The following is a 262,320-nucleotide window of genomic DNA, read 5'->3' on the forward strand; positions in this document are numbered from 1 at the left end:
TTGTGCAGCTCCTGAGGAGAGCGGCTTATCAGGAGTCACAGCTGTTCCTCACTCTAAACCAGTTTCCTGCGATTTTAGCAATGATTTTCAAGATATGGTGGGGTGACGAATTTAACATGCAGCCAGCATGTTGGGCAGAGCTGCCTTTTTTTTTTTTTTTCTTCCCCAAGATGACTCTTTGCAACTCCCTCATTTGTGGTATCTTCACTTACAGTGCCCACAGTTTGTGTTCTTCTTCTTCTGGCCTACAGGTGCCATTTAACATGGTCCTCCCATCAGTAATGTTACTCGGACCACAGTTCTGCGATCTCTGGTGACATCAAGGAGTAGCAAGGTTATTCGATACCCCCATAAGTAGGCAAAACAATTGCTGCCCGACCCAGCAGAGCTCCCAGCTTGAAAGAACTTCCCCACAGCAACTACTTGTGCATTCATTTCAAGCAAAAAGGAAGCAGTCAATGCTGCTATTCAGGAAAGTAAACAGGCATGTGACAATTTTGAAGAAAGTTCCCAGACCTTTGCATTCATACTCGGTATTATACGCTGTGAAATCCAGGATGAGAACACCATTTACCCCAGCAGGCTGCCACAAAAGCTGTTATCACTCTTTATCTCCATACTAGGCAGCAGACTTTTAAAAAATTATTTATGCATATTGAGTACAGAAAGTCGGCATTTAAGTGAGATCTTCCAGCACCCATGGGAGATGACGTGCGGTCATGTAAAATGAAAATCTCTGTCCCACCTCTTTGCCCAGCCAGTTGCAAATATTGCCAGTCAAAATCTCCCCTCCCCAGTACCTCATCTAAATTGTTTCACTCTTCCAGGTCAGATTGAGCAGAGTGCCTCTTTCCGTGTTCATCGTCACCCAACCTCATTCCCCATCCCTTTTGCTCCTACCCAGACACATCCATTTCCTTGCACCCCCCCCCAGTCTGTCAGCCCTTCTCCCTCCCCATCCCATCCCTTTGCCCACCCCGATGTATTCCCCTAGCTCAGCCCGCAGCTCCCTCCACCTCCCAGCGACTCCCCAGCATGCTGAATCACAGTTTCTGCCGTCTCTAAATTCAGTTTGAGCTTTGTCTCTCGTATGGTTCAACTTCCTTCCTGCTTTCAAATCAAGCAGTTTCCTTCTCCCCACTCCCTGCACCCAGGAAAACAGACCCACCAAGCTCCTCTCCATTTAGGTGCCCGCGTCTGGCCCCAGCTCACGCTCTGAAACACCCAGCAGCTTTTTGGTGAAATGGTGGGGAAATCCTGCTCCCATTTCGGACAGAAAACCTCCGCAAAGGGCTCAAACCTGCAGAAATTTAACTGCTGTGTATATAAAAATTTTCAGGCTTTTACGACTGGGCCTGACTGCCACAAGAAAGCACCCGGCACCTCTCTGACGTATGTGAACAACAGCAGGGACATGCAGCGCGGTAATTCTGCTCGGTTAGTTTGCATGCAGGGCTTGCTGGGCGGCCAGAAGCAGGCAGATGCTTTGAGGGGATCCAGAGGTGATTCTGAGAGAGAGCACCCCACGCCTGGGCAGCACAGCCCCGCTCGCTGCAGCCTACCCACACAAGATGTGGCCACTTCTAAAAAATTCCCTGCGAGATTTGCATCTGCTTCTCTTACAAAAAAGTTTCTGGGTCTCAAATTGAGAACGGGGCCCCCTCGTTCTGTGAATACCCCGGGAGAAAGAAGCAGAAGTCATATTTTAAAATAGGGTTTCTAAGACCATTTCATCAGCTTGGAACGAAGTCCGAAACACCGTGGGTCCCAGGGTGGTTTTTATCAGCAGACCTGAAGGTGATTAATCCCACAGCCGGGCTCCTGGATGAATTCTGTTCCTTTAACAAATCACGCACTCATTCCTAGTCCTTTCTTCCCTCATCTCTGCCATATTTTTTTCTGACAGCAGAGTTCAAGGGGGAACTAGACAATCTCCTTGTTTTGATTTTCACGCGTTCCTCTTTCTGGGCGCTATCTCATGACCCTGGTTAGCAACAGCGGCGGTGGCGCAAACAGAGGCTGCAATCGCAATGTCATCCTGACTCTGCTTTAGGAAAAAGTAAAAAATCCTAGGCTGGGGATTAAGTCATTGCCCCTGGTTCTTCCTCAGCAGGCCAACTTTCATGCTTTCCGCATTGAAGTCCGAGCTTATTGCTCGGGGAGATGCTCGCAGGTGCACGCAGCTGGCGTTGGGGCGCACCGCTGCCGCCGGGCAGGGACACGCTGACCAGGAGGAAACTGAGCTTCCCTTCACACAAAAGCTGTGTTCTCCTAAGCTATCGTGACTAAGAACTGCCACCTTGAGAAAAATAAATCCGAAACGGAGAACGAGGGCTGGCAGCGATGTACATGTGATCAACTCCCCCTGAGCACCACAGGGTTCTTCGCCCAGAGGGAAATAATTTGGGGATTTCTTCTTGAAGACCACTGCAGGAGGGCACACAAACACCCTGGGCTTTGGCCGGCTCTGGGAGAGGAACAGCCACAGCTCTGGACCCTGACAGCTCTCTGACACAGCCACAGATAATGGGAACAAGCCTTTAAAACTCAGTAAGTCAAAGGAATAAAGTCTGTGAGGGCAACCTGATTTGGCTAGCGCAGCATTACAAACCCGGTTAATTAAACCAGTGCAAAGGCCACAGCAGCTGTAGATAAACCAGGTTAAACTCTCACTTACACTGATTTCATGTAATTTGGTACTGTATCAGAGCTAGTTAAACTGATCACAGAGTGAAATGGTTTCAGTAAGTTTGCCCCAAGTACTGTCGCTGGTTCAACTACACTGCTTCAAAACTGGGAAAGAGCTGTGCGTCCTGCCAAATTTTCCCTGTTGTACTTAAACCAGCACAACTTGTAGGGACGTGTGAGGAGCTGCTTTCAACGAGGAGCAAAGTGCATCGAGAAAAGAGGACTTGGCCCAGCAATGCTGGTCTCAGGCGCCTTATTCTTAGCTCTCCTGAGAAGCTGTCACCTTAACGTCAACAACACTTCGGTCTAAATTTGTTCCTGAAAATCCTATTATAAAAGGTGAGGCCAAAATCACAAATCACAGCCCATTTTTATTTTTTTTTTTTCAAAATACACATAATGTCATCAATTAGGGGAAGGTGTTTGCTTTATTTCCCCACTGCCCAATAACAGTTTTGAATGGAAAAGCACTTTTTTTTTTTTTTTCCAGTGAGAACTTTCTACAGCTTTCTATTTTGATACAGTCCCATGAATGCTTCCCATGCTTCATCTGTCTTTTGAGAGGGATTTCATTACAAGTGCTATTTGTAGAAAATATCTTTTATATATATATTTTAAGAGTTCAACATTATACATTAGAATATGAACATTTGCAGTTAGTAGTCCCAACAAGCTCAAATACCAAGACCCCAATATTTCTGATTTACATCAGGCTTTTATACACACCCCATAAAACACAAACCCTCCCAAAATATCCTGGGATTTTCATTCCCCCACCTGAAGTCAGAATCCCTTTGATTTTATTGTTATTTATCTTCTGTCTGTCTATCACAATCTTTTTCTGTGTTGTCACCTAAAGAGTTTGTCTTCAAACCAAAACTAAGCAGTGAGAGAAGCAGAAATCCTAAGAAAAAAAAAAAAAAGTCTTCAGTATATAAAGCCTGCTGGGGCTTGTGGGCTTTTTAAAGCAGATGAATTAAAGGATAAGGGCCAATATGCTGAATCTTTGGGTTACCTTTCACACTTCTGAACGTGCAAAATGGATGCCCTCGGACAGCAAAGCAGCCTGGTATTTTAACTCCAAACTATAAGGAGATAATTGGTACCATAAAGGGCCCAAACCACGTAGAGCTGAGATCAAAACCACCCGTACAAAAAGAAAAGATTCCCCAAACTCTTCTCGAGTGATCATTAAGTGCGTTACTCATAATGTGCGTCTACTTCAGAAACCCGTTGGGGATTTAATACTTTTTTCCCCCTCTTTTCTCTCAGCGGGTTGCCATTTGATCTGACAAGAGGCAATGCAAGGCTGTGCCATTGCCTCCATCTACCTGAAATGGGTAATTTGCAGAGGGATTTTTTTTTTCCTTAAAAGCAAGAGGCTTTGTTAAACAACAAAACAAAACACAGGAAGAAAACAGAATAGAGGAACAGACGCGTGGCTTAACCTTCCCCACCCTGCTAGCCGATGTGCTGCATGAGAACTGGGTATCCAGGCTGCTTCAGATGGCCCCAATTATTTGGCACAGCAGCTTTCCTGGAGATGGCTAAAGCAAGTTGTCTTCTCTCCAAGGAGCTAGGCAATAAGAAAGCCAGACCTGGAGCTCCTGCTGTCTGCTTTCCCAGAAGTTCATGCCATTACTATGGCAAAATGGAATAAAAAGCACACTCCGTGCTGTTGTGGGAGACTGGAGAAAATACCCTCTAGTGATTTCCTTAAAAATGTCATAGCACAGCAGGCCTGAGCACAAAATTCCTTGCAACACACAAAAAGCCCTTGCTCAGCAGCCTGCTAAGCCTACTGGGCAGGCGTCAGTGCAGAGGGGCCTTGAGCTGCCGGCCCTCGCTCACCTGGGCTGTCCCCGACAGGAAGGGACGGCTGCCCGTGGCTTGGAGCCCCGTCTGCACACAGAGCTGAGCAGGGCAGTGCAGCTGCTGCTCCCTTGGCCCAGAGCTACACAAGAGTGTCAAGAAGCCCAGCACTTGCCTCACAACTGATCGGTTCCGCTGTGGTCGTTGCCACATCTCCGTTAAGTCTTTTACATTTCCATCAAGGCACGTAGGCTGCATGCTGTGTCCTACAGAGGTGTTCAGAAACATGCCAGCGGGAGTTCCTGCATCAGTTACACCCGATCCTAAGCATGCGAGAGCTATTTCTGAAGCTGGGTGATCCATCTGGAGCTGATAAAGCCCATCTCGTTTTATTTTTCCTGCCAGTGGCCAGGGTTTACAGGAAGCAGAGAGGTACTTGGGGCTGTAGGTGCTGTGGGAGCAGAGACTGAGCTGCATGGAAAGCCTGAAGAAGGTGCTGCCTGAGCTGAGGAACCCAAGCCTTGCTCTTTATAAAGGGCACAATTCCCTCCATGGAAAATCATCTTCCTCCCCGTGTAACAGGGTTACTAACCAGGTGCCACGTTCCTCATTCATTGAAAAACCAAAAGGGGCTGCCCCAGGCCGCTGTGGTGCCCTGTGCCTTACTGAGGTACAGCCAGAGGGTGGCCGAGCTCCCTGCAGTGCCCAGGAGCATCCCCAGCAGCATCTCTGAAGGTGTCAGGACTGCTGGGTGCCCCCTCAAAAGGCCCTGGGCTGTCTCAGAACATAAAACTGCATTATTTATAATTTCTGCATGTTTCAGCCGAAGCAGCAAAAGGTGCAGCCTCTGTCACTTGCCTGGATCCTAAGCGCTCAGAAAGCTTTCCTTGATGTTAGCAAGTCTATTAATAAAGAGCTGCCAGCAAGCAGAGCTGCACCACCAGCCTGGGAGGGGGAGTGTTGGTGACATCGTGTTCCAGCTGAAAGTCACGCAAAAGCCTCTACACCTTCTTCTGAAAGGCATCGGCATCATCAGCAAATGTAAATGTGCAATCGCAGCGCCTCGTCGTAATTATTGGGAAGTTGTGAGCCCCGTTAGCACTGCGGAGGCAAGAAAATGGGGATCTTGTCCCACTGGGGCACCGTCAGGGCAATTCGGCAGCACATCCAAAGGCGCAGAGGGCTCAGCCATACCCCACCGATCTTTACAGGTGTGCTGCGTGCCTCCGGGCTTCAGCTGCGTGGCGGAGCATGCATTAAGCACTTTCCTGCCTGGCAGCCACGGCAGGCATCGACCGCCTTGGCGAGTGGAGCGGGTTTTGCCGTGGGTTGCAGCAGGAGGACTTTGCCTCTGCCGACTCACATGCATTTGAAACCCACACCAGCACTCCGGGGAGATGCTGTCTGAGCTCACTGCAGCGTGCTAATGCTGGAAGGATCTTGTAGGCCTCATTAAGACATAGTTTTGTTCTTCAGTGTTTGCCTTGTTGTGTTTTTTAAAGCACTCAGGAGATGACAAAATCACATTTCCTCTTTACACTCAGTTTTCTGACCGGGGGCCTGAAGTGTTCGCTGCCAGCTGTTGCCCCGTGGTCACACAATCCTTGTGACAGGCACCGATGCCAGCAGCTGTGATGCTCTGTGATGTCAGCACCCAGAGCAGCCAGAAAAGTGTCCCACGTGTAGCTAAGGGGCGAATACGCGAGCTCGTATCGTTTAGATCTGAGATTTCAGTGGGATTTCCAACCATCACATGTTGCACGCCTGAAACCGCCAAACATCGAGCTGCTCCTGCCCGGCACCACACCACCCCCATGCCTGCTCCTTATCATCCTTCTTGCACATCCATCGTGGTATTAATGACACTCAGATATATTAGTTTAAGCGTGGGAAAAACAAACAACCACTTCTTTTATCCAAATTCTGGCCTGGGTTTCTAGCAGATTGTGTTATTATGGTGAACAGAGAAGCACATTAACGCCACACCAGTGCATATATTTACAGTTCACACTCAGCACTAAGACACAATTCACCACAAGTAATGGCATTCTGCTCCCATTCTCGTGTCACCCACTTCCTCAGATCCCCAGACAGCTGCAGCAGACACCAGAGAAATCAGATCAGGTGCCAGCAGGCACGGAAAGGCATGAGGAGAGCTGAGGTCTCTGCCCTCCAATGGCTCGCCACCAACTGTCCCCTACCAGCACTGCTCACCTAGCTGATTTTCCCTTTGCTGCTTAATTAATACCAAATGAAAAACCTCCCTGAATAACACTCAGCCCAGCAGCACTGCCAGCTGCTCTCAGCTCTATCGAAGGCTTGATGGGAGCTCTCCAGTGCAAAACCAGAGCAGACCAGCTGAAGAAATAAATATGAGGAGTTTTGAAAGGCCCTCATCAGGGAAACAAAAGGGCACCCTGGTGTGCTGTAAATGGATCAAAGATGCTAAGCGTGGAGCTGGTCCTGGGACCTCACTGTGGATGTTCCTCGGTCAGAGAAAGCTCTGGACCTGTTCTCTGGTGGAAAAGGGACATGAAGAATGAGAAAACAGCAGAGGGGAATTCCAGAGAACTGAGATGGGGAGCAGAGGGGAAAAAAAGAAAGAGAAAAAAAAAGTGTTTATTGCATGTCTGGCACATACCTGACTGACATTTCACTTTTAAAAGTGCTCCCAGTAGATAAATTCAGATAAAGGGGTGGAAGTCATCTGATTCAAACACGTGTTGAATAAGAAACCACATAAATGAAAATATCAAGGATACACTGACTGATGAGGCAATGAGCTCTAGGCTGTAAACATTCTTTCAGAGGAAAATCATGTGCCTTGTATAAAAAAAGTTGCTTTGTTTTGGCAAAACTCTTAAAATCCAATAAGCCACAACCAGTTACTCATAGTGGGATCTGAAGCTTGCATTGGGCTGCTTTGTAGCCTAAGGTCCTATTTCTTCTAACAATGCTGTCATATTCCGCCCATTAAGTGTCACCTTTGTGTACACCAGCAGGGCTCCAGGAAGGAGGCACAGGGCCACCAAACGCGCCCCCAGCAGCCAGCGAGCCCTGGAGGTGCTGGACATGGGCTGGGGTTCCTGCTGGCTCCCAGAGCCACTTGGAAAGTCAGGCAGGAAAGTCCTACCAAGTGGTTGCTCGCTCACCAAAATTAGGTCATTACGAAGTGTCCCAGCAGGCTGTAATGGTGAGAAACTTCCTACGCGAATTACGTGGGACTGGCGGCCTCCACAAATGCCACTCAAAGCACTCTCCCACCTCCAGACTCCTTTGGAGAAGACACAGGCAATGGGATTTTTCCATTCTCTCAACGAGGTTTTTCCTTTCGCCATTCCCATGTTCTCTGGAGCAACTCAGAGGGGTTTGTTGGAGTACCTTTGAAGTGGCTGCTGGAGAAGCCCAAAATCTGGGCTGGGGGTTTATGCCTGCATTTGAGAATTGTCATAGGCCTCCGCCCAGCCTCTCTGCCCTGGAGCCCTGTGGGGCACATGAGGCTTTCTGCTGAACAGGCCCACGGTGCCAAGCAGCTCTCCTGCAATAACTTTTACTACACCAGAAAGCCGCAAGTATACTCATTAGAATCATTCCCAAGGTGGCAAAACTAATTATACCAACATGCTTGATAATTTTTCCAGTCTTCATGCACTGCAGGTAAATCTCTTGCTTAATACTACTTTGGCTTTAATTTCTCCCATCGAATAACTTTGCATTTTTGTTTGTTTGATTGTTTTCCCTGTTACTTTAAAGATATCTGCACAACTGTCAATGGGACCTTTCCTTTGGCCATCTCGAAGACAGCTCCTAATGCTGTCATGGAACAGCAGCTCCAGTCTTTGTCACCAACTACACAACCAGGACCCATTTTGTCTCAATACCGAATCTGCAGAACAGCTAAGGCTGAGATGAGCTCTACCCAGTGTCATCAAAGCATTGTTGCAAAGCCTACATCAGATCTGTGACCTCAGACCAGCATAAAGCCAACTCCATGTTACTGAGGTGCTGCTTGCCATGCTTAGAGCTCACTTGTAAATATAGTTACTTCCTAACATGAACTCAGATACCATGAGGTCTCTTTTTTGCATACGTAGTTGCTTCCACTCCTAACTTTTTAAGCGCAGCCAGCACAACCCAGACAACAGCAGGAAGGAAATTACTTAAAAACAGAGGGAAATAAATCTTTCCAACTTCAGTTACTAAGATGTCTTCATTTTTAGCTCTGCAGAAATTTCAACACAACCTTGAGGACATTTGTCTGGAATTTGACACAAGCATTTGTGTATCCTAGCATGGCCCATGGACTTGCACTCCACAGGACTCTGAACAACTTCGTATGCTCCATCACACACGTATAGCTGTTTACTCATGTTGAATTTTCGTGCCTACCATGAGTAGTCCTACTGAAACCAGTGGGACTGTTTCCACAGAGAGGTACTACTCAACATGAGTAAGAACATTACAGTCTGAGAGAGGGTGAAGATCCGCAATGAAACCTAACCCCAGCATCTCTCCAAAAGGACACATCACTGCTTCTCCAATACTTGAAATCTGGTTGACATCACCGTCAGCAGCTCTCCCTCTGGGTGTAGGGCTGGGTAGGATGCCCCAGTCATTCTTGGGGCACAATTTTATTCTTTTTCAAGAAGTCCCTTGAAGGGACGTTGCCAGAAACCTCCCTTCCACCACTCAAAGGGCCTCGTACAGAAGGCTCTTACCAAAAAACAATGGAAGGCTTCCTGCAGCAAGGCACTGGCCTGGATCTAAAGTCACTTTAAGCCTCTCTTCCCTACAGGTGTAGTTCCAAACACCCAGTCCAAAACACAGAGGCACCAAAGCACAGCAGCTGACTGAAATCAGAAGTGATATCTCAACCATCTGTTTAAAAATGTGAGGCCATTGACTCATTAGTTTCATCTAACTCTACCAGCACAATAAAAAACACACGCCTTCTGGAGAACAATATCAACACGTGTGGGAGGGTAATATCTCTGCAAGATGTGGTGGGATGCAGCAGTGAAAAGCATCTCTCTCGAGTTGCACTGAGCTGTCAGGACGGAGCCTTTGCAGATTGGCATTCGCCACACTTGTGTTGGGCTCCCTCTGCAGAGGCTCTGGGCTCTTCCAGAGGGAGGCAGTTTTGTTTGGGTCCTCTCCTTTGGGGGTTTGGTGATGTAAAGCGGGCTGTGAGTTTGCCCACTTTTATCACTTTATTTTAGAGCACTTTTTAAGCGATTGGTTTTTGAGCTGTTGTACAAAATGATCAAACCTCCCACCCTCTGCTTTTGGCTGTCTCAGCCTCATCTGGCCAGTCCCGGTTAGCTGGGATGGTCGTAATTCTGTGGAATTACTCACAGGCCGATCAGAGCCGCTCACAGCAACTTTTCCAGACAATGAGTGAAAGCTGCTGGAGATTAGTTTAACAGCGTGCCTCAGTTCATGGAAGCTGCTGAAGAAAACATAAATAAAGAGGGAAATCAGATCTCGGCCGAGTTCAACATCTGAAAGTTCAAGTCTCCTTATGAGCTCACCATGCTCTGCTGAGCAAGTGGAAGGAAAAAATTTTCTCTCTACAGCGTGACTTTGAGAAAGGAAGTTGTGTGGGCAGAAGCGCTGGGGTGAGTCTAAGTACAGTGATGTCTCCTTCCATGGCACGCCAGCCGGAGAGCGTTACTTTCTTCCAGGTGGGGTAATTTCAATGGCAAGATGTAGGGAGGAAAATATTCAATAAGTTTTAGAGAAATTTATTTCCAAAGCCAATTATGACTCCAGCCATAAACTTTTTATTGGTGTGTCTCATGCAGTTTATTTATTGTAACTTCCTTTTTTGAGTGGGCTGTTTATTTTTAAGCAAGTGTTGTTACATTTTTCACTAGATTACTAATAGCCACGTGCTCTGGCTGCTGAAGCTGAATAAGCTGATGTAACTGTAGGTCAGGATCTTAGCTCCTTCTTTAGCCTGTCCAGAAAGTAAATATAGAGAAGGTGAACTTAGGCTTTTCTCTGAAAGCCCGATGCACTTGTAATTGGAGGAGAAGGCAGAGTCTCACTCCTAGCACAGCCACCAGGCCTCCAGGGTACTACAGGTGAGAATGAGACTTATGTAAAATTTCTTCCTGCCTTCAATAGCACTTCACAAAGCGCAGGGGTCAGGCAGAATTTTGCTGTTAAAAATCGTTTTTTTCAGCAGCCCCTTACTTCTGCTACAGCTCTTGCAGTTACCAAATAATCATGAAGTTCTTGTCCCAACAGCTTTGAGATTCCTTTCCAAAGCCCCAGCAGAGGTTCACTGTGCTGCCTGCCTCAGCTAGCTGTATATTGCAGAATACACCCAATACACCCACAAGCTCCCCTGGCATTGTCATTTAGGGTGCTGGGGGGCTTCCCTGGCCCAGCAAGCTCTTGGCTGTGTGGCTTGGGCCATCTCAAAGCCCAGCCTCACCTACCTCCCCAAATCCTTTACCCACCAGGTGTTTTATCCACCTGAGTGTTCATGACAAACTAAAAAGGCTTTTTTATTATTATTATTATTATTTTTTGTCTGTATGGAAAGAAGGAAATAAAATTACTCTGGGTTTTCTAAACATGCTTTCCTCTCATGAGAGGAGTTTACTGGAAGCACATGTTCCTGGATAGGCCAAACAGCCCTGGGCTGCCCTTGCTGGATGCAGAGTGAGCCTTGTTGAAAAACAGTTGCGACAAGTGGGCTGTGTTGGGTGTCTCCTCACATTCGTCTGCTCTCTGCTTTCAGGCATTGTGCAAGACCGAGTAGGGCCAAGGTCCTCCGAGCATCGCCAGCATTGGGGAGGGCAGGGAAGTGCACCAAGAGCGCTTTGTCTGCTCAATAGCCTGCCAGGGGTCACGGATACTGAACACCTCCACTTATCTCAGAAAAAAAAAAAAAAAAAAAAAAAAGAACTTTAAGGAGATACAATAGATATCTTTACGGAGATAATATATACCTGTTAGTAACTTTTAGGCGATGTGCGTTTCTAGGCCTCACTGAGGTGAAGTGTCCCTGTCCTATCAGTAACACTATTTCCATGATATGTTCAGTTGCTGAGAATACTATTATTTTATTGCAAATAATCACTATTCTGTGATTGTGTGATAGCCCAAGACAGGGTATCCAAATTTTCAGGTCATTGGTGCATCTGTCTGGCACCATCCTGTATGCTTTACTGAAAATTTATTTTGTTTCCTATTGTTCAAAATGAAGATTATTGGGATGAGTATATTCCAAATTCCTTTGAAGCCGAAGTTCTGGGATGGGCTTTGAAGCCAATATGCTTTGGATCAAGCCTTCAGCACATTGCTCAATTTTCCATTCTTTTGCATGAAAACAGTTTACCAGTTCCACGGTGGAAAAGGGCAGCAGAGTTTTCCAGACAGCTCTCAGCACAGCACAGCAGCACCAGTCCTCTCATTTAAGGACTTTCTAAGGAACATCACCACCCCGAAACGGGCCTGCCCCACAGCTTTTAGATGCGGAGGTGCCATATGAACTTCCTCCCTTTGTAAAATCAAACGGGAGGCTTTGACCAACGTCTGTAAATAGGGCAGACTATTTAGATTATTTCCTTTTCCCACTTTCCACTAGAAATGCCTTTTCTAGAAGTAACTTCTTTACTGAAAGGGTTGTGAGGCATCGGAACGGGCTGCCCAGGGAAGTGGTGGAGTCACCATCCCTAGAGGTCTTTAAAAGACGTTTAGATGTAGAGCTTAGGGATATGGTTTAGTGGAGGACTGGTAGTGTTAGGTCAGAGGTTGGACTCGATGATCTTTAGGTCTCTTCCAACCTAGAAATTCTGTGATTCTGTTCCACAGAAGACCCCGTGGAAACTTGAAAAGCTCCTATTTTTGTGAGACGGGCGTTCACGGTTGTGTTTAACTCTGAGCACCAGCTTAGCCCTTTGTTTGGGGCTGACTGCTTTGGGGCCTGGGCCGCGGGGCCCGGGCCTGGGCTGTGGGGCCCGGCGGCTGCCGTTCTGGCGGCCCGCAGCAGGTGGTGCTGCCGCCTCGCTGCTCGCCGGGGCCGCAGGGCGGGGACGGCCCCAGCTCTGTCACAGCGCTGAAGGCGGCTGAATTGTCTCGACCTATGTTGCTGAATCAAATTCACCTCTCCCTCCCCGATGGGATTCCAAGCGCCAACGCAGTAGCAGGGAGCACAAAGCAGAGGACGTGGCACTGTCGCCCCTCTGTGACATTCCTCTGACAGAGAAGCGTTGGCTTCAGATTTATGGCCGTGCCCTCTCCTTCCCTAAACAAGCAGCAGTGGGTTTGCTACCCTCATCCAAATATGCCCGTGTTCTCCTGCATAATTCTGGGCTAATAATTAAGGGCTGAGGGCAAACCCTTAGCTCTGCCTGTCACCGAGACATGCCATCACTCATTTCACATCAGCACCGTCTTTATTCTGCAAGTAGGCAGGTGACGGCAGGGAAAGGGAGATATGCACCAGGGATGGAGTTCAGGCTTTGAACTATGCTGGATTTGGGGCCAGGCAGACAAAACCAGCCCTGGCAAGGAGCGCACGGGCTCTGCCAGCACAGCGGGGGAAGCTTTGACTCCCCAGCAGCTGCTAGCTGGCTGTGTTTGGGCACATCCCTTCTGAAAGCATTTGCTTCCCTGTGTGTGGCTTTAATCTCTATGCCAGTGCTCTTTGAGAACAGCAACTTTAATATTTAAAGCATTGCTGGCTGCAGGTGCAGCACACTGAAGTTATCAACATTTTATACAGGATACAGAGGGCTGATGTCGACCCGAAGGCTTAATTTAGTAACAAGATTACTCAGAGAAAAATAATGTACCGAAAACCTTTACGCGACAAGGAAATATGCCAAAAGTAAACTTGGCCAGTGTGCTTAATAGATAAAAAACCATTTGTTTCTTTTTGAGAACTTAATTAAATTTCCCATGAATTCATTTGTAATAACAGTAATAGGCACCATATTTGGAAATCTTCAATGAGCTGTTAGCAAGGTAATTTCCTGAATTTGGCTTACATCTTAATAATGTCCAAATCCAGCTAGATTTTAAAATACAGCTGGTATGTGTTATTCCATTCCAAGTTTGAGGGTGTGTATGGACTTATTTGCTGGCCTGGGTGTGTAAAATAAATGACTTGGGTGCTGCTGACACCAAGTTTTATTGCCTGTAGAACAACGCCTGGCCACATTCTGAACTGCAGTGAGGAGAGAGTTAACCATTTTTTCTGTTTAACAAAGAAGCCCTCAATGAGCAAGCAGTACCTTGCTCCAGCCGTCCTCACAGCGAAAGGCAAAGGGAAGGAAGTTTGAGGGCAAGCCGCCACCACCTCTTCTCATCAATAAAAGAGTATGCACCCAATGTGCAGCCCTACCCATCTCTCAGACTTTGTGCTTCGCATGCGTAAACATGGTGAAAGTGCTTTGCTAAATGGTGGAGAAGAAATGTTCATTGCTGCCTAAAGCTGATGACTGCATGGAGGAAGATGACTGCGCTCAGAAGACGAGATCCATCAGTGGATGGAAGGAGCTTTCTTCAGCAGCTGCAGGAATTCAGCATGTTCCATGCAATCAAACACTCAGAGCCCAAGTGTTAATACGGGAGCTGCAATTAAAGCATCATGCCCAGGACTTCCAAAACCCTAACCTCCCTGCCGTTAATTTTGGACAGTATTAAATAAGAATTCCAGTCTTGACAGAGGCAGGGTAAGTCACAATGCAAACAGGCAGAATAAATTAAAGCCCACGTAAATCACCAGACTCATAGATTTCAGTGAGAGCCAGACCCGATGGGAAGGGCATTAAGACATCCAAAGCAGGATTAACTTTGTGTTCAGCTCTACCAATGAGGTTGCATATCTCAGAAAGCAGCAAGCAATATTGTCTTTCATTATGAATATGATAACAAGCCTACACGCTGGGAAGCTACCTATGCTCAGACAGTGACTAGGTTCAGAAGCTAAAGGCCTGGAAGCACAACCACTTCATTCATAATCCCCTTTCACAGTTAAGCCAATGCTCCTAATGTGATGCAACTGCCTCACAGGCTGGCCTACAGGTCGGTGCCTCCTCAGAAGTAAAGGTGGGGATCCCAGCTGGATCTTCTCCTGACACAGTGCCTCTAGCCGATGCTATCTGTGCTACAGAAAGCTGTTACTCTGCAGAGGTGATGGAGCAGCACCACTCCAGGTGCTTCCAGCACCAGACTTTGCTAGGCAGTCTGCCAGCAGGTCTGCCCTGCTCCTGGCTGCTAAAACACCCTGCCCTCAGCACTAGCCAGCAAGGCACAGCTTGTTCTCATTAACTGCATGATTGCTCCATCAGATTTGACATCTCTCCAGGTTTTCAGGGATGCCATGCCCTTGATTACCCCACCTGCCCAAGCAGCATTGATCTGCCATGATGGGCCCAGAGAGAATCTCTCTGAGGTGGGGATGGATCTGTTACACCCCAATTTCTCTCTCACCTCTATGGGGGTTTTGTTCTTGGTGTGAGATTTGTTATTGCTTTACAAGCCCTCTTAGTACCTGCTCCATCCTCCACAAGCATCATCTCAAAGCCTCCTTGCTGAAGTATTATCCTGTATTTCTTGTTTCTCAGATAATTTGCTGAAACCAAGAGAGCTTTTCCACCCTAGGAAGCTGTCCTCTGCAAAGGTTTCCTTTGGCTGTCCCCTCCCTGCCCTGTTCTCCAGGAGCAGCATCTGCAGTGGGGTGGTCCTGGGAGAGCTGCCCCCACTCCAGGGGCAATAAACTGTTATGCCGAATAGATCCAGGCTCTGAACAGAAATAATTTGTGCATTATTGCTTTGATTTGAGCAAGAAACGACTGAAAAACCTATGGTATTTAACGGGCAAGGAAACAACCTAAACAAAATTGCCATAGGATGTCATGAAAGCCCAACCTGTTCCTGTTATGTTTTTAGAAAGCAGCACACGTAACTGATACAACCACAAAATGAACAGGAGCTTAGCAAGATTTGTGCAAAGGGGACCCTTTGCATTTGACATGCTCTGTCACATTGAATTTTAATTACAGCTCCCCTTTGGAGCTGGAGCAGGAGGAGAATGCTAATGACGTGCGAGAGGCAGCACCGGGCAGGGAGCAGCAGAGGCAATCTCCAGCCCCGTGCTCACAAAAGGCAAATTCCTCAACCTGATGGCACAGAGCAACTAACATAGCTGTGGTGAAAGTACACATCTTGCCAGTTTGGTTCTCCCTTCAGCTCCTATTATTTTACCCCCAAACAGGGGGCTATTGATTGGATTAAAATGCATATAAGTGAACTTCGTGTAATGGGAAAAAAAAAAAAAAAAAAGCCAAGGTGCAGCCCATTGGTGAAGGAAACCCACTGGAGGAAATCACCCTTTTTATCTTATTTGAACAAATATTACCACAGATCACTTTTCTAATGATTAGCAAGCAGCGGCTTTGAAGTATTGCAATAAAATGATGCTGTGTTTTATGTCCATTGGGATTCTGTTTGTCCAGTTTTAGAAAAATGCCATTGGGAAGCACCTCTCAAAAGCCACTATGGCTATTTCACCAAGGTGGATCCATGGCTCTGGTAATTCTGGCAGTGGTCACGAGCAGGCGCTTTGCGTGGAGCAAATGTTGCACACATGCCTAATTCCCTAAAACAATTACAGAGAGCACAAATAACATCCCTGCTGTTCTACCTTGGAAAGAAAATGTCTTAATCAGGTGGTTGACATTAAATATGTGCCAAGTATTACTACAGCCTAACTTCCAGATGTTGACATGTATCTCCACAAAAGGTGATTGGGACATTAAGGGTCCATGTAAAGATTCAAGACAGGAGAGAGTGCATCTAAAATGCAAAATCTACTTCCAAAATCTGTACAGATATTTAGAGGCTTCGCTGAATATTACATCTCCTTCGGTCTAGCTGAAGTCAGTCAGAGAGGTTCACAGCCTTCAGCTGGGCTTCCTGGACATTGGTGGGATTTTTCAGACCTCTTTGCTTCTCAGAAAAATATATATATTTATATATATATTTATATATATATATAAAGTAGTATATACATATTACTCAAAATTATAAAAAACACCTCTTAATTTTATTATTTTTTTTTATTACGCTGTTCAAACATCAGCTAGCTTTCACAGAAATGCAGTCTGCTTATCAGAAAGAATGGCTGATCTACATAGATTGTGCGACAATTCATAAAATCCTCAGGGATCAGAACAAAGACTTTCACGGCGCTTTTGTTGTAAGACTGCGATCTATTCCTAAGGGGAAATTCCGTGTTATATTGCTGTCTGCTTGCACAATAGAAAGATGTTTTTCCTCCATTATTGGGGTTAGTAATGCAGTGTTTGCTATTTCATCACTGTATAATCCTGCCAAAAGTATTTGTATTACTTCACGCACTATTGATAAAATGGAGTTGCTTGGAAAAAAAAAAAAAAGACCCAGTGAAATAAATCAGACAGGAGTTTTACAAAATGAAAATACCATTTAAGGCTATAAATTACCTATAAACAGCAATATGTGTTGCTGTGCTCCTTTCATGATTTCTATAGTTTATTCTCACCGTCTTTTTCTCGTTCTGTCTTTCCATTCTCCTATTCTCTACGTAACAATTAGATCATTAAAAATTTCCCAGTGGATAAATGCAGTTGGTTTATGCCACTTAATGATAGCATGAGAGGTAAGGTGACATCTGACCGTATCTTTTATATTGCAGCAATGCTTTTTCTAGCCACAGAAAGAGCTTCCTTCACTTTAGCATTGGAAGTGCGTGCTCATTTTCCTCAGCAGCATTTCTTTCTGCCTTTGGCCAGAACAGCATACTGTCAATAAAAAAGCAACACCACAGAAAATGAGCAGGCTTGTTCATGAAGGACTTAGAAATCCAGGGTGGACAACTAAATTATTTATTCACTGAAAAATGTTATAATCTTTGCATTTCTTTCTTGGGATATAAAACATGCCCAGTCATTTTAAGCATTACAAGATTTGTGGCTTCATCTTTGCACACACAAAAAAAAAATGTTTAATGGAATCTGGAGGATTGATAAAGTCCTTAAAAAGGGCTGACAGATTTCACATACCAGGAAGAAGCTAAACTTAAAAAAAAAAAAATCATAAATCATTTATTTCTTCTTCACATAAACTTGTGAAGGTGGTTTTCAGTGCTCTGATATGAGAGCAGAAGAGCTCCTGGCGTAGTTCAAAGTGTGATTGGATTGATGTAAGGGTGTAGAGGTCAGCTGGGAATGTCTCTTGATTATAGAAATATGTTTCAAAGAGATTTTAAGTCAAAAATACTCATCCTATTATACACACACATGTATTTATCTGCTATATGAATGTGTATTTACTCTCCCTCAGCAGCACGGCCAGACTGGGGCAGCCCATATGGCTCCAGGCGGGCTGAGATGCGCTGGCTCGCAGGCATAGCTTTCATCTGAAACGTTTCACTCCGATGTTACACAAGGAGTGAGAAAATCGAGCCCTAATGAATGGGAGCCTCTGCCCCTCGGTACAGCAAAGTCGGAAATGCCTAATTGCACAGCTACGTTTGATGCTATTTTCTCTTCCAGTATTTCACAGGTTTTGTGCTTGTAGCCTAACCGAGCAGGACAGGCTCTGGGCATCCGCCATCCATCAGGGCATGAGGAAAATTGAACCTTTAAGTTAGCACCAATTCCCATCAGGCCAACCTCTAATTCCTCCCCAATTAAGCTGGCAGATGAAGCTGAATGAAAACCATGTTGTATCCATCCAGCGTTTTAAGGGGTCTTTGCTAAATCAGGAATAAGTACTTTAATCTGTGCAAGGAGATATTTTAAGCACAAAACTGTCTGGGAAGTCAAATCCTTTATGCATCCCTCAGGAATACAAAAAGTGCTACAGATCCTCTGGCACAGGGGAGTACACCAAAGCCTCCTATAGCAATTGGCCACTGGCAACGATAACAAACAATCTGTTGTCTGATTACTTTAACTTTCTGAATTATTCCGTGACAGGCAGAGAGAGACAGAGGCTGACTGCGTGCTGGGTTCACATTTTGCTCCCTGAAAGCCTCAAGCCTTTGTTTGGCCAGAGACAGGGCAGATCATGGGCTTGATGCCTCCGGGCCTGCTTCCCATGCCTAAAAGAGAAATAACCTGTGGCATTTCCACTCCTGCACAGTCTGGGGAGATAACCTCATGTCTTTGCCCAGGCCCTGCTCTTGGCTGGGATCTCACAGTGATGCTGCGGTGCCAGGCCCTGCCCTCGGCTTCTCGCTGGCCTTCACCTCGCTGGGCCTCAGCGGAGGAGCCGAAGGCCCCACATGAGAGAAAATGATTCCTTGTACATGTCTGTGGTGCATTTGCAAGGAATCCCATTGGCTTAATCGGAAATAAAAAGTTGGACAGATATTTCCTGGCATCTTTAGTGAACGTATTTAATACTTCAGTTGTTTTTATGTCTCAAAATAAATGGAAAAAAAAAAAAAAAAAAAAAAAAAAAAAAAAAAGCAAGGTTCCTGCAATTGAAAGAGAGGCCCATAAAGCTTGGCAGGTCCACAGTATGAGATTTGGAGGCCACTGCATTAATGATAACAGAGTTTATGCCTATGCTTTTCCTATGCAATCCCCACATCAAAATGAGCACTTACACAGCTACAGTTGTCTAGTTCTCCTTAGTCCAAGCCTGTCAGAGAAATACGAAATTGGGGTGAAATTCAGCTTTCTTCTATGAAAGAGAAAACTCCTACCACCCTCAGACGTACTGGTACTCTTCCTCATATACTGCATTTCTTCTACCTGCCTGGGTTCCCCCAGTCCTGTGTGCTGCTGCCTAAAAGCAGAGAGGAGCCTTCTCCAGTGCTTCCCTGGCCAAGGGGAGGTTTTCCCAGCCTCAGTGTGGTGGGTCGAAAATCCCCACAAAGTGCTTAAGGATCTGCTTTTGTGCCGTAAAAAGATTACAGTCAAAGCAGATAACCTTTTTACTGGATACCTATGATGTGCATTACATACTGCCTCTGGCAACATCATGAGCTGCTGCTTGTAATGGAGGCTTACTCTTAAAAAAAATAATGGATTTTCTCTTCTCTGATGTCCAGAGCAGAAAGAAATGTACACATTCATAGAAATCAGATCTATATGGCCCTGGAAACACCTGGCTTGGTTTAGCCTCAAATGCCACCAAAATATTCACATTCAATCGGGAAACTGTCAACACAAATGTCAAAATGCCTTACTGTGTGAAACAAGGGCAATTTATTTTAAAATTAACTACTCAATTGGTTTACGTATACAAAGCAATGCACTGACTCCATCATGACAAGCTTGCTCATTTTTCATCTGTGTTGTCTTATTATGCAGGATCCCTTCAAATGATACTGTTTTCTCTTCACACAGCAGAGCCCAGGAAAAAAATATATATATATATTCTTCTATGCTAGCATTTTACATGTAGAACTCACCCAAAAGCCAGAATGCTAGAATAATGTAATAGTGATGAATAATACATAGCCAAAATGGATTGCTCGTACATAATCTGTTGGGTTATGAATCTCCGTTTTACAGCTCTTCTTTATAATCCTTTCTATTTTGCTGGTTTCATCTGACAAGGTTGAAAATAATCTCGCAACCCCCAAATGGCATTTTCTTGCCATCAGCTACTCTGCTCTCAGCAGGTGCTGAGCGGCACCGCTGGCTCACATTGTGAAGCGGGATTTGCTGAGTATGTGAGTGCTGTTGCTGTGTTTCTCAACAAAATGCAGAGCTGACAAACTCCAGGTCAGCTGAAAGCTGTGCAGGTGGAAGACGCACAGCCAGGTTATTTTCATTCACCCGCTTTCTTTCTCAAGCCAATGTGATGGGTTTGATCTTGCATCCAACGTGCCCCAAATCCAGCACTGCCGTGTACACACAGCTCACAGTTTGGCCCCAGGATGGACTTTACAAACCAAAGAATAAAATATCCTGCTAAAAGCATCCTTTTGAGGCCACAGCACATCGTGATGTGATGTCTGGATATCTGGATTAATGGTATCCCACTGTCAAGAAAGAGCAAGCTGTTTTGTAATCAAATACTTTGACTTTTGTGGTGAATACTGGGGGAGGAGGGAGGGTCTGCTTTTATTTTAAAAAACCTTAATTTTCTGCAAAATAAAGAAATCTTAAGAGCCTATTTTGGTGATAAAACATCCAGTTTTGACAGAACACTTTTACCAGCTTGGTCCCAGCTCCTGAGGCAGGTTGTTTTGAGAAGGGAAAGCTGTTCCCTGCCAAACACCCAGCTGCCAAAGTCTCCCGTCACCACCAGCGCAGCATCTGCACCATCTGATGCTGGGCGAGGGCTGAGTGGTCGTGGTGAGGGAGCCCGAGGCAATAGGCTAACACAAGCCGCTTCCTGCTGTGCTTACAGCATTAGATGGGGAGTAGACACAAAAGGAGGCAGAAGCAGTCTCCTGTCAAAAGCAGAGCACCAAATATACCAACAGCACTCCTCCCACCCCAGGAGCCTGGTCGGCCTCATAAAACAATTTAGGCACACGACAGCAGGGTCGGTGCCTTCTGAGATGGGCAACATCTTGCTACATGTAATATGTCGGAGCAGAAAACAATTATAAAACGGCACATGCCATCGCAGTTGGAGGTCACCTGTGTAACACATGCTGGGGTTATTGCTAAGCTTTCATTACCATCTGATACGTTAAAACCTGTAACATATAGCCAAAAAAAATGCCACTGCTCTCTGTTGGCCTCTTCCTTTAGGCTGAAAGGAAAAATGCTTTAAGTGCAGAAGAAAATCGCTTAAAGCAAGTGAGCTATCTCGGAAGAATTCAGTTGCTTGTGCTCTCCATCACCTTTAAAAACACAAAAAATCTGATAATAAGAAGAACGGGATTGTTGTAATTTGATGGTAGCTTGACAGCTGGCCCCAGCCCATCTCTTTTGAAGTCAATGGGAAGATGGCAATTTCATTAAGTCAGTGACACTTTCATGAAGTCCTAGTGAAAGCCTAATATGCATTGCTTATTTGCCCCCGTTTTAAAAGGTAGGATAGATCACAGCCCTGCAAGTGATTCACGGTGTGTCGAAGGATGTGTTGCTGGAGACAGGTACGGAGGTACCGCATAACTCATGGTGACATATAACTTCCGTGACGAGGTGCTACTTTGACTTTTTTTCGCTATTAAATCACTCTATCAGCATATGGCTTTTATGGGTATATATAATCTAAACGAGCCATTATCCCAGCGCAGGTGGCTCTGAAAGTGAAGGGACCTTTCTGCTGGCTGTGGAAGGGAGCGCTCAGTTTACCCAGCACTGAGCAATGTTTTTACTTCACTAAAGTAAATATCTAGCTTTTCATCCAATTCATACAAGGTAAAATGCTCCCGATGGGTGCAGTTGTATACATATCTCAACCCATTTTCATCTGTAAAAAGGACATGGGGCAGCAAACCCTGTGTAATTGCAGACAAGATTGGACAGTCTCAAAATAAAGAAACCAAAAAATAGTGACCGAGCTGGGAAATGCTGACTCGACTCCTGTCTCAGCTCTGTTTACCTGCTTTGAGAAACAGCTGTAATGCTCACCTGGACCTCAGCGGTGCTCCGAGAACTTATGTCTGGAAAAGATATGAGAGATCATTTGAAGTTCAGTGTCTTGTACAAACTGAAGCCAGGCAATGTAGATAAATTGTAAGGCAAATAACGAGGTTCTTTCATAAGGATTTCTATCCCTTGGTTGTTGATTTAATTATTTGCCTGATTCCAGAATACTACCCAGCAACCACTTCTGATGCAAGCTGTTCACTAAGTAGAAGGAATTGTGCATGATTTTGATATATTGATTAAGCTGCCACTAAATGATTTGAGATGAAGATCGAATACACTAAAAGTAATAAAATATGCTTGAAGCCGAGACCTTCTATGAATTATAATGGATGGCTTTTTCTGCTGCACTGCTATCATTTATCAGAACACTAATAATGTTTATTTCTCTAAGACTTACAGCTCATTGGTTACATTTAGAAAAGCAGCCGAAACTAAACCATTACAATTTAAAATGCCTTTTGCTGTACCACAGTGGCTGGGGAAGACCGGATAGTTTTTAGATCTTGTATTCCCTGCACAGGGCCAGGCAGAGGTGAAGGTACTTGTCCTTGGAGCATCTGACAGCTAAAATCCACAGGAAGAGTTATGGACTGCAACCATCCCAGACTCATTTTTTATCTGAAGATATTCTGCGTCTTAATTTTCTGTGTGCTTTCCCTTCCTCTGATGGAGTTTTACTGATGACTTTCCCCATCTGATTTTAGCAGACCCCAACAACCCCAGTTCCGGGAGCTCTTTGAACTAATTACAGAGCTCCTCTCTCAATAATAGAATCTCCGTTGATAATTTATTAAATATGTTTGAGCCATCAGACCAAAAAGGTCATCCAAAGATAGTGACTATGAAATGGAAATGTGTTGGTTGGCTTCCTTAACGAATTGCAGATGCACGCTCATAACTTGGAAAAACTGGAGCACATCACATTTTGGGGGACAATAAAGTGCATTGTGGATTTATGGCCACAAGCAAAAGCACAGCATAAAAAAAAGTCATTACCTAAACACGCAGATATTCCAAATATTCACTATGCAAGGAAAAAGCATATCTATTTGTCTGGTCTTATAAGCTATTTGCAAACTAATGAAAATTAACTTTTCTCCATTATATGATCACGGAGCGTGCAAAGAGTGATTTGTACTTCAATAGCATTACCATGTAGTTAAGATTTAGGAGTGTTATTTATCACCCTGCTGGCTGTGACAGGGCTCAGCAGCCCGGGTTGTATGTTCTGTAGTTTGCACCTCTAGTCACATCTGAAGCCAGGGGAGTCCCCAGGTATTAGATGAATGAATATATGGCAGATAGGGAGAGGTAAAATGCTTCAAGCATTTGAGCCCGGATGAAAGCTGTGCTGCTTTGTACTGGAAGAAGATGATCGGGCAGCAAAGTCAGCTTCATCGCAGTCCTGTTCTGCTTACTGAAGTGAAGGGAAAAAAAATCCCCCTTCCCTGCACGGATCCCAGCCAATTTGAGGATAAATAGTTTAATGGAGTGCTGAATCCACATCGCCGACCTTTCGTGTCTGCTGCGTGCCCTCCCAGTGACAGGGTGTGTACCCGTTTTGATTAATAAAGCTTTAAGGACATAACTTCACGTTATCTAACATCAAAACTAAACATTCTCTGCCTTACAAGGCTGTAATTTATTTAAATTTCTCAGTGCAGCATTACCCCATAAAAGCCGTACACACCAAGGGCCTGGCTGCCAAGGCCGCCAGGTGTGCTGAAGGCAGAGGCCAGCACTATGCCATGGTGGCCACCAATGGCCCACGCCTGGCTTTTGGGGGGCAAACCCGGGTTTCCCCTGGGTACTCTTCAACATGAGCAACCCCCCTGGCCACAGGGAAGGAATTTTGCCCCCCGAGATCATGCTGTGGCCTTAACACGTGTTGGCATTGTGGCGGTATCCCTGTGTAGGGGTGGCGAGGCCTTGCTTGTGAGGCAAACACTCGGCAGATCTTTAATCCCCTCCATGGGAAGGAGGGGTTGGGACAGGCGTAAACACAGCCACAGCGCGCCTTTCAAACCGGGTCTTTTGTCACAATTAATAATAGAAAGAAACAAAGAGGGCAGCACTGCTTTCCGCCATCCAAACAACACCAGTGTCTATGTCATTTCTAAATTTCTTCCTAAAAATCACACTGGCGTTTGCTGGTGAAAGAGATACCTGTGCCCATCACTAGTGCCCCAGTAGCAGTAGCTCTGCCCTCCGTGGCACTTTGGCTGTTGGAAACCAGCATTCGTCACGCAGCCGCCGGCTGCACCACTCCTTAGAGGTCCTGAGGCAAAGCTGTCTGGCTTCACAGATGTTAATTATTTGCGTCTACTGTTAATTAGCTGTCTGTGTCCATCACGGTGGAGCGGTGACAGCCTGGGAGCCAGGAGCAGCCCGCGGGCTTTGTCCCCGTCCCTGCCGTCCCCTCTGCTCCTTTCCGACCAGAACATTTCATTTCAGTCACGGTGCCAGAGGCCAGGCCCCGGAGGACCTTTGAAATTAAACACGTATCAAGTCCAGTGGGGAGAGGAGGGGGAGAAAGGGGCAATTCCAGCTCCTCAAGCATGCAGGCTGAGAGCTTTCAATGTATTTATTCAGCCAGCCACAAATCATGTCCCGGCCGGCCAAGGGAACCTGTCTCTCTGATGGAAATTTCCACACTTGCGTCGGTTGGTGTTCTGCTCTTTGTTATTGCTTTGCCGCCTTCAAGACATTGTAAATAATTGAATTTTTACAGTAAGAAGGTTTTGTTGTTGCTGTTGCAGAGAAGGAAATTGATCCCTGGATTGCTGGCTCAGAAATGCGACATCCAGGGTGAATTCCCTGCCTGGTGTTTGCAGTACCAGGGAAGCAAAAGTTCTTAATTCGCCAAAGACTCCGTAATTGAAGGCACATCGCAGAATTTTCAATAGAAGAGATTTATCACTGCAGACAATTCCGAGCTGCATTAAGTCTGAATCATATTTCTTTTGTTAGGATGCTAAACAGAAAGAATTGGCTTGGTGTTTCAGCTAAATGGTTGTGAAACAGAAAATAAAAAAAAAATAGGGAATTATTCATTCATTCCTTTCCACCTGCAAGTGGCCTGAGAACAGGTTGAGCTCTTACCCAAATGTTGCACAGTGATTGTTAAAACGCCATCAAATGATTTTCACAAATGTTTCTTGCTTTGTAATTTCCTGGTGACCGAGTCACTGTGGATACTTGACATTGGAAATTCACATTTCAAACCCTTCTGACTGGACACGCAGATTGCAGGAACAGACCTGCTGCCTGGGCAGACCTCCGATTCCTGTTGCAAGGGCTCTGATGACACAGCACCAGCCATTACCTCTCATTCAGCATCCTCCCCAGCTGGTCCTGGAGGCAGCCTTCACCACCCACTTTGTTTCTCCAGCCAGCATCTCTCTGCTTTCTCCCAGCTTGCCTGGCCACCCACCCGATGCCAAAACCCAGAGCGACCAGTTGAGCATATGGTGACCCTGCCAATCACGCTGACCACCGTCGTCACCACAAAAGCTGCTCTTTTCCCTGAGGTTCCCCATCTGCTTCTTGTCTCTTGCATTAGCATGTGAGCTCCTTGGGGCAGAGGCTGTGCCCATTCTGCATGCGCAGCACCAGCTCTGCCGGCTCATGCATGTAACATCCAGATGCACGGGCAGTAAATAATAACAACAAAGCTGAAGTTCCCATCAGAGGGTACTCTTTCTCCTATATTCACCAGAAACTCATTTACTGGTGCATTCAACCAGAAACAAATTCAAAGGACACAGAAACACACACCATGCATGCTTAAGGATTCACATGAATATTCATGGCAGTGGGATTTTTGCATTTCTCAGCCCTGTCTCCAATCACTGATACAGAAGCACCACCGGGAGTGGGGGCATTTGCTGCCTGGACCACCAGCAGATGCTCTGATGCTTGTGGGTGATGGACAAGTGAACAGTGTGTGGCTGAAGAGGACTGGCATTGCACCCAACTGCCACCACAGATCCTGTGCCTCTGCTACCTGCTGCACTCTCCAGCTCGGTGCACATTCAGCCCATTTACAGTTGGGTCATTGCATTTCAGAAGGAAAAAAACTCAAATGAGATATGCAAAAGAATTTGCAGGACTTAAAATAAGTGTTTTACATGAAAGCACCTAAGATTTGGTCTCTAACTGGCGTGCTTGCTGAAAAAAACCCTGACAAATACCACTGGGTAGCACTGCTTGGGGTAGGAAATTGGTGTGATGCTGTAGTTGTGTGCACTTCTCCAAGTTAGGCAGTTCTGGTCTTAAATGGTTCTTTTCTTGTGAATAAGATTTCTGTTTCTGCTAGGTCTAAAATGTCTCCTTTCACAGGCCTGTCTCCTGACCTCCCCCCAGAATCCCAGCTCTGCTTTACAAGGCAGCTATGCAGTACTTTTACCGTGATGCTCCCCACAGACGAGAGCAGTTTAGGAGCTCAGTGATCCACGCTCTTAATGTTTGGAGCATTGGAAATCACACTGGAAATCCTTGCTCAGTGGGAAGTGACACAGGGGGGCTTTTCAGGGCTCCCTGGGATGCGAAGTGTCAGAGCACCTTGGAGCTACAACCCAGTCACCCACTTCTTGCAGCACAGGGGGCAGAAGTGCTTCTACTCAGCTCCTAAATCCCTGCTTTTGAGACCACCCAAATTATGACAATTTACCCCAAAGTGCTGTGTTATAAGCTATAGCCACTCAGGAGCAGAAGCAGCCTGTGCGTGCAGCAGGGCAACCCCAGGAAGAAACCTGGCAATGAAGCAGAAATGTTTGCTGGCAGTAAATGTGAGGACATAAAAACCTCTTTACTATCAGTGGCTGAGGGTGGTGAGCAGGGAGCCACCTCGCTGCTGCTTTAGCCTGAATGAATTATAAAAGGACAGATTGAAGGAATAACATCGGAATTAAAAAGTCTTTAAGATAGGATGGACAAAGGCAGTTGAACCAGGAAAGCAGGCTGCAAGTGGAAGGATGTATAAATTACCCAGACAAAGCTTGAGGGGCGTTGAGACAGGCAGAGCTGGAGCAGATGGGAACAAAGGGAGAAACAAACCACAAGGAGAGCTCCTAAATCACCTGAAAAAATTGCTGTGTGGAGGAGAGGAAGGAGGACAGCACAGCTGTGACCATTCCTGGCATTCCTACAGGCACGTTTTTTCAGTGGATGTGGAGGAACGGGGAGATGCTCCTCTGCTATAAGCAAGCATATTGCCAGTGCCTTCAGCAGAGTGTCTGGGGGATATCACCCACTGCCACCAGCCCCTCTGCTGTCAGCACTGGTGCAGGGCAGTGGGCTGGGAGATGCTGCAGCTCAGGGACAGCAGGTTCCCGTCACTCCTGCGAGTCCCCGAGTAAGCTGGCTGTAAGACGGCACATGGAGCTCACAGCCCCTGGGGACAGACATGCCCAGACCAGGTTCACTGCCAGAAAATCTTAGCACAGCTGAGAAGACAGTCTGGATGGCACAACTGCCTTGGCATTTGTCCTGGCAGGCACTGATGGTGTCTGGCCAGCCCACCATCAGTATCAGAGATGCTTTAAATAAGTTAATGGGTTGGACTGAATTGTGCTGATCCCTTTATATCATCTTTGTGGATCATCAGCCGTCACCAACAAAGGAAAATGTAACTGAACAACATATTTGAGGTGGTTTGATTTTGTGGATAAAGCTGTCAACAGAAATGGAGAAAGAAAAAAAAAAAAAAAAAAAAGAAAAGAAAAAAAGAAAAAAGCTTTTGTCACAAAATTAGAAAATTATGCCCCAGGAAACAAAATGTTCAAAGGCCATAATAACCATTAAAAACTTTCTACTTTGGGCTCAGTGCTTACTCATTTCAGAAAGGAGGGGAGACAAAGGCGGGCAAATGAGGAAAGGCTACTGAGTGTGTTTATCTTGCATGCCATGGCAAGCAGATGGCAGAAGAGATGCCCAGTCCTGGAAGGAGTTGGGGACCCAAAGGGTTAAGCTCATGTGGGCGCAGGTGCAGGGGATGTATGTGTGACATCTGAACGCAAAGTGAAAAATCACCTCTTTCAGAATCCAGTAAGCGGCTGGGGAAGCTCGACCATGCAAGCCTATTTAAGCTCTGTAAGTCAGTAAGAAATGGAGAGAGGGACTAGTGCAATAAAATACAATGTGCTGAAACTGGGTGGCTGTTGTGGCACTCGATAGTTTTGCACACTGGGTTCTGCTGGCACTTTTGGAGCCAGGGAGGATGTGCAATTTGAGGATCTGTGAAGAGTGTTTTCCCAGGCATGAAAACTGCTGAATGACCAGTTGGCTATGTCCCACATTAAAATTCTCCATATTGCCTTGGATGAGGTGATCTTCTCCCCATGTGGAATTATTTACGGCACCATTGTGCTATGTGATTGCACCGTTTTTACAGTGCTGACCCTTATCAGAATGGCCCAGGAGCATCCAAAATAGAACAACAAGGAGCACCCTCACTTTCTAGCAAACACATTGCTGATCTATAGCAGGACAGCAAATTTAAAAAAATAAATCACTTGTCATCTTCCAAGTATGACATGACCTCTGCATCACAGGAAGAAATCCACCCCATAAGGTTAAGTCACTACTTATCTGCTTAATGTCTGATTGACATTAAGCAGATTGACTGGGAGATTCAATTTATTTGTTTTTAAATAGGAACCCAAACAACTTAATATTCCTTCTTGGCTTAATCTGCTGGCAGGCTGGGTGTCCAATTCATTGTGTTTATGTATGTACGTATTTATTTTTTTTTTTATGCCTCTTTTAGCATCTCATAGTCTGTGGGTTCCTATGGGAGTGGATGCTGTGTAACTGCACTATTGTAGCAATGGATGAAACCCACACAGAGATTATCCTTCATGTATAGCCATCTGCATTGGCTGCACTGACTTTAACAGCAATTTTTAAAGCATAGGCTCTTGTGGATTATCTGCTTGCTTCAGTGAATACAAATCAACTTGCTGGTAGATTAAGATACAAAAATTTCCATATCTGGAAAGTGTCAAATTAGTAATGGTAAAAAAAAATAATTAAAAAATAATAATAATATTAAAGCGTCATAGAGGTTGCAATGTTTGGTCAGCAATTTAAGTAAATGGCTGCTTGTGAAGAACACTGGAACTGGGAATCCTTTACAGGTTAAGAAAATGGAAAATTTAGATCTGTCATTCATGAAACATGACCCAAACTACTTTAATCCTCTCCCATGAAATCACCATCTTCTGAACTGTAACATGTTAAGTATACCTAAGAAATAAAGCTGATTTAGTACCCTTTTGTACAGCTGTACCCCTGAAACAAAGGGCAGTGAGTTCCTCACTTCTGTGAGCACCTCACTTTTGTTCTTTTGATCTAGTTTGGTACCAAGAGAGAAGGGTAGAGGCGAACTATCAAGGAGCTGATTACAATTTAATCACTGTGGTGATTACCATGTGCTAATTAAAGGCCTGCTGCTGAGAGATGCTGTATCCTTTCAGTGCCTTTACGGACCAGTTTTTCTACTGATGTTGACTACTCCTTTCCAAATGAGCAGGGTGGGATTTTCAGCAGCGCATGCAGGAGCCCAGGTTACTTGGGTTTACATGAGGCAGCTGCTTGTGGATAGCTTCTGGAAGCCCCGTCTAACAGTGGTCTAACGAGAGATTTTGTTTGTTTGTTTACACAGTACAAACAGATGTAAACGCTGGCTCTCTTCTAGACATAAAAATTTAATGAACTCGGCCTTCTGTGCTAACCTCCGTGGGCCAGAAACCCCCCTTTCCATTTGTTTTAGACTCAGTCACAAGAAGAGAAGAAAACCAGGCGTACTGGCTTCCAAGCTGTCTGATTATAAAGCCCTCAGTCTCTGTGAGACAGTTACACTGCCCTGAAGTCAGATGTTTAAAACACGCAGCAGGCTTTGTGGCCTAGCGCCCCTCTCCATTTCTCATACACAGACACCTTCAGTACCATCTAAATCCTCACTGCCTTTTTTGGCTTTTTTTTAAAACCTTCTAGAAGTTAAGATCCCTGCACTACCACACTGTGGAGATTAACATTTGTAGGATGTGCAGATGAAGACTTAATGGCCCTGACCAGCCTCATCTGGGGCCTCACCTGCCCCTATTTAAGCTCAGGTCAGGGGTTTGGCCCTTTCCTGAGCTGGTTTGGGTGAGTGCTGATCTTCAGCTTGGTTATGTCCCTGCCTGGCTGCCCACAGCCTGAGCTCTCTGCCTGGCCATGGGGTTGCCTGGTGGTGTGCGCCCCTGGCTGAAGGTGGCAGCTGCCTCAGGGCCTGCTCTGCTCAGGTACTGCAGGGCTGAGCCCTGCCCGGTGAGGTCCCTGTCCTGCGGAGTGCATGGGTGCTCTGACAAAGGTAAGATCAGCTCTATGCTGTTCTTTGACAAAAAACAAATTTCTTAATGTGTTCTTTAAATTCTATGGAGTGTTTTTGCTACTATTACACTGGGGAAGTGAGATTTTGTGCCCGTGTTGTGGATGTTGAGCAGTGTTTGGAGATGTTACGGTGCTCAGTTTAACTTCTGAGCAGCAATAGCTTTGGTGAACTTCCTATTGATGCATTTTCTTTGAGGTATTTTTTCCATGTAGAGGATTTGAAGCATAAGGGAAAATATGTTGCTGAAATATGGCTTGGGTGGTAACCTTTGTCATGGTCATTCTTGCTGTTCCTTTTTTGAGAACATTGAACATGTGGCTTTAACTTCACGGATCTGTATGACAGTCTTGTTTGATTCCCGGAAGGGTCTTGTGATGGACATGCTTGTAGGCTCTCTTCCTGATACAGGAAGAGGTCAAGACTCTCCATGAGTGTAATTGCATGGTTCACTTACTCACCCAAAGTCATTTTGGAGTACTCCGGAGGCTGAGAGCTCTAATGGAAGGTCAGCAACTTCATTTTAGATGGCTCAAGGTCAGAGTCTGATCTAGGCTGCATTAGTGAGGAAGCACAGCAAATCTTGTAAGTTAAGTGTTTTTATTCCTTCTTGACACCAGCATAACAGAACTGGAATGTACCCTTCAGAGTAGTTTAATTTATTATGATCAAATGAACAGGATTTAACAAACAGGACCCTGTTTTTTGGAATTCAGTCTATTGACTGTCCCATGGTATTTTTAGTTGGTTAAATGCCTCTAGTATTATGCTATTTTCTGTCTTAATGTGTCTCCATAGTCTGGCTGGCCAAACGGGAAAACAAAAAGCCCTCACATCAAACCCACATGTAGCCATTGAGATCTGCCTGACAGCAAGAAGAATAGTTGTGCCAATGGTTTATGGCTGTCAAATATGCCTGGAGTTAGAAGCAAAGTAGCCTAAAGCTCTCCTCCTGACATTGGAGGACAGAAATAAGTCTAAGTGTAAAGTAATCCTTTTCCTGATGCATCAGAAAAACCTTGACAGCCTTTGCCTACTAAGCAAACACATCTCAGGAAAACATGGTGGTGGAGAATTGGATTGGGCACATTGCAGAGTTCTCTGTAGAAAGAAACTAATGGATAAAGTGCTGAGAGTGTTTAGCTTACATTTGGATGAATTTGAATTTACCTAGCATCTGCAAGCAGATTTTCTCCCCTGCCTCCTAGAAGTGATGTAGTTGTGGCCACTGGCTCTGGGTATGTGCACAGTGGCTGTTTTTTCATCTTGCCTGCACATGCATACGTGTTGAGTCTCCTGCAAATTAGTGCTTCAGGGTTAATGAAAGAGCACTTCTAGAGCCCGTCTTTATGGACTGCTCTAATATATGAAGCTAATAAATACCAAAGTGCATGTGATTGACATTTGGGTCTCCACTAGAGTCCAAAATGTAGTTCAGCAAAAACCACCTGAAAAGAAAAGGAGGAAGTCCTAGAGGAATTTTGGGCAGAAAAAGCCTAAGGATGGATTTGTGTGGAGGACAGGCTCAGGAATGTGGCTTTCCTGCTGGTAAGCCTGTTGACCTTTGTTATCCTCAGCTATCTCCATTTATAAAAATGAGGGACACTGCTAATATTAATCTTCGTAATGTGCTTTTGTCTCTCCTGGTGAGACTCTGGGTATTGTTTTCATTAATGCATGACAAGGCCCATAGGTCTCCTTGATACTAGAAGGCCAGATTTTAACATGTTTGGATAACATTTTGAAATATGGGAGATTCAGCTTTTTGAATCTATAAGGGGCTACTATGACTCCAGAAACAACTGGGGAAAACGAGTGAATTGTTTGCTGTCAAAAATTAATAAATATTCCAAATCAGTCTGGAAGTACAAATGTAATGATCAGGAATATGAATGTAAAACCTCTTTCTGATTAGATCTAAATATATAGGGATATGAAAAGAAACATGCAGAGCAGGATCTCTTCCATTATTAATGATGTTGCAGACATAATGTGTTTCTGGAAAGACACGCTCCTGATCAACAGCAGTTAGGAAACCATGAACTTCTACAGTCACAGGTGAAATGCTGCGGCCTGTGGAGTGTGGGGTGGTTGGACCAAGTGGTTATAAAGAGCTACTCTGCACTTAGTAACTTGCCTTTGATTCTGTGGAAACAGTAGATAGAGCTCATAGTGAAGCAGGGCATGAAATGCAAGAAAAGCCCAGTAGATTGTGCTATCAGCCATCAAAATTGCCATCATTCTTGAGAGAACTGAGTTTCAGTGATAAAAGGGAAAACATCTATGCCTTCAGCTTATTTTCTCTTTTCATTGAGTATAATAAGTCTTGGAGAAGGTGTATAGCACCTGGGTGTGTATTTCTTGTCCTACTGTTAGGCTGTGGAAGTGCCTCGTGTTTAGGAACACTGGGGCGATTAAGGGCCTGGAAACCAAATGTGAAAAATTCAACTCCTGCTGCAGGCTTCATCCACAGTCTGAGCTCATCTGTTGTGTTAACCTGCGTGTAGGAGACCTCACCTACATTATAAATGAACAATATGAGGAGGTGGAATAGATAATTGCGAGCTCAGAGTGGAGGTGCAGGGGGATGACCTGAGTTAAGCTCCAGTTCACTCATCGAGTTTCAGGCTCTTGAGCTCGGGCACCAAGTTAGCCTGGGTGGAGAAAATGAGAGGAGGGGAGGTTATCACTGTCTCCCTCTCACATGGAATAAAACATGCAGCTTATAACGGTTTCTCTTGCTTGAAATATAACAAAATCTGTCCTTTGGGGGAGATGGAAATCAGATCTGGTGAAATGCCTTTGAAGATGAGAAATGTCTCTCTGCATAAAGAGCCTGGCCTAGCTGGGCCCAGCCCTAGTGGGCCTTCAGGTAACCCTGTAAGCAGCCAGCCAGACTGCCTCCAGCCCCAGCAGCACTCCCTTGGTAGCTGCTTTTGGGGTAATTGCTTGGTTAGGTTTTGTGGGTGGACTAAAACTGGTCTGTATAAGCAGACTTGTAGAAAAGAACAAATTGTCAACACTAATGGATTTTATAATCATTACCATTTCTAATTGCATTTATAGTGTTTTAGGAGAATACCAGCTAACAGAGCCACATTTGAGATGTTTGAATGAAAGCTGAAGATTGTACAGTAATGTTTGAGATCATTCATTGTTAGGCATCACTAGGAACCCTATTTTTTGTTCATGTTTAATGCTACTGATTTAGCATTCAGCAGAGTCCCTTAGAATTGCATCAGTGTGTCTAAATTTCAGGCATAGGTTTCCTCAAAATTTGAAGAGTTTGAGCTCTTTAAAACTTATGCATTGTCAAGACAACTTATGAAAGCATATAGTGTAACACAAGGTAAGAATGATGTTTGTTTTACATCTGCTTAGTGAGGCTAAGGAGAGCCCAAGAAGCCAAATGGGGGGACCAGTGCTCTGAAGATGTCAATTTTTAGTTAATTCTATGCTAGGGTAAGACTGAATAGTGCTATTTTCCCTATTTCCCAGGTTTTGTACCTGTAAAATGGGGACAGCAACAAGTGTCCTTTGTAAAACAGCTCAGGTCCCTCTGAGCACAGCAAGCCATGAACAGGGGTTGTGTAGTGGTGCAGAGGTGGAGGAAGGCACTTCAGCACAGCCAAGCCTTTTAAACTGAGCTGGCACAGGTAGGCTGCTCACATCTGGAGTTGCTGGTGCCCCAGCGATACCCCAGGAGCCCTACTGAAAGCTGAAGCTAAGCATGTATAAATGTAGTTGCTGAATTTGGACCTTGTACTTGAATTCTGGTGTCTAGAGGTTGCTTTTCAGAGTTTCTCAGGGCTCAGGCCTGCTGTTGTATTTTTATAACAATAGCTTGTGTGTTTTGGCAGTTAAGGTAAATTACATCACTTTACTCTTTCCACATTTTATTTACCTCATTTCCTTTTCTAAAAATACACAAAAGATGACTATTCAGTGTATAAGGCACACTTGATACAAGTCAGAAATCAGATGTAGAAAAGCCAGCAGCCCCTTGTCCTCCGCTTCGTTTAAAACACATCACCCACATCACGCCCCACAAATAGATGCTGCTTGTGAAAGGCCGAGGTAGGAACAGCCCCAGGCTGCTCTGGAGAAGCAAAGGAAGGAGGAGGGAAAGCAGGAAAGGAGAGGGGGCCTTCAGCTTCCTCTCTGGGAGGAAGGCTGTGCTGGTGGGAGGAACCAGGCTCTCAGTCCCACTGTGCTCTGTGCAGCTGCCCCAAGAGCAGCTCTCTGCTGTCTTCTGCAGTTGACTCTTGGATGGTTTCTAACATTGTGTGTGCCCATACTGTAAGGGTTTATGTGCATGTTTGAGCCTCTGCCACCTGCTTGCAGAGGGAATATGGATCCCTTCTGAGCTGGTTTCCATCCTCTTCTGGAGGTTTGTGCTCTGCCACGGGCATGGAGCTCCAGCACGTGGCTGCTTATCTCTGCTCTAGCACAGATCAGCAACAACAGTGTTTTGAGCTAAGCTGGCTGACTTTGCCTGAGAGTTGGGGAGGAATTATGTTTTTCCCACCCCAGAAGAATCTGGAAAAGGTTTTTTTGGTCTCAGCCTAAACTTCAAGCCTTCCCCAGAACCCCAAAACCTGGATAGCTGCAGCTAGCATGCCTGGGTGTGGAGTCATTGTGCAGAGAGCATGAAATACAGCCTGACGTCTGCCATGCCATCACTCCAGTGATGCTCGTTTTAGGATCTGTATATAAAGTCATGGCTGAACTCCATAAACAGCCCGTGTCTTTAGTAGGGTCTCCCAGCAGAATGCTGCAATGGGCTAGACCAGAAGCCCATTTAGCCTGGCATCGTACTGCTCATCCTAAATAATAAATGTTACCCACTCCGGCGGTTTGTACAGATTAAAATCAATGACAGATCTCAGCAGAGAGGCAAAGTACCTCTTAAAACATTAATATTCCTCCTTTGCTATAAAGGGATTTTGCAGAACGCTATGGTCAATGCTGTAGTCTACCTTCCAAGTGAGGAAAAAAATACAAATTCAGTGATTATTCTCAAGAGATCTTTAACCCAATCTGTTTTAGATATTTATCCCCTAAGCTTTAGATATTTGCTTAACAAGAAGCTGATATCCAAAAAGTGTTTTGGGGCTAGGAATGTGGGGTTATATTACAGACTGCCAAACCTCCAGGAAATGCACTGATGGACTGTGCTGCGATGCATTTCACTTCCAGTTCTGAATTGTGCCAACAGCTCTTGGCCAAGGAAGGTGAAAGGACTTCATGAAGTCCTGCTTCAAGTTCTGCTCCAAGCCATGGACTAAAGTGGGTTTTCTCCCCAACCCTGACACCTGAAAGGCAGCCCTGCAGCCTCCCTCTCTGTGCTCAAGGTTCGTGTTCCAGGGATAACACCGTGGCCCTGCACGTGAGTATTAGGGAAGCACCCAAAAGGGCCTCTGCAGCCGGGGCAGTGCTGCTTTGCTGGCAGGTAGGACATGCAATCATTTGATATTGGTCTGGATCTGTCCTGAGCTTAGTTCTGTGTTTGTGCTGCCACCTTGGCTGAAGGCTGTGGGTTCCTTTATGGCTTGCTGCGAGTCTCCAGGCACACCCCAACTGCAGGTTCCTCCCTCTGTGCTTTGTTTGATCTCCCTGCTGCTGAGGGCAAGAGACCGCTTCAGTTTGTGGGACACCTGCCCCATGGGGTCCTGGTCCAGGCTGGTGTCTTGGGGTCACATACAAGCCAGAAGGGGCTGCATAGCTTAAGGACTTCTCCATGTTGCCTTCATCACATCAGGTCTTCTACCATCACTTGTTCTCTGTGCACACTTGGTTCAGTTGCACCATTTTCTACAAGCCTTTGATTTCATTATAATGCAGCTATAAAACAGATGAAGAGTATTTATTCCAGCTACTATAAATATCGGCTGACCTTCTTTCTTCAAAGGAAGCTCACTCCTGTCTCTAGACTTTGATTTAGGATTACTTATGGAAGGCAAATAGATGCATACATCACATCATTAGGGGAAATTACATTGATATTTTGAAGTACTGCATGCAGGAAGGTTGGGATAGTGAACTTCAGTGGCTGAAATAAGTAGTGGTGGAATTTCTTGTGATACACAGCAATCTCTGGGGGAGGCTGTGTGCATATTCTGCAGGACAGAGCCCACTGGGGATGGGGACTGGTAGCTGGAAGTTGGGCAGGGATGAGACTGGTGTAGTGATAAATGTAGCAGTAGCTAAGATCGGGGCTTGGTGTTTCTGTGGATAAATACCAGGGGATTGTGCAGAAAGTGCTGTGAGTGCAGGATTGTGCTGTGAGTGATGCAGGTGCAACGAATCTGCAAGGTGTATGGCAGAGAGCTTTGGAGGGTGATGTACAAAAAAGAGACAAAGCTGCTGGGGTATGAGCCCCAAGTCTGGGCTGCTCGGAGCAGGAGGGATGATGTTGCCACAGTCATGGCAAGAGGAAATGCACCTGGGAGCATCTTCACATCTTCTGAGTCCAGACCAGAACCCCAGAGGAAGAGAAGGAAGAAGACCCCCAGGAAGTCTCTGCTAGCCTGGGAAGGATGCTGTAAAGCTGAGTTCTGTGAGTGCAGATGGGGATACAGGCAAAACATGTAAGCAAGCTGAGTTGTTTGGTCCTCTGTTTTAGGCAGGCACCGGGTAGTTGGGTGCTGTACCCTGAAAATGTGGCACAAGGGAAGGTGTGGCCCTGCTGGGGTGATCCCTTGTTCCTTACCAAAGGATTCCGAGGCAAATGGATCACGTTTACCTGGGAGGATTTCAATCTTGTGAATTATTAAATGCACCACCAAGGATTTGTGAAACTTTGGGAAGGACCCCAGTCTGCTCCTTGGTGACGATCGGAGCTTTTGGGTGCGTTTCCTCACCCTGAAAGCCGCAATGGCTTGGTTGGGGGAACAGATGGGACTTGCCATGGTGCTGCTGGCTCCCGGGGGCCCCCCGCCCGGTGGTGCATCCACCCGCACCCCCTCTTTCTGTGCCAGCCCCGAGGCTGCTGCTCCCCGCTCGGCTCCGGGCACCGAGGCAGCGACAAAGCAGGGATCGTGGCAGCCCAGCGCGGCTGTTCCCGAGCTCAGCCCATTGTTCCCCGCCGCAGCCGGGTGACAAAGGGGCTGCCACAGCCCCCGGAGCTCAGCGCCCCCATCCCGGGGATGCTGCGCCCGGCCGGGGGCGCGCAGGGCGGGGGGGACCGCGGCCGGCCCCGGAGCCCCCCCGGGGCTCTCCGGGAGGGGAGAAGGGGCCGAGGGGGCCGGGAAGCGGCTCTGCCCCCACCCCCGGGCCGGGGGGGCCGGCGTTAAGCCCAGCCCAGCCCAGGCGCCGCAGGGAGGGCGGCCCGGGCGGGGATGCGGGGCCGGGCTGGGCTCCGCCGGCCGCCCCCCGTGTGGTGCTGAGCCCCGCCGGAGCCAAGGTAAGGGGGGACGAGGGGCGAGGGGACACGGGGGGAGGGTGAAAGGGGGGGGGTCTCGGCGCTCCCGCAGCCCCCCCCGAGCTCGGGATCGGGGTCCCCGCGGTGCGGGGGGCGCTGCTGGATGCTCCCTGCCTGCCGCAGGGTGCGCGGAGCCGGGGACCCGCTGCTGCCCTCGCCGTGGCGGTGCCGAGCCGGGCAGCCGGGGCTGGCCCCGCACATGGCTGGGGACAGACGGACAGCCAGCCAGCCGGACAGACAGCGGGGCGCTGGTGCCGGCCCCAGGCCGAGCAGAGGAAACCCACAGCGCTTCCTCCCGCTTTTGTTGCCGGGGTTCGCCTTCCCGGCTTCGCCTGGCTTCCTCCCGGCTCCCAGAATAGCAGGCGGCATCGCTGCCTTCCCCGCATTGTTCTCGGGGTGCTTCCTCTCGCCTCGCTCTTCCTCCGGCTCCGGCCAGGGGCAGGTTCGCAGCGCCCGGAGCTGCCGGGTCCTGCCCTGCCTCCTGGGGCAGCTTCTCCTCGCCCCTCGGTGTGAAGCCTGGCTGCCGTGCCCCCATTCCGTCCCCATTGCCCGGAGGAGGTTTAAACTGCACCCAAATCAACTTTTTTAGCAGCTGCTGTGTGCTCAGGGTGTGATTGCTGGTGGCCTCTGCGGCGCTTTGCATGGGCTGGGGTGATGCTAGGCACTGCGCCCCTAAGCCAGGCTTTCCAACCCAGCTGTAATGGTGGGAAATAACCTAATGCTTCAATTTTGACCATGGTGTGCCCTTTTTTCTTATGTGGGACTAGGTGGCCCACAGCTGTGTTGGGTGTAGCTGGGGACTTGCATTGAACATCTTGATCCTCGGCAGGGGAGGTGAGCGTGCCCGTGGTGGCTGCAGGAGGAGGTCCAGGGAGGAGCTGGGTCAGGAGCTTGGGTCTGAAGCTCCCCATCCCCACCTCCTGCAGTGTCCTGGTGTTACCCAGACCCGTTTGGAGATGTTCCTGTGCCTGTGCTGGGCCAGAGGGCGGCCGGTAGCTGCTGGCTGCAGGACCGGGCTGCTTACGGGGCTTTGTTCCGTAAGCTCTTACTTAGGGTTTTACCTAATGGGAAGCAAAGAGCAGCTGAGCTCATTCTCATAACTTTCACAGGATTCCCAGCAGTGAAGTGGCCTTTAATCAGGTCTTATGTGGCTGCAGCTTGGGAGGTCTTTGAGCAGCAGGAGGGCACTGGCTGGAGAGCTGCTCTGCGGGCTGGGGACACTGCAGGGCTTCCCATAGGGCTGCTTCATGCAGAGGTGGGGATGTGTCTAGGAACAGCTACCTGCTTTCATTTGTGGTCTCGCTTTCTTGAATGATTCCTTGAAGATCTTAAGAGCTGCTTCTGCAGGAGTTAGCAGTGCTTGCCTTAAAGATTTATATTCCCTGCAACTGTGTGTTTCCAGGTTTGGTCTGGTTTATCCCAAGATTTATCGTGCTGATTTCCTTGAACATCTATGGGTGCAGCTGTGTCAGACTTGATCTTTTCAGTTTGATTCTAATGTATTGAACATGTCAAAAAAAAAAAAAAAACCTCAGTATGAACATGCACTTCAGTCCATTAGAAATGTCATCTTTGTCAGAAGGCAGCGGTTGTACAGAAACCTTTCAATCCGTTCAGTGCCGGAATGCCGTGGCTTTGGGCACACGAATTCCTGAGGTCTGTCACGCAGGTGACTGTTTTCCTGTGGTTTGCCATGGTGATGCTCTGCTCACTTCGTAGGTGCTGAAGCTGGGGTGTTTTTGGGCTACTGAGACAAAATGCTCTCTGCCCAGTGGGGCTGTGGATAGGCACCCTGGGCACAGGCCAGCCTGCTCTGAGCTGCTGGTAATTAAAGCAGCAGAGGGGAAGGGAGGCTCACTGCAGGGCTTACGCAATTTTCAAAGATCTCTTGCACCTCATCCTCTTTTCTTCCTCCAGTGCTCCTTAGTGTGTGCTGAATGGCAGAGGAGGGAAGGGGATGCAAGGAGTGGGGCAAATGGCATCCCCGGCATCAGAGGCCTGTGCCTGTTGCACCTCCAGTGGAGATGGTGGCTCAGTGTCAGGCGCTTTTGTGAGCGGTAGTATAAATTAAAGCTCGGGGATGAGCAGGTTAGGAGGTTAATGAGATGTCTGAACTGAATTGATTTTCCATACAAACTGGCTATAATGTTTTCTTCACTTTCTCCCTGTCCCTGGGATGCTGTGTTTCAGCAGTCGAAGGATGTAAGGAGCAGCAAAAGGGCTGGAGGCATGGGGAGTTGTGGCAAGTTGGAGAATGTGGCTGGAAAACCTCTGTCCTTCTCCCTAGGTGTGCTGACACAACTTTGGCCAGAGTAAGGGAGCTCAGGGCCCAGCTGGTGGTGTGCCAAGGGGCAGACCCCGAGTTCAGGCTACGTGGGAGCAAGGTGCAGCTCGTCCTGAGCTCCTTTGATATGAGACCTGCTTAAATCACGATTCAGACTTCACTCTTGGATTAAATACCAAAAAATCTTAATTTTTAGTTAAGGAAAAAACAGTTCTGCAAGAGGCTAGTACCAGGCTTCAACTTGCTGTTTTTCTAACTGTAGTACAAGTGAAACGGTTTCCGTGCTTAAAGGGGAAGCTGGAGTGAATGTAAGGGCCGCCTGCGGACAGCAGCTTTCACACAGCAGCGCAATTCTTGCGTAAGGTCTCTGAGCAGCTGAGGACAGCTGCGGAGCACATGAACCCACATGGCAGGTGAGGAGGATGGAGCTGCTCAGATCACCTCACCACTGCAGGAAGGGCTGGTGGGAGGGAGGTGTAGGCTTGGCACCTCTGCATTTGTGATCAGAGCTCAGATAAACCAACGTGTGCCATTGCCACGGGGCTGGTCGATGCTTCAAACTCTGAGGTTGTGGTTAAGTCTAGGGCTGAGTGCACTGAGTAGGTCACTACCGGGCATTACTGATAAATGAGCTGTCCCCTTATCTCATGGGCCTGGCCATCAGCGTTGTATGGCAGCAGTTAGTTACGGGAACAGTTCCTCGGCTGGCTTAGAGCATGTATATCTATATTTTAACAGGCTAAGCAGTTTGCATCCAGTATAATGATGAAAAGCCACAAGGAAAGCTGCTATCGTTTGGCTGCAGCCGTTTCGAAGCATTAAGCCTTCCTCTTGCCCCCAACCATAATGCATCAGTGCTCTCAGCAACTGTTAACAATTCTGTGGTTAAATGGTGTAGCTTATGGAAAGCTGGCATTTTTTGTCTCATGCTTTTTAAAGCAACACAACAAACCACCGAAACGTGGCTCCTTCAGGATTGTAATTTTTGGAAAGCGTAGATTGCACATTGGATACATGCAAACTGTAATTTCAGCTAGCCCTTTGTTTTTGCTTAGCCTGCTTACAGGGTTCTTCCCCAAAATCTTCCCCCAAAGTTGGGGAAGGATATGTTATGGTGATGCCTTCTCGGCTTAGAGCCTGACCTGGTTGGTGGTTGCAGTACGTAGAGCAGGCAAGTTTCAGGTTTTCTGCAGCTGTCACAACTTCAGTGCCAAGGAAGGGGACTTCCTTGTACAAAAGAAGGATGCTGAAGAGAAATGCACTTCTACCATGGTCATTTTGTTAGCTCTTGGCTGCTTTAACAAACCACTATAAAAGCCGTTGTCCAGGACCTTATAAAGTTCCCTCAGACCTTCAGATGTCCAAAGCCCTGACACCGAGGTCCTTCCATTCCTCTGCCAGTGCAAGAGAGGTCCCTGCTCCGTGCCTCTGGCTCACAGCTGTAATTTTTCCAAATCTGGTGAGTACTGGGTGTGACCAGAGCTGCTATGGTCTAGTTATGGTGCCAAATGAATTAAGCCACTGCTTTGTTGGTCTTAAGGGCATGCGTGTGATCAGTTACTGCTGGTACTGATCAGCACTGACCAGCTGAAATCACCACAGCCTGCTTGGCCGTGTTCTGCTGTGTGCCCGTGGCTTTGCAGTGGGAGGTGGGTACCCCAAACCCTCTCTAATATGTGCAAGATGTGTACCCTGCAGTTTTTCTAATGCTAATGTCTGAGCTATGCTTAGTTTCTTTGAAAGAGAATTCCACAGTCTGGTTAATCTCTGTGTATATCAATCTCTTACAATTAATCCTCTATTTTTTCAGATCCTCGTGCGTGAGGCATTTTAGAACCCAATCCATTTACCTTGTGTTGCGTTACAAACAACCTCCCTTTTCCTGAAAGCAGAGACAAAGCGAAAATGGACACTTGTGCATATTCTGCAGAGCAGTGGTTATTATTCCTCTGTGCTGTTTACATAAAATATTTCAGAGAATTATCTTTTCTCCCTGCAAACATTCCAAGGAAGATTACTTTCAGGGCTCATCAGTCCTGAAAATAAAAATTATAGGAAATCCAGTGATGAGAGAAAATCCAATGGTGAAATCTTGATCCTCTTGAAATTGACTGGAATCGTGAGGCCAAAATTTTGCCTGGAGTTTTACTTAAGAATTTCCTTGGAATACCATTTGTGTGCTTCAGAGCTGTGGAATTGCACAGTTTTACTGAAATACCACTTCCCATGTGTTCCAGCTTTATTCATAAATGACCCAGCTGATTTTTTCCCCCCCTTGAAATGAGGCCTAATATGATTAGGAAACTCCTGGAGTATTTTGATTGTTATTAAATCTACCATTTAAAAACATCAGCAAATAGTTGGGCACCCTTTCTCCTTATTTCCCAAGAAGTCCTAGAAGGACTTGAGCTCATTACGAGCATCTTGGGGCAGAGACTGTTTTCTGTTGTTTAGAAACAAGCCTGAAAGCAATAACAATCACTGGAGATTTTGGAGAACACTTGACTCAGCCTGCCCTGGCCCACGGAGCACAGCAGAGGCTGTGGCTGTGGTCAGAGCATGCTGAGTATTTTCATATGGCAGCGCTTAATGTGCTCATCCCTTTGGTTTAAGGCTCGAGTAAGAGGTGGAGGACGATGATGTGGTGGGAAGATGTAGGGCTGCATAGAGTGGGAGGCAAACTTGGGTTTTTGGGGGGTGAAGGAGTCCCCAAAGCCAGGAGGAGGAGAACAGCTCGGTGGGGCTGTTCTAGACCTGGCTGGGCACAGCACAAAAGGCAGCTGCCATCCGTATTCTAGCCTCAGGCTGAGATCATAGCATATTGATGTATTTTATCTGACATAATACCTCCAGAGACACTGCAGTGCTAAATGCATGGGCTACAGGAACGCGGCTGCTGCATCAGTCCCAAGAATCTCGCTTGGCTCTTATGGGAAGCAGATGGACACATGCTCAGGAGCTGTTGTGCAAGAAAGCTTGGTCTGAAGCAACACTATAAAGAAAGCAATAATTAAAGGTAAAATGCCTTAAATATCAAAAGACAAAAAGATTAGACCTCGATGTGGTCTGTGACATTTGTCTCTGAAAGCAGTAGGGGTGGAAATGTGTACCCAGAGCGTGGCAAGCATCTCCAAAACGCTGGTCCCCAACTCATGGGGGTAGCTACCAGTTGTTTCATGAAAAGGAGGTTTTCTCCTTACTTTCATTTAGTTGTAAGACAATCTCTTATTACTCTTTCTGTTTTAATTTAGACTTATGTTCCTGGTTTAGAAAGCAAACTAATAACCCCTCCAGAATGCAGACCCAGCAATTTAAGCGTATTTAATTCTGACACCGATTATCCTCTTGTGCATAATGTGAAGGAAATATCTTTATTTGCAGGAATGATGCCTGGGAGCAGAATCTAGCTGAAAGCAAACTTTAAATGACCAAAACTTTAATAATACTCTTTCAGTAAAATGACAGCACCACATATGAAAGCTGTGTATGGAGCAAAAGGGTGAAACATGGGAACTTGAAAAGGATGTGCTGCAGTGGGAGTCTTTCCAACCTCTACCATGTTACTTGCATAGCTTTGCAGTAAAATACAACAGTTTTTAAACACTTGTTCCTCCCCCAGTACCAAAGAAGCTTAGCGTAGGGTTGGTGAATTCTAATGCTTTAGTTATTAAAATACAGTTGGAGTATACTGAAAGCGAGCTTGTCAGTGTAATGTAGGAGAGATGTGAACCTGTTGTGTAGATAATGTACTGGAGTTTCTGGATACCTGGACTCAGTTTTCTTTCATCTTTCAAAATGAATGTTTAGGTAATGAACTGAACTCTTATAACACTTGTCTTCACACTGAAAATTAATCTCATCTCTTGATTTAGCAGTCTCTGCTTTTTTTGCACAGGAAAAAGCTTGGAGAAGTGATGTTTCCTAATCATTTCTACGGCATGACCTGGTCCTGCCTGCATGGGAGTCAGAAATGGGAAGCTCCAGGAGGTGTCTGTTTGGCAGCCTTGCTGCTGATGCATTATCTGGCACGGAGCGAACGTTTATGTGCTTATCTGTCAGTATTTCCTAATGCTGACCATGTGAGTCTGCTGCTCTTGGCAAAGCGTAGCTCACTTTCCATGTTTTAGCCTTCATTGCACTTACAAGTAAATCGCCATAAGGGTTGGATTTGAGTCTCTGCTGGAAACAGAGGAGCCATCTAATAAGCTTTCTGTGGAACAGGAGGTGAATTGGAATTGAAGTCTTATAAGTGAACGGGTCCCAGTTAACCTGAGACATCCGGGGGTGTTGGCAGGCTTGGCTTGACAGCTCTTTTATAGGCAGTAGTGTGAGGCAGGTAAGGAACGTGCCAAAGCTGAAGCTTCCCAAGTTTGTCCCTTTGGATTGATTATTGCTGGGGGAGGAGAATAAAGCAGTGTGCTGTTCAGAGAGCAGATGCAGGGGGGAGCCAGGGGTGTATGTGTCTGGGCTGGGGTTACTGCTATCATCAAAGCTCCTGCCTTTCCCTTGCAAACCTTGCTTGTCCCTAAAAATCATGGGGCAGGTGAGTTCAGTGACTTTAACCAATTGTTTGCAGCCTAAACCTCATTTTTAACCCTGTGCTAGTGGCTGTGATTGCTGGTGCAGTGCATTAACATCTCCTCCTTCACCAGCTGCACCCTATCAGGGCGTAATGTGCCTGTTAAGGCGCGCTGCACCTCTTCTCCTTCCTGTAGGGGAAATCCTGTCCCCTTTTCCCATCTCTTCCACATGACTTGGCTGTAGCCCGGGGTGTGCAGCAGCAGAGATGCGGGATGTGCATTCAGATCCGTTCGAGTGCCATCGCTGCTGCGTGGGATCTGGGTGGCAGCAGGAGCGAGGCTCCCTGCTTGCTCCAACACTTGTCTCCAGCTTCGTTGCTTCAGTGCAGGGTGTCTGCCTGTGCTTTGTGGTAGACTGCCTGTCTGGCACTTCCTCTGCAGAGTTGTAATTGCTGTTTTTACATGCTAGTGCTGTTCTGTAGCCCTGTCCTCCGAAAATAAAATGTGGAGGAAAAAAAAAAGTCAAGAAAAGCTGACCCTGGGTGGGGCAGGGCTGGGAGCAGCAGCCAGAGGAAAAACAAAGGGAACTTGTGCGAAGTGACACGGGGTGGCAAGTGTGGGGCTGCTGCAGGCAGGCAGCTGGCCAGCCCTTCTCATTAAAAGCTTCGCCCAGTGATTCCAGGTAAGTGGAAAAACAATCGGACGTGCTCTTCCACACCATTGCTGGGCTGTCTGTGGAGCTGCTGAATGCAGCATGGGAGCAGATTTCCTGCTCTTGTGGCTGTTTGAAAGGACGTCGTGTTGTTCCCTTACCTTGCAGCCACTGCAGAAGCATGAGGGCAGGCCTGGGAGGTGCCAGAAGTTATTTCATGTTTTCTCCTTTATTTTTGGTGTGCTGCTGACTTCTATAGTTGCAATCCTGCCTCTTCAGTGCTCCTGCAAGCTGAAAGCTTTGCAGGGTGCTTGGATATTCCCGGCTCTGGTGGTGGCAGGGGCAGCGCTGCAGCTCCGAGTGCTGCCCGGGGAGGCAGGTCCCTGCCTGCTGCCGTCTCCAGCTGCTCCTCCAGGCCCCTCCTGGTCCCGCTCGCTGTGCTCTGCAGCCCCTGGGCCTCTCCCAGCCCCGGGGGAGGCTTTGGGGCGGCCGTGCCTCCCGGGGCAGGAGTGGGAGCTCCTGTTGTGCAGGAAGCGATGGCTGATAAGGCTCCTCGGGGTGCTGCGCTTCCCAGCCTGGTATCCAGCGCTTCTGGAAGGGAATGAAAGGCTTTGGAGGGGGGTTGTTTGGTGGGGAAGTTTGTAGCAGATGAACCAACACCTGGGCGTAGCTTGCTTTCTTCTCCTGGGGCTCCTGCAGATGTGGGAGCAGCCTCTAGCAGTGGTGCCCATCACCTCAGGCTGGAGGCACTTGGATCCTTAGGTTGCACGTCACATTCAGTCCCTGATATCGCTGGCTCTTGTGCAAGCCTTGTCTGGGGCTGTGTGGTTTGTGCCATACCCCCTCTAAGCCTGCAAGACCCCTGGTTCCAGCCTGCTGCTGGCTACCAGGTAGGTTTAGCAGAGCCTTCCCAGCCATGAGGATCTCCTGGAGCTTGCCCATCATTACTGTTCCTTGTCCTGGGCAGCGCTGTGTGGGTTTGCAGAGCAGCTCTTTGCTGATGGAGCCCAAGAGGCTGAACCTGAGGCTCCTGCCATCAGCTGCAGGGGTTGGTTGTGTGGGGGAGACTCAAGGAAGGGAAAGGTGTTTGTGCATGGGAAGAAAAATAGCGGAGAAGTTAAAGCAGTTTTTGGTGAATTGGGAAGATCTGCTTGAAGTACTTTGTTGTGAATGGTCTCTTCTGTGCGTGGCACATGGAAGTGGTGTGGTGACTCCCGGAGTCAATGAGGTGATGCTGTAAGGCTGCTCACAGCACAGACCAGGTGTGCAAATAACCACCAAAGCACAAGGAGGTGTTCGGGCAGTGCAAAGAAACCCGCTGGCAGGTATTTGATGGGCGCAGGAGGCCCATTCAGTGCCGTGTCATGAGGTGGTAGTGCAGGAGGCTGAGGAAACAGGTAGGAACCTGGTTTGGATTTGCTCCATTTTAGCGAATTCTTCAGATAAGCCCGTGCCAGGCACCAGCACATTGGCCTGAACAACAAGCAGGAGGCTTCGAGGCAGAGCTGTGACTGCAACAGGGTAAGTTTTGGGACCAGACATAACAGATGTAGGACGAAGCACGGCACGTCTCTGGGGGAGGAAGGATTCGGAGGCGTTCAGTGATGGTGCTTTGGGCCCTGCTCAAGCACAAAAGGCTTTGAAAGTTTTGGTTTGTCCCTTTGGTGCGCAATTATTTCAAGCAAACAATTTCTCTGAAGCTGTGCTGTGTGCCTGAGGGGAGGATGGGGCAAGACGGGAGCAGGGATTAAATTGCAGCCTCCCCCCATGCCTTCGGTGAGCTGTTATTACAGGCTGGCAATATCAGCTACTGGAGTCATTCCTCCGAAAATGAGGTGGTTCTCCGAAGCACTGCGCTCCTGACAGGTGCACATTCAATTAAAGCGCATTTAACTTCATTCAGAAAAAATCAAGATGCAGGTATTGATTAAAACAGCTCAGCCGTGGGCACGCAGCCCTGCCCTGTCCCTCAAGCTCTGCTCTGAGGCCACAATCACAGCTGCTTGTGAGCTGGGCAGGGATGTGCTGCATCTCCCCACATTTTGAAGACGACCCTTAACAGAGGGATGTATTTTGCATGCTCATCATTCTTAGGAAATTAGCCATGAATGTAAAGTAAACCTCCAGCAAATATTGTGAGGAATGGCACATCCCCCAAGTTTTGGGAGAGCAATTCATCCTGCCGTAGTCGATTGCCTTGTCCTGGAGCTCCATCTCAACGAGCGCTGCATGGGTGGCTACAGTAAACCTCCCTCCTTCCTTTTAATATGTGTCTCTACTACCTGATATTCAAAATGGGATTAGGAGAGGTGAATTGCTGCTGAAATAGGTAATAACAGAAAGCAAACCTGTCTGACAGCATCTGCTGCCTTCTGATCTGCTGGGAGCAGGCAAAAGAATCCTTAATTAACTTTTTTGCAAGGGTGGGGTGCTGTTTCTGTGCAGGATTCATTTAGGAAGGGCACAGCTGGAGTTGCTGTTGCCCGAGTTCCAGGAGCCTAATGAATTGCCCCAAATTAGCTCCTAGCCTGAAGTGGCTGCTGGGTTTGAGGGGAAAAGCTGAAATGGTTGCAGGGCGGGGAGCTGACATGGGAGACTTGTGAAAGCTGGGGTAATAACGTGTCAGCTCTGACCTGCTGTTGTCAGAACCACCCCAAAAGCTGGTTACCAAAAGCTCTGTGCAGTTCCTGCCTTGTTTCTCTGCCTCCTGTCTGCGTGAGGCTGCTCAGCCTGGTGCAGGGGTTGCACCCAACCTGCAGCAGAAGAAAACCTCTTTGTGCATGGCCTTAACAAAAAGGGTCTGGGGTTGGGGGCTGAGGTGGCCCTGGGTGCACCCGAGGGCACAACGCTGTGCTGTGAGCTGTGGCTGAGCGCTGGCACTGCCCTGCCCTGGGCCTGGGTGCAGCAGCATTCACGAATGCCTCGAATTCTGGCCTCCCTACCCACTTGCTGTGTGTCTCCAGCTGCTCCTGCGTGGTTTCCGTGCATGCACGCAGCAGTCGGATGGTTGGGAGCTGCCTCAGCTGTTGGAGGCAGCGGTGCGGGGCTTATCTGCGTGGTGCTGAGGGCTTGCTGCTGCTTGTAGTAGCAGAAACGTCCCTTCCTCCAGCATTGCTCAGCGGTGTTACATGGAGGATGAATTCTGAAGGCTTTCCAGTGCTGCTGTGCGGGGATGGGATGTGTGCTGAGGTGCTCTCAGCAGAGATGCTCGGTGAAATGTGGAGCTGCGTGGAGCATCTGGCTTTCGGGGCTGCTCTGAACCAGCAGAGCTGGGCTGCTGCTCTCATTAAGAGCTTGCTGAATCCAAAGCCCACATTGAACTGATGGGTTCTGTTGGAGTTCAGGCTCAAATTTTCAGAGCTGGGGATTTTAAAGTTTTAAATGCTGTGCAGCTGTAGCCACGTTTCTGTCTGTTGCTGTTTTAATGGCTCTGAGGTGACTTCTAAACCTGCTCTACATATCCTGTGTGCGGAGCAGTGCCAAGCAGCCCCTTCTTGTGAATTCTGTTAGAAAACCCAACTCAGCTCCAAAACAACAATGAACAACAGCTGAGAAGTGGTGTGCTGCTGCTCCGAGGGAGAAACCTGATAGAGCAGGCTCCATGTCTTTGCTAAATTACACTGGGAGCTGTTGCAGTGAGCAGGAGCACTGCCATGTGCCCGTGTGCCGGTGAGTTACGAGCACATTATCCTGCTGCTGCTCGGGGTGCTGCTGGGCACGGAGAGCCTGTGCTGGAACACAGCTTATCCAGCAGCTCTGCTCGCTCAAAATATTTGTCACGTCATCTTTTCTCTCCTTGTTCCAGGCTCTCAGTTTCAGAAGCTCTCACAAGGCATGAGCAGATCGATCCTTCCCTTCTCACCCCCAGCCCTCTGCCCATCACCGTGTGGTCTCTGGGGCTTCTCGTGGTGGTTTTGCTTCCCGTGCTGCTGAGGTGTGAGCAAACCATCTGGGGGGGGGCTGGCTTCAGCCTAGTGCTCCTGATTTAAAACCAGTGCAGGCACTTGCAGAACAGGATCACCAAATCTGTTTGAATTACCGCTGCACTGCCTGGCTGCAGAGGAAAGAGCCAAACCATGCACAAGAATAGTTGATACTTCTATGCCCAGCTGTGCATTTCCATAGAGGGGATGTTTATAGCAGTGCAATGGGAATGCATGGCACATAAGTACAACATATTCCCGGGGAGGTCTCTGCCAGGGAAAGGAATGAGATAAATCCTTCTTGGGCTGCTGGCAGGGCAGGGCAGCAAGCTCACCAGTTTCCCAGATGGATCTCATTTTGAGGACACCTGTGCCACCTTCTCCCCCCATCAGTGGGTGTGAAGAGCAGGTCAGCTGCGAACATCCCTGAGCAGCAGGGAGATCTTGGAGCAATTTTTCTATTAAGGAGTCGAATCCCTCTTGGAGAGGAAACCTGGCTGTTGATGAGCAGGGGCCTCTGCCCTGGCAGGGAAGTGGCTCGCTGGTAGCAAACAAGCTGCAGGGAAGGTGCTCTACCTGTTCCACTGCCTTCTGGACATCTGTGGCACTGCATGGAAAGGCCCTTGTCTGGTTTCAGAGCTGAGCTGCTGGTCTGGATGGAGGAGCAGCTTGAAGCTGGCCGCTCCTGCTTGTGCAGGAGCCCTTGGGGACAGCTGGCACCTGCCCTGCTTTGGGAGAGGAGCTGCACCTCGGCTTCAGTTCCTTGCCAGGTGGCAGCTGTACCTTCTTCGCAGGGCGTGCAGAGGGTGCAGCCTTCTTCCACGCCCTGCAGTGTCCTTGTACCCCCGGGAGCCCCTCGGGGCGGTGCTGGCTGGCTCTGTGCAGGGATCTGGCTCCGTGCGTGCCTCGGCAGGAGGGGAGGCGAGCGCACGCTGCCTCGGGCTCCTTGTTCTGCGTTGCTGGACCTGTCTGACAGCAGGGCTGGGGTTTGCTCTGCCACTTTCTTCATTCTACTTAATAGATGCTTGTGGGCAGCCAGTAATCAACCCCAAAATGAAATGCAGAAGACGGGAAGGTTGCAAATGCGAGATGGATGAGCTTTCAGCTGCGTGCGTGGGACTTTGCATCTCCGGGGATGTACGTTCGTGAAGGCTGCGTTTGGGGATGGCACAATGGAGACCTAATTACAGGCCTGCTCTGTCACAGCTGTGCTACCCTCTTGTGCAGACCAGGCATACATTTTGGTTTCTCAGGGGAAAATATTGTGTGTAATTATGTATTTTAATTTTATCCATATAAGCTAAAATGAAGAATTTCCCATCCTTTTATTCTCTACCAGTCACGCCTGTCCTTTCCCCCCTACTCCTTTGCCGGTGACTCTGGATTTTTACCTTTTTTCCCCTCTTCTGTCGATTGTCTGTTTTCATAGACATTAGGGGGTGCCTTTCTCTGGGTCACAGCTGGAGACATCACCAGGATTTGGGCTTCTTGCTCACTGCATCTGCGTGTCTTGGGAGCCACGAAGTCATCTGGCTTTTTCCCAAAGCTGTGTTTAAGACGTGGTGTAACAGAATTCCCTGCAGGAGAGGTGGTTTGAAATAGAAGCCCCCTTGAGCCTCGATGCTGAATGCCACCCAGGACTCTGAAATAAGGAGGGTGGCGAACTCTGCATGAAATAACCATAAAGCTGAAGCAAAGTCCCTTGAGCATCTCTAACACGCTGTGATGGATGGGAACCTCACAAAATAGGCGTTTGGATGCTTTTTTAAGAAGTCTGTCACAGCACCATTGCTGACACAAAAAAAAGAAAATCAGTACAGTGAACGAGCTTTTCTTACTTCCTTCTCCCTGGTAGAAAAATAGGATTTATTTTGGATTCAGCTGCTGTTTTTCTTACTGGGGAAGCGTTTAAAACATTTGTCAGCAGGTGTAGAGCCTGACTGCAGTTTTTTATTGTGTGTGTGCAGAGGAACTGGTTTGCTTTCCATGGAGCTGGGAGCTCAGCACATCGCCTCCCAAAGACTGCTTGGGGGAGTGTAACATTGCAGGGCAGGCTTGTTGCGTTAGCCTTACGTGGCACACAATTAAAAACAGTAAGTGAAAGCTGCTTTAATTTCTACTTTCACCTCTTTTCCCTTTTTTTCTCCCATGCTGACCCTTTGCAAAGGCATCCCGGAGCTGTGAGGTGCAGCAGCACCAGGCTGGGCCCCACAGGGAGCAGCTCCTGGCTCCCCAGCACAGCCCGTGCCCTGACGTGCAGCCACTTGCAGCTTCTTGGCTTTGTTGCAGGAGCCAAGAAATCAGCAGGAAAAGCATTTTTGGGCAAGTGGTACGAAGTCTTACAAACTCAACCCCCTGTGTTTCTGGCTTGTACACACTGACAGCAGTGGGAGGTGTCCCTGCCTGTGGCAGGGGGGCTGGAATTAGGGGATCTCTAAGGTCCCTTCCAACCCAAACCGTTCTGTGAGATTTTTTAGCATGGAAGCAGTCCTGTGAGCAGATGGCATTTGCATAACACTGTATCAGGACCTCTCTAAAACCCAAAGTGGCTTTCTCAGCTGCAGAGATTATTTATTTTTTGCTACAAATAATAAACATTTTTTTCAGCAGTAGTCCCTGCAGGGAATACTGATCAAGGCAGTTCCTAAGATCTTGGAGCATTGTCTCATAAAGCTGATGTGCAATCGGGTTGTGGTGTCTTGGGCTACGTACCTGGGCAGCTTCCCACCCATGGCTAGGTGGGGAAGTGTGCGGTGATACTAAGATCTGCCCTTGCTTCGCTTTGCCGGGTGTTTTACCAATACAGGCTCCTGAAAGGTTCATTATTTGGCGCTTGAAGCGTGGTCTGTGAGGATTCATTGATCTTTGTAAAGCAATTTGATCTTTTGCTAAAACGCAATCACGTCTCATGTTCTGTTATTACTGTGAAATGGAACCGGTGGTGGCTCTGAATGCGGGGCTCCTGCCAGGGAAGGGTTTCTTGACTCGGTTCTGATGATAAATTGTTTTTTAGGAGTACTCGGTTATGTGGGGTCGTGTGGGGGGAAGGACTCGCTTCTCTTGCTGCCATGGCATCAGGTTGGGGAACTGGAGGTGTTTGGAGGTGCGGCGATTTTAAACCCTGGTCTTACAGGGGTGAAAATGGTGTTAGCTGGGGGCTCTGGCGTAGGGGCAGCTCACTGGGGTTTAGGTTGCATACAGGTGTAAGGCTTCGTGTGAGATGGTAACAAGCCTGAAAATTGGGACAACTTTGCTTTCATGGATATTGCTGAAGACTAAAGAGCATAGCTCGAGTGCCTAGATGCTAGTGAGCAGAGGCTTGAATGAGGGAGAGCTGCTTCTCTGTGTTGTGGACAGCCTCAGACAGTAAATAAATCACTTTCTGGGGTCTGATTCAAGCCTGCAGAAGGCGAGCTACCTGCTTGTGAGTTCAGCATCAGCTACCAGGCAGTGCTGGAGCAGCCCCGTGCCCATATTCTTGCTCTCCTGTGCTTGCTCTGTTCCCAAAAGTTTAGGCAGCTGCCTGGATTTAGCAAAAATAGTTTGCTGGGCAGCACCTTCAGCGTGGCACCTGCTTTGAAGGGTAAAACTGGGCCTTGCTGATGCTTCAGCAGGTCAGGCCTGGTGTAAGGGAGAAGCTCTGGTGCCTGTGTGCTGTCCTAGTGATAAACATCCACCAAGGACCTGGCTGGTGGTTCCCTAAGCAACCAGGAGGTCCTGGAGCCAGGAGAAGGGCTGCGGTTCCAGCTAGGACAGCCTGTGCCACGCCACTAGCTCAGATACCCCACGGAGGGGCCAGCAGGTAACACTTCCTTGGGACCCCACCTTGCAGAGCTGCTCTGTGCCTCCAGGCAGGAATCTTAATGCCCAGGGTGAGCAGAGCCTGCGGCCGCAGCCTGCTGGGTGCTATTCTACTTTGGGTCTGGGCTTTAAAGGCTTGCAGGTGGGCTGGGCTGGATTTCTGTCTGCAATGAGCACAGTACAGCTCTTGGGAATGGGACCACGGGATGTGTGCTCCCACCAATGCTAGGTGGACTTGCACAAGTGAGGGGGTGGATAAAAGTGGAGTTGGTGCTTAAAAAAAAAAGTCTTGAATGCCCTTCAGGGCTATAAATCTGCTCATCAAATTCACAAGTGCTTTAATTACAGAAGAGGTCCATAAGCTATTGAAAGGCAGGCGCTCCGCTACTGCCTTGAAATCAAAGCGAAGCCAAAAATCACAGCACCAAATTAATCATCTTTGAGTTAAATCTTGCAAGTAATACTGTATAAACACTTCAGATCCAAAGGGGATTATAGGCAAATACTGAGCTGATGGAGGAGTTTAAGGCTCGTCTGAATTGCAAAGCGGGTGTGCAGCAAGCCTCGCTGGAGCCATGTGGGCTGTAGAGCAGGCAGTGCTGAGGAAATCGGACTTGAGTGAGAGCAGGTGGCTGTGGGGAGAGGGAAGGTGAAGCTGCAGATCCAGGAGTGGCCGAAGGTCCGTGTGTTGGTGGTGCTTTGCCCTCTGTCTGCTCCCAGGAGCTGGGGGGGCGAGCAGTGCTGCCTGGTCCTGGGTGAATCTCTGCCCTCTGGGTCTGCTGATCCATCTGGAAAACAGGCGTTGGCCTTGGTAGGAAGCTCAAGTCAACAGATTGCTAAATATTTGGGATGGTGTTTCACTTCAGATCACTCTGCAGCGCAGCCAGGTGGGAAATCCTGTGTAACTGTGCTGTGATGGATCTGCTCGGTCATTGCAGAGGAGGAGGCAGTGTAGCACGGATCTTCTGTGATGAAGAAAGCTGATTGCTGCCTTGCATGGTCCTTAGGGCTGTATCAGGAGGGGTGTTTCCAGAAAGCAGTCCCAGACACTCCCTCACAAAGACAACTCCAGGTTTTCATGCTTTGTGTCTCCAGCAGAATACCCATGATTAATTGATGGCTTCATTTCCCTGAAGCTGCGTGCTTGAAGCCAGCCTCCATTATCCTCCCTGCACCTACTCAGACTGTAGAGGAATGACTCAAAGTACACATCACATTGTTTTTCTAGTATTCCAGAGATTTTCCTCTTTTTTGAAATGCTTTGACTTCTCTTATCACTTCTACCTGCAGTGACTTGCAGTGCGAGCTCTGCACAGCTCATGTTCTCAGATGATTTATTTACCAGTGACACAGTGGAGCCCTCAACACAGTAATTGCAATGACGTGATCATCAAAGCATCAAAGGCAGGAGCCCCTCATTTCTCATCTGCCTTGTGCTGCTGCAGTCCTCCCACCTCTCCCTTTGTGCTCTTTGTTGCCTTCATCCTCTTGGGGAAGGGGAAAAAAATCCCATAACCAGAGTGCATAACCAGAGTGCGTGAGTGCAGCTGTAGGTCGTGGCTTCCTTTAGCCAAAGAGCACCAAAATGCTGTCACATTGCTTGGGGGTTTGCTGTCCCTGTCCCCCTCCATGACCCAGTGCTTTTTTAGTGCCCCAGCCCTGCTCGGCTCCATCTTCTCCTGGTGAGAAGCTGCTGGGGTTGTGCTCCTGGGGACCCACCAGGACCATCATTGCCTGGCCTGGGGAGGGCTGGGAAGGTCCCTGGGAAGTGTCTTGGAAAATATGGGTCTTGTGTGGCTTGTGCTGAGAGCTGCACATCACACAGAGCTATCAACAAGAAGTGAGGACTGCTTTTATCCTGTCTGGGAGATGTTCCATGCAGCTGGAGAACTTGGCATTGAATTGGAAGATTCTGGCCACTGGGACTAAACGTCTGCCCGGGGCACAGGTGAGCAGCTGGCAGGACTCTGCTCTGTGCCTGGGGAGCAGCCTCAGGGCTGGGTGGGAGCAGAAAGCTCACCTCTTCCCTGCTCTTCTCCTCATCCCTGTGCTGGTTCCTGCTCTGCAGCCCGCACAGGTGCTCCAGCTCAAAGGGGAGATTTGGGGCTCTTCTGTCTTGAGAGCATAATCCTCCCACAGCCTGGAATCTGGAAGCGGCTCCTCAGTGGGGAGCTGAGCGCTGGCGTGGGGATTAAGAAGCGCTGGGAAGGAGGAGGTCTGGTGGCACAGTGTGGAGCTGCCTCCTCTCTTGCCAGGCACCCCGCAGCGAGCTGCAGCTCCATGACACGCTAACAGCCTGAGAAATGACACGGGCTTGTTAGGCAGCTCGCTAAATGGACCTAGAGCCTGCAGCAGGAACCTTTCCAGCAGCCTTGGGAGCATCTAGGAACAAAACAAGCCGCAAACGCAGGGTTACTGCGGGCTTTCCTTCTGGGATGCTGCTGCTGCGGACCTTGGGGGTGTGGGTGCCTCTTGGGATGGGGCCCGGGGCTCTGCTCCCAGTGCTGGGACCTGCTTTTTATAGGGCTGGGCTGTGCTGCAGCTCCTCTGAGGGGTGGAGGGGGCCTGTGGGAAGGTTTTCCAAGTGATGGAGGAGCTCTTAGAGTCTAGCTTTGAAACAAATGCTTTCAGGTTCGGCTTGGTGTGTTGCTTTGAAAACGCACTCCTGCTCTCATACACTGGAGCTGAGCATGCTTGTCTCTGCAGAAGGGGCTAAAACTGCCTCTAGGGCTTGCTGTAGATCAAATGCTGCTGAGTTTGCTGCAGGAGGAACAGCAGATGGATCATCCACACCAGCTGAAGGACTCTGCTCCTGAGCACTGGGGCACCGGGAGCAGCTGTGCTCGGTACAGGTGGCCGTGTCCCTCTGCTACCCTGCTCCGTTTAGGCAGGGCAGCCTGTGATCAGCCTGTGATGCTTCTGGTAAATGAAGGAGGGAAGTGCTGTTTTAAAATACTGTATTAAAAGAAGCAGCTGTTGAATACGTTGCTTCCTGTCACTGTGACAACTCCGTTGCAGTGTGAACTGCTCCAGGGGCGTGGGGAGAAGGGAGGTCTGCTGTGTTGCATCCTGATCAGAGCTTGGGCTCGTCCACCCTCAGAGGAAGTGTTTGTCCTGACCCCTGCCATTTAGTGGGTCATCTGTGCCCTAAAAATGTTTTCATATCCTCTTGCTGTCCGTGCACAGGTTTTTTAGATGCTGAAGCTGCTGCCCTCCCTGGTAGTGATGGGGAATGAGATCTGCAGCGTTTGCGGCTCTCACCAGCAGTAACCCTCGGGCTTTCTCTTGTAAGCCCCAGACCCTGGGAGGCTTGATGTCGCTGTAGGTGTTCTCCTGTTCGGTGGATTTGCAGCTTTCAGGGTAACTGAGGAAATCTTGGGCATAGGAACCTCAAAGGATAAATAGAAAGAAGCCCAAATAAGAACTTGTAAAGGATTTCTCCCTTCTTTGTCGTCTTATCCCAGACAAAGCTTTTATCCCAGAACTGTGAGTCCCCGTGGGCAACTTAACCAAAGCAAGTTTTTGAAGGAGTTGGCTTTATCTGCTAGGTGCTGTGTGATCTCCCAGAGCAGATATTGGCCCAACTGGAGGAAAGCTTTGAGGGCAAATTCCTGCAGTTTCAGGGAGCTGCTCAGGAGACGGGCTCTGACCCTGTTCAGCAGGATCGTCTGCATTTGCATCCCTAAGCAATGTGGTCGGGTGATGTGCTGCTCTATGCGGTAGCCTTCCCTTTTCCCTCTTCCCCTTCTGTTTAAGCTGTGAGGATCATTTCTGAGACTGTTCTTTTGCCACTTGTGGAAAGTGCAGAATTTTTCTTACACATCCAAGAAAATGAGTAAAACCTGTGGTTGAAATCTCTGTCCTGGAACTCATGTTCTGTACTCTGTATCTCGTATCTTATAATGTGTTGTCTTATTTTTGGCTGCCTTCTCTCAGGTTGTGCTGCGTGCCGTGGCTCCTGCTGGAGGACAACAAGCAGCAGCAGTGCAGGGAAGGCAAAATGTGCTTCTGCGGGCTGAGTGCAGTGGCCAACGCTTGCAGAGAGCAGCTCAGAAATGTGATCCAGGGCTCAGATCAGTGGACTGACTGCTAGGGAACCACCTCCAGACTTCAGGTTGTGCCATGCATCACCACAGCCTCTCTAGAAGTTGCGCTCTGCGACTTCAGCCAAGAGTTGCAGCTTTGCAGGGCGCTGCCAAGTAACACTAATGCAAGATGGGGCTCTCACTGCAGCTTCAACCCTTTAATTAAAGTAACATGGAACAAAAAGGGAGAATTAGTTAAAAATAACTCTCAGAAGCCCGGCTTGTCTTTTTATTAGACTTGTCCTCGCTTTCTCAGCTGCTCTGATAAGGATATTCTCCCTCTGGGATGGAGAGAATAAACTGGGATGTAACTCATTTGTTTGGGCATCGTGTTAATTAATTTCTAACACTAATCCCTTCCCTGTGCTCTCTCTGCTGGTTTGTCTGTAACAGTCCTGTTCCAAGGAGGGGATCGGCAGCTCTTCCTGCTGGAAGTGAGGTGTTGGCACTGTGCACCCAGGGCTGGGGGGCTTGGTGTAGCCCTATGGGGCGGTGCAGTTGGGGGAACCCCCCCAAAGCCCATCCAGAGCACGTGAAACTTCAGAGGAGGCTACCTGAAATGTAGCTTTGCTTTTTTGTGAGACCAAATGTGTGCTGGGCACCATTCCCTAAAATAAACTGAAGTAATCCTCAAGCCTCTGGATAACACGGGCTGTTTTTTCTGATATCTTGACTTTTCTTGACTTCCTATGGAAGAAATTGTTGAAGTTCTCTTTAAACTGATGGGAACTTTGCCATTCAGGTGGGGGAAGACACGGGCTCTCTCTGATCTTCCAGGAACGTGGTGGGTTTTTGTGCAGCCCTTCCTCTCTCTCAGCAGTTATTCCTGGCTGCCCCCGCATCCTGCTTGCTTAGCTCTGTCCGTTCTTTCAAAATCAATAAAATTGCAGCTAAATCATTGGAGATGGAGAACAAAAACAAAATCCCAGCTGAGGTTTTGGCACGTGAGCGTTGCTTATACACCGATGTGATGGTCTTGAATTCAGGCCAGCTTGTTTCTCAGCTCTCATCTATATACGTCTGAGCAGAAATCCCTGTTTCAGGCAAGTAAAGCCCTAGGCAGGCCTGGCAGAGGCCACTTTTTCCACTCTGTCCTAGCACCTAAGCTACTGCAGGTGTCCCAGCCCATGACCTCATGTGCTGCCCTGCCTGCCGAGCGCTTTCCCAGTGACTGCTCGGGGCTGACTTTCTAGCAACGGAGCAGAGCATGACCTCTGTCTGCCGTCTTGCTGTCTTTTCAGGAGTTAAGGAACTTTTCAGGAGTTAAGGAACAGATGGAAAAAGTGCCTGTGAGACAAATCCTGGCTTCCGAACACTAAAAATCTGCTGGGGTGGAGGTGGACAGGCCAGGCAGGCTTTTAAAACACACGGAGCAGGAAAGCACTAATTATGTAGTGGCTGCGGACTGTGGAAAGGACTGATCCTCCTAGGGAACCTCTCCAATCATGCTTCAGCTGCAAAGAGACATTTGGGATCTGTTTGGGGTCTAAATGCAGGACTGGGACCCGGGCGGCCTCGAGCTGAGAGCAGCTTGTAAAATATGAAGGGTAATCATCCCCTTAATGGTCCTTTCTGTGGTGTCTGTTAACTTGTGTTCCTTTCTAGCCCAAGAACAATTTTATTCTATTAGATACCAGTTCTTGGAGTCTTTGGCTACAACAGACCTGAATTATTTTTTTTTTTGGAGAACACCATCACCTGGGGAAATTCAGCTGGGCAGTTCCTGTGAACAGAAAGCAGCTTTGCCCTGGGCAGGATGGGTATGGCTTCACTTTTCTGTGTGCAAAATGGGTGTTTGGCATACATATTTTGGTTCTGCTGGCAAAAATGGGCAAGCAAAATCTGTGTTTTGCTGAGGCTGGAGGTGATGGGAGCCTGGCCCAGCACCGGCTGCCCTCTAGTGTGCTGCTGCCCTCAGCCAGTGCTGCGCGGCCCCAGGGTGCCCTCCACTGATGCTGAACCCTGTGACTGGTGCAGGCCTTTTAATCTCTACTTAAACTGACGCTCTGCTTTCCTGCCAGGAACCTGAGCAATGGATAATTGCTTCACATCGAGCAGAGGGGAGTTTAATCCTCATCTGAGGAGCACGGCCACTTTGGGAAGGCTGCTGCTGCGATGTGCCGGCCCTTCCCTCTGCCCCTGAGTTCTGGGGGGACCTGCTCCTGGGCAGGATCTGCTGGCACAGGTGAAGGGCAAGTTTCTGTGCTGGGTTTCTCAGTATTGAAGCTGTAGGGTGGCTTCTAGCAGCTGCTGGAGTGAATCAGTGCCACCATCCCTCCCTGCCAGCCTCGCCATCTGTGTGCGGGGAGAGGTTTTGCTGTGTTGCTGTAGGTGAGAGGTGCTGCACGGTGGGTTTTACATCCCTTATTTCTCTGGCTGCTTGTGTGTGGGGAGGGTTGAGCCAGTGGAAGTCCTGTCCGACAGCTGCTGCCCTCCCAGAGAGCCTTAACACACTGTTAGAGCTGTGGCTGGCAGCACTGAAATCCCCCGGGGGCTGAGGACAGCTGCCCCAGACAATGAACTGAGCTCCAAAAAACGAGTTAACTCGAGGGATGCTCGCATAGCCCTGGAGAGAAGTGGAGCCCCTGCTTTTACCAAGGGTCTCAGAAAGCTGCACTGTGAGCTCTGAGCCACGCTGTGCAGCCTGGGCCGCAGCAGGGAGCGCAGATCCCAGCCCCACCGCCTGCCCTCGGTGCTGGAGCTCATCCCCTCGATGAGCAGGGGTGCAGGTGCTGGGGGAGCACTGCAGCACCCTGCGGGAGGGAAGGCAAGGTGGAAAAGCTTTTCCTGCAGAAAACAGCCCTGAAGCAGCCCCATGCAGCTTGCAGAGGGTCCCGCAGTGGGAAGCGGTGCTGCTCCTCGTCGGGGATAGCTGGGGGCAGGCGGGATGGAGCCCAGGACCTGAGTGTTGGGAGGATCTGCTTCAGCCTGACTGTAATTAGGCAGCGTGTTTGTATCTGCAGCTTGGAAGCACTTCATTCGTGAGCCTAATGGGGGAGGAATTATGCAGAGGTGAACCCAGAAGATGTTGAGCATGCCTCGGTTTGTTACAGACGCAAACCCAGCCTTGGAGCAGTTGTTCCCCTGGAAAGGGGAGCACAGAAACAGTTTTTGCAATACGCCAGGCTTAATCAGCAGCCTGGTCCCTGCTGTTATGGGCTTGGACAGGGAGGTGCTGTGCCACTATGGGTAAAAAATGGAGAAATATCATCCTTTGAGGATGCGGGGGGGTTGTAAGGGGGAATTGATATTGCTATAGCGTCCAATGAAGGATCTGGACACAGGTCAGAAGTTCAGAAGGATGCAATCTGGGGTAGTGGATGGTGAGGGTTAAGCAGAGGCAGGAGGCTGCACCAGAGCTGCAGGCGGGTTGGTGTCACAAAGCAGCCCAGTGGCATGCCCGAGGTGTGACCAGCTGGGGGTGTTTTCAGATATCTTAAATTCTGCGTGTCAAATTCTCCATGCGGAGCACTCTGTGCCTGAGCCATCTGCTCCTTTGGGCATGCTGGTGTTAAACCCGTCCCTGGGCATGCAGGGGAAGTGGATGAACGTCTTCCTGAGCAGCAGCAGCCCTTAGTGCTAAGGCAGGGGGAGCTGAGGTGCACAAACAGCAGCAGGGCTGTGACAGCGACCGCCAAGAGCTTGGTTTGTCCCTGGGAACCCCTCGTACTGCTGGGAGGCTCCCGAGGTCTGAGCTGCTTGAGCTGGACCCCGCTGGAGGGGAGAAGTGGAACCAAGAGCCCTAATTCCTGGCTGAGCAGTAAAACTAGGGGTGGAGAAGAGGGGCACATAATTATTATATTAAAAAAATATTATATTTTTAAAAAATCTAGGAGAAGAGGAAAGGTTGTGTTTTTCATCGAAGCTCTGACTCTTGCCTTGTTTTTAATCCAGTCACCAGCCATCCCCTTTGAAAACGGTTGGGGGAAAGTCTGCAATCTCTGAACCGCCTTTGTTTTCCCCCTTCCCAGCCGGGGCAGGAGCAAACACATTACTCAGACACCTCCTGCACCGCTCGGCCTTCAGCGTGGCAGCAACAGGCTGAACCAGTCTGCTCGCTGCTCCCCGGGAGGTGCCGAGCAGGAACCCCGGGCACCCGCGGCAGGAGGAGCTCTGTGGGAGGCAGGAGCTGGGCTGCGGGCACCGGGTGCGGATCCAGCGCCGCGGAGGCTTTCATGGAGCGTGGCAGAGAGTGACCAGGGCAGGCAGCGTGTGGCTCCCTGAGGGACTCACCTCCCGAGTCGCAGGTGAGAGGGGTTTGATTGTGGGGAGCCTGGGAGACCGGTGGGGTGTGTGTGTGTGGTTGTGTTTGTGGGGTTGGAGGTGTCCCTGGGAGCTCGGGTCAGGTGTCTTAGCCCAAAAGGCCTTTAGAAAAAGGAATTTAGAAGCTGCTTTGGAGTACGTGTTGCTTGAAGTGTGGAAGCAGCGTGTGCCATGAGGAGTGTTGTGCTGCCCTGCTGTTTGCAGGAGCTTCTTGAGGACCCAGAGGGCTGGAGGCTCACAGTACTGGGCTGGGGGGGCTTCGCTGTCCCTGCTCCAGCCCCCTGCCCACAGAGCAGCTGCTGAGCCGCAGCTCAGAGCCAGCCAGGAGCTGGAGCTTTGCTCCATGGCCTCTCAGAGCCGTGCTTTAGGAGTAGCTCTGCGTGCAGCAGAGGGAGCAGCAGGGCAGCGCAGCCAGCAGGGCTCAGCCCTGGGCTCTGCACCCCACAGCCCCGCTGGGCTCAGTGCTCCCACCTGCACCCCGCTGGGCACCACGACCCCTAGGGCTGGTGCTGTGCCGAGCTCCTCCTCGCTTTGGGTGCTCCGAGGTCTGCTCGGACCCAGGCTGGAAGCTCCCAGCTGATGGCTGAGGCTGTATTTGTGCAAGTCCCGTATATCCCGATCTCAGGCTGTGGAAATGCTGGCTGCTGTTCTTGTCATAACAGACAACTTGCTGCAACCCTGCAAATAGATAGGAATTGCTGATATAAACATGGTCTGGCATTGCAAGACAAACAGCTGGAAAATGTGCTTTCTCTGGTATATTGGAGGATGCGTGGCATCATCAGGGGCTATTCGTTAGGGCTGGCACCATCCCGTGTCAGAAAATCACCTGTCCCTGTCTTGATGTTTGCTCCCTCCCAGCTGTGCAGCAGGCAGGTGTCAGTCCCTTTCTCCCGTGACAGATGTCCTGCCCGTCACCTCAGCAGCACCTCGATGGGATACGCGAGTAAATCCCTGCTGTGGTAGCTGGCAGCAGGCGTGCGGAGGAGCAGATGGTGCCGTGCTGCAGCCGTACCTGCTGGAAGGCTGCTGCATAATTCAGCCCTGCAGAGCCTCGAGTTGTCTTCCAGTGGCTGCTGTGTTCTTGGGGTGGTTTGTCTGATTTACCCCTTCCTCTTGCTGATGGTTAAAGGATATTATACATAACTTCTACTCCCAGAGGATTGGGAAATGCAATATCAAGTAGATTTGCGCTGGAATCCCTGAATTTATTCTCCCCTTGCTGTTTCTGTGCGAGGCATACCGATGTGTGCCATGTGTGCTGCAGGAGCTCGCTGCCTCTGGAGCAGGCAGGGGCCCTGTGTCCCACCACGGCCAGGTAATGCGCTTGGATTTAAAGGTGGGTTTGATCTTACAACTGCAGAAAGGGCCCAATATGAGCTCTCAAACTCAGTAACTCAATTTCCAAGCATCCTCTTCCTGCTCCAAATGGCTTCCTTTCCCTGGCTAAAGCTCACATCACGTCCTCTCCAAGGAGGATGGGAGAAATGCTCTTTAATTTCTCACTCTTGGCAGCTGAGGACTCACGCCCATGAAAACAAATACCTGTTAATTATGACCATGAAACACTGATTGAATCACAGCTCTGATAATGGTAAGGGCAGTTTGCAAGCCTGCTTTATATCCCAAAGGGGAGAAAAAGAAATGAAATTCTCATTTAGGAAGCTTTGAGCCCCTCCTGTCCCTCTATGGAGGAGTTCCTCTGCCAGCAGGTACTGCTCAGTTATGGCGCCGTTTCCACTTGGAGCGTGAGGGGGAGACTGAAATTGCTGCCTGGGATAATGGCTGACAAATGGGGGATGCTCACTTGTGCTCATTAGGGGAGGAGGAACACCACCAGGTGTGGGAATGGGCTTGGGTCGATTCCTGTTGGGGACCTGGTGCTGTTGTAGGGTGGCCAGGCTGAGCCCAGTGGTGTGGCTGGGGGAAGTCAAAGCGATTAAAGACTGAGTAAAACACAAGATCCAAACTGCTTAAAAGGATTTTGGCTCCAGGTAAGCTTGTACCATCTACAGCCTTTTGTTAAAAGCCACTCTTCCTTGTACCTCTCTTCTCATATCCCCCATGACCCCATAAAACACAGAGCTCTGCTTGGTTCAGCCCTGTGGTTGCTCTCTGCCACGTGGGCTGGGCTTTTCTCAGCCTCTACACCCCTGTCCTCACCCTATACCAAGGGAAGGGCGAGATGTGGGGAAGCTCCCCGGTGGCAGGGCAGGGCTCCGTGCCCGACACCTGCGTGGGTCTCGCCCTGCCACCACAGATCCCCCGCAGGGCCGAGGTCCTGCCCGGAGGGGCTGACCCAGCTGCGCAGCTCCCCTCGGCGCTGCCCTCGTGGCTTCCTCTGGTGTTGTCCCTTGGATGTTTCCTGGGGTCACTGCTCCCACCCCGGGGGCATCTGATAAAACTGCTGCTGCCGTCAGTCCCTTCTCTCAGTGCTTTTTTTTAAAAGGGAGGGAGGTTTGGACTTGGGGCTCCTCGTGAAGCCAGAAGCAGAGCCGTGATTCAGCCTTTCTGTGCCAAGAGCAGTCCTGTGGGCACCACCCACTGGGATCTGGATTCCTGACCGATCTGTCTGTTTTCACAGGCATTGGGTAGAAAGCCTTAATACTTCAAAACAAGTTTTATTTTTGACTAATTTTAGCCGGCGTGAGGAGCTAACACTTACAAAATGTCCAAGACCAGAGAAGGGAAGGGGGAGAAGCCCCACGCTGCAGCCGGAGGAGGTGCTGGTGAGCTCACGTCGTGTGGCCAGCCTCGCTGCCAGCCTGCTGAAGACAGCTGGAGCCTTTCCAGCCATTTCAACGGGCTTTGGATCAAGCCCGTGGCGTGCTGGTTGTTTGTTTTGGAGGCCTTGGGAGGATGAAAGCAGCCTTTCAATGGCTGCTCTTTTGCCTTTGGCTCGGCTCTCCGCGCGGGGCCATGCGCGTTGGATGTGCGCCTCTGCTCTGTGTTGGAAGGCTCGTGTTGGTCTTATTCGTAGCGATGTTCAGTGCCCCGTAAAAGTGCTGTGGTTACTCCGTGGGGAAATGCCACGTGCTGCTCGACTCCTTTCCTTTTCCATCGTCAAATGCTCTGATAGCACCGAGGCTCGCCTTCAAGAAATGCGTTGCGTGTGCCAGAGCCAGCTTGGTCTAACAATCAAACACAGATTTGCTTCCTTCCAAATTCTGTGTGGTTATTCCCCTTTTATTTGTACAGAACTGACAAATGCACAATGCACAGCTCTGTTGGTGAAATGAGGCACTAATTGCTCTAGCAGCAGATGATACAGCTTGAAATTTATTTTGCTTTTACCTTGAGGAGCAGAGTGGCAGTGGACCCGTGTTCTCAGAAAGCATTGCTCAACAGCACAGAGCTGGCACCTTACTACAAAGATTTGATCTGCCAATTTTTCTCCTGTTTGCCAGTGCTGTCTCTTTCCACCAGTTTGTGATTCTCCCTCTGCAAAAACCAGCTCTGAAGCTGCACGGCCATCTCTGCGAAGGGGTAGAAGCCTCTGGGCTTCTAAGTCCAAGGTACGGCAATCTAAAATGTGACCTTTGAGCGTGTACATGGGGAAGGACAAGTCCTCTCCTGGGTGTATGGCTTTCCTGGGCTGGGTGTGACCCATGAAGTCTGATCAAGGGCAGAGCATTGCTCTGAGTCATGATTTTTCTGGAGGCCACAGCATCCCGGGTTACTCATCCTGAGAGAATGAATGCACTGAGGATATAATTATCATAGTTAGACATCATTTATTCTCACTCTCTTACAGATTCTTGTCAGGAGACTGATAGGTTTGGGTTGTTATTTTTGCCTTCCTGGCCATATATATCAAGCAAAATGCTGAAACTTTACTACCTCATTTACGCTCGCTCTTACAGCGCTGTAGATCTCTGCCTGGTATTTAGGTTAGGCAGTAATTCTACCCCATTTGTTGTAGATTAATGAGGCTATAAAATAATCATAAAGCTGGGGCAGCCCTGCATTTTCACACTCCTCACGTATTTATATCTACTACGAAATGCTTCATCCCAACACAATTACCTGACTTTTCCAGGCTTCCTCTAATTCCCTGCCGACTCAAGGTGCTGGAGCCACCCCCTCGTTTTGGGCCGTGCTCGGAGCAGGGCGATGCCAACATCCATCAGGGGTCAGTGCTGTGGGGCATGAGGGGAGCCCAGCAGGTCTGGGACCTGTGGACATCGGGGTGACCTGCTGGGGGGACAGGTGGAGAAACTGCCCCATGGTGGCTGTGGGGAAGGGCTGAAGTTTTCACAGAGGAAGGTGGTGGTGATGCTTCTCAGGGTGCCCCAGGGCTCTCCTCTCCTGGTGAAGCCTTCTCCGAGAAGGAATTCTTCCCACAAATCACCCTGCATCCTGCTGACCTCTTCCTCGTGCTTTCCCTGGTGCAGCCGGTATGGGTGTGAGCGTCGCTGAGGCTCTTCAGCATTTTTCAGGTGCGGGGTGTCTCTGGGCGCTGCACCAGGAAGCTGATGCCCAAGTCCTGCAATGTCCTCACCCATCCACTGCATGTCTGTGCCCCCAGCCACCCGTGCCCACCTCCCAGGGGCTGTGTTAAGTCCTGCTGACACCTCGACCTGCCGTACAGCACCTCTGGAGCTGTCTCCTCACCCAGGTAGCTGCAGGCTGGTGGCTCGGTGGGTGGCAGCCTCCCTGCGAGGCACCCACTGAGTCCATCCCCACCCTGCTAGGGGGGCTGCTGTGAAAGTGCATGAAGATGCTGTTTGAAAGCATCTGCAGGCCCCTTAGATGTGCAAGAGAAACAAATCTTCCTTGAGTTAGAAATAAGGTTTCCCCTCTCCCCGTGTTTTTTATCCTCCCTTCCCCAGAAGCCCAGGAAGTCTCTGTGCAGACTGACTTTTGGTGGAGGGCTGCAGATTTCTGACTTAAATTTCTGTACATGAAAATTCAAATCCGATTTATGCATGCTGCTATGTAAAATATATGAGAAGCTGTGCTCTCTAAGCTGCGTGCAGACTTCCTGAAACAACTCCTCACCTGATGGATGCATATGGATGTGCCAGGTTTCAGCGAAACCGTGCTGAGTACACCTTGACCCGGCCGTAAGAGAAGCCTGACCAGAGAAGTTGGTTTCCAGAAGCCGGCTGATGGATGTGTTCTTATGCTGGTAGGGCTGTAGTGAGTAATGATAAACCCCGGTTTGTGAAACTGGAGCAGAAACTGCTCGTTTTGAGGCTGACCTGATTCTGTACTGCCAGGTACTGCGGGTGTGTTTGCTGCTCGAGGAGCCAGGCTGTGAGTGCTTTCATCATTTATCGAGTTAAAAGGCAGAGGCGCTTCGCTTCTGACATGAAATGATAATTAGTGTACTGTGGGGTGCAGACTGCACGAAATTTGTGTTTCTGGCACAGTGTCTTGAAAAATGTGTTTGTCAGTGCATTTGTTTATGTTGTGTGTGTGTAGAACAGCGTGTGTACACCCTGAGCTACCTGCGAGGAGGAGGAAAGCAGCACCTCATCCCCGGCTTGGAAGGCTGTTATTAAACAGCATCATGCTGTGCCTCGCTGAGGAGGGTGCCAGCTACTGAAAAAGCCTCCTGAGCAGCGTGGAGGAGAGGCTCCTTCCTGCAGAGGTGAATCATTTGGGGTGTAGCCGGCTCTCAGCTTCCTCAGCCCTTGGCTTGAGGCAGCTCAGCAGGCTGGGAGCCCCGTGGGGCCCTTGGAGGTGTCCCCAGAGGATGTGCTTCTCCACCAGGCCTCACCTGCATGTTTCAAATGCCTCCATCACGTGCTGCTTCCAGCCTGAAAGGAGGACTGCGTGGCCCTTCCGTACAAGTCGTATTTGCTTTCTAAATTAAGGTTTGGTAACAAAACGCAGCAGATGAATCGTTGCGGAACAGCGGGCCTGCTTCTGAGAGGTGCCCAAATTCATGCTGGTACACAGGATTAAGTACATTAGGAGGACCTTGGGATTTTTTCAGTAATCTTGGAGAATGAAATTGCTTCGCAAACACCTTTTGCAGGAAGTAGACTCCTGCTTCAGAAACTCTTCATCAGGGAGGGCTGCATGACACGTTTATCCCATACACCGCTGCTGTTGCTTCAGCATCTTATGTACTGAGAGGTTATGACATCAAAGAGGGTGACTGTTTTTCACTTTATTAAGTTGTTAATTAAGGGCAACAGTGTAGCAAATATGATTTTTGAGAAGTCACTTCAGGGGGTCAGGTGGATGCTTCTGGGGCCCCACAGCCTTTGGGTCCCAGAAGGGCTGCAGCTGGGCTCAGCATTGCCCTGAGACCATCCCAGGACATGAGAGTTCAAACCCTTGAGCCCTGAGCAGTGGGGCAGAAGCAGATCCCAAGCAGTGACACCACAAACCAGAACTGCTTCTCGTAACCTGGCAAGGGCTGTCTGGGTTTCCTGGCCTTTGCTTCACTTTGCTGCATGCTATACAGAGAGCTGCATGTTGGTTCCAATCACATTCAATCAATATAAGGGAAAAGTTGTGGTCTGAAGTGTGTTTTAAAGCAGTGGTGAAGACAGACATCTGCTAGCCCGTATTATTAGCGTTCGGTGCATCTGCACAATAACTCACTTCTTGCTGCAGAAAATTCCGACCAGAAATGATCAAAGCCTTAATGCCATTACCCAGGGACTGGGCGTGCATCCTTTCCCTACATCTAATCACGGGTCTGTACCTGGGGACAATACCACTTTGTAGATGTAAGGGGAAATGGATGTTCCTGTCCTGTGGTCTCAGATGTAGTACGTGCATTATGTACCCATGTGAACTTCATATGGGGCACTTCGTAAAGAGAAGCAGCAATTGGGGTACCCTCATTCCCTGCATCATGGCACAGAGTGTAACATGCCAAGAGGCCAGAGAATCCCCTTGAGATCTCTTCCTATTATGCTGGTGGTGAACCTTTGTTCTCTTTCAGTATTTATTATTCCAGGAATACAATCAATAATACAAAGAGAAGCATGAATCTGCTGCACATCCAATTTGCAATCCTTTTAGTGATGCTGTCCTTAGATCCCTGTTGTGTAGGCTGACTCCAGAGCAGAAATGAATTCCCCGTTGTTCGTACAGCTGTAGATCAGATAGATCTGTAGTAGCTGTCTCTTCTGTTCCTTGAAAGCGGTACATCTACAAAGCCTTTTCCTGGGATAGAAGTGCTATTTTTCCCTCACAGAATAGAGATCTGGTTGCTGCAACCTTTGAAAACCATTTGCACATGCTGCTGCCTTTCCCATGATGAATTTTCTGTGATCTTTATTCTGCCTTTAAGGAGCGTGGATATTATTTAGGTATTTCAAATTAACCCACTTGCAATCAAGTTCTCAACGTGGAAGCCAACAGAAGACAGTTTGATCTGAATGGCCGCTTCCACCCCATATTAAAACATCAACATTATTCCAACCTGCATTCACCTCTCTGTATTATAAACTTTGCTCCTTTTTATTCTGGGGGTGTTCAATGCAATGCCTGAGGTTCAGAGGCTCTCACTTTGGTCCCAGTTGCAGCGTGCTTTGAACATGTTCTGATGTGATGCTTTGTGGTAGAACAACGCTTTTGGGTTTTATGCTGCCAGCTGCATTCCCCGGCCCGATCAGCTGGGTTTTAGCCTTTAATGTTCCCCCTCGCTCAGCGCGGCTTGTTTCTCACCGTACCTAATGGAGTTCAGAAAACAATCCAGAAGCACAGCAATAAGAATTGAGATGCCTTGATCTTCCTTCCAGCTCTGTGACAGAGCTGGAGATGTCACCTTGTCTTGCTCAAATGTCTAGTATGGGTTGAGACCGATCCCTCAGTTTTCCAAGCATGCAGTGACTTGTGGGCACTGCTGTTGGGGAGGAAGCTGCAGAGGTGCACGAGGTGCTCTTGTGAAGGAAAGGTCACTGCAGTCAGCAGTGTCCCTCTGAGCAGCGTGTGGGGACAAGGAGGGCTGCTCAGGGGCACGGTGCCTCTGGTGCTGGGCCAGGAGGGGAAGAGACTGAACATCATCTGGAGAAGGAAGGCCAGAAGGAAGCTCTTCTGTGTTCATGGTCCTTCAGCAAGGGTGAGGAGAAGGTTCTTGCCCTGCTCTAGCACACCCAGAGCTATTGCTTTTTTTTTGTGGGGACACAGTGTGCGCAAGGGAACCAAGTGTGGGTGGGCAGGACGGCTGGCAGCGCCATCTGAGGCAGTCTCAGGGATGCGGTCGGATGGCAGCATAAGGAATAACTGCAAACCTCACCAGTTCAACTTCCAAACACCATGGATCATAGCCCTGCTCGAAATAAAGATCCCTTCCTCTGTATTGGAGGAGAAAATCCCCATCTTTAATTTTTTCCTTAATGAGGTGATAAGGAAAACAAAGGCACTGAAGGCAACAGAGCAGAACAGAAACATTTAAACTTCTCAGAGTGGCTTGGCTGGATTTTCCTGGCTTAGGCTGGGGCCGTTCCCTGCGCTGTTTCTTTAACTACAAAGCTCCTTTCTTCTAGAAATGGAACTTGAAAGTGATTGAAACTGGATTTTCTTTTTTTTTTTCTGCGTTTAAATTTGGAGATGACTTGACTGCAGCACACAGATGCCATGGGAGGTTTTCCTGGCGATCCGAGGCAATGGCATTACCACGGCCGAGCCTCTCACTGCAGTAATTGTCTGCAGATAGTTGTCACTGCTCTCCCAGTGGGAAACCAACTCCTTTGTACGTTCATACTGGTATTCATATCCCCTAAGCACAGGAGCGATGAGTAACCTGGAGGGAGAGGAGGCTTTCCTTGTCTGCTCTGGTGCCAAGCACGAGCCTTTTGGTTTGTGCTGGTAGAGTGGGGACAGGCACTGGGGTTTGGCTGCTCACCCAACACCGCCACGGTTCCCACTGTCTTTGTGATCTGAGTGCCCTCACATGGGGGTAGCTTGTGCCAGCCAAAGCCTTCTGTGAAAACAAGAGGCTTGTGCTTCTGTGTTCTTGTTGCCAAAGCCATGTCCCCAAGTTTTCCATGAAGTGAAGTTGACCGTCACTGGAGTGAACAGGAAGAAAACTGCATGGATATTTGCTAAGACAGCTTCAATGATCCAAATAGGGGAGGTTCAGCTCCCGTGCAGCCTTTACTACAACCATTTCTGCTCTTTTCTCACTCATTTCATTTCACAAACATGCTCCTTTCACACAGGGGTCTGTCTTGTTGATGCTTTTAACCAAAAAGCTGCTCTTTGAATAGTTTCTTTAGCGAGGTGCTGATGGTGGCAGGTTGGATCCCTCCCCGCCCCAGTCCCACGAGACTCAGGAAGCCTCAGGTCCCCTGAGGGACTGTGAGAAGGTCGCTGCCCTTTGACTTTCCTCCTGGAGCTGCTCCCTAGGAAGGAGCTCCCAAACACAGGGTGCGGCTTGCTGGCATTCGCAGTTTCTGCCCCAGAAGGGCAGAGCGCTGCTGAATTCCCTACCAACCACCGAGGCGAGGCTGGGTGCTCTCGTGGGCTGTTATTTCAGTGTTTATTCACTGTGCTCTGCTTGTGAAGCGCGCTGCTAGCGTAAGGAGCTTTATTTCTCTTGTGTGCTAATGGAGCTGTCTAACAGGAGAGCGAAATGCTCAACAGCAGGTGCTGAGCACTGAATCGGTGCGGGATGCAGAAAGCAGGCGTGGAGCTCTGCACCCTCCGCACCTCCTGCCATCCCAGCTGAGGACGTCGGTGCCTCTGTTCCTCTATTTCTGCAGGAGCTGCACTGCTCTTATCTCCCCCTCCGCTTGCTGCTCCCGAAGGTGCTTTTTGAGACAGGATTTCAGCATCTAATTCGAGCGCAGGATCAGGCAGGAGAAAGCGATGACAGCTCCGCTCCCCGGGTGGCAGATAACGAGGTGTCGGTGGCCGTGGCACCCGCCTGGTGCGTTACGGGGAGCCGTGCGGTGCCTGCCCTGCTGCTGGGAGCCTGGTGGAGCTCCGAGCCTTACCACCCTCACCGCGGCACAGAAACGGGCTGTTGCTGTCGGGGCATATGGCAGAAGGGTTAAAATTTAATTAGACGACAGAGCGGCAGCTACCGGAGCTTAGCGGAGATTTGCGTAAGCGGCTCAGGAGGACAAGGCTGCTGTGTGAGCTGCTGGTGGGGCTGAGCTACTGCAGCCGCTGGCTCCCCGCCGCCGGGGCATGCCTGGAGCCTGCCCAGGAAGCGCCGTGAAAGAGGAGTTTTGTTGCGAGGCCGGAGCTGGCTCCCCGCACGCCCTATAAAGCCCGCCGGCCGGCGTGCCAGCACCCTGAGCGCCTGGGCAGCCGGGTGGAGGAGCCGCGTTCATCACCCAGCGGAGCAGCCCATGGCCTCGGTGCTGATGTGCGGGGTGGAGGACCTGCTGCTCGGAGGCAGCCGCTTCGTCTGGACCGTGACGGTGGCGGCGCTGAGGCGGTGGTACGCGGGCCGGCTGCGGGCATGCCGCCAAGCCCTGCGGGCATGGTGCGGCCTCGGGGACGTCTACCAGGTACGGGGGGAAACGGTGCGGCACCTGCTGCGGGGTCCCGGCAGCAGCACGGGGCCGTGGTGGGGGACGCCGGCTGCGTGGTGTCTCCTGTTTGAGAGCAGGAGGCTGTAATGCCACCGTGGCTGGGGTCGTGGGGTGGGTGCTGTCTGCGGGGGGCTGCGAGGAGTTTTGAGTTCACTTCTTCTGGGGGCTTCCTCCCGCGGGCAGAAAATGCAGCACAGTCACATCCAGCGGCACTTAGTGCCAGGTAACTTTCTTTGGAGCCTGCTTTTGCCAGCAGTTATTTTTATCTATCTGTATTTATTGTCTCGCATGTAGGCACACGCTGCGTGTCCCATCATGCTGTCAGTGCGAGTGTTTGCTTGGCTGTGGTGAATATTTCCAAGCTGTTTCTCCCCGCTCTCTCCCTGCTGTGTTGTGATAAAGGGAGCTGCGCAGCTCCCAGCACACCAGCTCTTCGTAGCCACCAAGGTGTAATTTCCACGTGGGAATTGTGCTAAAGGGACCTCTCTGTACCTATCTAATCCCAGAGGGATCCGTTGTGTTTAGCTGTAAGGTATGCCAGGAGTCAGAGAACAGCTTTAAGGTGATAAAGTTCTTCCAAGTGCTCAAATGCAGCTGTGCATCTCACGGCTGACAGCAGCTGTGTTCTTCAGCTGCTTCTCTTCAGAGCCTGGCTCAAAGTGAAAAGAGTTTTAGGAAACGAAGCCTGACTGCACCTCTGTCTGCAGTTAGCATCCTGGTGGCTGTTGGTGAATTAACCTGTCCTCTACGGACAGCATCACTGCCTGGTGTGGTGGAGAGTCCTAAAGTGATGTGGAAAAGGGCAAAATGAGGGAATGGGTAATGCTAAACGGGGTCTGGGGGTGCTTTGCCCATGCTGAGAGCACAGCCAGGTGCTGGGCACACACAGCCCGGTGCCTGTGCTCCCCGTGCTGAGGATCTGCTGCAGTCTGTGCCGTGTCCCAGAGAGAGGGAATGGGCAGGAACAAAGCTGCTCTCACATCTTAATGTCAGGAATTTCCTAATGGTAATTTCGGGGTGTATTAAACAGATGGCTGAAAAAATGCCCTGCAGCTCTTCCTTGGGTTGCGTAACACATTGCTTTTTGTGCTGAAGCCTTGGCTTTTTGCTGTGAAAAATGTTGGCAGTGTCCCGGCTGATTCCAGTGGAAGCAGGACCGAGCCCATTGCTCTCCATGTCACCAGCCTGGCTGGGTGTCGCAACCCCGAAAAAGTTAGTAAAAAAGTGAAAAAGTCCTGTAGTTAGTGCAGCTACGTGAAAGCACCTTTTCTTCCTTGTGTTTTCATTAATAGCAGCACCTGGACAGGTGTTAACAAAATCCTTTTTCACCTTGGCTTCATCAGAAAGCTCCTCTCTGGGTTCCTTTACAGTCACATTCCACGTATGAAGAAGATCCCAGGTGGTATCTAAAGGAGCTTATGCCTAAACATCTGCCCTCTATGATGACTCCAGGGAACGTGCATGGTTTGATTAAACCGGGGATAAATTCAGAGCTTTGTCCCTGAGCTGTGTGCTCGGGGCGTGCAGGGGGAGGTGAGAGGTCCTCGTGCTGTTCAGCCCCAGGGGCTGCAGGTCGCTTTGGTCCCTGCTTGGGGCTCAGGTTGCTCTGGGGATCAGTGGCTGTTGTCAGGTGAGTTGGATGCTGTTAATGGGGAGCTCTGCCTGTTCTTGTAATCGCCTCCAAGTTATTGTGGTGGAAGGACAGCCAGCAGAAGGCTCCCTGGGCTGGTGAGTTGTACTTCAGTGAAGCACTGGCTGGCCTCACGGCAGTCCTGAGCTCTCCTGGAGCCCCAGCAGGGACAAGACACCGCCACCTCCCTGCTCCTGCACCCGCTCTCCCCTGTGCCTTCCGAAGCAGGCAGGTGCAGGGGCTCTCACGTGGGACAGCCCTCTGGCCGGGCTCAAATCCTCTGCCAGCATAAAGCCCTTACCTGCCTGAGCAGCTTTATGTGCAGGAAACCCAGCACAAAGCAGCCTTTCAGTCACCTCTTTAGCCCTGTTTCGAGCACGGTGTGGGGAAGCGCTGAGCTTGGGCACTTCCCCAGGCTGGGCTCTGTCTCAGGCTGCTTTGCTTGCCCTCTCCATGCCAACTACAAGGAGATGTGTTACAGGGAGACACGATTCACATCTCCTGGGCGTGAGGCTGGGTGTGGAGGCACCCCCAGGTCAGGCCCTGTCCCACTGCTGATTTGGCTGCCGGTTTCGCCTGTGAAAGTAACTCCGATTCACGTGGCTCGTGGGACAAAAGCGCTTTTCCACCTCGGGAAGGTCACTTCCTCAGGGCTAAGGGCGAAACCTGCTGACGAGGCACAGTCACTGGGCCTTGTGCGTGTCTGTCCCGTGCCTACCTGGGGCGGAGGAGAGGAAGCGGCTGACTGCTGCTTCCTATGGGGCGGCGCAGAGGGCTGGGGCAGCAGGACCACGCTTCCTCTCCTACCACACCTCAACTTCTCTTTACAGAAGTGCTGACAATGAACTTGGAGGTTCTTTTTAATTAATTTATTTATTTTTAAATTAACTCTGGCTGCTTTCCTAGGCCAGTTTTTATTTCAGAGGGGTGTGAGGCAGTGCTGTGATGCCTCTCATGCCTTGGGGCCGGCTGCAGCCCCCTGCAGCAGGGACGTGACACACGGTGGGTGACCCTGCAGGGACTCAGCCTTACTTTTACATCTTTGATCTTCCCAAAGCAGCCCTCTGAGTGTTTCTGCCAGGCGTGTTTCCATCTGAGCTCACGATGTAGCGTTTTCAGTTTGAGTTTGTTCAAACAAAAATAAGGCTCCGTGCCGCTCCGCCCTCTTCCCCAGCAGCCAAACTTCATCACCAGACTGTGAATTTCACCTCATTTCCTCCCCGGTGTCCCGGTGCCAGGTTCAGACAGTGCCTTCCATTCACTGCCCCCTCCAGCCTGTGTGTGTATGTTTTTATGACCTGATGCAGCTCTCAGACTTTGTTGGATTTCAAATGTCGCTGGCGCCACTTCTCAAAACCCAGCTCTTGTACGACAGTGCTGCTACACGAATGTTTTTGTATAAATCTCCAGCTCAGTTCTCTGCAGTCTGGCCAGCTTGGACAAGAGCGTCATGAAAAAGCAACTTGAAAGTAGTTCAGGCACACACTGCTTTTTCCATGCTTCGTTTCTGAGTGTTTAGCTTGCTGTCGCTCCTTTTCTAGCGTTGCCACTGCTGCTCTTTGCCATCTTGGATGGACTGTCCGTGTGCTTAAAATAACACCGTGCTATCTTTGTCTCCTCATTTTCTGAAAATCAGGCCATCCTTGCACAGTCTGCATCGCTCTCAAAACCTCTGGGTCATAATTAGTGATTAGCAATTCTTCTAATCTTCTGTACAGATGGAGACCGGTTCATTCGCAGAGACTGCAAAGAGGATAAAGCTATCAGCACTGGAAAATATTAGCTTAAATACCCTCCCACACACACTCACGTACACTTTTCCCTGCTAATGCTCTGCCCTCCATTTAAACGTGCATCAACTCTGCATGCTGGGGAGGAGAGGTGGGGAGACAGAGGGTCATCAAAATGCTGAGAATAGCCCCAATGTGCTGTTGTTTAGCCAGTGGAAGCCATCCCTGACAACCCAAGCAATGTTAATTTTAAGACTGTGGCTTCCTGGCTTGGTTTTCCAGCTGATGTGGGAGGTGGGCTGCGTGGAGGGTACGTGGTGGGCTTGAGAGCACCGTGTGGGTGGGTGGCTCCTGGGAGAGAGGAAGGCAAAGGGCTCGAAGGTGGGAGGGGAGAGATGGGGAGAGCAGGGAAGGGCAGCACGAGAAGTGCACGGCATGAGATGTGCAGGCTGGGCAAGCAGGGAAAGAGGAGAGACAAGAATAAAACCAAGCGGCTCCATTGAGATGTCAAAACCGCTCCTACTCCAAGCTGAGCACAGCTTGTGAGGAAGTGTGGGAAAACAGGTAGAGAAAAAGAGCAGAAGTGCACGAGGAGGGGACGGAGGTTGTAAAGAGACAGCAACACAAGGGGAGCGATCTCCAGCAAGGTGGCAGCCCTGGGCACAGGGGTTCCTGCTGTGCCCACGTGGAGCTGCCTGCCTGGTGCTGGACTGGCTGCGTCTGGTTGCCACGGTTGTTTTGGGAGAGAAAGTGTGGAGAAAGCCCTCTGGGAATCTGGCTGGGCACACGCACTCAGCAGCCCTGCAGGTCGGTGTGTTTGCTAAGCTGTAGTGAAAGTGGGTAATTCCTCCCCGACAGCGAGCGAGCTGCAGCTGCTCACCAACGGAGCTGGGCTGTGCTGTGCCCTGGGATGCTCGCGTCCTCCGGCTGCTGCAACCTCCTCCTGGCACTCTATTTCTTCTCCAGATGAGAAGGGAATTTAGTTTAAAAAATATCTGTGGCCCACAGCTGAATTACACACCCAGATGTGCGTTTGTATAAGCTCCCTGATCCTCCAAGGAGCTCTGCCCTTCCCCTCTGTCAACTATTCTTGTCCCTGGTGGTGCTCCAGTAGGGCAGAAGCTGGCACCACCCAGGTAACCTTCACGTCATTTCTCTAAGGGAAAATGACTCACTCTCTATTTTCCGTCTTATTTTGTGGCTTTGGATTCTGTGTTTTGGAGATAAACACAAGCCTGTTGCTCTGAAATACTTTTCCCAAACTGTCTCAGTTGCCACCCCGTAGTTTGCCGGTGCTGTTTGGAGCAGCCAGCTGGACCTGGACTGGCACCCTTGGTCCTGTGGGGCCAGCTCATGATTTTTTCATGAAACTTGTGAAATTGAGAGCTCTTGGAGTCATGAAACAGCATGAGAATACTACACAAAGTAACCATGAAGGAAAAAAGAAGTCCTTGTTTGTAGAAGTGGGTATTGATAAAAGCTGGTTGTTCTGTTAAGGAGGACGAGACACCTCCAGACGTCAAACTTAATTTCCTGTTATAATTCAAATTATTAATCTCTAGATTATAAAAAAATTGGGTGGAGAAGTCCTCATACTTTGTCCTTTCTGTGCAAAGTGGTTGCTCAGTTGTTGGGAGCGCAGATCTTTGAAGGAGAGCATCCAGTTAAGTTGCGGTGCCCGCCCAGAGCTCCTGCCTGCTCTGTGCTGAAATGCTGATCAATACTGCTGAACTGTGTTTCTGAAGGAGGAACAGCCTCTTGTTTTCTATTTTGAAGTAAATGCATGTGTAAATTTAAGATCTGATGTCTCTGGTGTGCCTGGCTGGGGGTAACGGACTGCGTGCTGCAGAGGAGCTGCATCCTGGAGTTCTTTGTGTGTGTTTCTTTGGGGTTTCTATTTCATGGTTGTTTTTTTTTTTTGGGGGGGGGTTGTTTTCAATGAAAGCAGTCTTAGAAAGCAGCCTGAGTTGGTTCTGCAATACCTGTGCTCTTTGACTCGCTCGTTGCTGTGTCAGACGCCCAGAGGTGTGGGAGGTCTCAGAGGCTGAAGTGCCAGAGCGGCGCTGGCCGTGCTCCAAGCTCAGCCCCATGTGCTCCATGCAGAAAGCGGCCCCGCAGAGAGGTGGATAAACTGTTCTGGGCCTCCACCAGCACAAACTGCACCCCTGGAGACCAACCCTGGCAGCAGAACAAATTCAGATGGACTGCCAAAAGTGTCAGCTCGGGTTTGCGCTCCTCCCCAGGGGCGCCCTGGAAGGGAACCTGGAAAATGCCGTGCGATGTGTGCCTGGGTGCCTGCAGTGAGGGTTGAGGAAGCAATGAGAGCCCCGAGTTTGTTGCCCCTGCTGCGTGTTACTTTACCCGGGCTCGGGAACACAATCTGCTGAAACTTGTGGAGCTGGAGAGCTGGTCCTGAAAGCCCAGCTCTGATTGTGAGCAACTTCTGGTGGACGGGGCTGAGCTCCTCTGCCCTGAGGTGGGCACTGTGTCATGCCCGTGGTCAATAGCTGCTTTTTGGGTTTCCTTTCATGATAAAGGGGTTAATATTACAAAGGAAAAAAAATAATTGTAATGCTTTCCCTGCTCACCCCCACCCCCTGGTTTTAACAATTGCATTTCAACCTCTTGTGTCCCCTGACTCACGCTGGTAGGGCTTTTGTTTCTGAATCTGTAATCAAAGCAACAAATGCTAAGGTCACTTCCTTGAGATTATATGGCAACGGAAGAAGTCCGGGATCGTGTCTCCCTTCTTCCTCAGCTTGAATGTACAGAAAATACAAAGGCTGAGTGCACGCTTGTTGTTGGGGACTTCTCAGGTTTCTCCAGTCCTTTTAAATCCAGCAGGGTGTGTGGCTTGGAGGTAAGAGGCTGTATTTTAATTTCTGATGCTTGGCAAAGGCAAATAACTTCTTTTTTATTGTTGTCGCATTGTCTGCTGACTTAAAGATAATGCAGAGCTCGGGAGCTGCGCTTGCAGGAGAGAAGGCAGCCAGAAAACAGCAGAGAGCAAAGTGAGTTTGCTTTCAGCAACCTTTTTGCTTGCTCTTTTTGATTCTGACAGATGAGTCCCCAACAATTTCGGTGCCTTTCCCTGCACTCCGCTGGGGAGGTGAGGGGCTGGTTGTTTATTCTCGGCATTTACAGCTGCTTTTTCCTGCTTTTGTTGTTCGCGTTGTCCCGGCTGCTTTAGGAAAGGGCTAAATCCAGGCTTTATTCGGGTAGCTCTGCAGCACTGGAAAAGCAGGTCTGTAATTTCTGCTTACAGAAAAAAAACATGTTTTCAGATATTACCCTTACAGGCTGCTCCGAGATACCATTTACACTGAACAAAGCACAAATTCATAAGTCACCAGAAAAAGGCAGTCAGCGCCTGGCACAGTGGCTCCTTTCAGCTGCTAATTATTAAATGTCTCATCAGGAGGGCTCCCACCCTTGCCCCCAAAAAAACCTGCCGAGGTTGGCGGTGGGGTTGCAGAAGTGCACATGGAGCTCGTCAGTGGCTGTCGAGGAAGAGGCTCTGATGAGAAGAGCTCGCTCTGCTTTAGCACTGAGCCTGGAGCAGTCCCAGGCTGCCCAAAATCTCGGGGTGCTTGGTGGTGTGCTTGGCACGGAGCTGGCCCTGCCCAGCTCCTCTCCACCACACAGCCGATGCTTAGGGTTTTGGGTTAATCCAAACAACTGAGACGTTCAGGCTTTTCTTGCTTTATCTGCTTGCTCTTTGCATTTTTATTAAGCTCGCAGAAGTTACAGGTGGCTCGGAGGTTCGGATGGACGTGCGATAGAGCCCTTAGTGATATTTTTCTTTGCCTCCTGCTTACCTCACGTCTGGCGGCCGGGTTTCCTGAGGGGCCCCTGCCAAGCACGGGAGCAGCTGGAAAAGTCCAGGGAGAGGAAGGGGGAGGAAAGGGCTGGGCTGGAGGATGAACAGGGTGCGAGGACCCTGATGGGGAAGGGATGCAGGTGCCCTATGGGTGGTGGTGGAGAAGCAAGGAGTGCAGCCCGGCACCGTGCTGGCTCTGGGAGCCTCCCACAGGTGCTGCCAGGAAAGCTCTGCTCACTCGGGATCTTTTTTTCCCCTCGCTTCCCAGGAGAGTGCCCGGGAACAAAACATCTCCACGGGCTCCGTGCGTGGTAATGACCCGAGCACAGCGGCACAGAGCGAGATAAGCACAGCCCTAACAGACACCGGTTCGTTAGCAGAGTTCTGCCAAGGAAAGCAGATGTTGGATGAAGTATTTCATTGACTTGATGTTTATGGCAGATTTGTGCTGATTGCTTCCTATTAATTTTCCTGATTTTTTAGGACTAGCCGTAGAGTTTTAAGGCCTGCGCGTAAGTTTCCTGTTTGCTCTTTTCTTGTTTTTATTTTGAATCCTGTGCAAATCGGCAAATGATCGGTAAAATACAGACAAGTGGAAGAGTCCTTTACATCAGCTGTGCCCTGCAAGAAGAAATAAATGGGAAAAGGAGGCTCAGAGGGAAAGCGTGTTGGCGCTTGGCCCCGAAAGCTGCAGTCGCCTGCGGTGGGGGAGAGCGCTTGGGCTGTTGCTCTGCCAGACTCCGTCAGCCCCCCCAGCTGAGCCAGAACATGAAAGTCAGTTGATGCTCTGCAGGAGCCAATTTTGTCTTCATATCTTCAGTTCATGGTGCTATTTTAGGAAGGTGCCATGCAACCCAGAGAGCCTTTAGGCTCCGGTTCCAGGCAGTGTGTTTTATCTCTTACTCTTTGCCAAACTTCACGTAGAGCCAACATTTCCTTGGAGAGCATCATCAAAGGGGCATTTGTACCAGCTTGCACTCAAGTGAGTAACCTCCAGCCTGTCTTGTCTTAAAACACAATTCCTGTGCACAGTGTGATCCAAGGCCAGCCTTCAGCAGGTCCCCATCCCTGCCCGGCTCCTGCTGGGACGAGGAGCAGAGGGAGGTCTGCAGCCCTTGGAGAGGAAGGAGGCAGCACTGGAGCCATGCTGGCAGCATGGGATGGGTCCTGAGGTGTCTTGCTTGTAGCACGAAGGGTGAAAGATGTAGCCAGCCACCTCAGTGCATTGCCAGCTATTTAACGTAAAGCAGATCCTGGCTTCTGTTGAGGTTAATGGCAAGATAGCAAATGATTTAAGGCAAAATGCTGGCCCTGTTGAAGCTAACACCAAAGTTTGACTCCCTGGGGCCAGGACTTCAGCCAAAGGCTTTGTAACAGCCTGGAGATGGGACAGGGGAGGCGGCGTGTCTGGAGCCGCGTGCTGCTCCCTGCACGGCTGCAGAAACTGTGCCCTTCAAAGGGATCAGGCTGGGAGGAGACCGGTGTATTCAGCCCCAAACCCTGCCTGCTTAGAGGGGCAGCATCGAGGCAGGGTGTGTGGTGCTTCCCGGACCTACCCCTCGGTGCTTTTCCACCCCTGCCCATCTCCCACCCACGGGCTCCTACCCACAGCCACGGCCTGCAGAAAGGCTGGCGAGAGGCACTTTTCAGGCATTTTTTGGATCCTTTACAAAGTTTTCATAGGAATGCTGGTATAAAACCAAATCCTTGTTTGTTATTATTATTATTTTTTTTTTTTTTTTTTTTTCCTGAAGGCTTCATGTGACCCTGAGCGCTGGACCATGGTGAGATTTTGCTCTCCCAGTAAACACCCTAGGAAACTCTGAGGTCATTTATAAAGCGTTACAACTTACAACTTCTTCCCTGCTTACCCCCTCAGCAGCACACAGGCCCCTTCCTTCCAGAGGGACAGCCCTTTGCTTGTATTTTCCTGGGATGTGCCTGGTTAGGGCAGCTCTATAGGGCAACACATTCTTGCATCTTATTTCCTCCTTTTCCCAGGCCGTGTCTGCAGCCCAGACATAAGCCGGCTGTGTCCGAGTCAGAGAAGCAGTGCTGATTTAAGGCAGCTGAGGATCTGCTCGAGAATGCCTTCATGGCTGAAGGAGGGGAAAAAAAGCACAAAAAAAGCCACCTAAATCCTGATGAAAATCTGAGGTCAGCGTAGGGGCTTCAATAGCAAGCTTTGAAATCTGGTACAGCCTTATGAGTTACAGAAGAAAGGTTTGGCAAAAATACCCTTACAGGAAATTACTGGCGTGGCTTTATAGCCGGTCAACTGCAGCTCAGGTAGGGATTTGGGGACGAAATCCTCTAAGTGCGGGGCTTGTTCTTGTCTGGGCTCGTGCACCTGCAAAGCAGTGCTGCTGCCTCTTGGGCACCAGTCAAAAAAAGAAAGTGGTGAGGATTTGGGGGGCCCCCATGTCCCCGACCTCAGGGAGGTTGTGTCTGTGTGCTGAAGGGCCGGCATCTCATAAATTGGGGGGAAATAGTTCTTGCTTTTTACAATCCCATAAGATTTCCTTTAGTTCCTGGACTGCTCGAGCTGCTCTGAGGGCCGTGCCTGTTTCACGAACGAGGGATCCGGTTTTTGCAAGCTGTGCTCTAACACACTGGTGTGGTTTCTTGGAGAACTGATGCTGAAAGCTTTGTGTGCAGGACGGTTGTTGGGTGAAAATGGTCCCCTCTTCTCATCTGTGGATCAGCAGTGGGGTTTTCCTTACCTAAACATTCATAGCATTTATCTACTTGCTTGGGCAGTGAAGTTTAATTCCATGTGGCTGCCCTGCGAGGAGCTTACAGCTCTGTGCTGCGGGGAGCAAAGCCCTGCTGTCTGTCACACCCGGGTATTTTCCAGGTGCTCACTGACAGCCGTGCACAAGCACAGGGATTTATCACGAGGAAGGGAAGAGGGGTTTAAATCCTGCTGCAGGAGCTGGTATTCTGTCAGCTGTTTGTTTTTTTTTTTTTGACCTAAGTTTTTTTTTGGAGATTTCCTGTTTACACCCTCATTACTTTTTTCTTATTTTTGTTTCTGAGTGTGATGACACAGATGAATGTCTAAAAATGTTGGAAGTAACAACTGGCTTCAGCTACGGAGGATGTTACTGCTGAAGAGAAGTAGCGTAAATATCCTGTGTGTTTTTTTCCCCAAATAAACATTCAGGCTCAGGATATTACAGTGAATTGGTTTAAGCAGCCAAGACATAAGCTTTTTCTCTCTGCCTTACTTTTTTTTTTTTTTTTTTTCCCTTTTTAAAGGACTGACATCTCGGAAAATCTTGCTTCCATGACTTTACATGGAGAATTTGTCTTAGTTTTTGTCTCAAGTGAAGTGGAGGAAAAAATGTGTTTTTCTTTTACTGACTGCTGTTAAGTGAACAGTATTAAAGTAATATAAACCTAAAAATGCAGAACAAAACTTCTTCCTCTCACTTTGTAAGAACTCCTGGCTAGACTAAATCTTTCTGGATATTTTAACCCATTGTTCCTGAGACCCTTAGACCTGGAATAACCCCATAGATCCTGAGAATTATTTCTCCTTCATTATATTCATTTAAATAAATCAGCTTTTTGGTGGAAGCCCAATGCTACTATCTGCCTCTATGTTAGGGGGGGCTGCAGAATTGCAGTAATACTGCATCAGATGGGATTTTTATTCTCTTTCCTTTTCCTTCCCTTTTTTTTTGAGTTTTATATTGCTTCTTGGGTGATTTTGGGAAACAATAAGAATCCAGCAGCCCTGAATCTCAGGATGGCTTTGCCATTACATTGGCAAAAACAATGTTTGCGTTGCATCGCTCTGCTAATTTCCTATTGAGGATGAGATGATACGGGGATACTTAATGAATGTTATGCTGCTGCTTTCTGTGCTAAATAATAGCCTAAATATTAGCAGCCTTTTAAAAATAACTTCTAAAAAGACTGACTTGGGTGCATGTTGCAAAAATATAACCAAATTGTTCATTTGCACAGACAATGCAAAATCAATGAGAATAAGCTGAAAACACAGATGTGAGCCTATATATATCTCAAGGGTGCTTGTGCTGCCCCTTAACTGAGCCAGACAGCTGTGCTCAGCTCATGATTGATTGGTCCAGCTAAATAGAAAATCAATTATATTGTTCAGATTAGCGAGGCGTTCTGAATTAAAGATGAAAACGTGTCTGTGAGGGGCTTCCAGGGCACTGGGTCTTGGGCAAGGAGGAGCCCTGCACCCGCAGAGCTGGGGACCAGGTCCAGGCTCCTCCAGAGCCCAAGGAAGCTGGCCAGGCAGATGGACGTGCTGCAGAGAAATAATCACACCCATGTCACTGGGGGAGTTAAAAACAAGTCCTTCAGCTCCAGGAGCTCAGGGTGTCTGGTTGCTGAGCTGAAGACGCTCTTCCAGAGCCAAAATCCTTTATATCCTGTGATACTGTGGTAGCGTGATGCTTCTTATGAAGCTCCCCAGCTTTTCTTCAGGCATCAGGAGAGGAGCAGACCACTGATACCTGGTTTGTGCTGTGCTTCTGAGCTGGTCTCTCAGCTCTGATAGCCCCTGAAGCTTTCTGTTCTGCCCCCCTTATGAACAAAGCTTGGAAAATGCGAGGAGGGAGCTGCTGCTTGGAAATGACCGCTCACGTGGGTGAGGTTCCTGATGCAGGATGGGTTTGTGTTGCTCCCTGATGGTGGCTGGGAGTGATTTGCTTCCAGTTGTATCTGTAAATACAGGGTAAGCAGGAGAAGTGCACTTTGCCCCATCGGGAATGGGGTGGGGATTTTTGGAGCAAGCTCTTGCACATCTGCAGGAAACACGGTGCTGGTTGCTAAAGCCTTGGGTCTGCAAGAGGCGCCTGAGGGTTGATGTTTGGGCTTCCCTAGTTAACCCTGCTGAAGATTTGAAGCCTGCAAGCAAAGCTGGCAGTCACCCCAGCAGATCTGTGCTCCTTGACGGGGCTCTGGTGCAACGTGGGGAGTGCAGACTGGTGGAGAAGACACCTTAGCAGGCACCCAGCCACCAGGCGTGCCCACGTAGACAAATAAAACCATTTCAGAGCATCCAAAGGAGGGCTATGAAGATGGTGAGGGGTCTGGAGGGCAAGGCATGTGGGAGTGCTGAGATCCCTGGGTTTGTTCAGCCCTGAGCAGAGCAGGCCGAGGGGAGGCCTCATGGCGGCCTGCAGCTCCCTCACAGGGAGCGGAGGGGCAGGCGCTGAGCTCTGCTCTCTGGGGACAGCGCCAGGACCCGAGGGGATGGCATGGAGCTGGGACAGGGGAGGGTCAGGCTGGGGGTTAGGGACAGGGTCTGCACCCAGAGGTGGTCGGGCACTGGGACAGGCTGCCCAGGGACATGGTCACAGCCCCGAGCCCTGAGTTCACGAGGCGTTAGGGCACGGCTCCCAGACACGGGGTCTGGTTTTTGGGTGGTCCTGTGCAGAGCCAGGAGCTGTGCTCGATGGTCCGTGCGTGTCCCTTCCAACTCAGGATGTTCCTTGATTCTGTGATTTAGCTTTCCAGTATTCTGGGAAGCAGCTGTGTGTGAGTTGTTTTAAGATGAGATTGCCGGAGTCCCAGGTATTAAACGTTAGTCACTGATTCAGGAGGAGATTTCAGGAGTTGGATTAGTTGGAGGTTTTTCATGTTTTTTTAATTGGCTGCTGGAAGAAAATTAGGGCTTGTTTTTACATGCAGACTACCACGATGACTTTGAATACTACATACTATTTTGTTTTAAAACCAGTCCCATGGTAAGCGTGTAATTTTGCATTATGTATACGATGTGGGCCACTGCTAAGAGGGGCTTCGCTTTCCTCTTGAGCTCCCTGCTCTCTCCTCTCCTTTGCCTTGGACCTAGCAGCAATGTGGGTTGGTTCAGCTTGCTGGCCCACTGGGAAGCTGATTTAGGTGGTGGTTTTTTCCAAGCAGAGTTGTGAATATTCAGCCCTTCTGAAAATCAGACTCTTAAGCTGTGTCCTTACATTTACTCATCGATAAAACCAGGGATAATTATATCTTGCCTATCATCAGGGGCGTTGTGAGGTTTAATTACTTTTAAGGTACATTGTGATCACCTTGGGTGGCTGAATAGGAGGAGCACAGGTTGTGGCTGGTATTTCTTTTATGTTTTAATCTTGCAGGCAACCTTCCTCTCTCCTCAGCACAAGGCTTTGTGTATGTGTTTGCTATAACAGAAACCCTTTTTTCCTTAACAATAGACAACTGAGGCAATTAAAACAGTCAGAAGTGATTAATGTGATTTCACTGGGTAAAAAGCTAAAGCAGCTCGCAGTTAAATAATGGCAACCCTTTTGCTATCTCAGAGCAACAGATGGGGAATGATTTAAAAACACTATTGGATCTGACACTTCACAACAGGGGCAGATTGGTAACAGTATGTCAGAGCCAGAAACGTGCAGCACCTTGAAGGGTGTGCTGATGAGATGATTAACTGACGGCAGCGTGCAGCTCCTTTATGCACGTGCAGTGTCAAACCTGCAGCTCTCGGTAACAAATGGACCCGTGATGGGATCGTAATGGATTGAAAGACATCAGACAGTGTGTGCAGCAGGCGGATAAATCGTGTGGAGCTCACTGGGAGCCAGCATGGGGATGCTGCAGTTTTGTTTCCAAACCCCGGAGGAGGAAGCTGGGAGTGTTTCCTTGCAGGGGTGCAGCTGTGGTTCGTATAGGACTGTCGCTGGTGTCTCTGTGGTGGTGCAGCCTCAGGTCTGCACCCCTGCATGCACAAGCTGCTTGAGGTCACCCTTCATCTGGGCCTTCTGTGTGAATTCACACTGACAGCAGAACAAGAAAGTCAAAGAGAAGTATTTTCTCCAATTAGACTTTCTCTGTTAGTGGTCCTTTTATGAGTATTGCTGTTTTGGTGAACAATGCGGTGCTATCTATAAATATCCCTATTTTTTAGTAATGTCTGTTGGGGGATATGTCTATAGGGATATGTCTATCCATATTTTTTAGTAATTTTTTAGTAAGGAGCACCTGTGGCACTGATACCAGTAAGCTCGCTCCATCTTCCCACACAAGACAGAGCTGTGCCTGCAGACATTCATCTCCAATCTTTTTGTAATGCTGCTTGGGAAGAGGCTCCCTCATGGGTTTTGCTCAAAATGAGCTCAATTAGTTCAAACAATAAACCTTTGTTAATTCAGCCTCTTACGGCTGAGAGGGGCTGGCTGGTTACAGCAGAGGCAGTGTGCTGCAGCCCTTGCTGCATGCAGCAGCGCACTGAAATGGGCCAGTGCTGGGGAGAGGGGAAATCTCTTCAATTGTACTGGAATTGGGTGAGGGAAGGCTTTATTTTCATTATTTATTTATTTTTAAGTCTTTACAAGTTTTGGGTTTGCAGCAGTCCGGGGCTGGCTCCTGCAGCAGAGCCCCGTCCTTGTCGCCATCACAGGGCAGGAACCGCTGCGTCTTGCTGCCTAATCCCATGGGGAGCCCCCATCTGAGCAATCCTCAGCCTCTGCTCAGAGCTCAGGATTTACAGTCTGTGAGGAGCTGGTGCTGTCAGGAACACGAGTCACTAAGGCTGTGAGAAGAAATACAAAAGCCAGGTTTCCTTTAGCAGCTCTCACCCCCAGAGCCGTGCAGCTGGTCCTCTGCCTGCGCTGGCCGGAGCCCGTAATTAGAACAGAGTTTGAATAATGTAAAAGCCTTTGTGGAAATGTATTATATTTCAAAGGGCAGATATTAAAAGGGCAGAATAATGTGCAGCTATTTCTGAATTCTTCTCCTGTGAAGAGGAGAGAGATGTTGATTGCAAGGGATAAATGTGACACGAAGTGGGAACCAAAGCAGTCCAGGCATAGCAGCAGAGGCTGCACGCCTTGTCCTGTGCTTAATGCAGTTCAGGCATCTCTCTTGACCTGTACATGCATCCTGGGGAAGCAGCAGCTTCTACTTCTCATGAGAAGTTATTTATGGGAGAGCAATAATGTGCTCTTGGAGACTCCTTCCAATTTGGAGACCAGGTCCCGGTCAGCAGACCAAATTGAGGCTGATCCATCTGCAGGGTTGGATGGATGGAGGTTTCTTCAGTCCTTGGTCATCTCCACTTGTCACTGGAGCAGAAAGTCCTCATAGAAGGTCGCTGAGCTCCAGCACAGTGTTGGTTTCCTGATCAGTGCTGGTTACAGGCTTGTTGTATGCTGTCCTAGCCTCACGTGGCCCTGTGCAAAGCAGCAAGGTCACAGATCCTCCTGTTCCTGACGGTGCTGTGTTGCTGTCTTTGCAGATGACAGAGGGCCGGCACTGCCAGGTGCATCTCCTCGATGACAGGAACTTGGAGCTGCTGGTTCAGGTAAAGATCCCTCTGCTTTGGGCACTGGTGGTGTGGCCAGGCCCGGGGCAAAATGATTTTTATTCTGCTCTGATAGTGCTCATGTAACCCTGCCACTGCAGGGAGCTGGGGGTGTCACCAAAACGGTGACCATCAGTGAAATCTTAAAGCCGTGCAGAAGTTCCACTGAAAAAGTTGTGTTGGGGCTCTGAAGTCCCACCAGTTTGGTTGTTAAAGTGGAGATTTAAGCTCCCAAGTCACCCAGACCTCTATAAATGCTTTGTCACCTTCCTCTCTGTGCTCCTAATTTGTCCTGTAATTGATTAAAAATAATAGTTTTTTGCACTAGTGTTTGTATAGAGTTTGTTAGTATTTGCAGTAGTTTTTTGCCAGATTTCCATGCCTTTTTTTTTTTTTTTAAGGAGTGCCAGTCAGGGCTGAGCTGTGAATGCTGTTTGAAGAAAGATGTTGCATCTCTTACTAGATCTAGCAAATAAGAGAAGTGGAATTAATGGGCATGCTTTCAACATGCCGTCTGCAGTTGTGTCAGTGTTTGCAGAGAAGATTATTTAAATGAAAGGTCTGAACTGAAATGAATAAAATGGTCTTGAATCTTTCAACAGCCCAAGCTTTTGTCTCGCGAGTTACTGGACCTAGTGGCCTCACACTTCAACCTGAAAGAAAAGGAATATTTTGGGATAACTTTTATAGATGATACGTAAGTATGCTAATTCATTTTAAAGAGCTGTGGTTTATTGCAAAGTGAAACCTATCCCAGACACTGTGGCAGCTCAGTGTGATGGAAAATGCCTTTTTGAAGAAAGATTTTCCTCCCTTTTGCTTGTGCTGTTTGGATGATGAAAGAGGAAGGTACCAAACAGGAAAAAAAAAAAATTGGAAAATATTTGGCTGGCATAAAATGGAAAACACTTGTAAAATCCCTGCCTGACACTTTCACTTTTCACGCTCATCTTACAAGATGAAAAAGCTGATTCAGAAATAATTTCCCAGGTGAACGCCCCCAACTTCCCCACTCTGCACTTTTAATAATAACAAAAAGGATTTGGGTTTATTTTCGAAACAAATAGCTTGTATTGCTTTCCACATTAGTCTCAATGCATTATCAACGAGTTGTTTAAACCCAAATGTCCTGAACTGTGAAATATGAAGGTAGGCTTCCTGTAAACAATTTTTCCTTTTGCTTGCCTATTGCTTTTAGATATACAACCTATTCTACAGCCTGCCAAAAAGAACTACAAAAGCAGCAGATGTTGTAAATGCCCAACTCTCCCTTCCTGAGCTGTGCTGCACCCCCTGACAGCTTCTGTGGTGGCTGCCTGTTGTGGGCAAGGTGCTGCAGCCAGAAACCTGCTTCTGCTGCTGGATGGAGGCAGCTGAGTTGATGGAAATCTTTGCTGTTGTTTAGATAGATCTCTCAGAATTGCCCCAAAATGCTTTCCCAGGTGTGCAGGGTGCAGCCCAGCAGGGTGTCAGCTCTCAAGGGCTGGCATCTTCAGCAGTGTTACCTGACAGCTCCCTGAAAGCGCAAAACAGCTGAAGGTAGAGGGAGAAACGGATTTGTGCATAAATATCGCCCCTAAATAAACCTTTTCTTGTCCAACGAGAATAATACTAGTCCCTGTTGCTCTCTCTGCTGCCACTTTTATGGTGTTTTTCATGGGAGCTTCTACCTACAGACCACATTGAGCTGAGTTTGGGGTCACCCTGAAGAGGCAGCACTGGCTGCTGGGGCTTACAGGGGTTGTAGTAGCCACTCGTCTCTGGACCCCTTACTGCGGCAGGATATTATTAAGTTGCTCTCATCTTGAGTATTTTTGCCACATCCTTGTCTTTTCATCTCTTCAAGACACCTTCCAGCTCTTCTATAAATCCCTTCAGACTGCTGTTCACACACGGCTTTTTCAAGAGCTGCCTCAAAGTTCTGCTGGAGGTCTTTGGTTGCTGGCGCTCCCTCGTGGCGAGCTGCCTTAAAGTGCTGCCAGTGGATTAGCTAAGAGCTGTTGGCATCCCCAAAACCACCTGTGGGACTCCAGAGGCTCCCTTGGGTGCGCAGGGCTTGGAATGAGCGTGTGGCCTCTGGAGGGCACCCATGCTCCGTGGCTGGGCAGACCCAACATTTGGGGGCAGCAGCAGGCTCTTGGGCTGCTCTGAGGCTTCAGGGTCATGAGGGAGGTTACTGGGGCTTGGGGGATTTAATTTATTATTTTTATTTATCTTACTTTTTGTTTATTTATTTTTATTTTGTTTCCAATTTCTTTTTCTTTTTTTTTTTTTTTTTTTTTTTCAATTTGAAGAGGCCAATTTTAGAGGCATGCAAACTGCCACCCTTTGCTACAGATCAGATCCCCCTGCTGTGCACGAGGAGTCAATGGAAGTCGCCCCATTTATAGCAAAGAAGGGTCTGCTTCTTTTTCTGGACATCATATTATGGCTTTTGTGCTACAACTGAAAATACAACTGTAAAGAGTGTTTCCTAATGTTCAAAAGTGAATTATGTCAACATCTGAAGTTAGGGAAAGAGGAAGGAATTTGAACTGTTTGCCTGCTTCAGAGCTAAATTTTGCAATTTTTTTAAAGTAATGCTTGGAGTAAACATGCACTGGAAAGACCACATTTCCACGTTTCCCTTCCTACTTGTAACCATCCCCTCAATCTGTTTCTGCAGAGGTCAGAGCGTCTGGCTGCAGCTGGACCACAGAGTCCTGGATCATGACTTGCCCAAGAAACCAGGTCCAGCAACTTTGTATTTTGCTGTTAGGTGAGTAATTGTTTCCAGAGAGAAAACAGTACCCACTTGGTTCATTTATCTCCAGCGGTTTTTGTTTAAAGGAATGGATTAGTGATATAGGAAATAAATGTCAAACCGATACGTTATTTTTAAAGGGTGACTAAGTCCTAGGTAAGTGCTGCATTCTTTTGTGTTTAGCTATGAAATCAGGTAGTTTGGAACCTGCTACTTTTTAAACTGGTACTAGCACATTGTTCCTTTTTGTTTGTTTAAATCACCCCCTTTTAAAATCTTTTATTTGTCTGACTTGTCTTTAATAGTGCTATATTTTGATGCAGTTTGTTTAAACAATCACACTTTTTCATGTTCTTATGTTTACTTAAGGTTTGTCAGCACTTGAAAGGGATTGCTTATGGCTTCTTTGCTCACACAGCTTCAACCAGTCCCCAGGAGAAAATAAAATCCCTGGCAAAGGGATGATTTTGGTCAAAGTAATTGCATTACTTTAGGACTTCTGCTGGCAAAGCTCTGCTGGTTAGGATGTGTTTTTTTCAGGCCCGTAACAGACAGAGCTGTGCTGGCAGAAAAGACCAAACGTCATATTCTTAGTGTTGTTAGAGTTTATATTTTTGTTTTCTTTAGTCTGTGAGGAAAATGAGAGCAGACTGACCTCATTCACTTTCCCTATCAAGATTTATGCCTTGTGTGCTTAATTACCTGAAGCACTTCCAAAGCAGAGCCTGTTGTGCAGTTCGGTCAGTTGGCACCATTGCCCTGCCACGTCCTCTGCACTCTAGACACGGAGAGAAGGGTTCCACCAAGTGGCACTCTGTTTTTGCTGAATATGTGCTTATTTGTGATGGAGTTAAGTGCTTCTCTTCCTCCCCCCTTCTCCACTTTTTTCAGGAAAGGGAGGGGAAAAAAAAAAAAACATTTTAAAAGGGTTGATGGTCTCCTCAAAGTATTCGCTGTTTGAGGACCTACAAAACTAAAATATATGACTGGACATGGTCCTTTCTATGCCTCCTACCCACTGGGGGCTACCATGACCTCACACCTGAGCTGTCACCTCCTGGCAGTTCTGTGGTTGGAGCTGATGTCGTTGCCTTGTGATGTCCAATTTTGCCCTCTCCATTGCAAGATGTTCCTCTGCAGGACAGGGTGTGTAGAGACCTCGGCAAGAGTTAATGCGTGAAGAATGGGCCTGGGAAGATCAACTTCTAAAAGCTAATTTTAAACTTAACTGCTCCAGGGTGATGAGATCCAAAAGAAGCAATTGGGAGCCAAGGAAGAGGGCGGTGAGCAGGAAGCCTGTGCAGAGCAGGAGGAAGATACAGGAAGAATTAGCAATGTAAAAACTATCTTACGGTTAAAAAATAGATATTCCAGCAGATTCAAAATGTGCAGCACTGCATTTTGTCACAACTCTTTGCATAAGTGACTCCAGGCCTTTGCTCAGTGGCACAGGCCTTGGGTGGTTGGCTCAGACGCTTATCTCGTGTGAGCACATGTGCCTTGTCAGAGTCTATTCTTTACTCAAACTCCCATGGGAGCAGCTGAAATGCACAGTTGGAGGCTGGGATGGAGAAGCACAGCAGGGATGGGAGGGACAGGCGGTGTGCAGGTGATGGGCAGCGAGCACCAGCACACCTCTGGCCGTGCACAAGGTGACCCCGCTGGATGCAGCTGCAGGGCAGCCCTTGGTCTGAGTGAGTGGGCATGGACTGGAGAGGGGATACCAATTCTTATGCTTGCATAAACTCAATCCAGTCATGTAAATCTTTCATATGGCACACTCAGCTGCTGAAGAGCTGTACGATGCAGGTTTAGGACTTAGAAAAATATCCTTCTAGTTTAAAGGATGCTGACAGCATCAGAAATAAAAGGAGAACGCTATATTTGGTTTTGAAACATGCCTGTTGTCCCACGAACATCCTTATCTCTTTGCTCTGGTGTTCTCCATCTGCACTGCACTGATAAGAGCATTCAGCTTGTGCCACGGAAGAAGTGAAGCACCCAGATCTGCCCAGGAGTGCTTCCCCTAACTCGGGGGCTCCCACCACCTCCTGCTCTAACAGCTCTGACTGGGTGCTGCTCCTTTTCAGAGCAGGAGACGCTGCCCTGCTTATGAGGGCAGCAGTAAGCTATGACTGATGGTCTGGGCTGAAAAAAACTGCAGGTGCAAAGCAAGGGATCGTCTCTGAGCGTGGCAGGCTGTGTGGGCTGTGTTAGCCCTCCTGGCCTCCCGTATCACAGGCTGGAAGCTGAGAAGCCCTGCTGGGGGCTGTGCTGCTGAGGTGGTGGTGGTTGCCCCAGCCCTTTGGCTGCAAACAGAAGTGCACCTTCTTCTGGCATCATGCGGGAGAGTCTGGATCCAATCTGTGATGATAATGAAGCACAGGCATTCTGCTTTTAAATCCTAAAAGGATTTAAAAAAAGCTAAAGAAGGATTGACAGGACAATGTTCCCACAAATTTGTCTCCTTAAACTGACTTGGCAGTTCCATGCTCCTCAAATTAGAGACGTGTTTTCTCTGCATCTCTGTGTCTCAGCGCTGCTTAGTTTGATGCCCTGAGTGAGTCAGAGGTGTGCAGACAAGTTGTGTGTGGCTTGCAGAGTGCCAGCTGTGTGCATCATGTTTGGCATAGCTGTATAACATGTATAACACAAATCAGGACACATCTGCCAACCTTGGCTGGGCCAGAGCAGCCAGTAATGGAATTGCTTTATTTGGTTGTGCCTCTGCATCACGTTGCTTGTTTGTTTCTATGTGAACTGTATAACCGTAAATCTGTTCTGGTGGCAAGTTGTGCACAAATGTCAGAGGCTGGTGGGTTGCAGTGGGATTAGCTACTGCTTTGTGGGGTGCTGGCTTTCCATTTTTCCATTTCCATGAGGCTGTTTCCCCAACCTGTAACACCCAGTTTTAAGTTACCTTTTCCATTTCTGTGGTTTTGCCTGCATAGGAGGGATGGGGTTTGCTGCTTTAAACCTCGACAGGGTTTGCAAATGAGATTAGAAGTCGTCAGCTACCTGTGATGCGTTGAACAAAAGGAGTTTTTTTGTTCCCTTCATGCTGTTGACCCACAATTTTCTGCTTGTTCCCTCCTAATAGGCAGGAAATGAAGTGCAGTAGCTTGTAGTTCCTCTGTACCGCTTTATTGCTGGAGAGCATAAAGCTGAGGAAATCAAATGATTTGGGAGGAAGATGAAACCTATTCAAGAAAGTAACTTTGCTCTATTTATTTATTTTTTTTGTCAGGTTCTACATTGAAAGCATTTCCTTTCTCAAGGACAAAACGACGGTGGAGCTGTTCTTCCTGAACGCCAAGTCCTGTGTGCACAAGGTAAGGCTGGGCATCCTTTGGAGCTCCTTGTTGTGCATCCCCTTCTATTGCTCCCCACACCACTTGGATGGTTCTGCTGACTTGCTGAGAGCGCCATCCTATTTCTAGATCTTACCGACATAAAAATCTCAGCATGCGTTCTCTCCTCCTCCACTTAAACACTGATGCTGCAAGCAAATGGATAAGGATAATGATGGCTTCTTGGTCGTGTTTTCACAACCCTGCTGTGTGCTCACCACACTGAAATGTCTCAAATACTCGAAAGCTTTTAAGTTGTTTGAAATCTGGGTTGTAGCTTTGCAGGTAGGCTCTGTCCCGGAGTGACATATCCCTCTACATGCTGCGTGGTAAATGTTTAAGGAGGAAGGTGAGGAAGATCCTATGCTCTGGTTCCTAGTTTCATGATTTTGTACCTTAGTTGCAGATCGTGGTTAAATTAGTCCAAGGGTCACTCTGTTCTTACAACCTTTTCTTGGAAAACAATCATTTAGTGTTACGTGTAAGCTCAGCATAGCAGGCCAAAGTTTTCACCTTTATTATGTTTCCTATTTTAGAGAACTCTCATTCTGTATCCAATGTTCATTATTTTATGGTAGGATCAGAAAGCTTTCACAAAAAGCAGTTAATGGCGACGTTGTGACTGTGGTTTGTGCAGGAATTGCTTTCTGGAAGAGTGGAGGAGACTTGCACCTTTTCACAAAATATTCAAGTTTTAAAGAACGTTTGAAAAACTTGGGGCCTCACTAGTTACGTTTCATTAAAAGCAAATCTCCATTTGGCATATTTGCCATTTTAAATGAAGGGTCTTGGCAACCTGTAATGAGCCTTCCAGGGAACACTGGAGCAGTTTGGAAAGAAAACAAATTTTGGAATTGGAAAATGGGAATGGTTTTAGTCCTGGTATGGGGAAAATACCCCTGCCCCAAGAAGCAGTCTGCTATTGGAATAAATACTAGGTGCACATCAAAACATTCGGGTGCAAGTGGTGCTTTTATGTAGATGCATAAAGCATAAGAGAAGTAAAAAGGGAAGCATGAAAAACGCCCTCACTGATCATAGGCATAAATATGTCATCAAGCCAATAGAGAGTCACTTCTGGCCCAGATAAATATTATTCAAACAGCACAACTTGGTCTTATTGAAACGAAGTGTTGATAGCTGGGAAGCGCTGATCACGCGCGGAGTGCTGCAATAAGCAGGCTGCATCACCCCGTCCAGTTCGGGGCTTCGGGAGCAGGGAGGCTTGCATGAAGGCTGCTTGATTTTCCCCCGTTGCTCTCCGGGAGTGTGCTCTAACCAGCAGCAACGCAAGTGCCAGCTGTCCCCAGCAGCGTGCCTCCTCCCAGCTGCTTCCAGTGATGGTTTTGGGCAGGGACAGCCTCAGAGGTGATGACTGTGTGTGCCCTGTCCCTGCCGTCCCCTCTGGTGGGAAGGGGACGAGACCCCTTGCTGCTGCCCGCATCCCCTCCACCTTGGGATGTGCTCTGTGAAACTGCAGCTGGTTTGAGGTGCTGCAGCTCTGAACTCAGAGTTTTTTCTCCTGCATTGCACAAACTCAGGAGGGGAGCCCTTCTCCCCCTGCACACCCAACACTACAGGGCCAGAGCTCTCCGTGTTTCTCTTGGGCTCTTAACTCATCCCCGCTGCGCTCTGTGTGTCATGTCAGCTTGTGCCACCGTGGTCCTTGCGTGCCAGCAGCACTCTGCCTGGCACCTCAGCTGATGTGGAACATGGTACATACACCGAGATGGCCAACATGCACGGGGAGGGATGTGTAGCAATGGGAACACAGGTGGGTGGGAAAGTGGGTAGGACTCAACCTGTTTATTTAAAGCTTATTTACTTTCAAGATGTTTGCTTGGTTCAGTGGCTTTTAACCTTCGAATTAATTCTCTTTCAAATATTTTTCTACCCCACACGGTAAGCTTAAGGTCGCTCTAGAGTTCAAGCGGCGTGATGTGCACATGAGACGGATTCTTGTGGATCCAGCCCATGGGATCCAGACAAAAGGAGGCACAAAGCACCCCGACTGCAGTGTGCGTGCTGGCGCTGTGCTGCAGCCTCCCTGGTCCGTGCTGCGGGGCGCAGCATCAGCTCCCTGCATGCAGATCCCTCACTACACTGAAGCAAGTGGCTGCTGCTCGCTAATGATGGCGAGGAATGTTCCCTGGCACTGCGCAGTCGTTGATCCAGCTTGGGCAGTTCAGACCTGCCCCAGCTTTGCTTTTTTTTTTCCCTCCTTGCTGCATTCAGAGTGAGGAAACCCCAATGCACCAAAAAGTGGCACCCCCTGCCCAGTCTGTGTGCTCTGCCGTGCTCCTCAATGCGCAGGGGTGTGCTGGAGAGCGCAGTACCAGGGCTGTGTCCTAGCCCCCATCCTTGCTTGAAACCTCTGCTCTGTGTGGGTCGGGAATGTGCTGGAAGGAGAGCTGCTGCAATACTGGGGTGTGGGAAGGCCTGCAGTAATAAGATTGCTTAAAAGCCCGTCATGTTTTTTACCTTCACAAAGCCACTTCCAAAGTCCTCATGATGTCCAGCATTGCTGGGTCCAGGCTGCTGGGCAGTGTGTGTTGACTGTCCTGCCCCGCATTACTCCAGAGAGGTTTTGCTTGGGGCTGAATGAAAATTCAGGAACAAAAATGATAGCATATGATATATATTTATTATGCTAATATAGTTTACAGAATTTATATCTTATATAATGGAATAAAAAGCTGAATTAAAGTTTTGAAGCTGGAGAAGGCTGACTTAGTGATCTTCAGTGAACAGCCACTCTCTTGTTCTTCCTCACCTTTCACCTCCAGATTCCTGCAATCCTTTTCGCTCCTTTCTGCAAGTTGGCTACCACACTTCCCTAACAAGGGTTTGAAGAATCTGGGGCTTGCACATTTCACAAATTCTATAGTCACTTTGGCAAGGGAGAGACAACGTAGACAATAAAATCTCTGCTGCCAGAAATATATTTCTTTCTGCTCCTCACCCACTCACCCACCTCCGAGCTCTTCTGTCAGAGCTCCTTTGTACCTCTGCTGCCCTGTGCCATCCTGTACAGCCCACCTCGTTCTCTGCCTGTTCCCGTTGCCTTGCCCTCATCCCCTGCAAACAGCTGGGCAGCCAAGGAGACCCCTTTGCCCTAAGCACTGAGGACTGGGGCTCTTTTCTCTTTTTGTAGATCATGTTTTGCTAGTGCTGGAGCTCTGCACCCGGAGCAAAGAGAACTGCCCGGCGCTGAGCTGCGAAGTTCCCCCACACGTGCTCCGTCTTAACCCACCTCTGCGTCGGCACTTTCCTTCTGTTGCACGGTGTAATGCAACACCGCTTCACACACCTGGAAAATAAACTTCCTCTGTTGGATTTGCCAACACACTCCAGCTTTGCTGGCCTTGCCCTCCCCGTGTCTCACCGCTTACGAAGCCGAGCGCAACATTCACTGTTCCGCTCGTGAGAGCGCCCGGCGTTTCCTCATCGCTGCTGCGTGCACGCGTCTTGGCCTCCAGCCTGTGCAACGAGTGCTGCCAGCGCTCTCGCCCTGCCCTGCTTTCATGTCGAGCTGCCCATTTCTTCCCCGCTCCGCTGAAGTCCTGTGGCCATCGTGGTTCTGTGTGGCCGGGCCAGCTGGCTGGCTCCTGCGCTCCAGCATCGGCGCTCTCTGGGTTGGAGCTTGCAGAAGCCACGTCTGCTGCCAGGAACACCACGGGCCGCTGAGCACGAGCTGGGAGCTGCTGAAGCTTTCATCTCCAGGGCTGCAGAAGGGCCTCTCTGACTTGGTTATAAGCTTGGTTATCCACATGTGTTTGGGAAAGTGCAGTGAGGGTGCTTTCTGTTCATCTGGGCTCTCTTTTCTTCCATGCCTCTCTTTTTTTTTTTAAGGCTTTGAGAGCTGCTGCCTGAAAACCTTCAGTGGTGACAACCTCAATTTACAGGCTTGCTTTCCTGTCACCGAATTTAAGAAGCTGGGTTTAGTTTTACAGTGATCTCTGAAATCTTCTGTGCAGCTGGAATTTAAACAGGGAAAGTCCAGAGCTTGGTTTCAGGTGAAATGGGTATCAGAAGTGCTGTTTGCGCAGGGACAGGAGAGCTTTGTAACACGTTTGGTATGTTACTGCACAGGGCCCGGCCGTGGCTGGGACACCCTTAAAGGAAGTGGGTAGGAGCCGGTCAAGCACATGTTGATGATAAATTTGGAAAGATAAATTTGTCTTTTCTTTCAAAACAGCCAAGTTTGGAAAACTAACACCCTACTTGGCTAGCGAAGCACTGTCAAGTTTATTGTGCATTAGAGCTAACCTCCTTATAGCTCCGCAGCCATACGGTTGACTCCTTGCCAGTCCTTAAAATATGTTCTGTAAACTAAGAGCTTGGTCAAGTTGGCCGTGTTCCCCTTTTCCTCTCTCTATGTGTGTGTGTTGGGGGATTTATTTATTTAATTTCCCGTTCGTTTCAAGGACGTGCGAGAGTTGCTTTAAAAAAAGAAAGAAAAAGCTAAAGGAAATGAAAGTTTTTGGTGGAGTCTGTAACCGTGATAGCTTCGTGAGCAGCGATGCTTGTGAGCCCTTGGCAGCCAGAAGACCAGTGCTTACCAAGAGGAGCTGCTGAAACAGCCCCCTGGTGTGAGCATAAAGCCTGGCTGGCTTCCAGCTCGCGGAGAGCAGAGTGGTTGTATATTAGAGAGCTCTCGAAAGGTTTATAGCAGATATTTCCTAATTCTCCCCCATCTCGAGGGACCGGGGAGCGTTCCCATGCAGCCTGTAACACGGTATAGCCTGATCCTAGCCAACCCTATTAAAATACGCTCTGTCTGTTGCCTGGGTTTGTCATCCTGCTCCTGGAGATGGCCCACGTGAAGCCCAGGATGAGGTTCGGCAGGACCAGCTACCCTCTTCTCCACCCTGGGGGCTGTTGTTATTTGCTCCCGTGGGTGCTGGGGGCCACCTCCATGCCCTGAGCCCCTGGTGGTGTGTGAGCAGAGGCGAGGGATGCAGCAGAGCTATGCCTGTGAACGCAGTGTGGCAGACTTGTCTTTTGGCAGGAGGGAGAACCCCAAACTTCTGGGAACTGGTGGATCTCCCCAGGAGCCCCATACTCACCAATACCCTGTGAGACCTCCTACTGGGTCACACTGGTGGCTTGGGGAGGTCTTGGCCACGGTGTGGGTGTAGTCAAAGGACTCCGCAGCTGCTTGCAGAGGCTCTGTGCTGGTCTGAGGCTGCCTGCTGTAAGAGGTGATGGTGCCCCAGCCCTGTTGAGGCTCTCGATGGGGAGGTGGAGCCGTGTCCCAGGTGTATCTGGGCCGGCCCGTTGCACGTGAGGATTTAGTTGTCAGCCAAAGCTTCATAACTCACACCTCTTGACATGGTCACCTCCTTCTGAGCCAAACTGCCGGCATTAACTGTGATGGAGAGGTCTGCACCTTCGATCTTCTGGCCACGGGTGAAGATGCTGTGCCACCCCAGCCTGTTCTGGCGTTTGGGTGCTGGGTATCTCGCTGTGGTGTTGCAGCAGGAAAGAGAAAGCCTGTGATTATCTGGCAAGAATCACCAGGCTTAATGTATATCCTGGCTCACAGGGAAGACTTTGTGCGTTCTTCCCTGTTCTTTGCTTTTTGCTTTTACATTGTATTCATGCAGGGGGAAAAAAAGCAGCAGCAGATGACTGGGGCCCTGTTGCGCTGAACTGCATCGAGAAGTCTCTGAGTTACCCCTAGACAGTGTCACTGTCCCCAGGGGTTCATGTCGGTGTTGGCTAAGGTACAAAGCACAAAGGAGATGGGGTGAGGATGACTGGCAACCACAGTGAAATAAAGGGTGTAACAGAAACCTGAAGCTTTCGCTCCCTGCGAGGTGACACCGGGCAGCAGTGACAGATTTTTTTGGCTGGCACGGCCTGAGCCGCTGAGCTGGGCAGTTCCTGCAGGGAAGAGCTGCAGCATCCAGGGGACCAGCAAGGTTTGGGGCTTCAGATCCAGGAGGGAGCAGGACTGCGATGGGGGTGCTCTGTGGGGCAGCAGGGACTGCAGATAACCCACGGGGGATGGAGAGGTGGCTGCAAACGCCTGGCGTCAGAGCAGCCCCTGGCGGTGTCGCTCTCAGGTCGGAGGTTGTTTGCTTGCTGCCTTGTGTCTCCTCGGTGTAATCGCTGCTCAGAGTGAGTTGCTGAGCTTGCCTGACCTACTTCTTCCAGGGCTGCTCTCGTTTTGTGGTGTAACAGGTTGTGTGTGGCCCAGCAGAGGCCACCTTGCTGCCATCTCTGCTCCCATGGAAGCCTTGAGCTCAGGAAAGACACGAAGCTTTTAGCTCTGCGGGGACCTGACCTTGCACCTTTGGGTGCTCGGGACACATCTGTGGGCACCGGGGCCCTGGTGGGAAGCTGCTGCTGCAGTGCTGGGTGAGGGCATGGGAGCTGGCGTGGCTTTGTTCACTTGTTCTGGGTCCACACCCAGCTAATTGCCATCCGCAATTTGACAACGTTCTTGGAGACGTTTGGTTCCTTCCTTTTCCCTCTAATTGCACCCTTTCAGCTTTTTTTTTAATCACCTTTCAGAAATCACAGGTAATTATATTCAATATTGTAGCTGTCTCGAGGCTATTCAGGCATAGTGTGGATTTTGGGGGGTATCTTGGCTTAATACAACTTTTTAAGAGGTTGGCTTGAGGGAAAAGGTTCTTGAATAACTCAATTCTCAAATCTTCACGTGAAATGTTGTCAGAGGGCACGTAACCTCCAGAAATTAAAGACTGAAGAAACCATCAATTTTCATTTCTTGCTCTGGCTCTCAGGAGTTAAAGATGACAGCTCCTGTGTTGCTTTAAAAAAATATCCTTTAAACAGCCTAAAGACTTGCTTAGCACAGTTAGTGCTCGTCTGGCTATCGTCATTGTTCTGCGTTTTCATCGGGCTTTCAGACGGGTATCTCTGACAGTTCCCGTGTTGATGCTGTGTCTAATGAGGGCTCGCTGCTCTATTCATCACCAAGCCTTGTGATTTTATCACATTCATGAGCCCGTTTCAGTGCAGGCAAAGACTTGAGCTCCTGTCTGAACCAGGGGCTGAATTCTGCCTGTGGACACTGAAGGCAAGAGTTGTTTTTTTACTAGCTGTGGAGATATTGCTGGATTCCTGCTGTACACTCACTGGGCTGGGCATCTGCTCCAATCTTTTATTATTTCGACGTCTGTCAGGGTGACAAAGCCACCCCAATCCACTGGACCAAACGCACTGTTTAGATAAGCCGGTGGCCTTTTGGAGAGCTGCGTGAGGGGGTGAGGCTGTCTCCTGGTTGAAATGATTGGTCCCTGTGCAAACTCTAATTGAAAAATATCAGTTTCGTCCCTTCCCTAGAGCTGCACCCTCTGTTCTGTTCGAACTTATTTACATCTAAAATGCCGAAGACTCGGATTTCATTATCTGAATTGCATCCATCTACTTAACCTCGTGCTAGTGACCTTATTCCCACGTGGGACACATCCAGGAACACCTTCCATCTTCAACACAACCACAGGAGTCTTCGCTGATCTGGCTCCCAGGGCTGCACCTACTTACCAAAACCTGCACTGAAATTCCAGGTTTTGCAGGTGAACCTTTTTACAGCCACTCTTCCCCGTTTAGTTTTGAAATTGGAAGTTGCTGTTAAAGCAGGGCTACAACAGAGCCCCCTGTTTGCCAGCCTGGGAGGCTGAAGGATTGTTCCAAAATCACAATATTGTCAGAGAGAGGAGAGAGCCCTGGTCCTGTGTGAGTGATGTGTGTTGCTGTACGGGTCTGTGTCAAGTCAAAGGCTGTCCAAACTCCTTGACAGCCCAGGGCTGGATCCCATTATAGCGATGGCTAATCGGGGAACCAGATGGCAAATAACATTATATTATGATGGAAAATAATCCCAGGCTCTGAGGGAATTGTCCAAGAGACTGTCAGTTGTACAGCATCAGTCTGTTAGATAAAGGCTGCTCTGGGATCCCTTGCTTGAAATCTCTCTGCTCCTCAGCTACTGCGTGCCCTCAGGTCAGTCCCTTCCCCTCCGTGTCCATCTGTCCTTTGATTTTAGCCCCTTGAAAGGTAGGGGTTCTGCTGATTGCTCCTTGGTGTTTTTTCTTTTTGGGGGTACAGTTACTGTATGGCGATACCTGGTGATAATTAGGTTCTGTCCAGCCTGTACAAAAAGGCTTTTTTAGAGCACTTTTAGGTACCGGTGTGGACAAAACCTGGGAATGGCTGTTTGAGAGTGCAGGGGAAAAATAAGTAAAAGTTTTAAGTTCTAGCATCAAGGTGGGGATGCTTACACAGAAAGTGGTTTTGGCTGACCTGCTGTGGTTGAGTGTTACCAGGCGTGTGTGTTTTGTAGCATCAGGTATCCCAGATAAAAGGGATGGGGAAGGTCCTCCAGTGAAGACGCCTTCAGCGTCTTGTTTAAAACAGGCCAGGCTGTGGAGGACTTCCCTACCTGCTCATTCCTAAACGCAGCTTTTAAGCAAGCACCTCTGAAAGTGAGGACGCCGGCTCTGTGAAACCCTCCTGGTGAAAGCAGTGACCGAAACCGCGCCTCCCGAAGGAGGGAGGCCTCTGTTCCGCCTGTTGAAACCCTAAATGAGGTGGTTGGGGAGTTCACTTTCAGTGTCCATGGAAATGCCATAGCAGCCCGGTAAAGTGACCAGAGTTCCCTGCAGCTTGTATTTAGGACCAAGCAAACCAACGCGTAAGAGCAGCTTCGTAATTACCGTGGCTAATTAGTTAATGTTAGGGATAGGCTTTGAAGATGAAAAGCGAAGAGGTGTTCAGTTATTAAGTCTCCAACACCCCTGTAATGCCAGCAGCAGCTCTCGCTGTGGGTCAGCAGGGACTTGCAGCTGAAGTGGCTCACCCAAACGCTGCAGAGTTTTCCTTGGAGCCTGCAACAAAGAGCGGGGGCCCTTTGATGTGAGGATTGCATTTGGCTAGGTAAATCTCTCCCTGAGCTTGTTGTAGCATAAAGGTGATGAGCCCCATGCAGCCGATCCTGCCTCGGGGCAGGGAGATGGTCTTGATGAGCTTTTAAAGTCCCTTCTGGCCCCGTTTTCCCTGATTTTGTGGTCCAGGGAGGGCTTTGCTCAACTGGAGCTTGTTTTTCCTGCTGGGCAATGGCCTTTTCTCAAGTCTGGGTTCCCCCCTATTGGTGCAGAGCATGGTGCAGGGAGGACTGGTGTCCCGTATCCTCCCCACCACTGCTTCCTTCAGAGGCTGTTTGAGCAGATGCAATTGAAGCTAAATTGAAGCTAAAAAGGCAGCTGAGATGTGCATGACAAAGACTAACCTGCTGCAGACCTGGAAGTAACAAAGTGCCTTCATCTTGCACCTACGTGAAGACCGACGGGGCTGCGAACCTTGCCTTTTCTCCCGAGCATCTACATTAAAGAGATCTGAAGGAAAGAAGAATTTGAAGCCTTTTTTTTTTCCCCCTCTCCTACGTTGTGATGTGCCCCTCCTCTTCTAATAAAATGTCTGGGAATGCTTTGGAGGCTACTTCTGCATAGCTCTTGCCACACCTGTTGGGAAGGGGAAATTCCTCGGAGTCTGCCCTCCCGGAGCCGCCCCGGGGAGCGCTGCTGCTGGAATGTTTTATTGACAAAGCTGGCAAAAAACTTCCTTTCCATGAAAATTGAATGATTTATTTGCTCGCTTTTGAATTTTCTCTCCGTGGGCCAGACCTGCAGCTGTAGTTAATTAGCCCAGCTCCAGATGTGACTTAGATATTTAGGGATGTCATTTCCCTGCATCTCCGTGAGTCTGTAGGTCTTCCTGCTGCCCTGGTTTGGGCACTATTTCAGCTTTCGGTCTGCCTTGTCCCTCATTCAGGCAACAAATCCTAGGGACAGGGCTGTGTGCTGGGGTCTTGGTGGCAGCGGGTAGGCAATCACGTGCGCTACCTTCACTTGCAGAAGGGTAACAAGAAAAAAATCTGAAAATTCAAGGGATGGCTCCTGGGCCAATTCTGTGCTTTACGGGTGGTTTGCAGGGTGCAGTAGGATGGGATAGCTCCGACAAACAGAGCTTGAGTTGCAAGTGTGTTTCCTTTACTCTCCCAGTCCTATTGCTGGTCCCAGATAGAACCAAGAGCAGGATTTCTGCTTGCTAGAGACTGACCTGGAAAGATTGCACTTAAGATTGCAAACTTAAAAAAAGAAGGAAAAAAAATACATGTGTACTTCTGATGCTTTAGCATTTCTCAGCTGCACACCTCTGAAGGCACCGAGCACGTTGTGCTTTCAGGCCGTGACTGCAAGACTCTGCCTGGTTTTGGAGTGGGGTCAAGAATTGAGCTTTCCAGAGTGGGAGGCTGTAGAGCTCCTCTGAGCATTGCAATAAAACGCATGTACTTGCAGGATTTGGAGGCTGTAAGATCTCCAGACTGTGTGTGGTAAAAGAAAATTAGTTATAATGGCCTCGTGATTAATAAGCAGCGTTTATCTAGCATCATGGGTGTGCGTACCACCATCAAAACAAAGCCGAGGTCTCTGCCTGGGGGAGGTGGTGTGCTTAGAGCCATAAATACCTGCACTACAACCTGCTCTCTTCACGGCCAGTGCTTTAAAATGTGCAGGATCAGGTACCTGGCGGGGCGTGTGCAATAAAACACATTTAGAAAGCCAACACGCGATGGCATGAAAAGAGAGAGGGGGAGAGACTGGGGGAGGTGGGAACGGACACCCTGTGTCCCTGTGCGCACAGCAAGTGTTCACGGAAGGGGAGAAACAGTCCCGGGGCGGCGAGAGGGCTGGGACTTGCTCGGAGCCTGGGCTTCCCCCCAGCTGCTGCTGGCAGAAGCGATGCTGCTCGCCCAAACCCTGTGTGACCAAACCCCGGGTGAACTTCCCTCGGCAGGCGGGCGTCCCAGGGGGCGGGGGGTGCGGGGCTCCCAGCGCTCACCTTCTCCTCTCTCCGTGCACAGGGGCAGATCGAGGTCGAGAGCGAGACCGTCTTCAAGTTGGCAGCCCTGATTTTGCAGGTAAGCTCTTCTTGCTCGTGCCCGGAGGCGCACGGTGGCTTTCTCCTATCGGCAACTCTGCAGCTTCGGCATGTGCAGCCCCTTGACTTGTTAGCTCAGCTGCGTGCTGCCTTTTTTTTTCCTCCACTCTATGAAGACAAAACCACGCGGTATAGTTCATATTCTCTGTAGCTGAAGAGGGGGAAAAAAATGCTACAAATGTTGGGAGCTGTTTTTCTTTTAGGTTAGGCGAAAAAATGTATATTTGTGGAATTTTAAGTTGGAGGAGTGAAGGAAGGAGGAAAAGTTCATCGGGGAAGTAATTTATTTGTGCAGGTTTCTATCCAATGTATCACTCTTTTAATTTAACTGTGTGCTAGAGATCTGGGAAGAAAGAGAAGAGTATGATACTGTAGCTAAAACTTCTCTGATGCCTGTGAATTTTTCTTTCAGAGCACATACTTTATACATCTATTATCTTAAATTATGTTAACTTTTTCTCCCCTTCATCAAGTTGTGTTGTCCTCAGACTTAAACTTTGGTTATTTACCACCTTCTGTGAAATAAATATCTCCTGTTAAAATGTTGGTTGTGTCCTCCCTCCCACACACACACACACTGTCGCTGACAAAATGCTCCCGCAAAGCTGCAGTGCCTTGATCTGCCCGAGCTGCTTCCATCTGAAGCGAGCACAGTTCCTCCCAAAAGATTGACCTGCTCGTAAAGCCGACCTTTAGCTGGGTTTGGTCAGCCAGAGAGAGAACGGGATTTCACTTCTCATGCAGTAAAAGAGATGTGGGATTTGGATCGTGAAATTTATCCCCCTTCTAGAAGCAGAATTATTTATGGTGTAGGTGGATAATCTACAGCTGGAAGCGTAAAGGGCCAAGTCCTGTTCCTGAGTGCATGCAGGCAGCCTCTGGGCTCCGCATGAGTGGAGCTGAGGTCGGGATCCAGCCAAAAAGCTGTGGGAGTGGGGCAGCGAACAATGCTGGGAAAACCGAGGAGTTTTGAAGAGATCTTGTTTTAATTCTGTCACTGTTTTTCAATTGTAGGAAGCCAAAGGGGACTATTCCAGGTAATAACATTTTCCTTTCTAACCCTAATGTGCTTGATGGATGTGTTTTTGTTGGTTTGCATTGTGTTTCAAACAATCAGAAATGGGGGGGGGGGGGGGCGAAGTCCAGCCGGGAGCAGCGGCTGCAGAAAGCAAAATGCACCGCTAGGCTGGACAAAATCTGAGTCCGCAGGGTGAGTAAGTCCTTCTGTGAACACGCTCTGAATCAAACCAATTTTCAGGCCATCCCTCTCCGCTCTCCTCCCCAAATGTGCGTGCCTGAGTGGGACGGGGAGAAAACAGCCTTGCAGCTCGGCTCCAACCCTGCCCGTGCCCCTGCCCACCCGGCAGCAGCGCGTGCAGGGGGCTGTGGAGCTCGCCAGCTGCCCACCGAAGTCAATGAGCTGCTTTCTTCTGCAGCTGCCCTGGGGCCTCCCCCTGTGCCCGCACCTGACCCAACACTTGTGCTGTGGCTGGTGTGCGAGCCGCTTGCTGCGCTTTGGCTGTTTGAAGCTGCGTCCTCCCAGGGTGCTTGCCCTTGGAAATCGCTTTCTGCGGGTTCACCTCCACGCACTGGTTTGGGTAACCAGCACTGGGGGCTGTAAGGGGAGCTGGGGTCGCACTCGGAGCTGTTGGAGCCCGGGGAAAAGGCCTTCAATTAGAAACAGCTCGCTAAGCAAATAGAAATCCAAAAGGTCAGCTTTGGTTGCGTTAATGTTTTACTACTTGCTGAGTTTCTATAGAGGAGGAGTGATGTGTTTACACTTTTGCTGCCACAGCTCTCCTGCTGCAACAGACGGGTTTTGAGAATGCTCAGCAGAGAGCTACCTGCAAAAACACAGGCCGTGAGTCACACCTGGCTGCCAAAACCTGCAGCAGGGACATCCTCTGCTCTTCCTGCCGCGTGTGGTTGTCAACTCAGTGCCAGTTCTTTGGTCCGAGACCCCTTCTCCAAGTGCCGATCCTTCCTCCACTGAAGGACAGGCTTTGTGTGAAGTCCATCACCATCTCCCTCTGCTTTTTGTTGGTGTGCTGTGACGCCTGCAGGGAGGAAAAGATGCCCTTGTGACTAAGATCAGCTGGCTGGGCTGGCTCTGCAGATGATTTCTGTTCCTATTCATGCTGTGGACCTGCTTTGTGACCCACAGGATATTGCTTATAGCCACAACGTGCTGCCCTTTTCACCAGACAGACTGCTCATCTTGCCTGATTTCACAGTGATTCCCAAAGCTTTGCTTAATTTAGGGACAGAGAACTCACGTTGCCACAGTTCACTTGTCAAGAAGTGACTTGTTAAGCTGCAGCCGCTGGTGGCGTGGGCTCTCTTAGCCTGGTACAAGATCTCAAGAAAAGAGGTTAAGGTTAAAACCTACCTTTATAGTTAAAACCTCCCTTTTGTGGTTTGAACTTAACTCTGACTCCTTATCACTTGCAATAAATAGGTTTGTAAGCATTGCTTCACCTGCACAGGAACAGTGTACGTCGCTATTTCACATGCCTCAGCTGACAGGTTGGAAGGAGTGTGTCACCTGTGGTTACCTTCAAAAGTATTTAAAGAAAATGTGAGGGAAGAGGTGTGCTACATGACTGATCTCCTTTTCCACGTGCAGCTCTTCCCAGAGTTGCCTCTTGCAGGAGATCATAGCTGTGGCAATTGCTTTCACTGTATTAAAAAAAAGAAAAAAAGTTATGCCTGCGTAGCAAATGAGCACAGCCAGCTGTCCCAGCCCCCGGCAGTGAAGGAATTTGATTTTACATATCACAAGTGGTCATTTGGACCGCTGATGATAAAGCACGAGCTTAATTACCGGCCTATCTAACAAAGATACTGTGTGAGTGCTCTCCCTGGCACACGCACCGCTGGGAGCAGGGACGCGGTGCTGCAGCCTGCCCGCCCCTCGTGCCCTGTGGTTCCTCCGTCTGCGGTGCCTCGCTGCGATGTGCTCCCCGTGCGCTATCATTTGGCAATTCCACTTTGAGTCACTTTCTGGAATGCGGCTCTTGCACCATTTCTGCTTACGTGAGAACAGCCTGGTTAATTTTTTTTTATATGTAGGATTAGTGCTGAATGAACTCCCGTAGATACAGGAATCGCCCCAAGTCCTGGAGCTTAGCGTGCTGCGAGTTAAAAAGGGCCAGTCCAGGCAGCGCTGGTGAGCTCTGCTTGTGTCACACACCTCCTGGGAGCTTTTTGGCAGGCACACATCCCTCATGCTGACTCCGGGTGGGAATACACAGACTGGTACCAGGGTACGAGTGCTTTAAACTCCCACTGCTCTCCAGTAACCCCTTTCCCAACCCGCTGCTCAAATTCTCAGATAAGACCTTGCTGGAAGAGCGCAGTAATCTCCCGAGAGCCACCCCCCATCCTCCTGGGCTGAGTGGGTGAGCACATTCTTTGGAAATCTGTTCATTTTCAGCGAGCAAACCTGACGTGCGGGCACTTGGAGGAAGTAAAAACTTTAGGTTTCCTACACCACGGAGGTGACCTGGGGAGCCCTCGCAGCCCAGTAGCGCTGCCAGCACGGCCACACGAGGGTCCCTGCGGCTTGGCCCCTGCAGGTGCCATGCAGTGGTGGGTCCTCAGGGTGCTGGGCTGCCCTCCTGGCACCAGGACATGCAGTCTGTCATTCAGAGAGCAACACGAAACACTCAATTCCCACTTGGAAAAGACACCGGTTTGAAGACATCTTGATAAAGCCTTACAGGCTGTTAAGTACAGGCTTCGGAATTACACCCACGGCATGCCCGGTGCAGCTCTGCCCTTTTTGGATCGCTCTGGTTTCTCAAAGGTGGCCTAAAATTACCACAGGCCGCAGGAGGAATTATTAGCGAAGATGGCAACGTGCCGCAGTGGTGCAGCTCGCCGCACGCCCAGTTCCTGTTCCTGTTTACTGGGTTGGTGATCCCGGCCACCGTCAGTAGTCACCCATCTGGGTGATGCAGAGCGTGCCGTGGAGGTGCCCCATCTCTCCCGGGTGTGGGGCAGCGTCAGGGCTTAGGCAGGCACAGGTTTCCTTTGAGAGGTTTGTGTCTGGGATGCTGGCAGCAAGTTTGGGATGCTGCACGTCGATGGCCCTCTGCCTTCCTGCTGCATGGCTTGGTGCGCTTTGCTCAGGAGGAGGGACGTCATGCTCACTCGTGTTCGCTGCCCACACCTGATCTAGGACTCTGAGTTGTCTGTTTCTCTTTCTGAACTCATTCATCTTCTCCAGCTCCTGTATTAAGAACCCCAAACAAAATGCAAGTCATGAACGTTAGCGTAGTTTTGAAGCTGTGTTCCTTAGGTGCAGTCACCCGCTTGCGTGGTTACCAATGGAACAGAAAAAAGCTGCAACCCTGCTTTAAAAATTCTTGAATTTTTAAACTTTCTGCAAAAGTTTTAAAAAGAGAATTTGATTCAAGTTGCAGCTTCTGGCACAGTTGAATTTTATTTTTTTTTTAGAGGGGGGGACAAAGTGTATGTTCTGCTTATGTTAGGATTTATTTTTTTTAATTTTAAAGAGACACAGTCAGAATAATTACAAGACCAGGCTGGAAATTATTCACCGTGTAACTATGCAATACATGCAGTCTTGTCTCCTTGCAAAATAAATGATTTACTTGTACTTAGTTTACAGACTACGCATCTGCCCTCAGAAATGCTGTACAATAGTAGATAGCGTTGTGTTTCTTTGTAGCTGGAGAAAAGAGTTTGTAACTGCCGTGATGACTGATAGTACCAAAAATGCTGTGCTTCCAACGCTGGAGAGTTTATTAAAATCAGATTAGCTGCTTGGACTATATCAAGAAAGTAACTTTTGGAAAAAAATTATCTCTGACTGCTAATCTTGGATCCCATTTTCCACAATAACACTTGTAGGACCGCAAGGCAGCCCCGCTCCCTGCAAGCTGATGAAGTTGCTGGAGGAGGGCTTCCGTTCCCTTTAAATAGCTGACACATTCGGTTTTGATTCTGGCCTGTGGGCTGCAAAGATAACTCCTGACTGGTGTAACATAACACAGACAAAATAATGAATTCCTGATAGCTGACATGTGTGAGACACTGGGGTTTATCATTACGTGGGTGATAAAGGCAGTCTGCAGCAGGAAGAGGTTTGTGTGAAAGATAGAGGAACTGGCTCAGAAGCTCCAAACTTTACAAACTTTGTCAAAGAGCAAAATAAGCGCTAGGTCTAGTCGCAGAAAACTGGCATCAGGAATTTGCTCCTAATTAAGACGAGCACTCACTCTTAGATTTTGGGTAATGTTTGCTTGGGAGTATGATTGCTGGAGGGAGAATCTGTTGATGGAAAGGAACGTGGAAATGGTGATGTGGGCAGTGCTAGGAAATAGCTGCTTTGGAGAAGTCAGAGGGTGTCTGACAGCGAAGCACCTGCTAGCTGCCGCGCTTACCCAAGGACCAGCTTGGCATCAGGAGCAGGACACGCCTGAGAATTGTCGGAGCCAGTTTGTCCAGCCTGTTTTGGGAAATCTCGCCAGGTTCAAATGACCAAACCCCAGGTGTGGCCACAGCCAGGATTTGGGGCAAAGCAGAAGCACAGATTTGGAGCAGATTCCCCCCGTTGTCCCTATTTTCCCATCCTGGGGAGGTCTGGGAGGGATCCATGCAGTGTGGGGGGAGCCCCCCTTGCAAGCCCACCTCAAGGGACCATCGTGGTGGTGTTCTCAGCCTGAGCACATCCCGATGCCTCTGGCAGCCCCAAAGGATTTCCTTCCAAGCAGGGCACAGGCCGTACCGGTGGGTGACATAAACGAGCCGGTAGGATCCACGTTCTTGAAGCTGTCTGGTGCCTGTCATAGACACCAGCTCGGTTTAATTTTGGATTTTCCTTTTAATGCAATTGCATATTTTAGATGCCTGTGCAGCCGTGTTTACAGAGGCTCTCCCCAGCACAGCCCACTGCTCCCTGGAGGTCGTGTCTGCACAGCTGGGAAATCAGCGCTGAGCGCGCTGGTGCTGTGCTTGCCCCCACTTTGCTCTACGGTTCCTTGTTTGCCGAGTGAGTCACTGTGTTTTGCCTTTCAGCTGCAACTCTACTTTTTTTTTTAAATGCCTTGCTAGGCACTTGCTCATGAACCATTAACTCTGGCTCAGTCGAACCCGGCTCTGTGCGTTCCTGCCCTCGCTGCTGCAGTGAATAACTAATGTGGAACACGACGAGCACAGATTTATTAACTTCGACCCTGTTTGCCGAGGGAGGTGATTATGTATTTCACTTCATTTGGAACATGTAAAGAATGGAGGTGGTAAATAAACACTTTTAGGGAAAGGAAAGTCATGTTTAATACATATTTCATACAGTGGTGATTTCCCTACTTGACAAATGTCAGATACCCACTTTCACAGAGATCTCTCTCTGATTAATTGAATTTTATACCTTCTTGAAAGAAAAGCTGGTTGAACACTAGTAATTTTTCCATAGCCGCGTGCAAGTCTCTTGCTTTTCTTGAGTTCATGTTCAGAATCCTACCCCCAAGTGTATCAGGTGAAACGTGTAGTGAAGGAGCCAGGCAAGGAGCCACTGAGCTCCCTAACTCCATCTCCCAAAACACTCAGGCAGTAGTTCTGAGGTGGAAATGTTGTTCTTTCCTGTTTTGTTTTGTTTTGTTTTGTTTTTCTTCCCTTCAGTAAAAAGCTGAAATTCATTGTGTAGACCAGGTGCAATTACAAAAAGTCGTGTTTAAGACACCAATTTTTTGCTAGACTTAACACCAACATTTTGTTTTCTGCTAGTGCTACTTATAAGGTTTAGGGCAGACCAAAGACCAAAGCATGTGTCATCTCTGAAATGCTGTCATTTTAGCGTTGTGGGTTTTTTTAACAGAACAATTTTAAAATAAGAAATCGTAAGGGCTGCTGAGGAATTTATATAGCATGCAGCAGATGAGTTACCCTGAATTAGGTAGAAGCACTGAGTGAAGTGAGCAAAGAATTAAATGGAGAAAGAAAGAGGGTGCTTTGAGTAATTTAATATTTTGATCTCTGGGGATTTGCTGCTATAGCGTAACTCGAATAGTTACACATAATTATGGCAGTTGGGTAAGTAACACATTTCTGTATTTTGTATGCAAGATGTTAGTACAATTTCCAGAGGGGCAGCAAAAGCGGTCATGGTGTTTTGTCATATGTAAGGATCCTTCAGCAGTCTTTTCTTTCAGTTCTTTGTCTTTTCATTTAAGGCACTTTTAGCTCAAAAAGAAGCAGTGCTATGATGGGTACAACCCAGCCACCTAGGGAGGGCTTTTGTGCGTGCTCAGAGGTTCTCCAGTCCTGCACCACAGGCTGCAAGCAGCAGTCTGAGCTCTGGTCTGCCTCCAGACAAAAAAAAAAAAAAAAGGCAACGAAATCCTCATTTGTTTTTCCTCCCTCGTGGTGTTTGGGATCTAACCAGCAGTGTGTGTTTTGTGCCTACAGGAAATGGGATGACAGCTCTTCAGCATCAGCTCCTTGCTTTTGCAGACTTGCTGGGCCTTTATTGTTACTTGGATGCTTTATTTTTCTTGTGGTTGCGTGTATCTCTGTATCAGCACCCAGAGCTGTGATAACAAGCTTTGAGCTTTGCTGCTGCACTCAGACATGCTAAAAAACCACAACTAATGTGGCTAATCTGACTTTTGTGCGAACAGGAAGAAAGCGTGAGTGTTAGAAATAACAGCGGGTTGTTGCGAGGAGGGGCTTGGGATCCTTCAAGTGTTGTATCAGCTGTGAATGGCCATATTTTGCTCTACAGTGAGTCCCCAGGTGAAGCAGAGCCATTCTGCTTTGTCTGCACTGACCAAGAAGCCCTGCTAACATGCGCTGCAGCTTCATAAAGGAGGCTTTGTGGCACCAGGGCCGTGGGACCATTAGCCATCAGCAGCCGTGGGTGTTTTGTTCAAGCACCAAAGGATTTTGTCTTCAAAATATTAGTACTTCACGCCAAGAGCTGTGGAAGAAGTGAAGGTTTAGGACAGATATTCTGTGGCCACCCTGTTCCCTGCCTGCAGAAGGGAACATATGAATGGTACCTCATTGGCAGGGGGCTCCAGGAGCATCTCACAATCATTTGTCTGGTTCCCACATCCTCAGAGAGAGAGGTTCATTCATAGAGCTGCTGTAAAAGATGTTGTTTTTTTCTGTGGTGTTCTTGCTACATTTTCCAGAAGCCGATGCATGGAGTCACCAAACCGCTGTGAAATGAGCAGGTGCTGCTGCTTTTTCAGAAAGTCAGGGGAGGCTCGAGAAGCAGAGAAATTAGCCTAAAAGAGCAGGGCTGGAGCTGAAGGTCAGGCACTAAAACTGATTTTGCAGCACAGCATGGAAAGCCTTGGGCTAGCAGCATGGCCCCAGCATAGATACGCAACAAGCCTGAAACATTTGCTTGGCATTGAAAAGGCCATCTGCACTCTTTATCATGTTCCTTCTCATGTCCAGGCTTTGGAAAGCTCTTAAAAATGCTCCTTCAAATACCTTTCTGAGCAGGCGGTTCTTATCTGCTATTCAAGTGGAAAACTTTTGCCTGCCTGGCGAAGCTTCCCGCTGGCTGGGGGGAGGCTCTGGCTGCCCTGTGCAGATGGGAGCCCCATGTTCATGGCCTTTCCAGGTCCTGGTCTTCCTTCAATGGAAAAAATAACTTTCTTGAGTGTGCCATCGGACCATAAAACTGAAAGGCTGGGAAATGATGGGAAACGTCTGGCATTTGTCACAAAAGAGGATTTGTCAGAGAGTGCATTTCAAAATCCTGCTGCCAAGATCCTGCTGCTCTGACTTACTCAAAAGCTGCTAAATCAATTGTCTCTCCCCTTACTTTCCCTGCTCTGTCTTCCTTCCCTGCCTTTTTTCTCTTGCACTTTTAACCCTGCTCATTTTTCCCCCCTTGCTTTGCTGCTTCCTCCCCACACCTGTTTCGTGTAGTACCTTGGAGGGCAGACCAGCCTCCACGGGAGCGTGCGAGGCAGCCTGCTCGGCCCTTCTGTTTATTTTAAAACCAAACAAAAACCTGCAGGAAATGCACCTGTTGCCGAAGCAGTCCAGCTGCAACGTGACAGCCCGTGTTGCTGCCTGTCAGCTAAGGTCGAAGGGAAGGGGAACGACGTGGAGACCTCGGTGATGCCACCCTCAGTCTGCCCACTGTGGCACCAGGCTGGGTGCAGGCAGCAGCATGGGATGTTCTTGTGCGCTTAGCCTTTAATCATTTATATTACTAGCTCCGAACATCTTGAAGAGAATAAGAAGGAAAAATCTTAATGGAAAATTTCTGACGCATCTGCACAGTGCAGGGTAATGCTGTATTTTTCTTTAGCTGTGGAGCTGCACGTTTCTCCGTCTCGCATGCGATTCTCAGAAGTGGCTGCTGATTGTTGGTGTCAGTGAAACAGCTTTCTGGTTAACTTGTGCGGTTGGTCGGTATTTTCTAAAAACAAGGCCACTCTAAATTCCACTGGTGGTATGCCTGTAGTTCATTACAAGAACAAACCAAATGTAAAGCAGTCACATTCAGAAGGACCCAGGAGAAGCTTTCTAATGATCACACAGAAGTATAAGAGCCAGTATTTATATGAGGACAAGAGGCTTCGAGAACAGAGGAAAATCACTGTACAGTGAACTTGCCCCAGCAATAAATTCCTGCCTACTGGAGTGTTATCAACACGGTTCGGTAGAGGCACACACCTGCCGTCACTTCAGTCAGTTAAAAGTTGTCTGAAGTCCTATTCTTATCGATGTATTAATATTTACAAAGAAGATGCGGGTTAACTTTTTATGATATAGTCCAACATATTGCCTTTGCTGCTGTGGGTGTGTCTATTGCTCTTCACATTTTATGTTAATCTCATTAACCACGTCTTATTACATCTATGTCTGTTGCCTTGAATTACTGCATTAGCAGCAGGCATAAGCTGTTTGTGACAGTGGGCGCAGGGAAAAGCCCGGGCAGCCATTAACAAATGGTCTTAATTAGCACAGTTCTTTAAATCTTTGCCTGGCAGGGAGTGTTGTATCATGCTATTACAAGCTGTGAGGATACACTTTCCGGGAGCATAAATATGTCTCTTTTAATTTTAGTAATGTGCTTTCAGCAGAACATGCCATGGTAGTCTGACTTGGTTCCCCCCTCAGGAACCAAGTTTTCTGGTGGGGTTTTAGACACCTAACGTTTCCCTGGCAGGTCAGGAGGCTGTAGGAAGCACATAGGATCTGTACTGGGTTCCTGCTAAAGATAGTAGTTTGGATGTGGGAACTTCTATTCATAGTACGGTGTGTGGTTAAATATTGCAACTGGTTATTTTAGAGACATTATTTAGGCCCTTCGGTCCCTGTAGAGCTGGCACTGAGCAGAAAATGAAGCACACAATACCCCAAATGAAAGCTAAGGCTCGGTGTGAGGAGGGTCTGGTGTAGATTTGCATGTACATTGCCTACAGCAGTTCAAGTTCTGCTCAGTACCTGCTGGGGAGGAAACTCCCCTTTAGAGGGCGGAATGGAAAGGAAAGGGTCTATCAGCTTGTTTTCTTTCATTCTTCTCCATAGTGGAAAAATACTTGAGAGGAGTGTTCTCTTAGATTCCCCTCCTGGGAAATAAACAAACCTTTTTGCCAAAAATGTTCAGTCCCGTTGACTCTGGGCGGTTTAAAGTTTACGTGTGGGCCTTCTGCCAAGAAGCACCAGTCAAGAAGCCCCCTCTGTAGTTGGGGTCAGACAAAAAGCGAGCGGGGCCCTCTCGGTCCCGTTGGCCTGGGCCTGCTGCGGCTCTGAGGAGAGCGGCCCTGAGCCACGGCCGCGCCGAGCACCACACTTGTCCTCTCGCCTGGGCGGCTGTTTGGGTGGCAGGGCAGCTGGAGCCAGGGCTGTCTGCCCTCTGATTTCTGCATTGCCTTGTGGTTGTTGTGAAACTAAACAGGAACAGGTAATAATTCAAGCCGTCGCTCCTGCTATCTGCAGTCGTCACCTCTGGGGAATGGCTGGGGCTCAGAGGGCTTGGGAAAGTGATCCCGAGGGTCAAGGGGAGACGTGCTTGGTCTCCTCTCTGCAGATGAAGTGATAATGAACTCTGGTGAAGGAGGGAAGAGGTCCACTCGAGGCTTTTATTATCCACGAAGCTGTGAATCATCCCAAATGCTAATCCTTGGGTGCGCAGTCAGCAGATCTGCGCTGCCGAGTGCCAGCCTGCTCTGAAGGCGTTCAGCGTGCGAGGCGCTGTGCCCTGTTCTCCAGGTCTTTCACATTTTTCTAGGATTGTTTCATGCTTAATTTCAGGATTATGCAGGAAAAAAAATAAAATTCTCATGTGGCTTCTCAGAGACGTTCAGGCCTTATAAGTCCATTTTGATAGGGTGCAGAGCTGCAGATCAACGAGACGTGACTGCGTTTGAACCAGCTACGAGGTCAGGTCCCTTCAGCAAGGCAAGTCCCGAGAGGCAACTTGGCCTCCTAAAAGGAGCGTACTTGCTGCTATTACGAGACGTTGGGTAGATTTGCAGGTTGGCAGGAGAACAGAGAAGCTCCAGCTCCGCTAAAAGTCGTCACAGCTCCCTGGGCTCTGCCTGTGAACGAACTGCCCCAGGGCCTGTGGTTCTGGGTCGGCGCTGGAGGGGTGGGTCCTGCCTCACAGCACGGAAGTGATGGCAGCCCTTTAGTCACCGATGTCCCAATGATGTCCCAACGTGTGGGACATAATGTGGCATTTCCGTGCGTGGTAGAACACGGCTGCTGAGGTTGGTGGCGTTTCTGTGGAGAGACGGTGCCTTGGAGGCTGCTGATGCCGTAACGATTGGTGAAGGAGAGCTTGGGACATCCCGACCGAGCTGCTGTGGTGGCAGCTCAGGCATCACCCGTGTCCCTGCCCTGCAGTGGGGTAGGAGAGAGGGGGCTGCACCCCTGGGGCTCAGCTCTCATCTCCCAGCATCAGCCTCGTCACTGCCTCAGCCCTCACTTGGGCGTTTTGTTGTTCACCGGCAACGAGGCTTCTACATAGGGGGGTCAGGGACCTGCTATTAAACCTCTGATTATGAATCTTTTGTGTTGAGAACCTATATATTTAGAGGAACAACCCTTTTGTGTGGTAAAAATGAACTATTTTGTTATTGCTTCCTTCTGAAACCCTCTCCTACTTCACTGTATTTCCCTGCCAGCCCTGTCTGTTAATGCGGCCATTACAGTTATGAGTCAGGCTTAAAATAGTAGGAAATCTTTATTTTAATAATAAATTATCCTGAGTTTATGATTTGAGTTGGAAGGGAGCTCAGGAGGTTGTCTAGCCCAGCCTGTTGCTCTGAGAAGGGTCAGCTATGTGTTAAGACCAGGTTGCTCAGGGCTTTGTTTTCTTTTTTTGGTTGTTTTTCATTTTGTTTTGCTTTGTTTAGCTTTAGGATGGTCTTTTTGGTTTGGTTTATTTTCACTCTGGTTTCTGAGACCTCAGGAGGGTGAGATCTGTCTGCATTTTCACGTGGCCCTACAAAGCCCTGGTAACCTGTCTCTGTGCTGCAAACTGGGATGTTTTGCAGCCTTTTGATACCATCAACAAGCTTATAAGGGGTGAATAAAACCTCTTTTTGCTTTTGTGAGTGCTGGTCCTATGAGCACCGAGAGGAGAGATCCTGATTTTCTACCCAGATGTCCCCATTTGTGGCAGCTGGGAGCTGGCCAGCTTGCAAAGAAAAGTGCATATTCTTGGCAGAAGAGCTCCGGCTGCAGAGCTCAGAAACAACAGCTCCTGCGTGCTAATTGACCACCCCCCTTCTTGGCAACTTCATCAAAGGCGCTGAAGAATAAATAGGCTGTTGATTGAACTGTTTCCTGGTCCCCAGAGGTGGTCCCTCTTAGTCAGGGTTGAGGCGCATTGTCAGGGCTGGGGGAAGAAGCTTGGAGAGCAATTAGCCTGCGCTCGCTGGAGGCACAAAAACTTTTAATTTACTGCGCCTTCCATGTGACATCTGCTGTGAGACTGAAGGTGTGAGTGGTTCAGTGCAACCTCCATTGCCTCCTCCACCTGCGGTGGATCATGTGTGGTGTCAGAGCAGGTTTCTGTGCTGATATCTGGTATACGGGTGCACATAAGTCACTTTGAGGGAAGAGGGGCAATACAGCTCAGATGGGATCTGTAATAGTGGACGCTGAGGAAAACAGAGCTTGGGAGCAGGGAAACACCTTCAAGGAAAGCCTGGCTGCAGAAGTCGAGGCAGATGCCGATGAACATGACTGCTGCATTCTTTTCACAGAACAGTCGTGTTCGTGCTTGCTCGCGCTGCTGTGAAGGCATGCAGAAATCCTGCAGAAATGAGGCGTGCAACTTTCAGCTGATTAATTAATAGAGCATATAAGGAGAAAATATTCACCATTTTACTGATGCCTACAAATAGGTTTTAAAATATTCTGCTGTTTGCTGTTGGTTTTGTGACAAATTGCATTCACATATTTCAACAGCCTGTATTTTGTTCGGGGCTGGGCCTAGAGTCCAAAATATTTGAACTTTCTGCAGAATGTGAACTCCAGGAAAAATCCTTCCAGTAAAAATATTTCAAAGTATATGAACTGAAATCCTTTGTTTTGAATCGGATCTGTGTCAAACTCTGAGATTTGACAAATGCCATGCTGCTTCATGGAATTTATTGTCTACTGCAAAGGATTTTAGCTAAAGATAGAGCAAAAATAGCACTGCAAGCCTTGCCTTTGGGCAAAAGCTTTCCTTCTGCAGCTGTTGAGAGCTCAGTCTGTACTTTGCAAACTGAGTGTGTGCAAAATAAATATTGATACCACACTCCCGCCACAGTGGCCTGACTAACTCGATAATCACGTGTCTGTATAATGAGTTACAACATGAGTCTGCACGACACCATGTACATTACTGTCACATGAGAGGGCCTCTAGAGTTACGTTGCTATGACGGCCTGATATGGGGCAATCCACCTTGTTCTTGGGTAGCAAATACAACCCTTTCCTTCCGCTGAAACCGGCAATTTGCATGAATGATTCACCAGCACTGACTCTGTGCCATTTTTGCTTTTAGTGATGAAAACACTAGGAAAGATTTGAAGACTCTGCCTGTCTTCCCTACCAAGACGCTGCAGGAGCATCCATCGCTTGCTTACTGGTGAGCTGTTCAATTCATTTAAAATTGAAATCTTTGTTATGGGTAGTAATGACAAGATCACTTTTAAACAGTTTTGTAAAATGTTTTAAAAGTTTTCAGCCTGTGTTTTAAAAGACTCGGCTAATTGCTTGTGTTCAAGCATTTCCAATTTTAGAAGGTTATAAATTACACAAGATCCGATGCAAATCCCTGACTGAAAGTTCACTCAAATTAAATTGCTGGATCAAAGTAAGTGGGCACCATGCATTAGAAAGAGATGGAATCTGAATCCTGGCCAAGTCTGTGTTTACAAAGAGCACCTTTTCAACTACTAAACAGCAGAGCCTCTGTGGTAGGCTGACCTTGGCTGGTGCCAGGTGCCCACCCAGCTGCTCTCTCACTTCTCAACAGGACGGGGAAGAGATGAGATGGAAAAGCTGGAAACAGAAAGGCAGGTCCAGTTCTGTGGCTTGAATCTACCATAAAGGAATACAACATTTGGGATGAATGAACAATTTTGTTTCCTTGTAATTCATGCCCTTTATTCAAGTTTGACTCCCTCACTTATTTCATTTTTAGGTTTATGATTTTTTCTTTCAGAAATATTGTTGGTTTCTCTTTGCATTCAAGTGTCTGACACTTAAATGCACGTTTTATTTCTCACTCCACTAAAAGAAAATGTTACAGTATGTAACAGGAAAAATGTAAAAATGTCACTGCTGACAAATCTATAGTTCTTTGTCTATGAAATGTCAGGTGAAAAGAATACACTAGAATGAAAACGTTTGTTTTAACAACTTCTGCCATACATATGGAGCACTAACCATCCTTTGAAGTTTGGTTTCTTTAGAATGTGAAAATGAATTTATACAATTAGTACTATTATTCTGCAGCAGCATCTGCAGTTGAGCAGGCTGATCTGAAATGATTTGGTAATTAGTCTGGAACGCAGCATGCAGTGGTGAGGATTAGAAGGCAGCTCCACACTGCTTAATGAAAGGTGGGAAAGAAATCAGCAAGAAACAAAATGAAAACTAGTGAGAAGCGTACGGAGGGGCGCTTCTCTGCATGCTGAGCAGGCACCCAAATTTCAACAAATGCTATCACATGTGGGAAAAAAAGTCACTGAGCCTCTAAATTGTTTTTTCTGCTTGTTTTGCAGTGAGGATAGAGTAATTGAACATTATACACAAATTAAAGGTCTGACCAGAGGACAAGCCATTGTTCAGTGAGTATGACACTTAACTTGTGAAGATGATCTTTTTACGAACTTTTTTCTGTTTTGTTGAGAAGTGGCAATGCAGGCTCTTTTGGTTATTATTGCTTTCCAACTTTGCCTTTTGTATCTGTCAGAATTATTTTTACTGAGTAATATTTTTAAAGTATTTCAAGCTTTAGATGTCACAGATTTCCACTTAAGGTTGTATCTTGTCCTTCAAATACCTCAAATGTAAGAGAAACAATATGGGCCTTATTTATTCAAAAAAACCTTCTCCATACCCTGCTTGCTATCACTTAGTCTAAGGATGTTACCTTAAGTTCTGTAAGGAAAACAAATGCATGTGTGTTCAAATGCTCAGAATTTAGTTTTCAAAAAACAAGGTCTTGCAGGATGAGTACAGCCTAGGGAACCAAGAAGATTGAGATGATTGCTGTAGTTGCATATTGTACACAACTTGCTCTTTTTGTCCCATAGCTTAGGGCCTGCAACTTTGTCCCAATAATTCCGGGGTTTCTTCCAACAGGAACAGAGAAAAAACTATCTCTTCAGTGGTTGTCTGAATTGCGTCATGAAACAATTGTACAACTCCATAAACAATCTCGTTTGAAAGCTATCTATTTTAACAAAAGCACCATCATGAAATAATTATAGGCATATCTTTCCTGCCAATGTTTCCCAAAAGACTTGCACATTCAGTTCAGAACTGGAAGTTTTGCTTTCAGTTCTCTGAACTTCTGATAGGAGATCGAATGTTTTGTAGTATGAGAAATCTTCCATTTACTTTATCTGGGCCAAAATACCCCATCTTTCCCCGAGCCCGGGCGCTATTTTTTTCCAAAAACATGGGCACTAAATCATTAAGGTCTTCAAAATATGCAAATGATAAATGACATGTCCTGAATGTATGTGTGAAAAAAAATATGTTAATAGATATGATTTCCTCCAGAGAAAATCATCTGATACACTATAAATCTGTCTACAGGTACATGAGAGTGGTAGAAGCTTTGCCAACATATGGAGTTCATTACTATGGAGTAAAGGTTAGTAAATGTCTATAGATAATGTGATTGCTTGGCTTATTACATGTGATTGCATTCCTAAAGGAGTATTTTGATGATTCAGTACCCGTCTGTCAAAATTAAACCCCACATTTTTCAACCTCTGTACCTTTTCCCTCTTCAGTTCTCTTTTTAAAATGTTTTCAGAGAGAAGCAAAGCATTACGTGCAATAGAAAACAAAAAGGAACCTCTATGAAAACCTTCAGTCATGCTATCAGGACCTAAATTCATACCAGCTTAATTAAACTGGGTATCACTTCTAGATTTGAGACAATTAATATTTTTGAGACATTTCTAATCAAGACTAGAAAAAATACAATGTAGAAAAGCGCTTCTAAATAGCAACGAGTAGTGGGTGCACATGTAGAGTGGGAAGATGCTGTATAGAAGAACAGTATTTTTGGAGAGTGATGGAAATATACTATTTATTTCCATTTGTAGAGCAGAGACTGGACAAATGTGTTTTTTGCAGAAGAGCTCAGCAGAGGTGATGTCTCCTTACTTTCAGTCGTGGCCTTGACAGTGGTACCTGGGAAGCCGATGGTTTGCACTGTTCTCCTCTTGCAGCTCTGTCATGCCTGAGTTTAGTGGATGCAGTCATTGGCCACATTTTTTTTCTCTCCTTTACCTTTTCCTCCTCACAGCCACCTCTTGCAAGGAGTGACACCCCTTTGTTTCAACAGTGCTGTTGCTTTTTTGTCCACTTTGCACAACCACCATGTAGTTTCTTGCCTCTGCCTGAGAAGGCAATGGAAGAAATTTTCAACATTCACTTTAGCAATCCACTTCACATCAGTTTGTTTGCATAAAATGTCCTTGTTCCCTACCTACTTGTATTCGTCACAGAATGAAGTAGGCTGTGATCTTGGAATTGCTTAATTTTTAAGTAGCTCACAGTTCATGCAGACTTCCCTTTTTTAGGATAAACAAGGAATCCCTTGGTGGCTCGGAATAAGTTATAAAGGGATAGGCCAGTACGACTTACAAGACAAAGTCAAGCCCAGAAAAGTAAGTTTTTTATATCATTGCATTTGTTGGGTTGGTGGGGAGGTGTTGCATGCCACTATGTACCTTTTTAAGCTTTTGCTTATAAAACAACTGAGCAAAAGACAAAGGGCTGGAGGCAGAAGAATCCTGTTAGCATCCAGGCAGTAAAAATTCTCCCCCCCTTGGTTAAATACTGGAAAGTAACTGACTACAGCCAGCAGCTCCCTTTGGCAGCTTTGTGGTATTGAGTTTGGTGGTCTCAGGACAGTCTCTGCAGGAATTTTGGCAGTCTCCAAGGATAACTACAGAAGCATGAAGGAATTGGGCTTCTGCAAACCCCAAACTAAAGGCCTTGTACTTGAACAGTGTTTCGTTTGGCTTTCAAAGGTGTAATTTGTGTGAAAAATAATGAGAAGATCCACTGATGTCCACGAAATACAAGCAGAACTGCGTGAAACTGCAGGCCTTTGTAGGCGATTGTATGTTTTCATGATGCAATGACTTATAAGGGGGGATTGAGAGTAAACGCCAAATACTGGAAGTCGTTCTGCTCTTTTTCCACCCCCTTTCTCCCCAGTGTGTCTCCTGCAGAGTAAACTCTGCCAACAACTTCAGCTGTTGTTGAAACAAGGCAGAGGGTCCCATATTCCACTGCTGGCTCCCTCGCAGCCATCCATCAGTCAGCCCTAACAGGCTCTTCTGCTGGCAGCCCTGGAAATCCATTGTGCTGCTCAAGCACACGATATGTTGGGAACTCATCCAGTCCTGTAGATGTGTAAGGCTCACTGAGACAGGACTGAGCCCTGGAAGTCTTTGAAGGGGTCGGCAGTGGGGAAAACACAGCGGTGCACGTGCAGGAGCTGTGCAGTTGGGTTGGATATGTGTGGGGTTTTTTTTTGGTCATGTCTTTGCTGGAACATTGAGGCTGTAAGGAGATGCAGACACGGAGCTTGCTGTTCTCTGTTCCCTGGAATGATCTGGGCAGGAGTTCACATGAAGCGTGTGCTTCCTGCCAGGGAATTTTACATTTGCAAAATGATAATGTTTAGTGTATTTGTGCCAGAAAACATGGCTTAACAAAACTTCCTTGTGAAGAGCAATGCCCTTTCAAGTTCCCAACGTGATCTTCTCTTTCTCCAGAGCAGGCTATGACTTGGTTTCTTTTGTGCTGTACTTACATACCTGTGTGTCCAAGGTTGAACTCTCAAGTCCTTCCTTCACTTTGTTCAGTAAAGCTCTTTAGGTCTCTCTTACCATGCATGTTCTGAAATGAGAGTGACACAATAGAAACCCTAGAAAATGTTAATACAGCCATCAATCGTCAAAGAAGAACATAAAGCATCTCCTCTTGCTCTTGAGCACTTGCCTATATTTAGACAACATCTACAAGGTTTTCCCAATCAGATCAAACGCAGACCATTCTCCAGCCAGGATGTCCTGCTGTGACCAGCAACTCTCTCCAAGAAAATACATCCTGCCTGGCTAGGAGCATTGCTTGGCCAAGCACTTTTCTGCTTGTGGGATTTCAGTTTACAACATCAACCAGGCAGATTAAGAAAATTTTTTAAGGTCAGCAGGACCCAGATAACAAGTCACACCCTGCTACAGTTGCTTGCGAGGCGTTGCCTTTGAATGCAGCAGGAGTCGTGTTTAGGAAAAATAAAATTAAAAAACGAAACAAAACAGAAAAAAACAGCACCCAAAGGTCACCTCTGCAGTGGAAGTGTTACAATGGAAATGGTAAAAGTTGTCTGCTGCACTCTAATTATAATTATACAACATAGAACAGAGATCAAAAGGGAAGGTGGGAGAGAAGAACTTAAATGCAGAGGGAAGGTTTAATGCTAGTAAGCTGATTCAAAAAGCAAGGATGGATACGGTTTTAGTATTATACAGCAGTGGTATTGCAATGGACTTGCAGATTTGTGTTTGGTGCTAACAGGAAGGGACAAAAATCGCTGAAGTTAAACTGCTGAAGACACTGCCGTTTGTTCCAGTACAGCTACATGTATATAGCCTCGCTGCGAGTGCTGTGGCAGGCAGAAGTTTGCTTTCAACGAGCGTTGTTGTTTGTTCACATTGATGAATGCATCAAAATATATTTTCAGAGAGAGAAGAGTCTGTATAGCTTGTCAAAATCTGCAAGGAGTCAGCAAGAACCATCCTTTCCAAAACAGCAAGAGCGGAATAGGCATGTAAATTTTGTCTGCCTGTCTGAGCAGAAGTGCTAGTTTTGCTGGATTTAGCAGAATTTTCTTGCTTTCCTCTTCAAGATGGAGCCAAACTCACAACTGCCGTGTGCTGGTGTTATCCTGCTGTTTATGTTGTGGATCAAAAGTGCTGTTGTGTTTATCCCCAGCCATCTGGGAGAGAGCATCCCACTTGTACTCCACTTCTCCAACTAGGGATGTTTAAATATACATGTCTAATTAACTCAATAACGGGGAAAGGCTGAGTCAAATCTAATGGAGACTGGAATGGCCTTTCCCAGTTTTAAAGGTAAGTGATCTCTGGCTGTGTAAATCTCTGTGGTACCTGCTGAAATGGGAAAGCTTCCAAGATTCAGGTAGGAACTTGGAGTTGGTGCCTGCGCTCCACCTGAATTCCCACCTGGCAGCTTTATTCTGCTCCTTGTGCCTTTTGTGCAACAGTCGTGGCTGCTGCCAGCCGTAGCTGCGTTTGCTTAACGTGTTGATCACGGGCTTCTGTTCAGAGATAAATTCACATTCAGAAGAAAACCTATATGCATATTTTAATTAGCTGCATCTATTAATGCAGTGTCAATTCCCAACGGTAATCTTCAAAAAGTGAAACCTCGTGGCTTTGTCCAAGTAGGTCTTCAGGCAAAGAGACCTAAATATGAGCCTCGGAGCGCAGTGGTTATCCCAAGATTTTGTTGTTGGATCAACACTGTGGCGTGAAGTCCAGGGTTGAATGCTCTTCACAGGAAGCAACTTGCAAGACAGCACCAGATGAAGCAATCCCAGATACTCATCTGCCTTGCCAAAGCTTGTGCATGCCGTGTCAGTCACCCGTGAGCAGCGCAGCCCATTCGCCCGTGCATTGTTGTAGGTCGGGGCTGGACCAGGAGAACCTGCTGTGTCTGCCTGCCTCTGTCACGCTGGCTGCGGAGGTTTGATTCCAGCCATTGATATTTTGCTGGTGAACCTGAGAGTGTTTGGAGAAAGGAGTTTTGTCGATGTTAAGCTGCTTCTGGAACTTTGTAATTTTTTGAAGTGTTTTCCAGCAAAGTGGACCCAAATTTTACAGCTTGCCCTGGACTGCGAGTGATGGGAGCCGAGGGAAATGCCTTCCTGTACCAGACTGAAGACTGAGAGCTGTTCTTGTGTCATTTAGGAAAATTGTCTTTTTCTTCCTAGATAAAAGCTGTGGCTCCACACTGGCTGGAGGTTACGCTCTGGCTCAGTTGGTTGTAATCCCAAAGTCTCACAGGGCATAAAAAGCTTGGGTTTACAGCCCGTGTTCAGCTCAGACCTGGGATTAACTCTGCAGTCCTGCTCTGCAGACATACCCTGCCTTCAGCTGCAGTTAACACGGAGATGTCTCCTGCTTGGAGAAATGCTTCCTGCTTGCTGGGGAGCGGTGTCTGGGTGGCATGCCAAGATCCCATCCCAAGTCTCTTCTGAATTGATTAGGAAACGTATAAAATGGGTCCCAGGGCGCAGAACTTCAGATGCTGTCTCAAAACAGGGTACTTCTCCCTTTCATCTCCACCCATATTCCTCTCCCTGGTGAGAGAAACAATGCCCTGCCTCGTTTCTGGAGCGTGCACTGTGGAGTGGGTCGAGTTTATTCAGCGTTCAGCCAAAGCGTGGTGATACTCTGAGGAATGGGAATTTGAGAAGGCTGCCTGCTTGCTTTTGGACCTTTTCTCCCACTTCATTGTGTTTCTGTGGGCGACTCCCTGGTGATAAATGAACTCCAATGTCTGAAGAGGAAAAGTAATCTCACTATGGTATTGTTTCAAATCTGCAAGGATTTCAATTCTAATGCTGGTCATCTTGAATACATTATGTTCTCAGGAGTGTTTTTGTTAGAGCATACTGGTTTTGAAACGGGTAATATTTATGATATTTTTCTTTTAATTCCACATATACGTTCTAAATGCTGATGCTGAAAGTTTTCCCTTGCAGAACATTTGCTTAATGTAAATTCTCTGTCCTGCTTGGCTGAATTGCTCGGAACACAATAGGGTTTGTGCAGGCTTCTCAGCAGGCGGATCTAATCATGCAAAGACTTCTTTTACTATGTTTATTTCTCACCGAGGAGAAGCCATTGATTTAGACATAAGATACTAAGCTCGCATAATTATTTAAAATAAACACAGAGCTGTTACAAGTCCGCTCTGAAACTCGGTTCCTTCCAGATGTGCAGAAAGTTGCTCGAGCTCGTGGCCTGCAACGCGCACGTCCTGTGACAGCCGCATTGTTCGTTGCTGAGACATCGCTGATCCTTGTTAAAGCCCATGCCAGTGAGAACCTGGCAAGGACCGATCGCAGTGCATTAGAGAAAAAAATGTGATTGAAGAGGCTTTTAGACTGCTGGCTTAATATGTAAGAGATGAGGGATGCCTCCGGGTGAGCTCTGCCAATTTATGCTGGCACAGGTGAGAGCTGTCTGCCTCCTTCTGTCAGAAGTTGCTGCAGGTGGGGCAGCTTGGCTCTCCTGCCATCCCCTCAAATGCCTCCCTTTGCAGCCAGGCAGAGCAATTTAAAACAACAACAACAAAAAAAAAGATTTCAGTTGAAGGCAGCGTGCCAGCCAACAAACTGCTGCTGAGGGGCTGAAACGCAGCCCTTCTTCCAGCCCTGCCGGCAGGGTGGTAATTTCCTTCATCGGGGTGGGGTGCATTCCTGCGGGCAGAAATCTTTTATGTTTCCTTGGTCTGAATCGCCAGATTTGTCTGGAGATTGCTGTTCCCAGTAAGCTACTGGGATGGCAGTGGCTGCACCTCCCTACGGGCACGGCACGTACCACAAAGCGCTTCCCGAGGGAAGGAGTGCTGCAGCACGGCGCACACATCCCTGCTGCCTTCCGCAAAGATCCCTTGGGTGGAAAACCAAAAATTGAGGTAATTGAGCTCTTGGTGAGAATTTGCCATCGCTCTTGGCCCAGGAAATGTGCCGGGGCTGGAGCTGCCGCTGAGCAGTGCTCGGCTGCTTGGCCCCTCTCTGGATTTCCATCCCTTTGAAAAAAAAAATAGATATTTTTAAAGTAAGTTTTGAGCTAAATGTATCGGGTTGATCCGTGCGTTAAGCAAATCGCCTCTTGCCTGTTTTTTGAGGCAGGGGCTATGCCAGCTCCCTGCCCGTGGTCCTGCTGGGGCCGTCCTCCCCAGCTCCTGCTGCCGGGCCCAGCCAGACCTGCCTTTTATTCAAAGCTGGATGCGAGATCGGCCAGGCTGACAACCAGCTGCATCCACTATTAAGGTGTCTCACTACTTAGGCAGGCACTGTCTGCTCCGTGTCTTCTTAGACTACAATTAGAAGCTCTTCTTGCATGGGAAAGAGGGCTAGGAGGGCGATCCTTTTGTTCTGCGTGCTGCAGGATCACAGGAGGCGTGCAGGAGGTGAAGCTCCCGTGCTTCCAAAAGCTGCGGCTGGGGTCAGAGCCCTGCCCAATGCCGAGAGGTGAGGTTGGTGAGGTGCTATCAGGTCGTGTTGCACTTTCTCCAAAAAGACCCAAGAAGCAAATCCTAAATAGGCCAAATCTCACTTATAGGGTCCGACAGGCAGCCCCCACCGTGCTCAGTGGGTTTTCCATGAGTGTGTAAGGGTTTGGCAATGTCAGAGGATGGGGAGGGGGGTAAGGAAAACCTTCATTAGATCAGGTAGACGTAATCATTGGGCTACAGGGAAAATGCACAGCAAAAACATTTCAATCCTTCCAAACTGTTCTTCCAGCCCTGAAGAAGCAGTTCCAAACCCACCCCCCTTTCTTTTTTCTTTTAATATGTGGGCAGTTTGGGGGCCAGGGGGCAAGCAGTGCATGGCTCTGCTCCCTCCCCAGCCACCTCCAGGACACGTAAAGGCTTTTTTATGTCATTTCATTTATTCTTTACATCTTATTTATTACTATTTCATTGTTATCATTGTTTATTTTAAAATTATTTTGTATTTTATTTTTTATTTTTATTTTTTGTTTTGTTTATTTTTTACTTTAATTTTATTATTTTATTGTTTATTTTTTATGTTAAATCTATTATTTTTATTTTATTTTATTGATTTTTTATTATTTTTAATTTTTATTTCCATGTTAATTCCATTATTTTTATTTTATTTTAATTTTTGATTTTTTTACTATTTTTATTTTTTATTTTCACGTTAATTCTATTATTTTTATTCTATTTATTTTTATTTTAATTTTATTATTTTAATTTTTTCCTTTTTTTTCCCCTATTTTTCTCATTTTTCCTTTTTTTTTTTTTTTTTTTTTTTTTTTTTTTTAATTCTCCCCGTTTCCTTTTACGTCGTTCTTTTTTCCCCCTTCCTTCTCCCCCTTTTTCTTTTTTTTTTTTCTTTTTCCCTTTTTAACCCTGCCGCCGGACGCGCACCCCCCACCCCTGCTGGGGGCGGAGCAGCGCCGAGGCCGGGGCTGAGCCCCGGGGCCCGGCGGTGGCGGTGCCGGGGCGGAGGCTGCGAGCGGCGGAGCCCGGCCCCGCTGCGCCCCGCCCGGTGCCGCCCCGGTGCCTGCGGGTTCCTGGGGGTTCCTGGGCAGCCGCCGGCTGCCGCCCAGCGGGCCGGGACCCGCGGGCCGGGGACAGGTAGGGACAGGTAGGGGCACCCCGCTGGGTGCTGCGGGGACCCTTCTGCTTTGGGGAAGGGGGCGGCAGGGGGGGAGCATTGCGGGCAGGGCGCTGCTGGCGCTGGGCGCTTCTCCTCGGTGCGGGAATGTGGTTAGGAGGCAGGAGAAAGCTTCGGTGATCTTCCAGCAAGTGATTTATTGGGATTGAAATGGCATTTGGCCCCGCCGCGGTTTTTCGTGCGGCGGAATCTAGCAATGAGTGGTGGTGCTAGGAAGGGAAGTTTTAATGAAGCAGAGGAAAGGGCTCGGACGGAGAGCTGCCGCAGAGGTGTGAGCAAGGCTGTGCTCCTTACAGCCCTGCCAGGGCAGCTCTCAAACGAGGGAGCGTGGTGGCATGAGAGGAGCTGTACGGAGCGTGAGACCCATCCGTAGCTGCCGTGTGTTGGTTCCCAGCCATGCCAGGGTGTCACGGTGAGGAGCATCGCGTGTGCCGGGGCTCTGGGGCTGCTGGTGCCAGGTCCTGGCAAGAGCTGCTTGGCAGAGCGACCCTGGAGCTCCTGGGGGATGGAGGGGTCTCTGCTGTTCCCTGTCGCCTTCAGTAACACCTCGGGGACACGTGTGTGGGTGTCCATGTGCCCCCACGTGTAGTGCTGGGCAGGGCGTGCTGCTGCAGGACCCCGCACCGAGGGGCAGGGGAGCAGCAGCTCTGTGGGGCTGGGCTCAGGAGGTGCAGAACCTGCGGGGTGAGCCCCACGGGGCACTGGTTCTGGCACAAAAAGCAGGCGGGTTCGTGCGAAACCCCGAGCCCATGGGTGCAGCTGCTGAGCCCTGGTGCAGAGGGTTTCCTTCAGCGTGCTCTCCCGGCTGGCACTTTGCAGGAAATCGGCAGTTTCCTTACAGCAGTGTGTGCTGTGGGGCCAGTCCTCCCCTAGCTGCTGCTTCTCTGTGCGTGTTTTACCCTGTTCTGAAATGTCTCGCCGAATCCCACGCCCAGTGTCTTCAGAAAGGAAAGGTCTTGGTTGTCCCCCAGCTGCTGCCGTTCCCTGGGGGTGTTCTCACTGAGGAGAGAGACTCCTGGTATCCCTGTAGTTGCTGCGTTTGGAGTTCTTTTGCATTTAATCAGAGAGAAAAGGACTTTGGCCACCCTCCCAAGGTCCCTGCAGACATGCAGCAGTGACATTAATTGTGCTGTGGATAAAAGCAGATATTTTCACAGCCCAAACCCAGAAGTTGTAGAGCATTGTTTGTAAAAGCGTGCATTTAGGGACATCCCCTACATTTATATCAATACACTACGTTATAAATGTTATTGCTGATTCTGTGCCATAGCTGAAGATACACAGGATTTGTAACTCACTGGAATTGGCTAATGTAGGGGCAGACAGTTGGTGATTTTTGGAGTGACCGTGCTCTGCTGTTCTCTCCCCATTCTTGTAGCTATTCCAATGGAAGCAGCTGGAAAACCTCTATTTCCGTGAGAAGAAGTTTGCTGTGGAAGTGCACGATCCCCGCAGGTGAGGCTGGAGAGGGGATAGCCGTGGGATGAATCTTCTCCCAGGACTGGCTGTTAGTCATTTGTCCTAGTGCCTGGGGATGGGAGGTGTCTGTGCACTGGTGGCAGTGCAGAACTGCGGGCACCTCCTGCCCTTCCCTGCGGTGGCACTGATGCCAGGGGTGAGGGAGGGAGCTCACCCTCAGCTGCTTTTCTGTGCCTTCCCTTCCAGGAAGGAAGAGCCTTTGCCCAGGGTGAATTTCTTGTTGCTGATCCATAAATTTCAACCAGGAGGGGCTTTGGCTTTGTAAAATGGAGGGCAAGGTAGGAGGGAGGAAAGGCAGCAGCAGCGGGTGCTGGGGAGAAGGGAGTCCAGGTTTTTAGATCTCTAAAATAAAGGCTGTGAGTCTTGCCTGGTTAGGAAAGAGGCTTTGGGGACTTTAAACCTCAGAGGCCTGTCCTAAAGTTGTGTTTCTTTTCACCTCTTCAGGATTTCAGTCTCGAGAAGGACCTTTGGTCAGAGTGGACTGGTAGTGCAAACCTGGTATGCAAACACTTCCCTGATCAAATCCATCTGGGTAATGGCAATCAGTCAACACCAGTTCTACTTGGACAGAAAACAAAGCAAAGTAAGTTAGAAGGCATTTTGCTGTAGGCTTAAGCTTCAACACCTTTCCTACATATCCTTCAGTGCATGTTGTTCCGTGGATAACCTAATCCCTAGAGAAAAAATACAAATAGTTTTTGTCTGCTTTTTGAGCAGTCTAAGCTACGGTATTGTTATTCGATCCATTTTAGGCTGCCTCCAATTAAGAGCTATGGAAGTGTAATCACAGCAGAGGGAATTCCCATGTCTCAGTATTTAATCTGCTTTTTCTTTGGTCTCTTTCTCATGTTCTTTTTGAACACGGTGCAAACAGAGAAGAGGTTTCGAGTTTGGGAGCAGTTCAGACTTTGGGGACAGGTTTGAGGAATGCTGGGGCAGCCAAGTGCACAGTCAGCTCCTGTGATGCTGTTGCTTTAGCCCTTAGTTTTTGGGGGAGATGGGGTGTGAAATGTCATCTTCTGTGACCCCATGTTCTGAAGTTAATTAGAGGTAACTCAGTGATTTATTTAACTCTTTCAGGCAAAAATTCCTTCAGCCAGAAGTTTGGATGATATTGCCATGGATTTGACAGAAATGGGAACACCAAAGGTTTCAAAGCTAGTGACTATGGAAGCAAAAAATCAGCTGATTATGGCCAGCAATGGCAGTTTAATCTCATCAGGTAACATTTTGTGTCATCAGTCTTACATTTTGTGTAAATGCAAGACCCTGAAGTACAGCAGCACTTGTGTGTTAACAGGGATAATGAGTCCCGCTGACCACAAATACAGTGAAACGTGTGACAGCATGTATTGGTTACATATCTGAGGCAGAAACATCTCTTGTATGATCTGCTGTTTCCTCTCCCATTGTAACTAACGAGGAAGTGAAAATGTGCTAAGGACAGATAAGCAACCAAGTACTTTTGGTCCACAAGTAACTTGATATCACTACCGGTTGGTTAGCTCATCCTTGAATGACTGACTGTACGTCTCATCCAAGTGTCATTCAATCCAAACTGAATCCAGGCAAACTTCGAGCACCTGCTCTAGGAGTTGAATTGCCCTGGCTTTCCACAAAAAATAAGCAGAAAAGAGACATTCTCCTCAATAAAATTCAGCCCTGAAGTGGACTTCAGATCTCTCCACCACCCGTGGAGGACTCCTAGGTAGATAAAAGCCTTCCTTCCCCCCAAGAAGTGCCTGGAGGTAAAGCCCAAGTGAGGAGAATCGGTGTCTGTATCAAAGCAAAATCAAAGCTGAAGTATCAAGTGTATCATAGAGATCCCTAATGTCTCGATTTGTTTTGAGTAGTGCGGTTTTGGCTTGTATACTTGAGGCTTGGCCAGTATTGAGGGTTTGAAGAAGTGCAGATTTCCTAAAAGCCTTCTTCCTGGATGACACAAGAGCTGGACGTTGCATTTTGAATATGATGCAGTTGGGCTAGGTTGGCCAGTTCTGGGGAGATCTCCGCTTTCCTGCCCAGTCCTTTGTTGTGGGAAGGAAAGCAGTGGTTTTTACCTATAAATTCTCTAACAAAGAGAATGTATTTTTCAGGCTCTCAGGATTCGGAGGTCAGTGAAGAACAAAAGAAGGAGAAAATTATGGAGCTAAAGAAGAAAGAGAAACTCCTTCAGGAAAAACTGCTGCAGAAAGTTGAGGAGCTGAAGAAAATCTGCCTGCGCGAGGCGGTGAGAACAGCACCTTACCCAGGGTTGGGGTGGGCTCTTCTTGCTCACTGGACCTTCATGTAGAGCCCTCTCTGTTCCCCAGGAGCTGACGGGCAAGATGCCAAAGGAGTATCCTCTGAGCGCTGGAGAGGAACCTCCCCAGGTCAGAAGACGTGTTGGCACAGCTTTCAAACTGGATGACAACCTGCTCCCTACTGAAGAGGTGAGCACTGCAGCTTGTTTTCACAGCAAAGGTGGGGTGGCCAGACCGGTGGCCAAAGCCACTTCGAAATAATCCGGCTCTTACCTGATTGTTTAAGAGGAGGCAGCTGGGGGCAGTTGCGTGCATATGTCTGAGGATCTAGACAGGTGCTGCCCTTATTTCAGCTGTGCTCCCTGAGAAATGACCGGGAAATTGGCCATTTCAAAAAGCCTTAAAATCCCTAGCCTGAGCCCCCGATTTGGCCATGTTACTTGCATTTTAATGTAATTTTTTCTGTGAATTAGAGAAGAGCAGGTTCATGATGCCATTTGAAAACCTGTGCATGTGAGCCTTTCCTGAGCACTGACTTGTGGTGTTTTGAGGTTGTGTTTGAGCCCAGAAAGTGGCTGGGGTGTGCTTGTCCCCCTTGCAAAATCATCTGTCCCTGAGCATAGTTGTGTGACAGATGACAGCAGGAGATTTACCTCTGGCTTAATGCAAGTTCCACCTAAGTAAAAGCTCCATATTGCTCAAGAAGCTAATATGAATTTTGCTGGCAGAAACTGACTCAGGAGATATGCTAATTCAGATATGTGCAGTTTCTGGAAGAGCATCGTTTCCCCTCATTCCTTAAGATATTTGCTAACTAGCTGTGTATTCATCCAAGCAGTAGGTAGACGTTGGGCACTTTGCATCTGTCTTTCACCCAAAACTCGCTGCACTGGCTTTACGTTATTGTATAATCCATGTCTGCAGCAAACTGATTTTATGTAGTCTGCCTACGTGCAACTGAAACAAAATCCTACTGTCCAGATTTAATAATGTGTTACTGAGCACTGCTGCAGCGCCTTTCATTTGAGCCTCTCAAAGTTGTTTACAAACAATTAATTAAAGCTTCCTACTCCCAGTAATGTAGGCATGGTGATACCAATTTTTATTTTCTCTAAAGCAGGGAGAGATTCAAAGAGGCATTTTCAGGCTTTGTCTTGGAGCAGGAGGTTTCCACTTCATTACTACAAAAACAGATCATCGTTTGTATAACCTCATCTAAATATCTCATCTCTTGAATTTACAGGATCCCGCTCTGCAGGAGTTGGAGAGCAATTTTATCATACAGCAAAAGCTGGTAGAAGCTGCAAAGAAACTTGCTAGTGAGCCAGATCTCTGCAAAAACGTAAAGAAGAAAAGAAAGCAAGAGTATGCTGATGCTGTAAAAAAGCTTCAAGAGATAGAAAATTCCATAAACGAATACAGAATCAAGTGTGGCAAAAAACCAACCCAGAAATCATCTCTTACTCTACCAGGTAATCAAGAGAATTCCCCGTGCTCTGATGAAAACAGGGGAAAAAAAGTCATTTGGCTCACTTACAAGTTTTGTTTACATGTGTCTATGCGATTTTTATCTTCTCCAAGGCAATTAAATAAGAAAAAGAGATGCAATTTGCTGCATCTGATACAATAGATCCACAGCTTATAGGCTGAGGGCAGAATAAGCTGCAGTTTTCAGAACAAGCACAGACACGTTCCAGCACCAGGTAGCGACCAGGAGCGCTATACATAGAAGGGCTGGCGGGAGCATCTCAGTCGAAATTGGTGTGGTGTCCTAATTCGTAGTGTATTGAATGCAGGTGTATTTCTGAGCTGCCACACGCAAGATCTCTCTCCCTTCTGCAATGCTGCAGTTCTGGCAAAAACAGAACGTGTGAGTTTTTCTAAGGAGTCAAGAAAACAAGGACCAGAGATTTTGTTTCGTGATTAAAAATGACTGATGCCTAGGAAGACGTAAGCAAAGTTCAGGAGTTTATGAATGCAAATTGTGTCATACAGATTTTTGACTAAATGGATTTGCCAGTGATGAGCACAGTGAAAGCAGGTGTCCTTGGCTCTTCGATTCGGAAAATATGGTTTTCCTGAGGGAGGTGAGACTCTGGCTTCTTCATAGCACAAAGCATGAAAACTTCGTAGCATTCAAGTTAACTGAAGGAGCATGAGAACAGTAAAGTTCATAGGTGTATTGGAGGCTATCCTAGTTCCTATAGCGTTTAAAAGTTTTAGGACTTGTTTTACTTTTCCTTTCCAGGGAAAATTATTTGACTGATTTCTTTTTGGCTCCTCTGTCCCCGAGGAAATGTTACATGAAGCTGGTATTTTTTTCCTGGGAATTGCAGGGTGGGAAAGAAAATGCAATTTTTTTCTGCTGTTGATATTGATACTTTCTCACTGACACTTGAGATGGAGACCTCTTGTGTTTTCCCTGGAGGAGAACCCTCTCGCACTGCCAGGTTTCTGTTGGGATAGCCTTGCTTTGTCTCACTCTCATTGAGAGCTTGATTTGGATTTGCACCCAGCAACACTGTGCTGTCTATCATCACAGGGTGTTTTTTCTGAAGGGCTGGTGATCACGTTTTAATGTGGCCCAGCTAGTTCCTAATTGACAGAGATGAGGAAAACATCTGTTTTTCCAGTTATTGCTCACCAATCTGGATACCAATTGTGGGAGGCCCTGCATTACCTGTGACATGTGATGTGGAGTAACAGCACGGGGAGCTGCTGAAGGCCAGCAAGAGCATGGGCAGCATCCGTGCACTGCTGCTGCTTGTTGCATGGAGGTTTTTTTAACCATTGTGCAAACAAGGAACTTAGGAGCTGGATGTGCAATCCTCAGTCCTTATACAAATTCCATTTAGCCCATCATTTTGCAACACCTGATACATGGCATCCTTGTTTGCTGTCTGAGGAGGGAAACACAGACAGAAGGGACTGGGCTGTCCCTCTCTGAGGGGCTGCTTTCCTGCAGGTAGCAGCAGCAAATGCTTGGCCAGCAGTAAGGTAGCTGTGTTCCCTTCCAGCTCCCGACTGGAGCAGCGTCTGAATGTTTACAGTACCTGAAGCAGAGCCCTGAACTGCTTCAAGTTCAGTAACTGATTGATGTGTAACCTTTTCACCGTTACCGACTGTACTGCTGGGTTCAAGGTACAGGGCTGAAGAAAGCTGAGCGGTAATAAAGTCACTTGCAGCTGTGAAATTTGGGAATGGCTTGTTGGAAATGACGTGTTAAGTAGTAACAGTGATTTATTGAGTTATACCGTAGGTATTTACGTCCCAGCTACAGGAGTGGTTGATGAAGGACGTGCTGGGCTGTCTCCTCCTCAATATGTTCCCTTCTTCCTTTCCTTTGCTTCCTCTGTACCCCAGAGAATTTCTTTCCCTTTTCAGGGAATTTCACAGATTTGAGATTTAAATTCAGAGCTCCTGCGTTTGTCAGCACTGCAAATCCTTGTGTAGCCAGCTTTAGGCTTGCTTTTTGTGTGTGTCTCTAGGAAGATTTTTTTATTTCTTTTTGCATTGGGCCCAGTTCCTTATTTCACCATCACTTGGTAAATTCATGTAAATAAACTCCTGTAAAGCTCCTTCCCCGTGTCAGGTTGCGAGAAGCGCTGCAGCCCACCTTGGTGGTCTGACAAGCCCCTCGGGGCAGGGGCCAGCCCTGATGTTTGGCTCTGCTTGAAGAGAGCAGCTCTGTTTACCTGGTTCTTGTAACTAGAGCTTACCTTGCACAAATCAGCAGCGTTCATTGCGGGTGTTCACGGTGAGTGATGCAGTAAGCAGATGTCACGTGTGAGGTGGCAGCCACCATCGTCATCTGCAGCCTCCTTTCTCTCATTCGTGGAGGCTCACGCAGAGTTTTCACCTCACCAGCTTTGTGTCTTGCCAGCAACAGGCTCAATGTCTCTCTGGGTTAATTACCTTTGGTGCTGCTTTTTATCACCAGCCGGATTTCTGGGCCTCAGCTGGTCTGTTCCAGGACCATGCGGGCTGTTTGGCAAGGACAGGCTGCTTGTGAGCCTGAGTGGTGGTGTGTGGTAATAAGGTGAGGGCACAGGCACATGCAGGGAAGTGCTATGAATAAATAGCAAAACATAAAAGAAACAGGAAAAAAAAAAAAGCAATGCCTGTGCAACAGTTTGTGCACTCTGTGCTGCTGGAATTTGCAGTGACTTGATTGAAATCAGTGGAATTTTTCTGGCTTTATATTAATTTAATTGAAGCAGAATTTATATGCTGATGAAACATTCACAGGTTAATTTAATTCCAAATTTCAAAAGGCGTTTAGTACCTACCTGGTGGGATTTCGGGTGTACCTGAGGAGATTAGATGCTGGCAGCCAAGATCTACGTGTCTGTGTAGGCTCCTGACTCCTATAGAAGCACCAAAACACCCTGTGAGATCTCTTGGAAGATGAGTGGAAAACACCTTTGTGAATCTTGGCCTGATTCCCACTGCAGTTGAAAAAATCTCCTTTGATAATTATGGGGGTAGCTTGCTGAAATGCAAAGACTACAAATAGGTCCTGATAGGACAGCAAAGCAGGGCCGTCTTCAGGCTGCTGAAGTCTAAAGCAGTGCGATTGCAGCTTTACAAGTATCAACTGGCTCTGAAGCCTTAGAAAACAAACTGTATGTGATAGTTTGAAATTAATGTGGAGTGTGCTTTAAGTGCTTGTTTTCATTCACAGATGATATAATCCCATCTGAGAGCAGCTCTCTGTCTGATACAACAACCTATGATGATGGTATGTTGATTATCCTTTTCTGCCTTTGAAGTGTGCCTGTTCAGTGATACTCTTTGACTTAACGTCCTTTAGCCTGCTACTTTATTGTCTTTCAATGACAAATTACAGCAGAGTTAAAAAGAGCTTAATCAGGAATGTCTGTTTTTGTAATGGGTTGGTTATTGAAAGTTTCTGCTCTGTGGGCTGATTTAAGTTGTCTTCAGAGAAGGCACTTGGTTTTATTGTGATGGTTTTGTTGTGATCAGCCTGGGAAACTGTGAACTGCCAATAGATACTCCATCCCTGGGACCTGACCGAGGCAGATAAGCAGCTGGGAGGAATTCCCCAGCTCTTCTGTCCTCACAGTTACTAAAACTTATAAAAAGTGGAATAGTCAGAGATCCTAACAATCTGTTTACGTTTCCTTGTTACCTAGTGAGCTGCATCTTGCATGGGTATGGTGTTTGCTCAGCTTACTCACTTTGGGCACACACCCACAGACGACACATTCACACCCTGTTCCACAAGGTGGAAAGGACTTGGCTTGCCTCTCCCTTGGCTGGGTAATCATCATCTGGGGACAAACATTATCTAAATTATTACTCACTTTTCAGTTAGGGCCTGATTCTGATCTTGCTTTGTCCCAGTTTTAGACTTGTATAACCCTTCTGACGCTTTAAAATGGAGGCACACTTGATTCCTGCTTGCACAAGTAGAAGTAGAGCCAGAGCCTTGGTTTGTGAATGCATTCTCTATGATGCTTGTCCTGTGTTTATATGTATTCATTGTAGTTTCCTTTTGGCTCTAATGGCATCTGGATTGTGCCTTAAGCAAGTGAGAACAAGGATCAAACCAACGTCTTCCCAATTGCCTTCACTCAAATTTGTTTGCCAGTGTCTTTGCTCGCTCAGTCCCTTTTGAAGTCAGTCCCTTTTAGGTTGTGTTAAACTAATCCTTCACGTCATTTCCAAGTGAAGTGCTGAATGGTGAGGGAGAGGAACTGGCTTTGGAGAGGCTGAGCGTGCCAGCTCTGCTCTGGGAGGGACAGAGCTGCAGACAGGCACTTTCCCAAGAAAGTTCCACTTTGTGGTGCTACAAAATGCCAAGCAGAAACCTCTGTCAGAGGTGCTGCGGAGACCTGCGTGAGCCTCCACGACGTCCTGTCCAGGTGAAGGAGAGCTTGGTGCAGGCAGGTGCGGGAGAGGCTCCCTGTAGTCACAGCTTCCCTCCTTGTCCCCACAGCACAAAGAGTTTCTGTTCAGGAGTCACAGATGTATATGTAGGACAAAAATAGCAAGGATTTTACTAATAAAATACGTATTCCTTTCCAACAGCCAGTGAATCCCTCACTGTGCCAGCACAAAGAACCAGCTCTGCACAGCTTTCTCCAAGGCTTCCTCCACCAAAGTCCCTTGGGCTGGAGAGAATCCATCTTAGAAAGTCATCCATGAACGAGCAGCTCTTGGAGACGAGACACTCCAGGTATGGCATATCTCACTGCACTCTCTGTGTTGTTGGCATAAATTCGGTCTTGTCCATGTAGAGACTTTTTTTTTATGGGCTCTCCAGAGTTGCCGCTGTCTCTGCACTCTTCTGGGGTTCAAGAGTTTAGTGATAAGAGCTAAATTTCCTGTTTAGTAATACAGTGTGTATGAGTAGTCAAGTCTCTGTGAAACTGCAGAGTAGTGCAGTCTTCGTGAGTCAGGTGAGAAATTTAATAGCAAGGACTGCATTTAAGGAATCGATCGTGCCCACCAGTACTTTCACCCTTTTGTGGCCAAGTGGTTTGTTTTCAGTATTAAACAGCTTGTGTGTTTCCTGATGACTGTGCATCATTGCTTCAGATAACACCTGACCATACCCATCCCTCCTGATCCTATCAGTATGTCAGCAGGTACATGGTCAAAGCATACACAGTTCACCTAAGACTTGGGGAGCACTTTTCTTCCTCTAAGAATAGTAACCTCTTGAACCACAAAAAGGGCTTCAATTTTTCTTCTTGTTTAGTTCTGTTCTGTATATGGAATCATATCCAGTTACCCTTACCTGCCCTTAAGATATTTTTTATTTCATTTAAGACTGAGGGTGCACGGAGTCTCAGTAGGTGTGACTTGCATTGTGGTTGACCTAACTGGGGTTCTGTCGTTTTCCTTACAGGGACCCGCTCTCAACTCACAGCAGTCCTTATCGCACCCTGGACCGACTGCCCCCGTCCCATGGGGGGAGAAGCATGCCTACAACACCCGTGCTCACACGCAACGCCTACAGTAGCAGCCACTTACAGTAAGGGGGTTTTATTTTGAGTTTAAATGGTGTTAAGGGGATAAAAGGTCATTTGCAGTGCAGCTCTCAGGGGTCAGGCTCTCAAAGTGCCTTTTCTGGATATTTGAGGCACAAGGTTGCTATCAGCCACCATCTTCTGGTACAATTTTGCACCGGCTTTGTAACATGCAAGTGAGAGCATTTGCAGGAATATAACTGCTGGGCAGTAGCAGAAATAGTAGCACACACTGCTGCACTACTGGGTGCCTGCAAAATCAAGAGTGAGATGGAAGCTGGAGTACAAGCTTACAGATATCTTCTGTGAACTAAGGTCCTTCAAGCCTCCTGAAAAGTAAGTGGCCAAATAGAGGAGAGAGATCCGAATTGGTGCCCTTACTGTGGGAAGGAGAGATGCTATAAATGTTAAAATGTTATAAAGAGCTTATGGTATATTCGGCCCTGGTCACACAATCGTGGGACACAGAGCCACTGGAAACCCAGCTTCCTATGCTCTGATCCTTGCTCAGCTACTTGTCTAGACATTACATACTTACACTGTGAGATCCCTCCTGTAAGTCATTGCAAAATGCGAGTTTGTCAGCATTGTTGCGTGTATCACTGTCACGGGTTACCTTGCTCACCGTGAAAATCTGAAAAATCTCCTGCTGTTGCAGCAAAAGTAAAATTTAGCCAAGCTGAATTTCTTGCAGTGCAGGTACTCCATGTGAGAAGGAAATGCTGGGTTTGTGTTGTCCTTTGTCTGGGGAGGAAGCACACCTGGTTTGCCCACACGTGCTCTATCCAGCTCTGTCTGTATGTCTGCGTGTGACTGCTTGTAACCAACCTCTGTCTGTATTGTTTCAGGCCAGATGTTTCCCCGCACCATTGCAGGCAGCGCAGTGGCAGTCTGGAGTCCCAAACCCACCTGCTGTCTGAGGCCCCCGCTGAAAAGCCAGCCTTCTCCCTTTCAAAGTCCCAGCGAAGCAGCAGCACAGAGATCCTAGATGATGGATCATCCTACACTAGCCAGTCCAGTGCTGAATATTACTGCGTGACGCCTACATCCAGACCGTGTTATACTACTCAGACGCTTGACAACAGGACCAGGGGTCGAAGACGGTCAAAGAAACAAAACATTTCTGCTGCGAGTTCAGGAAGCATGCCGAATCTTGCCCAGAAGGACGTCCGGAATGGTGTCTACCACAAAAATCAGGAGCAGCCTTCCTCCAGTTACTATATTTCTGGATATTCCCCTTACACCGAATCTGACGTTTATTACAACGGAGGATACGTTTATGAGAGTGACACAGAGGGACAGTACAGTGTCAATCCTCTGTGTCGCGCATCGGCACATTACGGATATGACCGTTACAGGGAATTCAGGTCTTACCACGAGGACGAAGTGGACAGAGTACCCCACAACCCATATGCAACCCTGAGGCTTCCACGGAAGCAGGTTGCTAAAACGGAGCATATAACCAAAAACATTCACAAGGCCTTAGTAGCAGAGCATCTCCGTGGTTGGTACCAACGTGCCTCCAGTCAAAAGGAACAGGGTCATTGCCTGCAGGCAGGCTTTGAGTCTGACAGAGGATCTCAAAGGAGTTTGGGCCTTGTTGGTGTGCAGGCGCCATGCTCTCCTAGCAGTCGTGTGTCATCTTTCTCTTCGGGTAATGTCCGATTTGTTCTATGCTAAATGTTTTGTACATCTCTTCTGTGTATCAATTCTGCCCAAAACCAGCAGAGTATAAGCAAGGCTGAGAAGTAGATAAGGAACTGAACAGGATTTTTGTTCTTGCTTTTCTGTGACTGGGAAGAGACTTACTTGTCTTCTGTGGGTAAAACTGCCTTTTAGTCTCTGTAAGCACGGTAGTTCAGAGCAGCACAGAGCCATATGTTTCAAACAGGCATATTTATCAAGTAGAAGCCATGTACGTGCAGTTACTGTGACAGTATCCAAAACACAGTACAATCAGCATCACTGAACAGTCTTTTTATAAAGAGATTCCCTCACTCTGAAATACCCCTGCAACTGCTTTCCTCATCACAGTGCTTGTAAATAACATTTTGAGTTTGCATTCTCTGCTTGTGTGTCCTGCAGAAACGCGTAGGGATTGCTAATGAGAACTGTCTCATTTGTCTCATCTGATTAGCTGCAGAAAGATCTAATTAGCTGTAATTTTTTTTTTGAATTCCAGCATCTTCTGCAAACACTGCTGGGAACTGGCGGAACCCGCTTGCAATGGGACTTTCAGATTATGATACGTTATCTCATTCCTCTTTTGCCAGCTGTTATGGAAACACTTATGGCAACCTCCCTCTGCAAAGCAGGTGAGTAAAGTGTGTCAAGATTTTCTGTCCTTTCTCCCTCCTTCATTTTATAGGCGACTAAAACATCTGAAGAAAGCAGCTTGATTTCAGGGATGAAGAGTACTTAAAAAAATTGATTTAGTGAGAGTATCCTCTCCAGGTGGTATAGATCAGCCTATAACTGTACCAACAATATTCAAGGAAGGGGGAAAGAGGCATAGTGAAGGATGAACTCACCTGTGGCATGGGCTTTTCCTCCAGCTGATGCTGGACAGCCAGCTCCTGGCAGCAGTGATGCTGGGCAGAGCACCTGCTGATCCCCCTTCCTCTCCCTGCCATGGCAGGAGGTCTCTCCTGTGCCTGTGGTGTGGCAGGACACTGACCTGTTGTGTTTCTGGTGCTATAGCTCCTGTGCCAATTAAAAAAAAAAACAAACAAAACAAATAAGTAAAGGCAGCACCTCTCTTTAATCACACATAACCCTGCTGCTGCTCAAAGGCAATACCGACTTGGGTCATCTCGTTAATAAACCAAGCGCATCTTGCTTGGCAGAGCTCAGCCAGTGACCCCGGTGAGACTTGCTGCTCCTTGCAGCTGCGCTGGGTGTGGGGGCTTCCCTGAGGACTGCACGGAGCCCAGGATCTCGCTTGGGCGTTGCAGAAGTGCATGCGAGACTCTTGCTGCTCCTGCTTCGTGTTTTTGGTCTCCCCTGGCTCTCGCACACCGGCTGTCACCAGCAAGATCAGAGGCCGCCTGTCCCGGGAACGGCTCTGCCCGCACAAATGCCATCCTGCCTAAGTGCTCTTATGCTAAGCCTAGCCAGCTGTAGTAAGTACTCCGCATGCGTGTGCCCAGCTTCACGTGTGGCTGCTTGCTCTTGCTGCCAGGCTGACTTGGGGGCAATGACCGAGTTTTTCATTTGTTTGTTTTAAAATGAGCTAAAGCGTAAAAAAAAAAAGATACAAAAGCTTCTGCTAGATCCTCGTTTCTAAGCTAAATGCCTTGGGCTTTTTGTTGGAGTGATCTAAAAGCTCTACAATAACAGTGTTTAAGAATATGGTTTCTACTAATTTCTTAACTTCCTATAACCAGGCTTTGAAAATCGCTTATTTTGGCAGGCTTTTCCATATGAGTGCTTTTTTACTATTAATTTCCCATGTTCGGAATCAGTAGGCCAATCATTCATCTGTTCTGTTTTCTATTTTCATGTGATTATGTCAAACGAGCAATCAATACACTTTAGAGTCTTGACAATTTTGAGTAGCTGAGATCCTGTTGCACGAATAGCCTAATTACAGCACAACACCTGGGTTTGTGTTTGGATCCAAATTTTGCTGGGGGTGTAAAATCACAGCAGCCAGCATTCCTTCAAGCCCAAGGGGGCTGTGTGAGTTCATGCTCGCCACGCTGAGGTGGGCTGGGGCTCCTCCTGTTTGTACATCCCCAAAGCAGAACTTGGGGATTTGGGGGAGATCTCGACTCCTGCTTATCCCTGATGCCATCTCTTACAGAGCTTATGCAGAGACGAGCCAGCTGGGTGGTGATGAAGAGAACCAGTTGGAGGAAGACTTGCACAGCAACGAGCAAAGGTTATTCTGGCACGAGGATTCAAAGCCTGGGACGCTCGTGTAGACCGCCTGCAGCCCTGCATTCGTACCCTTGTGTGCCTTGCACAAAACGCTGTTACTCCGAAGGAGACCTCGGGGGCACCTTCCCAACCGAACAAAAAGGAGGTGTTCTGTTGCTGGGAAAGATGAAGTTCAGCATTACGAGGGACTATAGCAAAATGACAAAGTCTTACCAAGAATGGCGCTTCTTTCTGAATCCGGATAGCCTAAACGAGCAAGGGCAAGCTACGATGTGATCTACGACAAGATGCAGCACTTGGTTGAAGTATTTATATTCAGCAAGCACTTTTTTTTGAAGATTGGAAGGTGTTGAAGGCAAACCTCAGAAAAAAAAATGTGAAAAGGAAACTCTTATGGAAAAACCAGGAATTCTAGGAGCACAATTACAATGTCTGAAAGAAGAACAAATGGAAATTTTTTCTGACGTGGCTTATGATGACCTGGAAGGACTTTCATAAGCTTGTGAAGGATAGATACTGTGTGTGTGAATGAGGCAAAGGGTGATTTAATCAGTATTGGAACATTACTTGAAGGAAGGCTGGATTTTTTTTATTATTCTTATGGAGGTTTGAATGAGTATATCCATTTTTGGGGTGTTGTTAAGAGTGTTTGTTAGCACCACAAAGGAGTTCTGGAAAGAAAAGAATTTGCTGTCATAATATGTCATGTAAAACTCTAGGTGGTTGTGGATTTTGGAAACAGGAGTAAACTTTGAACTCCTTTCCATGATAAAGTGTAATTACTAACCTCACACTTACCGACCTTTCCATGGTACAACTTCACTGTGCAGAGGAGCAGGCAAATTTCACAGTGGCTGCGTAGTGTTCAGTGGGTGACAATTACGTTTTGCTCTGCCGTAGTGAACTGAGGATCAGAAATGGAGAGTTGCAGTTACCACAGGACAAGCAACCCGATTGTAATGGCCAGTATTTTGAGGTGGATGCAAACATAAACAGCCAAGTGGGTGCCTTAAAATGAGGGGCATTAGAATTGTACCACGAGCCATCTGAACTGCCAGGTGCGTTGCAAAGTCACTAAGTGACTGGAACAGCATCTTTGCAAAACCATTTATTCAGAAAAAAAGTGCGACTGCAGTCTTGATCTAAGAGGGATAAACCTACCTCATGTCATCCATCTGTAGGAACAAACTAGCATGGGTTCTCTTGCGTGATTTATGACGACTCATTTGCATACTGTAAAATCTCTCTCGTGTCTCAGCTGTACTGTGCTTCAGGATCCCATAAAATGGTGCTCTTTTTTCTTTTATACAAAAGATTAGTAACTCCTTGTTCATATTGTGAATAGAAAAGTTTCTGATAAACTTTTTTGGACGTTTTTTACCAATATTCCAGAGCATGTAATATATACAGAAGGACACACTTGTTAAGCTGGTACTTAGTCGTTTGTATTATTAGAGTTGCAATTTGGAATTAAACGAACAAAAACAAAATAAATAACTTATTTCCTTGGTTTTGCATATTTGTATAGCCTTCTAGAAATGCGAAAGCTCTTTTTTGCTTATTCTTTTACTACTCATGAATTTCTAGACCTATTATTTTGTATAGGTCAATAAACTGAAAAGTGTGCTACCACAACCACTTCAGCATTCCTCCTATTTCTACTTGAGTGCTTGGAAAAGTGCAGTGTGTCATTTCAAGGCTTGAAACTAAGACAGAGGGAATTACCATGGTCTGATTTCTTTTGGACTGCGCAGTATCAGGGTTGGTACTGAGGGTCAGTGGCTGTGGCCCCCTTGCAGATCAGCCCACTTGGGGCAGGGGAGCTGGCGGAGGCTGCCCTATTGCTGGGGAACACTTGCCCTGGGAGGACAGTTCAGACCCTTGGAGAATGTGTCTGTAAGTCTGAATTTCTGGTGGTGCAATGGGAGGAGGCACCTTCACAGAAAATGCAGAGTAATTTGTTAGTTCCTGGGTTTTGTGTCATCCATAAGCTTAACCAGCACTGAATTTCGTCTTTATTTCAAGGTTGCTGGTGAGAACATTTATTAAGAAGGATTTGTGTAGATGACCACTAAAAATATCCCAAATTTGTTGTTTTAACACTTCTCCAAGTAGTTTTTGGGGCTCATCTGTTGACACGTTCTTCATTCACTGCCCGTGTGCTTGCTCACACCACTGTTGCACAACATCGATGTTCGTGGCAGGCGGCTGCGTGGTTCCAAGTCCAGCACCCCATGCAGAGCCAGTGCTATCACTGCACCGTGGCAATTATTTATCAGCCCTCTCAAAGGTTTTCATTTAAAAAAGGCAATGAGGTGTGTGAGAGACCCATGTCCCATTTAAAGCATTGTTTATGTCCCTGTATTTCGGTGCAGTGGCCACTGAGTTGTGCGCTGGCTCTTCCCTCCCTGCTCAGGCCTGAGCTCAGCCTGACGCACCCGTGTTGGCACAGCGCTGGCACCCGGCCGCGGGGCTGTTCCGACAGGACCGGGATGATTTAGGATGAGTTTGGATGGGCGTGTTGAGAATGTGGGAACTTTGGGTGGCTTCAAGTGGAGCCCAGTTTGCTCTCCTGGGGAATTCAGGGCATGAAACCCCCAGGGCTGGATTTTGGACACTGCCTGACTTGGAAGGAGATGAACAGGAGGGTGCAGGACCCATGGGACCCCCTGCCCATCGTCCACCAGGGAGCTGGGGCTGCTCCATGGCCGAGGCACAGCTTGGGCAGCTCCTGATGGCTCCAGTTGCTGCCCAGGCCCTTTTTTTATTAAGCCCAGCTCCTGGCCTGCTGCTGAGCTCTGCCTCCTGTTGCCCTGCAGCTTCTTGTGGCAGCGAGCTGTGTTTCTGGAGCGATGTTTTGGTGCTGATGCACGGCTGTTCGTGGAGACCAGGTCTGTATCGTGCAGCTGAAGAGGTAATAAAGACATAGTTGTGATTGTTACCGTATCTGTTCAAAACTCAAATACAAATTACCCGTTTGTTTGACTTGCTACCTCGGCAGCGTTTACAGCTGTTAAAACTTTCCACAGGCTTTCACCAGGATCAGTGAGGCCATCTAGTGACCAACCAGCATCACTGAAGAGAGGAGCCCTCCTGCCTCAGACTCACCCGAAACCCCTCTCTGCCTCTTCCAGTTTGAAGAAATACCCAGAAGTTTGTGTTTGCCATGATCCAGAGCAAAGCCAAGACACAAGTGACGTGAAACACCAAGGTAAAACGTTCCCAGACCCACGGGGTTCAGTTTTACAGCAGCACAAATGCCTCTGCTCTCAAACGGGTGGGAGATGCCGCTGGTGAGATAGAGCAAGGAGGGGAAACAGCAAACACACAACACCACACGTGGTGGAGCACTTCTGGGTGCTTTTTAGATGATGATGAGTGAAGAAGAAAAACGGGTCCTTGCCAGGAATCCTCAAAAAGGCAATAGTACTAAAATAAGCAAGGTCTGATGCTTTTAATTGCTGCCACCTTTTTCTATGCTGCTTTCAATGGCAGTACTTGGATGTGACATTACTGTGGGTCCTGGGGCAGGCTGGGCTCTGAAGCCCCCCCAGCACAGCAGGACAAGGCTCTGGTTAGGAGCCCCCTTGCCCAGCACAGGCAAAATTTGCTTTACCACAGCGAATCTCTAACGTGCACCCAAGTGCGTTGATGTGAAGTTTGCTGCCCAACGTGACTTAGTGCGGGATGTGACGCGCAGGTTTCTGCCGGGAGCTGGTTTATGATCTTGGACTTGTTCAGCTTAAAAAGGAGACGCTGCAGCAAAGCTGCACAGCTCCAGGGCAGATCAGAAACCTCCAGCGTGGCCCAGCGAGTGCCAGCGTTGGTAGGAAGCCGTGTGAAGGCTGAAGGTTTGCTCCATCTCCTGGGCTTTGGGAATAATGCAAGAGAGCTGCTTGAGCAGGCAGCCTGCTGTGATACAGGCCCCAGCAGCAGCTAGGGGTGGTGACAACAGCCCTCTCCAGCAAGGCTTTCCCTTCTTATCTGCTGGATACAGATTCAGGACCACACAGGTCATCGCCCAGGGCACGATTTGTCCTTGAAGACCGCTACCCAGAGCCCCAGCTGCAAGGAAAGCTGATGTGACATCTCCTGCTTGGAAGGAGGGATGGTGAACAGTCGGTGCTGGCAGCACAGGAGGAGACAGAGATGGCAGGGCCTTTGAGAGAGGGTGATGAAACCTTTAGCTAAGGAGAAGCTCCTTGTCCTCCATCCAACTTGCTTATCCTTGTCGCCGTAAATCCTTCAGCAAGTCCTTGATGATGGAGGGATGTGCTCCCTCTCCCAGGGCATCTCCTGCCCAGCTCTAGCGCAGCAGGCATGAGTCTCCATTTATATTTAATCATTAGGGTGTCATCGAAGAGCCACAGGCGGAGAAAGGTTTGCAGCCAGCAGGGGCTCAGCTGGAGTAACTCGAGAAGAAGCCTCCCACCTGTTCCTGCTCGGAGGTTAGGGCAGGACGAGCCCCGTACGTACATGCTGAAATCATCACGTAGCTGCGCCGGCGGCGTTGCCCGTGGGCACGTTTTGATGGCAGGATGATACAGGGCACGGGGCTGTGATAGGGTCGTACGCTGTAAAGTCAAGATACACCCCAGTGTTTGAAGGGTGACATTGCTACCCAGAATGACTCAAATGTTCGATACCTGATCTGCTGGCTCAGTGATTTTTTCGTTGTCTGGTTTGTGTTGAACGGAGCGTGATTTACTTGTGGAGATGGCTCGTTGGAAAGGTTACGAGGATGATTGTCACTCCTCTGAGCATCCTTGGAGTCCTGTTATTACAGTTCTGATTATGTAGCACTGGAGTGCACCGGTTAGAGGAAAATCACAAACTTGCCTAAAAAAGGGAGAGGGTGTTAGAAAAATTAATTCTAGCTACTGGCTTTAGCGTGGGGCTTTTGTTGCTCTTGAGGCTCTGCCGTGCAGTCTTTGAATCAGTCCCTGTCCCTGCTGCTCCCCCTCAGCCCCCGTTTCACCCCAGGGCTCCACTTTGCAGCTCCCTCTCAAGCTGCTTGGGCAAATACCTCAAAAGTCGGGCATCCTTGTTCTGTGTAAGCAGCAAACTTTATCTGGTATGTATCTCCCTAACAGCTTGGAGGTGTGGTGGGTGTTCTGCCCCCCAAGATGATCCCCGCTGGTTTCCCCACAGGGTGTCTCCCTACGATTGTACTCGTTGCTTGGTGGTTGTTATTGTTACGATCCCCATCATCTGACCCGTTATAATCCCATATTGCGTTACAGGGGATTGCTGGGCATACTTGGTGTATGCCTCTCTTGGTCAATTTTAGCCTGTCCCATCGAGCCTACGAGGTTGGTACAAGCGATGCACGGTTATGTTACACGGGCACATTCCCTGACTTTTATCCAGTTACTGCCTTGGCTCTTGGAGATGGCATGGATTGGCAGTCAGGGGACATAAATGTGTGGGTTTTATCAGCAAAAGCCAGGATTACAGAAATTCCTCTCAAGTATTTGGCATCAGTATGTGTTCCTCAATTACCTTAAAAATGGAATAAGTTTTAGACACTTTAAGCATAGTTTGACAGTCTGCTTAGAGTTAAATTGTGATGCAGGAGTTCATCCCTCCTGATATTTGAGTTAAAAACTTGTCAACCCTTTTGCTTTCAAGACAGGTCAGAAGTTTTGAAGAACATGCACAGAGGAGAAAGATTAGGTAAGCAGGGCAATGCTGCGCTACACCCTGTTGAGTTTCATGCTCCTTCATCCTCTTGTAAGTATTTGCCTTAGGAGCAGCAAGCAGTAAGTACGAATTGTGCATTAACAATGCAGATTTTTTTTTTCCCATCAGCACAGTAAGAGTTTGATCCTAAACTACTATTATTTAACACTTCTGAAGTAAGCAGAATTGGAGGAGGAATTCCTAAGCAGGAATTGGGAGCTCCTACTCGTAGCAATGGCTGCAGGTGCCGCCTGTCTTCTGCTCACATTTGTGAGCTGCTGGCAGAGCCCGGTGCTGCCCGGTAGCCGAGCATCTCGTGCAGCGGCTCATTAGCGCCCGGATTCTTGAGCAAGTGTCAAATTGGCATGAAGATAACGAGGCTGCTGATGGCAGAGGCATTCCTGTTGCATCAAAGGTGGAGGTATTAGTCAGGATTTTTGGAAAGCTCTCATGGAGGTGCCTGCAAACGTTATTGGGATGAATATGGGGGTTTTGCCTTGGAAAGGACCCCTAGATTTGGCCAGAAGAGTGCTTGCAGCCCGGCGGTGTCCCCTGCAGCCTTAACGTGCCGTTTCTAGTGTACCAAAACACTAAGCAATGTGTTAGAAAAGGAAGTGAATCCAGTACTGGATGTAATTTATGGAGGAGACCTAAAGTAGGCAAAATGTGATACCCATCTTGGAAATCTGCGGGATTAGCACCCGTGCCACTTGGGAGAGGTGTCAGTGGGCAGCCCTTCGCTCTGCGTCCCACGGGGGAGGCATCGCTCCCGAGGTGTAGTGTTTCCTACTCACGGTATCAACAAATGATATATTTCTCCTTAAAGACAGCTTGCTTTTTAAATCTGTGATAGCGTTCTCAGGATCCTTGTTTTCCATCTCGAGAGGACTTGTTGGGTTTGACCCTACTTAACTTGGCAGATCTGACAAGCCCACGGCCCAAGATGGCCTGGCTGAGGATCACGGAAATTTAAGAAGGTGGCCAGGGGCTTTATTTACAGTCAAGAAATTAGCAAGAGATTTGTAACCACTGAATAGACAGCTTCTGTGACCCAAACAGCATCGTTTGGGGGAATAACATACCAGCTACAGAAGAACATTGATTTATTTGATAACATCAGGAAACCATTTATGGACTCCATTATGGACAGCAATTGCTGGGGGTTAAAGCTGCTAAACCAGATAGATTGATGTGCGGGGCTGCTGTTGTGCTTGCTACTGCATAATGTAAAATAAGGATGGGCCCTGAAATACCAAAGGGGCAAACAGAAGCATTATGTCCTTGGCTTGGTTTGTTGTTGTTGCTTTTTTTTTTTTTTTTTTTACCATTTATTTCATACTTAAAATGTTATCCTCTTTGCAGCTGTGTAGCAGCATTAGTTGCACGAGGGTCTTTGGGTTATGGCTTTTTAATAGAGGTTAATAGGGCTTTGAACACCACGGCTCTCGTTACAAAACTCAGCATGGAGAGGCCTCATCACACGGGGATGGTTTCACTGCTGGGAGACTCCAGCAGAGCACGGCTGGGGCTGCAGCAAGAATGATTTCGGGCTCACTGGGACCTGGTTCCACAGCCCCTCTGTGGCTTCTTCCCTGTGAAAGAAGCATTCGCAGTTGCAAGGTGAGGATCTGGCTTGATCCCCTCTGCAATGCCTAGCTGAAATTAGGAAAGGAAACCTTCCTGAGCAGTGGCATATGGAAATTTTATCCTAGTAGAAAAGTCACCCACCTGCGCTACTCTGCTCTTACAAAGCAACCATGAGCACAGTGGTGTCAGAGATGGGGTTTCTGGTTTGCCATACAGATGTAGGAGCCTGTAAAATATCCTAAAGAAAGGAGGAAGTAGTTCTCAGCTGGAGCAGACACTTAATGAAATGAAGGATTTTGAATAATCTTGTATAGTTACATCAAATGAATACTATCAAAGTAAAGTAGTTGCTTACTGATTTGGTAAATAAAAAAATAAAAGGTAGGAAAAGGATGAAGCTGACTTTTCAGCCAGGATCTGGTGAGGGTGCAAGTAACAGCCGTGGCAGAGATGGGCCAGGGGGATGTCTGGAAGCAGGGACTGGCATCACCCCTGGGCAGCCTGGCTGTGAGCAGGACACGCTGTGCTGGGGTGGCTGCTCCAGGCAAATCCTCGCTATGGGAGCAGGGCTGAGGCCCTCTCCCTGCATGGACACAGTGTGCTTTGTACTGACTGCTCCCTGCCTCTTCCCAGCTCAGGTGGTTTTATTGTAACCAGGATCTGGCTTTTGGCAGAGCTCTTTAAGTCGTGCAACAGGTGACCTCGCACCAACTCCTGCAACATTCAGGTTTTAAGACCTCACTAAAGGTGGTCAAATCCCCCGCTGCCTGCAAGTTTGGGATATTTGTGACACGATGGATGCAGACACCTCGTGCTGGTTCTTCCCTCGGCACAGAACATCCCCCAGGCACCTCGCAGGCGCTGTTAGCTCCCTCCACCGACGGGGCGATTCCCACACACAGCAGCCATCTCCTGCGGGTGTCCATGGGGGACGCACCAGCTGCACTGAAATGTCAGAAGGGTTTGTGCAGCTGACACATTGCTGAAAATGGAGCATGGCAGCATCTCCATAAATTCTCTTCGTCCGGCCAAGTGCAGCTTAATATAGCCTTAGCCGCGCGTCTGCTGCACTGAGCCCGAGAGCTGCGGCTGCTCGTGACCAAAACACAAAGTTGTGGATTCAACCGAATGAGCTCCTCCTAGGAAAATAACCTTTAAAATTTAAATTTCTCTTCAGTTTTAACAAGTAGTAGAGGAAGGAGAGAAGAGCAAACATGTCTGAACACAGCCAAGCCTCTGACGAAGATGTGTCCCCTGAGGACATTGATGAAGACGAAATCCTGGCGAACCTGTCCCCCGAGGAGCTGAAGGAGCTGCAGAGTGAGATGGAGGTGATGGCCCCGGACCCCGAGGTCCCGACAGGGATGATACAGAGGGATCAGACCGAGAAACCCCCGACGGGGAGCTTCGACCACAGGTCGCTGGTGGACTACCTGTACTGGCAGAAGGCGTCCAGACGCATGCTCGAGGACGAGAGAGTTCCCGTCACCCTCTTGCCCTCTGAGGTAATGAGCAAAAAATCATAAATATTTGTTGTGCATCTGCTGTGGGATCTGTTTTATAGCTTTAATACCTTAATCCACCCCTGCTTCCATTCCCTATGTGAGGTACGATACAAACTATGAATTTAAATGCTCCCTGAAAGCCTCGGTAATGTCAGGATCCAGCTTGGACTGGCGTCAGGGTTTTTGTTTTGTTTTGTTTTTGTTTTTTAAATGTTTTTCCTCCTTTACTTATGCTTTTTAACATGAGAAAATCCTAATTCTGTTTCAGTGAAGCAAACCTCTGAGAAAATACCAGATAGTCAGTCTGGAAGGTGTAATTCTGGTTCGTTTGGCTTTGCATATTGAACAACACTATAGTGCTTTTCCACAGAACACTTAGTCTAATGAACACGATTAATGTAATACTTGATAGAATTTAATGCCACTTTGGCAAAAAAAAAAAAATCCCATAATGTATTTTAATAATGTGAAATTTGACTCAAGACCAAGAATGGAAACTCCATGAACTGGTCCCACCCTTTTCAATATAATACTCAACTTTTATTCAAAGTCATGGGGCAGTATGATGAAAGTAAGTTCATACTTGGATATTTTACAGGACAGGGCCACTACAAACTCCAGGTTATTATCCTCAGGTTTTGAGATCTGCTTTGTTGGCTGCTGGCACTTCTGGCCTGGAGGAGCTGCCTCTGGTGTGATGCAGACCTCGGTGCTGGGGTGCTCCTCAGAAAGGGGGAAAAAACTTTAAAAAATCTCATCCAGGAGGGGCTGGGGAGCAGGTGGAAGCTTGCAGCTCACTTTATTTTGATGCTAAGGGCACCGCTGCCTTGTGACAGCGGTGTGCAGAGGCCAGTTTCCCATCTCTGGGCTCAGAATGAAACATTTTGCTTTATCCCAGGGACTGCTCCTATGACGGCAGTTGTTCCATGCGGGTACCCGAGCACGTGGCCTCGCTGCCTCGCGTGCTGGGCGGGCACGTTGCGGTCCTGGTGCGCCCATTTCCTCCTCTCTTAGGCTGGGCACACGGTCAGTGCTTCATGCGGGTTTCCAGTGCTTTGTGGCATGTGAAACAAACTTTCTTATCAAGAAAATGATAAAAATCACACGAAATCGAGAGGCGGAATAGAATCAGAGGTTCTTAATCCCCAGAAGGGTTTCGGGACCACCATAACATAGTGTTAGATACATCCAGGAATTAATGGTCAGTGTTCTTAATGAGCAGAGATGGGACACTGCCTACAGCCACTTTCAGAATCATCATTCCTTCAGTCCCAAGCAAGCCAGCACACCGTGACATACCAGCAATGGCACTTTTAAGTGTTAGTCTATAATTGCCATAGATGTGTATCAACCCAGCGGTTGCATTTTTGTTTTGGGACAAAGTTAACGTACCAAAGCCTCGTTGGGTCACGTCAGCTGTGTCTCTCTTCCACAGAGGAGCGCTGCGGGGACGGGAGGCAGCGGCGAGGCAGGCGGCAGGAGTGGGCCAGAAGCCGAGGGGAAGGAAAGGCACTACAGGAACGAGAGCTTGGCCAGCTCGGGAACACAGCCTGGAGAGACAAACAAGGGTGGAAGTGATAAGGAAGCAGAGGAGGAAGTGGAGGAGGAGGAGGAGGAAGAAGACAATGAAGAGGAGGACGAAGAGGAAGAAGAGGGTGATGAGAGTGAATCAGAAACAAAGGAAACTTGCAACCATGAAAACCATCGCAGTGATCAGACCAGTGAGGAATCAGGTAGAGAATCAGGGGAAACAACAGAAAAGCCAGATGAAAATGTAAAGAAAATATCCAAATTAAACATCCCTAAGAAGTTAGCGCTGGACACCAGCTTCATGAAGCTAAGTGCCAGGCCCTCAGGAAACCAAACCAACTTAGAAGAGAGCTTGGAGAAAGTCCGAAAAAACAACCCGGACATGAAGGAGCTCAACCTGAACAACATAGAAAACATCCCCAAAGAAATGCTGATAGACTTTGTCAACGCGATGAAAAAGAATAAGAACATAAAAACGTTCAGCTTGGCCAACGTGGGAGCCGACGACAACGTCGCCTTCGCGCTGGCCAACATGCTGCGTGAGAACAGGAGCATCACCACGCTCAACATCGACTCCAACTTCATCTCTGGCAAAGGCGTCGTGGCCATCATGAGGTGCCTGCAGTACAACGAGACGCTGACGGAGCTCCGCTTCCACAACCAGAGGAGCATGCTGGGCCACCAGGCCGAGATGGAAATCGCCAGGCTGCTGAAAGCCAACGCCACCCTCCTGAAGATGGGCTACCACTTCGAGCTGCCGGGGCCCAGGATGGTGGTGACCAACCTGCTGAGCAGGAACCTGGACAAGCAGAGGCAGAAGAGGCAGGAGGAGCAGAGGCAGCAGCAGAGGAAAGAGCAGAGGGAGCTGATTGCCATGCTGGAGAACGGACTGGGCTTGCCGCCCGGGATGTGGGAAATGCTGGGGGGACCTCTGCCCGAACCCAGCATGCGCGAAGCCCCCCCGGCACCCAAGCCCCCCATGCCTCCCTCCATGCCCCGGAGCCGAGGGAGGGAGAGCGCGAGGCCGGAGGCCCCCGAGGAGCCGCACAGAGCCGAGCCCGTCAGCTTCAAGGTGGTCAAGCTGAAAAAGGTACAGCGCAAGCCCGCCGTGCCTGAGTACGTGGAGCCCACCGAGAAAACCAACCTCAAGGACGTGATCAAAACGCTGAAGCCGATCCCCAGGAGGCGGCCACCTCCCCTCGTCGAAATAACCCCGAGGGATCAGCTGCTGAACGACATCCGCCAGAGCAACGTCGCCTATCTCAAACCGGTGAGCGTTTAGCCATGGGGGGCTTGGAAATGCACCCCCAGGAGATGTGCAGCTGGATTTTGGCATCGTCCCTGGGGCAGGGGTTGGTTGTGACAGGCTTTGGTTTGCACAGAGGAAGGGCAGCATCTGCTGGAGATGCCACCGTGCTCTCATGTTTTGCTTGCCCCATCGTAGGGCAAGCATACAAATAAACATGGAAAGAAAGCTGAAATGCCAACAATAGTGTGGGATTTTAACCTCTTGTTCCACAATTGTAGAGTTAAAAGAGAGGAAATTCAGTCAGGGTAAACAAAGGAGCATTGGGTACAGCTGCGCTCTGGGCCTGCCTTTGGCTGGCTGCTTTCAGCAAAACTGAGCTTTGGTGTGAGGGGGATTCAAAGTTTTTAAGTTATTTTCTTCCTATAAGGAATCCTTTCTAGTAGTGATGCTGCAAAGGCCCTTCTACAGCATTTTTCCATGTCCCAGCCTCTGCCTTGCTTTTTGAAGCCTCGCAGCAGGATGGGTGGAAGGTTTTATCTGGAGTGCCCAAATGTGTAACACATTTGTACAGCTGTGTAAAAGCGTTTCAGATAAATAGCTGGTCCTGTTCAATACTGATTTTCTGCAAAAGGCACAAATTATGTTTTTTTTTGTTGTTGTTGCTCTAACCACCAGTTTTAAATGTTGTTAATAAGCTGCTGAAAAGCAGGAGGATGAGGGCCAGAGGCAGCTGCAGCACACAGGTGTGCCCATGCTGCAATCGAGCCCAGGTGTGCACACACACACTCACACTCACACACACCCCCTTTGCTTTCATTTATGTCTATGCCAAAGTAACGATTCCTGGCCGAGCCAGGAGCTGTGTCTGGGTGTCTCAGATCACCTGGAAAGAGGAAACAGAGACTTGTACTGATTTCTACTTTTTTTTTTTTTTTTTAATATTTTGATCCACCTGGCATCAGGCCAGATGGGTTGGATTTGGGCCGGTAGGGTTTTAATCTCATCTGCCTGTGCCATTTTGGTAACTGCTATTTTTTTTATTTTTTTTTGGCCTTGATACCCTCAGCTTCGCACAGAGGTTTTACTGCCTGAGCCAATCTGGCCTCTGTGGGGAGGTTCGCTGTCTGCAAAGGGATTTCCTAGGTGTTAAGCATTGCAGACAGCAAGTGGGGAACTACAAACAAAACCTAATTCCTGACCAGATCCCCCTAGTGCTCTTAGCTGTTGCATTTTTGATCCTTTCATAGTTTCTGAAGGATTGTAGGTTTATGTTAAACTAAACTAGTTTGGGAAATAGGACTGAGAAATTCCCTCTTAATATTTCTTTATTGTCCTTGTCCAGGTGCCATTACCAAAGCAGCTGGAGTGAGACCAGACTGACCCAAAGAAACCAACTTGGAATAAAGACTATTCAAGTTTTGCTTACAATTGTTTTGGCAGAAGTTTTCTGCAGAACCCAGGTGGTGTATATGAATGACTCTTTGGGAACAAAGATATGCACTTTTCTAAGAGTGATGAAAAAGGCTGGCATGGGAAAAATCAGTGCTAAGGTTTTCCATCAGGTATCAAACGATCCCCGTGCCATCTGCCTGCCAAATGGATTCAAGGCTCCAGTTTGTTGTGGGAGGATTTTCTCAGAGACATCAATAACCTTAAGTCTTTCTAGTTTTTCAGTAAACTGTTTTGCTCCCATGTTGTCCTTCTGCTGTCAGATTCTGCAGGAACATGCTGTGCTTTAGCTTATCTTTCTTTTCACACACACGCTCCTCGATTATTCTCTTGTCCATGAGAAATGCATTTGGTTTCCATGTATACAGCTTTATTTTTTAGGCTAAGGAAATGGAAATGAAATAAAAGCTTTATCCACAAGAAGCGTGCAGCACTTCCGTGGCTAACAAGAGGCCTGCCGAACAGAGAGGCTGCTCTGGTGCATCCAGCACCTCTGCGTGATGGTTCCAGGCTGGTGCATTTCAGCACAGTGTAGTTGGTTTTGTACCTGACGAGGGTGTAAAAGATAACACCACGCGCTGCTTCAAGAACTGTGATCATCACTCCCCGTAGCTCTTCACAACAGTGCTCTGGCAGCTGAATCCCAGCGCCACCCCACAGATATTATCACAGCCCTTTGGAATCGCTGATGTTCAGGACCTCTTTGAATCCAAGGTGCTCTCCACTGGCATTAGGTCAAGTTTTCTTTTTCTCCTTGTCCTTTTTGTATCTTTCAGCTGATCTCTTTCAAATCTGTCTTCTTCTAAACTTGTAACATGTCTCAGCTGTACTTCTGTCTGCAACTGTAATGTCCCATGCCCGGAAAAGCTGGTTAATTTATTATTTAAGACATACTAAGCAGTATTTAAGAAATACAAAAGGGAGAAGGGAAAGCTGCTTCTGCACAGCAGAGGCATAGAAAAGGAAGGAATGTTTTCATTGCACCTGTTTTTGGCATCCCTTCTTTTTGCAAAGGCCAAGAAGTGGGGAACAGGCCCCTGCTGCCCTTGAGAAGCAGGTCCTCGAATGAAGCACTACAGATGCTTCAGCCAGGAACAGCCCAAGCAGCAGCGCAGAGCTGACAGCTATTACCAAGGAAGTTACATCAGGACTTGAAGCCCCGCTCTGGTGTGTGTTCCCCCACTGCACAGGCTCCTAAGGGATCGCAGGAGGGAGGCAGCTGGGTTCAGAGACCCCAGAACTCACCCGACTGTAGCAGAGCTGCCTCCCCAGTGCTGCTCAGGGCACAGCTCTGAGTAATTGTAGAAGCAGGCAGAAATCCCTCCCACATAATTAGGAGAAACGTAAAATTGCAATTAAGAAGTTATATAAGGGACTGAAGCAATGCAAACAAGTGCTTACATATTTCTGCAGCCTAGCACGGAAGAGCAAGGCTGCACGGTTCCTGCAGTTCACACACAGCTCCCTTGTGCCTCAGCAACATTAATACTGAGGCAGAGCAATCAAACCCAGCCGTTCGTCACCAGTTTGTGCAGCTGTAGGGTGACACCAGAGCTCCCACCACCACCCCGGGGAGGCCACCAGCCGTGGGAACAACCGCAAGCCTAAGTTCGGAGTCACGCTTCCCAACCTGAAATAAATGCACTCAGCAGTCACCATTAGAGTTTATTTTTCTTCGTAAGTGTGCAGTTTTTAAAATTCTACAGTAATGATGAAGTCATAGGCTACTACCTTTAAGTGTGGAAACAGTTTTCAAAAACAAAGACCATGCTCTACAAGTGAGGAACAGGCCATTGACTCTTCAGCTGGAATTATTTTCAATAAATACTGATCACTTTAACACTTAAATGGAATGACATGTTCAGATTTCTACACAGCTCACTATGAAAACAGCATGGTAAGTTACATAAAAGCTTCAACTTCAAGGATGTTTGCTTGATTATTTAATTACTTTATTAGAAAAAGAGAAATGCAAGAATACTCAAAATGGAGTGTCACCTGGACAACTTTTCCCCCATTTTATTCTGTAAGCTCCTATTAGCAAGACAATCCCATCAGAGCTGGCAGTTTGATTAAAATACATATAAAAGAATCCCACACACCACTTTAAGGAGTTGTTACAGGCAAGTATCTTGATGAATTTGGAATGGGTTTTCAATAATTGTATCCTGACATTTATTGCTTGTATTTGTAAACCTGAAATCCAGTTTATTCCTTTGAAGAGTGTTAGGACTAGAGTGAGCGAGATGCATGTTTTACTTGTATCTTTGCATTCTGGTTAAGAAGAAAAAGAACCACGCACAAAAACACACATCCACCTTCATCTACAAAACAGCCTATACAGAATGAAGCAGAACAAGGTAAGTCCTAGAGTAGCAATGTTTAAAAACATCAGCAGGGGTAGAAACCTAGCTCGTCTAGCTTATGCACAACCGTTTTTCCTCCCATGCTTGGCCATAGTTCAGGTGTTACGTGAGGAAGTTCTGACTCTCCTGCAGAGAAGAGCAGTTCCAGGGGGTAACAGAATCAGGATTTCAGGAAAAACAAAGGTGTGTTTTACTGGAACCGAGAGGCACAGTGCCACATCTATTCTCCATGCTTAGATCTATTTTGACTGTTTCCCAGCTACCAAAGGAGGAATGTGAGGTGAGGACAGGAACCCATATTGGTTACACGTATTGCACAGTTTTTCCTGCTTGCCAGTTAAGCCAGCAGCCTGATCTCAGTACAGACCCCTGCAGTCAGGGGTTTAGATGCAAGAAAACGTATGTTTGATAGATTCCAGCTCACCTTGAACACTGCCAGCCTGAAGGTGCTACACCCCAAACCAAACTGGCTAGACAGCCGCCTTGTAGACCTGGGATGAAAGGGGTGTTACTCTTACTAACAAACGTGCTACAAGACAGTTTGTCTGAGAGGCTGCATTCCAGAGGTTTCCATCTCTTCCCCTTCTAGCCCCCAAGAAGAAGAGACGAGCAAACACGTTTAAGTTGGGATGTATTTCTGTAAACACCAAAACATTTTGCTATACAATAGAAAAAAGTTACTCTTCTTATATTCTTAGAGGAGCCCTGAATACCTTGGAATACCTGTATCCTGCAACTATTAATCTGTATGTACCACATGTGCATTTCTTGGTTTGTACACAAACTGAAAGCAAGCTCGAACAATAGTAAATAGCAATTACACTCCTGCAACAGGCAAATCGCCACGTTGCAGTTGCTTACTCCTTTGCTTTCGATATGTAGTCAGCCAGTTTGTTGATACTATCCTCCTGCTGTTCTAGGGCATCCAGTATGATGCCCATTGGGGTCTTCTTCAAACCTATTCCTTCCATTTTGTTCTCCAGCTTGTTCTTTATGTTCCGGAGCCTCAGAGAAGCATGGATGAACATCACTGCACAACAGAAACGTGCTTATTAATTGGTCGTGTCCAATGAAAGCATAGTGCTTGTAGCATCCATCTTAAGACACACCCCAAAGCCACGACATCACTGAAATATGATGTCTAAATGACTGCTTAAGTAACTGCAAATACCCATTTAATAATAACAGTGCTGAAGATAGCTTGTGGTGGTTTGTGTTCCCTCCCTCCCACCCCTGATTTCTTTGGGGTGGACAATTTAAATAAAGAGATATAAAGCCACGAGCCACTTTAGACTTTGCAGGCTTATTTGAAAAAGCTCAGTTCAGCACCCCTCACCCTCAGCTTGGAGAATAGCAAAAATACTTACAGAGGAGAGGAAGAGTGATCCCGAACATGAACACCATGACGTCTCCCAGATAGGAGATCAAGAAGTAGCTCGACAGCATGATGACTATTACAAACGTGGTTGGGTACTGCTTCTTCATCCTGCGGAGTATGTCCTTGTTGTGCGACACCCACACAAACCCCATGAACACCAGGACCACCACAGTACCGCCAATAAGCATGTTCAGGGGACTCAGGAATCTGGAAAAAAGAGGGAAAGAAAAAAAAAAAAAAAAAAGATTGAATTATCCTGTTTCAGAGCCTTCAGGACTTGTGCTCACAGAGCAAACATCCAGCTCGCTATTGATATTGTTGCTGGGCAGGTAAGGCATTAAGAAGTCAGTTGGTCTTGCAAAAGCTTTACCAACCTCTGTTTTTTTTTTTTACAGAGAAGCTAATAGCACAGGTGCAACTGAGCAAACAACCCTTAGCCATGAATTAGCATATGTAGATGGTCTTTGTGTTCTCTTCCTGGGCATAGCTGAGGATAATGAGTGTCCGCAGCAGCTCGTTACTAGAGGCACTCACCACCAGCTGACCTCCTGCCCAGGTTTACAAAAGGTGGAAGCACAGGAGGTGAGCACAGGAGGTTACTTTTGTTGTAGTGGTTGTTGTTTATGCCTTCAATACTTACCAAATTTGCACGTGGTGTTCATGTCAAAACTAGTATCTGGATGTAACCTAATGGCAATTTGCTAGAACAAGAAGGGAATGAATGCCATTCTCTGCCCAGCCACCTAGGTTGCCCGTTTTCTCAAGACAAAGTATTTGTTATAGCCAAACTACAGCAGGTCTTTGAAAATACCCTAATATTGATACAAACGGTTATACTAATTCCCTTGCCAAGCAAACGTTAGATTCTGAGGTAAGTTCATACTAAACTGAAGACGGGTTGTGTGGGTGGGTGGCAGGGAGGGAAGGTTTCCCCCAGTGGGTATGAACCTCCAGATTTCATGAACCTCCAGAGGAGCTTACCCCCACCAGCACAGTGGATGGAAGCCCTGTCCCAGGCAGACATGCCCAAGAGTCAGAAGAACCAGAGCGTGGGCTAAGGGTCTTGTAGGAAGAAGAGCCAGGCCTGGCAAAGGGGCTGCTGCTGAGGTTTGTGTTGTGTTATTGTTACCAGTTACCAAGCAAGCCAAGGCACTGAGTGGCTCAGCTTTGGACTATAAACAGCAAGCCCCTTTTTTGGACCAGGGTGAGCCCATCACCTGCTCACACCACTTTCCCAAGTATTCAGAGGTTGCTTTGTCCTCAGCTTTCACCAGTGACTTTGCCCAGAGTGTTTCTGTATTTGCATAAGAGCCAGGCTCTGCTATGTTTCACCTCTCTAGCAGTAAGCTGTGTGATTTTAGCTGCACTCTGATTTACTCGCTTGCACGTGCACAGACCTGACAGCACAGCAACTGAGCACTCTGAGCTGCTACAACTGGCAGCAGCACAGCGCTGTCCTTTACCTGGACAGGGGCAGGAAGGATTTTATCCTGTACTCTTTGCAGTCTGCCTACCCCAAAGCTCATGGGCACGCTGACTCACCACTCCCCCCCGCTGCTGAGGAGGATGCTCTGGGTTGCGGTCTGTGCTTCACATCCGGCACAAGCAGAAGAAATCTCTCGCTGGTCTGCCAACACCGTACCTGCATGCCAGGGGGCATTTCCCCAGAGAAGGAAGAACCCCCAGGAGTTACTTCAGAGCACAGCCTGGCTACAATTCTGTAAGTCAATTGTGCCAACAGGAGACAGGACAACTGGATGGAAAGAGATTAAAATTCAGACTAGCTCCCCACCTGCTTCTGCTACTCACACTGAAGAGCCAGCACGGCTTTTTGGAAACGGTGATAGGGCAGACCTGCTTCTTGCATCTGAGTCACTCTCTGCAGCCAGCCAGATTATATTTAGCTCTGAATTGCCAATCCTAAATTTCCAGACTGGAAAAAGTGAGCAGTACTGCTCTGGAAAGAAATTGGTTTCATCTGCGTTCCCTTGTAGCCGGAGAAGGAGGGTGGCTCACGCCAGGACCACACCAGTGCCCTGTTTATGCACACACTGCTGGCCAGAGCAAATTTTTAAAGCAGAAGTCACCTCCACATCACGACTGGCTTAGAGTAGAGATGGCCAAACTTACTCGGATGGCTCACAGCAACCATTTGTTTTGCTCCAAAAAATCTTCTGACAAGGTAATGCTGAAAGGAGCAGAAGGCTAGGCAGGGCTCCATGCTACCAGGTGTCTGGTAAATGCTCGAGGAGCTTCGTCTTCCCTACCCTTCCCTTCGCTCTCTTTACAACTTCAGAAACTGGTGGTGAAGAGCAAACCCTCCATCATTATAAGGAAAAGACCAAAGACTCCCCTGCTTCATGCTTCTTTCTGGAATTACACAGGTTCTGTATTCCTGACTGGCTGCAAGGGAAGTGAGGAAAAAAAAAATACAACACCAACAAAATCACATTCAAAAGATCCCATTTTCCTGGGGAAAGTTAATTGAATTACATGTTTTCTCAAGTGGGCTGCATTCCAATGCGTACAAGGAAACAGGGAACATAAGTATCAAATGAAGTCATTCAGAGCCACAGGAAAACAGATGGGGATAGCAGTTGCCACTAAAAACTGGTATTCAGATTCTCAGCCATGTGTCCGCAGAGTTGGATACTGCTGATTACAGTGCTGGATAAGGTGTCACACACCAAGTTCCCCTTTATTGCTTGAATCCCCCACAGTATAATTCATAGCACTACCTAAAATTCTCTCAGAAATTCAGATATAGGCACTTCTGCTCCAGAAACAGCATTTTTCAAGGAGGCAGATCCCCATTATCCCGTTTCACTCAGAGCTGCTGGCACACTCCTCTCGCTACCACAATAGCTTAAGACTAAAAAGGAAAAAACACAGGCACGTTATTTTAGAACATGTATCCGGGGAAAAAGAAAACTGCCTAACAGCCCTGGAAGTCACCTTAGAGCTGAAGCACCAGCACGGATATTGGCCGGATTTATCCACAGATCAGAACACGATATGCCAAATTCATGGCCAGGCAAGAAGGCTGGAAGTCTTTCAAAGCTGCTGAGACAAGGTAAGTGCCCAGCCTTAAAGCATGTTACAAGATACTTTCTAAATATAAGTCCCTTTAGGAGGGATTTATAGGGCCTCTCAAATACTTGAAAATGTAATGCACGGAACTGTTAGCATGTCAGTGTTGTGGCAACTTGATTTGGGGCTGCTCAGATGACTTGGGGAAGACAAACTCTTCTGGGGCTTGGGGAAAAAAAAAAAAAAAAAAAGCTCATTCTGATTGCCCTAAAAGGAGTCAGATGGCAGGACTGAACATTTGGGGGTGCAATCAGCCTAGAACTCAGAGCACCCTAGCGGGATGCTCTACTGTACTGCTCTCTGCAGTAGACACGATACAGCCCTGGGAGGATGCTGCAGCCTCTGACACCGCTGGGACAAACCAGCAAAGAGAAGCTGTCACCTGGATTTACCACCAGCAGCATCTCAAGGCAACAGCAAGTACCTGAGGCTGTGTTCCTCTTGCCCTTCAGGGACCAGGCAGGCCACCACATCTGTCTCAATACAAAGTACAAAGATGGGGGGGAAAGAAAAGAATAAATAAAAGAAAGTTGCTGTTTGCTCCCAGGGGCAGGGACACAGGCGCTGCCCTGTGCCAAGTGTGGCCGTGGGACACGTTGTGTTCGTCCAAGTGGTATCAGGAGACAGCACAGGTGCCACCAGCTGGGGCTGCGATGGTGTGGGAAGAAGTACTGTAACTATACACCTACTTCTCAGAGCAACAACAAAACAAAAAAATAGATTAAGATGAGTGTTGTTTTTTTTTTTTAAATTGCATTCATATTTCTAGACTCTGTGCTACATCTGTCACAAAGCAGGTTGCATTCCCACAGAGCTGCAGAAAATCCAACAAGCTCTGCCTTCAGTGACTTGGTCTTGCTGGGTTACTTCACACCTGCAGGCTGCTGCACAGCCCCATAGCAGCAGAGCTGACCACCTCCTTGGAGAATTTACAGCTCCAGTGTAGCAAAAAAAGAGGAGGGTAAGACTCATTCTCTGAGCACTGCAGCACGAGCCCAGAAGTAGGGCAGGCCACATAAAGAGAAAGCAAGCAAGCTCCTTCCTTGAGTCACCTCCCCCTCAGATGGCTGTCTCAGGGTGATTATTCAGCAGTTGCTGGCACATCTGCTTCTTCTGCACGTGAGTAGACACGTCTGAGCAAAGGCACGGAGCTGGACACTTCCGATCACTCAGAACAACGTCTCTTTACTCAGAGCAGCACAGCTGGGTCACTACAGCACATAAACGTGAAAATTCCCTTTTAGGAAGGCTCGTGCCTCATCACGTTCCACACGAGGGACAGGTGAGCGCAGTTATCTGCTTCCTTCCTCATTTGTGCTCATTCAAATGACACTACAAGAGCCAGCAGGTTCTGCTTCCTTCCCCTCTCCCCATATTTTGGGCTGCAGTGAGGTCACGTAGCTGCAAGGAGAGGTAGCGCCTACAAGGACAAACAGAGTGCTGTCCTCTGACGTGGCACTAACACGTCTGGTCACTGCCAGGTGAGAGCCTGCAGCAGGCACGGGTTTAGCAACGCTTCCGTACTCACTGCTTCTCGCTTATGTTGCTTTCAGAACAGGAGCGGATCCTTTCTGCACAATCTCTATGAAATTATGTAGCATCATTATGCAACGTATGTTTTAGAGCTGTGTGTGTTGTGCACTGCTCTTAAGCTTTCATCAGGCATTAGGCACTAAGCGCTCTGCTGCTCTGGAGGCTGCTCTGGCGAGGGAATTACCCCCAGGCCAGCTAAGGCCGTGGTCTGGGGTGGGATGAAATTAAAAAAAAAAAAAAAAAAAACAAAAAAACAAGACACCCACGCTCATTCATTGCTAGGGGTTGTACAGATAGCCAGTAGATTTGGTAGAGATAAGTGGGCAAAGGAAAGCTCCATCGAACTTCAAGCTTTGGAGAAAGAATTATGCCAAAGGACAATGAAGACTCGTAGTTGTAGCACTCTGAAATGCATTGTGCTTCTTAATGCTATCACTTAGACAGTAGTTTATGGTAAGTATGAGGCAACAAAAGCCTACAAGAAACAACCTTGATTTAAGTAGTTAGTTTGAACAGCAAGACAGAGAAGCCTTGTCAGAGTAGCTGAAAGCCCGGACAAATGGCACTTACTGGGCAGGAGGATTGTTTGGAGGAGGGCTGCAGGCTGCTGTGGGAGGCACAGCTCTTAATAAATATCAGTGCAGCACTCACAGTAACAGGGCCCTGGCTCAGAGCAAAAAGAGCAGTCATCATCCAGCTCCTATGCAACTCGGGGAGGGACACAGTTTGATTTAGCAATGATCTTGGTTTTTATCAGCAGCAGAGTTCCAGGAAAGAAATAAAAAAGAGCACGCTAGCCTGCATTGACTCATAGAGGAGTTTGCAGGGCAAGGAGTAAGGGGAAGAGGAACTGTTGCTGCCACCAGCCTGTACGAGTAGAGTGGCAGTCATTCAATACTTTCGGTTTCTTGTTCACGGATTTAATAGTTTCTGCCTAGAATAAGCAGAAATAATAGTTTTCTGCTGGGGCCTGAAAGCAAAATTGAGCTGCAAAGCACAGAACATCATTTACATGTAACAGTAGCCATCGGAAGGCGAAGGGAGGGGAAGAGGCAGGGCAATGATGCAGCAGAGATCATTACAATTGCATTGCATTCATGGTAAGGTTATTCCATACCTTGCAGAGTGATGGAGATAGCGAAAGGTTGCAGAGGTCAATGTTGTTGTACAGGAGGCTGTAAATTAAGCCATGGCAATAAACTCTGCACTTGTGCTATCAAAAAAGCCCTAGGCTACAACTTCCATCTCAGCACAGCATTACCACAGCTACCAAGCTACTACAGCAGCCAAAAATACCATATTTGTATCACCTGCCTGTCTGTGCAATGAGATGGCTTAAAAACAGGTAGAGTTGGTCAGGGATAAGTTTAGTTGTGATCACAAAGACCACTGCATGAGCAGTTTCAGTAATCCTGCCCCTAGGCACAGTCCTGGAGTTCCTAAAAAGCCAGGATAAGCTCAGGAATTCCTGCCCATTACAGAATGAAGTGCAAGGCCACAGCTTAGTCATCAATGTAAATTTAATCAGGAGAACTTTCTTTGCCTTTCTCCCAAAGCTACAGTCTGGCCAAGTGAAAAATCTTTTATTAAAAAGGAACAGGTAGTTTTTCTTTACTGAAGGGTTAGCCTGTTCCCATAAGAGTTAGTTTCCTGTCCTTTTACTTCAGTGTTGGAAGAATTGGGTTTGCCATATACCAAAGGCTCCAAGATGCACAATTAAAAAAAAAATCATTCCACGTGTTTCTTGTCCACAGATTTCAGCTCAGCAGGTCACTACTCAATATGAAGATATTAGAATTGCAGTTCTGGTGTTAATCTCTACCTTGTGCGGCTCCATTCTTCCTCCTCCCCCAGCAAACCAGTAGAAAGTAAGTAGGAGATATATCACCATCCTTGATCTGATAAGAAGGGATCAGAGTTCAAAAGGAGAAAGGAATTTAGGAGACAGAGTAAAGTTGCTGCTGTTCCAGCCCTCTGGCCAGGGATAAAGAAGATATTGACAGTTTTTTTCCCTAATTTCTTGGGGAGAAGAGCCCCTGCCTTCCACAGCTCCTTTGATTTATCTAATTGGCCACAGCACTGCATTGGTAAACAAAGGCAGATGAACACTGAAGATTAGTCTGAGGTGGGCAAGAATCTGCAAGTCTCATTTTACTGGTCTAATAATCCACTGAGTTAACTGTAACATATCACCACTGAAATTAAGAAGAAAGTCTACAGCATTATGCCAAGCTGTTACACACAGAAAAAGAAGTAGGGTTCTCAGCCCCTCCTGTCACAGGCCCACACTCCCTGAAACCTGGAGACTTTTCACTGACTCAGATGCTGGGTCAAGAGCTTCAGATGCAGAACAAGAAGGGATTTAGGGGAGGAATTTAAGCCTCTGCAATATATAAGATAAGATATACTTCTGCCAAAACCACTTCGGCCTAGTGGCCAGGCAACCCTCCAATTTAAGCATTTGAGCGTTTGTCGAGGAGTGCTGGAAATGTATTCCAGTTTCTATATTAAAAGCTTAATCATCACAGCCTCTGCTGCAACTGCTGCAACTCGTGATGAAGAGCTTTCTGGTCTCGGAGCAATACTCAACCAGCAGTCACAGGCCTATACTCAGGGGGTGATTAGGAATTATTTCCCAACTCCCCGTAGGGATGCTGACAAGAGCAGGGTCCCACCTTGAAGGTCTCAGTCTCGCCCCAAAATGAAACAGATGGGCATCCTGCTCATCTTTATCATCTTTATCAGGGTTTTTTTTATGCACTAGCTCAGAAATAGAGTGGCTGTTCTGCCTGCTGGACATAACCTTAAAACTATACGGGAAGCAGAATTCATCCTTTTTTTTTCTTGTTAATTCAAAGCCAAGTTTATCTCTACAGCAGCACTGGGCAGGCTTAGCCAGGCAGTGCTGGTCGCTGCGGAGGCCCCACTGACATCCAGCACCACCAGGGCTGCTCCCCATCACCCCACAGCTGCTCCCCGCCACCCCAAAAGCAGCCGGGCGCTCCTGCAGGAGGTGCTGAGCCGTCTGCGGATTGGGGAATAAAAAGGAGCTCCCCGAGCCGCTACACAGCCCCAGAAAGACTTAAAAAAATAAATCGCAAACCCAAATCAAACCCAGAGCCTCACCCAGCCCGTGGGGGCTGTCCCGGGGCTCAGCGACCCCCAGGTCCCCCCCCATCCCCGACCCCCGGTCCCCGCCCGGGCACCGACCCCACGATGGCGACGACGGCGGCGGCCACCATCAGGTAGTTGGTCTGGTAGTAGAGCAGGTTGCTGACCACGCGGTTGTTCCATTTCGAGATGTCCTTGAAGTCGGGCCGGGCGAAGCGGTCCGAGCCGGGGAAGAAATCGTCCCAAGCCCGCAGCGGCGCCACCTGCACCTCCATGGCCGCCGCCGCCGCCGCCGCGCAGGCCTGAGGGAGCCGCGGCACCGCCCCGGGGCGGCTCCGGGACCACGGGGGGAGCTCGCCCGGCCCCGGCTCGTGGAAGGGGCCGGGGAGGAGGCAGCGAAGCCCGGGGAGGAGCCCCCTCAGCCGCGGCTCCTCGAGGAGTGCGGCTGTCAGGGCGCTGCCCGCCCCTGCTGCGCGCTGGGTTCTTTGTTTGCGAGATGAAACGCTGTGGTTGTGCCCTGAATCACACACACTGAGGGGTTGCTGGTGGCGGCAGCCGTGGTGATTGCGACTGCACTAATTTGTAGGGAAATGTTTGGTTTTACAGCCTGTAAAAGGACGCTGGGTGTGCTGGGCAGGGAAGTCCTGCTCCAGATGTGAGACCAGCAATGAACCAGGTGTGGCCGTAACACCCGAGGTCTGTGACAGCCTCTCCCATCTCCATCTACAGTGTTTGGCTTCTCAGAAATTGGATTTAGGACCCCGAGGCCAGAGCTGCCACCCCTGTGAGCCCCGCTCCATCTCTGCCCATCCACGAACCACGCAGCCATCCCTCATGGTGGCTGCGGGGAGTGGCGATGGCTGACACGGCGCGTGAGGACTGCGGACACAACCAGGCTGCCTCCTGAGGAAGAGGACCAAAAAAAAAAAAAATCCTTTAAACCATATCAGCGGGGAGCCGCCTGGCAGGGACACAACTGCGGCGACCTCCCTGTGTGTCCCCCCCCACCCTCAGCCCCGCGTCCCGCTGTGGCGGAGCAGCGCCCGTAGAGGCGGCGCCATGGCGGCGGGGCGCGGGGCAGTGTGGGAAGGAGAGGGAAATATGGCGGATGGTGAGGAACCGTAAGTGCCCTGTATGTGCGCGCTCGGCCGCCCCCTTCCCCGCGCCTACCCGGGGACGGGCGGGCCCTGGGGGTCCCCTCTCCCTCCTCCCCGGTGCGTGTAGCGCGATACTGACCCTTCTTTTATTCTCTCTCTTTTAGGGAGAAGAAAAGAAGGAGGCTAGAGGAGCTGCTGGCCGATGGGTTAGTGCGGGGCTGCGGGCGCCCAGCCCGGGGCAGGGACAGGGACAGGGGCAGGCAGCGCTTGCTGAGGGGCGGCCGGCAGGGGAGGGCGAGGGGAGCTGCAAAGGGGGCTCAGGACAGGCTGTAGGGGCAGGGGAAGGGACAGGGCGCTCGAACGGCGAGGCCTGGGGAGAGGGAAGGTCCCGGGAGGGGACCGAGGGGCTCACCCGCACCGGGGGGCTGGGGGCCCGCAGCTTGGCATGGGGGCAGGCCGGGGGGCTGCGGGGCTTGGGGGCAGGAGCCGGGGAGCTGCGCTGCTGGCCGGGGAGGGCCGCTAGGCTAGGAGCAGCGGGCTGGAGTTTGGCCGCGAGTGAAAAAAATTCAGGCTGTGGACCCCTCCACCCCCCCCCGCACCCCTGCCTCTGCTTCTTAAAAAGCCTCAAATCCCACGCGTCCTTCTTAACAGCCTCGGGAAGCTGACGTGCAGAAATCTTTAACCTCGTCTGCTATCATCCCATAACCCTTCCCTTCTGTCTCCCCGTGGCCCTCTTCCCACAGGTCGCAGAGCTGACCCCAGTGGTGGCCCCGCAGGCCCTGCATGCGTGTGGTGGTGCCAGGGTCACGGGCAGCCCTGGGCATGTTGGGCTGGGGGGTGCATGCCAAGCCCCCCAAAAAAGCATGGGGTGTGTGAAGGTGGCAGGAAAAAGGCTGGGCCTAAAGCAGCCTAAGGACTGTGCTGCTCTGATACCTTAAGATTTAAAATTATTTAGTGAAATGGATAAGGACTGGGTTAAAATCTAACAATGCGAATACTTGGTTGTGCAGTAACGACACACAAACAAACCCTTAAAAAAATCGGTCTTGGAAGTTAAACATAAAATTTCGGGTTGTGTGAGCGATGTTTTTCAGATCTCCACAATGGCCAACCCTGTAAAAAGTCAGACCAGGGTATTCACAAAAGTGAAACTCCTTCTGACCGGTATATCACTAGAAAGGAAAATACATGTCTGAACAGAAAAGAAGTACAGCTGCTTAGTGCCTGGTGGGCTGTATAGAATGATTTAAAAAAATCCTTAATGTCACCAAGCATTGTTTCTGGAACAAACCAAAACCAATACAATCCACAGAATGAATTACTATGTTTTGCATTGACACCATATTGTTTGCAGAAGTGATTGTTTAATACATATCCTGAAAGCTGGTGTAAAATAGATGAGTCCAGGATTCAGTGCAGAAGTGGTATGTTTATTCACAGCCTCCTAAAACTATTTTTGATGTAAGTTGTGAAAATTGGAGGAGGTAGAAAGTCAGATGTCAAAAGGTCCTCTATGAAATCACTTTTTTTTTTAAAGTGTTAATTCAGTAAGTTAACTTATGTAAAGCCAAAAGTTAAACCAAAATGAATTCAGTCAGCAACCAAACTATAGGCAAATTACATTGTATTTATTCTTACACTTCAGTGAAGTTTTTCCCTGTTATTGGGACTCTTTTGCAAAATGTAGACCTGCAAGGTAAAGTTGCTACAGACATAATGTTTTGTCCATCTTCTGAATTCTGTGAGGACCAAGGGTTTCACTTTCTAGATGATGTCACTACATTTTCATTGTATTTTGAGATGAGATACAAGGAAGTAATAAATCCTAAACATTACTCTACAACCATTATTGATACAAGCATTCTTCATATTTTTTCATAGCAAATAACGCTTCTTATTGATGATGACACGACCTTTCCTAGTTAAGATTTTCAAAGCTCTTTATAACAAGCATAGTTTTGTATTAACACAGAACATAATCATTCATATTCATGAACGATTCATGAGTGGAGCTTGTGCTTAAAAAAGGGAAGTGTGCCGTGCTACAGAAAGGTTTGTTTAGTGTAGGAGATGATCTTACATTAGAAAATTACTTAAGCGAGCTGATTTTGAACTATTCCAGTAAGTCTTTTTAAAAGTTTAATTTTATAGTTATGTACTATTAAAAGTGACCTGCAAAGGGGAAAAAGGGTAGTGGAGTGTTTCATGTAAAATTCTGTCTCTATAATTAAGAAGAAAATACCTGCAAACTTACTTTTTTTCAAGTCTTATTGCCACTATAAACAAGGAGGTGGCTGGAAAATTGGGCTGTTATAAATTCTGTAGTACTAATTGAGGGTGAAGATCATTCAAGATTCATACTCTTTAACATTTGTTTAATTATACTACTATGGAGACTCAGTGGAGACAATGTTGGGCCTTGTTACTGTTACTTATTCAGTGCCTCACAGTTGCAGTAACATACTGATAAATTCACGATTTGTGAACTTTCTTTAAAAATTTCAAAAATAAAAGAATATGAGACTTGACGCTGATGAAAAAACAACACCCTCAAAACCTAAAGGGACAACCTTTTTCGTGTCCTTGTTAACTATGGGGGAAATAAAGGCATGAAGTGTACACCTTTTTTTTTTTTTTCTCACTTCAGGTCAACTTTTACTAGTAACAGCTAAATTGGGGATTTATTGAAATGCCTGCCTGTTTTTTTTTTTTTTTCTCTACACGTTTATATTATTGCCTTCTAGTTCCACAAATAAAACCCACTCATGCAAGTGTCCATGCGCATAAATTCCATGCATATATGATGGACATGGATATGCGGATATATTTGCATGAATGGTCAGTATTTTAGGTATTTTTAACGTATACAAAGAAAAAAAGTGCATTTGGAGGTGTGGCTTTTTCTCTACGATTTTGCAGCTGAATTTACTATGTTCTGTGCAGAATGGCTGTTGATGGTGGGTGTGGGGACTCTGGAGACTGGGAAGGTCGCTGGAACCATGTAAAGAAGTTCCTCGAGCGATCTGGACCATTCACACATCCTGATTTCGAGCCAGGCACTCAAGTGAGAAACACTTACTTTAAATAAAAATCTGTAGTTTGTGTTGGCAACTAATGTAAACAGCTTCGTTAACTGACCACCAGCAGTGTATGAATACTAAAATTGCATGAAGACTGTGTATTTGAACAGTAAGATTCTGCAAGAATGTGTCTTATTCTTTTCATAGGCTTTTATTTATAAATTTTACACTGTCAACTACAAGCTGGCTGTCATACATAGAAATACATATAATATATAGCACAACATAAGAGTTACGCTGTCTTGGAGTTCCATGTGAAAAATAACATCATTTGTCTCTGTTTTTAAATAATTAGATGCAGTAAATCATTTATTGTATTTAAAGAAGGAATTAGGCTTAGTATGAATACATGCAGAATTGGGAAAGATAATATTGGGAAAGAGCTTGCAGGTGAATGTAATATTAAAGTAATGTTCCATTAGTTACTAGTTTGAGTTTAGGGTCTAGTAGAACAGCTCACAGAAACCAGTTATCTAGTTAAAACTCTCGATTCTTGGCCACCAATATTTTCTGTCTGTTTAAATTTATTTTTATTATATATAGGAAACCTTTTTGGAGGAAAAACCTTAAATTGAACCTTGTGCTTAAACTGAATAATAATAGTAAAAGTGGACCTTGCTTTTTTATGGCCAAATTAATACAAGGAGAATATGGACATCAACATGGGCTGGCTTTTCTGTAAATTGGGATGTAGGAATCACGTGAACACAACAACTGATTAAAGTCCACTATGTAATTACTCCTGCAAGCACAAAGTGTTTTATTGATCCAAGTTGTTTTATGTGAAGCTTACTAAGCACTGAAAACATTTGATAATGCAGTTGTACTACTTATGAAACAAAGGACAAATCATACTTTTTCCTATTTAGTCTATTAATTTCTTTCATTTTATATTTTTCACAGGCTCTTGAATTTTTGTTAAGCACATGTAAAGTACTAGTTATTGGAGCAGGAGGATTAGGATGCGAACTCCTGAAAAACCTGGTAATTACTCAGTTTTCATCCTTTGTTTATTAAAATCTTTTTTCCTTGAGGAAGTTATCCTTCTTTTTTGCTAATATGACATTTTAATTGTATATAACAAGATAGGTATAAAGTACACAACTACAGAGACAAATACTTTGCTAGTGAACTTGAAAGATTGTAATCTAATATAGGCCTTTTTTTTTTTTTAGCTATCTAAAAGCTTGTGATGAGGAACAGCATGGTGCTGTTTACGAAGCGTAGACAAAGGTTCACTTGCAGCCTTAGATTAGGCCTAATTTTGGGAATTTTCCCTCATGAGATCAAGGGAAATTAACTATACTAAGAACAAATCGTACTCTTAAGGATATAAAGAAGTGTTGTTTGGAATACAGTAACTAAAACGTATCTTTTCAGATGCGAGATAATATTTTAAAATGATGTAGTGAGCTAGCAGGAAGTGTAGTATTAGTAGTCAAAGCTGAATATATTTTCAGTTCTCTTTACATGTTTGGATGAATTCAGAGTGAGGTTGGAATTGCTGGAATTATGTTCTTTCAAAGTGAAACTTCTAGAGCCAGTCTTGTTCTGTCTATGGTGACCTTCATGCCGTCGGAACCCATCTGGCGTGCCTGAGTACTGGCTCTCAGGTTTTCCAGTTCCTCAAGATCAATAAGCCTGAGCTTATCTCCAGAGCTGCATCTCTATTGCTGAATCCAGTCTGTGTAATGAAAGCTTTATTGCATCAGACCAACATGCACTGTCCTGTATGGAAATTGCTAAGGAGAAATAGAAGTATAAGACGAGGGAAAATACACTACAGAGGTTCTATAGCTTACTTGGTACAGCATTAGATTATAATGGATTCTCTCACTATGTGCTCTATGAATCAATTTTCAAGTATTTAAAATGCAGCTACGAGATTGTGTGGTGTCAGACGTTTACCCAATAAATGTATGAGTTTGATTTTCCTATTATTGTGGTTTTTATCCTTAGAAGCTCACTTATCATAATATATCACTGTACCATCCTATTTGAGTTCAGCAGTTTAGACTAATGCTGTACCTTTCCGTGCTCCTATTCCATAATAATTTCTGTCCTTATGGATTCAATGGAAAATGTGTGGATTGATATAATAATTTAATATGAAATACAGTTTTTCTTTAATCTATACCAGCACTTTTATGTTAGTACACTTTGCTACAGAATTTGTGTACTGGTATTTTACTATTCCGCAGATTATCTCCAAGCTTGAGGTGGTTGATAAATCAACAGCCTCATTAGGCGTTCCAATCAATTAATGTAGGGGTTTGGGACTTCTAGCACTTGGGAATAATCTTGTTCTGGTTACTGCTCTGTTACTGCTCTGCATAAGCAAGATTTTACTTGAAGAGACTGTGACAACTCCAAGGCAGTTTTCTTTATTTGAAAATTTAGTGCTGGTGAATTTAACTTGTGCTTTGGGCTAGTGTATTGTGTTTATTGGGACATAACAAACTAAATCTCTTGATAACTCATTGAGAGGAAGGATTTGTGGGATTTCATAAATCTGCTGCATGCTCAGTTCCCATCTTTCAAAAAGATTTTAAGTGTATTTCCTCAGATTCTACATTTTTTTTTTCTGATATACACTTTGGATTTACTCCAGTTGTGAGGGAATGTTGCAAATTCCCCTTATAGATGAACCTACCGTTGATGGAAGTATGTTATGATAAGGTAGGGTAAAACAATATTACATTCAGTAGAACATTATCGTTGACTGTTGAAATGTTACTAATTCCACCTGTCTAAATATCAGCATTAGCAACCCAGCATTGTCACAAAGAAAGCCAATACACCTGTCTGCACAAGGAACAAAGAACTGATATGTTTGTTCCTTCAAAGGTTGTCTCTTTGCCATTTGGGATGAATCTTGGAGCACTGTAAGCATTTTGCTTCCTCTTAAGTAAAGTTGACTCTCTTTTCACAGGCACTGTCTGGTTTCAGACAGATCCATGTTATTGACATGGACACTATAGATGTTTCTAATCTTAACCGACAGTTTCTATTTCGGTAAGTGATTTTTTCATGATTTGACTTCTTGGTTTTGTTTTGTTTTTTAAGTACTTAAACATTATATATAAATATGGTCATTATTTTGTTTGAACAAAAAGTCATTAAAGCTTTCTGAACTTGCACATTGCAATAGTACTTGCAATTAACTAAACATTGTGTGTTTCCTTCTTTTTTTGAGAACTGTGGTGTCGGTTTCATTGTGAAGAAAATTAACATACCTTCCTTACCATTCAGATACAGTTAATGACAAAGGGAGTAAGTGACACGAAAGTATATTGCATGTGGATTGAGATACCGATTTCTCTAGTACCCTTTTTGTCCAAGCAAATTGAAAAACTTTTTTTTTTTTTTTTTTTTCCTGGACTTAGATAACTCTGGGGCTCTCACATCAGATGTTTTACAGGAATGCCTTAATATTCCTGTAAATCCATATCAGTAAATAGTCTTATAGTAATAATTAGTCACTTAATTCGGTATCTGTAAGGCATAGACCCTCAAAAGATTGAATGTTATTAGGGTGGTGCATTTGAAATTACTTCGCTTTTTTTCCAGACCAAAGGATGTTGGGCGACCAAAAGCAGAAGTTGCAGCAGAATTCCTGAACAGTCGCATCCCCAACTGTGCTGTTGTACCGTATCCTTTTATGGTGAAGTAATAGCCTTCAAAAAACCTAGAAAACTCTGTAGGTGGTAAGAGTATCCAAAATATTTTGCTGCAGTCCTCTTTTTCCATACAATAAAGAACACATACATTCTGCTGATGGTTGTGAATTCATAGAGAGGCATTAGCATAGAGAAAATATGCATGAAAAATCAAGCCTAAGTTATAAGAAACTATCTTGTGTTTTTCCACTGAGTCTTTTTATTCAAATTACATATTCTAATTTTCATGGGAATGTTAGAATTACAAGTTTATTCACCAGAGAGTTTTGAGCATGTACTGGTAAGACGTTAATTTATACAGATAGAGCAGCACTGCTGATAGAGAACTCTGAGAGCCTCTGTCCTCTGTGAGAGCCTTTCTATTGCTAAATGGTTTTGTCTGCTGAGCTTTCTCCTGTGTATGACTATGACATTGTGTCCCTTACTTGTTATACGAGTTGCTAGAGCTTGTGGGAAATTTTGAATCTTCCAATCACTTAGTTTTAAAAGAAAGCTTCTTGTGAAATTATTGTGATAAATTATATAATGTTTTGGCTTTAGGTTAGCAAATGGAAGACAGTAAACTCAACTGTATTATATGTATATTCCTTTATTGTGCTTACGTTCAGATATTTTAAAAAGATTCAAGACATGGATGAAAGCTTTTATCGACGTAAGTGGTATTTGGTTGTATTCCAAACAACTGCAGTTATTGCTGCTTGCTGCTTTTCCTGCTAGCTAGATTGCTGATTATTTTAGCCTTCTACAATGTACTAAACATATACTGGTGACAGAGTTAGCAAATAGACAAAACTTAAATGTGTCTGTCTTAGACGTGACCTAGGGCAGATGGTTGAACATATGGTCAGTTCTTCTGGAAAAGTTACGGACAGAATACAGTGGTTATTTTAAGAAGTATGCATTAGTATATTCAAATAACACTTTTTCCCCCCCCTCTAGAATTTCATATTATTGTTTGTGGGCTGGACTCTATAATTGCAAGAAGATGGATAAATGGCATGCTGGTAAAGTATTCAATCTTTTTAAAGCCTGGTTATTGCTTGAGTATATATTACTAAAATTGATCAGCCTTGTGCATTAAAATGAAATAAGGGCTGTTGAAACTCACTGCCTTCTGTACCTATTTCTACTTTATTGTTATTGTGAAAAGGATCGGGTGCATGCTCTCTCATGTGCCTTTTTCTTGAGGAGTGTTAGTCAATGTTTGTGCAGTGCCCTGCAGTGGTAATTTCAAAGTTAGGGTATGTTGCTTGGTGTCCTGTGCAGTCAGTCAGGTTTTGAAAGTCATAAGAATGCAAGTTCCACAGCTTCTCTGGATGCTCTCATTGTGAATGTTTTGTTCCTTAGCTAAGCGGTACTTGCATTTCTGAAACTTGTAAATGTTGTCTTTTGGAGCCCTGCTGCTACAAAGTAATAGAAGACTGGTGATTGAACTAAGTTCTTTCATCATTGAGAATTTGTTTAAAAAATAATTATGGTTTGCTATATGGAAATAAGAGCATTTATTGTGTGTGTGTGGAGGGGTTGAAGATGGTAGATAGTCTTGTACACTGACTAATAAGCAGTGTTTTATAAGCTGTGGACCCTTAAAATAGCCAGTACTTTAACTATTCAGTTTTATAGTAAACCATTAAGAATAAGATCTTTAGGATTTTTTTTCCAACAGCTTGTAAAAACAAACACTTTTATTTGTTAGATGTCATTTTTACGTTATGAAGATGGGGTACTGGATCCAAGTTCCATCATACCTTTAATAGACGGAGGGACAGAAGGTTTCAAAGGAAATGCTCGTGTGATTATTCCTGGTATGACAGCGTGTGTTGAATGCACACTTGAACTTTATCCACCACAGGTAATTTCCATTGATGTTTCCATTTTGTTTATATTCCTCTTTCTGGTTTGCTTGTTTCTTTTCCCAGCACTATACATAATGTATTCAATCCTTTTTCCCGTCTTTCTCCTTGTCCCCAACCACTCAGGTCAATTTCCCCATGTGTACTATTGCGTCTATGCCCAGACTACCAGAGCATTGTATTGAGTACGTCAGGATATTGCAGTGGCCAAAGGAGCAACCTTTTGGAGGTAATTATTACATTGCATCGGTGCTAAAGTAATATCACAGAATCACACAGAATCACAGAATTTCTAGGTTGGAAGAGACCTCAAGGTCATCGAGTCCAACCTCCAACCTATTATCATTGTAACTAATTTGTTTTGAGCTAGGTGTACACACCTACAATCCAACCTTCTAATCATATGTGACGCATTTGTCCTATTGAAACTGAGCCTCCTCTGAGATGGTGAAAGATACAAAATGTTAGAACTGATAGTTTTAGAAACTATATTTTGATATTTAAAGTTTCCAAGTGTCGGGTTTTAATATTTAAGTGGGGTACTGATTTTTCCACAAATAAAGAGAATGTTTTTAGGCCAAAATAATGCTATATTTCTGAAGAGGTCTTACAACTGTAACTTGTTTGTAAATTACTGTAGAAGGTGTTGCTTTGGATGGAGATGACCCTGAACATATACAGTGGATTTACCAGAAGTCTTTAGAAAGAGCATCACAATTTAATATTAAAGGTGTTACCTACAGACTCACCCAAGGTAAGTGTATGGCATTTTGTTGGGTTTGTGGTGGTTGCAATTAGCCTGGATTGGCATTCTTTGTGTTTATTGTGACTAAGCTGGCAGCTCTGATGGGAAAGAAATAGTTCTCGTTTCCCTTACCGTCTTAAAACAAAAACAAGCAGCATGTTTCCTGTGCCAGCACAAATATTTTATGATGAATCAGATGTTTAGGTATTCATGATGAATCAGAGGAACTTATCTGGGACAAAACTGAACATTCTTTTTGCCATTTTATTTTTAACCTGGAGCAGCTCCATGGTTTGCATTACACTGTGACCACTTCTGCTGTGTCAAAAAGTAGGAACAAAAGAACGTGATTGCCTCTTTTAGCAACAGTTTATGCCAGTTTATGCTGCTTAAAACTGTATCATCTGTTCTTTACTGCTGCATATGCCTCTGTTCACATGCAAGTGCAGAAGGCTGCTGCTCATGTAATCAGCTTCTTAACTAAATAGAAAAGTGGAGAATCTCATACAGGATCTCCAGAATTTGTAGTAACTTGTATATCTTTGTGGACCTTTAGTACAGAGAATGGATTTGAAATGCTGGGCTCAAACTGCCACACTTCAACCTCAGTGTGCCCTTCTGTCCTAGAAGGGTGAACTGACTCCTTGAGTATCTTTCTCAGATTCCACCTATTGTATTGCAGATACTTTCTCTTGGAGCAGCTTATATTGGTTTATTAAATAGTAGGTTTTTGGCAAAAGTAAGGGTGAACCCCAGTTCCTCTGGGTACCTTCTGTAATTATTCTAGCTAAAAATAATGTTTCATTATGGTTTTTTTGGAAAAGATGAAGATGTATGTTTTGTTTTTACAGGGGTTGTTAAACGAATTATTCCAGCAGTAGCTTCTACAAATGCAGTAATTGCAGGTATGTTGAAGGAAACGGGATATTATTTCTTACTCATTTCAGCTCTGCTTTATTGACTGGATTTTTGTGAGGTATCAATTTGGAATAGAGAATTTGAGGAGGACAATATTAATTTTTAAATGGGTTAAATTTATTCTTACATTTTATTTTATTTTATTTTATTTTTTTGCCATGGAGAAACTGCGTGTGACTCTCTGTGAATGTAAAACTCATGTATGATGGGGAACAAGCAAAAGCATATGAGTGTGGGGAAAAAAATAATTGGAAAACACGATATATAAGCTTAACATGGTTTTAGATTAGTGCCGAATCTATGATGAACTACTTCTAGGTACCTTTAGGTGTTTAATTTTTTCTGTTTTTTTTTTTTTTGGTCACTTTGATATAGTTTTGCGCACTTAATATCTGTGTGTTCTGAGATGGAGTTGGAAAGCAAAGGAATTGTTTTTTGTTCTTTTTTGTCATTACAGCTGTTTGTGCCACCGAAGTTTTTAAAATAGCCACAAGGTACCTTATTTCTTATTAATAATGTGCATGATTTCCAAGATAAGGACATATATTAACACTAAATGTGTTTGCCATTATAGTGCGTACATTCCTCTTAACAATTACTTGGTGTTCAATGATGTGGATGGATTATACACTTACACATTTGAAGCTGAAAGAAAGGTTAGTGTTACTAAAGGCTTACAGCGTTATTTTCTTGATTTTTATTGAAGTTTCTGAAGTTCTAAAAGCAGAAATTACAATGTTACTAGTCTGGTTCTCTTCCAGAGTATTACTTTTAGCACATAGGATTTTTTTTTTTTTTTTTTAGAACTTATGTAGTTTTGGGGTGGTGGTTTGTCCACATAGAGTAGGACAGCAGGACTGTTTAATTCTAGATCAACAGATGTGTTGTTTGACATCCTGACAATGAAATGTTTTTTTCTACAAATCAGTTTAGCAAAAACTATTGCATAGTATGCATAGTGGCATATTTAATTTTTGCTCATTTAGCACAAAATTCTTAGTATTTGGAAAAGTAGCTTCTGATACAGGCACATTTTTCAGACAGCTGCTTCTGTGGTGCGTGCTGGTGCAACCCTGGGTTCCGAACGGTTATGCTACCTGTGGAAGAAAACAGTAGTTTGACTTCCTTGGAAGTGAATTGTGACGATTTCAACTGTTATACAGTAAACACAGTTAACAGTGTAAAACAAAATCTTAATAATACTTGGAAGCAAATCTTCTCAAAAAAAAAAGGTTATGACGATTGTTTTGAAAGATATAACCTGGTCTCCTGTGCTGCTTTGTTGTAGGAGAACTGTCCGGCCTGCAGCCAACTTCCCCAAAACATTGAGATTTCTCCATCAGCGAAATTACAGGAGATCTTGGATTACTTGACAAATAATGCTTCATTGTAAGTGTGCAACTATTCTGACTTATTTGATAATTTTAGGTAGTTTATAGTTTCAAAGATATTTTCTACTTGTGTTTTTATCTAATTGTCTTTTTTTTTTTTTTTTTAACTGTTTTATATATATAGGCAAATGAAATCTCCTGCAATCACAGCAACCATGTATGGGGGGAATAAAACACTTTATTTACAGGTAATCTGAACGTGTTTAATTTTGCTTAATAATCTTATTTTGTTTAAATTTACTTGTCAGAGTTTAAAAGGGAATGTTTTGGCTTTATTTTGTTGTTGCAGACGGTAGCTTCAATTGAAGAACGAACAAGGCCAAATCTTTCCAAAACACTAAAAGGTAACGTGCAGTTTTCACATGGAGATTGCACATACTCTTCTAAATAGAAAGATGGTCATTCAGTGTCACCCCTCTGTATGTATGGCACGTGTAGCTTTGTTTTGCACTATACAGTGGAATGTGCTTCATTACCCTTTTCACATGCAGTATGCCTTTCTTGGGTTGTTCTGGAATGAATTTTCAAATTGCTTAAATGTGAAGTGTGAAAAGTTGTCATCTGGTGAAGAAAAACTTGGTAACAAAACAAGCCGATAATTTAGGTAGATTAAAGGTACTTCAATAGTGGTTTATGTAATTCTATAATTCTTGGGGCAGTCTGTTAGTTTCTCAGCTGAGTTAGATGACCGTTAGTTTAGCTAGTGAGCTGTTTGCAGCTTTATTTCATCATATTTATAGTTTGCGTAAATGGCATTCATAACTTTTTTTTTCTAAACATGTGGATTTGCTGGATGTAAACTTTTCTTTCTTCTTTCAGAATTGGGGCTTGTGGATGGCCAGGAACTTGCAGTTGCTGATGTGACTACACCACAGACTATGTTGTTCAAACTCCACTTTATCACTTAATTTACCAATAAGTAAAATGCTTATACAGCAAGAAAAATCTGTACCCACTTTGTAAAACAAACGTACTCTGTGGATGTTAAATTAACCGGAAATGTTCAAGTTAGTACTAGCATCGTTGAAGGTTAGGTAATGCAAATGAATCACCGTATTTTGGAATTGTATGTAGAAGCCAATATTTGGTGGATTATATTGTACAAATGCGTACTGGTGTACAGAACACTGATGTATAGGAATACCCTTTTTTTCAGTTTTTGTTGTCAAAATGTTAATAATACTATCAGACACATGGGAATTTTAGGGTGGCCAAAAGTCTTGTCTTTTTAAGTTTGAATGTGTATGCGTATACATACATGCAATGAGACCTTCTGAAAGGAACCACAGCAATCTGGATTTAAATCATAGCACTCCTGTATGCTTGCCGAGTCACCTTAAAAGTAAGAAAGAGCAATAGATTAACATGGGCAGTTTCCTCTTAATTGATATTGATCTGATCAATTGTATGTAAGTTATAAAGTATGGAAGAGCTCACTTTGTTTGCAAGGAAACTCAGAAGGATGAAACGAACAACTGTACAGGAAAATAGCGATATGTGCATTTGCGGTCACAAAACAGCTGCTGCATACAGTGTTGCAGACTTATGTTCAAGTATCATTGGTGCTGTTAAGGTATTTATTAATAAAATAATAATAAAAAAAGACTCCTTAGTTTGTGGTTTATCAGTGGGCATTGAAGAGTGGTTGTAGGCTTTGCTGAATAATCTCCTGCATCTTGTGGCTGCTTTAGTCAGATCTTTCTATGAGGTGCCAGCTTCCTCAACAGAAATTATCTCATTTTATTTGGTGCATGTGAACTGTGTTTAACCTCTCTATCTTACAGCTGTGTGTGTGTAATCAGTAGTGAATCATTTCACTCTTAATTTTTAACTGGATAACATTTACCAACTCTACGCTATTCCGAAGCGCTACGTGGCGCAGAGCGGGCTGTGTGAGCAGCGACTTTAAAGGGCGAGGTGTAGACCAGCGCCTGTTTGTCTTTTTTGGGGGTCGAAGCGGCGTTTAATTCCTGTCAGTGCCAGCAGGGAAACGAGGCGGGAACAACCCGTCCGCCATGACGGGACGGAGGCAGGGGCAGGGAGCTCCTCCCCGCCCGCCGTGGGCGGCTGCGCGCCGGGCCCTTGGCGACGTGGAGCGGGCGGGCGCGCAGGCGCCGAGCCCAGCCCAGCGCAGGCCGAGGCCGAGGCCGCCGGCCCCGCCGCTGCCCGGGAGCGGGGCTCCGAGGGCCCGGGGCCGCTGCTCCGGCCGGAGGATGAGCTGGTTCAACGCCTCGCAGCTGTCCAGCTTCGCCAAGCAGGCGCTGTCTCAGGCCCAGAAGTCCATCGACCGGGTGCTGGACATCCAGGCCGAGGAGAGCCCCTGGCCCGACGCCGTCATCCCCGACTACAGCGAGGGTAAGCGGCCGGCCTGGCCGAGTCCTCAGCCCCTGTCCCTTTTTAAAGCTTTTTTTTTTTTTTTCCCGTTTACTGAGGAATTTAGGTGATAAAATATCAGGAAAATGAGGTATGTGAGGAAAATGGGTGATAAAAACAGTTCCGTGAATAAAAAGGTAGGAATAGCGTTCCTCCTGAGGCACACGTAGGTTTGTTGTGACAGGAGGAGCAGGGCAGAAGCCCAGAGCTGGTGGCACCAAGTGAAGTTTCCACTTCTTGTGGCAGCGACGTCGTGATCCTGTGGGATCTGCTGAAAGGAGCCCACCGCTGGAAGAACGGGCATGGCGTGGAGATGAGGAACCAGCTCCCTCCTACTTGTGGGGTGCCAGCACAGAGGCTGAAGGGACGGTCAATCCGAAATTGGTGCTTTGAGATGAACGAGCAGGAAGGCAACCTCATGCTAAAAACTGGTTTCTGTAAATAGTACATTAAGAACAAATAAAGTAAAAGTTGGGAAACTAACTTTTCTGGAACCAGTGTCCTTACTGCGACTGTATCTAGAACTGTTTGTGGTATGAAGCTATTTCCAGGTATACCCACAGCAGAGTGAGGTTTCTGAAAATTGAAAGCTAAAGCAATTGAAAGTGTTTTCTAGGTTGCTCAACCAAGCCCAATTTTGCATATCTTCAGACTGTTGGGGGAGGAGGGGCTTGTCAGTTGCATACTGTCAGTGTCTTATGCAGGAATTGTTTATAGCATCTTGTGTAGCACTTAATCTCTTGAAACTTGTTCAAACTATCTTTTTAATTTCATTTATATCTTTGTATCTATAGCATTACTGTAATTCATAAGGAAAACAGCCAAAATCAGGTTACTTTTGTTTTGCCTGAAAGAAATACGTTAGAAGTAACTGGCTGATAACTTTGATTTAGGCCAGCTTCAGAACTCCTCAATTCAGTGTTTTTCCACAGGAGAAGAAAACAGTCATCTTAGTTCTGCTGTATGTTGTCAGTTTCAGGCTGTCACTTAGTGTGTGAGGAAAATATGAGGTCTGTCACAAGCTGAAAGGGCAAGAACTCTTCTAGTGTAAATCCTACAAATATTTTTTTAGATAATATGAAAATACACAATACAAGTTTTTTTCCCATTTCCTATAACGACTTATGAAGCGTTTGTCTGTGCTATTGGCTGATAAATGTTAAGACCTAGTAGTAGTTCCTTGTTTTCTAATCTGTGTAACTTCTGAACTGCAGCTCTGCTGTTTGTTTTGCCTAGCCTCCTCTCAGTACAGGAAGCAGGATGCTGCATTCCTTCTCTCTTGTTCCCTGTGCAAAGGCAACACTTGCTTTCTGAAGCTTTCTGAAGCTTGCTTTCTGAAAAGGCTTCAGATGTGCCCTTATGCAAGGCCCTGGAATGCTGCACAGGCTCTTCTCCCCTTCCAAGGCACTTTTCTCCATTTTCTTTCTGAAATTCTCTGTCTTGGAGTTACTGGTATAATTTTTGTATGGCTTCTTTTATGCCTTTCCTCAAGTTACTGTTTAACGTGTCCTTGAGTCCTTGAATTACTTAATTTCTCCCTTAATCTTCTTTTGTTTTGTCTAAAGATCAGTCCCAAGCTTTGTCAGGAAGTAGAAACAAAAATGTTGCTGTTTGCACTTGTGTTAATACTTGCTTTATACAATACGGAAACCTTTTTACCTTTTTTTTTTTTTTTTTTTTTTCTGAAATGTTGCACGTAAGAAGACAGTTACTGGAAAATAATTGTTTTCTTGGCATGTCTTTTTTATCGTTTTAGGAACAAATTCTCTCATAAGTGGAGGATGGGATACATCTTCCTGGGGTCTAAGTTCAAATGCAGAACCACAGAATCAGCCAATATCGCCAACAGCAATCACCAAACCAGTGAGGAGAACGGTAGTAGATGAATCTGAAAACTTCTTTAGTGCCTTTCTCTCTCCAACAGATGTTCAGAATATACAGAAAAATCCAGTGGTGTCCAAACCTCCAGCCAAATCACAGCGACCCAAAGAGGAGGTGAAAAGCACTTTACAGGAGTCTCAGCACCCCAGTCAGCTGGAAGTACCTGTGACGACAGAGGCAGAAGTGAAGGATTCCTCTGCAGCTGGCCTGGTGGACTTGAAAAACCTTGATGTTCCCAAGGAGGAACTAGAAGAGAATTCTGTGCTCAGTGCCAAGCATGAAGAAAGCACGGATGAGGTTCCTGACAAAAAGGTGTCTGCTCTAAATCTGAAAGAACCTGAAGATGCTCTCAGTGAAAAATCCAGCGCAGGGGAGGACGGAACGGGAGGTGGAACGGGTAGCACTTCACAGTCTCTTAATGCAGGTACAAAAGATGTGGGTTTGGAAACTAAGGAGCAAAAAACTGAGGACAGGCAAAGCAATACGCCGTCACCTCCAATTAGCACTTTCTCTTCGGGGACATCCACAACGAGTGATATTGAGGTTTTGGACCACGAAAGTGTAATAAGTGAGAGCTCAGTAAGTTCGAGACAAGAAGCCGCAGATTCAAAATCCAGTCTCCACCTAATGCAGACATCATTTCAGCTTTTATCTACATCTGCCTGCGCGGATTATAATCGTTTAGATGACTTTCAAAAAATGACCGAGAGCTGCTGCTCCTCGGATGCTTTTGAAAGAATAGATTCGTTTAGTGTACAGTCGTTAGACAGTAGGAGTGTCAGTGAGATCAATTCAGACGACGAATTATCAGGCAGGGCTTGCACTTCAGCATCTGTCACTGTCAGTCCTTCTGCACCGAAGACAGAAACGGTTGATGCCCTGAAAAGTAAATCTGAAGATCTAAATGACAGTCCCGTGTTACATGCTGAGGAAGCTGAGATGGAGGAGAGTGGCAGAAGCGCAACCCCTGTTAATTCCGAGCAGCCAGATGTTTTGGTTGCTACCGTGCAAACTGATGAAGAACAGGTTGTGAAAGAGGAGACCGAGCCACAGCAGGATGTTGGTGAAAATTCGCTGGAAGAGGACTCTGAAAAGCAAGAGCTTAAAAAGGTAATGGCAAGCACACCCTTTAAATATGGATGGGACTCCCATCACCTCGTTGTAGAGGTGTTAGGTCCACCTTAGTGAATTGATTAATGCTGAATTAACTTGTAGAAAATTCTTTACTATTCTGCAGCAGAAGAATACTGGTGCAGTTTTTGGGCAGATCGTTTTGGGTTTCACTTAAGTTCACTTGTCAGTATTGTGAGTTGTGACTACTGCTAGCAAGCAGGAAGCCTCGATAAGTCAGATGTGTTATTTTGTGTGGTACAAACTCTTTTAAAAAGAAAGGTACATTAAGTATTTTAATGAAGAAGATAGGTATCATTATGGATAATTAATAGATATGAAGAAATCTGGATGGCTGGCTTAAATAGATGGGTTAACTAGAGATGTGGAGGAACAAGTAGGATATTTCAGAGTGTGGAAGACTAAACTGGAGCTTTGTGTGCACTATTTTTTTTCCATTTCCTCTGTCACCTTCCTGTCCCTCTGTTCTTGTTTTTAAATTCTGAGCTGTTTTGACATGTTTTACTCTTTTTTTTTTTTTTTCTTCTCTGCATTTTGTTTCAGACGTAGTGTTTTTGCATACTATCTGACATAGGTGGGCCCTACTCTTGGCCATGCTCTGTAGGTGTGTTTGCAGTACCGATAGCATTTCTTACAGTAATAAGGGAAAAGCAGTTCCTTATGGGAGTTTGTAAAGCCCCAACCTAATTTGTATTTTAAGGAAAGCATTTTTTGTTGTAAATTGTAGGGAATGTCACTAATTCCTTAGGAAAGTCCACAGAATGCTGTACCAAAGTTTTCTGATCTTACTGAATAGTTTGAGGGAAATGTTAATGAACCATAGCAGATTTTGTTTTTCACTTCCATGCTGAGTCACATTTACAAAATCTGTTTAATTACTTTACGTTGTTATATATGTCTGTGTTACTTCTCTATGCTTAGCTTTCTAAAATCTGATATTAGATAATTCTGATGATGTATTAAGATCTCCTGACTCTGCCTGGAAGTTTACTTTCCTCATCCAATGCTATCAGTTTGCAGAAGAGACCTTTTCAAATGTAAATTATCCTGTGATTCTGTAGAGAGTGGTATGAGGAGCGCAGCAGGAGTCTCAATGGTTAATGCTAGCTCTGTTTAAAAACTTTGTAATTGAATATAACTTAATTTTGTTGGGGAGGTTAGCTGAGCCAGGTATACTTAACAGGATTTTTTGTTAAAACTCTAGTAAACAGGTGTCTTGTGTTTAGCTATTGCCTAGTTTTACATTAATGTAGTAGAAAAATGGTCATCTTCACTATCTTAAGCTTCTGAATTCTTTTAGGAATTTGAACTAAAACTTTAATGTTGGAGGAGGGGGAAGAAAGGGGAAGCCTGCCCCTCTCGTGTTTTAATTGTCCCATTCATCTGATGTTTGTGATAATTTTTTTCCAGATGATTGATTCATTAACAGAGAAGCTGGAGAAGAGAGAAACACAGTTATTAAGTACAAGTAAAGAAAAGGCGCGCCTGGAAGAAGCTTATGATAACCTAAAAGAGTAAGCATGAAAATAGGCACAGTCATTGGTGTAACTAACTTTACTGTAACACAAACAATATTACAATGCAAATATTGTCATTTGTGGTCAAATGATAAAACAGGTGCCTTCTGTAACTAGACCGAAGGTTGCAAAGGATATGCCCTGTTTAGGAGATGTGGAAATAAAAATACCATTACAGCACATGCAATCTGTTTTATTTGTTGAGGCCAAAACCTCTTTTGGGAAGACTGGTGGGAAACAGGTGCGCAGAGGCAGGTTTCAATATTAATAAAGATCTTTATTATGAGACTGGGTTTTGATATTAAGGGAGACTGACTGCTCTGATACAGATAGATTAACATGATTTACAAAGTAATTTGCTGACTAAAACGGAGGCAGTGAAAACATGGTAGGAAGACTGGTTGTAGGAAAAAACAGAATTAATTGTTTAATTAAGTTGGAATAAAAAATGAAAAGTTGAATTTGCCAATTTACTGATCAAATGTGAGGTGTAGAAATTTATGGATAATATGTGAAGATGTTATTTAATTGTTAAATTGATCTTAACTTTAAAAAAAGTTTAATCATTTGCCCTGTACATGGTAGAGACTAAGAGGTTATTCTGAAAGAACTTGATTAAGGAGCAATACATTTAAGGTAAATCCAGAGTTCTGCCGTTTTCACTGTTAAATTACTGAATTAATAGAGATCTTTAGTACTTCTAATATGGATGTGTTTTTTGAGCTGTTCGTAAAATGTGTAAAAATTATAAACACGTTTTAAAAGCATTTAAGACAGCCTGTTGCAAACTGTTTGGGATGTCACATAGCCATGGAACTGTTCTGAAATGTTAATTTTAAATGTAGTGAAGTCTTCAGAATGAAAGAAGAGACCAGTAGCATTTCGTCTCTTAAAGAGGAATTTGCTCAGCGAATAGCGGATGCTGAAAAGAAGCTCCAGCTTGCGTGCAAGGAAAGAGATGCAGCTAAAAAGGTAACCAGCTTTTTAATGAAACTAATCCTTGGAGGTTTTTAAAACTTGATGGAATAAGGCTCTGAGAAATCTGATTTGACTTGGAAGTTAGCTTTACTTTAAATATAAGGTTGGATCAGATAACTTGCAGAGGTCCCTTACCAGCCTAAATTGTTTTTGAAGAAAAGCCTTTTGAGAGGGAGGGGAAAAGAAGATGGCAAGTACAATTGTGCCTCTAGCCATAAATATATTTTAATGAATGGTCCTAAGTATTTTGATCTATTCTTTAGGAAGTAAAGACTGTTAAAGAAGAATTGGCTACTAGACTTAATACTAATGAAACTGCTGAATTACTGAAAGAAAAAGAAGAACAAATCAAAGGATTGATGGAGGAAGGTAAGATTTTAATTTTTTAAGCAAAACTTTGTAGAATAATTTGAAATACACTGTTTTCACATAAAAGCCTCCCTTATGTGGGGAAGACAGGTTATTTGAAGCATGTTAGATGTGTCTATACGTTTAAACTATTTAGTTAATGGCACAGAGCAGCAGAGTCCATCAGTCAAATGCAGATGGCTGGAAGGATAGTTTTTGTGGCATGCATTAAAAGGTACCGTGAGATAAGACCACTGTGCAGTACAGTGTTCTGTGCTCCATTTGGCAAAGATCTGACCAGAGCATTGTTCAAGCCACTTCTACGGTATCTCCCCTACTACTTCTTAACTTTAGAAGTAAATTATGGTTATTAAACTAAGTGGCCATTATGTTTATTTCCTGGTAACATGATTTTGCTTGCTTCCAAAGCCTTTTCAGTGACTATCCTATCTGAATATAGCTTGGTGTAGTGAGGTCATTTTGAGGTGGACTGGAAACTTAAGAATTTGCATGAAAATACAAGTAAATGTTTTATTATATGTTTGGCTATTACACAGGGCTGGAGGGCAGAGAAAGGTGTGAATGGAGACTGTTCATAGAATAACTGGCAATATGTGCTAACTTCATGTATGTTTTCTTTACAGGAGAAAAGCTTTCCAAACAGCAGCTACACAATTCCAACGTGATTAAGAAATTAAGAGCAAAGGAGAAAGAAAGAGAAAATATTAACACAAAGCAGAACAAAAAGATCAAGGAACTGGAAGAAGAGTTGCAACATTTAAAACAGGTGAGATTTAAAAAAAAACAAACTTCTTAGATTAGCTGCAGAGTAGCCTTGTGGGGAAGCTGTAGGTAGCCTTTTTTTTTATCTTTCATGGGAGACTATTCTAATTGATATTACTGGAACACTAAGATGGGATTTCAGTAGTTTTAAATTGCAGTTGTATCTCATTCCAGCTGCTTTTTTGCACTTGTGTTGTTGGTTATCGGATAATGGGCTGATGAAATTTGAGTTGAAAAAACTGTACTGGCCAAATTTGGGCAGTTTTCTTGATTGGTTTGTGAGTTGAATCAAGGACGTGCAAGCAGATCTAGCATGAGGAAATATGTGAAATTGTGTGGTGAAGAAGTGCTCCCTCCTCTGGAGAGATTGCTTTTCTCTTTTGCAATGTTAGATCACTCCAGTCGCTTTGTGTAACTTAATTCTGGATCTGTCACAACAGTTGTCATTGTCATTGCTCAGGTGGTGTGATCCACCCCATGTGCTGGGATTAATCTAAATGCTTGTTTGCACTCCAATAGGTACTTGATGGCAAGGAGGACCTTGAGAAGCAGCATCGAGATAATATTAAACAACTGAACAGTGTTGTTGAGAGACAAGAAAAGGATCTTGCTAAGCTTCAGGCAGAAGTGGAAGACCTTGAAGAACGGAACAGAAGCGTGCAGGCAGCACTCGACAGTGCGTACAAGTAAGCAGATATTTGGGTGCCTGTCTTGAACCGTACAATCAGTTTCCATGTCTATTTTTTGTGCGATGAATCAAGATGCTACAATGATACATAATGAAGTTATTTGTGAAGTCACAGTTGGCATTGTATGAACTGCAAAATGCATGGCTTTTCTTCCTCCCCCAGGGAACTTGCTGATCTTCATAAAGCTAATGCTACAAAGGACAGTGAGGCACAAGAAGCAGCCCTAAGTCGGGAAATGAAGGCAAAGGAAGAGCTTGGGTTAGCTCTGGAGAAGGCCCAGGATGAGGCACGACAGCAACAAGAAGCTTTGGCAATTCAGGTGAGTCTTAAATGTGATGAATAGAATTTACTGAATGAAGAGATGTACTTGGATGGGGTGTGCATTTGCCATAATGAACCAGACACAATATTAGGTGGAACTCATTTCTGTCTACTAAGCAATACTTAGTGGATTTCTTTGCTGTGAACTTGAGTTCAGCCTCTAGTGGTAGTTGTGCTAAACTTTAGTATTCCATTTTTTTTAAGAAAAGACTTCTAATTTTACTTGTCTAAATAAAGTTACTTTGACAATTTGCATATTTAAGTCTGTAGTGGTTGAATCATGATGCAAAGCTTAAAAATATAATTGGACAAAATATTTAGTGATACATACATTACATAACTATTTGTGTGCTTGCAAAACTCAAGCCTTTAACTTGTACCCCATCTGATGTTGTTTTAAATGGGAGAGCAATGGGTAGATGGCACTGTGATGTTTGGCAAGAGATTAGTGACAATGCCTTGCTTGTTTAGGTGTCAGACCTGAGGCTAGCGCTGCAACGTGCAGAACAGCAGGCAGCGAGAAAAGAAGATTATTTACGCCAGGAAATCAGTGAACTACAACAGGTACTGTAGCAAATAAGACAATGCCAACTCGTATCTGCAAGAAGAACTTATAAAAACTGAAAACAAAAAGCTAACATGTCATTAATAAATAGCCTATGTAGTAAGCTGATTTAGGGTGATAGCATTTTAGTCCATTACATCGTTTTAAAGCTTTAATATGTTTAATTTCTGATTTCAGAGACTCCAGGAAGCAGAAAACCGGAACCAAGAACTAAGTCAAAGTGTTACATCTGCTACACGACCACTTCTTCGGCAGATAGAAAATTTGCAAGCCACACTGGGAGCACAAACTTCTTCATGGGAAAAATTGGAAAAGAACCTTTCTGACAGACTTGGTAAGATGTTTTTAGCTTATACTGAGCTGTGAGACTCTTAATGAAGATGTGAGGTAGCTGAAGGTAAATTGAAAGGACTTGATTGGCCCAAGGAGTATATGAGTGGGTTGAGAGGGATAAGCACAAAATGTTTTCCTGTAAGGAAATGATATGTGAGGTATTTTGCCAGGGTTCTTGGACAAGTAATTGTCTGTTTCCCTTTAATATAGCGTAACAAGATTGTAAGAGGTGTTATGGTATGCATGTACTTAGGACATCTGAAAGAAGCATGGACATTGAGACACTAGAAGTACACCAGCATTAAAAAAAAAAAAAAAAAAGTTGCCTCTAAAATACTGACAAAAAATCCATTTTGATGCATAAATAATTGGACCACATTATAGCTGTGTGAGCCTAAAAGGTAAATTCCCTGTCTTTTTATTTATTATTAGGTGAGTCTCAAACTCTTCTAGCAGCAGCTGCTGAGAGAGAACGGGCTGCTACAGAAGAGCTTCTGTCTAATAAAATTCAGATGTCTTCTACTGAGTCTCAGAATAGTCTTTTAAGGCAAGAAAATACTCGCCTTCAGGCTCAGCTGGAAGTGGAGAGAAACAAATTGAAGAAAATGGAAGATGAAAACAGTAGGTGAGTGAAATGAAGTAAGCTATCTAGTATATAACCATCTGCTGAAAATCTTTGTAAGCTGGAAGATCTCTTTGGGTGTTGTTGCTACTGTAAAAAAAAAAAAAAAAAAAAAAAAAAAGAAAAGATGACAACTCCTAAGAAAGCTTCCAAACTTGTTAAGGATCTTTCATTTCATACTAACGATTGTCTGAAGCCTGTTACTTTCACAGTGCTTTAAAATCTTAAAGCTGTGTGTGTATTAAAATTTGCTGTGGTTTAACTCTGGTAGACAGCTAAACACCACACAGCTCTGCGCTTACTTCCTGTACCTCTTCATTGTAGGTACGAGGTTGAACTAGAAAGACTCAAAGATGAATATGCAAAAACCTTGGAAGATGCAAAGAAAGAAAAGGTATTGTCTTATTTCCTCTCTAAACTGTTACTGACACCTCTGCTGGTAGGGGGTTAACAGCCTGTATTGATTTTTGTAGACGCTGCTAACTACTCAGTTAGAAATGGAGAAAATGAAGGTTGAACAGGAAAGAAAGAAGGCCATTCTTGTGCAAGAAGCAGCAAAGGAGAAGGTACCAAAACCTGATATTTGTGTTCAGTTTTATTGAGACTATCCCTATTCTGCTGGTTTTCTAGAATCTGAAACTGTGGAAAGCAAAAAAATGGGCTTAAAGCAGTGCAGTATATACTGAGAACCTAGGCATTGGGAACTTCTCTTTTTCTTTATCTCTTTTATTCTTTATTCTTTATTTTTTTTCTTTATTTATGAAATAAGTGCTTTTGTGAAACGCGCTGAAGTAAGTCTTTACGTAATACTCTATTTATCCTGAGAAAAGATAAAATACAGATAGTGATTGTTTTAACCTTTTGATTTATGAATGCTCTGGGATTCATCTTCTGAAGCTCCTTGTTTTCTTTGCTTACACTGCAAGCGTTGCTTCTCCTGAATTCCTGTTCTGGGTTTCACATGGTTGTGTGCAATGTGCCGCATGCCTTCCAGCTTAAGTCACAAGTCACAAAATGGGCCTCCAGAGTCAGTAACTTTGTTCCTGCTGATTAGCAGTTGATGTTTGAGTAAAACTGTTTCTATTTTGGTTACTTACTGCTTCTAGTTCTAAAATCTAACTGCTTTATCCTTCAGAGGCTAGTATTCGTTCAGATGCTGCCTTTAAAAGAGGTCAGTCTCTGGAAGGTATGTCAGTCGCGAGAAATCTCAGCGTTGAATTTGTAAACTTTAAAACAACAACAAACAAACAGAAATGAAGTTAACATACCTTCCAAAAAGAGACCTACTTCTGGTTATGTCATCCTTCCTGTGATGCTTTTGGACGTACAGAACTGCCTTTGCATCTCCCTTGGCTACTGAAAGAGAAGTTATTTTGCTGTAGTTTGCAACTTCTGTGTCTTTGTTTCCTGAAAAGTCTAAAGAGCTAAGTGTAGACTAGAAGCATTAGTAGCACAGTAATTCTTCATTGTTGAACTTAACGTATGTTTTTTATAGGAGGGGAGAGGAAAGGGCAGTCTTTTTTTTTCATAAGCTTTCACTGTCTTGCCAACTCTTTTCTGTAACTAACTGGTGGTGATGTGGGGTTTTTCTTGCGTGCTTTCTTAAAAATATATTTATTGTTTTATTTAAGGATCGGAAGTCATTTACAGCTGAAACAGTTTCAAGCACTCCGAGTATTTCACGTTCTAGTTCCATAAGTGGAGTTGACATGGCAGGTCTTCAGACATCTTTCCTCTCACAGGTATATGTCAATAATACTGGCTTTTTGATAGTGTTTTTTTTTTTTTTCCCTTTTCAGGAAACTTTATTAATGTTGAAACTGACTCTTCAAGAGTATAGTGGTTTTAGGTGAGGCAAAAACTTCTAAAAATAAAGCATCTGTGAAAGAGCATAAAACAATGTTTTTTATTGTGGACCAATGCATATGGTTGTATGCACTGGTGCTGAGTTGACATCACTAATTTCAACTAGAAAATTTGAATAACACTGTTAGAAGTCAAACGGGCTTCTTTTTACTAGCAATATTGGCTTAGTGCACGAGCCCACTATTTAGATGTGTTTATTCAAAGTGTGTACTTGTTTTGTTGGGTTTTAAGGTTCTCTAACCTTTTGTTTGTAGGATGATTCTCACGATCACTCATTTGGGCCAGTAGCTGCTAGTGGGAGTAACCTTTATGACGCTATAAGGATGGGAGCAGGTTCAAGTATAATTGAAAACCTTCAATCACAGCTAAAACTAAGAGAAGGAGAGATTTCACATCTACAGGTACTGTAGTTACTCTACTATATAATGAAATGCAGCGCTTCTAAGGTTAAATATTAATTCAGTCAGTTTTGTTTCATTGTTTTTGTATTCAGAATGCTTGGTCCCACTCAGAGCAGACTGACAGTTTTGTTAACCTGGATAGCCACTGGAGGTGTGTGTAGGGATGAGCAAGAGAAACATTTATTTCTTCCTCTCTTGTTTCGGCAAGGACCCATCAAAAAAACTTAACTTGCCTGTCTGGAGGAAGAAGAAGGGTGGTGGGGTGGGGAACAACACTCATCAGATCTGAATGAGAAGAAAGGGAGAGTGTTTCCAGGGGATGCGCTTTCTGGCTCATAGAAAAAGCTTTAATTACTGTTTCATTCTGGCTTACAAGAAAAAGCTTTAATTGCCATTTCAAGATACTTTTTGTAATAAAAAAGGTAAATTTTCTTTTTCCTAATTGTGAAACATATTTACCTTAGCTGGAAATTGGGAACCTTGAAAAAACTCGATCAATAATGGCAGAAGAATTGGTTAAATTAACAAATCAAAATGACGAACTTGAAGAAAAAGTGAGAGAAATACCAAAATTGCGTGCACAGTTAAAGGTAAGTGCATTTGTGTTGGCAATCTGATATGTTATTGTGTTTTTTTTGTTTTTTTGTTTTTTTTAAATACCACTATCTATTTATGGTTATACTTAAACGTGTTCCTAGTCATAAATTACCTCTATTTATTTATTTATTTATTGTAATCTGGTTATCCCTACTCCATGACTGGTAGTCACTTCAAAATGTAGCTGTAAAAATGTCTGCTGTGCATAAAATTGAATGCTAAATTGGGAATAGAGTTATTTTTTTTCTTCACATAAGACACTTGTCTTGAAGTCTAGTCTTTAAGTGAAGGCAGTGTTCTGATAAACAGCCTGGATTTGTGAGAGTTAAAGGCTGAGTGCGTGCTTGGCAGTGATATAGTTAATGGGACAAATATTTTAATCCTCTAAGCATATCAGAACTTAAAGTTGGGAAATAGTTTTGGAATAACTTTGGAAATGATTATTGTTCTATAAATACACAATTTAAATTTTCCCATGAAACGGTTCACAGACTCTGTTACTTCCTGTAGTAAAACTTAGGTGTAATTTGCTATTTTTAATGTGTGTGGCAACTGAACTTCAAAGTGCTTTCATAGTTCCACTGTAGCCAGCATTAATTCTTCGTTGTCAAGAATTTTTGACTTTGGAGTCTCTTCCTCTTATGTCTAGGGAATTAATCTAGCCATATTCAGACAGTTGGAGTCTTTTTAAAGAGTTCACTGTCATTGTCAGTGTCACTGTAAAATACTTACACTTTGATAAACTAACACTAAAAAGATGGTCAAATAACAAACTTCATCATTGCAGGACTTGGATCAAAGATACAATACAATTCTTCAGATGTATGGAGAGAAAGCAGAGGAAGCTGAAGAACTACGATTAGATCTGGAGGATGTGAAAAACATGTACAAGACACAGATAGATGAACTTTTAAAGCAAAGACAAAATTAACTCCTGCTGGAACTCTTACTATTGTAACAGATTGTATAGATAATTGTTTATGTAAATGCTGAATTTAAATGTCTTGTAAAAAAAAAAATAACTGTATGATAGAAAATGTCTATATAATAAGTTCATATGTTAAAAAAATCAATGCTTTAAGTGTCTTGTACTGTCTGCAGTTAAATTATTTGTGCAATATTTAAATTTTTTTAAGTCATCTCTGTATTTAAGTTTTTACTAAACAATGGACCATTTTACTTGTAAACAGTAGCGAGAGAGATGACCATGACCTCCTGAGACAGCACTGGAAGGTATGAGTTTTACTAAAGCAGCCCTTCATTTGTAAACTTTGCATACCCGTAAAAAATATAAGAAGTCTTTCTAGACATGTTCGTAATACAAGTTTTTCTAAAATCTCGCTGGCTAACTTTTAATAACAAAATAGTAGTGGCTTGCTGTCTGAAACATAATTGGTGGATATTTTTATGAAAGGAAAATCTTATATTTGTACTTGCAGTGTCTGAACATGATAGGACAATAGTTCTATGGTGTAAAATAGTCATCCAAATTCAATTTTTTCAAAGTCCTCTAAAGCAGAGTGTAACACTTAAGATGAAGTTGTAATTTATAAAGTTTCATCTGTCTATTGTTTGTGTTGTATCTCATGAGCTGTCTAGACAGCTGCTCTGCTTGTAATTCTAAATGTGGTTAAATTTTAACATCAAAAATACAAGTATTCAATATTTGCTCTAGGGTTGGATGCTGACTTTTAACAGTAGCTAAAACGGTTCAGAAGAATGCTGAAAAATATTTTAATGAAATAATTGCTGCTCTCATAATCGTTCCCTGTATATAAATAACAAGGTTTAGACTTTGGCAAAACTGTGCTGTGGCTTAATATAGTTTTCAAGCAAGTCTCCAGTGGCTGCAAAGTATTTCTCATGCCATTCTTTAAGTAAGGTATTGGTTAAATAGCATCCACGTGGCGTGACATTTAGCTGCGTTTTGGGTCATGTCAGAGGAAACTTTTGAATTGGACCCTTGGGAATGCTGAGAATCGGGGGAAGAAGCTTGCATCTTCCCCTGCATTCCAGACAGCAAGTATTTCACTTTATCTCAGAATTGTGGCTGCAATAGGCACTCATGTGAAATACTCTGCAGTTTAAATTCTTTGCCTGTCATGCTGTTGCCTCCACAGCGAGGGGTTTCGTTTGCATCTGTTTGCATTGTAACTTGTGTTAGAGAGCTCTGTTCCTGCTTGTGTGTTCAGTGGACAGAAAGAGACAAAGGATGTGAGTGATGAGAAGCTGCTTTTGGAGAAAAGCCTCAGTAATATAACTCATCTGCCTGTGAAAGATTTATTCCTTATTAGGAGAACAGTTAAGTCACTGGATTTACACAAGAGAGGGTAAGTTTGTGGAACAACCTAGTGCAGTGTGACATTCAGACATATTCTGAGGATTTCAATAAATCGATAGAGCAAGAACACTAAAAATTCCCTTAACTCCCCATCTGTCACAGAAATTTTAACTTCCCTAAATATAGGACTGCTTTTTTTTTCTTTGGGGGTGGTGATGGGCAGAATCTACACTCTTATTGTCTTAGTTTCAGTTTTGGAAACCAAGGTAAAACCATTTTGTTAAAAAACAGAATTTAAAACCTTGCCATCATATTGAAGTGTGCTTGGCATGCTTTAAATTTCAGAGGGAAAAAAAAAAAAAAGCAACTGAAAACATTTGTTTGAACTTACTGACTTGTGGCATATTAAGTCAGAATTATGATGTACACCTGTTAGAAGCTCATCCATTTCTTGAAAAACAAAATGCAACAAAACAAATCTGTTTCATGAAGATTAATGTTTAGAAATTTTGTTTGTTTTCTATTGCAGTGAATCAATAAATCACTTTCACTTTTTTTTTTTAATAATCTTGGTACACAAATGGAGCACTTTCAAAAAAAAAATATTTGTTTCATTTGGACTGATTATTAGTGCCAGTGTTTTTGAAGGTAACATTTCCTTTGTAATGTGTGAGTAGATGCTCCTTAAGGGCTGGCACAGGTGCAGGTTTGAGTGTGTCTCAGACTATCTTGGGTTTTCAGGAAGAGCTTGGGTAAATGCGAAATTTTAACATGCAGTCAGCATTAACTGTTTTAGATATAAAGCCTTTTGTCAGAATATTAGACTTGTATATTTTACAAAAGTAGACGTTAATACCTGTACCAGCTATTTTTGGATTCTTTTATCCTCCCTCAGTGCAACCTTTACTGTCACGTGGAGTGGCCTACTGTCTTAATCAAAGCCTTAGAAAACCAAGTAGCTGTTAGAAGGTAATGTAGACTTCCAAGTATTCTGTTTTGATCATCTTTGACGTAGTTCTTTCTGGCTTGTTTTGAGGAAATGTTGAGATTAACGTGTACTAGGATCTGGGCACATTGCTATGACAGATTGCCTAGAAAAAAATAACATGCAAAAGGAAAGAATTTAGGTCAGAATACTGACATCCACTTCCATTTAAATTTGTTAATTTTTAAACTATTTCTTGTGGAAGCCACTAATTTACACCTCATTCTAACTGCCTAGGCAAGTACAAAGAAATATTGTTTAAAATATTACTCAAAGTATACTGTTACTTTTCTCATCCTTGGTAGATAATGGAAAGGCATCTGTTCACGTGGGGGGGCGTTGGATGAGGAACACTGGTACAGTTTTCCCTGGGCATGGTGTTGCATCCTTTATGAACAAAGAAGCAAATGTTAAAAATCCTGTGTATCCATACATTGTAGCAAGGGTTAGTTTTGTTATTTTTTTTTCCTGTTACAACTTTGTTACACTTTATGTATGTTTTGCTAAGGGCTACAATGATCCTTGAAACAGAATGGTTTATCACATGGTGAAAACGGAACCCTTGGTTTCTAATTGTAAAATGTGTATAAACTGTAAAAAGCACGGGGCAGGGTAAAATAAAATTTTACGCTAAGAGTGTGCTCTGAGTCTCTTTGACAGTTTTTTTTTTTTTTTTTTGTAGGTTTTTCGTCTTGATAGGTGTGAAAGGAAAGCACTGAGGTTAGAAAGGGCTGTCAGATACATCCCAGGTACTCTGGATTTGACTAGAGCTACACCCCTCGGTTAATCTTGTGGTGTCATGCGTATTTAGGTACAAGAGCCGCGCTTATTTAGAAATTCCCAGCGGTAATGGGATTAAAGATCATGCGGCATTGGGACTAATTTCCTTTATTGGAGTGCAAACAGCTTTCTAGCACCCTGTGTTGGGGCAGGGGGACCCCCGCGGTCAGTCCTTGTCCTGCCCTGTGGGGCCGGGCACTCGCCGCCCGCCTCCTTTCCCCCACCTGTCAGTGAGGCACAAAGGGCCTCGCCTGGGGGGAGGATTCACGTTACTTCAAGGCTGAAAGCGGAGTAAAACCTTCACTCGCTTTTCTGGGGGGTGGCTCGGCCTCGTGTGGGGGCACGGGGCCGGGCCGGGAGCTCAGGGGGAAATGAGACAATGGGGTGCTGCGGGGCTGCGCTTCCTGCCCGGCCGCGGCAGGAAAGGGCTTTTTTTTTTTTTCTTCTCCACATCCTTAAAAACAGCGCAAGGAACGGATTTTATTTTGGGTAGCAAGAGGAAGACGCGCCGACAGCCTTAATCGCCGGCACCATTTCCCTTGAGAGGCCGCGGGGCAGCGCCACGACTCCCCCGTGCCCGGGCACGGAGCGGGTTGACCTGGCCGCCGGGCAGGAGGTTGACCTGGCCGCCCTGCAGGTGCCGCCTGGCCGAGGTTCGCCTTCTTCCAGCCCTCCCGTGCGGGCACCCCACGGCTGCGCGCTGACAGCGGGCCCAGCTCCTCCCTCGCTCCCTCCCTCGGCCCCTCAGCCCCCTGCCAGGGGCCGGGCCGCGGGTGTGAAGGAGGGGAGCGGCGGCGGCGGCGCCGCCCTCAGGGTGGGGGCGGCCCTGGGCCGGCGGCCGCCTTTTTCCCCAAGCCGAGCCTGCTCGGGCTGGGCAGGGCTGGGCCGGCGCCGTGTGCTCCCCCCCGGCCGGTCGCCAGCTGCCGCGGCGGGATGAGGATTAAGGCTGCCGGGCCCACGGGCCGCGGGGCTTTGCGGGGCGGCCGGGTGTGAGGTGAGGTGGGGAGAGGTGCCGTGAGCGGAGGCGGCCGCCGCGGTGCTGAGGGGGCGGTCGGCTGTGGGGGCTCCGCGCTGGGCACAAGCCCGGGGCTCTGGTGCTGGGTGTGGGGCAGCTCTCGAAGCCCCCATTCCTCAGACAGAGCCCAGGTGGAGGGATAATGCTGTTCTGGGGGGCTGTGGAAGCTGGAGAGTGGGGCTGGGTGCGGGCTGGAGGGGAGGGAGGTGGTGGGAGCTCCGTGGGAGCCCCGTGTTATCTGCCTCAGGAGTCTAAGAAACGCCTCTGGGCTGCTGGCATGTCGCTCTCCTTGCCCTGATTTTTCCTCCAGATGCAGCCCTGTGCTGTGAGGGAGCTTCCTCAGCAGGATGTGTTTAACTCTGCTTTCCTCTCCCACCCCCCTGCTAGGTCTGCGTACCTGGGAAATCTGACGCGGTTCTCCTCAAACCAAACAGGTAAAACTGCTTGTATCGTCGGGGTTTTGCTGAAGGCTTCGCTTGCAAGCAAGCATGCAAACTTTGGCGAGTTATGATGCCAAAAAGGATTTTTAGATGCAGACACATTTTTTTTTTAATTCATCAGGAAGCTTAGTGATTCAAAGCATGGATGTTTGACAAGAAGCTTATATGGCGAGCAAGGTAGCCAGTCTGTTCTAGAGGCTGTATCTACGGATACGTGTGGGCCTATAGTTAATTTATTGTACGTAACACAAATTCAGAGTCTTTGTAATGTGATGCTGACTACTAACGCTGAAATATTTAAACTTGACCACTTATTTGTGATTGCATAACTTTCCTTCATCTGATGATTAACTTATTTCAAACTGCAGAGTATACATGTATATAATATTTCTTTATAAGCTAAAATTCTTTATTTCTTCCCCTCCCCCTCCAAATACTTCTACATTTTCTTCCTGCTGTCTGGATGTTATATAATCTATACTTAGTTTCCACATTTGAACTCTCAGGATCCCTTGGGATTTAGCTAAAGTAAACACACCCGTTTTAGTCTGACCGTGAGTTGGTAGTGTGTAATAAACATCAATGACTAATGATTCAAAGATAATCCTGCAGTTGTACAGTCTAGACTCTTAGCAAAAGTTTTCTTCCCATAGGGGTGAAAAATAAAACCAAACACCTCAGCAACACAAGTAAAAGTTTTCTGAGTATATGACTGATTTTGGGTAAATATTACCTAAAATGCTTGAAATGTGCTATGCTGCAGTTGTGTAAAATGTCTTTTTTTTTTTTTTTTTTTTTTTAATAACTACAGTACTTGAAGGTTGCCATGTTCATGTTGCTTATGTTTGGATTGCTACTGCAAGAAATCCTGGCTAATTCCCAAGATGAAAATCTTACTGAATTCAAAAACATTCCAGAAGAACCATTATATAGCTACAAAACTATTAACTTGCCAGATGAGCATATTCCATACTTTCTGCACAACAATCAGCACATTGCTGGCATCTGTAAGCAGGACTCTCATTGCCCATACAAAGTAGGTCTGACTTATTTTTTTGTTTGTTTGTTCAAATGTAATTTTGGGGTGGTTTATTCTGGGAGTCCTAGCGGTTTAGGAATGATGATGAATTGGTCTCCTTCCCAGTGAGTTGGCTTCATTAGGAATTGGAACTGCAGGGATGGTGGACCTGAGGATCTGGGCTATTTGTGTCCTGGGACAATTATAGTGTCTCTCAGGCTGAAGCTGGTTTGTAGATTTGGGGATGTGAGCTGTGCTCCCTGTTTTCTGCGTTTTTACTGCAGAACCAACATTTCTAGATCTGCCAGGCAGAGCAGTGGTACTCTCAGCCTGGAGCTTGGAACGATGAGTTTCATGTGAGCTTAACTTTATCGATAGCTCTCAGCAATGTGAAAACTTTGGAATCCTACTCACTGGTTTGGGAAAACTGGTCGTGCTGAAAGACACGTTAAAGACCAGAATAATATTGCTGAGCATATGTGTCTTTTGTGGATCCTCTGCTGTGCAGAAAGAATCAGAGTGTTCTTTCTGAAACAGCTTGGTCTGTTTTCATTCTTTTTATGTAAAATTTGTTAGCAAGAGGTAGTTTGTAAGCTAACTATTTTGCTGTTGCATGATCAAGAGCTATATACAATTATTTTGTCTTACAGAAATACTTGAAGAAACTAAAATCCTGCTGGGGTTATGAGAAATCTTGCAAATCAGATTACAGGTTCAGTTACCCAGTGTGTGATTATGTTGAAACTGGATGGTAAGTTTCATTTTAAATTTATAAAGTACAGTATGTCCAAAAATAAATATAGTGTTCACTTTCGTGTTAGCACGGTAACATTAACTCCACGGCTATTTAGAGTCTAAAGGATGGCTATGCACCTTTGTGCAGATGTTTGGATGTATATATAACATACATCTCTTTCAACATGACTTTAAGCTTTTTAAGGAAGAAAACATTGTTTGAAATACTATCTGCCACAATGTTTTCCTCATTTTTGATTTAGCCTTGAATTCAGATTGCTAAAGTAACCCTGGAGTTCTTTTCTTAGCTTTAAAAAACAAATGAAAAAAACTTTTATAGCCTTCTACGGGAGAATAGCTTTAAATTGTCATTGATGTTTTCCCTTACATGTAGCTGATAAGTTGCTTCCTGTTTTGCATTTTAAATGTCAATAAAGTAACTGGCTGGCTTTTGTGTTCCACTTTCAGTGGAAAAAATGTTTTCTGTTAAAGTTATTACTAGAATTGAGCAATGGCCCTTGGTTTTCCTCTCTCCTTCATACATCAGGGCAAATGATATTGAGACAGCCCAACAGATATTCTGGAAACAAGCTGACTTTGGTTACATACGAGAGAGGCTGAATGAAATGAAAACCCATTGTAAGCCTGCAGTAACAGTAAGCATTCTTGATAGATACTGTACTTTCACTTCCTTGTAAACATATTAAACATAACTTTTGTTCTTGATAAAATTATTATTTGTTTTTTCTTTTTTAAACAGGGAGATTCATCTCTGACCTGCTCTCAATACCTTCAGCATTGCAGGGCAACTAACTTATACATTGATTTAAGAACTGTAAAGAGAAACCACGACAGGTCTGATCTGCTTTTGTTGTAGTAAAACTAAGTTTTATTATAGTAAAACTAAGGGATGGCAGGGAGATGGACTTGAAGAATGTGATTAATTAAGTTGTACATATAGCTTGTGTGCATGTTGCCACAGGCCTTGCTTGTCAGAGGCCTGCTGCTGAAGACTACATTCATGGGAGATCTACATTGCTGATGGGCAATTGAAATATTTCTTTCTATTGACTGAAGAGAGGACAATCTTTCTGTATCTTGAGATGTTCTTCCTGTATCTTCAGGCACATTCTGTCTTGTTCTAGTGACATGCAAAGCAGAATTGTTTCTGCATAAGGCACTGAGAATGCCTTTCCTATGCTAGATGCCTTTATACCAGAACCAGGAATGGTATTTTAAAATGCATTAAGATCAAAAAGAGATCAGAACTTGAACCTTGCCATCCTAAAATAAAATGCTGCATAGTGGACAACTTGGGGGAAGGGAAAGTGCCACTGATAGTGGCATTACCCGTTTTTCTTTCTGCCTCATTTTTGAAGTCAGTGTCTTGCACACCTGACTTGGAAAGAGCTGGTTCGTGACTGTGATGCTGATACCCCTCAGAATGAATTTTATTATCTTCTTAACATATCCTGTAAGCAAGTTTGGACAGCACTCTTAGCAATTTGATTTCATGAAACCTGTTATTGCACCTTGTTCACTGTGTGTTGAGTAAAATTTTTGGGTGAATAACTGGATTACGAAACCTGAGGAGACAAAGTGAGATTATTTTTATTAAAAACAAAACAATTTACGGTGCTCCTATAAGTAATCCTAGAAAACCTAATTAAGTACTCATTGGGTATGTGGAAATGATACCTAATAACTTTGAGTGTAGTGCTGTTTTGAAGGTTGATGTGTAGAACTCTTGAGAACACCACTCTATTTAGGAAGCATTAGGAAATGCTTCTCTTATGATGAAGAAAATACTCAAGTTTTAAATATTTATGAAGTATCTTGCTAAACTGAGATTAAATAATACTGGCTTGAGTATATAATCTTGATTACGGAGCACTTGTAGCACTGTTGCACAAAAACTGATAGGCTTTCACTAACTTGCAATAGATTCAAAGAAGACTTCTTACAGAAGGGAGAAATTGGAGGTCATTGTACCCTTGATGTTCAAGCATTTTTGGCTGAAGGTCAACGCAAGAGCCCTCTGCAGTCTTGGTAAGAATCACTTGTCTTGGCTACTCCCAAGTTCACTTATCTGTTGTTCTTTTTATTGGCACTAGCAGCTGTGTGTAATGTATTTCACTCTGGGGAAATAGTCATTCCTTTTTAAGGTCAGTTTGAGAGTTTGTATTACATACGTCTAGCAGTTACATCTACATGGAGTGCCGTTCTGAACTATGTTACATGTAATCATATCTTTTCTGCCTAATTTACAGCAGTAACAGATTTGAATGCCTCTTGTAACCTGAGGTTGTAACATTCAGGTGTTTTCTAGAGAAGAAGTTAGCTCTATGCCTAATCTTATGGAAGGAGACAATTCTTTGGTTGTGAAATGCCTTAAAGTTTGCATTTGTGCCTTAGTTCACGCAGTCCTAGTGATGTTGAATCCAGTGCAATGCCTGATCTGGGTGTATATTGATACCCTGCTCACAGGGAGCCTGTGTTCTCAATGTGAAACAGGCGACAGTCTACAGGCTGAGTAGGAAGGGCAGAGGATGCTTTGTGGTAGCTGGTTTAGTATCATGGGTAACATGTTAGCACTTCAAAGCTGGATTGTCAGTTAACTGATGAAGTAACTGAAGGAACAGAAGCTACCAAGATGCCTGTAGGAATACTCTTTTTATTCTTTTTTTCATGTTCTCAATTATTTTTTTTCCCTTATTTGCTCTGATGGTCAATTTCTGTTAATAACAGCTGCAGAGGAAGAAAAGACTTTTCTCTACCTGCTATAGTTGTCTTAACTGCTCATCCTTGTTTAGATCCAGGAATAATAAATATTGCATCTGCATTCATTATTCTGACCCAAGCATGAAGATCTTGCTGAAGCGTCTCTGGCAATGCAGATCAAGTTGGATAGACTCATGGATCTAGCCTCTAAGGCTCTCCGTTACATCTCTGCTGCCTTGATTTGTAGATCAAAGGTGCTGTTCGCTCCTGAGATCAAAGACAGGGTTTAACTCTTGAAGCTCATAACCTGAAGAACTTTACATTACACTTTCAAATAATTTTAATTGTCAGACTTTATCAGATTTCAGCAGTCCTGTTAAATCAAACTGACTGCATGAACAGTTACTAAATCTTAAATGTATGAAATACATGTGTTCAAGTATGTTAATGTCAAAGCATGCTCTATGTGATTGAATCTTTGTAGGTTTGCAGAACTCCAGACATTTACTGCATTGAACTTCAGGCCCCTAGAGGATGACAAGTGTGATGTTGTTATTGAGAAGCCAACATACTTCATGAAATTAGATGCAGGTAATTGGTATCTTCAGTTTATTTTTTAATACTACAGTAATGCAGTAAAAAGAGCCTGTATCTAGCACTCACTTATACATTATTGCATTTCCATTGTCAAATTCACTTATACTGTTTTTTGAAAGATGGTGTGACTTTTTTTTTTTTCTTTATTTTATTTTTCATAAGGTCAGAAACAAAACTTTCTTTTATGTTTAAAACTTTGAGTTTTTCCACAGATGATCAAAAAAACCCTTCCGCTTGTCTTGCATGGTCTTCAGCTCTTAACTGTTTTGATTTTTGTGCCTGTGACTCTTTTACAGTCTGTGATTTTGGCTGTGTTTCTGGATGACTGTTTCCGTATTATGAAATGCAGGGTATAGGTGTATACATGTCTTGCAGTAAGTGCTCAATAATTGAGGATTGTGCATGTTGGAAGATGTGGCAGAGGAAGTGCATTCAAAGACAAAGTTCAAGGGAATAAGTTTTGTTAGTTGATTGAAATACCCCTTAAAAAAAAAAAAAGCAAACAAAAATCCCACAACCCTCTTTTAATCTTGATGCTTCAAAGTTATCTGTTCTCGACCTGCCGTGGCTTTGCACCTCTCTCATTACAGAAAGCTAAGGTGAATGCTGTTCAACACTATTCTAAAATCCACAATAGCAACAGCACCCAAGCATCTTGAGCGTGAGACAGTGGTATTTGACGTCTTTTTGAGGTTTGCCAACCTTTCTGTTCACACAGTATGTTTTGTGGACAAGTCTTTCTGAAAGAGAATGGCAATGCTGCAGACAGGCAAACAAGGTGCTGTGGAGTAAGCTGTGGTTTAAACTGTGCAGCTGTCTGCTGTGTTCTGACCACATGATACACTGCAACTGTAAAGGGGATTAACTCCTTTATCCCTGCAGGCCTGTATCTTGTATTTTAAGTAAAGCTGTTGTAGTTCCCTGAACAGTAATTGTGGAAGAGTTGCTGTGCTGTTACCTTGTACCTTTTGCAGCTTTGTTCTAGCTGTGCTCAGGAGGTGATTGTGCCCAGCCTATCTGTTTTTGGGAGAGGCAGGGGAGAATTGCTCTTTGAGCAGTATGGGAAGCCCAGGAACTACTTCCTACCATGGCAGCTCTTCTTGGTCAGAAGCTTAAAGATGGGAACTGTGTGCATGTGGTCCCAAAATTGGTGTCTAGTCCTAGATAACAAGCTGGACTGTGTTACCTCCTTTGTTTCATGATACCTCTTATGCGTTGTGATTTTAAGGTATTAATGTGAGAGACCAAGAGTGAGCAGGAATGCTCTGAGAACGAACCTGAGGAATTACTTGGGCTTTGGCTTCTGTGCAAGTACAAGTTCTGTCTTGTAGTCTGACAGTGAGAGCTTCAGTTTACTCTAATGATAATAAAAAAAAACACAACAAAAACCTAAGAGCAGTGCCAAAGCCCTGTTTTTAATGTTTTCTGTATGTCTAATTAGTTTTTGTTAGAGCAATAGTTGCTTTCATATGCTTCAGAAAGCATTTGTAGTCTGTAATGGGAAATAGTATGTGAAACTTATCTTCTTTCACCATCGTTTTGCTGGTATTCTGATTTCCTTGAACCTTTTAAGATGTTTTACTTCAGATTTCTTACCTGTATTCCTTCTCTTTAAAGGTTTGCTTCTCTAGGGTACATAAGAAGCATTCAGTTAGTCTGGGAGAAAACTAACATAAAATGCAGGATTCTACTAGAGAGCAAATGCACAAACCATTGAAAAGTGGAAAGGGTGATGTAGTGTTTTGCCAACCATTTTTTTCTTTTTCTCAGGTGTTAATATGTACCATCACTTCTGTGACTTCGTCAATCTTTATATCACACAGCATATCAATAACTCCTTCAGTACGGATGTCAACATAGTCATGTGGGACACTGTAAGTCTGCAGTGCTTTAATGTACTCGTGATGGATTGTATTTCTGCTTTATAGACGCTCTGAACCTTTTATTAACCAATCCTTAGCTTTCATGTGGACAGTCAGCTGAGCCACAAGGAACTGATAAGTTTTTGGATCCTGTTAATACAGGTGCATGAACAATAGTAGAAGAACACTAGTAGAAGTTGTTTGAGCATCTGTTGTTTGAAGTTGTTTGAACACTGCGCCATAGTTCATCCTTTGCTAGTACACATTTATGCCTTTTTTGGTGTGCTAAAAAAATCCCATCATTTGTATTTCTAATATGCAGCATTTGAATATTACATGCTGTTTTCTGTGGACTTTTTTTTTTTTTTTCTCTGAGAATATTGAAGTAGACTTACTGAAAACTATTTAATCTATATTTAAAAAGAAATACAGCCTTGTATCTTTCTAAATCAGTAATGTGTGACCTGTAATAAAGAAAACTTAAAAAAACCAAAAACAAACAAACAAAAAACCACGACAAGCAGCACATATGATACAATTATGATTGATATAATTATTTGATGCATAAATAAATAAATGTATATACACGCATATCAAAACAGGGACTAATATTTAATTCCTTTAGGTAGCCGCCTTATGGCTCCTTCTTGATCACCCCTTAAAATAAAAGTAGATTTTAAGTGGGGCTATTTCTGCTGTACTGCTGAGTTGAAATCATGACTATGTTTGTGAGTAGTAGTAGTTTTAATGTCCTGTATTTAAGTTCTATAGGAGAGTGTTAAACCAAACAAATTAGAATGTGCTGGGTAATGTATATCACCTGCAGAAGTAACAAAACTTTTGATGACTATGATATCATCCCACATCTATTATCTTGTTCTTCTGTAATACTGTATTTTCTTCCTATGTATTTACTGCTGTGACAAATATTCAGCAGAGAATTGCAAATACCTACTACTTGCTATTTATGAAAAATCTCTTTGTCTGGAAGAAACTTTCTTTCATCTTTCCTTAATTCAATTACATTTTGAAAACTAAAATAAAGGTGCCTGCCAGATAAGCAAGCTCATTAGATTTCCTACAGGAAGCTGTTAATCCAGCTCCAATGGCTTTCTGAAAAGATCAAATGTGTCAGCACTGTAAATTACTTTGGAAATCAATGCTTTTTCTTATATTGCATTGTTGAATCAAATAACTCTTTCAGATGTACCATTCTCAAAGTAAGTATTACCACGGCACTATCATTTTAAATGAGTCTTAACTACTTGATCTGCTTGAGTCCATCACCATGGACAACCAGATGATGGCACCAACTAACTGCTGATGAGCTGTTCTATGCTGATTGAAAGATGGACTTGATCTTATTATTCATTCTCTTTTTTTTCTTCAAGTAATTAGATTTGGGCATACTTTCCAGCTACTGTAGAATCAGTGCACTGTTCTTGTTAAACAGTAATGCCCTCAGATATAGGTTAAACAAAGCAGAAAATGAGTAGAAAACCTACTGGGTGTTGATTTGCGGACTGTTTCTGCAAATGTGGAAAGCAATGTTTATAAAGCAATTCTAAGGTGAGCAGACAGGGTTAGAGAGAAGTACTTCCAGCATGGAAGATCAGTTCTCTGGCAGTGCAATTCTTCTAACACATACTACCAGAAAGCAGTATGGATTGTAAAATTTAATGGCAGAAGGAGGGGAAAGAAGCACCTCTTCAAGTGGAGGAAATGTGACACCTTTCAGTTTCTTTTGCATTTTAGTAGATGTCCCCTTTCTTCTGCAGTTATTTATAGTCTCATTTTCAAATTTCTTGTGAATGTTTCCACGTAATTTTCAAAGCAGGCTGAACCAGCTCTAAAGCTGTAAGGAAGCTTTAAGCAAGAATTATATTTAATTGCATTCAAAGACTTAGCCCTCAGATGTTTAGGAAGTATTGCAGATCTGAAGGCTTGAGCCTCAATTCTAGGACTGAAGGGCCAATCTCATAGGGAGTTGTTGGTTCTTAAGAAGTTCTGCAGAGCACTTTTGCTAAAGTGAAGTTTTATACTGCTCTGTAGAGAAACTGCCTGGCAGCTTGTCAAACTAGTGCAAAGCCTAGTTTACTGGTTGCTCCTTACACTAAATCAGATCATTGCCTTCAGTTTGAGATACACGTGCAACATGCAAGTGACAATCCCAAACAGGTGGCTTTTAGTTTCAGGAGTCAGGTTTGTGCTTTCTACCTTCCCTCCATTTTTGTTACTTACATCTAATCTGTGTTCTGTTGTCTCTGGCATAGGCAGTAGGTATTCTTGCTTCTAACTCAGATTCTAATCTGCTGCTGAAGAATTTGTCGATATTGCTGATTTATAGAACTGTTATAATAAAAATCAACTACCTGCCAGACAATTTGAGTTAACTGCCGTTGTAAACACAGCAGTAACATCTGCTTTCTGTCCTAGGCTGGCTTAGGTCCTGTGGTGGTGATGATGTGCTACAAAGTGTGTGTTTAAACATGTAAACTTGTAAGTCATGAAGGGAGTTGTTGTATGCATTTATGTAATCATTATGTCTCTGTTTTTCCTTCCCATCATAGAGCTCGTATGGCTATGGTGACCTGTTCAGTGAGACATGGAAGGCATTTACTGACTATGAGATAATACACCTGAAAACCTTTGACTCTAAAAGGGTATGGAATTTTATATTTTGTTCTAATTCACGGTGACTACATAGTAAATATGACTGCTGCTCCTGGATATAGGTGTTTCAGAAGAGACCATGAATACTTTATATGTGTTTATTTGTGTAATTTGAGAGTGTTACCTTGCCAATGAGACAGAGTTGTAACCTAATTCTGAGGCATGTCTGCACTTTACATAGATGGACCTAACTTATCTCTCTTCTGAGGAGTGATATTTATGTATTAGTTTCACTTCCACAGCAACCAGTACTGCAGCTAAGGGTTCTCAAATTTTACTGTCTTTCTGTCTTCTGATTCCTGTTGAGGTATATATCTTCCTGTGCAACTGTTAGTGTACCTGCTATTTATCAAAAAAACAAAAACAAAAAACAAACAAACAAACAAACAAAAAACCACAAAATAACCTGAATCAACAATAAAAATTAAAAATAAATCCCACAAAACAAACACACAGACAAACCAGTAATAGATTTTTCTCTCACCAGAAACATATGAATTCATTCAGAGCTCATTTCAGACTCTTAAATCTTTTAAACCCACTCTTAACCTTACCCAGTTTTCTTCTGTTTAGTTCACATTTGTTCCGTTTTTTTGGTGTTTTTGCTTTGTTTGTTTTTAGACCTCTTCCCACACTTGTCTCTGTACCATCTGAACTGAGATCTCCTTTGGGATCAGGATTTCCTTTGTTCTATTCATTTGCACAGTCAAGGAAGTGAGGGTGTTCTTGACAGGAGCATGTAATTGCTAGCTCATTATAAGCAGTGATCCCACTGAATGAGCATGGGATGTGCCAGCGGAAGGTAGCAGTGCAGTGTAACTTCTTGTGATCTTCCTTTGCAGGTATGCTTTAAAGAAGCAGTCTTCTCATTACTGCCTCGGATGCGATACGGCTTGTTTTATAACACACCATTGGTGAGTCCTTTTTATCTTAGCGTTAACCGGATTTGTATATGACACTATAAAGTCTGAGTTAATGAATCTCTCAAACATCTGGCTGAGTTATCATGAAATGTACTGCATTGAAGGACTCTAACTCCAAATGAAATGATCTTCCCTCAGTATTAAGGTTTTGAAGTTACTTTAGCTAGTTGATAGTAAGTGGTTAGGTGCAATCCTCTGTCTCACGGTTTATGAGATGTGTATTATAACTTTTTAACAGGAGGGCACTGTGAACTTCCTGGTGTTTTTGCAGAGCTCAAGAGCTTATATGCTTGACAGACTTTCCTAGAGGCATTAGTTCATGTGTTTAGGCTATAACAACAAGAGAGACATGTATATTTCAAAAATAAAGTGCCACTTGTGTTGCAGAAAATAGTGATGTGCTTAGTGCAGTGTATGATACTAGGCTTTTGTTCCACAAGAATGGCAAAAGACTGATCCCAAAGAGATTTTTGTGAGCAAAAGAACTTTGTAGTAACAGTTGCTTTTTATTTATTTCAGATTTCTGGCTGTCATGGAACAGGCCTATTTAGAGCATTTTCACAGCATGTGTTACACAGATTAAATATCACACAAGAGGGACCCAAGGTATGATAAATGAGCAATAAAACTGTAATATGGAGCTGACAGCTCTTACCGGAGAAACAGCATCAGCTAGTTGGTGTGGAGCTATCCTAGCGTGGAATAGGAGCACGTAGTGCACTTTGTCCTTTCCTGTGATTCTTGGCATTTTCCAATAAGTCAGTCTGTTCTATAACGAACTTCAGCAAACACTTGTGTATGTCTGCGGCAGCTGCCTTCATGTCTTCCTTCCATAGGACAGACTTTAGAACATCTTCCGTCCAACTCTATGGTCTCCTCCCTGCTGATAAGACCCTGCCCTCAGGTCCAGCAGACAGGATCCCACAAAGCAATGCAGCAAGCTTGTTCTATGCAGACATGCTCTTTATCAGTCCTCATAGCTATTGCTGAGCTCCAATCAGAGAAGGAAATGATTGAGTTTGGTCCTTCAGTTCCTCCCTGGTACCATCTCTCTGGCCCTGAGCTTCTCTGTTGTAGACACTGGTAGTTTTCACAAATTGTTGCAATGGCTGCATTGATGGATACAGCGGTCCTGGGTTTCTTGAAGTATTTGCTGGAGAGTAGCCTACATATTATCGCTGAGGGGCACATATTCAAAGCACTGCACAGGCATTTAGTTACGATTCTCCTGCTGACACTAATGGGAGTCATGCAGTTAAATCTCTTTATTTCACTTGGAACGTTTACTCCCATGAGTCCAATTAATTTAAAGAGGTAAAAGGAGGAACTGTTATAGAAGTAAATTATTTTTTCCGAGGATCTTGTGCGCAAGCCTTCCTGAAAACTGCTTTCCTGCTTTCAAAACTTGTGTGATGTGTAATACAAAGGCTCTTTTGTACTGAATAAAATAAAATGTTCTATTTTTTGTTAATAGTCAGACTTTCAAGCAGTTTTTGACACTTTTAATCTGTTGGAAAATACAATGTGAATTTTAAGGTGGTTACATCATCTTCTACATGAGGAGGGGATGTATTTAGTTGCTTAAATAACTGCCAAAAGTAAATATGGAAGTTGTGTGTGTTTTTTTTTTAAGTGAAGTCTGCCTCATAGCTAACATTGCTGCTTCTTTCTTTTTAGGATGGGAAAATTAGAGTCACAATACTTGCGCGCAGTACAGATTACCGGAAAATATTAAACCAGAATGAGGTGTGGTCCTTTTTATTTTTAAAACCAATTCATCATAAGTTAATTTTGCTCAATGAAATGATTTTTTTCAGGCACAGCCAAGACATCTGTCCACTAACAAATCTTGGACAAATACTTTCAGTGCTAATGATTTCTTCTAGTGTCTTCTATCCAGTTTCTGTACACCAGATACTGAACCTTGCTGCTCTCTTTCAATGGAAATCTATAGATGTAATAGTAAAAGTATATCCTCTTATCGAACAGATGCTGCACAATTTCTAACAAAATTAAATAATTTTGCTTTCAGATAATTATTTTGTTTCTAACATTCCAATTGTTGAAGGCTCTAACAAAACGTTTTGTTATGCTTGCAGATCAAGATACATAAGCAGTTGTATCCGACAGTATGCATTCAAAACTCAATGAATTTTTATATTGAATCACTGTTTTTTGAATCATACAGCTTAGTGAACTTCTGGTGGAGCTTCTCTGGTGATAAAAATGATAACATCAATTTTTTATCTCTTCATTCCTATCTGTTAGTACCTGAGAAAAATGAATTGGCATTGTTATCCCCAACTTATTTAAGGGAGAAACAGGCTTGTTTGATGCAACAGCTTGGTGGCAGGCCAGGGCTCAGATCACTGGACTTGTGCATTATCTGCTAGACTGGCTACAGGGCCTGCATACACTGCTATATGCAGTGTAATTTCTGATAATAAGCACGTAACAGAAAGGGAGAAGTTTATCTTTTGGAAATCCAACCCGAAGTGTCACATCTTCCTGCCATTCCCAGCAAAACTGCTACTACTGTGTGTGGTTTGGGAATTGGGCCCTGGAGCATACAGAAGTCAACCATAGTCTCTGGGAGAGTTCAAGAGATCCAAGTCCCCTCTGCAGTGGCTGCTCTGCTAGAAATAATGTAGGTATCCTAGATGGAAATGTACAAAAGCAGAGGAACATCTTTATATGACAGTGTTCTGTCTTCCTAATTTTAATTCACTGGTGAGGAGGTGGAGTGTGTGAAACAGGAGTGCAGGGAAAGAATTAATTGAAGCACCATGAATTGAACACCAAATCACTGTCCTTTTTTTTTTTTTTTTTTTTCTTCCCCCCCTCCTTAGCTTGTGAATGCTTTGAAAACAGTATCAACGTTGGAGGTCAAAGTGGTAGACTACAAATACAAGTACGTATGTTGATAGAGAAAACTAGTGTGGTTACACGCTGTTGGTGGGTGGTGGAAGCTGTTTTCAAGCAAAGGTATACATGCCCCAATGTCTAACCTTTGCGAAATCCAAGACCTGGCAAGAAAGAATGAATGCTTCTGAGGGAGTGGTGGGTGAGCTAGTTAAGCCCTTCAATCCTATGATGCAACACTTAGAATGAATAGCTAAAGTTAGTAACCTCAGGTTAAAACTGGAATGAGCAAGTTTTGAAATCATTTTTTGTTTCTTCCCCTCTCCCCAAAACAGCTGTGTTACCACCACCCTTATGTGTTTGCTAATGCTCTTTGGCTACTGGTAGTTAATAGGGATTTCTTGTGTAGGATGCTAGCATCTTATTTTATATGACTTTTAAGCTGGGTTATCATTCATTACTAAATTCTTTGCTGCTCTGGTGGCCCCGAAGACACATCTAGGTCAGTTTGTGGTGCCCAGATGTTCTAGGCACTGTGCCAGGAAGAAATGGTTTGAAGAAAAGTTCCCAAGTGGTGCATTCCTGTGCCAGATGGCAGCAGCTTGCATGTAGTCGGTGGTTTTGTCGCGGAGCATGCGGAAACAGCAAGGAACTGAATCAGCAGTGCGAGATCAGTGCTTTGACCCAAGCAGAGACAGAATGAGGAAGTCAAAAGTGGCTCATTTCCTCTGTCAGCGACAGCATTTGAGCAGGCTAATAATGTAGAAGAGGGTGGATACCCTTGAGACAACATCTAGACTGACATTCTTTGAAAGCATAACCAAGAGATGCTTCCACAGTTCCTGTGCTTGTCTAAACTGTAGTAGCATTCACTAAGAGATTTCCACAGCTGTCCTGCTCCCATCATAGTTAAAGGGTTTCCTTGATGTCTACCCTTATAGCACTTTAAGCAGTACACATTTACTTGTTGCAGTTTAAGCCAGTTTCTTTCTATTGTCCTCAAAACTGTCAGAGAGGAAGTTGCTCTCTTCCTTTTAAATGTATGAACTGTTAGTATGCAAATGAAGCCTGTTGTGATTTCCCTTTTCAATTGTCTGCCTTACAGTTCAGTATCTTTTGTCCATTTTTAATTTGTGTGCTCAGGGAACACCTGGTTATTTAGAGAGAATACTGTGTTTGGAGGTCACATTCAAAGGGAGAGAGTTCCAGGCAGGAGCTGAAAATAAATAAAATAAACCTGAGCTTCCTTATTTCTGCTTGATACCCTGTGTATAAGTTTGGGTTGGACATCTGCATCTTTGAGATGGAGTTGTATGCTTTTACAGTCCATTTAGTCCATTAAAAACAGTTTAGATCCTTTGACTTTTTTTTTTTGAAAGATGAGATTTTTTTTTTGACGTTGCTTAAAGCAGGTATAAAAAAAACAACAAAACTTCCCAACTAACACGAGCTTTAACTTACCAATAAAATCAAATTTTTGCAACAGACTCTTGTTAATGTGAAGTTTTTGAAACCTGTCTGCATTTCTTCTAATTCCATGCTGAGTTATTGCTTGCTGAAGCATTTGTGATTCTTAGTATTGTTCCTTGAAAAATCAATTCTCTCTTTCAGTATTCCCTTAAGTTAATTTTGCGCTTTCTACATGTAACTAATTCTTGCTGAGATGGATAGGCATGCCAGATCACTATTTTTGTTGTGTTGTCTGCAGGGAACTTGAATTTTCAGAGCAATTGAGAATCACGCATAACTCTGATATATTCATTGGGATGCACGGAGCTGGACTTACCCATTTGCTCTTTCTACCAGATTGGGCTGTTGTTTTCGAACTGTAAGTCTATTTTTTTCTCTTCCCCCTCTATTATATACACAACTACTAACGTCTGTTTATGTGTGTTAATGAAGTACTGTCCCCTGCTAGTATTTTACGAAGAACATTTCTCTTGCATTGTCCTCTAGACTTCATTTTTGGCAGTCTCTTCTTCTGGGAATAGAAAGCGAGGAAGCTTTCATTATAAAATATAGTGTAACTATCATACAGGCTTACCTTTTTTAGGTGCCATAGTATAAATAAAATGCAGCCTAGTTGGCAACTGCCTGTGGGAAAACCTTTTTAAAGCATCGCTGGTCAGATTCTGCCAGGTGGGTATGAGATATAGTATTTTGGTGATCTGTCTGATGATGCATGTCCAGGCTGTTGAAGATTGCCCTGAAGGGTATGTGCCCCTTTCCATACCTGGGAGCACCACTTGCTAGCCAGGCTCAGCTGAGTGTTATCCTGTCTTATCTAAATTTCTCCAGTAGTTTTATTTCAAACGTATTTTTGTTATGAAGCTGGCTTAGTTGGCATTCCAATTCTATAGAACTAAATAAAATGCAACATGCTTGTCCAAAGAGCACTGAATTTCCCATCCTGGGGAAATTCTGCTTAAAACCCCTGCAATAAGGAAGGCTGCTTTTTACACGCCCAGGAGTTGGTACAGCTGGGCAGGGACATGTCTGATGCACAGATTTGTCTCAGATTGCCTCCTTGACCACATCTTAAGCACAGGTAGGTAGCCTTTGTTCTTGTTTCTAGTGGAACAGAATTTGTCTGTGGTTTTGTTGCCTTGGAACTGGACAGCAAATGCTTGGACTTTGAAGTTCTTTTCCTGTTTCACGCTAGTTAACTTCAACGCAATATGTAGGTAAATATTCTGCCTGTCCCTAGATACAACTGTGAAGATGAACGGTGTTACCTGGATCTGGCAAGGCTGAGAGGCATTCATTACATCACTTGGCGAAAAAGAAATAAAGTATTCCCTCAAGACCAGGTAATGGTGGCTAGCTGTGGAAGGGTGGGGTTGTTCTTTCTACTGTGACTTTAGGAGTTTAAAGGCTAGCTTATTTTTACCCATCTCTGCTCTGAAATTTTAAATATGATTTTCATTCTTTAGACTAAATGAAATTCCATGTTGTGATCAATAAATCATTTGATATTAATGGCTACAGTAAGAAGAAAAATTGAGTTAGTTGACCATTAACTTTCTCTTTTTTTTTTTTTGAATGTAAGATATATGGAATCTTCTTCTGTCTGAAAGGCCTTATTTTATTTTTCTAGGGGCACCACCCAACACTGGGAGAACATCCAAAATTTACAAACTACTCTTTTGATGTGGAAGAATTTATGTACTTGGTGCTTCTGGCTGCAAATCATGTTTCACAGCATTCCAAGTGGCCATTTAGGGTAAAGCATGATGAATTCTAGATTAGACTGAAATATTATTTTTTAAATAATGCTCCGTAAAATATTGTAACAACATAAAGCGAAATGCTGGTGTGAAAAAAGTAAACCTCTACGAGGGAAGTAACTCATTAATTTGTCAGACCACCTGAGGGCACCCTACCGTACCTTCATCACCCATCTCTTTAATTCTATGGGTTTTCCAAATATAAAAATTATCAGAATATTTTTTTATTTTTCCCAACTATATTTTTACATTCCAGATTGTGAAATACTTGTCTTGATACAAAGATATGTCCATCCATTTCATTTAAGATTTTGGGAGAGGTTAGATACTAATTTGTTAAAAATGTATGCCTATTAATAGGTAAGGAAATGCTAGGGGATGAAAAGTGTTACAGATTGGTTTCTCAGAGTGGCCTCTGTGGGAATGAAATAGGCCTGTCAGAGTTCCTCTTTTAAAGAAGCTGGATGCTTTTATGCAGTCCTGCATCTGCAGGTAAAAATCTGAATAGGAATTGTCATCTTACTGTAAGGCACTGCCCAGTATGTCATGTAGAGTCAAGTTACATGACACAGTAGTTCTGAGATGTCTGGTTAGTTCCTTTGTGTCACTGTTTGTCGTTGCTGTGCTTGGCCATTTATTGTTTTTAGGTTAGAAGAGCTTCCTTTGAAAAATAGTGATTGTAAGAATTAAGCAGTTAAGGAAACTTTAATTTTAGTCATTTAATACAACAGAAACTGCAGACTTCTATTTCAAGTTCAGAAACATTTTCAAGGTAGAGAGCAGTGTGTCTGATGTTCTTGCATTCGAATATAAACTTTGACTTCTCCCTCTTGTTTTAAATGCTAAAATATAACAGGTCTGCTCAGTAGGGTTAATCAATCTTCTCTCTTAAAGCAAATAAATCTTTTGCTAACTCCAGGTAATCTGGACGTTTCCTACATTTCACATAAAACAGCACTTCTGCAATAAAAAACCCAAGTAAATTGGAATAAAACTTCATCCTTTTTGAGGATGCTAATGGGAATGGATTTTTTTTTTATGACAAATGATAAGACACATAGGGTGTCTTTCAGCTGCAGCTGGAAGGAAATGAAATCATTAGGAATTTGTTTTTGGAACTGCCAAAAGTCTGATCTACTAATTTTTTTTTTTTTTTTTTTTTTTAAAGAAGTTGAAGAGTCAATCTAGAAAACTTTGGAAAATCCTTCCCCAGTCAGTAGCATAGTTCACTGTTTACTCTGAAGGAAATATTAAGCCAAAGTTGAGTTCTTTATAGAATTTCCTCAATAGCACCAACATGTGAGCTCTGGGGGGAAGGCAGGCTGGGGATGAAAAAGTAGTTCTGTTTTCTTAAGAGGGGCCAGAAGGATGTGTGGAAGAATCATTTTCAGTGTGATTTAAAAAACTAAAAAAATAAAAATTCCGTTACACTATGGATTTTCTTTGAGACTCTATTCCCATGGTAGACTTGCAGTATAATCACACAGTCTCAGTGGCTTGAAGCAAGGCATACATCTGTATGCAAAAGCAAGACAGTTACAGTAAATGTAAACACTCCACTGGTATAATTGTAGATATTATTGACCGCCGTTCCCTAACAGTCATAGGCAATTTCACAGAGTGTAGGTACATTTACTGACCTGCCTATACTGGTAAAAATGAGTTACAGTAAGCATAATTTTCATATAGATCTCTCGTGACCTTAAGCAGTGCATAGGAAAAGCTAGATACAGCTGATACCCAAGGTATATTGAGGTGTTTGGTGCAATTTTTAGTGTATTGTGTTACTGATGGATAAAATTCTTTTACATTAAAGAATCTTGGAAGCAAAATTGCACTTCTTGATATGGGGGGGAAAACCTTTGAGAAATACAATTTCCTGTATTTGTGTATTTTTAATCTTTTTAGGATTTTTAAAGAAATAAATGTTTAAAACTTAAGTCAATAAAATGTCAGAGGAGAGAAAAAAATGCAATAACTCAAAATAAAGACATTTTAAGGAAGAATTGTGCACAGATGTATTTGATAACTTTTCTAATAAAAGCTTTTTAATAAAAACGGTATAAAACTTTTGGTCATAGTTTGTCAGATTTTGGAGGCAAGTGTTTTTAGATGCTGTTAGTTGCCTAGAGTCATGTCTCTGTCTTCCTGCCATGACCGAACTGATACTCAGTTATTTATCTGGGAATCATTCACAGGTCATGCTGTTATATTGTGCTGATGGCTTTGTTGCTGGGGGGTTTATGATTATTTTGTGGAATGTATTTGTGTATGTTTAACTTCCTGTGCTGCAGATGATGCTGTTGAAGCAAGTGTGTGAGTACAAATGTGTTTGCATCTTTACAGAAGCAGCTAATGAGGAGCTTTGCTTTCATGCTATGCTAGGACTCACTAAAGCAAGTGGCCAACCATATGCCTGTGTGTGTGGAGGAGAGGCTGTGGGGACTTAATCCAAGGGCAAAATATCCTGATAATGTTTCAGCAAATTTGAGTGTAATGTCAACAGTTGATGGCCAACGTATTCTTTAGCCTTTATGGCTTAGTATTACTGGGATGAAAAATACTATTTTTGTTGACTAGATTTACGAATAGTCACAAGATTATCTTGGCAGAAGAAAGCTTTTACTGGATTGTTGGGAATTTGATGATAAATCCTGAGAGAACTTGGACAACAGCAAAGATGTGGCTTGAGTGACTTTCTTAAAGAGGGTCTGGGCCATCTCGCTCTGCCTGCAAATTGGAATGAGAGAGAATCCGGGGGAGTTTGAGCCACTTGTTCTTTAGGCAAGGTATAGTTTTGGGTTATATTTTCCTAACAGACTGTAGGAATTTTGTTCCTTGCTACTTTTTTTTTTTTTTTTTTGTCTGTAGTTCACTGATGTATAGAGTCTGTTTTTAACTGGTACGTTGGCACCAGCATGATGAATTTAGCTTTGGCACTTAATGAATGCTGCCAATCCTGAATACCACCAGGATTGCCTGTGTTTCATGTACAGTGTAAACTGAGAGCTGGTTTTGAAATAAAAATTAACTTATGGATGCATGTGGTGTCTTTCCTTTTTGCTTCAGATATCTTCAAGATGTAGTTAAACTTTTTCTTTGTGAAGTTCTGTGGGAGTTGGGTAAGTGTGAGAAATGATGTGGGAGGGGGAGGTGGTAAATCAGGATTATTAATCTTAAGGATACTTTTGTAAATATTAAGGCAATACATTCTTAAAACAAATTAAATAATGAGACTTAATTCTTGCTGTTAATCTTACTGTCTGTACAATTCATGAGAACACCGAGGGTTTAGAATATCTTTTTTTTTTTTTTTTAAAGCAGGAAAGAAATTAAGGAAATATTTTTGAGAGCTTTTTATCTACCTGAAATGGTAAAATATGAAGGGACAAACTTCTTGGATTCCAATATTGAACAACTATTTCAATTGTCTGTGTTTGCATTGAAGATGAGCTTTTTACTTCTGCTCCTCTGAACATGCATTTCTTATTGTTTTAGACCAAAAAAAGTCCATATCACTGGTCCTAAATGCTCTTATAGCTTTGGACCCTGAATAAAATAGTGTATATATAATAAAATAGATAATAATAATAATAAATAATGAAAACATAGAAATAAATATATATATAGTGTGTGTGTATGTATATATATATATATATAAATAAAATAGAAACCCAGCCAAAATAGTTTGGCTCTTCACATATTCCTACATGATTTCTCATCATTCTTCTTGTATTTCAGTTCTCCATCTCAGACTCTGGGCATGATGGCTCAAAACCTGCAGCTACTGGAGCTACAGATCTACTCTTAATGGGAGCTGCTCCTGTTTACAGCTATCTTTTATCAGCTTGGGTGTGGGCTCCCTATAACTTATTTCAGCCAGTCAGCAGGCTTAGCAAAAAATGGAGTTTAAACTCTTTGCCAGAGACTCATTTTTTTCCCCTGTAGATTAAGACTGTGGTGTAAGGGATGACTGAGCTGCTCCACTGGTGTGGCAGCACCTGGAAGCAGGCAGACAGGTTGCGGTGGCCTTTCTAGAAGAAACTAGAGCTGGAAGGAAATGACTGAGCCCATCGCTTCAGAGCCAGACAACTCAAGGGAAGTGTGCAGAAATTCCATCAGAACAGAGTCCAGAATGAAGGTAGCAAAAGCATTATTGTCATGAACTCCAAGGAGGGACAGGGGTTGGGGAAAGGAAAGGTCCTGAACTCCCCCTGAAGCAGGAAAGGAGGGCAGCAGCAGCCCCTGACCAGGTGGTGATTTGGGTAGAATGGCCAGGCTAGAAACTGGGGGGTGACTTGAAGCTGGGCTGGAGGGAAGAGTTGGAAAGGGAAAGGGAAGTGGCGAAAACACCTCTAAAGCTGTTGCAAAACACCACAGATGTTTTTTTTTTTTTTTTTTTGTTCCTGTTTTTTTTTTTTTTTTTTAATAGGTTGCTTTCCTTTCTTAGAAAGATAAAATATTTTTATAATACTTTATTCCTGTTGTCACTGTTAGCTTTGACAACAAAATAAAGAAAAGTCTGTATCTTTCCCTTCTATTTGTACTTGCTTCTGTTTTAACTTCGTTTTGTTAACATTCAATGGCCAATAAAAAGATGAATAGAAGCAGAAAAAAAAGACACTGATTGAAAATAAAAATACTTGAATTTGGTTGGATAAGTGTAAATTACAACATGGCATCAATGTCTTGGTTTGTTTTTGTTTTTTTTTTTTAATCAGATCTGCTTTTGGCCCATACTAATAAACAAGTATTTGAAGGAGAAGATAGTGTATAAAACTTAAAACTCTGAACAGTGAATGAGAAATCAATTGTCTAAAGGTTTACTATACCGTCCCTTAGAATTTAGGTTTATTTTATTAGCTGCTTGTTGTCATTTAACCCGGCTGGCAACTAAACACCACACAGCAATTCACTCACCCTTCTGGAAGGGCAGAGCGAGAAGCTGAGAAGTCCTTGGCTTCGTGTAAGCGCTGCTCTGCAACAACTGCAACATCTGTGTTATCAACACTCTCCTCATCCTAATCTAAAGCATAGCGCCCTACCAGCTACTAGGAGGAAAATTAACTCTATCCTAGCTAAAACCAGGACACTGCTGAATATCACCAGCTCAGGACTTGAAATCTGCTTTTCTGGCAGTGTGTTCATGGTCAATAACCCAGCTGTACGTTGTGTCTAGCTCATGTTTTTTTTTTTAATTTATGTTTAGGTCTTCTAAGCTTTTCAGAAATGCACGCGTGCACTCAGTACAACGCTGTGAGATTACAACATTAACTAAGGTGCCTCTTCTTCTTTCTGATGATCTTTGTCAACTGTAAAAGTCTTGCCTTGGGCTGTACATCTGACTTCCAGTTATGGCAGAAACATATTTACTATGTATTTTCGCAGATTGCAGTAGGTGGCACTAGAGCCCTTTCAAACGTCTTGGCTTTTCAAAAGGAACCTAATTTCAAATGCAAGGAGTCAGCTCACAGAGGAGCACAATAAAGCAATTGCTCCTGCAGGTGAGGATTTTGGTTTTCCCTCTTCCTGTTTGTGGAAGGAAATGCCTTGAAAAATTAATCTAGGGGGATTTTAGGTTTTAGTGTAGGATACTCGGATGCTATAATGTCAGAATATTTTTTACAAGTTTTCTTTAAGCAACTTAGTTGGTCTTGAAAAAAAATAATTTTCAATTGATCTTTTGTAGCAAAGTTATGCTTCTCATTTTATTGTAAAAGTATTTTGTTCCAAACAGTCACTTTTTAGCAGTTGAAACCGTTCCTGTTCTGCTGCAAAGACTTGAGTTTCGTTTAAGCAATGGTACCACCCGGTCATGCAATGTCGTGTGCCTTTCACAACCTAATTGCTTCTCCCATGGAGTTATCTTATTAAAAATCAACTACCCACACCAGTTACTGTGAAGACTTTGGACTTGACCAAAAAAAAAAAAAGTGAGTGCTACAGTTTAGCCTTTTACCAAACTTATCCCCTGGTCAGTCACTTAAAATGGAATTGACTGACTTCTCTTTGCAGCTTTGAAAACCTTTTGAGCTGACCTGGGCTGCCTGGGGCAGGGATGAGATGCCCTGCATTGCCACTTGTCTCTGGTCAAAGCTAGTGGAGCTGATTTCTCTGCCTGCAGCCTGACCCACGGCTTTCAACAGCTCAGCAAAATAAAAATTGGCATTTAATGTTTGCATCCTGCAGATAATTACAATTCTCCTGGTGGTTATGTGTTGGGCGTGGGAACCTGCCCTGGCCCTGGGCTGTGCAGGGGGGTGGCTGAGGGGTGGTGAGGGATGCTCGTGCTGCTCGGGGCTTTGCCAGGACACCAGATAGGAGGGTGTGAGCGCAGCGGTGATTGAGGTTGGACATCATTCATTACCCCATCAAGGACTCAGCACGTCAGTCAGTGAAAAGGCGTGTGTATTGAGCTGACAGCTCTGGATTGTTTCTTCACCAATTACCACGCCAAAGCCTTGATAGTGTAATGAAATATGCCTCCTACCTATCGCTTCATCTTTGTCAGGCTGACTGGCTGTTCGTAGTTTGTTATGACTGCAAGAACTTTAGCGGTGTCAGAAAAATAAGCAAGCTTGTCTCCGATGTAAAGGGATACGAGCCTCAAAGACAGGGTGGGTGCTGCTAAAGGAAGATGCCTCAGTCCAGATGAAAATGGGGATGGGGGGAAAAAAGCACAAAACTCATCGACCAGCTGAGGCCTCAGCTGCCATGTGGGACCCAGTGGGGGATGAGAAATGTAAAACTTTTTTTTGGATAAACATCTTAGTAAATAAGTAAATATACTTACTTTACTACTTAAGTATATTTTTAAAAATATTTTATTACTAAATACAAATACTTAGTAAAGTGTTCAGCGTTCCTTATCATTTATTTATTGTGGTCTGACATAGTCTAAACTTTCAGTCTCCCTTTTACATATATGTTCTCTGATAGCCCTTACTTCATTATTTAGGCAGCCTGGATTCTCCCTTACAAAGATCCCTCCTCCCCAGTCACTGAAGGTTACCAGATTGCTTGTGTCTGTGCCAGGAGCTCTCCTGCAGACACCAGGCAGGGTTCTCACCTCCTTTGCCCTCTCAGTGAGGAGCTGAGGGTTTACAGTGAAAGGAATTGGGCAGCTGGGACTTGAGTACTCCAGCAAAGCACTCAAGTACATGCTGAAGTGATGCTTGAGTGTGAGTTGAAGTCCAGGAGCTTTTCCAAATAAGAAAGTGAAGTGGAGTGGTGGCCCTGCAGGTAGGGTGGGGAATGAGGCACCCTGCTCGCAGTATGAGCTGGTGGATGGAAACCCCGCTCCTGCTGGGACCTTTGAGTCCCAGTGCTCCCAGTCCTGCAGCAGCGGCTGAATCCATGTGGGTGAAATGCAGGGGGTTCACTGGGTGGAGGTGCACGTGGAACACCAAGTATTTCCCATGTTAAGCTTAATTATGAAGCTGGAGAAATCTCAGCAGGGACAACAGCAGCTGAAGAATGCGTCTGCGCACTTTGAAGTCTGAGCAATCCATTTGAGTTGGTGCCACATGAGCCATCCCTCCTGTGCGTAACATCGGTAAGGCAGGGCTGCACTGGGGAGTGGGGAGTGTAGCAGGCATCCTGCTTGTTTTCAGCACTACTTTCCCTAATGAAAGAAAACTGTGGTTAGTTCAATACAGAGTATTAAAACATTCCTTTATTTTTATTTTTTAAAAAGCTAAGTAACTAAGAGGAACACACATACTCCAAACCGCCTCATTTTGCCCTCGGTTGCAAAACTCTTGTTTTTTAACTATTTGGTGTTTTTAACATTCAACCCAAAGAAAAAAACTTGGGAATATTAGGCCTCTTAATGCATGCTTCAAAGAAAACAGTTCCGAATGGTATGTAATAAATCAATCATTACTTAATAACCATAATGTTTTCCTTTTAAGTCAGGAGCTCTTGAGTAAGATGAGGATTTTAAAAAAATATATAAAAATTGACAGCTCTCAGGTCATTTAATGTAAATTGTGTTTTATTGATCAGATTTGAAAGCTTTTAATATTAGCTTCATGCAATGACATCAATTGAGGATGCTGTTGTCACTTTGGAAGCAGTAGTTGAAATGCAAGCCCTGTCTGTGGCAGAAGCTCGATCTCTGCAGAAGGGACTTGGCTGAGGACATCTCAGGTCCCACTGACAGTACTCAGCTAAAAATTTCTGCCTGACGTTTTGCAAACCTTAAACAACTTAGCTGCTTTCGAGAGCTTTCTGTGTCTAGTCCCCTCCTGATAAAGCCATGTTTACTCACTCTTGTATTTACTTTCTAACAACTTTCCAATATCATATTTACACAGCCGATGCTCTTCTGTCGGCAGGTATTTTAACAGAGCAGTTCATTAAAGCATCTTTCACAAGGATACAGGCATTGCAATGCTGCACGAGAGCATTGCTGTACAGCACGGTTTCTCCTGAATGCAGTAAGAGTGGTTTGCTTACCAAATTTTGTGCTAGGGACATCTAAATGAAGAGGGACAAGAAACTTGCAGCTGTGGATCCTGTGTAGATCCTTGTCCAAATCCAGCTTTGGGTGAAAACCTGTTGGAGAGCAGGTTGTAGAAAGTACAGCCTGTTCCCTGCAGCTTTGCTGTCCTCCAGCTTGTCTGTCCTTCCTTTCTTAAAATTCCTGTTAAAACCTATTTGCTTTCTCACTCCGAAGGCAGTTGCCGATGTATCTCTAGTAATTGTTACTTGTCTCCACTTAACCAGACCTGAACCACTCCTTTTTTGTGCTGCACTTTGCATTTGCTGCGGGTCTGAGATGGCAAATGGGGCTGGCCATGGCCATGGTGAGTGAAGCCCCAGCCCTGCTGAAATCCATGGCTCGCCTATCCAGGGGCTTCAGATTGTGTCAAAGCTGGGGCTGGTGTCATTTCCCACAGTGATGCTTCTCCTGTTGGCTGCTCTTCCAGCCAGTGCATCACAGAGGAAAGTTTTAGCAGGGCTCTTGCAGGCAACTCCATCTCACGTTATTTTTTTCGCTATTAGTTATTATTGGAAGTGGTTTCCAATGAAGTAAAGTACTTATGTATACACAAGAGTAGGGCTGCATCAGTATTTCTTTGTTTTTAATTCTGTGTGTCTGGTCATGAAGTTGCCTGACCCTCTGGAGTTTTTCTAGCCTCTCTCTGTTTATTATTTATGTGCTTTTCTAGCTCGTTAATTCATTAAGCATCAGTGGTGATTAAGTTCTTTGATCCTCTTGGAAATTAACTGGTTATGCCCATCTCTTTACCAGTTCTTGAGCTGTGGCAGTACTTAATCTCCCTCTCCTGGATACTTCAGGTCATCCACAAACCCTTGCCAGGACCTTTCCAAAGACCATACAATTTGTAGGTGAGTTTCCCTTATTATTTTGCAGACCAACTTGCAGAGAGATGCAGTTTTCCTCTACAAAACATATTGCTCACTGTGACGTGCATAACTTTCAACTATTTCATAAAATAATCAACTTTTTCTACAATGAAAAAAGTCATGGCTGGTTTATAATTCCACACCTCTCTTCTGCCAGAAATGCCTGTACATCCCCAGTGCCAAATCCAAGATTTGACTGTCTTCATTGAGAAGAGTACTCAGTTCCTAACTACATTCCCAAGTGTTTTTTTGGTGTGATCCCTTACTATGGGAGGTAAACTGCATCACTGCAATATCCTTGGCTCCTAAAACCAAATAGTACAGACAGAGTTTATCACTAAACTTCAGTCCCTTGGAGATGGAGCCTCTGTCCCTGGTCCGAGCCTTTCCAAAAGCTGGCTGTGAGTTGCTAAGAGACAGCTCGTCACTGCGGCAGGGCAGTAATCAGCTGCAGGCAGGTAATTAAAGTCACTACTGCTTTATTATTAACTCTTCATAGATTTAAAAAAACAAAAACCAGAAGAACTTTTTCTCTGCATACCCTCAAGCAAATAGCACAACACTCCTGGTCCACCTACATCCATTAGGTGCTGTCTGTGATTTTTTTGCTTCCTTTGGAGACTTGGCTTCCAGGGACTCTTTCAAGTGCTCTCACCATGACCTAACCCTCCTCTGCTGCATAATTCCTACCGAGACAACACGGTTTCCCCGCTGTGTTCTCCACGCTCCCGGGTTTCAGCAAGGCAAATAAATCAGGCTGTCTCCCATCACCAGGCAGCCTTGTTTGCTCAATTTTGCCGTTCCATTTCTTTATTGAATAAGCATGTATTTATGTATTTTGTGTCCTTTTTCTGCCTGCCCATTTTTATTGAACTTCTTTATTGGCCATACTGGTGGGCATTTCTGACGGGGGTTTGGATCTCAAAATGGTATTTCTTCAGACCAGCTGTCACTTCTGTCCTGACTTTTTCCCAGGAGATTCCTGTGCATCGCTTGTGTGTTTAGCTCTGCCTGATCGAAGTGCCCCTCACCTTCTCCACAGCTTTTAGTTTTAATACCTTTGTACACTAAATCTTGCTGTTCCTCCTTTCCCCTCCTTCTTCTCTTAAGCTTAGGTGAGCCTCTTCTTAAATCTTTTTTTTTTTTTTTCTTTTTTTTTTTTTTTTTTTTTTTTCTTCTCCAGTAATAGAGAAGCAGTCTCCAGCTGCAGACCCGTGGGTTTCTTTTAACATCAGTGTGCTGTAGGAGTGCTGTTCCCAGGGCAGCCCAGAGCCTTCCCAGAGCAAGTGTTTGGTGGCAGGTGGGTGAGTGATGCGCACGTGCTACCCAAGTGATGGGGACTGGATTTTGGCTGCTGTTATCCCCACCCAATGAGTCCAAACTTAAGGAAAGGAGAGGAGGGGTTTTCTGCTGATTTACCAGTTTGGGGCCCTGTGCTTTTTTTTTTTTTTTTTTTTTTTTTTTTTTTTTTTTTTCACCCTACAAGCTCCTCATTCCTCTCTGTAGGGGACTGTGGAGCTTTGGGGGATGTAGGAAAGCAGACAAGCTTTTCCTTCATGGCTCCTGTCGCTGACTTCCAGCTAAATCTGATGTAGGAAGATGCTGCGTTCTTCAGGGCTGGAAGTTGCTGTCTGATGCAGGAGTGTTGGGACAGGAATGAGGTTTCTTGTCTTACATGGCTAAACTGAGGGCTGTTATTCAGAGCTGTTATTTAGAGCCCTTCACCTCCACCCTAAGCACCTGTGGAGGCTTTATTCCTTAGCCCCTCAGAGGAATCACAAATGACAGAAAGAGCCGAAGATGTAATGACCCTTGAGGTAGGAGAAATTATTTACCAAACCATAGATAAGACAACTGTTATCTCCTCTATTGTGTTTCAGGGAACCAATCTATTGCAGATGTTGCCATAGCCATTCTGTTTAATTTAAAATTGTCCTGCATTCCTTATGTCTCAAATTTTTTCCTGTGAAACAAAATCCTTTCATAACCTAAATGCATCACAGGAGATGAGAAGGGCTGGTTTGTGGATGTATGTGGCCATTCCAATGGAGCTTTATGTAATTGTTTTTTAAATAGAAATCCTTTCTGTATTTTTTTTTTTTTTGGGTCTGGTTCATCCTGGTTTTGTCGGCTGCCATATGTTTTCTGACATATGCTCCCTGTCTAGCAATAAAAAGCTACCAAGACTAAGAAGCCTTCATTAATTTGTAACAGACAGAGTAAGAGCTCCTCTGATTTTACTGACTTTGAGAACTCAGTAGCAGATATAATATAATGCAGGGATTATAAAGGAGTTTTTACTGTTGGTTTCCTGGAATAATTTTCTTTGTGCATGGGTCTGAAGGGTAAGGATTAACAAAACTATTAGTAAGCAGAGGCAATAGATGAGTCTGTCTACCTATAGCTTTTAGTCTCTCTCTTAGAAAGGCCAGTGACACTGGTGCGAAAAGACCTGCTGTTGTTTTAAATTCGACGTAGACCCTATTTCCAAAGAGCTGATACATTTTTTACTTTTTATTTTTTATTATTTTCCCACTGAAATAAGGCAAGGTTCCTAGTTTCACTTATATACAAGGAAAACATTTTGTATTTGCAAACAGCACAAGGTTGGTCATGTTTTTTAGATGTTCATTCAGAGGCAGGGCAGAGTAGTGAGTCAGGTATATGTGCCAGTGTGAGATTTATTCGCCACTTACCAATCGCTTTATGAACACTAATTTTTGTATTCCTTCTTCTGAGACAAGGTTTTGGAGGCACTTAAAGGATGCCAAACACATGCAGCTGGAGATAGCTCTGGGGATTGATTTCACCCACAGCATTGTAGGTCTTATGGGGAGAGCCATGTTACGAGCAGAGCAGCCATTTACCCACTAATCCTGAATTGTGCTTCCTGTGACCTGGTGGTGCTGCAGAAATTAGGGTGTTTTCTGTGAAATGATACAGCGCAGTGGTTGATGGCCACACGCTAATGGAGTGGCAATCAAAGCTGTCAATGAAAATGATCTACATGCAGTGGCTTGATTATCTATGTCCTGGGATACTTCTGTGCTAAAGGATTTTTCAAGTTTTAATCAGTCTGCATTAACTGTGATGCTCTTGCAGTTGATCATGGAAAGAAAGCAACCGTTGATTGTACTAAAAGCATTAAGTGACCTCTGCTAATTAAAAGACAATGTCAATGCAGCTGAGCTGAGTGCCTGGGTCTTTAGCCTTTTAGATAAACATTAAATGAAAATCAAAGAGTTTGGAGGAAATAAATGTGGTAAAGGTAAGAGACTTGTTTGTGGAAGTAGCAGGTCATATTTCAGTACAGATTATGAAGTCCATTAATGATACTTAATATACCATACAGCAAGTAATTTGTCGAAAAAGACCAAGCTTCCTCCCCAGCTGCAAGATGTCTTTCCTTACTTTACCTTGACTGGGGCATTTTGCTCAGGAAAGCTTATGATGTAGTGAATCCAGTGTCTCTGTGTTGTCCATAAATAAACTAAGTGCATTTCCTCACAAACGTGTGTCACCTTTTAAATGACCCAGACGTTCGGTGTTAAGTTCTGTGTTCAGTAATAATGTAGTCAGTGTCTACAAATGCGGTCTTACTTGCCTTTTTGCATTAATCTCAGTGTCTGGGAGAGAAAACAAAACAGGTGGAATGACTGTGTACAAGCACATCCCTTATTCCCTGGAGACTGTAGGTAGCAAACAGCCTCTCCTGCTTTCTACACATATATTTATACACACATATATATATATACACACACACACGTGTGTGTATACATATTTCTATATATATGTAGAAATCAGAAGAGCATATATATATGTATATATATATTTTATATATATTTATATATATAGGATGAAGCTCCTTTGGAAAGAGAAGCAATGGCATGACATTCTGCATGAAATTGACTGAAGCTGCTTCCTACCCTCGTCCTCCAAGGAGTCATGGTGGCCAGAGAGCTAGTGGAGGAGATGCTGAAGGAGCCACAGGGAGTACAGTTTAGTTTGTGTGGTTTGTGCCTTGTTCTTTGAATCCTTCCTCTGTAACAAGAAGCAGAAGGAAGGTTGATTGAACTGTGTTTTTGCATGTGGAAGAAGTTAAATCACACGTGGGAATATTGAGAGGAACACAGTGGTTCAGACTGGTGTTTCAGCATGATACTGGCTCAGTGCATAAAGAGGAGCTTCACAGAGAGGAGAAGGGGAGGCGCTTGCTTCTCTTCAGATTAAAAGAAATGTTCCCGAAACCAAAGGTAATCTCTTCCCAGGCAGTTTGTAACCGAGCTTCACGGCTGCCAACCTGTGTTTGATCACATTCAGCGTCTCCAGCTGAGGGGCTGGGGGTGTGCAAGCATCCAGCCATGGCCTCAGTCTCCATCAGAGGCCCTATCCAAGGTGTAGTGCGGGGCAGGAGATGCTTGAGCTCTTCTTCTGCCACCACAGTGAAAGATCCAGGGTGAAATGGGCTGGGTTTTGGCAGTGCTGCTAATCTCTTGGCCAGGAAATGAGTGCTGGGATGAGGTCATGAGCTGCAGGCCCAGCTGGGGCCTCTGTGCATCATTTCAGACTGGGGTATCCTGTCAGTCAGAGAGGGTGACAAGGTGAGGGAGAGGTTTTGCTAACAGAAAACAGTGATTTTTTCTGTGCCAAACGTCTTACAAAAAACCATTGCTCATCAGGAAACCTAAAAGGGAGGTTTTGATGCAGATATCCACTTTACAGAAGGCTCTTTCCCCCCAGCCTTCTTGGCAGTGAGAGGTTACATCCACATACGTGACACCCCAGGAACTACCTTGTAACTTTGGAAACAAGGTGATTTGTCAATTCTGGGCACTGCATTTTGTGGAGTCAGCCTCCTTCCAGCCACGGCTGCTGGGCAGAGCTCTGGTCTCAGCAGTGGCTGATGACTTATTTCTCTCTGGTGTTTTACAACGGGCTCTTATTTTCAGTGTTTTTAAGGGAGAGATGTGCACCTGAAGATATTTTAAAGCTATTTCTTTAAAAGGCTATAAAAATAAAATAAATACTTGGCATAGAGATTCTTGGAGTGCATGATGAATATTTTAATAGTTAAAAATCTAGCCAGAGAGAAATTAAATGATTTAATGCTCTAAATAAATCTCTTTGTGGGTTTTAATGTGCAAGAATGGACAACAATGGTTGTAAAACCATTCCACAAATACTTAGATCTATGCCATAGTATACTTTGTATATGTTATATCCGTAGCCAGTAATGGTCTGTTATGTCTTTTCAGATGCTGAGGGAAGGTATTAAAACAATTTTTCTCCTCCAGCACTTTGCATAATAACCTTTAGGTTTTGAGCGGAGAGTTTAGACCTTTGGTCATGGTTGCAGAAATTTATCCTCAGCACCTTTGGTCTCAGGCTGTGAGTCTCAGTAACTCAGAGCTCTTGTATCCTGTGTTTGGAAGTAGGAACTAGAGAGGGGAAAGTTTTGGGGAGGCCAGAAGGGGAAGGAGGATCTGGGAGGGGATTGTTGTATACAGAGCAGCTCAGGCAGCACAAGCTGTGGAGATCTCTGTTCTCACGTGACTGCTAAATATCTTGGGACTGTGATAACTTTCAGACTAAAATGGATAGCAATTGGTTGTGTCACAGCTTAACATTTCCATGACTTTCTCCTTCCCCAACCCCCCATAACTGGAAAAAGATGTAATATCAGCTACGACCTGGAGATCGAATGTTGCTTGAGGTGTTGTGCTGATTGAACAGTGAAACAGATAAGAAAGCCTCTGATACATTTGGTAAATTAAAAAAAAAGTTAGTCTATGTGACATATGTCTGAGTTCCATTTCCATAAAATAGTATCTTTTACATCAGCAAGAGTCCTTTACTATTAGACCCTGCAGTAAGGCAGCCTTTCTGGCAAGTCTTTCTGCTAATCGAATTGTCTATATTTTCTTGCTTGCTCTTATAGTAATTCCTGTTGCTAAATGTAGTGAATGCAGTTGATGGTGCCAGTGTAAATTATTAAAATTATATAGAGTAATAAAAATGTATTGTGTATAAAAAGATAAAAGCTCAAGTTGCACTGCCTTGCTCTGCAAGTTACTTTGGGAAATTATCTAGTATTTAAATTTTATACAAGCTATACATCAAATACTGTTGTTTGTTTGTCTTTGTGTGTTTTCCAAAACATGTTTGAAAGTTTAAATTCGTAGACTTTCAGTTTCTTTGAAGAAAATGGGGGGACATCTGCTAATTTTTTTTTTTTGATAATTTTTGGAAAGCATCTTGAGTTGGGCACTCAAAAAATACCCAAAATTATAACTTGTTTCTGAAAATGTATGTGGGATGTTCATAGCAAGGGGCACTGAAGAGACTTAACTGTATAAACTCCACTCTATTAATTCATCACATTACTGCACAATGTTTGTTTTCTTTTTATTAAAACAGTAAAGCTTTTTGAGAATCAATGAAATAAACTAAGCCTTTGGCACCCTTTGGCCCCTCAGCCTCATAGGAATCAAACAAACTGTTCGGGTTTTCCCCTTCTCGTAGCAGGCACTCAGGGAGCACATATAGGAAGTGTCATGAAAGTTGGAGAGAAACACAAAACAGCACAGATGTAAGGTTGGTCTTATAAGGAAAAAAAAAAAAAAAAGGAGCACAGTGCATAATCTCAGCCCTTGCTAGAGAAGATGTGGTGAAATGTTGACTCTAATTGCCATGGGACATAGATTAGCAGATGGTCCCATGGATAGACTGCTCTCCATGTCTATAAATAGCATTAGCTAATTTATGCAAGATCTTTCTTTTCTTTTATAGCCATCTCCCAACATGTTGCTGTCTTTCTGGCAAGGAAGTGCCCGGCACTGGAGCTAGAATACAGGTCTTGTGTAAAGCCCTGGCATCATGCGATTACATTACAGCAAAAAAACATCTGATCAAGTGACTCATGATTGAAAAGACAGCCAGTGACAGCCCGATCTGAATGCACCTTCATTTCAAAAATAACTATCGGGTATCTGCAAGTCAGCTGGAATAATAGCAGTGGGAAGCGGGGAAGGCAGCACGGCTCCGAGCAGGGTCAGGGAGCCTTCATGCCGTTTCCAATCTCGGGCTGTCCGAGTGCTGTTTGCTTTGCAGATCTCGTCTGCCTTCACTTTCCAGCTCCCTGCTGGAAGAGGCAAGTGGTTCTGTGAGAGCTGGTGGGAACCTCGCGTCTCTGTCTGCCTGCACCAGGGCTGAACAAAAGCGCTGCTGGGTGAGTGGCTGAAATGCTTTGGACTGGTTGTAGGTACGGATCCTGCCCCATGCAAAGGGACCTGCCAGGCAGCCTGGCTGTGATGCTCCATCGCACATCAGCAAACAGTGAAGCTCCCGCTGCTGTCAACAGCAGTGAGCTCAGGGCCCTGGTTTCTTTGTTTCCCAGGCTTCACCTCCAAGATGCGTGGACCCTGGGTGCTGCAGCTGCCTGTCAGCCTCCTCTTATCTCGGGAGCACGTTGCCATCCCTGCCAGCTTTCCTCAGCCTCCCATTCAGCTCCTCTCTGTCAACAGCTCCTGCAATGGAAGCCTCGCTTTTTGGTTCATTTTTTTGGCCTCTGTCATTCAGGATGCCTCATGTCAGTAGGCTTGGCTACAAGTGTTACCTAGCATGCAGGTACCAGATCCCCACTGATATTTATGCCTTTTTTTTGGGGTGCCTTTTGTGCCTCATCCAAAGAACTCTGAGAAAAGCCTCCTTCTGAGCAAGTGCAGCCATCGCTGTGCAGTGGTTAGGGTTGTAAATCAGCTGAGTCAGAGCAGTCTGTCTGTCCAGCTCTGCGTGCTATTACATCAAATTAAAGAAGTAAAATTAAATAAGGATTAAGCAAAGGATTTGCTAAGCTTCCATGCAAGTACAGGGAGTTGGGGTTTTTATTTTGTATATTTTTTTTTATTCTTAGCACTTTCTTTTCCCAACATTAGCACAATAACCCATAGTCCCTGAGGAAGGCTGAGCCACCCTTTTGCTGACTCCCTGGACAGGGAAACAAAAACATAACAGGGAACCTGCAGCGCAAGTGACTTGATGCCATCTCAAGCCTGATGCCAATCAAAACCAGCCACCAGAAACATGCGTTGGAAGATCAAGGTCCAGATTCTGCTCCACGCTAAATCTAAACCCTCTTTGGGTCAGTTGGGATATTCTGGATTTGCCTACACATAATTTAGAGCAGATTTTGGCCCCTGCTCATGAGCATTATGCCTTTCCCTACAGGAAGCAAGATTGCTTCTGACCTTACTTAAACTAAGCAGCTTTAATCGTCGTGTATGGAAACACCAAGACTGGGCTGGGGGCTGGGGGCACAGCCATGAGAATCCTATAATCTTTGCTTAAGTTGTAATGAAATTGTCCAGGATGAGAAGGAAACAGATGGATTCTGATTAATTTCTCACAAGTGTAGACCTCAGCATCCGATGTAACATATGTGGTGAACAAATGTCACTCATGCCTCCAAAGTGCAGAAAATATCACTATTGTCAGGATATATTCATTGGCATATTGGCTGCTGAACTCCCAAGGGTATAAGGATGCTGTGCATTACATTTAGTGCTGAATTAAATATTCAGAGGCAGAGATACCTAACCTGTCCCTGTATGCCTCACTGGTTATCACAGTTGAACTTAATGAATTGAAAGAGGGAGGGGAAGGAAGATCTTCCCCCTCCTTTGTAAAGCGTTATTTACTGGGGAAGAAATATCAAGATGGCTTGCTATTCCTGCTTTACAGTGTTCACTTGGCTGGCAATAGAGCCTGAGTTAGGGAAAATAATGCAGCTTTGAGCTGTAAATGAGCAACTACACTACTTTGATCTCGTACTGATAGAAATCAGAGCCCGGCTCTGTGTTTGTGGAGCCGCTCTGGTTTTTGTCACTTCTATAATCTATTTCATGTAATTGCATATTTAAAAGAAATGAAGTTCATTTATTGATTGCCACTGCATTGTTTAAGGCAGGTAAACATAAGAGGCCAGAGCTACTTGCTCTTGTCTCTGTGTAGGCTTAGGAAGTCAAAGGAGCTCTGCATGCAAGTAAAGTGAGGCCCCATCTGCGCTGAGGAAAGATATTCATTACAGCTGACTTGTCCTGTTAGAATTACTGCCCCAGACTGTTTCTCGAAAAAGGATGTCACTAAGATATCTATTAGAGTATTTCATCACCACACTTGGGCACCGAATATGGAGCAGGGGGGCTCCTGCATAGCCCAGGCTTTGCCCCTGGAAACAGCTCCCCCCTTTCCATCCATCCCCCTCCAAAATCAAGGAACATGTACGTTGGTGTCTTTCCTTCTAAAAATGTATTCCTCATTAGAAAAATGGGGAAAAATAGGTACTTTGCTCTCTGTTTCGCCATATGTTAAAATTATATCCATCTTAATTTGTACATTTCCCTCTTCCCCTTTGGCAAACACTGCTCTGGCTCACATTACAGGCTGGTTGGTCTTAATGATCTCCTTTGTAACAAGTGCATACACATCTTTGGGGAGAGCCGAAACACCTCAAAAGGAGCTTTATTTCTGATTGAGGAAAATGCAGCTGGGAGGGCTGGGGAGTTAGCGACAGCCACATTTGCTGCTGTCACAAAGTGGCTAAAGCACATTCACTCTTTCTCATGTGGTGTTTTGCTCTAAATTGAAGATGCAGCAAATCTCAGTAATAGCTGGGGCTTTGCTAAACAGCACCCATCTGCTGAAGTCGTAACCTTCATTTTAATTAAGACCTCTGGTTTTGGAAAACTTGACCTGAGACTCTCATTTCCCTTTTTTTTGGTCATTTAATGTTTCAACCTATGCTGGCTTACAGGCTCCTGATGGCTGGTGAAGCCCAGCAGTGTTTTGTTTGACTCCCGTGCTCATTAGGGACAAGGAGTAGTGTCTCTGCTTAAATTTTTAAAAATTCTAATCAGTCAGACTGATGCTTCAGGAAGCCACCGCCCAGTGCTGGTTTTGCTGAAATTCCTGCCCTGTGTTGTTTCCAACAGTTTTTGTCTGTTTTTGCCTTAATGATGTGCCAGGAGGGGTGGAACAACTTGTGTGTCTGCAAACTTTGTAAGCAATACGGCTATCCTTTGTTGGCTGGGAACTTCTTTTCACTTCTGCTGTTTTATTTATTTATTTTTTCTCCATGGTTCCTGACCACATGCCACTTGGAGTTTCCTCTATGAAGCTGCCACCAGTGCCAACGGGACTGTTTTATTGTAGCTTATTGCATCAACACTGCACAAAGCAACACGAATCCTCTGTTGGTCTCCAAAATCACCAAACAAGGTCAGACTGGCTCTTTTTCTTTATTTTATCATGTGGCACAGGCACTTCCTTGCAGTGCAGGGACTCTGTGACCTGTAAGAGAGGTGATGTTGTGAAGCTACAGCAGAATTTTTGGACCCAGCTTGTGTTGTGTGAAAACCTGAGAGGCTCGTGGTGCCATCCCACCTAAACGCATGGTGTGCTGAATAAACTTACCTGCTGCACTGCATGGCAGAGCTTTTTGTGGATAACCAGGAGGGCCTGAAGCCACAAAAAGAGGTGAAGCCAAGGAGAGAGATGGGAGATGAGTTTATGGAGAAGCTAAAATGGTGGGTGTGGAGATTTTAATTAATTAATTGCAAAGCTAAAGAGAAAAGGAATATATAAGCACTACAGAAATAGCTCGTGCCTAAAAATAGTCCCAGAAATCAGTTTAACTGAGAATATGCTCAGCCAAGTGAAGCCATTTCCAAGGTGCAGGGTGATGAGAACGGGACCCGAGCGTGCCTTGCCTTTGTCTCTTCAGCTGGAGCACGGCACGTGAGAGTCCCAGTTGCTGCTTCCTGCGTACAGCGAACCGGTAGAGATATTAAATTGGGGCATAATGATGAATGAAACCGTGGGACGTGTCTTGATTATCCCAGGTTTCTAATGTATAATTGAATTATTTTGGTAAGTATATTTCAAGCCCTTTGATTTCTGGCCTCTGTTTTTAATTACTCAGCCCCCTCTTGCCCTTGTGCATTATTATGCTATTCATTAGCATTCCGTGAGACTACAGAAGTTTGACTTCTGAATAAAGTAGCGTACAAAAGAGAAGGGATGCTTTTTATCTTACCACTTAATAATTTAAATGGAACTCTTTTCTTTAATCAATGTTTAATAGTACAATAGCTGTTTATTTAAACTGCACATTGCCTAATTTTGCAAACAAAAAAGAGGGGAAGGATAAACACGTTTAGAAATAATGAGCTTTGTAACTATTGTAATCTTCAAAAGATTTAAAATATCTACAGCACTTAGAATGTCAGTTCCTCTCAACGAGACAGTAACACGGGCCTGGATGTATCTGTATCATTTATGCAGCGTTAAGTAGTACAAGCCTATTTTTTATTTGCGGGAAGCAGAAAACCTTGCTAATTGCAAAACTGAAAGCTACTCAGCAGCGTTAATATTGTTGGCATGACCGCCAGCTGTGATGATTAGGATGTGTGACAGAGGGAGAGATAATTTGATCACAGGCCTGGGGACTCGGAGCTCCTGTGGCCTGCTCCCTCCCAGCACACCTATGAAGGAAAATATGGGGAGAAACATAGAGGGGTAGAAATCTGGTGGGGATGCTCTGCGTGTGTGATGCTTGTGCTAAGTCCCCAGTAGAGTGGGGTTTGGATGAGGCTTGGTCACTCTGGGCTGGAAACCGGGAGCCTGAGCCATGGCAAGGTCAGGGGGACCCGCAGAACCCGACATAAAAGAGATGGGCTAAAGCACTCGTCCCTCCGCTCGGTGTCCTCATCTGTAAAACAGGAATTGATCAGGGATATCTTGAGGATTTAGAGATATCTGGAGACCGCTTTGGAGGCATTAAAAGTAGTGAGCATAATATCTGCATTTCAAAGTACTCTTTGGACATCACTTAATTCATTTTGACAGCAGCCCCACACAAGAAACGTGGCCGTCTCCATTGTCTGGGTGGGATAACTGAGACCAAGGGACTGGCCCGAGATGAGGGCAGGTGAGGAGGGGAGCACAGGATAGCACCAGGACAGGGGCACAGTGTCCCCAGAAGCTCAGCAGTTTGGTTGTAAAAGCACCCGTGCTGGCAAACTGCTCTACCCACACACACCGGGGGCGTTAATCCTACGTAATCCCCGTCTGATGTCCTGGCCAGGCTGTTTTCAACAAATTATTCCCCAGGCAGCAAGACCAGACCTTTTTTTTCCTGCTGATTTGTGTCTCCTGTCCCTTAAATCTTTCCCTTTGCTGCCAGCACATTCAGTTCTCTCTCTTTTTTTTTTTTATATTTTTTTATTTTTTTTTATTTTTTTATTTTTTTATTTTCCTTTTTTATTTTTCTTTCCCCTTTTATCTCCCCAGATACACATCTCACAACCCTTTGTGCAAGCTCGGAGCTCCTTCCCATCTCTGCCTTTTTTCTTCCCCTTTTCTTGGCTTCGCAGAGGTCTGGAGTAAAGACTGGAGGGGAGTGACTGTGTCAGGAGCAAGAGGGTGGTAAGGACTGCGTGGAGAAAAGTAATCTGATGCTGTGGGCTTGTTCCCTCCTATTGGGACTGTTTTGTAACTCCTGTTGACTAAGAGCTTAGCTGGGTTATTCTAACGTGAGATGCAGGAGAGCTAAGACTTTTTTTTTTTTTTTTTTTTTTTTTCCCTTACTTTCTTTCACGCTAAACAGATTTATCCAAGATAAGAGAGCCTGAGAGCCTGCTACTGACTTATTAATTTGCAGTGAGCTGTGGTGTTAAAAGCTACTGAGATTTTTTACTGTTTTTCACATGCATGCCTAAAAAAGTTGCACACGGCCAACTTGGAAGCTGAATGTGCAATTCCAAATCCGTAGCCGATAGCGATCTCATGCTAAAAGCAGCCTGCCCTGCTCCGCGCAGCACGTTGCCAGTGGTTCCTCCAATTTAAGGGCTGCTTGTCCTAGGTGGTGGCGGCGATTTGTATCGCAACAGCACTTAGGGAGCGTGGCCACGGTTGCATTCAGCTCTGCAGCCGCTTGTTGCGAGGCAGTGCCCTCCCTCGTATTTAAGCACCTGGCTCCCGCTGAAGCGTGTATTTGGACAGCACCGCTGGAGCTGGCACCGGGGCTCCAGGAGGAGCGGAGGGCTCGCAGTGAGTTGGGGAAGGCTGCACGGAAAGTGCTGCCAGAGCCGGACTGCCTTTCTGGGGGGCTGCTGCAACGCACTGCCCCCGGCTTCGCTCTCAGCTCAACCTCATCTTGCACTTTTTCCATTGCAAGCACATTTCCGAGCGCGCTCATTTATTGATAGCGAGCGGGACCGTGGCGCACGGTGACACGAGCGGGGGGAGGCTGCGGCCCGGCCCCTCTGCCCCCTGCTCAAGTTGCAGCCGTCTCCAAAAGATGCTGAGAACTCCTGCTGCGAGCTGAAGCGACGTCTCCTTCCCCATCCCTCGGCTGAGCAGAGCCCAGCGCCGGAGCTGGAACAAGGTCAGGGCTCGGCGAGGATCCGCCGAGTGGTGGGGGGACCAGGGCAGCAGGGGAAAAGCGGAGGGGGAGAGAGAAGCCGGGGCAGCGCCACCCGGCTCTGGAGAGGAGGGAGGGGAAGGGAAGGCACCGAGGAGCCGGTGCGGAGCCGGTGCGGAGCTGGTGCGGAGCATCCTCCCCGCAGCCCGGGAGGGGAGGCGGCCGCGCTGCCCCGCTGGATGCGGCCCCCCCGGGTAAGCGGCGCCGGGGGCAGAGCGGGGAGGGGATGGGGGGGTGGTGGTGGTGGTGGCTTGGGGGGCGGCAGAGCTCGGCCCCCGGGGAACTTGGTGGCCGCAGCCGCTCCCCCGGCTGCCTGGGGCTGGCTGGGTGCCGCCGCTGTCGGCCGAGCCCGGGCGGCTGGGCAGGAGCCGGCTCCGGCACCGCGATGGGGGGAGCCGGGCTGCACCGCTCCCAGGGCTCGGGGGGTGCTCCAGTGCCCGTTTGTACCCGCGTCCGGTAATTAGTCCGGTCCGGTAATTAATTCGCTGCCGTAGTTACTCCAGCGAGTCGGGGCATTCGGATGGCGTGAGCAGCCGGACAGGCTCTCTTGCAGATATCACTCTTTTTCCGCCCCCCCCCCCTCTCTTTATAAATGTTTTTAATTTCAGCTCCCAATTTTACAGCTTCTGCAATACTTCCATTTCCCACATCAGGTGGTTTCTCACTGCTGGCACTTTTACCTTTCTGAGTGGGAGATGCTGAAGATTTACTTTCTTTAAAATAGAACAGTAACAATGCCCACTTCTTTCAGTGAGACGTGCGTTATTTCCTGACCCTACCAACTTCACTTGGACAATAGGAGCTGGAAATAATCATTTAAGGGATGCTACTTTCCCCCTTTCAACAAGTTGCATTATTCCCTGCTCCAGTAATTTCCTCTAAGGCTCCCGTTTATCATCGTTATGTAGATGGTGTGTGAGATGTGCGATGTTCAACCTGCAGTCACTGGGGATTAATGCACGAGCATGACATCATCGGCAGCCAATGAGGTGGTGGGTTTGGACCCAAACTGACCCAAACTGTCTTCAAACTGACGTGGTGGTCCTGTCCTGCTCCAGTGGAACAGCACAAGTTTGGCCAACGGGGCTGGTTTCCGAGTATGGGCTCCTTGTGCTGCCCCCTCTGGGGTAGGCAGGGCTCGTTAAACAGCCCTGTGTGTAGGGTTAGTCTGGTGGGTCAGAGATTTTGTTTCTTGGCAGTGGACATATCAGTTTGCTGATATGGATGGATATGGTGTGACTGAGCTGGCTGTTGGCAGGATATAACCAGCCAAAGAGTTCTCAGCCTCTGTGGCAGGAAGGCTGCCTGAGCAATGTGCACAACAGCTTTACCTGTGCTAACGCCTCCCTTTCCTCACCGCTTAGAGCTGCTCACCTGGAGGTAGGCACGGACTCAGTGTTGGAGGAGCTGTAGGGAAACTGTGCAGGCAGGTGGGTGCTGCTGCAGTTCCCCAGACAGGACAGCATGTATCCCCTGCCTGCTGGTCCTGCTGTGCTATCGCCTCCACCCCAGGACCTCAGTGCCTTTGTGCCACCAAGGTCCAGCAGCTCTGAAGCCTTCAGCCTCTGTCCCTGCCAAGTTGCTGTAGGGCTACTTAAAAACTCAGCTGCTTTGGGTAGCTTTTGCAGGATCACAGCAGATGTTATTAAGCTCGGCCTGCCTCCCGAAATGGGCATTTCTGCTTCCTTAACCTTCATCGTTTCACAGCAGATTTGTTCAAGTCCCCGCAGGTCAGCGGGGGGCTTCAGCGCAGACTGCCCGAGACCCTTTGTGTCAGGATCACCAAGATTTGCACACAAATCACATCTACCAGTTTAAATGTCTTCTTCAGGTTCGCTGGACTTCTTACTGCTGAACATAAATTTGTGGTCCGGAGTTCATTGCTAAAGTCTCTTAATATTTTCGTTGATAGTTTATAAGCAGGTGAGCTTCCCTACCAGTGCCTTGGCACCGAGAGCCATTTATATCGAGGGAACCACGCAGGATATTAGCAGTACGGCCGGCATGCCTCAGAGGTGTGTGCAGTCCTTACGCCTTCAATACCAATAAAACGTGACAGGATACATCTAATGAATTACCTTTAAATTAGAAAGCAGTAAACAAGCCATTATTGGATTAGGGGAATATTAAAATTAGAAAAATGTTAGTGTCTTTTGATATCCCGTGGCACATTTTTACTGGCTAGGAAATGACATGGGTTACTGCAGAGAGAGAGGGTCTCTAGAGAACTGTAATGATTTTCATCTCTGTGAAATAGATTTTTTTTTTCCTTAATGCTATTACTTACCGTCTTATGTTTAGATGATGCTGTAGCAGATTTCTTTTTTTTTTTTTTTCCTTCTACTTTCACACTAATGTTTGCTATTGTTTTTCTGAGTGACTTAGTGCTTGTGGAAGGTGTAGATTTGATGTACTCTGATAGCTAAAAGCTCCTAATTACACAAGAAAAACACATGCAAAACAATACAAGAGGCTTACTGATAGATTTCAGTCCAATACTGAAGAGCTTTTCTGCCTTGCCAGGGTCCAGAGATGATAGCCTGGGTTCATGCCCACATATTCCATGGCATCCTTGCTTGGCTACCTAGATGGCTGCCCCAGCTCTGGGATATGATTTAAATTGCATGAAAAGATTCCCAGTGGCTTCACTGGGATTTCCATCTATTCCTAAAAACCAGATTAAATCCACCAGCTCTCCCAGTCTTATGTCTCGCCATGCAAGCGCTCCCTGGAATTGCCTCCCAGATGTGACTGCTCTGGATTAGATCTGAATTGGCAACTGGCTGGAGGTACTTGTGCAGAGCAGCTCTTGATCTCCCCATGCCAATCTTTTATTAATCCGGGGCCAACACCTGCTGTCCGTTCTCAGGCAAGATGCCCAACCAAGGACTGGGCTTTGAATGAAAAGGGCAAAATCTGGCCAGCACTGCTCAAGTGGTAGAAAAAAATGTATATTTAAGAGGTAAATACTAAAATATGTTGTGGAAAGTGGTTAATTATATCAGGTTCCTCTAGAATAAAACTTCTTGTGAAATCTTGAAATTACTGTGCTCCTGCAATACCAGGTAACTCTGGCCAATGGAAAATCAAGCCCTTAATCTAGAACTAAGCTCAAGCTTTAGATCTACAAACTACAAGTAGTGGTTTTGTTTCAAATGTCAATCTTTAATAACACTCTAAGACAAGTTTTTTTAACTTCTTATAAATATGAATATGGAGCAGCAAGGTGCCTTTGAGAGCTAAGCCTCATTCCATTGTCCTGAGGAAAGTCTTGAGGATTCTGCTCTGTCCTGGATTTTGGAAGAGTATTCAGAATAAAGAGCTCTTTGGTATGTATGCTCATCATCCAACATGCTGTATTTTCCTTGTCTCACTCTCACAGTTTATGGCCCTGGAACTTCTTGCCCCCTCTCAAGGTCTACTAGGAGAACTCCCTCAGCATCTCTTTTTCCCTTTTAAAAATTTGATAACCGTCATGCAAGCTGTTGTTTTGAAGCCAGTGCCAGCCCGGTAGATCAGAAGATCACAGCACACTTTCACCTGAGGTTAGGCAGTGCAACGTGAGCTGCTTTGCAGTGGCAAAGCGTCCTGAATGCTTGCAAGCTATGGGGATTTCTACTGGGCTATGTCACTGAATCCAGACTTTGCTTTTCTAAAAAGGCTTATATGGAGGAACAAAGGGCTGGAGATTTCAACAGTTTTGGTTTATGTTAATTTATTTGCATTGATTATTTTGGAAGGGCTGTAAGCTGAAAGGCTGACTTCCTCAGAGTCAGTACAACCACTCCAGAGTGAAGCTCAAATGAAGGAAAGTAGTATCAGGTATCTCTGTGCCTCAAAAGGTGACCCGTTGTTTTTATTGCCCTTCTGTTGTGTTTCAATTTCAGTTACACTTTACAGAGAACATCTGTGGAATAAAAACTCTGGTGGGGTCAGGCCTTTCTCCTTGGAGGATATTTCCCCTTGCGCAGCATCAGTTTTTCTCCCTCCCTCCTTTAAAATAACAAGTCAGGTACCATGAGGAGAAAGGATTTAGTGGCAGCACTTTTAGCCTCAGTGTTACATGGTGGTGAAATTCCGATTAAAGAGCTCAGTCCCCAGCCCTTGATGCAGAGCTCTTGCCCCTTTCTGCTCTCCAACCTGCCACTTGCAGCATGCCTGAGCTGTGCATTATGTCCTACAAAACTGGAAGGGTTATGGTATAGCTGGGGCCAGCCTGGCTTGTTGTTTCTGGACTGACCTCGTAAAAGGAGAGAGCAGGACACTGATGCTTTAGCCCTTAAAGGATTTGTAGGCTTTTGTCCAGTCTGCAAGAAACTGCTAACTAAACCAGAAGCATTTCAGGAGTGCCTGGACATGGATAAACCAGTTCACACAACTTGTTTTAGCTTTTTAACACACATTGCAAATCTCAGGTTCACATTTGCATAATTCAGGTTATTACTTGATGTGTTTGCATTCCCTATTCTATGTGCCAAATTCGCATTTGGCATCAGTTTCAGAGTGTTAATCTGAGTGTAAAGGGGAAAAGGAGAAAGCTCAGTTGTTGTAGGCAGCATCAAATAGTGATTTTTCTTTTCAACAAAATTAGATTAATTTCTTTTTTTCCTGAGTCATTTCAGGTATTCAGTGAAAAATTTGGAAATTCTCTTAATTGATAGGGTACCTCGTCTTTCACAAGTGCATCTCCTGGATTTATTTATATTGAGTTTTAATAAAGCTTCCTGTGTACATTCTGAGCCTGTGTAATTAAGGACTGCACTTTGATGTCATTTGCTGTGTCACCCAGACTCCAGTTGGGGAGACCAGGGTATTTTATGTTGTCATCTGCAAGCGGGCGCATCCCTGCACGAGTGAATCTGTTTGAAGGACCAGGCTGTGGCTGCTTTAGTCTAGAGAGCATAGTTACCCTCGGCTTTCTCGGCTGCTTCCATTATTCAATGAGAATTATGTGTGTTTATGATAGTCTGATCAGCAAATAGAAGTGCATTGCAGATACAGATATATTGTGAAGTACAGCGGTTTACATTAATAGGAAGGATTTATCTTGTTGCAGTATTGAATTTATGATGCTAAGCTGTGATATTTTCCTGTTTCAGAAATGTTATATTGCAGTGAGCTGATATCAGGGTGATAAAATAAATGTTTCTTTTTTAATTTAAGCCACTGTAACATGCTAATAATGTCGGAGACAGGAAGAGAAATGTCTTACTTCAGAGATGAATATAATACATTGATATTGTAATTTCTCAACAAAATTCATTTAACTTAGACTCCTAAATGAAACTTTTTATTTTGTTTAAATGATAAAACAGATGTGGTTGAGGTCTTTGACAGAAGCATGCTTTTGGACACTAGTTGTGGGGTTGATATGTTCTACTTAAATCAGTTTTTGGGTCTACTTCTTCCCTATGATTTTAAAAGAGAAATAGAGAAGCTGTAGTGGCTGGTGATGGTCCCTTCACTGGGCATCCAGGCAGCCTGTGAGCTTGACTCCTTGCTTGCTTCCTTCCATTTTCCTGGCAAATGTTTGACAGATATGAATATCAGGAAGGTAGGAGGAGTCATCTTTGTTGTCATCTCCTCTTCTGGATGTTGCGAGGGACCTTGTCAATGCCAGGGCTGTATTCAGGACACCCAGCTGTCCTGTTCCTAGAACATGGGATAGAGTGTGAAGGAAACCTGTGGCAGGCTTCCACTGCCACCTGCACACTGTGTATATCAGCTCCTGGGGGGAACTGGCCAAGCCCCGTATTACTCAGAGATGCTCCCTGGGTTGTGCCTTGTGCAGGGAAGGGGACTCTTGTTGGTCCCGCTTATGGAGCTGAGCAGAGAGGAGGCTGCTGTGGCTTGGTGAGCCCTGAAACCTGGCTCTGGGGCCACGGCACTGCTCCTTCCTTAAGGAAAGTCAGGATGCAGCGAGCCAGTGAACTCAATGCTGGTCAGCTGGTAGTGTTGTTATGAGGCTAAACATTTTCCTCTTTGCATATACAGAGCTTTGTCTCACCCCATGAGAGTTTTAGTGATTTCACTGGAATGGGTCCAGCATGAATACAGATAGCTGTAAAAGACTGATCCTGACTGCCTGGTGGGCTCGTGTTGACTGTGTTGCTATTTGCACTGAGCACTGTCAGTGTAATGACTGTGAAGCACCGTGGCTAGAAGTCAAGTGCTATAAAAATTTCCCCAAATGTACATCCACAGCAGCAAGTGGACCTGCACATAAAAGAGGCCATTGAATTGAGAAAAAGGATTCGTAATTCCGTGGAATACAGAAAGATTGTTGTCTGTGTGTATTCCTGTTACATTAGTCAGTGAAACAGCGTCTTTGAACCTTTGCATTGATATCCATTACCTGTAAGAACATAAGAGAGCATTTGACATTGGCTTGTTTAGCTGAAAGGTACTGCTGGAGTGGCGGTTTGAATGTGGAAATATTTACCAGTTCCAGGATGTATAGGTTTCAGTAGAGCTGAAGAGGGAAAAAGCAAAATACGTATTTTAGTGCTAAATTGTTCCCATATTTTTGGTATGCTGCTAAAGTGATCTGTTCTGCTTTTGAATAGTTATATAAATGTTTCTTTTTAGGGACAATTAAAAGACCAAAATTTGGTCAGAAAATTTACTTTAAAAGCGCTGCACAGATTCTCTTAAATTATGAGAGTATCAGGTAAGAAGGGTTCTCCCTCTGTTTCTACACTGAATTGACACAGAGGGATGGATCTGAGGTGAGGCAGGGCCAATTTCTGGCAGAATTAGTATAACGTTCCACCTGAGAAATGAATGGGTTCATTTGGTTCGTTAACTGTTAGAAATTAATTGCTATTGAGCTTATCCACATACTTAATAGCATTTCCCTCCAGAACATTTCCTTCCTGTAGATGTTTCCAATGCATTTTTGTGATATATACTTAGGTTTAACAATAGAATAGATGTAGAAGCCCTAAACCTCCAAGAATAATTACTGTTTACAGCACTGAAAAAGGTGCAGCAACATTAAATACAATTACTTACCCTGCCGGTGTGCATCGTTCACCGACCATATGCTGCAGGTTGTGCTTGCTCTCTAGTTGCACCCTGGGCTGAGCCGAGCTGTGCTGTTGGGTGGATGAACAGGTAGCTGCCTCTACCCAGCCTCTTTGCAGATGGCTGTAGAAATGAGAAGGAAATTGGGTGTTTTGAGCAAAACTCGTTTTTACTTTCGTGTTTTCCATGCTCTTCTTGAACAGAATCTTCAGCACTGAATGAGCTATTACTGTGAAATCTTGCTTGGAAATATACTCGAGAGGGACAGCTATTTGTAATTAGCATATTTGGAATATAAATAATTGTATTACGGCTGAAATATTGATACATCTTCTGCTTTTTCCTCGTCTAAGAGGAAAGCTAGAAATTGAATAAAGCCAAACTGATCTTGTTTAAAACGCTTTTTTCTACAGAAGTAGCATCTTCTGTTACAGTTAATGAGTATTGTTGTCTTTTGTTCAAATTCTTTGTTACAGAGGCTTAGAGCAGAGGGCTTTAATAATTAAAGGGACACCTTCTCTGGAATGACTATCTGATAATAGTCTATAGGATTTAAGAATAATATTTTAAAATAATTGATTTTCAAGTGAATAATTGTGCATTACTAATTGGAGGGAAAACGGAAAATCTGTAACCTCCAGACAAATGGTGGTGTCTCTCTTTAAATAGCCGAACAATTTTTCCTTCCATTTTTCCACCCTCAAGACAAAAATAAAAAAAAATAAATCTCATTCAGGTTGCACTTAAATATGACCAAACTGATAATTACATTATTATAGAGAAGGGCAGGGTAGCTGGAGGATATGTGCAAGGTGCATTAGTCCCACAGATAGAAGCTGATTTACTTATTGATAGTAGAGACACGTTTTAGTCACTTTATAGAATTAACAATTGATCAGCTTGTTAGGTTCTAGTTCTTCATAAGCACAGCATGTTTATTCATTATTGTCATTACATGGTGCAAGCAGCTGAGGTCATGATTAGCGAGACAAAATCTCGAAACATTTAAACTTGCTTAAATATAACTTTTGCAACAGGTAATTTTTGAGCAATGCACTGATTCTTGCTTTTCACAAATAAATGTAACTTATACCTGCCTGGGTAATCTGCATTTCATTTACATTTCTTTTGAACCATCAGATCTGTTTTACAAATACTAGAGAATCAGGCTTGTAGAAGTGTAATAAGGTGGGCTATGTAAGATGGGCATTGCTTTTAAATTGCCTCGGTCACTGTAAATATACACCGATATATAGTATTGCAAATGATAAACTAAACATGCTGCTGGGGGAGAATGGAAAGATGTTATTCCAATAAATATATTCATGATTGTTTGTTACTAAGCGTAAGTTATTTTTTCTAAATCAGCATTGACTTAAGCTGGAGCAAACTCAATAGCAAAAATCCCCACAGAGGCTTCTCCTGCTACATATGACTAATATATTAAAGAAGATAAATAGTCATTTTTAAAATTTATTACACAGTAGGATTGAACACAAGAGGAAACCATTTTACAAATCTGAAAGTTAAGGTCACCCTGAGAAGAAAAGGACACTTAAGATGACTAGAAAAAGTCTGCTTTCTCAAGAAACCGAGATTCAAAGTTTACTCTTTTCTCGGTGTCTTTTATAAAGCTTTAGGATCCCAAGTGTAAAACCAGGGGCTGTTTTGATGTGCAAATAGTTCGAAGCTGTACAGCGGACAGGCATTTAGACACTCGCATCTAACCAGTGCTATAGATTAGCTTCCAGTCTCTTAATTCATTCCTGACTATGAAGCTTTTTGGTAATGGTTTTTATAATATAACCTAGTATTAGGGATGAATTCTCTAAAACATATTGTTGAGCTCTTCTAATAGTTTTTAATAGTTTTCCCATTTTCTTATTCTATTTACAAATATATATTTTTAAAATCTGTAATATGTATTTCAGCCACAATGAACACCATTAAGTCTGGTTCGTAATTCAGACTTCTAGGAGTAGGAAAACTTCCTCAGCAGCATTTTCTTAGGGCTTGTTAATAAAGTTAATGAATTATTTTTCTATTAGGCTGTCTTATCTTAGCTAATACTGCTTGCTTGTTTGAGCTGTAGCAAATCAGGACAACATCGATTTTCTTTAAGAGATGAATAATGAAAGATTTAAATTTTTAAATATGTAGATAAAGATAAGTGACTTAATTAAAAATTATCAGTAGAAGGTAGTAAGATGAGTTAACTGTTTTAATTTGTTGTACATGTCAATATGCTGTAACATAACCTGGAATATTACATAAAATCCATTTCTGATATACTTTCCTTTAATTTTTAGTATGGTTTAGTATAGTGTCTTCTGTGAATTATTCTTTTGCAAATTGCTCATGCATTGTGAATGGTAAATCCTTGGAACTATCTGTTCCAACGTTAACTTGCATAGGCCTTGCCTCTGCAGATATTTAATGTCCAATGCAATGCATCCTGATGAAAATAGTCCTACTCTGATCAATAGTAATATTTACAGGCTTTGCCTTCAGTGGTGGAAGGTAGGTTATGATTGTTTTTCCAGTGACTAGCAAATTCTTCTCTTTGATCACGTGCTATGAATACTTGAACCAGGCTCAAACTCTTGCGTTTTTTTTTTTTTTTTTTTTTGTACTAGCTTTACAAATTACTCGTGATGAAGAAGGGAAGTCTCAAGGCCTCCGTCTTTCATCCAGTGTTGCTTCTGGTATCATGTACCCCTTGTCAGGACAGAGTCCTGTTGCTGCAATGGGGCAACTGGTTCCACAGTGCAGAATAAGGGCATTTGGGAGGTTCTGAGTGTGTGCCAGACTGGCTGGGTGCTCTGGGTGGCCACCGCTCCCGGAGGAGTTGTTAGAAGGAGCTGCTCTCTTAAGACATGGTAGCTGAACTCATTAAAGGAGCAGATAAATAGATAAATGACCTTCTCTATCACAATTTTTCCCCCCTCACATAATACAGAGCGCATCCACAAAAATTCCACGGGCAGATTCCCTGGTGGAATAATGATGTGCATAGCAATTTGCCTTGAATAAAACTTTCACAATTCTCATGCTTAAATTCTAAGTGACTCCCAAGTCATGCTGGTTTTCAAGCTTGAAGATCCTGTTTTTCAGAATATATTTTCTCAAGTCTCAGTGCCGCTACAAATACATCAAATGACAAGCATGGCTGAGCTTCTGCTTCAGGTCCTTGGGTCATTGCCTCTCTGTTGCAATTGCATTGTCCAACAGTTGTTTTGAAATTTAGTTATTCCTATATTTTCTAGACAGCTGTTAGCTTCCTAGCATAAGACATTAGATGGTTCACAAAGATTTTCAGATATTGCCTTCTCCTACAGTCTTGGCTGCTGTCTTTGAAGAAACTTAGTTGGATAATGGGAAGGAGGGGTGTGTTGTAGGTAGGCCATGTTTATAATGGGAAGGGATTGGACAGTGCCTTAAAATTAAGGTATTGGTGCATAGGACATGACCTGAGAAGTCTGTTAGGATGTCTTTGTCTAGAAGCATTCATGGGATGATTTGACAGTACAGTGGGTGATTTGGTCCTCGGCAGACAAATCTTTCTCTGAGGTTGTTACCCAGCAGCTCCCTGCCAAACTGTGAAGAGTTGAGCATAGACCGGTGCTTCAGGCTTTGCTTTGGTTTATCTTGTTTTACTAATTTTGTCTTGCTTCAGCTTTTGATTAAACATAAAACTCATGTCAATGAAATGAGTAGCAAACACCTGCCACATTATGGATTTTGCTACGTTAGGAACTACGAATGGGAGCCCGTGTTTCTCATTCAGAAGAGAAAGACTGCCAGGATCAAAGATGTAAATAAGAGCCAAGGAAAATTAATTGCAAACCTGTCAAGTCTGGTCTGGCTTTATTTTTATTACAAGGTGCTCAGCAGATCTTTCTTGGAGATGTTTAAAAAAAAAAAAAATCCTGCTACTTGTGCAAATTCAGCTGAAACTTACCCTGTCACGGCAGATGTCCTCTTATTGGTCTTTCTGTACCAGGGGAGCAATGCTGGGATTTTTCCTTTCATCCTGAACCTTTTTTTTTTTTTTTTTTTTTTTTTCTGTGCTCTGCAACACATAGACACGGGGTATGGTAGTGGTTCTGCAGCTGGGACATGGATGTGAGAACATGGGTGGTCTCTGGTGGAGGACACCTTCAAGGGGTCCTGGTGCTTATGCCAGGCTTGAGCACTGTATGCAGAGAGCTCAGCTAGCCCAGCACAGATCCAAGCATGGAGCAACAATGCCGATGCTGTACCCCAGTCTGCTGTCTCCTCGGTACAACACTCGCGCTTCTAGCCTGAATGCTGACACAGAGAATGAGGGCCGTGGCTCTCCATGCAGTAGTCAGCCTGCTCTTCATCTCCACACTTCTGCATCTTTGCTGGAGGAGGATGCGCTGTCATCGGCTGATCTATTTGACCCTAAATCCTTCTGAATAGAAAACAGGAAGCTTCAGAAGCTATTACTTTCCAGTTAGAGTGACTATCACAGGGATATTCCATTATTAAATTTGAAATTTTTCATACTCTCAGAGATCAGATGTTGAAGCCCTCAGGTTCAAAAGGCAGTAGATTATTCATGTGATACTGCTCTTTGCAGGTAATAAGTTGGATGGTGGTACTGCGAGCAGAGAAATAATGAGGAAGTCCTGTACGCTTGAGTCAAATTAAAAAGAACAAAATCATGGCTTAAGAACCCAACTGTTTTTGGCTTGAGTGCAAAAAATAATTTAAAATGATAAACCACACCCCCAGTGGACATTTACTCTGTTTTAAGCAGTGGTGCCTGTATATGAAGCGAGTTACGCTGCATTTCTGCTATAAAGATGCTATAAACCTCTTCATACTCGCAAACACCTCCTCAAAATTAAACAATTTGAATGAAGCTGAACAGAACTACCCAAGTATTTATCCTATTTGCTCAAAGCCATCAGCTTAATTGTGGTTGTGCTAATTGTGGCCAAGAAGCTTGTCATTTGCAAGAAAGGGGTTTCACCCGGAGAGGGGGAAAAGTAAATCTAGTAAGTGATTTTCTGGATCTTATTATTTTTTCCTCCATTAGTGGTTATGTTTTGCATCTAATTAGTAATCAGTGTTAAAGTGAAAGGTCTATGAAATTCCTAGTATGGTCCCCGAGATGTAGTGCATTTTTAATAACAGCAGATTTTCATCTAAAACAGTCCTGTGACTATCCTTGCTTTCTTTCAGGTTGTGTGGTTGCCTTGCATATTGCCAGGCTATGGAAATCCTTTGTGCAATAACCTGAAAAATTTGATTCATGATGTAACCATTCCACAAGACTCTTTCAAAATGTATCTCATTGTGCAGGAAATTCAGATGGGAACGGTTAAAGTGAGAGAGTTTCACTTTTGTGTTTCAGTTCATCAATCTTTAAAGAGACACTAGTAGGTCAAATGGGTCTAACACTGATCGATTTACAAGAAGAATCCCTTTTTAAAGTGAATCACAATTCATCTCCAATAGGAAATTGAAAAAATAAAATAAAATGCAGTCACTGTGGTCCTGATTGGGGACTATTTAATTAGCTCAGTCCCTCACACACTTTAGTTAGTCATCCCTTAAAATCCATAAGCCAGTCTGATCTGTTTTTTACAGTCCATTACATTTCTGTTCAGGTAGCCCTTACTAGATTTGAGAACTATTTTTGACTCATGCCTACTGTCAAGAAGGGCATCTTTTCTCAGGTTTGAGGACAGGTTTCCTGCAATATAACAATAAAGCATGTCTGTCTCCCAGTCTTCCTACCAAGGGTTGCTTCCTTCTTAACTGTAACTTAGGAAAATGTAAGACTTTGGCCACCATCCCAGAAGGCAAATGTCTGTTGAAAACTTGTCTTGGGATCTAGCGAGGCACTCATGAACTTGTATTCCTCTAAGGACAGCTGCATTTGAGCTACAGCCGGTGTGTTGGTAAGGGAGTATGCAACAAAAGGGTTGAAGGAGGCATGCTGAGGGTATATTTTCAGGGGATTATTGGTGGGAAAAGCTGCTAGAAAGTTGCAGTGACAAGGTGTATGAGTCAATCAGTGCTCACCACAGGCTGAGATAAAGCTTTGGACAGAGCTTGCTGAGACAGGCTTTGTGAAATCTAAGTAGGGTTCTGCTTTTTCTTCCCCATCTCTTTGGCAAACAGTATCTCATGTTAAATAAGTGAACTAGATGTGCCACCTAGGTGTTTTTTGTGTGTGTATGTGTCTATTAGTCTTGAGATTTTATTCATGAAGTCTCAGTTCATGGATAAAAATAATTAGAGGAAATTTTTCTTTTCTGTTTTCTAATTATTTTAAGAGAGTTAATAGCTCTCCAGTGGTGATGAAAAATTGATTAAAAGCTGATTGTTGTCTACCCTGAAACTAAACAAACAATCAACAATTTATTACTTTCAACAGATCTTGCATTTTTAAGGCAATCATAATCATGGGAAAGTGAGGGAGATTTCATACTTCTTTTCCAACCCTGAGCATTTCAAAGCATAAGCAAAATTATACCACTTACCCTCCTCCCAGCTCCTCCCATCAATCACACACAGTTATGTGATCATGAGGTGGCTTGTGCATGAGTGAAGGGACAATATAGAAACAAAAATCCATCCGAGGCAGATTGGGAACTGAAAGCCTTAAGGTTCAGCCTTCTGTGAGCTTTGTGAAAAATGTCTTTCTATTTTCAAGAAAGGAGAAATTTTCTAGCTTTATCCTGAAGAGGACATGTTGTTACTGATTCAAAGTCTGGCTGGGGTCTCACTCTGGTCAGGGTAGCTGGTTGAGCCTCCTGTATGGAAACATGCTGTTCCCTCCGCTGTGACAGGTACCAGAAGGAGGACCCGGCTTCTGTCTTCTCTGACACTTCAGGTGCTCGAGAGGTAACACCATGCTGACACCCTTCTCTTACTGCTTCTGAAAAGCAGTACCAGCTTGCTGCAGCTGCTGCTACCCTGTCTCAGCAGTGATAAGAAGGTGCTTAAAACTGTTCTTTAGAGGTGTGCTCCTTTTTCAGAGCTCTATCTGGCTTCCTCGTGCCTGTGAAAAGATGAAAACAGCAGCCAGTAGATGATTAACCTCCTTTAAATGGGGAGACCTTCTTTTGCTATTGATCAGTGCATGAACTCCAGTGGGGTTTCTTTCTCTGCCTGCCAGCCCTTCTCCTGATGCTCTCACATGCTGCTGCCAAGCAGGTGAGCTTCCCAGAGGAGCATGAAGAGCTGCTACGAAAACAAGACATAGGGCTGAGGAGGGACGGAGAAGGAGGCCTGAAGGATTGGGCTGGAAGAGGAAGAGACAACGGCAATCATTTCTGGGGGGGAGGAAGCAGAATGTAAATAATGGGACTTCTGAAATGCATCAGGGCATGCAGCACCTGGTACTGCTGGAAATGAATATATCTGGGAGAGAGTGCACTACCTGTCGTATTCATATTGATACAGGGATTTTTTTCTGGTTACAAGGAGAAAGACAAGGGCATGTAGGGGAAAGGTAGAGTCACTCCATGTACATGCCAGTGATCTGCTGGGGAAACTAACCCAGTTAGGGCATGCTGCTTACACATCTAAAGCGATTCATCTTTCTGAGGTCTTTCCACTTTCAAAATTTGCTTTTATTTCTGGCAATGTAATATTGATTCCAGTGCCACAGGACCAATGGCTCAGGAGATAATTAACAGATATCTGCTCATTCTTCTTTTTGACTTAGTAGTAGGCAATTGGCAGGATGCAGAAAACCTTATGAGACTCCTGGTATCTGAAGAGCACAATACAATCTTGAACTCAGTGAGAGTTAAACCCAGCTGTGCTGTGCCCTTACAGCGATGATGGTGCTCCAGTTTGCTCCAAACAGCAGATATTTCTCCATGATGCAAGGCTGAGCAGAGGTCAGAACTCAGGAATCAAGATGGTGCAATCAGTGTTGGAATAGAAGCTGTTACCCCAGCTCCAACAGAGCTGTGTACAGTGGGGATGCCCTCTGTGATGGTCAGTACTTCCATCCAACATGGTGCTTCCAAGCCAGAAAAAAGGTAAATACAACTTTGAGACTGGTTCTGAACATGCTTTTATTTATTTAACTAGGACAAAGATCGAACAAGACTAGGTTCTTCTTTAAAATGCAATTGTTTTATTGGTATAGTTCCAAATCTTCATGCCATACAAATGCTTTGCTGGCATATTAGCAGTGTTTTGTCTCTGTCACTGAATTACAGAAAATGAGGAATGATATTAATTAACTAATTTACACTAACAGTTCCTGAATTGACAGGTCAGGTACCTGGATCTGGGATTTTTCTAGTCAGTAGAGGAAGTAGTGATTTTTTAAAATAATTTGAGGAGCAGGGTTTGATAAGAAAACATTTTCTAATACCAAGTAGGAAGGCTGCCCAGGGGTACTGAAGTCAAGTGACAATAAAAGATCGGGAAGTTGGGTTATAGCTCCTTGGTCTGTGTTTTTCCCCTCCTATCCAAGTTTTGTTCTTCATTATTGCCATAAAAGATTCTGTATGCTGGCAGAATCTCCAGCCAATCTCAAGCTGACTGCGCTATCTTTGTACAAAAATAGGAATATTAAAAATGCTACCTTTCAATTTGCTGGTAGTTATCCTGTGCACTACCCTGTGACTGAGAGTGAAAACAGAAATAGCACAGCACAAGATATTTTGCTATTGGCTTGTGTAGTTGATAACACAGGTGCTAAAAATGTGCGTTCGGTCCATAATTACACTTCTGGAAATTTAGTGCTGTATTTATGAAATGCTTTTCATTAGAATCTTTTAACAATTAGCTAATGAGTCCCAAGTGGAACAATTATCCCATATACCCAGACAGTTGGGATTCTTCATCAGCCAATGTGCATCCACTGCTCATAAAGCATGTTTGCGCTCTAAGAGCAAACCGAGCTGCTCTGTGCTTTTCTCTTGGAGGAGAGTTTCATGAACTGAAATGAAAGCAGAGATCAGATTACACTGGTGACACAGAAATGGACAGACCCTGTCAGCACCATGGCCTGGTGGGGACTTAGGGGGAAGCATGAGGAGACATGCTGTAACTATTTACCATGAGTGAGGTGTTTTAGGGAACAGGAAGATAATATAATACTCTAATGCAGTAGACTTGCAAAGAACTGGATTTAGTTGCATAAATCTTCTCAGCCTCACAGGTCTGCATGGCAAACTCAAATAGATGTAGGTGTTTTCAGTTTCTTTCTGCCACTATTTTCCTCCAATAATTTCTGAAAGATGTAAGCTTGATGACTGTCTGCGGTCTGGGTTCTGAGGCATAAAGGGGACATAGTCCCTGCACAGCCCCTGAGCACCATGTAATCTCACCCTATGCGTGCAGAAGGGAGCTTTGGCAATCCTGTAGGTGTTAAAGTGGTAATTTAAAACAACTCCAGTGGAGCAGACTCCGTGAGTTCTTTGAGCAGCTTGTCCCACTCATTTCCCACACTTAGATAGAAAGTTTCTCCCCATACACACACTAAACTATCTTTGCACTGGTAACAATTTTTTATGGTATTTGCAATAGCTACAGAGAACCACTTCTTTAAATCACACTCTTCTATAAAGCAAACCTCTTTGAGGAGAGGGTTGTTACATCTCTAATAAATACTTTTCTTCACCAAACGAGCACAGCTACTTCAAATATTCTTCACAAGCATGCTTTCTGAATCTTTTAATTGTCATGCAGTTTCCTTGGAGTTGCTTCTTGGTCTTAATGTGAATGGTGACTTACAGCTGATGATCGTCTGCTTCTTGCATGTGAACCCAGCCCTGGCAGAGCAAGACAGAAACCAGGCAGGTCTGGGACCCAGTGCCTTATCCAGAGGCACAAATGGACACGGGGCCCCTTTTTCCCTTCCATCCCTTGTCCAAATGATCTCTGTAAAAGCACTAGCTAGCTCACCCGGGTCCATGATGAGTGGGAAGAGAGGTGAGTGATTTGCTCTGTAGCTATGGATCTGTTTTCTTTTACTTCTGTGGGATAAATGAATCAAATTCCTACATCAATCCAGAGTACAAGAAAGTGTCTTTACTGCTTGAGATAATTTGTGCAGCCACTTTACTGCTTTGCTACCTGGTAGGCAAAGTTTATAGTAGGGGAAAATGCATATTTGTTTTGTCTGAAACATTTTGCTGAGAGATTTATTTCAAAGACCTGTTTCTCGGTGTGCTGCCTGCTTTACAAGAGTACTGCTCTGCTCCTTAGAGGTCAGCTGGGAGTGGAGCGGGGCACTGCCTCCACTCTGCCTCCTCTTTGAACAGGGTTGAGGCAATTCCTGTGCTTTCTTGAACGCAGCAACTGCAATTCTTCCCATCTCTTAAGTAGGCCATACACCAGGGGGTGGGAAAGAATTTGAGCTGTTTCATGGGCTGCAGTGAGGGCCTGAAAGAACCTGGATAATCACAATGAAAAATTCTCTCTGATAAATGTAGTTAAAAGAGTTGGAACTCTGGACTGTAATGAGGAGATATCCTGTGTTTGCTGTCCAAGTTGGGAAGTCTGTGCAACATTAAAAATGAAACTTAAAAAAAATACTTATCACTTCATGTGTTTACTTTGGCAGCAGGGTTCTTTGTAGGCTGGTGATGAATAATAAATAATGCTATATGGAGAAAAGGGTATATTCTGTCTTTGCTTTACAGCTGTAATAGCTGTACTTTAGTTTCTGAGTAGTCCTGTTGGTCTCGGCAGAATTTTTCCTGAAGGAAAGATGTTGGCTCAGTTTGAGATGAGAGAGCAGGCTCTAAAATGTTTTTCCTAAAAATTCAATTTCTAAATGAGATTCTATCTCATTTATATGATCTTCTCATACACAGAGATCATATTTTTGGACTGCAAGTGAGTAGTTATTCGTGCCAGTATAACTTGTCTGCTAGTTATACTTGCCATGTAAATAAAATTGAAAACTGTGTTCTGGGGATCACAGGTGCTCGAGTTAATGTACTTGAAGAAGTTACTGCTCCCCTGCCTGGAGGGGACCTGAACTAGGCCCTGTAGTTTGCACTGCATCAGATTCTAAGTAGACACCTGACTTGCTTTGCCTCAGCAGAGGTGGCAACAGCTTTGATTTAAAGCTCCTCCTTACACTCTGTGAACTTGAGAGCTTCTAGAAGTCCTCTAGTTCTCACCCTCAATCCCTTGCTTGAATTTGTTTTCCGATTCTGCATGCTACTGTTACTGCTTCTGCATGCCCTGAGCTCTACCAGATTAAATTTGAAGGCTACAAACTCCCACTTAAAAATGAGTCTAAGAACACTTTCCAGCAGAGGATCCACACAACTCAGCTTCTTACTCTCTAGAATTGACTGGAGAAGAGTACAGCAATTGAGATGGAGAACTAGGGTGTCTTTGGCATATTTTTACAACCCTCCCAAGTCATTTGCTCAACATGCCCAGGATGGATGGAAGGTTTATCTCACCTCTAAAGGAGATAGTGAAGACACATACCCTAGAGAGAGCTCTGAATACTGATGAAGACAGACACATCTCACCTAAACATATGGCACACAGGATGTCTGTGTGAATCGCCCCACTGCTGGTGGGTTCAATACCTCGTGCTATGTGGATATAGCAGCAGTTCAGTGTTCCCTTCTTATAAAGCTATGAGTTTTATTTCCTTTAGCTCTCACAGTACTGTTTTATTTTCCTTCCTGCCTCCCTCAGTTACTGTTAAGTCAGGATTTGAAATATTCCTGCAGAAAGTGCTGACTGGTGGTGACAGACCGAGGGGCCGCCAGCAGAGGCTGATGTCATGAATGGAATCTGATGTCGTAAAAAAGCACTTCAGAAATTGCAGGTGATGCCAGTTAGGAGCCTGCTGATGTCTGAGAGGTGCTGGGAACTGCCACTGCCTCCCAGGGAATTTTATGTGCCTGGCTTTCTTAAAACGGAGTAAACACACCTACAGTTTGGTGCCCCTCAATTAACTAATGTTCTTATTGTCTAAAGAGCCTTCTTACTTCAATTTGCTTTATGCTAAGGAGCTTGATGTGATCGGAGCTCCCTCAGTGATACCTGCAGGGAAGAAAATACAGTAGAAAAGTTGATGTTGACTCTGGGAACTGGTACCAGTAGAAGTTTTGTTTTCTTGCACTGTGACAGTGACTTCATGTTACTATGTGCATAGCTTTGTGTCCATTCTCAGTTTGCCTGGTGTTAATGTGAGTAAGGATGGGCAGAACTGAGGCCTTTAAGAACCAGGCTTGTCCCTGTGGGGTGCTGAAAAGAGGAGCTGTTAGGTAAAAACTAGAAAGTTTGTTACCTCTTTTTGTGGTATTAATAAAGACTCTCTCTGGTTACTTTACCTTCTGATGTTCACATCAAAAAACTTGACACTGAGAAATCAGCAGCAATGCAGAGAAGAGCTGCGCGATGGTTTTAATAGTGCAAAACTTCCAAGGAGAGGCTTCTTCCATCCAACTTATGTGAAGTTTGCTCAGTGAGGGCTTGACCACAGGCTGCAAGTGCCGTGTGTGGGCAGCGGTACCTGATAGCAGAGGAGAAGGAAAAAAAGCCTAACGAGATCAGGTGCCTGGAAGCAGAAGCTGGACAAATTCAGATTAGAAATAAGGTGCAGTGTTTAGAGTGAGGTTAATTAACTGTTGGAGTAACTGTGCTGTGGTGAATTTGCTGCCACTTGAAATCTTCAGATCAAGCCAAACTCACCTGTGGCTGCGACATGAAAATTTGGAAAATGGAAATGGGGGAAAAAAAATCTCCAGAAAGTGTTTGGAAAATTTCTGGGGGCCTGCAGAGGACCCGGGGGAGAGGGGAGCAGCCTGTGGGGCAGCCCCTGGACCCCGTCTCCCCACACAGTGGCCAGCAGCGTGGCTCCAGAAGGGAGGGTGACCGGAGGAATGCGGTGACAGCAGCGTGTTAGTATGATTAATGACAAAACTTAATTTGCATGGACAGCTCATTCTCGCACAAAGGAGCGCTTGCAGATGAGAGGCTTTGCAGCAGCCTCGGAGGGATCCCTCGCTAGGAGGGCTCAGCAGGGGACAACGAGCTGGCTGCCACGGAGCCGTGGGTGCAGGGTGTCCGGATGGGCTTTAATGAGATTTCTGAGGCGTGACAGAACTGGACGTGCCCCACAGCTCCTCGCTGGATCCTGTGGCAGGCCGGGCCTGACTTAACCGCCGAGGGGCCGCCAGAGGGCAGCAGCACCACACGGCAGAGCCGCTGCCCGCCCGCGCCGCCCCTCAGCGCCGGGGGGCGCCGCCATGTCCCCGCCATGTCCCCGCCGCCCTCCCGCGGCCGTGAGGCGGCATGGGCGCCGCCGTCCCCTGAGGGGGGACTCCTGCCCCCGGGTCGGGGGGGAACACAAATTTTTTCTGTGGGGTAAATGGGTGATCAGTGCTCATCCCGTCAGTGGTCATTAGCCCCAAAACTGGCCCTCTGTGTGAGGGAGCTGGTGGTGACAGGTGGAAATTGACAAGGAGGCGTTTGCTGTTGCTCCTGGCTCAATTTCATCTTTATTTCCCCTCCAACTCAAGCAGCAGTGCTTTTAAATTAAACAAAATGGGCTATTTTTTTTTTTTCTCTTCTAAGAAACTGAAGGACAGCGGAGTTTAACTGGGCTGGCAGTAGGGTTGAGTGGCCGGTGCTTTGCCCCATGAAGCGTGTAGTGCATACGTCTGCTTCCTTCTTAGCTGTGATTTTACAGAAAACATCTTTTAAGGGATGCGCTATCTTTGGTTTAAACGAGGAATTACTGAGAATGGAGAAATTAAGGCCTTTTAAATATTTAATGGACGGAGATCCTCTAAATTATTTAATAGCTTATTATAAGAGATGGCTTAAAATGCTTTGGTAATTTATCCTTTACAGAAAGTAGCTGTAAGAAGTATTTTACAACGTGTAAATATTGGTAGGAAATAGTACCTACTTTAAAATGCAATCTTATTCCATCTGCCAAAGGAATTATATCGCGCCCATGCAATTTCCAAATAACTTGAGGCTTTTATTGTAGCTGCTCCTGCAATGCTTCTGTAGCACAGGACAATGCTATTTATACCCCCTTTACTGGAGCGTGGGGCCACAGAGACAGGCTGCAGTCCCTTAGTCCCAGAACATACGCGGCCATTGCAATTTCCTTTGGATACCAGATCCCAGAGACTTAGTTTGGGTGTGCAGATGCTCTAAATGCTGACCCAGGAGAGCTGAAGCAGGGACTGGAGTGACTGACGTGCAAAGCAGGAGCTGTTCATGGCCAGCCCACATGTAAATGCTGTGAACATGGGGCCCTTCTCCTTGCACCCTTCCTCCTTTCCCTTTGTTTTTAGAGCTTGGGTAGAAATGGTGGTGTGGTTTCCACTGCCTCCTGGCTAAAGCTCACGGTATAAAAGCAACCCCCTTCTTTCTGAGGTTGCTTTCCATGGGTAACTTCTGTTCAAATCCTTCCTGAGTAAATTTACCCTGATCTGCTGAGGTCAGGAACTTCATCCACAAAACACATGTCGTTTTCAGATGTGTTGGCGCCTCTTGGGAGGCGATGCTGATCTTTATTGTTTTAAAGCCGCTCGCAGGGTTTGGTTGCAGGTGGCTAGCGGGAGGGTGGGTGGCTGCCCTTGCAGGCCCCGCTGCCCCAGTAGAGCTCTTGGTGCAGCAGGTCAGGAGTGATTCGCTTGTTTGTGCACTCTGCAAATAAGCAGCTCTTCTTTTCAAAGCAGTGCTATGCCCTGAAACGATGCGGGGGCCGGCATTAAAACCATCGGTCACAAAACACGCACAAAAGATGGTTTCGTCATGAGAAGCCTGGAATTCCTTTCACTGTTATTAACCAGGCGAGACTCTCATTTCTGTTCTGTTCTCCATGTTTTATTGAAATGGAACAGCTGTATCTCAGGCTCAGAATTGCTCTGTAACAGTTTGCCTTACAGTTCCCTCAAACAACCCCATTCTCCTAAGAAATATTGCTGCCTGCAAGGCATCAGAAAGCCCCGAGATATGCTGGTGGCAGTATTATCTGCCTTTTATACTGTATCCATTTAATTACAATGAGTTAGAATAATCAATGCTTCTTTGTCTTTAACCAGTGCTTAACACATGTTTCCAGAGTAGGTTACACTAAAGTTAGTGTTTACCTGTAGGTGCATCTAAAGTTTATTTTGTCCTTCTCTCAATAAAAGTTATGGAACAAAGAAACTCCCAAACCAAATTTAGTTTATCGAAATATTGATTTCTACAAGAACGCTGTAAGAATATATTTATCTATCTGTCCTATTATGAAAGGGATAAAAATGTACTGCACAACCACTTCATATACCACTATATTGAAAAGCTTGTTTGCTTGTTTTGTTTTGTTTTTCTCAATAAATCTTTTCAGGCACAGTGATTTTTTGTTAATATTACATGTAAAAGACCTAATAATAAGAGGCTTAATATTGGATGGTAGTGCTTTGTCTTAAGACATTTCTTTACTCACATTTTGTTTTGATTATAAGTGCTGTGTTACAATTTTGGCTCATTCTGAAACTGTATATTGGAAAATGAAGAC

The 262,320-nt window shown here is 45.5% G+C and overlaps 6 protein-coding genes across 14 annotated transcripts; 5 read left to right on the forward strand and 1 right to left on the reverse strand.

Moving 5' to 3' along the window:
• Window positions 1–37,790: 37,790 nt before the first annotated feature.
• FRMD4B (FERM domain containing 4B) lies at window positions 37,791–144,672 on the forward strand. 6 transcript variants are annotated; one of them, XM_082768594.1, is made up of 25 exons: window positions 71,659–71,828; window positions 78,159–78,223; window positions 87,269–87,334; window positions 87,937–88,031; window positions 90,000–90,092; window positions 93,325–93,409; window positions 104,328–104,384; window positions 105,419–105,441; window positions 118,407–118,490; window positions 119,632–119,697; window positions 120,674–120,731; window positions 121,672–121,758; window positions 129,940–130,016; window positions 130,485–130,623; window positions 131,121–131,262; window positions 132,137–132,270; window positions 132,353–132,472; window positions 133,527–133,755; window positions 136,968–137,024; window positions 138,338–138,485; window positions 139,161–139,286; window positions 140,130–140,935; window positions 141,464–141,596; window positions 142,128–142,403; window positions 143,087–143,217. In XM_082768594.1, coding segments are annotated over exons 1-25 (3,216 nt in total). In that variant the 5' UTR covers window positions 71,659–71,779; the 3' UTR covers window positions 143,088–143,217. The 6 variants fall into 6 exon arrangements, with proteins under 6 accessions (XP_082624722.1, XP_082624723.1, XP_082624719.1 ...); XM_082768596.1 differs by lacking the exons at window positions 71,659–71,828; window positions 78,159–78,223 and adding an exon at window positions 37,791–37,852; XM_082768597.1 differs by lacking the exons at window positions 71,659–71,828; window positions 78,159–78,223 and adding an exon at window positions 61,313–61,382.
• A 6,838-nt stretch (window positions 144,673–151,510) lies between these two features.
• LMOD3 (leiomodin 3) lies at window positions 151,511–158,013 on the forward strand. The gene is made up of 3 exons (XM_082767848.1): window positions 151,511–151,937; window positions 153,373–154,737; window positions 156,059–158,013. The coding sequence occupies exons 1-3, from the start codon at window positions 151,647–151,649 to the stop codon at window positions 156,083–156,085; spliced, it is 1,683 nt and encodes a 560-aa protein (XP_082623974.1). The 5' UTR covers window positions 151,511–151,646; the 3' UTR covers window positions 156,086–158,013.
• Window positions 157,817–167,982, reverse strand: ARL6IP5 (ARF like GTPase 6 interacting protein 5). Its single transcript, XM_082767849.1, has 3 exons — window positions 167,743–167,982; window positions 159,899–160,116; window positions 157,817–159,561 (listed from the first exon to the last, which is right to left on the reverse strand). Exons 1-3 carry the CDS (start codon window positions 167,916–167,918, stop codon window positions 159,389–159,391), a joined length of 567 nt encoding a protein of 188 aa, XP_082623975.1. The 5' UTR covers window positions 167,919–167,982; the 3' UTR covers window positions 157,817–159,388.
• A 285-nt stretch (window positions 167,983–168,267) lies between these two features.
• On the forward strand, window positions 168,268–182,012 carry UBA3 (ubiquitin like modifier activating enzyme 3). Of its 3 annotated transcripts, none has more exons than XM_082768599.1 (18): window positions 168,268–168,764; window positions 168,905–168,946; window positions 171,684–171,804; window positions 172,724–172,804; window positions 174,753–174,835; window positions 175,391–175,471; window positions 176,109–176,152; window positions 176,440–176,504; window positions 177,197–177,352; window positions 177,480–177,582; window positions 177,994–178,107; window positions 178,950–179,003; window positions 179,474–179,510; window positions 179,591–179,672; window positions 180,305–180,405; window positions 180,532–180,595; window positions 180,697–180,751; window positions 181,227–182,012. In XM_082768599.1, exons 1-18 carry the CDS (start codon window positions 168,703–168,705, stop codon window positions 181,313–181,315), a joined length of 1,434 nt encoding a protein of 477 aa, XP_082624725.1. In that variant the 5' UTR covers window positions 168,268–168,702; the 3' UTR covers window positions 181,316–182,012. The 3 variants fall into 3 exon arrangements, with proteins under 3 accessions (XP_082624725.1, XP_082624726.1, XP_082624727.1); XM_082768601.1 differs by having other exon boundaries at window positions 168,739–168,775; XM_082768600.1 differs by lacking the exon at window positions 168,905–168,946.
• Window positions 182,013–182,510: 498 nt separating this feature from the next.
• On the forward strand, window positions 182,511–196,378 carry TMF1 (TATA element modulatory factor 1). Its single transcript, XM_082767813.1, has 17 exons — window positions 182,511–182,762; window positions 184,537–185,771; window positions 187,203–187,306; window positions 188,155–188,281; window positions 188,551–188,656; window positions 189,280–189,422; window positions 189,938–190,104; window positions 190,270–190,426; window positions 190,900–190,992; window positions 191,171–191,327; window positions 191,759–191,951; window positions 192,273–192,342; window positions 192,422–192,514; window positions 193,580–193,690; window positions 194,069–194,215; window positions 194,680–194,805; window positions 195,600–196,378. The coding sequence occupies exons 1-17, from the start codon at window positions 182,621–182,623 to the stop codon at window positions 195,741–195,743; spliced, it is 3,315 nt and encodes a 1,104-aa protein (XP_082623939.1). The 5' UTR covers window positions 182,511–182,620; the 3' UTR covers window positions 195,744–196,378.
• Window positions 196,379–199,228: 2,850 nt separating this feature from the next.
• On the forward strand, window positions 199,229–219,913 carry EOGT (EGF domain specific O-linked N-acetylglucosamine transferase). 2 transcript variants are annotated; one of them, XM_082768217.1, is made up of 17 exons: window positions 199,229–199,511; window positions 200,261–200,307; window positions 201,125–201,349; window positions 201,982–202,082; window positions 202,614–202,722; window positions 202,827–202,921; window positions 204,011–204,115; window positions 205,272–205,378; window positions 207,155–207,258; window positions 209,817–209,909; window positions 210,762–210,833; window positions 211,362–211,448; window positions 212,520–212,588; window positions 213,692–213,753; window positions 215,413–215,532; window positions 216,412–216,514; window positions 216,802–219,913. In XM_082768217.1, exons 3-17 carry the CDS (start codon window positions 201,140–201,142, stop codon window positions 216,946–216,948), a joined length of 1,584 nt encoding a protein of 527 aa, XP_082624343.1. In that variant the 5' UTR covers window positions 199,229–199,511; window positions 200,261–200,307; window positions 201,125–201,139; the 3' UTR covers window positions 216,949–219,913. The 2 variants fall into 2 exon arrangements, with proteins under 2 accessions (XP_082624343.1, XP_082624342.1); XM_082768216.1 differs by lacking the exon at window positions 199,229–199,511 and adding an exon at window positions 199,673–199,852.
• The last annotated feature ends 42,407 nt before the right edge of the window (window positions 219,914–262,320 follow it).

This window comes from Aythya marila, assembly GCF_965140915.1.
Source record: "Aythya marila genome assembly, chromosome: 10".
In the NCBI taxonomy this organism is placed as follows: domain Eukaryota; kingdom Metazoa; phylum Chordata; class Aves; order Anseriformes; family Anatidae; genus Aythya; species Aythya marila.

Coding starts and splice junctions, on each gene's coding strand:
- ARL6IP5 (XM_082767849.1), bottom strand. CDS start 167,918: ATGGAGGTGCAGGTGGCGCCGCTGCGGGCTTGGGACGATTTCTTCCCC. Junction 160,117..167,742: donor GCCGTCGTCGCCATCGTGGG/GTCGGTGCCCGG, acceptor TCTTTTTTCCAG/ATTCCTGAGTCCCCTGAACA. Junction 159,562..159,898: donor GATCACTCTTCCTCTCCTCT/GTAAGTATTTTT, acceptor TCTGTTGTGCAG/TGATGTTCATCCATGCTTCT.
- EOGT (XM_082768217.1), top strand. CDS start 201,140: ATGTTCATGTTGCTTATGTTTGGATTGCTACTGCAAGAAATCCTGGCT. Junction 207,259..209,816: donor ACATAGTCATGTGGGACACT/GTAAGTCTGCAG, acceptor TTCCCATCATAG/AGCTCGTATGGCTATGGTGA. Junction 211,449..212,519: donor TCACACAAGAGGGACCCAAG/GTATGATAAATG, acceptor CTTTCTTTTTAG/GATGGGAAAATTAGAGTCAC.
- FRMD4B (XM_082768593.1), top strand. CDS start 71,667: ATGGCCTCGGTGCTGATGTGCGGGGTGGAGGACCTGCTGCTCGGAGGC. Junction 119,698..120,673: donor AGAGGACAAGCCATTGTTCA/GTGAGTATGACA, acceptor ATCTGTCTACAG/GTACATGAGAGTGGTAGAAG. Junction 120,732..121,671: donor TTCATTACTATGGAGTAAAG/GTTAGTAAATGT, acceptor TCCCTTTTTTAG/GATAAACAAGGAATCCCTTG.
- TMF1 (XM_082767813.1), top strand. CDS start 182,621: ATGAGCTGGTTCAACGCCTCGCAGCTGTCCAGCTTCGCCAAGCAGGCG. Junction 192,343..192,421: donor AAGATGCAAAGAAAGAAAAG/GTATTGTCTTAT, acceptor TGATTTTTGTAG/ACGCTGCTAACTACTCAGTT. Junction 192,515..193,579: donor AAGAAGCAGCAAAGGAGAAG/GTACCAAAACCT, acceptor GTTTTATTTAAG/GATCGGAAGTCATTTACAGC.
- UBA3 (XM_082768599.1), top strand. CDS start 168,703: ATGGCGGCGGGGCGCGGGGCAGTGTGGGAAGGAGAGGGAAATATGGCG. Junction 177,353..177,479: donor TTGAACTTTATCCACCACAG/GTAATTTCCATT, acceptor CCAACCACTCAG/GTCAATTTCCCCATGTGTAC. Junction 179,673..180,304: donor CATTTGAAGCTGAAAGAAAG/GTTAGTGTTACT, acceptor GCTTTGTTGTAG/GAGAACTGTCCGGCCTGCAG.
- LMOD3 (XM_082767848.1), top strand. CDS start 151,647: ATGTCTGAACACAGCCAAGCCTCTGACGAAGATGTGTCCCCTGAGGAC. Junction 151,938..153,372: donor TCACCCTCTTGCCCTCTGAG/GTAATGAGCAAA, acceptor TCTCTTCCACAG/AGGAGCGCTGCGGGGACGGG. Junction 154,738..156,058: donor ACGTCGCCTATCTCAAACCG/GTGAGCGTTTAG, acceptor GTCCTTGTCCAG/GTGCCATTACCAAAGCAGCT.